We start from the raw sequence: 288,358 nt of genomic DNA, 5'->3' as shown, positions 1-288,358 counted from the left end.
GCACCATCAAGGAGAGAAAAGTGTTAAAGAAAAAAAAAGACAGACGGGAAAGTTCATTTGGCTGTTTTTTAATTATAAAGAATGCAAATGTGAAATATCTGACTATCCAGAGATTAAAGACCTGCAGTGTTTGCAGTGGGGTGCCAGGGAATTATCAGGGATCACAAGCATTGCATTTGATGGGTGCTGTCTTTGACCTTGAAGCGGCGAGGCTGGCACTCCTTCGCATCCCGGGGATCTCCTGCCGTCCTTGCTCCCTGTGGTATCTGCCCCAGGGCCTCCGAAGGCCTCCACTCTGAGTATGAGGCTGTGCACGTTTCTGGTGTGTATTTATATCGAGGTGGCTGTGCTGCCAAGGAGCGCTGAGAGAAAGCAGAGCGGAGATAACTTCTAATCCACCTTTCTGTGATAATGTGGCGCAAAGTGAAGAGACCCAGGGCTCCATCTCCTGGTCTGGCATCGCCTGGGAGGGGCGGGCCCAAGAGGTGTTGTTAGCAAACCCAGCAGGCACCGGGGTGAGCTTTGCATCTGACAGAGCCAGGGACCACAGCGGAGGGCAGCTGACCTCTGCAGAGCAAACAGAGAAGACCAGGAGAAGAAAGCAAAATGTACATGTAGGTTACAAGGAATGTACTTGAGTGACTGTTCGTGAGATGTGGACAGCTGGGGAATTCGAATCTTGGGGCCTTGGAATCGACAAGCAGCCAAGAGGGCATTGGGAATAAAAGAAGTCTTGGGCCCCATCACAGGGGAGCTGGCCATGGCTGTGGAGTCCAGCCCAGGCACCACATGACACATTTTCAGTAGGCTCCCAATCAGGAGTGAGGCACCTTCCCCACCAGCACGAAGCAGGCACACAAGGGAATCCCTGAGGATCCTCCCCAAGGGGCCATGACTTCTACCTTCTGTGGATGGGTAGAAGAGTCCAGAGGTTGGCACAGAAGTGAAGTTGGAGGAGGAGGGGACAGGAGACAGTCCACCCTACACCTACAGGCCACATATTAAGAAGTGGAGTGGAGTGAACACAGCACTGTATCTGGCATCAGACAGGCCTGGCCTTACCTCCTAGGCTCATGCTTGCTTGAACTTGGTTGACTCATTCAAGTTTGGGGTACCACTATTTCCTTATCTTTGGAATAGAGACAAGAATTCTGTTGTTCAGGAGTCACTGTGCACTTACTCCTCGTGTAGGATCTCTGTCCTTAATGTGTTGTACAATATGAATAAATGCTATAACTAGTACTCAAACAGTATTTTACACTTTATGTTTCTGTGTGAGTGCAAACTGTTGAAATCTTTACTTCATATATACTAAACTGATCTTCTGTATATAAAGATAATTGAAAATTAATCTTGATGTGAATTGAATGGGAGAGGGAGTAGGAGATGGGAGGGTTGCGGGTGGGAGGGAAGTTATGAATGGAGAAAGCCATTGTATTCCATAAACTGTACTTTGGAAATTTATACTTATTAAATAAAAGTTAAAAAAAATCATGCTGAAATCAATTGTGATGTCATAATCCAATACTATGTTGGCATAACATACAATTGTGTTGTCATAAAGTTACTATTGTTATGTCATAATTGTGATGTCATAAAGATACTGGGATATGATAAATAATCATTGTGATGTCATAACCCATTTGATGTCATGATCAATATTGCAGTCTTAAAAGCCACTGTGATGTTATCAACCTATCCTGTGACATTTTAGTCAATTCTGATGTCAACAAATCATTGTGATGTTATAATGATACCATTGTGATATCATAGTTAGTTGTGAACTAATAAAAGCCATCATGATGTCACAAATCTACCTTTAGGAATTCATAATCAATTTTGATGTGTTAAACTGCCATTGTTATATGATAATCAATTGCGATATCATGAAACCCATTGTTTTGCCATCAATATTATGATGCAATAAACAAAAACTATCATATCAAAAGAAAAAAAGAATTCTGTTGTGGTCTGACTGTGTGGGTCTTCTCCAGATTTACATATTGAAATCTAATGCCCAATGTGATGACATGAAGAGATGGGGATGTTGCCAGGTGAATAGGCATGAGGGTGGAGCCCTCCTGCTGGGATCAGTGCACTTTACAAAGAGGCCCCAGAGAGGTGCCTTGTCCCCTCTGCCAGGTGAGGACAAAGCAAAAGCAATTCCTCGCCAGAAGCCAGCACTGCCAGAGTCTTGACCTTGGACTTCTCAACTTCCAGAAATGAAGAAAACAGATTTCTGTTGTTCATAAACCACCCCGTCTATGGTATTCTGTTGTAGCACCTTGGACACATGAAGACAGTTACCTCATCTACAGACTCATTGTGAGACTCACATAAGAAAATGGTTATAAAAATCCCTTATGATGGAAAAGGTGCTTTTAAACTGAGAGTTTTGATGCCTGAGAAATTGGTCTTTCATTAATAAGTATTGTGCATTTTATGTCCTCAGCATTCTTATATTTTTCTCCTTCTGCATCATGTTTCCATGTCAGTCACAGCCTGACGGACATGGGCTGAGGCTTATTTTTAAAGTACTGTCAATGAGGCTGGGCGGTTCAGATACGTGTCCATCCCAAGTGCCCCCAATGTCACCACCCAGGGACAGGCCTTCCTCACTGGGACATAAACAGACCGCCCTACAAGGCAGATTGGAGAGCCTGGGAGACCCCAGGCCTTTGGTTTGAATTTCTGACGTCTCTATCACCTTCACAACACAAAATCTTCTGGGACAGAATGGTCTTTCCACAAGGAATTAAAACCGAAATTAATAAATTTTTAATTAAAAGCGAAATTAGGGGAAAAATTACAACATAAAAGTGGCCACACTAGGGAAGCTGCCAGTTGACCACAAAACTCTGGCTTTAGAACCCAGGGTCTGGAGTCGTCTCTCTCAGCAGCTCTGGACTTGAAAGGATGGGATTGATAACCCATTTCAGTCCAGGCCCAAAAATTCAATGTGATCTTTCACGGCCCTGAAGGGGTTCTGTGTCTTGTTCTGGATGGAAGAAATTCTCTGAGCGTTCTGGACACAACAGCCCCCTGAGATGCTCCAGGCTCTGGGATGTGTAGGATTCCCCTGGCTAACTGGCTGATCGCCAAGGTCAGACTCTAGTGCCGCAGGACAGCCTCCTCGGTCTATGATGTCAGCAGGTGCCTGAAGACTGAAGAGTCCATCCCAACGGAGTGACCAAATGCCCTGAAGAACTGACCGTGGACATTGTGGGTTGAAACTTGCCCATCAGGAGTGAATTAAACATGAGAAACCATTTTCCCCTGAACAGAAACAACATGATTCTGTCTGTGAGCTTTTCTCCTTATGGAGAATGCTTTATCACTGGTAGCCACTGGCCAGCTCCCATGCTCATTCTCCAGTCAGATTTCACCTCTATGAACCTATTTCAGTCAATAAGTAGTTAATGTGCACCTACTGTGTGCCCACAAAGATTTTTTTTTTTTTTGACAGGCAGAGTGGACAGTGAGAGAGAGACAGAGAGAAAGGTCTTCCTTTTTGCCGTTGGTTCACCCTCCAATGGCCGCCGCGGTAGGCGCACCGCGCTGATCCAATGGCAGGAGCCAGGTGCTTCTCCTGGTCTCCCATGGGGTGCAGGGCCCAAGCACTTGGGCCATCCTCCTCTGCACTCCCTGGCCACAGCAGAGAGCTGGCCTGGAAGAGGGGCAACCGGGACAGAATCTGGCGCCCCGACCGGGACTAGAACCCGGAGTGCCGGCGCCGCTAGGCGGAGGATTAGCCTAGTGAGCCGCGGTGCCAGCCAAGATTTTAACCTATTCCAAAGCTGAGTGAAGGCCTTGGCTTCCTTATCAAGGGAAAGTACCGGAAGGGCAGCAAAGTCATGGTCCTCTACTTGCCAGTCCACCAGGAAGGGGACACAGCAGTGACTAGGAGGATAAGAGACCACGTGTGTGAGTTCCAGCTCCCATCACATGGAGAACTGGTAAGACCAGGCAACTTAGGTGCTAGAGCCACAGCCAGGGTCTGGTGAGGGATGGTCACATCCATGGAGGATTTGAATGCAGGACAGGATGTGGGGTGGGAGCTCTGCTGTATATCTGCACCGTCTCTGAGTGGCTCTAAGAAGACACAGTGAGCAAATCCGTACTCGGAGAGGAGATGCAGACCTGGGGCAACAGGCGTGGCCCTGGAACATGGGCACAGCTAGGCCTACAATTAGAAGCTTTAAGACCTACCGGAGGCTGGCGCCATGGCTCACTTGGCTAATCCTCCACCTGCGGCACCGGCACCCCGGGTTCTAGTCCCAGTTGGGGCGCCAGATTCTGTCCCGGTTTCTCCTCTTCCAATCCAGCTCTCTGCTGTGGCCCGGGAAGGCAGTGAAAGATGGCCCAAGTGCTTGGGCCCTGCACCTGCATGGGAGACCAGGAGAAGCACCTGGCTCCTGGCTTCGGATTAGTAAGATGCGCCAGCAGTAGCAGCTATTTGGGGGGTGAACCAACAGAAGGAAGACCTTTCTTTCTGTCTCTCTCTCACTAACTCTGCCTGTCAACAATAAAAACAACAACAACAACAACAAAAACTAAAGGAGCCACAGGGGCAATGTTTGAATCTCTTCTCTCTGCCTTGTTAGATACCGTCCTCCTTCAAGGTACACTCAAGGCCATCTTCTACAAGGAAAGTTCCATCCATGTCTCCCAATCGTAGACACTTCTTCCTCCTTTGGTTCCCTAGAGAGCTTTCTCTTCTATCACTCACATCAACTTAGAAGAATCTCCTAGTCCATCTCTTCTCTCTGTGCATCCCAGTTGAAGTTACTCACAGGAGAGACAGGATTTCCACAATGCCAAACACAGGCATGTACAAACTAGAACATTCACAAGACGCATTTTGCACATTACGCCACACCCAGCAGAGTAATGAGCAGCTCCTCCCAAGCGCCCACAGCACACATGGTCCCAGCTGCTCACAGACTCTGGCTCAGGGGGTGCTGTCCATCTGGGAGGCCCGCAGGTCCACTCGGTCAAGAAATATGCTGGGCTGGAAATTGGCTCTTGTGGTTGCAAAGGTACTTCTGAGTTGACTCATTTTAGGAAATATGGTTTGCGTAATGACTTTTAGAAAGTCGATCAAGAGGGGCAGAAAAAAATTCAGGAGCAGAAAGTGAAAGAGAGATATTCTGCTTGGGAATATTGCTTGTGGTGGGCACTTGTCCTTCCTCCAGACTCATTCTTGACTTTGCATCCTGTCCTCAGAGAGATACTCTGCCAGCCAGACATTGTCACCTGCTGGGCCACTCACTCAAGGCTCCTTGGCCCTGTCTGGAAAATCTCTCCCTCTCGCTCCCAGCCTTGTCTCCCCTCCCCCTCTCCTAGCTCAGAGCCTTTGTTGACGTTGACAGCTCATCCCTGGGCCATCATTCATCCTGCCCATGGCAAACTTTGGAGAAAATAAAAAACCCTGCTCCCCTAATCTCATTAGATGGACTGCAAATTGAATTTAGCCCCTCTCAGTGTCCCCTCAGCTGGCTGTCATTAGGAGCAGAGGCTGGGCCTTGGCTGAGACCCAAAGACCCGCTAACTGAATTTGAGATGCTGTGGTCTTGACAGGCCAAGGGAGGTAATTGAAGAGCCGTGGGGCTCCCGGTAACATTTCAGGCGGGGATTACACTGGGGATCCGAAGCCCCCATCTGCATTGGTGTTGGGGGCACTAAAAAGTCACCCGCCGAGCTTCCAGGGTCAGATTATTGATGAAGAGATCATTCCCAATGGAAGGTGGGGGGAGCGATGGGGAGGCTGCATTTGGTTACCATGCAAAGTGGGTGTCAGAGGTGGAGGAAGGGGAGACCGTAGCCAGCAAGAGTCAGCAAATCACCCAAAGTTAGAAAGAATTTGCAGCAAGTGCTGTGTCATGAAAAGAAAAGGCGATCCGGGGAGACTCACCGATGAACCCACAGAATACAAGAAAAAGAAATACTGAGTCATCCATCAGCTGTGGGTGTGAGCTGTGTGTTCAGATAAAACTTACTGCCTTTACTTCCTGAAACGCTCTGGCTTTGTTTTTTTTACTTCACCTTGCAGCCTCAAGCATAGAAGGACTTCTTAAGCTCAGTAAAAAAGCAAATCATGTTTTTTTGAAAAATAAATGTGATCAAGTAGCTCACAGAGATTAAGGTAGACGACAGTGACTCAGGTTGACTTCTGGGGCCCTTTTAGTTTCCAGATCTATTGCAAGTATCTCAAGGACCCTGAAAATTCAGTGAGATTTTCTTTTAAAGAAGAAATGGGTAAGAATGAACTGCCTGCGGCTGGCACTGTGACTCAGCAGGTTAACGCCCTGGCCTGCAGTGCTGGCATCCCGTATGGGCGCTGGTTTGAGTCCCGGCTGCTCCACTTCCGATCCAGCTCTCTGCTATGGCCTGGGAAAGCAGTAGAAGATGGCCCAAGTTCTTGGGCCCCTGCACCCACATGGGAGACCCAGAAGAAGCTCCTGGCTCCTGGCTTCAGATCAGCGCAGCTCCGACCGTTGTGGCCATCTGAGGAGTGAACCATTGGATGGAAGTCTCTCTCTCTCTCTCTCTCTCTCTCTGCCTCTCCTCTCTCTGTGTAACTCTGACTTTCAAATAAGTAAATTAAAAATAATAAAAAAGAATGAACTACCTACTATATGTGAGATGGGGTGCTAAGCCTTTTCTACATACATCATCTAACTTAGCAGTATTATTAGATAGATATAACTGTTATTATTGATGAGGAGACAGACTGACAAAGTCTTTTAATCAAGATCATGGGATAGGAAGGGCTGGGGCCAGGATTTGACCCAGAACAGCCTGGATCCAATACTCCCAAGGTCTCCCTGGCCTAGTGGAGTAGGAATTTTCCCACCCTGTGTTGTTTTCCTAAAAAAGTCACAGTGACAGATGTGTCACTCAGCAGCAGTGTAGTTGGGAACACAGGCTCCGGGACCAGACAGGCTGAATTCTACCACATACTAGCTGTGTGGCCTTGGGTATCTCCAAAGCTCTCTGAGCCATCCTGGAAAGCAGTAGCAATGCAGATGCGCCTCCACGTGTGATGCAGGTGCATCCCAATCAACCTATCGTACGTTGAAAACACATGGAATACACTAACATACTGAGCACCAGAGTTTAGCTTAGCCTCCCTGAAACATGCACAGAACACTTACGTTAGCCTACAGCTGGGCAAAAATACCTCACACATACCCTATTTTGTAGTAGCCTACTTTGGTACTAGTCTTGAACAGGACATGCCTCCTCGGTTTACGTGAGGATCCAAGGAACGTGCGCTGCACCATGCCCGGCATATCCCTGGTGCTCACCACATGGTACTGTATGATAACTACTCTTGGAGTGGGACAGCCAAGAATGGCTTGTGTATCTAATGGCCTAAATCTGAGAGGTCGTCACCCAAATGGGAGGCCACAACGTCATCAGAGTCGTCGGCCTCGTGCAGCTTGTTCAGGTTTAGGGTCAGAGCACCCCCCGTTTCCATTCAGGGAAAGTAGCCACCGGTGCACTTTCTGCTGAGGAGTAGAGGCGGAATCGCAGGGTTTTCCCTGTTCTATTCACCTCCCTCCCACCCCAGCTGTTCTCTATTGCAGGTGTGGTAAGAGTTAGGCAGCCACAGCCCTCCCTGTGCCCTTTGTTACAACTTTCACCTCATTTGCTGTGTACTTTCACACATCTTCTTGTGGGTAGGGATCAGTCCCAGGTTATATTTTTATTTTATTTTATTTTATTTGAGAGTCAGAGATGCAGAGACCGCAACACAGAAGATGGGTATCGGCTAGGTTTCCCATGGGGGTAGCAGGGAGCTGTAAGCTGCTGCCTCCCAGGATGCACATTAGCAGGAAGCTGGAAATGACAGAGGTAGGACTTGAACTAGGCACTTTGATATGAGATGTACGCATCCCAAGTCTTAACTTCACCAAATGCCTGTTCTATTTCCAATTTGTAGATAGGAAAAATGCACTCATTTTCTGTTTTTCCTATTCCATTGTACCTACAGGTTCGCCACAGCCTTGTAGTTTATATGAAAAGATGCAGGTTATTAAAACATGGGCTTTGCTAGCTTTTACAGAAATTCTTCAAGGAACTAAAGGCCTTCTTTCCTGTCTCTGTGTATCCCAATGAGGCTCAGCTGTCAGATTCAGTGGGCATTTAGCACTGGTTCTGGGCTGACATTGTCCATGCCTTCTCATTTCAATCACCCATCGGTTCTAGGGAGAACCACCCTACGAGCCCAGCTTTGCAGGTGAGAAGATGGTTGCATAAAATTTAAGTGGGATTTCACAAAGCTACAACCTGAAGAGCTGGGATTTGAACCCAGGTGCCCCTGGCTAGCTCCATCTCCAGGGAGCTTCCCATCACACTGCATTGACTCAGCATAGTCTGAGGATCTTCTGCACTGGCCCATCTGGGAAGCCCCTTCCAGGCAGTTGAAACCCCTGATGAACCCTGATTCTGTTCTTACACTCGGTCAGAAAAAACTGGGCCCCAAAGAAGTTGCACAGTCTGTCCAGTTTCCCACAGGTGGTTTGTGCTGTGTGGGCCAGACTGTGCTCAAATCCTTGGTTTAGTCCCATCGCATGACCCCCTAGCCTCCCACCCAGTACCAGCCCCCACAACTTCATTCCCCAGGAGACTGATCAGTTTAAGATTTTTGGTAGCTGAAAGCTGTCAAGACAATTTCTCCTCTGCAGAAAGTTTCTTTTTGTGCCGGGTCCTTCTCTTAATCAGATTCTGAACAAGCCCGTACATGGACTCACAGCCACTCACAGCATCTCAAGACTGTGAATCGCAGCCTGGTGGTGGCTGAGGGAGTAACCCCTCTCCAGAGGCTGATCCTTCTGCAGGGAGCACTCGGCTAGGTTACCAGGTGTCCCCGCTGCCTCTGGATTTCTCCCAAAGGCCCAGGTGCCCCTGTCGACTCAGGTCCTTACAAATTGGCTTCCTCTTGATTTGACTTCTCTGAGCAGTCTCTGATGACTTCAAAGGGGCTTTTGAAAGAATATGGCCCAACCCCCTCAGGACTGCAGCCCAAGGAACAGAGTGAGTGACCCTAGGTTACAGAGCAGATCTCAAGCCAGACTGCCTGGGTCCAAATCCTAGCAGCACCACCCACCAGCTGGGTGGCCTTGGGCATGTTGGTTACTCTCTCCCTGGGTCTTGATTTCCTCTTCTGTATTTGGAAATAATCATCGTGTCTATGGTAGATTGGAAACGGCCTCAAATTCTTTGATTCTTCTCCATTCAAAAGGTGTTACCTTCCCCCATTTCCTTAAATCTGAGCTGACTTGTGATTGTTTGGGGCAATAGAGTCCAGGGGAGTGTCTGGGCCTGTGCCAATCTTGTCTTTAAGAGGATTGTCAGCTCCTGCCTTGGTCTCGATGGAGCCCTGACCGACACCAAAGGGGTTCAACCATGCAGAGGTCATTGCGCTGTGGGGGTAGCCCAGGCTCACCATCTGAGAAGGTTGTTGGTGAGAGAGAAGGAGAGGTCCAGGCAGCCAGTAACTGTGTCAGCCCCCAGCCAAGATGTGGCCACAGTGGTAACCCACGGAATCACGAGACATAGTAATAAGTTGTTATTGTCAGACACTAAGGAGTGGTAGTAGTTAGACAGCGATGGGTAACTAGAACAAGGGCTCTCCGAAGGCTGTGAGAATTAAATGACTTGATTTACCTGTGTTGCTTTCAGCAGTGCCTCATATAGCCTGTGTTCAATCAAAGTGAGTTATTATTCATTCAACAAACATCTATTAAACACCAAGTTCTACACCCTGAATTAGCTAGGAGGGTTGTAGCAGTGCACTTGACCCAAACAATGTGGCCCTAGTGGAAATTAGGAATAACTCAAAACCTGACCACATGCTTCGTGTTGAGTGAGGAGTCAGTTTGCCCCATCTCAGCTCTGTGTTGTGTTTCTGTTCCTGGGAGTACCAGCAGTCCACAGCGGGACACCTGCCAGGCCTTTGGGCTGGCCTGGAGGGGTTAAGCCCAGGGATTGCTGTCCCAGTGCTGATGAAAATTCAGCTGCTATCCATTCAGCGAGTTCTGATGCCCTTCCCAGGTCAGAAGGGAAACCCAAACCATTGTGGAGTAAATACAGTATTCTGTTCACTACATCAATTAGGCTGGCCCCAGGGGCTCCGGGAGCCTCTGGGTTCCCCCATTTGCAATGACAGCTGCCATGCTAATGAATCCACATTGACATGATAATTAAACCATTACACAAAGTGGGGCTTTCCTAGTCACACAGGCTTTGAGAAGGGGCGGGGGTGCTGGGGCAGCCATGGGCTGGACAAGGCAATAGGGGCTGTCTAGGGCTGTGGGTGGAAACGCAGTGCCTGGTCATTCCCAGACTCATCCCCCAGAGGCAGCCGAGCCAGAGCATTGCAGCTGCTGCCTTGAATACTGGTGGCAGGGCTGAGGCCGGCCGAGTCAGGCTGCTGTCGCTCCCTCTTTATCCTGGTGAAGCCGGAGAGGAATCCCCATGCTTTATGGAGGGGTGGGGCACCCCATCAAATCTGCCAAGGTCAGCCCTTCTCTCTGGAAGGCTTGGAGACATCAAGGGAGTTCTCAACCAACACCCGGAGATAAGGAAGGCCAGCGGACCTTGCTCTCCTGCCATCAGCGGGAGCAGCCAAGCCATCACCGTCTTCACTATCTTTGGAGAAAATTACTCTTTCTGTAAGCAGATGATCTCCAACTGCAGAAACCCCTGGCATCTCACAGAGTACAGGAGTCACCCAGACTCCAACCAGCCGCAGTCCTGTTACCTCCCCGATCGTCCAGAGCACAGACTGGGGAGGCAAGAGAAGAGGGTGCACATCTCAGCTCTGCAGCTTATTAGCTGGGATCTTGGGAAATCAAATGGCCTTTAAAAAGAGATTTATTTATTTATTTGAAAGGCAGAGTTACAGAGAGAGGGAGAGAGGCCTTCCAGTGGCTGGGTCACTACCCAAATGGCTGCAAGGGCTGGAGCTGTGCTGATCGGAATCCAGGAGCCAGGAGCTTCTTCCAGATCTCGCACGTGGGTTCAGGGTCCCAAGCCCTTGGGCCATCTTCCACTGCTTTTCCAGGCACATTAGCAGTGAGATGAATCAGAAACAGAGTGGCCAGTACTTGAACCAGCTCCCATATGGGATGCTGGCATTGCAGGCAGTGCCTTTTACCTGCTACGCCACAACACAGACTCCTCAAATGGCCTTTTTAAGCCTCCACTTCCTCAACTGTGAAATGGGCCTGAAACAACCCCCTTAACTCACTGTGGTTGGGCTTCAGTGAGACAGTTCATGCTCAGAGCCTAAGGCCATGTTGCATAAACAGCGAGAGACAGACTGGAGAAGTTTCCCTACAAAGTTGAACGCCATTGGCAGAAACAGCCACTGTGACTGATCAGGTGGCAGTCTGGAAGACACAGATTAGGACAGTATATGCCATTATTGGCATGTTTCTGGTTTTTATTCTAAGTCCTTTTCCCCACGTGAGAAGAATTCAAAGCAGAGGCATAATACGCTGCAAAAGTGAGAGCAGGATTTATCTAAAGAGAGAATGAGAATATATTTATCCACGACTGTGGCTAATCCCCACCTTTTAAAAGATTTATTTATTTAGTTGAAAGAGTTACAGAGATGGAGAGGCAAAAAGAGAGAGAGAGCATCCTCTGGTTCCCTTCCCAAATGACCACGATGATCAGGGCTGGGCTAGGCTGAAGCCAGGAGCCCGGAACTTCATCCAGCTACATGTGAGTGCAGGGGCCCAAGCACGTGGGCCATCTTCTGCTGCTTTCCCAGGCGCATCAGCAGGGAGCTGGATCAGATCAGCTGGGACACAGAGAGAAGCCTGCCATGAGAGGGCCAGAGGTGCCTATGAGGAAGGAACATGGGAGGGGGGAGAGGAGGCCCAGCAGCATGGGCAGGAAGCCAAAAGCCCACTCCATTGGGCAGCAGTTCCATGTACACGGCTAGAATATGCAAATGGGGTGGAGTCTGGGTGTTTGGGTTTAGCGTGTGTGAGGTTTCCTGGGAGTTTCGGGGCACTGCCACATGGAGTTTGGCTCATATGTGTTTAGCACGGCATTTCCTCCTTCCCAGCCCCGGGTGAAACACAGGAGAAGTGGATGTACCGGCCGACACGCAAGGGGGTAGAGTTACATACTGCGGCTGGATGTTGTGGGGAAATCTCATTTATTCCTATAACTTCCTGCCTGGTTCCCCAATATCAGTACTACCCTGGGCAACTCCTCACAGGTCAGACTGAAGACAGTAGATGCTCAGTATAAACCAGAGAAAAACGAGGGGCAGACAATGATATATGTGGGCACAGAAAGACGCAGAAGAGGACTTTGACCTGTTCTGCCTCAGGACCAACAGGTGCCACCCCATGAGAGGTGACTAATGGAACGTGCGTCCATCGATCTGTCATTTATCCAACATTAGGGACTTCTGAAAGAGAGGTGAACACAGGCCAAACCAGTGCCTGGTTCTTATAAAGATCTGGTCAACCAGTGGATGAACGGCCAGGATGCAGTCCCGGTCCCTGTCAGTTCCACACAGGGGGCTGTGCAGCTTGTCTCCCACATGTGTGCTCCCTCTCCTTCCTTAAACCTGATGCAGTTCAGGCTGAGCGGGGACTTCCACGATGCAGAGACTCAGGTGTGAAGTTTCACAAGGGAACTACAACACAGATGGTAGCTTGGCAAGTGTATACTCAGGGGGACAAGCTCAGGAGCACAAGGGTTCACCAGCCGGCAGGTAAAGGAACCCTTAGGTTGGCTTCCAAACCCAAGATTCTGAATCACATCCTTAATTTAGTGGGAAAAGTACCGTGATTGATCAGGAATGGCTACCAGGTGTTGTGACCTCAGGAGAGGTGAGGTTCAAGGTCCTTTCCAGTATGAACGTCTCTGCGTGCTTTCTCGGTCAGGATAATCCAACCCTGTTCACCTTACCATGAGCGACTACATTACTATATTACAGTTTGCTTCATGAACCACAGTCTTCGTTCTTTTTTCTCCCTGCCGATTACCTTAAGTACTTTAATCACTCAAGCTCACAAAACCTGTGCTGTGATGCACAAGCAATGTGGCTGCCTTAAGAGAATTGAATTTGATTTGTCAACAGAGGCCCCAAAAAAAAAAAAAAAAAAAAAAAAGTCAAGCTTCTTGTAAGTTAATTCCACAAACATGTACCAAACATCTACTACATCAAAGCCTAGGCCATAAAGGACAGCCCCCTTTCCTAGGGGCCAGTGTCTAGGTTTATGGGAGTCAGGAGGGTGAGTGAAGAGACAGAAACACTTGCTGACCTGCACCATAGCCATGGCATTCACCGTGTGCGGCTTGAGTGTTCTTTGGCAGGAAGTTGGGACACGATGCTTACGCGGCTGCCCCTGTGTCTGCTGTGGGAGATGATATAGCTCCTGGGGTGCAGCTGGGGGTTGGAAATTGAGCTCTTGGGATTTCAAATCCCCTTCAGCTGAGGCTGCCTGCAAAAGGCTGCCCTGTGCCTGGGAGTGTCCAGGCAGAAGTTGTAAGATGAGAGGAGGGGAGGAATGACCTGCTTTGGACCCTGGGGTGTTCAGAGTCCAGTTTTTGCCAGGATGAGCTGTTCACATCCCTGAAAATGAGACAGAACATTACGGGAAGCCTTTTTGGTGCTTTGTGCATTAAGCCCCAGCCAGCAGAAGTGTGACTCCTGGGCCAGCAACAGCAGGATCACCAAGAGCCTGGTAGAAATGCTCGTCTCAGGCCCCTTCCCAGCCCTACTAAGGCAAAACCCAAATTGTATCAGGAGCCCTGGTGCCTCCTGTGCACCTTGTAGTTTGAAAGGCACCTGGTGTATGTGACAAATGCTCACATGTCCTCTGCCTCATTGCATGGTCACAATAATACTTTCTTTCTCTCTCTCTCTTTCTCTCTCTCTCTTTTTCTCTTTCTCTCTCTTTCTTTCTGTCTCTCTCTCTCTTTCTCTCTCTTTCTCTTTCTCTCTCTCCATTTCTCTCTTTCTCTCTCTCTCTTTCTTTCTTTTGCCAGGCAGAGTTAGACAGTGAGAGTGAGAGAGAAAGAGAGAGTTATAGACAGTGAGAGAGAGACAGAGAGAAAGGTCTTCTTTCTGTTGGTTCACTCCCCTAATGGCCACCACGGCCAGCGTGCTGCGCCGATCCGAAGCCAGGAGCCGGGTACTTCCTCCTGGTCTCCCATGGGGGTGCAGGGCCCAAGCACTTGGGCCATCCTCCACTGCCTTCCCAGGCCACAGCAGAGAGCTGGACTGGAAAGAGGAGCAACTGGGACTGGAGCCTGGGGTGCCGGCACCGCAGGCTGAGGATTAACCAAGTGAGCCACAGCGCCGGCTGGTAATACACTTTCTATATCTTTTTTTTTTTTTTTCCATTTTAACTTTCCTAAGTGCTCCTTGTAAGGAGGCTGTACTCTCGATTTCTTAGGGTTGTACCAGGTGCAGGCATGCTTTGTCCTACTCTGCTGCTCTGCTCCTTTGGCATCAGGAGAATCTTCCATCACCACAACCCCATGGACCCTGCATTCCCCCTGCTGTGTTGTTCATGACCAGTGGGCTCCCTTCTCCCCCACAGGTTTCCTAAGAGAAAAGAGACCACACACAGAAAGACATCCATTTCCTCACGGGCAAGTGAGAGAAGGACTATGGGGGAGACGGGAGGGTGTGAAGGCCAAGGGGTACGCAGAGGGAGGTAGGGTAGGGAGCCAGGAAAGCTACAAAGAGAAGCAAAGTTGCTGTGAATTCAGATCTTAAGGAGCAAGCAGCAGTTATGGCTAAACAGTTAGCTTATGGCTTTCCACCCTGTGGGATTTCTTTCTTTCTTCCTTTCTCTTTCTTTCTTTCTTTCTTTCTTTCTTTCTTTCTTTCTTTCTTTCTTTCTTTCTTTCTTCCTTCCTTCCTTCCTTCCTTCCTTCCTTCCTTCCTTCCTTTCAAGATTTATTTATTTATTTGAAAGTCAGAGTTACACAGAGAGAGAAGGAGAAGCAGACCGAGATATCTTCCACCCTCTGGTTCACTCCCCAGATGGCCACAATGGCCAGAGTTGTACCAATCTAAAGCCAGGAGCCAGGAGCCTCTTCCGGGTCTCCCACATAGGTGCAGAGGCCCAAGCACTTGGGCCATCTTCTACTGCTTTCCCAGGCCACAGCAGAGAGCTGGATAGGAAGCGGAGCAGCCAAGACTCAAATCAGCGCCCATATGGGATGCCAGCACTGCAGGCAGTGGCTTTACCTACTAGGCCACAGCACCAGCCCTGGTATTTCTCTTTTCTAGCCTTCGTTTTTGTCACTCATTCTGCAGCTGTTCATTGAAATGCCAACTCTGGGCCAGTTCCTGCTCCTGTGCTGAGGATACCAGAGGAAGCAGCCACCCTCGAAGCACGAGATGAGTGGGAAAGAGACTCACTGATCCATAGGCTTCCAGGTAGGGAAAAGGCCGGGCAGAGGCCCTGGCCATGCGCTGGTGGGGTATGTGTGACTGAGCAGGCCTCCCTCATAGGCTGTGGCAGCAAAGTAACTGGATTCCGGGGCTGTTGAGTGCATGTGAACACTCAATATAAAGCAGATAAAAAGACCCCAGGGTCCTCTACCTTACAGATCTTTCCCTTGGGATTAATTTAATGAGGTGCATGCTGTCCTAGATGTTTTACATGCACCAACTCGTTGATCCCTCACAGTCCTGTGCAATCAGTAGCAAAATGAGGAGCAAGCCATTGTGACCCCGTGAATCAGTTGCTGAGCCAGACTCCGAACCCCTTTGTTGGCAAATCTGTGTTCCTGTCCACTGCAGGCTAGAGAGAGGCTGGTGGCTGGGATACAGAGGGGGCACTTCTGCTCTGAGCTTCATTTTTGGAATGGAATAGAAGTCATTTGGGGTTTCTTGTTTTGTTTTATTTGAGAGGCAGAGTGACAGAGAGAGAGGGCGAGACAGAGAGATCTTCCATCTTTTGGTTCACTCCCCAAATGGGTGCAAAATCTAGGGCTAGGCCATGCCAAAGCCAGGAGCCAGGAACTCCTTCCAGGTCTCCCATGTGGGTGGCAGAGGCCAAGTATTTGGACCATCTTCCACTTTTCCATGTGCTTTAGTAGGGAGCCAGATCAGAAGCAGAACAGCCTGGACTCAAAGAGGGGCTCTGATATGGGATGCCAGCATAGCTAGCAGTGGTTTAACTCACTGTACCACCGTGCAGGCCCCAGTAGAACTCATTTGGAATAGAAATGCTTTGCTGGCCACTAAACAAGAAAGCTGCCTGGATGACTTCTCATCAGACACGGGCTGTGATGGACGGTGAGAGACAGGAGACAGCAGGATGTTGAAGGGCTCATCCACGTCCAGGGGCCCCTGAAAGAGCCAGCTCCACACTTGAGGCTATCAGGAACACTCTGCTGGGCACTTGCCTTTATTCGTTCCTCCCCCTCTGTGAAATCCTGGGGACTGTCAAATAAATGACAAGACTCATTTTACAAGTAGACCAGAAGTCTGCGGTGGCGAGTCAGAGCCGATTGCCTATCTTACCTTGAGTCATCAGTCTCTCATTCAGCCTTCCACAAACAACTCTGCATTGTGAGACTTGAGCAAGGGCCCGATGGAGTGGGCATATCCCAGGGTCCTGGCCTAGTGTGAGCCCGAGAGACACAAATGCACCCCCACCCTCTGCCCCTGCTTGGAGGGCTTGGCTCACTGGCCAGGGCAGCGGGAAAACTCAGGTGTTTTGACTCTGAATGTGGCCCTAGCTCCAAGAACGATGCTGACCGCAGCCCTGGTTCACTCCCCAGATGGCCACAATGGCCAGAGTTGTGCAAATCTGAAGCCAGGAGCCAGGAGCTTCTTCTGGGTCTCCCACGTGGGTGCAGGGGCCCAAGGACTTGGGCCATCTTTTACTTCCTTCCCAGGCCATAACAGAGTGCTGGATCAAAAGTGGAGCAGCCAGGACTCAAATGCCACAATGCCGATGATGAGGACCTTAGGGTATACTTTGTGTTTACCGTGCTCTAAACTATGTGGTGTGTGCTGTTCATGCAGCCACCTTACTAACCTAGATGACCCCTTTTTAGATAAAGAAATCAAGCTCCAGAGAAGACATAATAACTGCCCGATTTCATATAAAGATACTATAAAAATTCATGGAAAATGGGAGTAAAATGTAAGTTTTTTGTGTGCAAAAGCATTTTTAAGTCCATGCATAGGTTTGTTTTGTAATGCACATTTTCCATGGACATTTGAAGTGTCCTCATATCTGCTCAGTGGAAGAGCTGAGACTGAAACCTCAGTGTTGGTTTGTAGTTTCTTACTCCTTGTTTAGGGCAGGAGATCAGTTTTCTAACAAAACTGAATCACAGACTTCAGACTAGTTTCAGAAGCAGATTTTTTTCTGGTTGAGTGTGGGACACTCGCCCTCTCCCCCATCTCATCTTTCCCTGGGGCTCCTCTTACCTTGCTTCTCTCTGCCAGCCCTGTTCTGCTTAGCACCAAAGACTCAGGTTGGAACTTAAGAAATCAAAGTAGATGAAACCCGAAGAGAGCATCATAAGAAACATGGAATCAGCCAAGTCTCTATCTGGCCATGTAGTTTTCTGATTATCAGATGAGTACTTTGTTCCTAGGAAGCAAGATATGTCAAGAGGCGGGGCTCTGTGACATTACCCGACTTAAGCAGTACAGGTTTTGCAGGGCACCAACGATCCTAGGGTCTGGGGTCAGGCATTCCGGGGTTAAAATCCAACTCCACAACCTCTGATGCTGAACAGAGAACCTCAGCTTCCACAGAGTGTTCATGTGTAAGGCAGGAATTGTGATAATCCTGTTTTGCTGGGTTATTGGAGGATTGAATGAGACAATGTACATGAAGCACTTTGCTGGATGTCTGGCAGAAGTTAAGTGTTTGATAAATGGAATCTGGTATCTGTGCACAAATATTGGCGTCTATTTTCTATATTGGCTTCAGCATGAGATTGCATTGTACCCAGTAGGTGCTCTGGCTTTCTTCATGGAGATCTTGTGTTTCTTATAAAGTTTATTATTAGGGCTTTGAACTTGCTGATTGCTATTTTGAGTTGGAATTTTTCTGTTGTGATGTCTTTGAAACATTTTCAATTGTGGAATATTGTAAATATGCTGGAAAAAAATGAGCATTTTAGCTCAAACTAAATTGGTTAATTAATTCCAGCCCTTTCTCAATGCAGAGCACATCTGCCAGGCCAAAGGACCCCTCCCTGGCAAACCAAGGGAATCATTCTCCCTCTGCAATTGACTGAGGGGCAGCCTACCCATTGCGTTGTCTGGGAGACACGGGTACACTTTTCACAGTGATGAGCAAGGTTGTCATGATTAATATCTAATTTCTTATCCTCCAACCCCCTCCTCCCACTGAGAACACAGCCACCATAAATACATAAACTGATGATAGACAGATCATTGTCTTGTACAAGCTCTTGAATGTGAATAAATATCATTGCTGAATAGTTTTCCATTTTAGGATGCACAGATATCTATTTGGATAAAAATGTACTGGCACCTCTACATTATTTCTGATTTATTTATCATTAAAAGCTTCATAGTGATCATGAACATGCTTGATGAGCATCTTTGAATGATTTTCTGAGTATTATTTTATTTTTTTCCTTTTAAAATTTATTTAAGAGGCAGATAAAAAGAGACAGGTCCCATCTGCTGATTCACTCCCAAATCACTGTAATGACAGAGGCTGGGCTGGGCTGAAGTTGAGAGCCAGGAACTCAGTCCAAGTCTCAGGTGGGTGGCATGGACCCAATTACTTAAGCCATCACCAGTGTTAACTAGAGTTAACAATGGCAGGAAGCTAGGGTCAGAAACCAGAACTAGGTATTAAATTCAAGTACTCCAGTGGGGGCTGTGAGCATCTATTTTTTTTTTTAAGATTTATTTATTTATTTGATTTTTATTTATTTATTTATTTATTTATTTTTTGACAGGCAGAGTGGACAGTGAGACAGAGAGAAAGGTCTTCCTTTACCATTTGTTCACTCCCCGATGGCTGCTGTGGTTGGCGCGCTGCAGCCAGCGCACCGCGCAGATCTGAAGCCAGGAGTCAGGTGCTTCTCCTGGTCTCCCATGTGGGTGCAGGGCCCAAGGACTTGGGCCATCCTCCACTGCATTCCTGGGCCACAGCAGAGAGCTGGCCTGGAAGAGGAGCAACGGGGACAGAATCCGGCGCCCCAATCAGGACTAGAACCCGGTGTGCCGGCGCCACAGGCAGAGGATTAGCCTAGTGAGCCGAGGTGCTGGCCAAGCTGTGAGCATCCTAACTGGTATTTTAACTGCTAGGTCAAACCTACCCCCAGATTTCTGATCATGTAGAGTCTTATTGTAGTACCAAAAGATTTGCACATTTAAGGGCTTTTAATACTGAGAAATTTATACTCCAACATCTCCACCACCACTGATTAATAGCTCATCATTGCAAAGTTAAGGTTTTAAAAAATCTTTTTGATTTCTCATAATCTCAGCTTGCATTTATTTTTTAATGATAGAGTAACTTCTCCCATATTTATTGACTATTTGCATTTCTTCTTTAAATATATTGTGTCTTATTCCTTGCTTATTGGCTTATAAGAGCTCTATAGAAAAAACAAAATCCCATTTTTTAAAATTTGACAGGTAGAGTTATAGACAGTAAGAGAGAGAGAGACAGAGAGAAAGTTCTTCCTTCTGTTGGTTCACTCCCCAAATGGCCACAATGGATGGAGCTGTGCCAATATGAAGCCAGGAGCCAGGTGCTTCTTCATGGTCTCCCATGAGCGTGCAGGTGCCCAAGCACTTGGGCCATATTCCACTGCCTTCCCGGGCCACAGCAGAGAGCTGGACTAGAAGAGGAGCAACTGGGACTAGAACCTGGTGCCCATATGGGATGCTGGTGCCACAGGTAGAGGATTAACCAAGTGAGCCACAGCGCCGGCCCCAAAATCCCATTTCTGATGAAAATTGTGTCCTTCACAGTTTGCCACTTGCATCTTCATCTAATTTTATTTTTTATAAATATTTATTGTATTCATTTGAAAGTAGAGTTACAAGGAGAGAGGGAGAGACACAGAGCAAGAGAGATCTTCCTTCCACTGGTTCACTCCCCAGATGGCTGCCACAGCCAGAGCTGAACCAGATCCAGAATCCTGGAACTCCAACTGGACCTCCCATGTGGGTGGCAGGGCTCAAGCAGTTGGGCCATCTTCTGTTGCTTTCCCAGGCACATTAGCAGGGAGCTGGATTGAACGTAGAGCAGCCAGGACTCAAACCAGTGAACATATGGGATGTCAGCATTGCAGGTGATGGCTTAGCCCACTGTACCGTGATGTTGGTCTCTTAATTTTGTTTAAAAATATCTTTGAATGTGAATTTTTTAAAATTTTACTTTTTTCTATTCATACTGATTTGAGATGCTACCAATCCTTACCATTTTTCTGCTATAGAGTTTTCTTTTGAATTTACTTGAGTTTGTTGGTTCTTTTTTTTTTGTTGTTGGTGAATATTGATAATATGTGGTATTTCATTATTAAATGTTTATTTATGTTTTATGTTTCACTGCACATACAGAACTTTTGATGCACTCCTGCAGTTTCTTGGGAACATAATCACACAATGTCCATGAGAGGAAGCACCGAGGCACAGGGTGCATTAGTGGGGTATGGCCACCATGGTAAGCCCAGTGGCTCAAACCTCAGAAATCCATGGCCTCACAGCTCTGGGGCCTTGAAGACTAAAGTCAAAGTGTTGGCAATATTGGCTCCTTCTGTGAGCTGTGATGGAAGAGTTGCTTCCTGGCCGTTTCCCTGGCTTGTGGGTGACCGTCTTCCCCCTTCGATTTGCACATCTTCTTTTTTCTATGCACATCTGTCTCTACTTCCAAATTTCTACCATTGTCGTGGGTCAGGGTCCACTCTAAACACCTCATTTGAAAAAAAAGATTTATTTATTTATTTGAAAGTCAGACTACAGAAAGGCAGAGGCAGAGAGAGTGAGAGAGTGAGAAAGAGAGAGAGAGAGAGAGAGAGAGAGAGTCTTCCATCCACTGGTTCACTCCCCAGATGGCTGCAATGGCCAGAGCTGTGCCGATTCAAAGCCAGGAGCCAGGAGCTTCTTCGGGGCCTCCCACACGAGTGTAGGAGCACAAGCAGTTGGGCCAACTTCCACTGCTTTCCCAGGCCATAGCAGAGAGCTGGATCAGAAGTGGAGCAGCCAGGACTTGAACCGGTGTCCATATGGGATCTCGGCATTGCAGGCGGCAGTTTTACCCGCTAGGGCGCAACGCCAGCCCTAAACACCTCATTTTATCCTGATTACATTGGCCATGACCCCATTTCTGAGTAAAGTTGTATCTGAGGTCCTCAGAGTTTCAAGTTCAGCATGCAAATTTGTGGCCAGGAGTGGAGGTGGGACTTGTAGGTTAATTTGCTCCCATTTTCTGGTTCACTTCTGAATACTGGAAACAGCCAAGGAGCCCAAGCCAGAGGCAGGGAACTCAGTTCAGATCTCGCATGTGAGTTGCAGGAACCCAACTACATAAGCCGTCGCCTGCTGCCTCCCTGTGTCTACACTGGCAGGAAGCTGGAATCAGGAGCAGGATCAATGAAGTGCACCCAGGCACTCTGATGTGAGATACCGACTCCATATAGGATAAATGTGAACATCATGTGATATATATGTATCATCCTGTTACCAGATTTCTCTCCAAAGTTCTACAGCGGGGGTGGGGGGGGGGGAGCCATTGTAATCCATAAGCTGTACTTTGGAAATTTATATTCATTAAATAAAAGTCAAAAAAAAAAAAAGGTTCTACAGCAACCTATAGCCCCATCTGTAGCACCTGTAACCTCAGGTTTCTTTCTTTTTTAAAAAATATTTTACTTATTTCTTTATTTGAGAGGTGGAGTTATAGGGAGAGACAGAGAGAAAGCTCGCTCTGCAAATGGCCGCAATGGCTGGAGATGGGCTGGTATGAAGCCAGGAGCCAGGAGCTTCTTCTGGATCTTCCAGGTAGGTACAGGAGCCTAAGCACTTGAGCCATCTCTGCTGCTTTTCCAGGCACATTAGCAGGGAGTTGGATCAGAAGTGGAGCAACCAGGACTTGAACCACAGCCCATATGGGATGCCAGCACCGCAGGCAGTGGCTTTACCTGCTACACCACAGTGGCAGCCCTTATGAAACATTTTCATATCTTTGGTTAGATTTTTTTCCAGCCAACTTATAGTTTTCTGTGTGGAAAGCCTTTATCTAGGACTATATTTTCTAATTTACTGTTTCAAACAAAAATCAGTACTATTTATTGTTATATGTTGATCTTTTCTCAAGTGATCTTGCTGTAATATTCAAAGTTCTAACAATTTATCTCTTAGATTTTTCTATTTAACTTAAATATGATAGTAATTTGTCTTTCTTGCCTTTCTTATATTTTAAAAATGTTTGCCCTTGTCCTATAGCATTGGCTAGAACACCCAGTATAGTGTGCAACAGGAGAGGAGTAGCTGGCCTCCTGGTTTATGCCTGGTTTTAATGTGAATATCCGAAGATTCACCAATGAGTATATTTGCCCTGGACTTTTGATTAATTCATTGATTCTTGAATTCATTGCTTGCTGAGGGCTTCTTATCATAAGTGACTGTTGAATGTTGTTGTGTGCTGATCCTGTATTTGTAGAGGACATTATATGTTTTCTCCATCGTGGTTTCTTTGTGTTGAACCATGCTTGCATTCCTGAGATATGTTTACCATATTTCTCAATTTAATTTACCAATATTTTATTAGGAGTCTTTTGTATATTTATTTACAATGAATGTGTCCTCTATTGGTATTTTCCTTGTCCAGTTTAGGTAAAATGGTTGTAAATTCAGTTATCCGCTTTTCTTCCAGTTATCAGCTTGTATAAAATTTGTAGAAGCTTCCAGTTACACCTTCTAATGTCCTTTTTGCCAATAGCAGTGCAATCTACTAATGGCAGTGCTGTCTACTGTCTTTAAGCACTCATGATGTATCCAGATGTGCTTTTTTTATTATTTGACAGGTAGAGTTGTAGACAGTGAGAGAGAGAGACAGAGAGAAAGTTCTTCCTTCTGTTGGTTCACTCCCCAAATGGCTGCCAAGGCTGGTGCTGTGCCAATCTGAAGCTAGGAGCCAGGTGCTTCCTCCTGGTCTCCCATGCGGGTGCAGGGCCCAAGCACTTGGGCCATCCTCCACTGCCCTTCCGGGCCACAGCAGAGAGCTGGACTGGAAGAGGAGCAACTGGGACTAGAACCCGGTGTCCATATGGGATGCCAGTGCTGCAGGCAGAGGATTAACCAAGTGAGCCACAGCACCAGCCTTCCAGATGTGATATTTATTTGTCAATTTTGTTTCAAAATGTCCTCAACTTAGAATTTTTTGATTTATGACTTTGTGAAAGTGATATGCATTCGTGAAAGCCATGCTTCGATTGGACCCTTTTCTGTGCCAGCATACACGATATTAAACTCTGTCAGGGTGCTGGCAGTGCAGCAGCAACAGCTGCCAGTCAGTTCCGGGATCCTGGGGGCAACCACCAGCACCACACAGTGTTCTCTGCGGCTAAGCAAGGATGCTCAGTAGATTAGGCGTGTTAAGTGCACTTTCAATTTATGGCATTTTGGGTTTATTGGGACATAGCCCCAGTGTAGGTCAAAGGCTGTGTTTACATGTGGGAACTTCTAAGAGTTCATGGAAATAGAATTAAATAGAAATAGAATTAAAAAGTAATTTTATTTTGGTGTAAAAAGAATAGAAATACATGCATCTGAGGGGTCTTCAAAAAGTCCATGAAAAATGAATTTTGTAGAAGAACCACGCATGGTTTTCAATTTTTTTTTTTTAATTGAAATGAACTGATCTGGGGTGTTGGGGTGGGCGGTGTATCATCCCATGTTAGAGTGCTTGTTTGATTTCCGGCTACTCTGTGTCCAATCCAGCTTCCTGCCAAAGCACCAGGAGCTGATAGGTGGCGGCTCAAGTGCTTGGGTCCCTGCCACCCAGGTGAGAAACCTGGGTTGACTTCCGGGCTCCGAGCTTCAGCCTGGCCCAGCACTGGCTGTTGTAGGCGTTTGAGTAGTGAATAAACAGACGATCTCTCTCTGTGTCTCTGCCTTTCAGATAAAGTGAACATACATACAAAATTTTAAAATGGAAATCAACCTTTTAATCCCACTTTCCATGAATGTTTTGAAGTACTCTGTGTTTTCTAGAAAGTCAAGGACTCCGTTTCAGTTTGTCTTAAGCTTTTTGAAGAACCCACTGTCTGCAGTTCTGGCCCCCTTTCCATTCCTGCATCTGCTACCTTGATCATGTGTGGTTTAAGCCTATTTGAGTTTCCTCAACTTGAAGCTGGAGGCGTTCTGACTGAGAGGCGCAGAGAAACAGAAAAGGGTGTGCCTTCTCGCCGCGGTGACGGGCTCAGGCACCATCTGCCACACCACCAGGATGCTTCCTGCTCCCTTCACCCTTCAGCACTCTACTAGCTGTTGCTTCCTCCAAGAAGCCTTCCCTGGCCATCCCACTCCTGGCAAACCTGGAGGTTCTTCTTACATGTCTCTCTATGACAGCCCTTGCCAGTCTGAATAGGAACCATTTGTCTTTCCTGTTAAATGGAACATACATCCAAGGCAAGGGAACACTCATCATTTATCCCCCAGAGGCCTGCAAGAGCCTAGTACACAACAAGCACTCAATGAACGCTTTCTCAACACAGCTGTAAACAGAGCAGCATGGTGCATGTCTGGGCTGAGCATAAGCCCAGAGAGAGCACTTTGCCCTGAACACATCCTCTTTGAGCTATAAAAACCCATGCACAAGGGGTTGCATGTGTGGATACAGACGGCTCACCCCAGGGCGGAGCAGTTTTCCCTCTGCTTGGCTCCTGCCTCTTCCTCTGTGTCAGCTGGACACTAGGGACATGACAGAATGACTCATAGCAGCTTTTTAAAAAACTTCAAGGAAACATAAGGAGATACAAAAGAATACAGACAATTCACTGAGTTTAGGAAGACAATTAATGATATGAATGAAAAATTCAGCTAGGAGAGATCACAAAAAAAGAACTAATCAGAAATCTTGGAGCTAAAGAATTCAATAAATGAAGTTAAAAATACAGCTATTTCCTAAATACTTGTTTATATGTGTCCTTTAAGTGTTTATTAGAGTACATCAGTAACACCAGTTAGTTCTTTATTTATCTGTGGGGGAATATTTTAAAAATTAATTTAATTTTTAAATACACAGAAAGCTATTAAAAATTCTTTTCTTTCTGTGTGTTTTCTGAATTTGTGTTTTTGAAGAAATATGTGCATTTCATGTAAGTTGCCAAAATTGTTGGCATAACAATTGTTAGCATTCTTTTAAAAAATTAAAAATAGAGCTACCTTATGTTGCAGCAATCTCATTCCTGGGTATATAGCCAAAGGAAATGGAATCTTTCCTTTGGAGGAGACATCTGAACTCCCATGTTTATTCTAACACTATTTATAGTAGCCAAGAAATTGAATCAACTTAAGTGTCCATCAGCAGATGAATGTATAAATATTCTATATACATATATATGTGTATATATGTATATACATATATTTATATGCAGTGGAATATTATTCAGCCATGAGAAGGGTTGAAATCCTGTCATTTGTGACAACATAGGTAATCTCAGAGGACAGATGTTAAGTGAAATAAATAATCCACAGGGCCAGCGCCATGGCGCACTAGGTTTATCCTCCACCTGTGACGCCGGCATCCCATATGGGTGCCAGTTCTAGTCCCAGTTGCTCCTCTTCCAGTCCAGCTCTCTGCTGTGCCCTGGGAAAGCAGTGGAGGATGGCCCAGGTGCTTGGACCCCTGCACCCACATGGGAGACCAGGAGGAAGCACCTGGCTCTTGGCTTCGGATCGGCGCAGCTCCATCCGTTGTGGCCATTTGGGAGTGAACCAACAGAAGGAAGACCTTTCTCTCTCTCTCTCTCTCACTGTCTGTAATTCTACCTGTCAAATAAATAAATAAAAATCTTTAAAAAAAAAAAAAAAAAAAGAAAGAATCCAGGCTCAGAAAGAAAATACCACATTATCTCACTCACACGTGGACTCTAAAAAATTTGATATCTTAGAATTTGGAAATAGAACAGTGGTTACAAAAGAGAGGGAACTAAAGAGGGTAGGGGCAAGTAGAGAAGCTGTTTAATGAGTACCATATTGCAGTTAAATAGGAGGAACAAGTTCTGGTGTTCTACTGCCCTGTAGGGCAACTGTAGTCAACAATAATGTATTATCCATATCAAACAAGGAGAGGATTTTCAATGTTCTCACCAGAAAGAAATGATTAATGTCTGAAGTGATAGATATGCTAATCACTATAGTTTGATCATTACACAATGTGTATGTGAATTGAAACATTACATTGTGGGGCCGGTGCTGTGGCACAGTGGCTTAACGCCCTAGCCTGCAGTGCCGACATCCCATATGGACACCAGTTCAAGACTCAGCTGCTCCACTTCTGATCCAGCTCTCTGCTATGGCCTGGGAAAGCAGTGAAGGATGACCAAGGTCCTTGGGCCCTGGACCCACATGGGAGACCTGGAAGAAGCTCCTGACTCCTGGCTTCGGATCGGTGCAGCTCCAGCCGTTGTGGCCAACTGGGGAGTGAACCAGTGGATAGAAAATCTCTCTCTCTCTCTCTCTGCCTCTCCTCTCTGTGTAGCTCTGACTTTCAAATAAATAAATAAATCTTAAAAAAAAAGAAACTTTACATTGTTCCCCATAAATATGTATGTATAGTTATGTGTCAATCAAAAATCAGTCAACTAATTTTGAAAGAAAGAAAAGGTCATGTTATTCCCAGCATCCCACCTCCCTACATACTCCCTCTTGGAGCGCTCGTTCTTATATCCAGCTGCCATGGTAAAATGTGTGAGAATCCAAACCCATGGAGGATGGTTCCCGTTGTCAGTCCCAGCTACAGACAGCCTTCCAGTCTTCCCAGCCACCTGACATGTAATAGAAGAATCCTTCAAATAATTCCAGCCCCCAGCCATGTGATGTTACATCTGAGGTCCCAGAGGGTTTGGAGTAGGAAAAGGTACCTCCACGTTTGAAGACAATTCTCCACGGGTCTCTCATATGTCTGTGTGTCCTGTAAGAATGCAACTGCAGAAGAAAGAGACTACCTCCTCTGGAGCAAAGAGCAGGATTGCTTACCCCTTGGAGGACAGAAATAGTGAACTGTGTCATAAAGAAACCGTCTTGCTCTGGCTACAGGCAAGCATGCTAACTCCCCATCATAAAAGGTTTGGGTTCCCTAAGCTCAGGGTTCCTCTCCTATGATGCTACTCGCTGCGTGTGCGGGGGGCACCTGGCTCTCTTTTCTTCTACCTGTAAAAGTTGGACATCAAGGAAATGTCCCAAGAAATTACTGATATTCAGACTAGTGAAATCCTTTGTCTCTGACTCAGGGGTCTCCTATCCACCTGCATGCATGAAGCTGTGGCAGGATGGCCTCTTGGGTTACAAACCTCCCACCCTTCATAATTCTTCATACCCTAGCGTGTCCTGTCTGAGTTCATGATCCATAGTCCCCATGAAGGTAATGAGGTGATTTATTATTATTTTTTTTTTGACAGGCAGAGTGGACAGTGAGAGAGAGAGAGACAGAGAGAAAGGTCTTCCTTTGATGTTGGTTCACCCTCCAATGGCTGCCACAGCCAGTGTGCTGCAGCCGGCACATCACGCTGATCCGAAGCCAGGAACCAGGTGCTTCTCCTGGTCTTCCATGGGGTGCAAGGCCCAAGGACTTGGGCCATCCTCCACTGCACTCCCGGGCCATAGCAGAGAGCTGGCCTGGAAGAGGAGCAACCGGGACAGAATTCGGCGCCCCGACTGGGACTAGAACCCTGTGTGCTGGCACTGCAGGCGGAGGATTAGCCTATTGAGCCATGGCGCTGGCCCATGATTTATTGTTACACCATAAGTTTGAAGTGATTTTTGCAGCAGTAGGTAACCAGAGAGGTGACCAATTTCTTTTCTTTGGGAGTCTACAGGCTAGGAGTAAGAATAAGACATGATGTAAATAGAAACTAGAGGCAGAGCCACCACATATAGGGGTCCTAGATGGGCTAGGGGAGACACTTAAACACTCAAGTGTTTCCTCCAAGTGTATATTCACATGCATTGGTTTTTCATAGAGTCCTAGAAAACTGTGGGGGGGGGGAGATCATTGAAGTTGAAGGTCTACACACGTGTCTGCTGAACAGGGAGGGCCCTCATGAAGACTGAGGACATGGAGGTTGGGACGTGGCACGGAAGCTGTGACCCAGCCAGGCTGGTGCTGTGCTTGCATTTAGGGGTACACAAATGGCTCCAAAGAGCTCCTATTCCTAATGCTGGGATCCGTGGGTGCCCAAGCACTTTGCCTACGGGGCACACCTAACTGAGGGGCACACACAGGTAGGGCGTGCCTGTCTCCAATACAAAAACACAGTTGACTGAGGTGGGTGCTCAGGAACCGGTGCCCTGGGACACTGGCCTTGAGAGATGGCTGGGAGACTGATGTGCAGAGTTGCCTGGAACATTGGAGGCACCAGCTCCACTGGTGATGAAGAGGCAGCCAGATGGCAAAGGAGGGGCCTTCTCAGGATGCCAGTCAGCCTGTCAGGGCCTGGCCCCGGGGCCCCCACAGCCAATGGGAGAGCTTTGCCCCTCAGCCATCAGGACAGACCGGAATATGTTGTCATGCCAAAGAATCTCACCATACATGTGTCTTAAAATAACACAAATGCTCTGTGGGGCAGTGGAGAGAGACAGGCAGGGAAGTGCAGCGTCGGAGGACTTTGTGCCAGGCAGTGCTCCCTCGGGGACCCGTGCTGATGGAGACTGCCATCTTCTCTCGCTGCTGTGTCCACATGCCGCCCAGGACTCACTGTCGCAGGCCAAGGGAGACCATGGAGCACTGGGCACCAACTCTTACGTGCTTCCACCAGCAAATGGCACACACCCTTTCCTCTCGTTTTGTTGACCAACGCAAGTCAGATGGCCATGAGTTGTGTCAAGGGCTGAAGGACGAGAGCGGCGCTGGCCTGCACCTGGAAGGAGAGGTGCGTTGGTGAGATGTTGTCACTAGCTGTTGTCACAGCACTGCTGGGTGAGCGTGGGCTGCCTTGCCGGGGGGCCCTCCGTACAGGATAGAGATGGGGCCCTCGCCCTCTCCCTTTGCGAGCCCAGTGCAAAAGGACACCACCCGAGTAGGGGCCTGGCCCCAGAACCCTCTCTGCCCTCGTTGGACTCGAGGTTTCCAAGGTACAGCCTCCACCATGCCGTTTTCATCCTGTGATACGGGAGAAAGACCTGAGAAGTGAGCAGTGCGCCGTTCCCGAAGCGCAGTCATGAGTGAGGCATTTCCTGTTCTGTTCTCCTTCCGTACTGCTGATTATACGCAGGGGGAGAGTCGCAGATCGGGCTAATTTGTCCCCTCGTATTCCTAACCCCTGTGAATGTCTCTTTTTCACAGGGGACACAGATCTGTGCCTCTGACTTAGGTAATATGTTTTCCTCGTGATATTTATCGTTATGATTACCCTGTTTAAAACAAAAGATACTGGTTTCCAATCTACTTTTCCATATGCCCACAGCCCATATTGGAGTACCTGAGTTCAGCTAGCTGCTCCAGCTCCTCATTCTAGCTTCCTGCTAATGCATACCCTGGGAGGCAGAAGTGATGGTTCAAGTAGTTGGGCCCTTGCCACCCACATGGGAGAGCTGGATTGAATTCCCAGCTCCCACTTCGATTCCAGCTCAGCTGTAGCCATGAGGCCATTTAGGAAGTGAACAAGCAGATGGAAGATTCCCTCTCTCTCTCCTTCCCACTCTCCCTCCCTCCCTCCCTCTCTCTTTCTCTTTATCTCTCTCTCCCTCTCTCTTTTTGTATATTCCTCCCTCTATAACTCTCCCTTCCAAATACATAAAATAAATCCTAAAAAAAAAAAAAAATGAATCATAAACTTTCAGAAAGAGCTGTTTCACAAAAAGTTCTAAGAAAAAAGCAGGATTGCTTGTATGAGAATTGACCCTTGCCAGCGCCGTGGCTCAATAGGCTAATCCTCCACCTGCGGCACCGGCACCCCGGGTTCTAGTCCCAGTTGGGGCGCCGGATTCTGTCCCCGTTGCTCCTCTTCCAGTCCAGCTCTCTGCTATGGCCCGGGAGTGCAGTGGAGGATGGCCCAAGTGCTTGGGCCCTGCATCCGCATGGGAGACCAGGAGAAGCACCTGGCTCCTGGCTTCGGATCAGCACGGTGTGCCGGCCGCAGTGCGCTGGCCATGGCGGTCATTGGAGGGTCAACCAATGGCAAAAGGAAGACCTTTCTCTCTCTCTCTCTCTCTCTCTCTCTCTCTCACTATCCACTCTGCCTGTTAAAAAGAGAGAGAGAGAGAGAGAGAGAGAGAGAGAGAGAGAGAGAGAATTGACCACAAACGACAAAGGTGTTAAGAAAGTGACTGAGCTGTGGCCAGAGGATCTTTAACACTTCATTTCCCGGTGGGACAACCATGGCAGGGCAGGATTCGAACTCAGGCAGTCTGGGTCCAGAGTTTGTCCTCTGATGTTCAGTTATCACCTGATGGCTACGTCACTTAAACACAAACCATGGGGAGCTCCCAGACCTCATTCCGTCCTCTGGGAAATGGGGATAATAAGGGTGCTTCTCTCTTGGGTTTATGTGCAGGTGAAATGGGCGACAGTGCATGCATCTCTGAGGAGAACATCGGCAGTGCCGGAGGGGTGATTCCTGGGATCGCTGTGGCCGGGCCAGTGCCTGCCCTGAGTCCACTTCTTCCCAGCTGCCTCCCTTCTGCAGGTCAGGCCTGGGACTGAAGTTCAGCGAAGGAGGGCATTTAAGTCTGTTTTTATTTATTGGAAGCAAATGTTTTCTGTGAAAGTGAAGTAATCGAGTTAGTGATCACCAAACTAGGCCACCCCGGCTCTGGCCTTTGTTGCGATCAGTTTTTCCAGCTCACAAAAGGGAGCTCAGCCGGTGCCCCAGCCCCAGCCCCCAGCTCTCTCTGTTCATTGCTTTGTTCATTAATCTACTTCACTTGGTCACGTTCAGGTGGGAGTGGCGGACTGCCTGGCTGCAGCAGCTCTCTCTATAAATCCAGGGGACCTGGGGCGGGGAGAGGTGGAGAGGGAGGAGGAGGTACAGCAGGCCAATTGCCTGGTCAACCGTGTGATGTCTCAGAGCCCGGAGCAGCCCCCACAGGAGCAGAGACAGACACATGAGGGTGTCGATCACCAGGGCATTGACAGTCACAGTCTACCACACAGCTCCGGGTGGCTCCTGGCCTCTCTCGCCCGGTCCTTGGACTCCAGGCTGAGCGCAGACACCGTCCTCCATTGTGTTTCTGGGCGAAAACTGTGTAAAGACCAAAGAGCCTGGACTGCCGAGTCAGCAAGTGTGACTTCCAGGTCGTTAGCTGTGTGGCCCTCGGCAGGTGACGGAATCCTTCAGAGCCTCTTTTTCTTCTCCAAAATGGAGATAGTACCATGCACTGCACTAACACAGCACTGTTGAGGAGGTTAAGTGAGACGACATACGTCACGCAGCACAGGACAGGCCCCGATCCTGTTCTGTGAGGCTTTGTGATTATGGGTGGAAGGCAAAGGGTGCAGAAATTGACACCCTTTAATTAAACAAATATCCATTTCATCCTGGCTCCTTGTCGCACTTCTCACACTGTGCGCACACGCAGTCAATGGGCATATTGTTAAAAACATGGAAAACATGCTTTCGGAAGTCTGGGGTGGGGCACTCTGCATTAGTGCCTGATGCTGACGTCACTTGTCTGCAGACCACACTTAAAAAAGTCAAGACTCCAACGTGCTGTCAGCTGGCATGGATCTTGGGGAGAGTCTCTTGACAAACGAACTCAGCGCGAGAATCCCATCTCAAAGAAAATCATGATGGGAGCAGTAGAGAGCACACCAGCCCAGAGGCGGGATATCCAGTTCTCAGTGAGACGGGAGAGCTGACTCCTCTGAGTGGACTTGGACATGACATTTCTCTTCTTCACGTCTTACTTCCTGTAAAATGTTGGTAAGGGACGCTGCGGTGAAAATAGTAACCAGCTCCCCGGAACTGCGGTGAGGATGAGATGAAATTCAGAGTACTCTCCAATCTCCAACCCTAGCTAGAATGGTAAGCCACCTTCACATGAGCTAGAACTCCGTGCTGGAGTCACACTTACTGTTGTCACAGTCCTCCTAGCTTTCCACAGAATGCATGGATCAGCCATGTTAGCCTGCACTCCACTGTGCACACCAGGGATAACAGATGCAGTCACGGTCAAACGATGCCCAGGGGCTGCCTGCGGCCTGCAGCAGAGCAGCACGCTCTGGGCTGCATGGGAAACAGCTCCTTTGTCAGTTGGCAGTAGCTGCTCTGGGTGCTCGAGAACAGCACAGGTGATCCACTCTTGCTGCCTGGGTCTAGCTCCCCACTTAGCTTAGAATCCCTCAACCCTTACTAAGTGATGGCAACTTCCCTTCCCATGCCCAGCCCACCCAGTGTTTCCTCTTTCTCCAAGGCACAAAGCCAACAGGTAAGCACCTAAGTAGCCATTGACCCCACCCTGCCTTCTCAGGCCTATCTTCTGGGATCAAAGAGGGTGAGGCTACAGGAGGTCCCCCGGAGCCTCAGGTTTTTTCTAATGTTACATATTCATGATTGCCCCAAACTGACCTGATCTCCGTTCAAACCCGTATTTCATTGGGATTGAAGTATTGTCAAGTTATTTCAAGCATGGGCAAAGCCATCAACGCTGCGCTCAGTGATCTCAGTCCTCAGCTGCTCCTGCCCCAGGCCCCATCGCTCTACATTCACCGTGTTCCCCATCAGTGGTAGGCACCTTACTCTTCCCTTCAGGGAGATGCTGCCACATTTGCTCAGTTACTTGGCCCAGGATCTTCAGTGTCACCACCAAGGGACCTTTCCCTCTCCCTTGCGAACTCACCTTGGCCAATCCACATTATGTTTGAAGAGGCTAATGCGCCTCACAGGGGCTCCTCCCAGATCCATAGAATTAAGCCTGGTGCATGTGAACTGGCCTCCTTCACTCGTCCTGGGGCCATGATCGATTAAGGGTCAGCATCGACCCCAGCTGGGCCAAGCAGATGCCCTTCCATGGGAATTTAAAATAAGAGGGGGTTGGGGAAGAATACAAACTTAGTAGCTGTCTGTGGCCTTGTTATCTTTCTTGGGACATAGGAGCCAATCTATAGATACAAGAGGAGAAAGAAGAAGTTTCAGGAAAAGAAGAGAAACAAATACCTCTGGCACTATGCTGCCCTTCCCTGGATTCTGTCGTCACACCCTGGTAATACAGTCCCCAGCTTATTTAAATCGGCACCTGGATTTTTTTTTTTTTATTTGACAGATAGAGTTAGACAGTGAGAGAGAGAGAGACAGAGAAAAAGGTCTTCCTTTCGTTGGTTCACCTCCCAAATGGCCACTACGGCCGGAGGAGCCAGGTGCTTCCTCTTGGTCTCCCATGCGGGTGCAAGGGCCCAAGCACCTGAGCCATCCTCCACTGCCCTCCCAGGCCACAGCAGAGAGCTGGATTGGAAGAGGAGCAACCAGGACTAGAACTGGCGCCCATATGGGATGCCTGCGCCGCAGGCAGAGGATTAACCAAGTGAGCCATGGCGGCGGCCCCCTGGATGTTTCTAATAAAACAACTCAAAGAATGCTGACCATGTTACCGGAGAAATTGCAGGGTTCTTGTCTTCGCGCAAGAAAGAATTCAGGCGTGAGACAGAGAGTAGTGGGAGGTAAAATAGCAAGGTTTATTAAGAAGGAACATCTGTAAGGACGGATGGGCACCTCTCCAGACAGGACCTGAGAGAGAGTGCCCAGTCCCTCAGACTGGAGGAGGGGGGGGGCTGCATGGGTGAGTGGAGAGTACACCTGGCCAGGCCAGGCCAGGCCAGGCGGGCAACTCAGCAAAGATGCAGAGAGCTGAGCGCGCAGTCCAGTTGAGGCTGGGGGTTTTTAAGGAGATGGGTCTTGCTTCCCCACCTCTGCTCCTCTTGGAACAAAGGGCTTTTTGGATGTAAATAGAAAAACTTCTCTTGAAGGTCTGAAACAAAGGACTTTATGGATGCAAATGTTATCAGACCTGAGGAAGGGAGCAGGGTGTTTGAGATGCAGATACTGGGCTGCACCTGGGAGATTGTGGAAGATTTATCAGGCAGGAAGCAGGAGGGGTGAGGGCCTCCACCTGGCAGGTTATATCAGGTAAAAGGGGGCAGGGCAGGCAGGATGCGAAATCTGGGCTTCCCCTGAAACATTGTTAGGATGACTTTGAGATGCAGATGCATATAGATGTCTTCTGTTTAGGCCTGTCACACACACATAAGCTCATAACTGACTTCCTACCTAACAACCACAGTGTCCCACCCACTCTTCCCAATGACAAGTCTCAAATCTGAGAGTTTATTTCTCTCTCTGTTGAGGACATCCATCCAGGACACCACTTTTTCACACTTAGTTGCCTAGCCAATGACATGTAGTGTGTCACTTTTATAAGGTAGTTCTTTTTGTGTTTCTAAAAAACAAACATGAAACATTCATGTCATTATCCTACTCAGAGAGTCCCAACTCCCTATAATTGAACTCTAAATCCTTTGCCCAATATTCAAGACTCTTCCAGATTTCCAAAAAATGATCGGAATTCATTGCTTTGTGCATACGGGTTGAGTAACAGGAAACTCAGTATAGGTTGGTTTAAAGTGACTAAGGGATGGAGCACATGCTGCAAATTGACTCATTCAACATGCCTTCTAAACTCCTTCTGGGGCCTTCCAGAACTGAAGAGGCTGGAGAGTCAGAGACCACATTCTTTGATGGATCCTTAGAGGCTGTGATGGGTGTGGCCAGAGAGCTCTGCTTGATTCTTCAGGTTTAAGGCTGTGCAAAAAGTGACTCACCTTGCTCCTTGCTGGATCTCTCTCTCTCTCTCTCTCTTTTTTTTTTTTTTGACTCAGTTGGGAAGTAATTCCGAATGGCTGAGTGGAATTGAGGGTAGTTGAAATCTGGCCTCTGTGAGTATTCATTTGAACTACCCCTGGGACCACACACAGAGTTTATGCAGCCCTCAATGTATTCTCAAGTTTCACCTTAGACCCAAGGTTACTGAGTTTGTGTACTCATTGCCGCTTTACATATGTAAAATGGTGCCTGCTCTTTGTTTTGCTCAAGTGGAGGGAGGGGCCTCTGCCTTTCCCCACTAATGTCTCGCGTTTCTGAGGCTTTTGTCTTACGCTGATTCCCGCGCTGGGGAGATTCTGCAGCTCGGGTCCCGCGGTTGGGTTTCCACACGGTGGGCTCCTTGTAGGTCCTCTGTGTCACATCCACTAGATCCGGAAGCGTTTCCTCTGCAGTTTTTTTCTTGAATCTTTTCCTGAGGCTACAGTAATTCCACTTTTATGAAACTTTATTTTCCAGACTATTGGCGCACGTCCTCACTATCCGCCATCTTGGCTCCGCCCCTCAGAGACCACATTCTTGACCCCCTGTATCTGGAGCTCTGAGTGTATGTAGTTTTCATCAGTTGGATACCTGTCTGATTTAGAACTGAGAGAGAGAGAGGCAAGGGGCACATCTCCTCATCTATAACCAGAGAGGAAAAAATTAAAAGTTCTGGAAGCACTCTCACAACAGTAAGAAAACCCTCAGCAAATACCTTCTCCCTTCTCATTGGCCCAAATTCGATCTCATAACCATATATTGACCATTGTAGGCATGGGGCACAGGTCTCTCCACTCTAGAGCCAGGAGTGTGGTCATTTCCCTCGCAACACCTGGGTCATGTAGCAGAGGTGCAGCTACCAAGACAAATCCCAGATCATTACATAAAAAAGATGTTGTGAAGGCAAATGCAGTGACAACTGCTTCTTGGCTATGGTCTGGGATCCTTGAGGGCAGAAATCTATTTCAACAGTCCTTCCAAATGCCCTCAACATTGATTGATCATGTCCCCATCTCCCTGTATCCTCTAGACTTAAGATGATGTTGACTAGGAGCTAGGAGGGAGATACCAGCTGTCATCTCATTTTCTTCCTTACTTCATCCCTGGAGGCCATGAAGAGTGGGTAGAGGGTGACCTACAAAAGTTTCTATTGGAACCCAAGTTTGGAAGTTCCTATTGGTGAGTAAAGTATCATCAATACTCATGAAGTTGGTGATAGTCCACAAGCTGCTAATTTCAGGGGGGCTAAAGTTACCTTTCAGGTATTTCTGGTCATTATGGTACCAGTCCTGTGTCCCTCTCTAGGAAAGAGCATTGAGTAAATTCACCCAGCCCCTGCCTTCCATCAGTTTACCCTGTGGTGATGAAGATAGCCAAGGACTAAATAAACACATGTTGTTGTGAACTTGCAAGAGCCCCAGGTGCCGGGAAGCAGAAGCCTGGCCTCTCTGGAAGCCACGTATCCCTCTACCCTTGCCTCTGTACATCACATTTCCGTTCCTTGGCTCAGCCTCGCCCCTCCTCGTATCTACCTTGGGCATCATTTCTAAGGCCGCATGGCCAAGGCCATAAATCTGTGCCCTTGTTTAGTGTGGCATGTCCTCTACCTCTAATCCAATCTCCCCTCTGTGTGTTCTCGGTGCTCGCTCATTCGGTTTGACAGCTATTTAATAAACCTATTTGCTTTCCTTTGACATGAGGCAGAAGTGGTGGGTGTTGAAGAGCTGTGAGGCCCTCATGGACAATGAAACCCTTTCCCACTCAACACTCTTCCAGCTCAGTACAGATAAATTGTGGAGAACTAGAAATTAACCCAAGCTATCTTCTTTTCTTAAGGAAAAAAAAAATCATTGGAGACCCAAGAAGCAGAGCAAGTGCTGTAAGTGAAAGGGATGGCAGAAGAAATCACATTTTCTGCCTCCAAGGGCAGGGGTGAGCCCAGATCAGGGGCCCGAGAGCCTTCCCTCAATCTAGCTTTTATCACTTCAAAGCAGAAGGTCTTAGAGGAATGCCCTTTATGACTGATTCTGTCTTCAAAACATGAAAGGAAAAGCATATTTTCTTAAGCCTGGTTGCTGGCAGCCAAACGGTTCTCCAAGGTGCTTAAGCTACAAATCTCTAGAGCCAGGATGCAGTGTGCTGGTGCAGCAACAGCACTGGTTCGGCAACCAGCAGACCAGGCCAGAATTCCAACTCTGTCTCTCATAAGCTTTACAACCTTGGGTCATTTCCCTCGGCTTTCTGAGCCTCAGTTTCCTACTTGGTAAAATGGGCATGGCATTCCTCTCACAGGGCTGGCATTAGGATTAAACAAGAGAGCAATGGTGACCATTATGGTGCATCGTGGTTGCTCAACAGATTGTAGCTAATATTGTTGTGTGTTGAGAGTGGTAATAACTAGCATGTCTCTATACAAATAACTGTATTCCTGATTTTTACTAATGTCTTCAATAAAACATGTTTATTTTGTTGTCACCTGCATGGGCAGGGCCCAGTACCTATTTCCTTTATGTTTTTAGCTTTGATCCTAACGTAATATAATTTCTGATTTCCAATATATCTTTAAACAAAGAGGGACGAAGTACAAGCCAGGTATGGGTTGTCTTTGAGTAGGAAGAGTAGACTGTTGGGTTGAAGAGTGTGCAATCTCATTTGGGGGACGGTAATCCTGCTGGATGGACCAGGCTCAGGTCTGGGGTCTCCTGGCCATAGCTAGATAGATCAGTTACTCAAAACATCCAAGCCTGAGAAGAGCCAGTGAGCTTGAGGCCATGCTTTTCTCCCTGGAGCAGCAGTGCTCCAAGCTGGGAAATTGAGTTTGGGCAGCAATATCCAGGAGAAAGGGCTGTGGCTACTGTCAAATGGGACAATTCCAGTTCCACATTCAGGGACAGGAGAAATGCTACCACATAATTCCATAGGAAGGTAGACTAGGTTCAGAGCTCTGACTAAAATCTGGTCCCCAGTTACCTCAACTCTAACAGCTAAGCCTTGGTTGCTTTTGGGTCTTTGGGCATCAAGTTCAGCTCCTTAGGTCAAGACCTTGTAAGTGTGCAGGCTGTAAAAAGCCAGAGGATTTGTTGGGTCTGGCCTTGCCAAGGCAACCCTAAGTGGGACTCAAAATTCAATAAATCTGTAGCAGGCTAACTTTTAAGTCGATAATTTTGTATGGCCTGTGAATAATGTTATAAATACCCAAATGCCACTTGACAGAATTAAAGGTTTCCCACCCCTACTAGGCTGCCCAATAATTCCTACAAAATCTAAGTATCTTCCCATTTCTCCAGTACTTGGCTATCTGAATAATTGGCCATAAGGAACAAGTGGAAATATTACTTTAGGTGACTGGAAAAATTACTGCAGAGTCTGCTTGCTGTGACCTGGGAACACAGCTTGGAGTTCAGTCCATGGGCTCCAGGTCTGAGAACAGCTAGAAATACTGAATTTCTGCTAGGGCTGCTCTCCACAGACTCCTGAGCCTTCATCCCAGTTTTCTTTCAGTAGGACGTAGCAAACAATGCTTTGCTTGGTTGTCCAACTATTTCAGCCCTTACAACCCTGCAGTCTGTCTCCATTTTTATGTAAGTCCATCCTCTTTGGACAGGCTGCCACTCTGCCCTTGCTTTTTATTGCAATAATTATGCCTGCCTGGTTACACTTCCATTGGCCTTCTGTTATTTTGTAATCCTGACTTCCCCATTGCTACCAGGAGGCCAGTTCGATATCAGCATCTCCAGATAATAGATCCTGGGAAGATGGTTACCATGGGCTGTGTCATAATTCTAGTGCACATCCATCAGCACATTCTCTATGCCCTCCTGCAAAACTTGGTCTGCTGGTGGGTTCTCTGGACTTACGATCCACATCTACTCTAGCGTGCCCATTTCTTAGACATTTTTTATTCTTTCCCCCTTCTGCCATGGCAGTTCTGCCCTTGTGACTTCACCTGGTGGGGACCATCACTTTGCTCAAGTATTCAACAGCCAATTGAGCTGCCTAGTAGGCCCTATTCCAGGGTCCTTCTGAAGGCATTAAATCCTGGATCACTGGAGCGTTCTCCTATCAATAGACTCCTTTATCCACCTTTATGTGCCTCTTTTGATCCTGCACACATCTGGCCCAAACCTGTGTATACACTCCGGGACTCTGCCAGTACTTATTCACCAGACCCTGCAGCTCCCTGATGTGGAGATTACTTTGCAAACAGCCCCTGTGAGACCTAAGCAAGCCCAGCACCTCTGCAGTCAGGCAGTGCTGGGCTTTGGCCTTTGTTATCGCTCTTATTGCCAGCAAGAGGGTAAAATCCTGAATGAGGACAAACATTGTCTTGTAAGGTAGTTGTTTCACTTGCAATGTCTACATAATCTTTAATCAAGAGGGAAGGGTGCTGTAATTTAACAAGTGAGAGTGGGCCACTTCCAGCCCACCGGGTTCAGGGTCATTTACGAGGTCAACATTTTCAGCAGCGTCTACCCGGGTAACCCAGGCTCCATTTTCAGGGCTCACTTTTTTCTGAACAAGAGTTCTGGCCTCTGGGAGGAATACCTGCTGCACTGAGTCATCAACTCTTTCCAAAGCTCCTCTCTTCTTATGATTAAGTTCTATTCCCGAACCTTCCCACTGCCCACCCTCCAGCTGCATACTAGAGTTTCCTAAATTCTGCCTCACGGGTCCTCAGGTCTTCATATCCTGCCTTGACTTGGTGGTTAAACATCCTGGGCTGGTTATTGTCTTTCTTCAATGAATCCATACATAGCCACTCAAAGCCGTGGTCCTGTGGCTATGACTTCCCTCACGAAAGAGCACTGCCAAGTGCATCCCCTTCCACTAATGTCCCAACCATGTCCACCATCAGTCCAAGTTGTAACAATTACACTCCACAGCAGGCTAAAGACTGTTCATGCTCTCCCTATCACTACAGTTGGGTTCTCACTGCCAGCCTGTTGGCCATTCATCCAGCTTCCACACCCCATTTTAAAGCCCACATCCTCGGTCCACTCTGGTTCCATTTTCTAGAAACAGATGCTGAAGAGGAAAATTACTTGTAGAACGTTTGCTGCTGTCTGCTCTTAATGGTATACCTGTGATAAAATGAAGAAGGTGGGATTGGGAAGAGGAGACACTGACCCACAACACGGTTGCAACTGAAGCCTTGCCTGGTCCTAAAGGGGGGGCGGGTGGTGATGGAGAAGGAATGGCCCTTCTAAGTGTCTCAGTGAAGCAAGGAGGAGGCCATGTTGCTGAACAACACCCCAAAGTAGGTAGAGGTGTTGCTGCAGAACCCCCAGACAGTGCACTCGCCTGACGCGCAGGAAGCCTATCATTGACATTGGTGTGGTGGAAGAAAGTAGGCATTTATTGCAAAGCAAACAGCAAGGAGCCAGAGCTATTGCTTAATTCCCAGGCTCCCTGAGGAGTTAGGGGTGAAGGTTCTTACAGATTTAAATTGGGGCGTAGAGGTACATGATCAGCTCACGTCCAACTCCCTGGTTGTTCAGTGATATTCATGATCTTCCTTTGATTGGTCAGCAATGGTGTGCTTTTTAGGGAATTTGTGATGGCCATAAATTGGTCTCCAGTTGGTATGAGGATTACATGAAGGTGGCGGCTACATTCTGCCCAAACTTGGAATTCACCTACACACACCACCCCAGAACAATACTGACCATCAGAGTTCTTATTTATTGGAAAAGCAAGTGACTCCTTGAGTCCTGGCGATTAGAACCTTGCAGGGCCAGCTGTCTCACTCCCTCGAGTCAGTGAATTCCTTTTGATAAAGGACAGGCAAGGACAGCTTGGGCTAAGGGAGACAGGTAGAGACTGATTCCTGCTTTTACATTATAGGGGCTCAGTTTCAGCCTTGGAATCCCTGCGCCAACAGTCATTAGTCATGACCCAGTCCTTGCTTGGGAGATAACTGTGAAAAGTGGACCCTGACAGCCCAGGACAATGCCCACTGTGGATTGCAAATGTAGGTTATGCTGGCTGAGATTCCCATTGACTGCACATGGGTGTGCAGGCACTTGAGAGGGCATCTGAGCAGAGCTCCATGGTACCCACTCCATCATGTAACCAACATCTCACTTAAGACATAAAATATTTTCATCACCCCAGAAAGCTCCTCAGGCCGTTTGCCATTAATTTCTTCTCCCCTAAGTCTCACCATCCTCCACCACCAAGAGAAAAACCATTGTTCTGATCCTCTCCCCGTAAATTATTTCTGCAAGTTCTGTAACTTCATATAAATGGAATCACAAAGAAAGTGCTTTCTTTTTTAAGATGGATTTATTTATTTGAAAGACAGAGTTACAGAGAGGCAGAGGCAGAGGCAGAGAGAGAGAGAGAGAGAGAGATAAGTCTTCCATCCACTGGTTCACTCCCCAAATGGCCACAATGGTTGGAACTGCGCCAGGAGCCAGGAGCCAGGAGCCAGGAGCTTTTTCCGGGTGCAGGGGCCCAGGGACTTGGGCCATCTTCTACTGTGTTCTCAGGCCATAGCAGAGAGCTAAATTGGAAGTAGAGCAGCTGGGACTTGAATCTGCGCCCATATGGGATGCCAGCTCTCTAGGCAGCGGCTTTACCCACAGACACAAAGAAAGTAGTCTTGCATGCATGTTTTTAGATTCAATCACAGTTTTGTGTGTATCAGAATTTTTTAAATTGTTAGTAATATTCCATTAGATGAATATACAATGAATTACTGATTTTTAAAAGTCCATTTGTGATTTTAGTTCTTTTAGCTTGTGTTAGAGGCATAGAAATGAGAGAGAGAGAGAGAGAGAGAGAGCGCTCCTACTTACTGGTTCACTCCTCAAATGCCTGCAACACCTAGGCTGGGCCAGAGCTAAAGCTGGGAGCTGGGAATGGAGTATTGGTCTCCCACATAGGTGACAGGAACTCAATTACTTAATCTAGCACCACTGCCTCCTGGGATTTGTAGTATCAGGAGTTGGAGCTAGGATAGAGTGTTTTAGCCAATAAGTTAAATAGCCACTCTCCCACAAATTGTTTAACCTTTCAACATTGATGAACATTTCAGTTTCTTGCAACTGAGAATAAAATTGTTATCAACAGTCTTGAGTCTTTCTGTGGATAAACATCTCATTTCTTTCAGCTAAATACCTAGAAGTGGACATGGTGGGTGGTGGGGCAAGTGTATTCTGGACCCTTAGAGAATAGCTAAGCAGTTACCTGAAAGGTATGTTCCACATTGCCCTCCTACCACCAATATATGGGAATTCCATTTCTTCATGTCCCATTGATATACTCTTGGTACTGTCACCATTTGTAATTATAACCACCCTCATGGCTGTTCAATAACACATTGTGGTTCTAATTTGTGTTTTCCTCATGAGTGACCAGCACCTTACATGAATTTGTAGACCATTTGTGTTCGCAAAGTATCTGCTCAAATATTTGGTTTATTTTCTTATTGCTTGTGTTTTCATTACTGAATTATGGATGTTCTGAGTGCAAATCCTCCATTAGCTATACACCTTGAGAAAATTCCTCTCAGTCTTCAGCTTTCTTTTAATTTTCTGGGTGGTGTCTCTTGATGAAGCAAAAACCTTAAATTTTTTAAAGACTTTTTATTATTATTTATTTATTTGAAAAGCAGAGCTACAGAGAGGCAGAGGCAGAGAGAGAAAGAGAGAGGTCTTCCATCTGCTGGTTCACTCCCCAGATGGCCATAATGGCTGGAGCTGAGCAGATCTGAAGCCAGGAGCTGGGAGGTTCTTCAGGGTCTCCCGTGCAGGTACAGGGGCCCAAGGAGTTGGGCCATCCTCCACTGCTTTCCCAGGCCACAGCAGAGAGCTGGATCAGAAGTGGAGCAGCCTGGACTCAAACTGGTGCCCATGTGGGATGCCAGCATTGCAAGTGGCAGATTTATTGCTATGCCACAGTGCCAGCCCCCAAAATCTTGAATTTTAATCAAGTCCAACTAATTATTTTTTTTCTGGTTGTGCAGAGATCTTTTATTTTTTCCAGGAGCTTTATTGAATTAACTTTGAAGTCAAGTCCCTGTAATGCCATGCACTGATGTCTGAACATAGGGAAGTCTTCACAGAGGACAACTGCATCCCAACCAGAGCGCCTGATTCAAGTCCGAGTTACTCCACTTCCTATCCAACATCCTGCAGGTGCACATCCCGGGAGGCAGTACCTGGGTCCCTGCCACCCATATGGGAGACCTGACCTAGTCCTGGCCGTTGTGGGCGTTTGAGAAGTAAACCAGTGGATAGAGGGTCTCTCTTTGTCTCACTGCCCTTCAATTAAAATGAAACTAAATAAATAAAATTTTAAAAAAAGAAATCTTAGTGAATAGCAGGTAGAGTTGAGAAGATGGGGGGAGTGGACAGGGAGAGGGGAGTCCGAGGGCACCAGGGGCAAAGTGGGGGTCAACCTGTGTCCTCAGAGCCCTCTGAGGGGCCTCTCTGGCTGTAATCTCCAAGCTGCTCTTCCCCAGTAGGGCCCGGAAGGCCAGCCCTACCTTTTAAAAAGGGGACCTGCAAATGGAATTCACACGGCAGCGCCGTGACCCCGGATGTGCGGCGTGGCAGGGTGGCTTCCAAGTGCACAGAGCACATTCACAGCTGCCGGCTGCCCCTGCAGCCCCTTCACTTCGGTTGCTGCCCAGCCAATCTGCAGCCCACACTCCTCGCAGGGTTTTGATGCTGGGCTGGGCCTCTGCAAAGGGCACTGGCTCGCTTGTGGCTCCTGGACACACTTGCGTGGGCTTGATTTCAAGATCAATTCAATTCTCTGCGACTGGCTGCACCCCTTCCCAGCGGTGAAGACTGGAACCAAGAAGCAGCTGGCACTTACCGCCCAGCTCTGCTTCCGTGACTCCTGATGCCCTGAGTCTCCTCACTTGGCTTTGTACCGGAAGTCACTTCAGATGAGCAAGTGTGTGCTGGAACCCAGGGCATTGCCAGCCCATCCGAACCGTCACAGTGAGCCTACCTGCCTGACCCTCAGCCCTTTGCTGCCAGGGCCAGGGTTTGAGCCCTGTGATCCCTGGGCCATAACTGATTGGGTCCATGAACGTCATGTGACCTCGAGTCACGTGATCTGGAAGCACCAATCAGAGACTTGTCATTGATCTTCCAACGGCCCCATGCAATGATCTGATCCTCGTCCGATCCAATTCTTTCCTTGAAAATTTGAACGAAAATTCATGGAAAGAATTTGCCAATAGGTAACTGGAGGTGAAGCGGCAAGATCCAGGTCAGGGGGCTGGGCGAGCCATGCCCAAGTGAGGGGAGCAGACACTGAGCAGGCAGGAGGCTGCTAGGCAGAGAACAGCCAGGCAAGTGGTCAGGCGGAGCCAGAGGCGCGAGGGGAGGACACGGGTCCCACCCGTGGCTCTGTCCCTGGATTCTACAAACATTCCCGCCCCGTGTCAAGCTCACAGCGGCGAGGTATACTATGAGTCTCCATAGTAAAACAGTGAGGGGAGGAGGGAGAGGGAGGGGGAGGCAGAGAGGAATGTGTTTCCCATGACCTCATACCACGACCTGCGGCACCCACGCGGTCCCGTTCCCCAGGAAGGCTGGGAGAGGTATCTCGAGACCTGCAAGGAAGGTGAACGCATTTACAATGAGCTGGGAAGTCTGTGTCCTCGGACAGCGGCTCCTGCCTGATCAGGTTTGGGAGCTTTTTTTTTTTAAAAAAAAAAAGCCAAATGTTTTAAGTGCTTGTTTCTAGAGGTGTTATCGGGCAGTAAGAAATCAGAGGGACTGAAATGTGACTCTTGAAAGTGGTCTCTCTGCTGGGATTATGGGATGCTCACATGGAATTTTTGCAAAGTGGCCCAGTGTCAGTCCTGAGAATAAAGTGCTTTTGGTCAAGACCCCTTGTAAGGGAGGGACCTTCCCACAAAGGCAATGTCCCTTTGATGCCCCTGAGCAGCACCCACAGAGGCTGGGTGTCTTCTGGGTTGTGGTAGGGGGGCGCAGCTCACAGCTGCGTGCTCTGGGTGCAGTCAGCCGGCCACAATGCAGCATTAGTGACCGTCACCCCCCCCCCCCCCCGAGCACCCTCCTCCTGCCAGGGACAGATCAGGAAGGCTCTGTAAGAGCTAGCTCACAGTGACCTGCTACTCAGGAGAAAGCTCACCCCCCACTGGGGCTGGCTTGGCAGATCAGTGACAAAAACCACAGCCTCGATGAGCAAAGGCATAGATAGCTTCACTTTCGAGATTTTCAGTGCCTTTGCTTTATTCAGAGCAAAATGAAAGGCATCAAGCAGAAACTGAAGGGTGGTGGGCAAAGGCACACGTAGACACCTGGGGTCCCCAGAATCTTCATTCACCCCCTTCTTTCCAAATAAACTGGCATTCTCAGATTCTCGGTGGGCTCCGGGGGTTTGGGGCGTGATTAGCTTTTGGGGGCCACCATCGAATGCACCACAGCATTTTGTGAAGGACACGGTCTCCATGACGTGAGGGCCTGTCCCAGAGGGAGGGAAGGGGGGTGCCCCATTGTTGTTGAGGGTTTTCTGCTCTCTGTGGTCCCCTATTTGCTTTCACTCATTGGCAAGGTCTTCATGGACTTTCATTTTGAGAGAGAGAAAGAGAGAAAGAGAGGCCGATTCTTGTCACTTCCCTGGGCCCAGAATTGCAGGAAGAGCACAGGGACACTAAATTAATTCAGCTTATCCCGAAAGCACTGTTCCCTGGCAATGAGATTAGAACATCGCTAGCATTAGAAGTTGGTCTAAAATCCATCTATCTCTTTTCTGTCAGCAAAGCAGTCTCCGCCTGCCCTCTCTCTATCTGGAGCCACCTCTCCCTTGCAGCCCCGACCTCCCTCCTGGCTGGCCGGGTGGGCTCCAGCCCCATCCTCTGGATGTACCGCCCCTCTCCCAGCCTCCCTTCTCACCCTCACATCCAAGGACACAGCCTGTCAGGCTGTCTGGATGCAGCTGTCTGTGCTAATTAGAAGCATTAGCACTTTGCCGAGAATCCAGACCCTGGAAAGTCTCTGTGAAGGGTCCTGGCCATCAGGGATCCTGCCTGCAGGGAGCTGCACTCTGGCATCCTCACACCAGCACATCCTCCCGGTGCTAACAGGACAGGGAAGCTGCAGAGCTGCCCCCGGTGCCAGCAAGAGAGTTGAATGTACACGCAAAATCCATGGTCAGTGACACACAGCTACAAGACAGATTTTTCTTTAAGCTGCAGTAACCTACCATGCCATCAGATGTATCCTATGGACCAGTTTTAAATGCACAGTTCAGTGACCCTGAATGTATTCACAGATTTGTGAAATTCTCACCACTTCGTCTTCCCAAACACTCCAGGGCCAGCGAACACTGACACTTGTTTCCCCTGCTCCCGGCCCCTGGCAGCTGCCATTCAACTGTCTATAAGATGATGACTCGAAGTACCTCCTGGAAGTGGAATCATACAATGTTTGTCGTTGTGTGTCTGCCTTATTTCACTGAGCATAATGCCTTCAGCTTCATCTGTGTGGTAGCGTGGGTCAGGACTCACCTCTTAAAGGCTGAACAATATTCTGTATATGTAGGTCACACTTTCGTTATCCATGCTTCCAAAGGTGGACGCTCGGTTTGCTCAGGATACGGTTTTATATAAAGATAAATATTTCTTTAAATTCTGAAGTCACTTCAGCAGGAGGAAGGAAAGCTCTAGATGGCCTGAAGCTGAGCGGTGAACAAAAGTGAGGTCATCTTTGACATCACTGAGTGCAACTCAGTGAATTTGGAAAAGGAACAGAGAAATCGCTTTCCTTTTTTTTTTTTTCTTTTACAGTGGCAAGAGGCCTCCAGTTTTTCCAGAATGACAAAGACTTGAGAGCAAGGGGTAGGCATTTGGCATAGTGGTTAAGATGTCACTTGAGACGCTGGCATCCCATATCAGTGTGCCTGGGTTTGAGTCCTGCCTCCACTTCCTATTCCAGCTTCCTGCTAATGCATACCCTGGGAGGCAGCAGGTGATGGCTCAAGTTGAGTCCTTGACACTCAGTCAACCAGTGAATGAGAGGTCTCTTGCTCGCTGTCTATGCTTTTCAAAGAATTTTTTTTAAGTATGTTAAAAGGAAAAGAAAAGAAAACATGAGAGTTCTGGGAAACCCAACAGAGTGGTTGGCTGAGCTGTGCCATTTGCACTGATAAGTTAAATAATTCTCTGAATAGGAAGACCATAAACTACATTTGCCATCCTCACGAGACTGAGAGATTTGGAAGGAGTTTTGAGAATTATGGATGGTGCCTCAAGTTCATGGTACCCGTCTATAGATTCAGGAGGGGCATGGCAGGTGTTTGCAGCATTTCTGACTCAGTGAAGTGAGTCCTCCCATATTGGCCCCTGATGCCTGGCTGTCCCAGATACATTCTTTAGGAAACCCTGACTACTAAGGTGTTCCTTGGGCATTACATGGAATTTATCCCGGTCCTGTTATTGTATACAGTCGTCCCTCAGTACCTTCAGAGATTGGCTCTAAGACCTTCGCAGGTACCAACATCCTCGGAAGCTCAAGACCCTTAAATAAAACGACATAGAGTTTGCATGGAACCTACACTCATCCTCCTGTACGCTGCAGATCATCTCTAGATTACCTGTAATCCCTAGGACAACGTAGATGCCATGTGGATGATTGTTTATTGTATTGTCTAGGAAATTATGATAAGAGAAAAAGCTTGCGTATGTTCAGAACAGAAGCAATATTCTTCTCCTCAAGCATTTTCCATTTGTCGTTGGTTGAATCCTTGGGTGCAGAACCTATAGAAAGCTGAGGGCCAACTACACACTGAAAGTTGTTTGAAAACATTTTTCTAGGGGCCAGTACTGTGGTATAGTGGTTTAGTTACCACCTACAATGCTGCATCCCATTTGAGTGTTGACTTGAGTCCTGGAAGATTCACTCCTCCAATCCAGCTTCCTGCTAATGCACCTGAGAAAGCAGTAGAAGTTGATCCAAATACGTGGGTCCCTGCCAATCGTGTGGGAGACCCAGATGGAGTTCCAGGTTCCTGGCTTTGGTCAGCCCAACCCTCGCCATTGCAGATGGAATGATCTCTGTGTGTGTGTGTGTGTAACTCTGCTTTCAAATAAATAATTCTTTTAAAATTTTTTCCTAACAAAGACTGTTTTTTTATTTACCTATCTTCTGTGAAAATAGCCAATATGTGTTGAAAATTTGGAGTTGCTGAATTTCTGGTTGATTAGATGATGAATAAAAGGAAGTTTATGATAGAAAGAGATAAGAAATGCCTTTCACTTGAAAATTATACGTTGTTTTTCCGATGGGTATTTTCTATTTCTTGATTTTACTACTAAAACCATGTGAAAAGTAGACTCATAAGTGCTCGGGTGCTCAGTAACTTAGGTGAGGCGATACCCCAAGGGAACAATCAGCTGCATTCTATCTCACTGAGAGAGACCTGTGGGTGATGTGGGGTATCAGTGGGACATCGCATGGCCAGCATTAGTGGCCAAGAGGGGGTAGTGAGCCACAGACTGATGAGTCCTGGGAGTACTAAAACCGGTGCCTTAGTGACCCTGTAAGATAAACTACCCAGAGTGGATGAAAAAACTGGGAAATACGGCTCCCCACCTCCCAATCTAGCGTGCTGTACTAACTGCACAACCAGACAAACCCAGGCAATTGTGGTGCCTGGGACACAGGACCTCCTTGGATTTAGATTGCCTGGAGCCCCAAATAACCATCTCTCTTCTTCTATTTCCTCATCTAGAAGACAGACCTGGATACACTTGCCACCCACCCTGTCCCAACCTTTTATTTTTTCTAAATGACTCCAGACTTGCCAATGTCCTGGTACTTTTCTGTAAACACCAAAGTTCCCAACCATTCTGCTAGTGCTATGCTGAAAGGGAAACTGATGGATGTTACAAAATGATTCTTGACACATCGTCAGTGACAGAATCTGCCCCTGAAATGGAGAGGGTGCAGGGGTTCTTCAAGCAACATTATGACCATTCCAGCTGGACCAAATTTTTTCCTAGAAGAGAGCCACTTGGGATCCAGCAACATGCAATGGCTGACAGGGATGACACCTGGGGCCGTGGCCATTAACATCTCCCTGCCTCCTTCAGAACGAATCCAAACTTCAGGATCCAGGGTGGAATTTTACTTAGAGGGTAAATGGTTGGTGGTCATGCCGGTGGTTGCCTTGCATGATCAAGTTCCAGAATAAAGGTAGCTGGCAGGATGATAAGTGTTAGTCTTGGGTACCTACCCTGTAGACCACTGGTTCTTTCTTTTTTCCAAGGTGGGGACAGAAAGGCATGTCCGTCTATGTCTGTCTCCCCAGCGTTCAGATTTCTTAGCATAAATAACAGCCAGACAGAAGAAGTGTCCACGCTTGAGCCACAGAGGAACAGGACTGGTGCCTGAGACTGTGTTTATCAAGCGGTCCTACAGGCTACCAGGACTTTTTCTCTGAGACTAGTTGTGAACCTTATACAAAGCCCCATGATCTGTATTTTCCATTGTACTGTGTGTAATCTTTCTTTTTCTGGTAAAGGTCCTGGTCCATTTCTCACACCATTGCCACTTGCTGGAAACAAATATGATGTGAGTGAGGACAACAGCTATGGCTATCCCTTGTCCATCTGCTCTGTGCCCTCCACTGTGCTGTGGGCAGTACCCACATCATTCTGCCAAGTACATGAGCTAGACCCATATTGTCCGTTTCACACCGTGGTATCAGATGCATCAGTGAGATTATGATGGCCGTTACCATGCCAATGTGTTCCAGAGTATTGGTCATGGTCCATGTCATCACTTGGGAAACTGCAGAACAAACAGGAACAGCCTCTGGGTGGCATCTGTAAAGTGGCTCCACAGCCGAGCCCCAACCTCACAACACTGCCACCGCCTTCCCCTACCCACCAACACACACGTGCTCATGTGCACGTGCACACACACACACACTCCCCTCTGTGTTATTAGCAAACCTAGCAAACCTCTTGGTTTGCTCTCAGATTTACCCTGGAAGCTACATTGTGTGTCTGTGTTTGGGGGGAATGACCAAAACAAGACTAACACTTAAAAAACTGAAAGTGGCTTGAGTGGAGGAAAAAAATGAGGACCAATTGGAACCTCAGCTCTGCCCCGGTCGTGTGACACTGGGCGCGTTGTCCTTGGTTTCTGTGTTGGAAAATAGAGATAAGAGCAATTAAGTGAGACAATGTATACAATCTCCCTGGCAATAGATAGCCACTTAATAACTTAAAACCACTTTGAAATGGACTGTACTTCAGCCGTCCTTGTAAAACCAGAAACCGGTACTTTTCCCAAAGCAAAAGAAACTGATAGAATGCATTTTTTAAACACCATGCGAAGCCTCCGTTTAACTTTCCCTGAAGGCTGCAGAACAGCCACACACCCTCCTCACCCTAAACAGTGATGAAAGAGCTTTTGGCTTTGGGGGCTTCCAGGAACTTTCTGCTCCCCAACCACCCAGCTGGCCCACCTTGTGCCTCCCTCTGGTTTTACCCGGCCACAGGAGGCTCCATCCGTGAGCCTGCTTCCTGTGGCCTGGCGGCTCTGAGCCTCTGGGCTTTGCCTCGGGCTCCAGCGTGGCAGGCCCACAGCCCCTATCGCTCCAGCCTTCCTGCCTGGCAGCTGCAGACAGAACATTCCTGGTAGGCAGGGCCCTGCGAGACGCCACTCTCTCACCACGAGGTCCTGGGCCTACCCTGTCTGATTGCTTCGGAGCCAGTCCCAAAGGGTTGGTTTGGCTGGCTGGGGAGGGATTTTTATAATTTGGAAAAAAAAAAAATTCTCAACTAAAACAAAAGTTGTCAAGGATAGAGCCTGTGGGTTCCTAAGGGAGTCCTCAGGGGCGCTAATTGGGAAAACCATTTGCCCCTTCTAATGACCCCCCTCCCCGCCTCCCCCGGCAGCCTTATCCGAGAGCAGCCACCCTATCTGTAAATGGCGACCATGGAAAATGTACCCTGGCGACTTGGTGTGAAAGATAGGCAAGGCTCCTAAAAAATCTTCTCGGGGGCTTATCACCTTCTCCTGGCTCCACAGTGGGCTCAGGCTTGGGGGCTGGAGGAAACTGCCTGTCTGTGAGCCTAGACAGGGTCTCATCAACAACTGATAAGGTCTCTGAACAAGCAGGCTCTGTGGGGCTTACTCGCCTCTCGAATGCCAGAGACATTTGTCGGAAAATACACAGGGTCCAGCGACCTCCGTGAAGGAGGCTGGGTGCCCCGTGGCGTCAGCCCGGGCCCTGCCCCCAACCTGGGAAGGGCCGGCTACCTAGAGGTTGGCCCTGGTGGTGGCAGGGCCACACATGTCTGTGGGCAGCTGGGCCATCCCTGCCCTGACCACGTGGGTTGCCTGATGAATTCATCACCAAACAAAGCTCCAACCTGTTCAGACCCAAAATAACTAAAAAGTGTGTAATGACAATGATTATTAAAATGACGCCCTCTCAAGCTGCGAGATCCTAAGGTTGAACCACTTGGTTCCATGAGAGCCGTGGCATTAAGAAGGAAGAAATCAGATTTTAGGTCTCAGCTCTACCCTCTAGCCATACGTAACATGAATAAATCCATTTCCCTAGGAAAACGCAACAACAAAAACTGTGCAGTCCGGATCTGATACTCGTGTGGAAGAGATTTATAGACACGTGCTAGAACGCTATGGAAATAAAGTACTACTGTTCTGCAAAAATGCACTTTGAGGCTATTCAGTGGCAAGAGCACAGATGTCCTCTATTCTTTGAAAATTGTCCTTTCCTGTTGAGCGTGGGGAATTTAGTTGAACCAGGCTGTGCTAAGGAATTGTGGAAGACAATGAAAAGATGCAGCTCTCACCCGCAAAACTGTCATGTCGGACAGAGGCATGAGCTGTCATAAGGGGCAAACCTGGAGCTGAGGCTGTGGCGTAGCAGGTAAGGCGGCCACCTGCAGTGCCAGCATCCCATATGGGTGCCGGTTCAGGTCCCGGCTGCTCCACTTCCAATCCAGCTCTCTGCTATGGCCTGGGAAAGCAGTAGAAGATGGCCCAAGTGCTTGGGCCCCTACACCAATGTGGGAGACCTGGAAGAAGCTCCTGGCTCCTGGCTTTGGATCGGTGTAGCTCCAGCCAGTATAGTCATCTGGGGAGTGAACCAGTGGATGGAAGACCTCTCTCTCTCTCTCTCTCTCTCTCTCTCTGCCTCTGCTTTTCTCTCTCTGTAACTCTGACTTTCAAATAAACAAATAAATCTTAAAAAAAAGAAAAAAAGAAAAAGAAAAAAGGGGCACACCTATGATGACCATGGGGAAACCCGGCGAGGACACTGATTGAGGAGAAGGTATGATCTGAGCAGATCTGAGTGTGAGATGGCTTGGAGCAGGCCAGGCATGAACACAAACACGGAAGAAGGAGTGTGGTGAGGCAGCATGCAAAGCTGTCAGAAGATAATGGGGGTGTAGGTAGGCAGAAGCCAGACGGACAGGCCTTAGTGCTGGGCTATGGAGCATGAGACAGAGAGGACTGGAGGTGGGAGGAAGCAGCCCAGGGAGCTGGACAGAAAGTGGCAACGAGAGTGGACAGAGAGGATGCCCAGCAGAGGGTTCGGCTGTGTGTTGAATCTCTGATGACCTCAATTCAAGGGACATCAAACAGTCTGGGGAAAATGGAGGTAAGGTAAGTTTATTTTAGTGTGAAGATGTTTTGGAATCTATGCCTGTGTTTTTCATAATACTCGTTTTCCATGAGTTTCTTGAAGACGCCTCGTATTTCAAACATTTTTGCACAAAAATTAACATCTTTTTGAAAGAGGTTTATTTTATTTATTTGAAAGACAGAGTTACAGAGAGAATTAGAGACAGAGAGAGAGGTTTTCCATCCACTGGTTCACTCCCTAGATGGCCCTAATGGCTGGAGCTGTGCCAATCTGAAGCTAGGAGCCAGGAGCTTCCTCTGGGTCTCCCACGTGGGTGCAGGGGCTCAAGGACTTGCACCATCTTCTACTGCTTTCCCAGGCCATAGCAGAGAGCTGGATCGGAAGTGGAGCAGCCAGGACCGGAACCGGCGCCCCTATGGGATGCCGGCACTTCAAGCCAGGGCCTTAACCTGCTGCACCACAGCGCTGGCCCCCAAAATTAACTTCTTTTAATTCCATTTTTTCTGTGAAACTTCTGCAGTGCCCTTGCGTGTGCCATTCTGCTTCCTTTCTCAGTGAACTGAATGCCAGTCCAAGGCGCACTTGTAGCCTGTGCAGTTCTTCCGCCTCAGCGTCACCCTGTACTGTCTCAAGTGAAATTGATTTCCTCTTTGGATCCTCCATCAAAATGTCACACTGGGGAGAGAGGCAAGAAATGACTGAAAGAATATAAAAGCAAAAGAAGGATGAAAACAGGACAATGCTAAGCAACTTCTATCATTTCAATTATTACAAAAGTAAACAGAATCACTGTACAGAGTTCAGAAACCAAAGTGAAGAAGCGTGGAAGAAATGAGAATCACGCGTGTCCGGCGATATCTACCACTGGTACCGTGTTGGCTGTCCTTCCTGTACTTTTTCTGTGTGTATGTACAAGGCTGCTTTGAAAAGTTCATGGGTTGGTGGGTGTTTACCTAGTGGTTAAGACTGTTGCATCTCATATCAGTGTACCTGTGTTTGATTCCCAGCTCCGCTCCCAACTCCAGTTCCTGTTGATGCACACGCTGGGAGGCAGTGATGACGGCTCAAGTACTTGAGTCCCTGCCACCCACTCAGGACACCTGATTCCTGGCTTCAGAACCAGGCCAAACTCTGCTTTTGCAGACATTTGCAAAGTGAACCAGCACATGGGCGTTCTCTCTTTCTCTCTCATTCTGTCTCTCTGCCTCTCAAAAAAAACAAAAAAAAAATGTAGCTTAAAGTATAATTTATTTGGGTAGGAAATTTTTTAAATATATGCATAGTTTCTTCAAAATATGCAGTTTCCATGTGTTATGAAAAAAATTTTATACCCCAATTTTTTTGCAATAAGCCCAAATATTTAATTTCATTTATTCCATAAATTTGCTGAAGTATACTTGTGTGTGTAGTATAATTTATATCTCTCCATGCAGATACTGTTAAAAAAAAAAGAAAAGAAAAAAACAAGGCAAACCCTATCACAGAACTATTGATGCTTTCACTGTCTAGTGTTTGGCACATGTTGAAACTTAATAAATTTTTTTAAAGATTTATTTATTTTCTTTGAAAGTCAGAGTTACAGAGAGAAGGAGAGGCAGAGAGAGGTCTTCCATCTGCTGGTTCACTGCCCAACTGGCCGCAATGGCTGGAGCTGCGCTGATCCGAAGCCAGGAGCCAGGAGCTTCTTCCGGGTCTCCCACATGGGTGGTAGGGCCCAAGGAGTTGGGCCATCTTCTACTGCTTTCCCAGGCCATAGCAGAGAGCTGGATCGGAAGAGGAGCAGCCGGGACTCGAACTGGAGCCCATATGGGATGCCGGCATTGCAGGCAGCGGCTTTTTACCCACTAAGCCACACCACCCGGCCCCATAAGTATTTCTTAAAGTTATAGATGTTCATGAATGACTGAGACATTTTATAACCTGATTTTTCATTTAATCGCATTGTGTATTGCACTTTGCATGTATGAGAAAAATCTTTCAATAGCTTCTTGGTAGTCCATTGTGCACATTTACCATGCTTTACACAACCAAATCTCATTTGGTTGGGCACTTAGGATTGTGATTACAGGAAAGAATTCTTTAAGTTAAAGATCTGTGGCTATGATAATTTCCTCAGAACAAACAGTGGAAGGAGGTTTTCCGGGTCAGAGGCGATGCACAGCTGGCTGTTTGCGGCACACCCTACTGAATCGCCCTTTAAACACAGAGCTCCATCCCCAACTGTACACGGTGTGGACTTGGTCCCCGGTGTGGCAGCCCGACTGTAGGTGTCATCTTTGCCTTCAACTTTCCCATCTAATGGGTAAAAACCACCCCTTTCTAATGTTCCCTTCCTCAGGGAGTGACCTTGAATTTATTTTGTTTTGCTATTTTGTGTGTGTGTAGCTGTACTTTGGTGGTGGGGAGTTTTGTCGGCTTCCCTATTCTGTCCGGGCTGCTTTTCACAAGTGTACAGTTGACCGGGTGGCTTCCTCACTGTTCCAGAGCTGGATGATCCGGGTCCCAGGTGATCCAGGGAGGGGAGGGCCCCCTGTCATGGTCTGCACACAGCAGCCTGCCTGCGGTGTTCTCACAGGCGGAAAGCAGAGAGGGGGCCAAGGTCTCCACGTGCTTCATGGAGGTGCACCAAGGCCTCCATGAGGGCTCCCCACTGGGCACCTTAATTACCTCACCAAGGCCTCCCCTCAATACTGCCACACTGGGAATGAGCCTTCCCTCTATCAGTCCGCAGGACACACACACTCAGTGCCATTGCACCTGCTCCTGTCTTTCAACTGTTTTTCTATGTTTTGTTTATTTTAAAATAACTATAAACACTAAGAATATTAACTCTTTGTCAAAAACATTGCAATTTTTTTCTAGCTTGTCATTTTGTGGTTTCTTTTGGCTTTTCTCTCGATAGTTTTTAATGTTTATGCAATTGATCCACGATCTTTCCTTTATGAATTCTGCCTGTGACTTCAATCTTTAAGAGGACTTCTGAGGGTGGCACTTTGGCGCAGTTGTTAAAATGCCACTCGTAGCAAACCTCGGCACCTCATATCAGGTCAGGTCCTAGCTCCTCGGCTTCCACTCCAGCTTCCTGCTAATGAGCATCCTGGGGGCAGGGATGGAGGCTCGAAACTGTGAGTCCCGCTAACCTGTGTGGGAGAGGCAGATGGAATTCCAGGTTCCCGGCTTCAGCCTGGCCCGGCCCTGACTGCTGGAGGGTGAGCCAGCAGATAGACAGACGTTCTTCCCGTCCATCTCTCTGTTTCTCTCTCACTGACTTTCACATATAAATAAATAATTTTTAAAATAATTTAAAGGCCTTTTCCACTACTATTAAATATATTTGCATTCACCATATTTGTCTATATTTTGCTGGTATGTTATATCCCAAAACTTTCTGGAAATTATTTTGGCTAAATTTTTTAATAGCAGCTTCATCTTCACTAAATGCATTAGTTGTTTGCCAGAATATAATTATTGCGTGATCTGTTCATTACTTAGTAATCTGAAATGGTGTTTTTTAAAAATAGATTTAATTTTTTGAAAGGTAGAGTGACACAGAGAGAGGGAGTCAGAAGGATAAAGAGAGAGAGAGCGAGAGAGAGAGAAATCTTCCATCTGCTGGTTCACTCCACGGATGACCACAACAACCAGGGCTGGGCCAGGCTGAAGCCAGGAGCCTGGAACTCCATCTAGGTCTCCCACATGGGTGGCGGGGGCCCAAGAACCTATGCCCTCTTCTACTGCTTTCCCAGGCGGGTTAGCAGGGAGCCAGTTTGGAAGTGGAGCAGCCAGGACTCGAACTGGCGCTCATATGGGATGCTGTGGTTGCAGATGGCGGATTAACCAACTGCACCACAGTGGCAGCCCCTGAAATGGTACTTTTATAAAATAGTTCTTACAAATCTGCATTTTTGTCTTGGTTTTCTAGCCTAGAGATTGGCTTGTCTCCAGACACCACTGCTGTACTGTTTCACTTACTGTAACTTCAGAATTTGTCTTAACAGCAGGGAAGGTGAGTCCTCCTCCTTCATTCTTCCTTTTAAAATGCTCTTATTCCCCCTTGTATCTTCCTCTGATGAATTTTAAAGTAATTTTGATGAAGTATCAAAAACGAATGCTATTGGAAGTTTTATCATAATTGTACCACATTGCAAGTTAATTAACATCTCTACAATACTGAGCTTCCATGTAAGAACATGGCTTATATTTCTATTTATCAGAACTTATACAAATTTGCTTTCATGTTTCTTTATAAAGCTTTGAGGTTTATTACACATGGGTACTACTCAATTCATATGCACATTATTCCTAATTGTTTTGAATTTGGGCAGCTGAATGGAATGCTGTTTAATTTGCTATTCTGGATACATAGGAAAGCGTTCATCTTGTCTCCCTGTTACCTGCTGAATTGAGTTGTTAATTCTGATAGTGTCTCAGGGGTCCCTCTGGATTCCCTGACTATGGTTGTCTGGACTGTGCAAAGTTGGGTAAGCTGGAGCTGCTTTTCAGAGTACTCTTCTCTGAACTGTTTTGGGTTAGAATCAACCAGAATAGGAGTACGGATAATATTTGGAAGTGACGCATCAGCCTTAAGTCTCTGAAGGCTGTCATGGTGAGGTAGTGTCAGGCGGATGCAAGGCTACCGCCAGCATCTACAGCCCCGACCGACGCTAGTGGCAGCCACAGGAGGACGCAGCTGCCCATCACCTGCCCAGGAGCTGTGCTTTACTGTGGCTGCGAGTGTCCAGCCCCTCAGGTGGCCTGGCTGGGGGCTCTTTCGCCGATCCTTCAGCTTCCCTCCCCAACTTCCATGTCCCCAGTTCTTTCTGTAGCTGTGCAGCATCTAATTACTGCACGAAAGCTCTTTTTCTGTCACTCAGTGGTTCTGTTCCCCTGATTTAGCCCTGACTGCTACATCACAAAAATAATCTTGGAGTTTAGAGCTACAAGGGATTTTACAACAGGATTGCCAGGCAGATTTCAGAAGAGACAGTAAACTTGAATTTCTGAGAAAGAACAACTAATTTTTAGCAAAATACGTTCCGAATATTGAACGACATTAATCCTGACTGGAAGACCACTTTTGGTCTTTGATTTCTCATAAGTGACCCCTATGGCTATGAAGTCTCTACTAACATTTTGGGTGTCACAGTGAGGAAAGATTACATCAGACTATAGTCAGTCCCTATTATTCATGGATTCCACATTTGCAAATTCACCTACTCACAAAAATTGATCTGCAACCCCAAATTCATTACTCATAGCGCTTTCATAGTGATTTGTGAGCAAAAAAAATTCAAGTCACTCAACACGAACATTCCCAGCTGAGGTCAAACCGTGCTTTGCCCTCCCTCCCCTTGCAGCCATCACACCATGCGTAAACAAGTCTCCTTTCCAGAGGTCTAGTTAGTATCCTGTCTTTCACATTTCTGAGCTTCTTGTTGGTGGTTTTGCTGTTGAAAATGGTCCCCAAGCACAATGTAAAGAGCTGTCTAGTGTTCCCAAGCACAAGAAGTCTGTGGCATGCCTTATGAAGAAATTACATGCATTAAATAAACTTGGTGCTGGCAGGAGTCACAGTGCTGTTGGCTTCGAGTTCAATGTTGATAGATCCACAATATATATGAAATAGATACATATGAAAGAGGTGTCTCTAAACAGAGACGCACATCAAGCAAGGTCACAGACTGATCAGTTGATGAAAATGTTGTGAGTACAGGCTGGCAGGAACTAATCCTGTCCTACCCTCACCAGAGTGGGTTTTGCAGCAACTTTATAAAACATGATTAGGGCAAATAGAGAGAAGTCATGATAATATGGCAAAAGGCACTTCAAAGGTTCCTGGGAAAATGAAATGAAAAGATACATTTATTTTGAAATCCATGCATAGTTTTTTTTTTTTTCAGATTTATTTATTTATTTGAAAGTCAGAGTTGCATAGAGAGAAGAGAGGCTAACACAGAGAGAGAGGTCTTCCATCCAGTGATTCACTCCCCAATTGGCCACAATGGCCAGAGCTGCGCTGATCCAAAGCCAGGAGCCAGGAACTTCCTCTGGGTCTCCCACATGGGTGCAGGGGCCCAAGCACTTGGGCCAACTTCTACTTGCTTTCCCAGGCCATATAGCAGAGAGCTGGATCAGAAGTGGAGCAGCCGGGTCTCGAACCGGCGCCCATATGGGATGTCAGTGTTCCAGGCCAGGGCATTAACCCGCTGCGCCACAGCGCTGGCCCCCATGCATAGTTTTTTGTAATATCAATTTCTATAATCTTTTTGAAGACCCCTCGGATATGTGAATTTCAACATTTTTGCACCCAGATCAACTTATCTTTCAATTCCATTTTCTGTGAACTTTTTGAAATTCCTCCATATACCCCCATCATCCCCTGATGGGCAATTTTGGGGGAGTGCTGCCTCCAGCCATTCTCCGGGGCTGTCCATCACCACTCTCTGTCACCCCACTCCTCTTCCCTATTGCTGACCTGCGCTCCTCCGTCTGGGAATTTCCCTAGATACCCAACCCTGACCTTGTTCATCTTTGCCTCGCTGGGTCCTCATTCAGACCACTGTCTACAGGTTTTTCTCCACCAAACTGGTCCATTAATATATTGCACAGGATGAAAATAGGTTTTGCCTTGACAAATTCTTCTGCCAATTTTGAAATTAAATTTTTTCCCACACACACAATTGCAGATGCATATTTTCTGGTATTTATTGCATGAACCAATGATGGTACAATTGCATGTGTGTTTAGCTTGGGAATAAACTTTTACAAAACATATTTGGCTAATTTTGTACTTTGTCCAGAGATGGTGGTAGGGATAGAGATTCCTAATTTTCACATCAACACCCGTTTTTAAAGGGGACAGAGGAAGGCTGGGGAGGTGATTCAGACAAGCCTTAACTTCATCTCTACCCTGGGCAGTCCCAGGGGAGGGTGGACCAGGGCGCTGATGGAATACGTTTTTGTTTTTCTGACCTGTCTTGTCACCTAAGGAAAAGTTGACAGCCCCCTATCAGGGCCCCTTTATGTCATCACCAAATCACTCCTGACTCCATTAGAAAAACCCAAGCAGGGCTCCGATCTGCTGCACAGACATGACCTCACAGGCGCTCAGATCCAGGGCCTCATTTTGCGCTCAGTGATTTTTTTTTTTCCCCTTTCTTGTCTTGCCACATGAGAAATCTGCTTTCAGAATGCATGAGACAGAACTGTCTGCTACTTCTTATTAGTGTAACTTCTTGGAGACCTGAGAAAACATGATTACAGCCATTGTTCAAACAAAGAAAAACACTGGATCCCAAACAGCAAATGCAGTGGTTTGGACCATGCTAACTGCTTTTCAATGAATGCTAAGTGAGGGTGAAGAAAACTGGCCAGATGTATACCCAAAATGTTTGGAATAAGAAATGGACAGCTATGTGTATAGAACCTATGTCATGCTGGGTTTTTTTTACATCTCCCTCCCTTTGATCCTGTAGCCAATGCGGTTGCCCCAGCTGTGCTTCCTCCACGATGAGAGGAAGACGTTTGAAATGGGTTGAGGTCGATGTGAGAAGTAGGGTTATTATAGATGATAAATCTGAGGTCTACGAGTTTCTCCTACATTTTGCAGTAATCTTGCTTTGGAGGAAAACGCACACTTTTCTACAACTTGTTTATCAGTTTCGGTTTGGAAAAAAAGTTCTTTGACATTTAAGGATTGCAAAAATAATTCCTATGGAAAGAGCCACAGACTAGAGCAGATTGTGCTGGATGTGGAACTCAGCAAGGCACTATGACAGATAGTGTGATGGGAAATGTAAGGGTTTGCTAATTGGACTGGGGAATTCATGAGGGAGAGGGGTTGATAACTCTGAAGCAATAGGGAAGGAATATCATATCAGCAGTAGAATAAAATGAAAAAAAGGGTTGGCATAAAATGATTATGAGGATCATACCAGTTGTGAATATACTTAGGTGGGATGCTATTTTTGGCCACATTTGCTATTATTTTACTTTAATAAATATTTAGAAATTATTTTAAAAGTCCTTTATCAACTGTCTGGGGGTGCATGTTATTTAATTTTGGCATATTTTTGCAGAAGAGTATGTAGGAGGAGGTGTATATGATAAGAAAAAACAGCAGTGTGTCTTCATTCAGAATAAATGTCTTGGGTCTGGCTGGATGTTACAAATCCTAATACTTTAAAAATAAACCAGAGATGGAGCTCTGGCTCAAAATGGTGTTGGCTAATAACTCTGTATGTAGTGTCTTTTAACTTCTCAATCAATGAAATGGGTACACAGAATGAGTGAAATGTAGATGGTGCTCTGTGTTACACTGCTGACTCAGACTCCAGTGTAGAACAGCCACACAGCTGGGCTTCAGTGGTTTTTTTTCACTGATTGAACACAGCTGGTTGACTGCTCCTATCTGCCCACAAGCCTCTCTAAAACTGATGACATCATTCTACAAAGAGCAAATGCCAGATAGCAGTTGGGCCGAACGTACAGATAGTTAACTCTCACTGGTGCGTTACACATGGGATCAGTAGCCATCCCTGGAAACTAGTGCATGTATAGGCAGACAGAGGAGGAAAGTTGACAACCACGACACTCATGCTGCTCATGCGTTCCATCAATCCAGAATAGCAGACAGGTAGACATCAGTGCAAGAAGAGACCTTAAGAGGAAAGACACATATTAGCTGAAAGTCTGTGAATTATACTGGATACTGTGCACACCATTTAGTCCACAGCTATAGATCTGACCATTACACAAGTAGGGTAAAATCAGTACCAAGGAGTAATCCACATATCCACTCTCTGTTCATCCATTGAACAAATATCCATTGAATCTCTATTGTATGCCAGACCACATTCTAGAATGACTAGGCTATATTCTAGAATAAAAAAAAGCATAAATTAATTTTTAAGTACTGAAAAACGAGGGGAAAGAGTGATGACATTAGAAAAGCATAAGTGTAGGATATACTATAAGATTAAAAATAAAATTTCAGAAAATATATAGAGTACAAAAGGAAATAGCCTCAGTAAACAGAGACATAAAATCTGAAATCAAGAGATTAAGATGAGATGAAAAAGTAACAAATTAGGAAGACATTACAAACTACAGAAAAATGATGAAAACGGAAGGTCAAGTAGCCTTACAGAGCAGAGAATGACAAGTCACCATTTGGGTAATGGTATTTATAAGACAGAGATTAGAATAAAACATTCAGAAATGTTTTATAAAGCAATAGTGAAATATATCTATTAATACAACTTTTCTGAACTAAAAAAAGACCAGGAGATTAGATGGACTCCCAACATCCAAGGTAAAGATTACTGAAAATTGGCACACTTGTAAACATCTTAGAAAAACTTTGAATTGTGAAAACAAAGAAAAAATTTCAGTTAGCAAGGAAGAAAATATTAGTCTTCTTCCAGACATCTCTCTTGGCCAAATTCTAGATGACACGGAAGCTGTATCTAGAGTTTTTAAGGAAAAGTGTTATAGCCTAAGAATTTTATACCTAAGTAAGTTAGCTTTCATTTATGATCAGCAGAGAGAATTTTCCAGACAGGCAAGGGTTCAAAAAATTGTATGACTTAAATATTGTTTTTGAGAATAATTAGTTGAAGACATACTATAACCATTTAAGAGTTAAAACAAAATAAGAGGATTAAGTTTTAAATCTGAGAGCCTAACAATTAAAATAGAGATGCCTAAACAGTTGAAAGGAAAGAATAAAGACAAGACCACAAATCCATGGAACTTAAAAGAGGAAGACAATAAAGAATATAAAAAGATCCAAAGCTGTGGCACAGCTGGTTAAGCTGCCACTAGGAATACTGGCAATCAACACTTGAGTGCCAGTTTGAGTTCCAGCTGCTCCACTTCCCATCCAGCATCACCCTACCCCCAAAAAAGACCAAAAAATCTTTGAAGCATTAATATATTGGTAAATTTATAGACAAACTGACAAACAGAAGCACAGAAGAGACACTAATTACCAGCATCGGATATGAGAAAGGGAATAACAATACAGATCCCACTAATATTAAAAGAATATGAGAACATCCTTGGACTACTAATTCAGCAACTTAGGTGACATGGCCCAATTCCTTGAAAGCCACAAACTATCAAAACTCAAGCACAAAGAAATAGGAAGCCCGAATAGTCCTTTCAAAGGACTATCTTTTAAAGGTATTGAATACAGTTTAAATCCACATCCAAAAGAAAGTTGGCCATGAGAAGATAGAAGATAATCTCTCTCTCTCTCTCTCTCTCTCTCTCTCTCTCTGTCTCTGTCTCTGTGTGTGTGTGTGTTCTGTGTGTCTGCGTGTGTGTCTCTGTCACTCTGCCTTTCAAATAAAAATAAATAAATCTTAAAAAAAAAAAAAACCCTCAACAAAACATTGTCAGTTGAATTCTATCAATCGTTAAAGAGACTAACATCCCAATAAATGGGTTTTATTTCAGAAAGACAAGGCTGGCTTAACATTTGAAAGTCAACTAATGTAATCTGCCATACAAACCTATTAAAGAATAAAACTCCATGATCATCCATCAACGGCAGTAGAAAAAACATTTGACAAAATTGAACACAAAGAAGCTCCTAGGACTAATAAATGAGTTTAACAAGATCATAGCATACAAGGTCAACATACAAAAATCAATCGAATTTCTAAATATTAGCAATTAATGATTATAAATAGAAAAAATTAAATATCACTTAAATGGCTCTTAAAAAAGAGAGAAATATTCATAATGAAGTACAAAGCCGACAAAATAGATTCATGATCTGTATCATGAAAGCTCCAAAGTCCAATAGAAATACAACACATAAATTAGTGGAGATACCATTCATGCGCAGGATTTGGAATATTTTGCATAGTTAAGTTGTCATTTCTTTCCAAAATGGTCTATAAGTTTAACTCAGTGGCAATCAGAATCTCACTGAGATTCATATGGTAAGCAAATGAGTTGGAATAGCCTAAAGAATTTTGAAAAGAATAAAGTTGAAGGACTCATCCAGAAACAGGCTCACATAAATACGGTGAATTTATTTTTGGTAAATAATCTTAGATCTACTGTTCTGTAGCACAGTAGGGTAGCTATTGTCTATAACAATGTATGGTACATTTCAAAGTAGCTAGAAACAAAGAGCTCAAGTTTTCCTGGAACACAGAAAGGATCAATGTTTGGGGCAATGGAAATTTTAATTACCCTGATTTGATCATTACATGTATTGGATTATCATACTCTACTCCATAAATATGTACAAATATAATGTGTCAGTTAAAAATAAAATTAAAAATTAAAAACTTTTACTCTGCATGAAATGCTGTTAGCAGAAAATCATACTTCGGCCAGAGGATTTTTATCCATAATATATAAAGAGCTCTGAAAACTCATCACTAAGAAAACTCAATTTTAAGAAAGGATTAAAAGATTTGAGCAGCTATTTTACCAAAGAAGAAATACAGATGGCAAAGAAGCACTTTTTAAAAATGCATAATATCATTAGCTGTTAGGAAAATGAAAATTAAAACCATAATGAGGTACTTCAACACATATCAGAATGGCTAAATTTTAAAAAAATGATAATATTAGATTTCATCAGGGATGCAATAGGAATTGTCATTCATTGCTGGTGGGTATGTAAAATGGTAAGGCTCTTTAGCAGATAGCTTAGCAGTTTTTTATACAGTTAAATTTACACTGAATCCTATGAGTCAGCAATTACATTGCAAGTATTTAGAGAAGAAGAATTCTGTCCAAGCAAAAATATAATCATTAATGTTTATCATAGCTTTATCCGTAATAGACCAAAACTGGAAACAATCCAAATGTCCATCAATGGAAGGAAAAATTAGTGGTACATCCATAAATGTGACCATTACTCAGCATTAAAAAGAAATGAAGTACTCACACATGGAACAACTTGGAGAAACCTCAAAGGAATATTGCTCGGTTGAAAAAACTAGTCTCAAAGAGTTACATGCTATATGAATCCATATGTATGTTATTCTGGAAAAGGGAAAACTATAGCGATGGAGAAAAATCGCTGATTACCAAGGGCTTGGGGTAACAGGAGGGGTAGACAACAGAAGTGATGCTCACACAAATCTATAAATATGTTAAAATCCATAGACCTGTACTCCAAAAGAAAGAGCTAGTTTTAAGTGTTATGAATTTTTTAAGTGTTAAAAAATGAAAATATTAGTAGGTGCTACTCAAATATATTAATAAGTAAAATTAACACCTCTAAGTTTAGTCCAGAATGCAAAAATGTTTCAGCATTAGGATATTTCTGAATGTAATTCTTTACACTAACAGAACATAATGAAAAGGGGCCGGCCCTGTGGTGCAGTAGGTTAATTCTCCACCTGCAGAGCTAGCATCCCATATGGACGCCAGTCCAAGTCCCAGCTGCTCCTCTTCCCATCCAGTTTTCTGCTGTGGCCTGGGAAAGCAGTAGAAGATGGCCCAAGTCCCTGGGCCCCTGCACCCATGTGGGAGACCCAGAAAAAGCTCCTGGCTCCTGGCTTCGGATCGGCACAGCTCCATCCGTTGCAGCCATTTGAGGAGTGAACCAGCGAACGGAAGACCTTTCTCTCCGTCTCTACCTCTCAAATAAATAAAATTTAAAAAAAAAAAAAAAAAGAACATAGTGAAAATACACAACGGTATGATAAAATTTAAGACCCATTCCTACTAAAATTCTTGATAATAACAACAGTGATAGACTTCCTAAGAGACAAAGAATGTCCACCTGAAGTCAACAGCAGACACTTTTTCCTCTTTTAACAATGAACAAGAGATGTGTCTCTCAAGAGATCAGTACTCCTTATCACCAGTATTATTAATTCCTACTGCACTAGGAATCATAGCCCACCAAAGGCTGGGCTCTCTGAAGCAGGGGTCACAGCAGGGCTTGGGGTCTACTTTTTTGTGCTCAGTAGCAGTGAAGGGAGGGAGTGGGAAGCAGGACTTTACAAAGACAAGTTCAGCGGTGACTCAGCCTAACAAAGCCTTGGCCAACCTGGAGCACATCTTGCTGAAGCGTTCCTCATGGGACCAGAACATCCTTTCTACCCCACCTGACTTGGGTCCGCATTATGGGATGCCCCACAAGGGCTTTCCCCTGATGAGCTGGTTTCCTGCAGCTGGGGATGACCTTGGAGGTCGCCAGCTGGGGGCTCTTTGCTGACCTCACTCTGTCGCTGCGCAGCAAGGGGGTTTCTAAAGAGAGGGTGGGTTTTGAGTCTCCAGCAGGGCCAGATAGGAAATATTTCAGGCTTTGCTGACCATGCAACAACGTGGAAGCTATAATGTAGGTACTGATATAACAAACATTTTGTCACGTGAATGTACTTCCTCTTTCATTTATTTATTTGAAAGAAAGAGAAGTGGCAGGCGATGGGAGCTCCTATCTGCTGGTTCGCTACCTAAATGCCTGTGATGGACAAGACTGGGCCAGGCTGAAGCTAGAAGCCAGGAGCTCAATCTGGTCTCCCACATGAACGGCAGGACCCAGCTATGTGGGCCGTCCCCACTGCTTTTCAAGGTATGCATTAGCAGGAAGCTGGACTCAGGGGCAGAGCTGGGACTTGAACTTGAGACACTATGATGTGGGATGTAGAGTCCTAAGAAACATCTCAACCTCTGTGCCGGAAGCCTGTCTCTGAGAATGCTCCTTAGTTCACGGGTCAGACCACAGGAGGGGACAGATGGATTGTGACTACAGCTTATAGTTTTCCGACCCTTGTTCTACAATATTACCAGGGCAGTAAGAAAATACGATTAAACAGTAACAGAAGTTGAAAAGAGGAGGAATAATTATAATTATTTCTGATGATAGGATTGTGTTTCAGGGAAACTCAAGAAATCAGATGTTCAGGGATTAGAAACCAAGAATGTGGATAATTATAAAATAGCTGCAAATTATAAAATGCCACTAAACATGAACTTGATTGCACTTAATGTTAGACATTCTCAAATTTTAAAGTACATCCTCTGGGGGATTTTTAGGTGAATATTCTGGGGTTTCCACCCTAGATTTCCTAATTTATGAGTTCTGTGTCAGGAATCTCAGACTCTGTGTTGAAAAACGAGCCTGAGACAATCCTAATGTCAGTAGGCCACAGTCCACAATTTAAGACGCCTGTCCCAGGGGGCCAGCTCTGTGGTGCTGTAGGTTAATCCTCTACCTGCCACACTGGTATCCCAGATGGGCACCGATTCTACTTCCAGCTGCTCCTCTTCCTATGCAGCTCTCTGCTATGGCCTAGGAAAGTAGCAGCAGATGGCCCAAGTCCTTGGGCCCCTGCACTTATGTGGGAGCCCTGGAAGAAGCTCCTGGCTCCTGGCTTCAGATGGGTTCAGCTCCAGCCATTGTAGCATTTTGGGAGAGAACTTGCGGTTGGAAGATCTCTCTCTCTCTCTCTCTTTCTCTCTCCCTCTCTCTCTCTTCCCTTCTCCCTTTCTCTCCATCTATCCTTCTTGCCCCCCCCCCTTTAAAAAATCTGCATCAGATTTTCTCAAATTTTGGAAAACAAGAGACATTTCAAGAGGACAATGAAATGTAATGTACTACATAATGTACAATGAAATGAAATGTACTACTCACAGTAGTAGTATAACACTTTTTAAAAAAAGATTAAATTTAATACCCACAGGTACTTTTTATTGAGAATTTACTATGTTGAAGTCTTTTTTGTGTAGACCAATTTGGGTCTTCAGAAGGCAGCCTTTTCCACCTTCTCTCCTCACCCTGGATACCACCATCACTATTCATAGCCACAGCATCTCTGTCCTATCTTGTACCCTGTAATTGCCTGCCCAAGATTATTTGCACTTTGAAAGAAGTTCCTAGAAAAAAGAGAATGCTCTCATGGTTAAACTTAGAAGGAAGGGATACAGTGGATATCTCATAGGCAAGGAAACCTTCTCAGTGTTGTTTAAAGTTCAGTGTGCCAGGCCAGTGCTGTGGCTCACTTGGTTAATCCTCTGTCTGCAGCGCTGTCATCCCACATGGGCGTCGGGTTCTAGTCCCGGTTGCTCCTCTTCCAGTCCAGCTCTCTGCTGTGGCCTAGGATAGCAGTAGAAGATGGTCCAGGTGCTTGGGCCCCTGCACCCACATGGGAGACCAGGAAGAAGCACCTGGCTTCAAATCGGTGTAGCGCCGGCTGTGGCAGCCATTTGGGGAGTGAACCAATGGAAAGAAGACCTTTCTCTCTGTCTCTCTCTCTCTCTCTCACTGTCTGTAACTCTTCCAGTCAAATAAAAATAAATAAATTAAGTAAGTAAGTTCAGTGTGCCATTGGCTACACATTCTCCCTGTTGTAACTTTCGTCAAGGCCAAACATGATCAAGTTTGTGAATGGTTTCCCCATGGATGGAAGGGAACCTGCCTTTGAATTCCAACAGTCCACCTTATGGGTATTGACTTTACATGAGATCATGCACCTAGAGTAGCAGATGTGTACAAGCAGTCACCAAAGGGCTTTCCCACGATGACGATATAGCTGCTTTACTACTGTAACATAGTGAAGTTTAGTGGTCAAATCAGGGCACAGAGGTAGAGATTAACTTGAAATCATATGGTCAAGGAAAGCTTTATCAAATCACACAAACTGTCCTTCCCAAACCTCGTGATTTTATAAAGCACTAACACTTTAAATAAAATGGAGGAATCTGCATCAATTTGACAACTTTTGATTTCACTAAATAAGGATTAAGAGAGATTAAAAAGGCAACAATAACTTATGTTATTATTACTTAATAAAAAGAAAATGTATTTTAACTCCCCAAATGTAATTTTGGAATAAAAGGAAGTCTAGTAAATTAACTAATGTTAGTTTTATGAAGAGTTCACGGGATTTTTCTCATTTTTTGCTAAGACTGAGGACACCATCCTTGGGAGCTGGCATGGGCTTTCACACCTGGGAGGGCTGGCCTGTGGGACACAAGAAGAGCTAGGGCAGGGGACTGGAGTCCCCGGTTCCAGTCCCGACTCTTTACTTGGCATCTTTGTGCTGTCAGACGTGACCCTGCAGCCTCTCTTGGTCTTGGTGTGTCATGGGAAATGGAATTAAAAGTTTATTTTAGTGCAAGAAAAATTTCAGATCTATGCATAATTTTTTCATGACACACATTTTCTATGGAATTTTTTTTTTTTGACAGGCAGAGTAAGACAGTGAGAGAGAGAGAGACAGAGAAAGGTCTTCCTTCTTTTGGTTCACCCCCCCAAATGGCCACTATGGCCAGAGTGCTGCACGGATCCGAAGCCGGGATCCAGGTGCTTCCTCCTGGTCTCCCATGCGGGTGCAGGGCCCAAGCACTTGGGCCATTCTCTACTGCCTTCCCAGGCCACAGCAGAGAGCTGGACTGGAAGAGGAGCAACCGGGACAGAATCCGGCGCCCCAACCGGGACTGGAACCCAGAGTACCGGCGCCGCAGGCAGAGGATTAGCCTAGTGAGCTGCGGCGCCAGCCTTCTATGGACTTTTTTTTTTATTTTTTTAATTTTTTTTTGTATTATAAACTTTTTTTATTATTTTTAACTTTTATTTAATGAATATAAATTTCCAGTGTGCAGCTTATGGATTACAATGGCTTCCCCCTCCCATAACTTCCCTCCCACCCACAACCCTCCCCTCTCCCGCTCCCTCTCCCCTTCCATTCACATCAAGATTCATTTTCAATTCTCTTTATATACAGAAGATAAATTTAGTATAAAGATTTCAACAGTTTGCACCCACATAGAAACACAAAGTGAAACATACTGTTTGAGTACTAGTTATAGCATTAAATCAAAATGTACAGCACATTAAGGACAGAGATCCCACATGAGGAGCAAGTGCACAGTGGCTCTTGTTGTTGACCCAACAAATTGACACTCTAGTTTATGGCGCCAGTAACCACATACACATGGCTTTTGAAATTTTTTGCACTAAAATAAACATCCTAATTCCATTTTCCACTAAAATTTTGAAATCCTCTCATAGTTTCCATTCCCCACAGCAACGTCTTCAAGCTGAGGGAAGGACCACAGGAGATTGCTGTCAGTGAATTTGCTTTGGCAGCAGCTCTATCAAGGGGGTGGATGAAGGAGCAGAGGTAGGATTTTGCTGAGTCTGAAGAGGTGGCTCAGTGTTGGACAGCGGAAGAAAGGCAAGACCTCAGTGCAGCCTGGACCTCACGTACCTGCAGCGGGGACCAGCTCAGGCTATGAGCAGAAACTAAGGAAGTGACAACACAACCGGGAATCTTAGCTAGGGGCAGAATGTCAAGGGAAAGTCTTTGAACTCTATCCCCAAAATAATGGGAAACATTTGAAGGGCGTAGGACGGGAAGATGGGGGAAAGTCCAATGACAACGGGAGGGTTTTCCTGCCAATGTAATGTCCTTTTAGATGAGTGAAGGGGACACTGGAGTTTTTATGATGCCTGCTTGGGACTCCTTCACATGCTCTCACGGGTGACTGAACACTCCCCTTTGATCTCTGCCTCCTCAGGGACCAACTCAGGTTTAATTGAAGCTTTTGTCTCTATCTCTGCCTTTGACAGCTGGGAGATTAGCAGGGGCTTGGCTAATTAGTATTTAACTGTTTGCTAATGTTCCTGCTGGTTTGTCGATCACAATCTAGTTTAAAACGGATTCAAAGTTTTCAAACTCTTGAAAAAAGGATCCTGTGTCAGAGCTGATTCGATTTCTCGAAAGGATTAAAGCAAGGCTCCTATCTATCATTAGGATCTTTTTAGTCACATTCCCCAACAAGATGGTATTTTGAGGTGGAAGTAGGCCACATCCGTCTTCTGAAGCGGGGGCTGTGGAGTTAAGAGTGAACCAATGAGTCTTCAGGGAAAGCTGAGTTCTTGGGGGGCTCTACTGAGGGCAAATGTTCCCCATGTGCTTCCCAGGCAAGGAGGTAAACCTCCAAGCGCTGCAGCTGCTCCCTGCAGTCTACTGATAGGAGCTGTTCAGCTTGATCGGCTACTCTTTCTCCTTCACGCATCCATCTTCCAATCAATAGCTACTTTTGTGTGTCAAGCGGTTAACTAATGCTGAGAACAAAGAAGGAAATATTTTGCTTCTAAAGGAGCTGGTATTTTAACTTTTCTGTTTATTTGCATTTTGTTTGAAAGGGAGGGAGGGAGGGAGGGAGAGAGAGAGAGAATCATCTGTAAGTTTTTTCCCCAAAGGCCTGCAACAGCTGGGGTTAGGACAGACTGAAGCCAGGAGATGGGATCTAATCCATCTCCCCCATACAGGTGACAGGGTACACATTAGCAGGAAGCTGAAATCAGAAACAGAGCTGGAACTCCAGCAAGGCATGCAGATATGGGATTTGGTGTCCCAAGCAGTATCTTTAGAAAAAAAAAGATTTATTTATTTATTTGACTGAGAGAGAGAGAGAGAGAGAGAAGTCTTCCATCCACTTGTTCACTCCCTGACTGGGCTGATCCAAAGCCAGGAGCCAGGGGCTTCTTCCAGGTTTCCCACAAGGGTGCAGGAGCCCAAGCACTGGGCCGTCTTTTACTGCTTTCTCAGGCCATAGTTGAAAGCTGGATCAAAGAGGAGCAGCTGGGACATGAACTGGCACCCATATGGGATGCCAGTGCTGCAGGCAGAAGCTTAGCGTACTAGGCCACAGCTCCAGCTCCCCTAAGCAGCATCTTAACCACTGCACTGAACACCCACCCCAAGAAGATGATATTTTAGAGGGGAGATGGGTTTGTAAACGATTACCACATTGTATGTAATACGGTCTCTTGATAAGATAGAGCTTGGAACAGGAGGGACTCAGAAGGAGGAAGCTGCGTAGTCAATCACCTATTCAGCAAAGACTTCAAAGAGGAGGTAGCACTTTGGGTCTTAAAAGAGAAGTAGGAGTTTCCAAGAAGAAAAGCAGGGGCAGAGAATTCCAGGCAGAGGGGACAGCATTCTTAAAAGCCTAAAACAAAAATGTAAGCTGTGAGAGGCGGACAATAGTTAGATCATGGATATTTTATATGCCATGTTTAGGAATTGAGATTTTTATTTAATTAGTACACTATCTGCTAAAGTCAAGACTCAGTGTATGATTTTAAATGAATTACATAGACAGCCTGAAACTTTAGGTCATCATCCGAAAGAGAAGCAACTAAATATCAGAGTGTTAGCACAATGTCTCACACAATCCTAATGCACACAAAAGTAGCCTAAACAACATGTGTGCTCGTATGTCTTCCCTGTAAGAGTCTAGAGGCAGTTGATCTGGAACTGCCATGGTAGCACCAAAGCCTTCAGGGATTCAGCCTTCACCATTCTAGAATGTGGGTTTTACCTTTGGGACCTCCTTACATCCGGGTTAGTTATTAGAGCTCTACTCAAGTTCTGAACGAGGACCTTCGAGCTCTAGGAAGCCTTCCTAGAAGTCCCACACATTGCTACTTTCATCACATCAGCTTCCACGTGGTCATACTTTGCATCCGGAAGCCAGAGATGCACAGTTTTTAGGGGGTCACATTTCCAGACCAAAATACATCAGGACTTTGCTCCTTAGAAAGAAGGAGAGAACAGACATTGGGTGGCCACTTACAATAGTCACCATTGGTTTTAGTTTATCCTTTAGCAAGTGTGTACAATTTCAAAAGGGAAACAGGAGTTTTGAAGTCAAATACACTAGAGATCATATTCCATATCTGCTACTGGTTCGCTGTATAAACTTAGTCAAGTGACTTTAAGCTTCTGAGCACAGTTTATCATCTAGAAAATGAAGACAATGTAGAAAACCCAGCACATGGAAGGCACTCAGTAAGTAGGGGTTCTCTCCTGCCCTTGATTCCTGTCTTCCCATCCAACTGAAGCCTATGACACTAGACCCAACTCAAAGCTGTGCTCTGTTGTCCTTGGGAGAGAAATTCCAGAGTTAGCCCAACCAAGGTCAAGTGGAGTCTGAGTTAGGCATCTAAAGAGGGCAGCAGAGAGGGAGGGCCCAGGTGTGAGCCCAGAGGATGCAAACCAGTGACACAAGAGCATGGCAAGAGGGTGTGAGAGACACAATCTAGAGACATCTGCATGGGGGCTCCATTATAGCATAGTGGGTAAAGCTGCTGCCTGCAATGCCGGCATCCTCAATTGGCCGCAGAAACCTGATCAGAAGCCAGGAGCCAGGAGCTTCCTCCAGGTCTCCTTCGCAGGTGCAGGGACCCAAGTACTTGGGTCATCTTCTACTGCTTTCCCAGGCCACAGCAGAGAGCTGGATCAGAAGTGGAGCAGCCAGGACTCAAATCAGCACCCACATGGGATGCCAGCACTGTAGGCGGTGGCCTTACCTGCCACGCCACAACGCCGGCCCCTCACTCTGCTTCTTTCTGCCTCCTTGGGTGCAGTGAGTTTCCTGCCCACGCATAATCGGGGGTCAGACACAGCAGCATTTTGCTGTCATGACTCAGGCTCTGACATCACAGGTCTTTTAGCTTCAAACATTCACACCTCATAACCATGATTTCTCAGTCTCCCAGTTAAATGCTAGAGTTTGAAAACTGTAGCTCACCCCAGCTTAAGGATTGTCCCCCTGGAGTCAGATGGCTGTTTCTCATCCTATCAGCTGGCTAGCAATTACAGCAGAGTGATACAGCTCTGTGGTGCACTAAATCTATTCCTATGCTCCTAGAGTCAATATAGTGTAAAGAAGAGTAACATCAAGACTTGGAGTCACAGCTGCATAGCTACGATGTTGCCATCAATACCACACCCAACCACAATTACTGCCACTCTCCCCACTACAGCTCCTTCCATCATTACAACTACCATACCATAATCACAACTAGAGCAGCCACTCCTATCATCGTCAGCACCACCACCGTCATTGTCACCATTATCATCACCACAACCACTCTCACTGCTACCCTTACACCACAATTCCCACCACAATCACCTGCCACTACTCCATCACTACCACCATTAGTACATTCCTACAACCCCTGCCATTCCCAAATTGCTAAAATCACCACACTTCACACTGTCACCACCAGAACCACTATCGCCACCTCTATCATCGTCATTGCCACTAGCATCTCCACCATCACCACTACCATCTCCATCATCACCACATCACCATCACTGGTTCCCTTCTGATTGCCATCACTGTCATCGTCAATATCAACCAACTCCATCTCAGTACCACTAACACAACCACTACCACCACTGTGATCACCTCTACTATTTTACCCCAACCTCCTAATTATCACAACTCTCACCACTTTTACTACCACATCCACCACCACCACCACCATCCTATTTCTGTCACTGCCACCATCACCACCATTATCTCCATCATCATCACAACCACCATGTACCAGTGCTACCACAACCTATAAAAATCTAGACTGAAAAATAGCCATTCTCTTGTGGGTAATTAAATCTTGGAGAAAAAGGAGAGACAGAAATGGGAGGATGCCTGTGAGCTTTCCAATTTCATCAATGTTAACAATTCTCCAGTTATTCAGTCTTGAAACTTAGAATCTTCTTGACCTCCATATTCAATCAGTCAGTATGTTCTGTACAGACTTATTACTAATTTGCCTACAACTCTTCCTACTTTTCCATTCCTGCTGCCATCATCCCTCATTTTCCAAATGGATGATTATGACTGTTTCCTAACTGGACCTCTGCCTCTAATCTATCTATCCTTCAAAGCATTTTTCATCTCCTGCCAAAAGAATATTCTCTAAATATCGATTTCATAGCTTTTCTACTCTGCTCAAACTCTCTTAGCCAAATTCTCCCATCTAGAATTAAAAGTTGACTTCCAGATTCCTTTCACAGCCTTGTTTCCATATGAGGCTGGAGTACCCATTATTATTTCAAACCTAGCATGGTCATACCCACCTCCCCACTGTAACTCAAGCATGTCTTTTTTTTTTTTTTTTTTTTGACAGGTAGAGTTGTAGACAGTGAGAGAGAGAGAGAGACAGAGAGAAAGGTCTTCCTTCCATTCGTTCACTCCCCAAATGGCCGCCACATCCAGCACTGCGCCGATCTGAAGCCAGGAGCCAGGTGCTTCTTCCTGGTCTTCCATGCGGGTACAGGGAACCCAAGCACTTGGGTCATCCTCCACTGCCCTCCCGGGTCACAGCAGAGAGCTGGACTGGAAGAGGAGCAACCGGGACTAGAACCCAGTGCCCATATGGGATGACGGCACAGCAGGTGGAGGATTAACCAAGTCCATTGACTCTAGCCCTCATATTGTACATTGGATGCCTAGACTTATTTGTCCTGCACAGCAGCTACTTGATATCTTTTGGCCCAAACTTCCCTATTTTTAAGCCAACCTTTGAAAAATAAGTAGAATTTGTACAGAAATGGAGGATTGTAGGAGATAGACCAGGTGGAAGACATGTTTGAGGGGCTGGTGCCATGGCTCATATTGGCTTCCAGAGTCGCCAGCAATAGCCTTACCCACTATACCACAGTGCCAGCCCCTAGGTTCCCATTACTAAGGGATTCCTGTGTGGCATGTTAAATGACTCAGCTTCAAGATGATGAATTAAGCCCTCAGACAAATGATCACCAACCAATGAAAACAAAACCTGACGTGCCAAGGGTGTACAATATTCATCGACAGATAGCAGGTTTAGGTTGTAACGCATTTCCAGAGGCAGAAAGCATGTGCAGAAGCATCAGTGGCTTGGCACAGAGCGGAGGGACCAGCAGCCTGAGGAAGCTGCAGGACTGAAAGCAGCAGAACCTTGGAATCTCTCCACTCAGGGTCAACATGCTTGAGAATGAAATTAGGAGAAGACCTGAGAACCAAGAAACAGTGCGAGGACCAACAAAACGGTGATAAATATCTCTACCTGCGCTCCAGGCTCAGACAGGCAGGAACCATGCCCTGTCTAAACACAGAGCATTTTTGTTTAAAGGGGGGAAAAGTAGCTACCGTACACCTGAAATGAACTAAGGCAGCTCCCATCGTGCCTAAAAGTAAATCAGTCCTGGGACCGGCATTTGGTGTAGCAGTTGAAATACTGCTTGAGACACCCATCCTACACTGGACTGCCTGGGTTCAAGTCCCATCTCTACTCCCGACTCCAGCTTCCTGCTAATGTGCACCATGAGAGGCAGCATGTGATAGTTCGTGTAGCTTGATCCCTGCTACCCATGTGGGAGACTCAAGTTGAGTTATAGGCTCCTGACTGCAGCCTGGCCCAGCTCCAACTGTTGCAGGCATTTAGGGAGTAAACCAGCTGATGGAAGATTATCTATCTATCTATCTATCTATCTATCTATATATCTATCGCATCCTGCCTTTCAAATAAACAAATCTTTTAGAAATTAGTTTTGCAGGGCTGGCACTGTGGTAAAAGCCACTACCTGCAGTGCCAGCATCCTATATGGGCACTGGTTCGGGTACTAATGTGCCTGGAAAAGCAGTAGAGATGGCCCAAATGCTTGGGCCCTTGGGCCCCTGTACTCATGTGGAAGTCCCCGAAGAGGCTCCTGGCTCCTGGTCCAGCCTGGTCATTGTGGCCATTTGGGGAGTGAGCCAGCAGATGGAAGATCTCTCTCTTTCTGTCTCTCTTTCCCTGACTCAGTAACTCTGCCTTTCAAATAAATAAGAGAATAAAAAATTAGTTTTGAATATTAAAAATTTGATTGCTGAATTTTAAAAGTTCAATAGAATACTGGAGGAGATGTCTACCTCTCAGAACATGAGTAAAAAGGCAAAGAAATGAAACATATGAACAACAGAGAGACAGCATCAAACCAGCAGGTGCAATATTCAACCAGTAGAAATGGAAAATGAAGAGGAGACAGTGATCAAAAAACAACCACAGATGGTTTCTGGTTAAAAAGAGAAATTAAATTTCAAAGTGTAACAGTGCCCAAAATACAAAGTAGAATAAGAGAAAACTGGCACCAGACATATCACTGTGAAAAATATAAAGCCTCATTCTTCTATATTACTTTGGGAGTTTATATTTATTTGTATTTATAGTCATATATATTCTCAATTAAAATAATATACAATATTTGTAACATACACCTTTAAAAAAATAAAGCCAAAGTCAATGGGAAAAGAAATGGAGGTTAGGGTCTAGCGCCATGGTGTAGCTGGTAAAGCTGCCGCCTGCAGTCCCTGCTGCTTCACTTCTGATCAGCTCTCTGCTATGGCCTGGGAAAGCAGTAGAAGATGGCCCGAGTGCTTGGGACTCTGCACCCATTGGGGAGACCCAGAAGAAGCTCCTGGCTCCTGGCTTCGCATGAGCCCTTCTCTGGGCATTGTGGCCACTTGGGAAGTGCACCAGCAGATGGAAGACCTCTCTCTCACTCTGCTTCTGCCTCTCTCTAACTCTGCCTTTCAAATAAATGAATAAATCTTTTTAAAAATGGAGGTTTAAACATAGCACAGTTATTTATAAATCTGATAAATAACAAATGCCATAGATACATTATTGGGGCAAATAATAGAAACCACGTGTGCTCCTCTAACTGGACCTGCTTCCCAGTGACTGCCTGCAGAGAGTGGAATCCGGGCCAGCCCAGTGTCTGTGAGTACTGAACAACGAGCATACCCGTGTAGCCATCACCCAGCTCCAGTAAAGAAGTTGCCAGTAGCCCAGCCGTGCTGCTCAAGCCCACTGCCAACTTCAGCTCCTTCTCTTCTCTAACTGGACTTCCAATGCCATACATTAGCTTTGCCCATGTGCGGACTGTGTGTAAGTGGAAACATGACACACGGAAAGTCGTCTCTGCCTTCTTTTGTTCAATATTGTGTTCCTCTCTGGTGCTGCATGTAGCCAGAGCTCCTCCACCGTTACTGTGGTAGAGATTTTCATTGTATAACCAAACTATAATTGCTTGCCCCTTCTACTATCAGTGTGTATCTGACTCATTTCTGATTTTTTAAAAGATTTATTTATTTAAAAGCCAGAGTTACACAGAGAGGAGAAGGAGAGAGAGAGAAAGAGACAGAGAGAGACAGAGAGAGAGATAGGTGGAGGGAAAGAGGAGAGGCAGAGAGAGAGAGAGAGAGAGAGAGAGAGAGGTCTTCCATCCACTGGCTCATTCCCCTATTGGCCCTTCGGCCGCTGATCCGAAGCCAGGAGCCAGGTGCTTCTCCTGGTCTCCCACATGGGTGCAGGGACCTAAGGACTTGGGCCATCTTCCACTGCTTTCCCAGGCCGCAGCAGAGAGCTGGATTGGAAGTGGAGCAGCCGGGACTTGAACTGGCACCCATATGAGATGCAGGCACTGCAGGCGGCAGCTTTATCCTCTATGCCACAGCACCAGCCCCTGATTTTTTTACTAACATGAACAACCAATGCAAACAGCTCCACACTGTCCATTTTGATATTTAGTATAGTGATTCCTCATTTTTTTTCTCTTCCTCTGTCATCTTTAAGTGTTTGCATTAAAATTAGCTCATCAATTTCCACAAAGAAAACTAAATTTCTGAGGGGCAGATGTTCAGAACAGTGTAGGATGCCTGCAGCCCACACTGGAGTACCTGGGCTAGATTGCTGGTCCAGATCCTGACCCAGCTTCCCGCTCATATAGGCCCTGGCAGGCAGCAGTGGCAGTTCAAAGTGGTTGAGTCTCTGCCATCCATGTGAGACACCTGGACTGAGTTCTCAGTGCTGGCCTCAGCTTCATCCCAGCTCCAGCTGTGGGCATTTGGGAAGTGAACCAGGCGATAAGCACCCTCTCTGTTTCTGTCTCTCAAATCTAAGAAGTTCGTGGAAAATGTAATTTAAAAATACGTTTATTTTTATAAAACTTTCGGAATTTTCTTTGGGATTGTATTGACCCTAAAATGGGTTAGAGAACCAACCTCTTAACATTTCGTTAAACTCTATCATGTAGTCTATGAACATAATTCAGCTCCTTCTATGTGGGTCATGTCTTTTTTTAACTTTTATTTAATAAATATAAATTTCCAAAGTACAGCTTTTGGATTACAATGGCTCCCCCCCCCCCCATAACTTCCCTCCCACCCACAACCCTCCCATCTCCCACTCCCTCTCCCATTCCATTCACATCAATTCATTTTCAATTATTTATATACAGAAGATCAATTTATTATATATTAAGTAAAGATTTCAACAGTTTGTACCCACACAGAAACACAAAGTGTAAAGTACTGTTTGAGTACTAGTTATAGCATTAATTCACATTGTACAACACATTAAGATCCTACATGGGGAGTAAGTGCTCAGTGACTCCTGTTGTTGACTTAACAAATTGACACTCTTGTTTATGGTGTCAGTAATCACCCTAAGCTCTTTTTTTTTTTTTTTTCAAACAGGCAGAGTGGACAGTGAGGGAGACAGACAGGGAGAAAGGTCTTCCTTTACCATTGGTTCACCCTCCAATGGCTGCTGTGGTCGGCACCAGCGCACCGCACTGATCCGAAGCCTGGAGCCAGGTGCTTCTCCCGGTCTCCCATGCGGGTGCAGGGCCCAAGCACTTGGGCCATCCTCCACTGCACTCCCAAGCCACAGCAGAGAGCTGGACTGGAAGAGGGGCAACTGGGGCAGAATCCGGCGCTCCGACCGGGTCTAGAACCCGGTGTGCCGGCACCACAGGCAGAGGATTAGCCTGTTGAGCCGCAGCGCTGGCCCACCCTAGGCTCTTGTCATGAGCTGCCAAGGCTATGGAAGTCTTTTGAGTTCACCGACTCTGATCTTATTCCGACAGGGTCATAGTCAAAGTGGAAGTTCTCTCCTCCCTTCAGAGAAAGGTACCTCCTTCTTTGATGGCCTGTTCTTTCCGCTGGGATCTCACTCACAGAGATCTTTTCTAACTTCTTTTTTCAATATTATTTTATACTTCTCTGGGTAATGACCCTGTAGGATGTGGCACAGAAGGTAAAGCTGCTGCCTATAAGGCCATCATCCCATTTGGGTGCAGATTCGTGTCCCACTTCTGATCCAGCTCCCTGCTAATGTATTGTACTGATGAAATCCACAGCAAAATTAGGAATAAGATTTAACAGAGTCAGAATCCCTGTGGACAAAGGTTTAGCATTTTGCCTTTTAGAAACTAACATCCTGAGTGATCTTTGTATATAGTCAGAGTTGAGAAGCCCTCCCTCACACCATCATTATCCTATTGGTAATAGCCAATCTGCCCTTTTTCTTCAGGCAAATGAGTGGGGGTAGAGTTCCAAAAGGGACTCAGGGAGAAAGAGACAGGGAGGGGGTGGAGGCTGGACTCCCTCAGGAAAAATGGAGGTGGGGGGATGAGGCATCGTGGGGAAGGAACATAGTCAGCAGGGAATGCATAGTGCTTGGCAGGTGTGTGGGTGTGAGCACAGAGGGGTGGGAGGGGCTGTGTCTCTGTGGAAATGCTGGGAAAGACCCTACTCATGGAATCAGGTCTTAGTCCTCAGTCCGCTACCTACTATACTAAACGCGAAAGGCTAGGGGTGGGCTTCTGGCATAGTGATGAAGCCTCCACTTGGGATGCCTGGCTCCAGTGCAGGCCCGATGCTTCCGTTCCAGCTTCCTGCCTAGGAATATGCTGGGAGGCAGCAGGTGGTGGTCCAAGGCCCACATGGAGTTTCCATCAGCTTCAGAACTTTCGTTTGTTGACCAAAGAAGATTAGAGTAGAATAAGAATGATTTTTTCTAAGATTTTTCTATTTATTTGAGATGCAGAGTTATAGACAGAGAGAGGGAGAGACACAGAGAGAGGTCTTCCATCCACTGGTTCAGTACCCAAATGGCCGCAAGAGCCAGAGTTAGGCTGGGCTAAAGCTAGGAGCCACGATCTTCTTCTGGGTCTCCCATGTGAATGCAGGGGCCCAAGCACTTGGGCCATCCTCAACTGCTTTTCTAGGCACATTAGCAGGGAGCAGGATCAGAAGTAGAGCTGCCAGTTCTCAAACTGGCACCTGTGGGGGATGTTGACACCACAGGCAGAGGCTTAACCTACTATGCTACAGCATCAGCCCCAGGAACTCAAAAAGAATGTTAGAAATTGGCTTTGTTGGCCAGCACTGCGGCTCACTAGGCTAATCCTCTGCCTACAGTGCCAGCACCCCGGGTTCTAGTCCCCGTTGGGTCGCCGGATTCTGTCCCAGTTGCTCCTCTTCCAGGCCAGCTCTCTGCTGTGGCCCGGGAAGGCAGTGGAGGATGGCCCAAGTGCTTGGGCCCTGCTCCCTCATGGGAGACCAGGAGGAAGCACCTGGCTCCTGGCTTCGGATTGGCACAGTGCACCGGCCATAGTGGCCATTTGAGGGGTGAACCAACAGAAAAGGAAGACCTTTCTCTCTGTCTCTCTCTCTCTCTCTCACTGTCTAACTCTGCTTGTCAAAAAAAAAAATATATATATATATATATACTCTGTCATTTTTGTGTGTGTTACATATTGATTGTTTTTTCTGATAAATATTAATATATTAGCATTTTCTAAGATTATTACAAGCATTTTATATTTTCCAAAGGTCACTGGTATGAGTCATATACTATACCATTAGTTGAATATATGAATTCTACTTTTTCTTTCTCAGGTTATAACTCATTAAAATCTATCCAGTTTTGGCTATTATAAATAATGCTGCCATAAACATCTCTGTGCAGGAATTTCCTCCATGATCTAGACAGTTTTCTTAGGCTGGATTGCTAGAAGTGAATGACTGGGATACATGACATTCTCAGGCTTTCAGTACATGTTGTCAAGTAGTGTGAAAATCATTTGAGAAGTATTTTAGAAACATAGAGTGACACGAGCTAGGGGAAGGGAAGAATGTGTTTTCATTTTGTTAAGAGACCGTTCCTACCAGAGCAAAGAGACAGGCCCCTCGCTTGCATGGGCCCCTTCCTGGGCACTGGCAAATCCCTGCTACTACACACTCCTGCTTGTATGCTTTTTGGTTGAGCTGCTAACGTAAGACATTTCAACCCACTCTGCAGCATTTTGTCTCTTCCTGCTGTATCTTCTGCTTCATCATCCCTCCCGCCTGATTGGTGGTTTTGACATGTTCTTAGGCATTTTGGAGCCATGACTAAGAGGAAGTTAACTATCTAATTCTTTTTGTTTTTGTTTTTGTTTTGTTTTGTTTTGTTTTGACAGGCAGAGTGGACAGTGACAGAGAGAGACAGAGAGAAAGGTCTTCCTTTTTGCCGTTGGTTCACCCTCCAATGGCCACTGCGGCCAGCGCATCGTGCTGATCTGAAGCCAGGAGCCAGGTGCTTCTCCTGGTCTCCCATGGGATGCAGGGCCCAAGGACCTGGGCCATCCTCCACTGCCTTCCCGGGCCATAGCAGAGAGCTGGCCTGGAAGAGGGGCAACCGGGATAGAATCCGGCGCCCCAACCGGGACTAGAACCCGGTGTGCCGGCGCTGCAAGGCGGAGGATTAGCCTGTTAAGCCATGGCGCCGGCCCTACCTAATTCTTATTTAAATTTTTTTTTCTTAAAGAGAGCCCTCTAAAAATTAGATAAGCTTTCAGACCCCCACAAAACTTGCAGAGCCAGAGACCAAAGCCCACAATGTTCATACTCCCAGCTAGCCAATGTTGGCTTGGAGAAAAACCATGAGCTCTGCTCTGGGCCAACTCCTGCAAACAAGAGCAAGATGAAACCACTTGAACCCCTGTGTTGTTGAAAGCTGGCTTTCCTGGCCAGATGGAGAAAAAGCCTGCCGGAGGCTGGACCTTTGAGATAGAGGAAAAGGAGCGTTGCTTTGGATTCCAGGAACAGGACCCAAGTTCCTTTCATCTGGGTGGCTGTGCCCAAAGCTGTGTCTATGGCTGTTGGCATGATTCCAACGGTCAAACTGGAGGCAGGGCTGACCAAGCCGCTATGCCAGGGACAGGGTTCAGTGGCACCCAGGGTGCCAAACAGAGAAGCAAGAGCTGCCCTAGAAGTGGCCAGGATGCTCAAGACCCAGGATCTGGTCTACTGGAACCCACTAAGTCCCTCCAGCTTGACCAGGGAAAGGCAGTAAAGAAGAGACAAAAGTCAGTTATATCATCACACACAACTCTAGTCCCACCCAAAATCTCTTGTTTTCCCTTTGGTCTTAAAGGAAAGTAGACATAGGGATAGAGAGAAGAAAAAGATGACAGCAGGGACATCCAAACCACCTTAGAATTGGAGGGCAGAGGAGAGGTACTCAACGCTGGCCAAAGGGAATGCCTATGTCCTCCTTTATTTTTTTTAGCGGGGGGCATTATCAATTCTTCATGGTTCCTCTCACTGTCTTCCTAAACTTTATTTCATTTGAAAAGCAGAGAGGGGCCGGCGCTGTGCCATGGCGGGTAAAGGCACCACCTGTAGAGTCAACATCCCATATGGGCACTAGTTCGAGTACTGGCTGCTCCACTTCCAATCCAGCTCTCTGCTATGGCCCAGGAAAGCAGTAGAAGATGGCCCAAATCCTTGGGCCCCTATATTTACATGGGGAGCCAGAAGAGGCTCCTGACTCCTGGCTTTGGATTGGCGCAGCTCTGGCCATTGCAGCCAACTGGGGAGTGAACCAGTGGATGGAAGACCTCCCTGTCTCTCCCTCTCTCTCTCTCTCTCTCTCTCTCTCTCTCTCTCTGTAACTCTGACTTTCAAATAAATAAATAAATCTTTAAAAAAAAAATAAAATAAAATAAAAGCAGAGAGACAGACAGATGGAGAGAGAGCTTCTATCCACATCAATCAGGGCTGGCGGAACAAAGCCAAGAGCCTGGAACTCAATGCAGGTCTCCCGTGTGGGTGGCAGGGACCTAAGTACTTGAACCACCAACTGCTTCTTCCCAGGGTGTGCACGGGGAAAGCTGGAATCAGAAGCAGTCAGGACTGGAAGCCAAGCACTCTGACATGAGAAGCAGGCATCCCAAGTGGTATTTTAACAGCTGCGCCAAATGCTCACCCTCTCCACCGCTTCTGTCTTGATTTGGGATTCTGAATGGATGAGTCCGTTCTCTTCAATTTACATTGGAAATAAAGACAATAAAGAGGATCAGATTGGAGTTTGAGTCTGAAAAGCAGAGAGGGGACTAGGAGGAGGCTGGGAGACTGGGGAGAAGGATCACACGCCTCACAGAGTGCAGGGAATGAGAAAGCCAGGACTTCTAGCTCTTGGATTTTGACTACATCCAAGATTTTCATATATTTTGATGCATTAAGGAAAAACTAAACTTGAAAGTCTTTTGGGCCAAAGCTTTGCATAACCAATAATAATTAGAATTAAACATTAAATTAACTAAAGTAAATAAATAAACAAGTAAAAGTTTTCCAGAAACCAATTTCAAAATCCCACTGGAGAGGCGTTCCCTTTGTCTCCTGCAAGCTTTCTCACCATGCCCCCAGCACTGCACTCCAATGCTCTTGTGCCACGTCGAAGGAAGTGTGTCTAACCCCAGACTTGAAGGAGAGCCTAAATCTCTCGCTGTCCTTGGAATGTAATTATCATTAAGGCTGAAAAACGAGGGTGATGAACAGTAGTGGCAGGTTTTTTCAAGTTTATGTAAACACTGGTTGCAGGGAGACAGCTGGAACGTTAGAATCAAAGCATCCTTGTCACATCAGTGCTTTAAATCTCTAAGCAACTCCTTGAAGATCATCTGGTCTCTGTGAACACAAGCAGCTGATAAAAGGCCCCTCTAAACTCCCTGCTTATCTGCTCCCTCAAGCAGGGACTGCCCTAAAGCTGCATCCTAGGGAAACCAGCCGCCCAGTGGTGGTTGGAGCACGCCTATGAGCCACTGGGTAGGACAGGCTGCTGGGACAGTTCCTGCAGGTGCAGGGCTCAGGAAGGACTCAGCTGGGTAGCTTTTCAAGGTGAATTACATTGTCTCCCTTCAGTCGCTTGCCTGGTATTAGTCATTATATTGGGTCAAATGAACTGCTATGGTTACCTAAAGGAAGCAAGAGTGAGGAGAAAGAAGGGAGTGGGTCTGTGTCCTTGTCTTTAAGATCAGCAAACTATGACTAGAGCACATAGCAAATGCAGGGCCCACCAAGGTGTTGCCCACAAGGGAATGCACTGAAGTGCTTCCTTGTTTAAATAGCAGTAGAGAACCAAGTGCAGGGGCTCCTGTGGGCCTTGCTTGGTGGCTTAGCTCTGGCTCTGCTCTTGACTATTCATCCTAAACCATGAAGACAACTTGTCTATTCAAGTCAAGCAAGCTTAGTCTTATGGGTTCGGCCACTGATTTATTCACTTGATATATTCCAGAAACTGCTACAGCTCTTGGATTCAGAGATGAATAATACCCTGTATCTAACCCACTGTCCCCGTCAACAGCACATGCAAACAGACAAACTCACCCATGGAATTCTACAGTCAGAAGAGAGGTTCCTGTAAAGGAAAAATCACGACACCAATCTGATAAATAGCTTGGCAGAGACCTGCCTGTGGGTTCTGAGATTGTAGGGGGAAGGATTGTCAACCTGAGTCAAGGATGGCTTTACAGAAGAGATGGCCTTGGAGATGGCCCTTTAAATAGTCCACCTGATTCGTTTCATGTCTAAACACCCACCATGGATTGCAGCAGCTCTGGCCATTGCAGCCATCTGGGGAGTGAACCAGCAGATCGAAGACCCCTCTCTGCTCCTGTCTCTCTGTAACTCTGCCTTTCACATAAATAAATCTTGGAAGGAGGGAGGGAGGGAGGGAAGGAAGGAAGGGAAAGAGGGAGAGAGAGAGGGAGGGAGGGAGGGAGGGAGGGAGGGAGGGAGGGAGGAGGAAAGAAAAGAAAGAAAAGAAGGAAAAGAAAGGAAAAAAAAGGATCTTTCATCCACTTCACTCCCCAAATGGCTGCAACAGCCACAGCTGGGCCAGGCTGAAGCCAAGATCCAGGAGCTTCTTCCAGGTCTCTGACTGATACAGGGACCCAAGGACTTGGGCCATCTTCCATTGCTCTTCCAGGCCACAGCAGAGAGCTGAATCAGAAGAGGAGCAGCAGGACATGAACTGATGCCAGAGCCACAGGCAAGGCTTAGCCTATTACAACACAGGGCCAGCTCTGATAAAATATTGGAGGCCTGGAGGAAGCTCCTGGATGTTAGCTTCAGCCTGATCCAGCTCTGGCTGTTGCAGCCATCTGGGGAGTGAATCAGTGGATGGAAGACCTTCCTCTCTGTCTATCCTTCTCTGTCAGTAGCTCTAACTCTCAAATAAATAAATAAAATCTTTTCAAAAAGGGGAGGAGGATTATTTTAGTTATTTCTCCTAAAAGTTCTCTAGGGAGTAGGTATGAGAAAACTATAGACTAATGCCTTCCATGAACATAGATGCAAAAATGCTCAAGATATTAGCAAATCAAATCTAGCAACACATAAAAAGGATAATATAGCACAACCAAGTAGCACAATTACCAGGAATGGGAGGGTGATTCAACATTAGAAACCCCACCACTAGGCCGGCGCCGCGGCTCACTAGGCTAATCCTCCGCCTTGCGGCGCCGGCACACTGGGTTCTAGTCCCGGTTGGGGCACCGATCCTGTCCCGGTTGCCCCTCTTCCAGGCCAGCTCTCTGCTGTGGCCAGGGAGTGCAGTGGAGGATGGCTCAAGTGCTTGGGCCCTGCACCCCATGGGAGACCAGGAGAAGCACCTGGCTCCTGCCATCGATCAGCACGGTGCGCCGGCCGCAGCGCACCTACCGCGGCGGCCATTGGAGGGTGAACCAACGGCAAAGGAAGACCTTTCTCTCTGTCTCTCTCTCACTGTCCACTCTGCCTGTCCAAAAAAAAAAAAAAAAAAAAAAAAAGAAACCCCACCATTATACTAGCAGAATAAGTAAGAAAGTTATATGATCATATTAATAAATGCAGGAGGGGGGAAAGCACTGGACAAAATTCAACATCTGTTTATGCTAAGAATCTCTCAGCAAACCAGAAATAGAGAAAAAAAAATTGTTAACTTGACAAAGAGCATCTGCAAAAATCCTACGAATAACATTGAACTTAATGTTGAAAACTGAATGTTTTCTCCCTGTGATCAGAAATAAATAACGCTGGCTGTTTTGAATTCTCATGAGATGATCAATCGGGTGCGGCCAGGAAAGGAGACAGAGGCAGAATTCAGAAGACAGCTGTGCACACAGGGCCTAGAGCCAGGAGGTAGGGCAAGCACCCCAGAGCACAGGGGAAGAACTCCAGGGTGCTCAAGAATTAGAAGACAAAAGAGAGGGAGAGGTTAGTCTACCACATTGTTAGGGTTCTGAGGGAAAGGCAAAGCAGGGCAGAGTGAACAGTTTAGGACTGATTAGCTGGAAAAATTCTGGCAGGCTTTCAGCTGGAGGAGTGGCTCCTAGCTGCCTGCCACTTGGACCTGGGATGATGTTGATATTTTCCTGGGCTCATGGTACATGGCACAGTACTGTCTTTCGGTGCTGGGTAGTGGCAGTAAGCCTCAACTTCCAGCCAGCTGCATGATCACAAGAGTAAACCACCAATACCACATTCTACAGTGCACTGTACTCAATAAATTACAAGAGATATTCAACACTTTATTACAAAATAGGCTCTGTGTTAGATAACTTTGCCCAGCTATAGGCTAATGTAAGTGTCCTGAGCATATTTAAAGCGGGCTAGGTTGAACTATGATGTGTCATAGGTTAGGTATATTAAATGCATTTTTAATTTAGAATATTCTCAACTTATGATGGGTTTGCTGAGATGAGAATATCATCGTAAGTCAAGAATCATCTGTAGAACTATCCCTGTTTGCAGGTAAAATCATTGTCTACATAGAATATACCAAGAATTCTTTGAAAAATGCCTAAAACCAGAAAGTGAATTCAGCAAGATTGTAGAATTCAATATCAGCAAACAAAAATTAACCATGTTTCTATATAAATGGATATATAAAAACATAACACTGTGTATAATGAAATAGTTACTTATAAATTTAACAAAACATGTACAAGATGCTGTAAGATTACAAAAATCTGATGAAAGAAGTCAAAGCTCCAAATAACTAGACATACCATTTTCATGGATCAGAAGACTCAGAGAGGATGCTATTTCTCCTCAAATTGATCCATAGTATAATATGAATCCTATCAAAATCCCAGGAAGATGATAATGCACACTTGTTCTAAGACTTATGTGGAAAGACAAAGGAACTAAAAAAGCTTAAAACAAGTTTGAAAAAGAACAAAAATGTGAGTGAAACTCCACTTTATAAACTTACTACATCGCTATATTAGTTGATAGTGCTTCTGTCTGAAGGTTGTATTGAGGGTTATAAATGACAACATATATAAGTATCTTGCACACTGAAATTACTTAACACAAGTTAGCTACTAACCAAGCATTTTACAGCTCAGGAAGAGATGTTGGAGAGATGTAAAGTAAAATGCCCACAATCATATATTCAGTGTTGGGTACAATTTGAGATAAGTGCTTCATGATTCTGAGTCCCAGACTACTAACCACCATCCTGTAGACATTACCAAAAAGAAATGACCAATCAAGAGAGCACTCCAGCTTTCCCACTCATTGAGTCCCTCTGGCTCATGTATCATAGAATTCTTAGATCTCTTCAGAATATCCCAATTTATAAATATTGGGATTAGTTCTGGTCCCAGTTGGCCTGGCTATTCAAATATTTTAATTTTTATTAGCAATTTTCCTTGCCAGGAATTTAATCCAATGGTTATCTTCAACTCCTTCAATAATGGGACTCTGGTATATATTTAAGGATCCAAAAGTCCATTCTGTAAAACATAAAATGCCTTGTCCCCTTCCTATAAATGATTCATCACAAGTATTATTACCCCAACAAGCCCATGATCGATAGGAACATCTTCATTTGTGTGTAAATGACGCCCGTCTTCTCGGACCAGTGCTTCCTCTCACTCCTACACCTGCAGAAACTAGGAGAGATTAAATGGGTCTCATCCCATGCAATATTGATCAAAGGCCTGGTTGCAATAAGTGTACTAATGTAGACATAAAGCACTCAAGTGAGTAAGAACACCCTCAGGGGAAACGTTTCTACCAGCAAGTGAGACAAAAATTGGATACTTGGAAAATGGTGAGAATGTTCCTGGGTACACAGATCCTTTTTGCAATCTCACACAGCAAAGCAGGACTTTTATCAAATGATCCCAGTGATAAAAGCCTGGCCCTTGGAGGGCCATCTAAGGTGGAAGTGGGGAGAAGCTAAAAATGAAACAAACAAGAGGCAAGCAATGACATTATGAACTATTCCTCATCAAACTCACTTGAAGTCATGAAACTTTCTTACTCACCCTGTTTGTTCGATCTCCTTTCCATCCCAACCAAATACAAATAGAAATGAAGCAGTGTTTTCTGGTGGGGAATAAGAGGGAAGAAAATTTCCATAGGCTCTGGAGGAATCTACAAATCACTGCCTGTGTTTAGTTTCTGTACTAAGACTTAGCTTTTTCCTGTGGTTTTTCTAGGGTATATTTAGTCTTCTTTTTGGAAACCACGGATTCCATTCGTATTTCTTTTACTTTGCTATGATAGAGCCAATGGATGTAAGAACTGAAAGAGATCTTAAAGAACTTCCAATTCTTTTCCAAATGAGGAGACTGAGAGCCTCATTAGCAAAGCCCAGCTAGATCCAGAGCTCCTGATCACCTACCAGTGGCCTTCAAGGAGGACAGTGTCATCCCCGTAGAGAGCATTGGGAAGGGTGTCCAGGCAAATTTGATTATTGCACAATGACTGAGGGGTGCTACTGCCCTGACTACACCTGTTACATGTATCCCAGTGTTCAGGGCACTCCTCCTAAGAGTTGTCCTCCCAAAGATGCCATCATAGTTTTCATGGAGAAAAACTGACATTGGTAGTCAACCCTCTACTATACCAGGTTTATGTCTTTAAAAATTCTTAAATTTATCTTTTTTTTATTTATGAACAAGGCAAAGAAAGAGAGACTAATTTTCCATGCACTGGTTCACTCCTCAAATACCCACAACAACTATGGCTGGTGAAGCCAGGAGCTCCGTCCAGGTCTTCACACGGGTAGAAGAGACCCAACTATTTGAGCCATCACCTGCTACCTCCAGGGGTGCACATTAGTGGGAAGCTGGAACAGGAAGTCGAGCTGGTGATGAAACCCAGGCACTCTGATACCGGATACAGGCACTCCAAGCAATGTCTTAATTATTTCACCTAATACCCTCCCTGGACATTGCTCTTATCAGTATCTGTAGCATCTTGTTGCTTCTTTGTAAAGCTCCCCTAATAGCTCAGTGCCCAAGAATAATTGCCCTTTCTTCTACAATCCTGGAATGAATTCCCTTCTTCTAATGACAGAATACCTCCAAAAGAGTCCCTGGAGATCAAGAGGCCTCGGATCCATACCAGAGAGGGAGGCTTTGAGAGCAAACCTATGGTAGTGTTTTACTTTTCTCAGTGCCTTGCCTTGGAACATATGAGATGTCTTCAAATAGTTCATGGAGAATGTCTTACAAAAAAACTGCTTAGATTTCAAAATTCTTTGCACCGACATAAACTAATCTTTTAAATACATTTTACATACATTTTTGAAGTGCTCTTGTGTAAATCTTTCCAGATTTATTTTTGTTTTTACCATGAGGATGTGACATCCACCTATATATTTTACCAGAACTAAGTCCTCAACATCTACCAACACTCCATTACCTCATAAGTTAGAATGAGTCATTTTAGGGGCTGGCGCCATGGCTCACTTGGTTAATCCTCCGCCTGTGGCACCATCATCCCATATGGGCACCAGGTTCTAGTCCCAATTGCTCCTCTTCCAGCCCAGGTCTCTGCTGTGGCCCGGGAGGCAGTGGAGAATGGCCCAAGTGCTTGGGCCCCTGCACCTGCACGGGGGACCAGGAAGAAGCACCTGGCTCCTGGCTTCGGATCGGCGCAGCGCCGGCCATAGTGGCCACTTGGGGAGTGAACCAACGGAAGGAAGACCTTTCTCTCTGTCTCTCTCTCTCACTGTCTAACTCTATCTGTCAAAAAAAAAAAAAAAAATCAGTCATTTTATACACCTAACACACAGAGAGCATCCCAAATGACCACCAACGACCTCGCGATATCCTCAGGGGCTGCCAGTTAGGAAAAGCTGTTTGTGTCCATACAGAACCAGCAGATTTCCCCCTTTCCTGTCTTCATCAGGGCAGAGTCCTCGAGACGCTGTGATTGTTTTGGTTGAAGGGACACATGCCTTATTTGATAGTTGACATCATTGGAGGGGATGTTGAGGTTCTCTTATGTTCAAAGCAATGCCAGCCAATTGTTGGACTGCTTGTAATGTTACCCAGGATGTTATAATCCATCTTTAAAGCAGTTCACATCTGAAAAGACATTTATCTCCTACCCAGCAGGAAAGACTAGCCCTAAGAGATAAGATCCTTAGTGACACAGCCTTCTGCTGGGACCTGACTGTCAAACAGGCCACGCTGAGTAATTCTCACCCCCACCTCCTCTTAAGAAGGAACCAAATCGCCAAGAACTGCTAGGGAGACTTGAGTGAAAAATAAAGATTTGCATTAGAAGCTAGGGACAAAAAGAAGACATTGCTTTGAATCAGAAGTTACTACGTAATAGTGAACATGCCTTTCTTCTTATTAGTATAAACTCCCAAGAAAAAGATCTAGATATAGATCTGAAAGAACGTTTTCTCTCTTACCACTGTTTCTCTAACTCTTCCTAACTCATCAATAAAATAGCTATTGTACAGATTATTTACTCAGGTTGCATGTCAGTGTCATTTGATGGGAAGCCCATTGCCCACCAGGATACAAGGGAGATTGAAGATCAACAGAAGGCCAGCCTCATCACAGTGCTCCAGAGCCACGTGGCAGAGACAAACAGATGCCCTTGGACATCAACAGTACAACAAGAACAGTACGGGGTGTGCTTCATCAGCTCTGAACACCCACAGGCCACAGAATGAACTGGAATCATGTCGCCAGATTTTCCCTTCTGAAATAGAAGGGAAGGAAAAGATTGTCATCCTTCCAAAGGAAATTCTCCTTAGATAAATGCCAAAAGTAGAAATAGCCTTCCCCTACATCACCGCCCAACTCGGATGCACAGAAGGTTGAGAATCTGCACGTGGCCACTGTGCTGCCTGTCTCTGCAGAGCACGGAAGGGACAGAACATGCTCCAGGGCACTGGGAGAGCAAGCACAAGCCTGCCTGGCGTCGATCATGTGTAAGGAGCCAGCGTGGATGGGGCTGAGCTGGCCGGCCAGGGTGGGGTTCTCCCCTGCGTCCCACCTCACATGCTCTGTCAGACAAAATGGCTCAGAAACCAAAGGAGTGTCTCCGAGCATCCTGTCTGTCTTCTGACTTGTCCAGGTACCATCCAGAGACACGAGAAGGGCCTCCTAGCTGTTAGCTCGAGCAGCCTTATAGACGCCAACCCGAAGCCATGCCGCCAGGCTGGGTCTAAAAACATTTGACAAACGTAGTCATTTGCTATAACACTGCATAAATGAAAGAAATGCTCCAATTAACAGACAGAAATAGTCAGCTGGGTTTAAGGGGGGAAATAGGATATGACTTATAGGATACAGATCCAAACCACAGGAGCAAGAACGGTTAGGGGGCAGGGCATTTAGTCTGTTATTGGGGTGCCGACATTCTATACTGGGGTGCCTGGGTTCAACACCTGGCTCCTGCTCCTGATTCTAACTTCCTTCTAATGCAGACCCTAGAAGATGATGGTGATGGCTTGAGTGGTTGGTTCCTGTCATCCTTGTGGGAGATTGGGATTGAGTTCCCAGCTCCCAGGTTCCGCCCTTTCCTGTTCCAGCCATTGTGGGCATTTGTAGAGTAAACTGGCAGATGGGAGCTCTCAATTTCTTTCTCTCTGTGTCTCTCTGCCTTTCAAATTAAAAAAAAAATAAGAAAAGTAGAAAGTAAAAATTAATAATATACTATATATATGCTATATACAGTAGTCAGTATATTCTATGAAAACAATAACTAAATAAATGTTGGTATGGCTATATTAATATTAAACTAAGTAGGCCTTAGAGAAAATATATTAGATAATGACAAAGCTTCATTTCAGCAATGTGTAGATACCTAAACATATGACCTTAAAATATATAGAGAAATTTTGGCAGAGCAAAGGGAAGAAATAAGCAAATATTCATTAATCCCTCCAGAAACTGATATTTATAATCATGTTGTTGAAATTTTCTGAATCCTTACTAACACACAAACATCAAGAAGAACATAAAAGAGATTAAAAACATGATTATATACTTTAACTCACTGGAATATGCAGAATCCTGCTAAACTGACATCTTCAAAACATAAATGAAATGCTTTTTAAAATAAAGGAACTTATCTAGGTCATGTAGAAAGCCTCATTAAATTTCAAATCCTGTGGAATATTCGAAAATACCAATATGTATGGAAATTAGAAATACATACTCCTCAGTAATCTACAGATCAAAGAAGAAATCATAATGGAAGTAGAAATTACCTGAAGTTAATGGTGACAACAACAAGAAGTCTACTTAAAAACTTGTGGGTTACAGCTTGAAGGCATTTTAGGAGGAATAATTATAGTCTTCAATGAATATATTAGAAAATAAGAGATTTATCTTGTTTTTGATCAGTTTTTCTGATTGGTTTCTTAATTGATTGTATTAGTCTTTCAAAGAATAATCTTTGGGGTCTTCATCCTCTTTATTGTATGTTTTCTATTTATTGGTGCCTATTATCATCATTATTATTTCTTCCCCTCCATTATATTTGCGTTATTTTACCAATAGGTGTTGGTTTATATCAAATGATTCCTAGTCTCACCTGAAAATTAGGCTTCAGTCTCTAGAAGATGCCAATTGCAGCTCATCCATGTGGGAACAAATCAATCTGTTGAACTCAGAAATCTTGATCAAGTGATGGGCATTCGGCACAGCACTGAAGATGCTTCCTGGGCCTCTGTCTCACATCAGAAGGCCTGGGTTCCAGTCCCGGCTCTGCTCCTGATTCCAGTTCCCTGCTAAGGTGCACCTTGGGAGGCAGGAAGTGAGGCTCAGGCAGTGAAGTCCCTGCCACCCATGTGAGATCTGGACTGAGTTCGTGGCTCCCAGCTGGGGCTTGGCAACAGCTGGTTGTTGTGCATATTTAAGGAATGACTCCCAAACAAAGAAAAAGACATTTTTTAAATATTCATCAAACATTTGACTGCTCCTCAAAATTTCTATTTTTCTAAGAAAGTAGTATAAAATGAGTCACGAGAAGACTGAAAGTAAATTATCTTTCGGCTCAGTCTGAAATATTTCTAAATCAGAAAAATGCATCAGAGAGGTAGGCCTTTTGGTACAGCAGGTTAACCCACTGCTTGGGATGTCCTTATCCATATTAGAGTGCCTAGGATCAAGTCCACATCAACTTCCAATCCAGCTTCCTGCTAATGCACCTGGGAGGCTGAAGATGATGGCCCAAGTAGTTGGGCCTCTGCCACCCACTTGGGAGACTTAGATAGAGTTCCTGGACCCTGGCTTTGGCCTGGTCCAGCCCCAGCTGTTGTGGGAATTTGGGAAAATGAAATAACAGATGGAAGATCTCTCTCTCTCTCTCTTTCTCTCATTCTGTGTGCATGTGTGTGTGTATGTATCTCTGTCACTCTGCCTTTCAAATAAATAAATAAATAAATAATTTTAAAAGGATGTATCAGAAAGAAATAACATGGACGAAAAGAAAACTCACAGGAAATCACCAAAAAGCTCAATATTTGCAACTAAGAGAATTCAGTCGTCTGACGTCTGAGTCTACCACAGTTTCTAGAATGAGTAAACCCTCTGTCCTCCTCTCTATGGATACAAAATCAGAAGATTGTTGAGCTCACTCATGCATTTAACCAAACAGACCCTCCAGAGCTTACAATGAATTAACTTCATCCAACAGCCAGAGAGCCAGCAGACTGCTCCTCAGTGGCTTTCCAGGCTCTTGATAAGTATAAATGGAATCAGTAAAAGCAGATGAGACATTTCCCCCAAGCAGCCTGCGTCATTTCCCTTGACTCCTGAGAAGTTTCCAGAGGGGTCTAAACAGTGCTCAGCTCCTCTGTGTCTTCTCAGCAATCAAGAAATCACAGTTCATTTCACATCAGACTGTTGTCCAACTACCAGTCAAATATATCTGAAAGACTAAAAACACATGCTACTGTGAGAACCCAAGAACCCTTGATTAAGAGCATGTCACAGCTGGTCACTTCAGCTTTGCAGAAGTTATACTTCCCCACTCCTGGATGGTTTTCGGTAGGAGAACCTTCCCTTGGAGACTGTGGGGATAAGTAGTTCTGCCTAAATGTGAAGTGTAATTGAGATCAAGGATAAGATACTGGAGATCCTGGTTCTAATTCTGTCACCACCAAAGTATGAGAGCATCAGTGCACTGGTCACTAACTGCTGTTGCCACTCCCAAACGTTAGTGGCTTAGTGGTCTGACACAATAAAGGTTAGACCTCACACACCCCGTCTTCCATGTTGTATTCCAGGGATGCCCATTCTTTCCATCGTATTGTGCTGGCATTACGTAGGACTTCCTGGCTCTTCTTCAGGGTCCTCTGCATTCAGGGGTGAGTGAGGGGACCTGTCTGCACTGGGCTTAGGATGGGCCCATGTCACTCTTGCCCATGTCCCATTAATAGTCACGTAACTCTAATCTAACCATGAGTGTGGGAAATGCAGTCTGCCTGGGAACTCAGGACAGGGAAATATGGCCAAGGAGCACACAGACAGTCCATCATAATGAGGAATTGTGTTCTTCCAGATTTGTTGTATCCAATGCACCAGTGGAGCACGAGCATTCTGACATTCTGTGGTTCCCGAGGAGGACATTCCTGAGGCTCCTGGATGTGGTCTGTGTAGGAAAAGGAGATGCTTTACTCTGATGTTATGAGACTTTTCTTCAATTTCCTAATATGGCATTTGTCTTCAGTGCTTTTACTGGGATGAATGAATGAATGAACGAATGAATATAAATACTGGAGATAAATCCTGCTGAACCATCCACAGCAAATCAGGGTTCCCTCTGCTAGCCTGAGTATTCTGCAGTCCATCAGGTCGTGCTTCTCATTTAGCAGCATTGTCTTAAAACCCCTAGGATAGGAAACACAGGCAGGTGTTTCTCCATGGCCTCGGTAGCGGTGAGTTCACACAGGCTGAGCCCCATGGCTATTGCTATGGTTGGAAATTACGAGGATGATGATGTTACTGGACTCAATGTGTATGTTAGATACCCCCTAATCATCCCCAGGGCTGAGAAACATTGCAGAGATGAGCATAATTGAGTAATCTGCCATATGTATCTGAGTATCCCTATCAAGATTTGAATAAGCATTTAAATCAACAATAAATGTGAAGAAGACTGGTTAACTACCAACCAAATCACTCCAATACAATTTCCTTCAGTGTCTTATTTTGTCTGTTTTTACATTATTAAGATAATAAATGTACAGAGTGGGCATTGTGGTGCAGTGGGTTAAATCACCTCTTGGGACATTTTCATCTCGTCGTGAGAGTGCCATCAGAGCCTGGCTGCTCCGCTTCCCGTCCAGCTTCCTGCTAATGCATCCTGGGAAGCGGTGAATGACGGCCCAGTAATTGAGCTCCTGCTATCCAAGTGAGAGACCTGGACGGAGTTCCTGGCTCCTGGCTTTAGTCTGGCCCAACCCCGGCTGTTGTGGCCTTTGGGGAATGAACCAGCAGATGGACGAGATCTCTATCTTGCTCTGTTTCTCTCTCTCTTTTTCTCATTCTGTCCTTCAAATAAGTAAACAAATAAATTCTTTTTAAAAGATAAGAGATACAGAATATCAGCCCTAATAATTTTTCCACTTCATTTTATCATAATAATTAATCTGGATCTATTTTTTGCATATTCTGAAAGCCAATCTGAGACAAGAGTTAGCTAAGCTACCACAGTTTTTGGCCAGGATTATGTGACAAGAAATCGGTAAGCACATTAAACAGATTTCGGATGTGTTTTCACAGCCAGAGCATAACTGCGATCAGAGAAAGAATTTTCATGTGTCATACTTTATGAGATTGGAGTTAATAAAGGAGAAGTTTTGAGTGACAAATACTTTTGTGCTATTTTATAATTTAAACTTGAAGTAGCAAAATTTTTCCATAATATTTGTTGTTGCTAAAACTAATGTATATAAACAGATTTGTATTAGAGGATTTTCCTTAGAAGTCTCTCTCTGCAGATTGTTCATTTTTTGTTAAATTCTATGCATGCATTACTGAATATTAAAATAGATTAACAGTTGACTGATACCACCTTGAGCCAGAGTTGGGCAGTTTGATTATCTAATGGGAACACTGATAAAATTTGGCAAAAGTATCATTTGCACAAATCTATTTAAGTGTTTTTGTAATATACACATCTAATTACATTCAGCTGAAAATCAGTAATTATATTAGGCTGAGATCTTAAAGCCAATTAATGCATCACACTCTGTTATGACTAAGTTACATTAACCTAAATATGTAAGGATCTTCTGTCAATTAATATAATTTATTAAATTAATAAATCAAAAGATAAAATATATTATTATCTTCCTGGAAGTCAAAAAGGATTTTGGTTTTTCTTTTTTAAAGATTTATTTATTTATTTGAAAGGCAGAGTTATAGAGAGAGGGAGAGACAGAGAGAGATCTTTCCAACCACTGGTTCATTCTCCAAATGGCCACAACAACCAGGACTGGGCCAGGCCAAAGCCAGGAGCCAGGAGCTTCTTCCAGGTCTCCCATCTGGGTGCAGGGGCCTAAGCACTTGAGCAAGGAGCTGGATCAGAAGTAAAGCAGCCAGGACTCAAACTGGCACCCATATGGGATGTGGGAGGCTTAACCTGCTATGCCACAGTGCTGGCCCCGAGGGATTTGCTTTTTTAATTTTTTTTTAATGTCACTAAGTTTCAGAGATGGAAAAAAAAAAAAAAAAAAAGATGAGTCACTTGGTTCTGAGTCTCCCAACGTGGCTTCCGTGGAAGTGGGGTTTCGTGGTAAATAAACTGGGTGAGTGCTACATGAACCAGGGCTTTTCCCTGCAGAGCTTCTCTGAACCTGTAAAGTACAACTCCGTGTTGCAAATATTTGAGAGGAAACCCAGTGTGCAGCAGTCCCAGGTGTAATGAGCCCAGGGATCACCCCCTCCCTATTTTGAGAACCGTCTCTCAGGGACCAGCTCCATGAAACATGCTTCGGGAAACACATTTCTACACGTATGCCTCACTTCACAGATGAGACCCCTGAGCTCCAGGGAGAGGAAAGGACGGGCTGGAGACTCTCCCAGGAGTTGCTAGGCAGGCAGGGACTCACAGCCCCCTTCCCTCTTCTCCAACCTGAATTGGCCCTTGCGCACCCCCTGCCCCTCAAGGTCCACGGCTCCTGTGGCAGCTTTGTCCCCACCTCTGCCCAGGAAGGCCAGGTGCTGCCCGAACAATACAGGCCGCGTGGCTTAGACTAGGAAAGTTTACTTTGTCAGTGCTCTGGAGACCAGAAGTCCAAGATCAAGGTGTGGGCAGGCTTGGTTTCTGCTGAAGCCTTTTCTTTGGGTTGCAGGTGTCTGTGTCTTCCTGCTGGGTCCTCCCACACTCATTCCTCTGGGCCTGCCCATGTCTGCCTTTCTCTCCTCTTCAACAGTACACCAGTCATCTGGGATGAGGGCCTGACCATGGGACCTCATTTCTCTCTTGTAAGCCTCGATCCTCAGATACAGTCACGGCCTGAGATTCGGGGTTAGGGTCTCATCCTATGGATCTGAGGGGACACAATAGCACGGCCCATAATAGGTATCATTTCTCAGTGTCTACAGGGTCCTGTGTGTCTCTCAGACAGAGCACATATCTCTCTGACTCTACACAAATATGTTATCTCTCTCCCCTGACAATCTGTTGGCAATTTGAGAACAGGAACTATATTAATATTGCTATCAAAGAGCACAGCTTCTAGAATTAACAAGATCTTCAGTGAACGCATGTGAAATGCAAGAATTAGGGAGTAAGAGCCCCTGACTCCATCTGATCTGTGTCCCATTGCAGCAGTGCGACCCTCAGACAGAGTTAAGTACCTCCCATGGTTTTGGTGAGAATTCAATAAAATATGTCCCTGGCCAAGTGCCTAGCACATAAACAGAACTCCATAAATGTTAATTAAATCTGAGGTTGTAACTTTTTCCTCAATATCTATAAAAAACTAATTAATAATAGTGATTGCAAGTGCTCGGTAAGTAAATTGCTTTATAAAAACAATAATGAAGCAAGTGAATCCAGGCCATGCTGACACATAAAGGATTTGCCATCAGCAACAATATTCCGTAAATTTCCTCTTGCAACTTGAAGCTTATTTTGAATCTAGGTGCTTGAAAGCTTAGTAGCCAAGGACTTTGTGTCCTCCTGGCATGCCATGGGGACACCATGTGACACCTCCTTAGGCAAAATGATGAACAGTTTACACATTTCTTTACCTTTTCAAAGAGTACAATGTTGGATCTGCAGCATCTTCACTAGGACATTTCAGGTTTAGGTGCTAGGATCAGAAAAGAACACTTAAGAACTTTGATTCTAGGCAAGAAAAAGATCCTGCTATAGTTTTAGATAATGAGCATGTTTAGGACGAAGAGAGTCAAACTTGGGCCACAGGAAGTCCCTGAAGCACACAGACCTACATGCGATCAATCAATTTGTCTCTCCAATGTATTTGACTAGGAATTCATCCCTGAATATTTGTACTGCAACATACTAAAACAGAGTCAAAGGATCATATTCATTAGTAGGCAATTGCTTTGATATAAGCAGTGAAAAGGAATTGAAATCATTACTTCCAAATTGATAGTGTTACGTGAATTCAGCCACCTATGAGTCCAACCTGTCACCTTGGTCTCCTCTCTAATGGGTGTTTGATGAGTGGTATCTATAATACAAAAACTCGTATTTCCATCTCTGAACATGGCCGTGGCCATTCATGATTTTGCAGCTAACACAGGACTCACCAATTTGCCTGTAGTGACACGGACCAGCAAGCTGTACTGGAAACAGTTCAAATTAAAGCTTGCACTCTTTGCAACAGAAATTGTACATATTGACCATATGATGGACAAAAATCCCAAGAATAGCAGCCCCTGCTTTCTCTCTGACTTCCACAGATCATAAAAATAAAAGTTTTGGGACAAGTGCTATGGTATAGTGGGCAAAGCCAGTAAAGCCGCACCTGCAGTGCCGGCATCCCATATGGGTGCCCGTTTGAGACCCAGCTGCTCCACTTCTAATCCAGCTCTCTGCTGTGGCCTTGGAAAGCAGTGGAAGATGGCCCAAGTCCTTGGGCCCCAGCACCAGCGTGGGAGACCCAGAAGAAGCTCCTGGCTCCTGACTTCAGATCAGCTCAACTCCAGCCATTGAGGCCATCTAGGGAGTGACCAGGTGATGGAAGACTCTCTCAATCTCTCTCTCTCTCTCTCTCTCTCTCTCTCTCTCTCTCTGACTCTGCCTCTCTGTAGCTCTGCCTTTCAAATAAATAAATAAATCTTAAAAAAAAAAAAAAGGTAATACCACAGTTTCAAAGAGAGCGTCGTGATAATTGGCAATCACAGCGGACACGTTTCCAAGAACATCCATCTCTGTGTGGGTGTCATATCCATCGTAAGGGTTGGTGACATGAGCAGCAATTCAGGAGCCAGTAGTGACAAATCGTGCTGCTTGAACAATTCAATGGCTGGTAGGTCTGAGGCACTGACAGTGATGGCCTACAGAGTATCTTGAAATAAATGCCTCTACATTGGGGGAGTTAAATTAAAGGTTTCTCAGAAATAAACCACTAAGAATTTATTTGAATCTCACAGCAGAGATAAATTGTTTCAGTTGATTCACCAACAGAAGAATTTGCAGTACTTGATCCATAGAGACAACTTATTCAGTTGGTTCCCTAGCTGTTCCACATGTCAGTTATCTATTGTCCTGGTAATGCTGCATGAACGCTGCTTTTATGCTGTTCCCATCTCCTGCTGTGGGGACCAAGAACTCTAGTGGCTGCCCTTCTGGATTCATAGGGAGACCATACTGCTCCCAGCTTGTTCAAGTTCATAGTGAGACCATACTGCTCCCAGCACAGTGAGGGCACGAATGTAGGCCCACTTCTCTGGTACACGGGGCTCCTTGAAAAGTGACTTTGGCTCAACGGCCACCCGTCAGGCCGGCCAGAACGTCTTTAGAACTCTGCCACAGTCTAAGGCTCCTCTTACCAGATCCTCTCTTCCCTATTTCTTTCACCAAAGTCAGAGCTGCATCTCAGTCTGAAGATTTTCCCCAACTCTGCATCCCTCCCCTCTAGCCCTCAGGGGCATTTCATCCAACAAACCTGTTGCACATCCACTTCCACCTTGGCATTTGCCTCCCCAAGGACCTTAATTAACTCACACCCTCAAATTGGATCACTGAAAGCAATCAGCATTTCCTTTGACTCTTAAGTCTATGGGTTGGCTGGGTGGTGCTTCCAACTCAGCCTTCTGTCCAGCTAGCGAGGTTGCTGTCAGCTGGGCCTGCTCATGCATCACAGTGAGATGGTGGGCCAGCTGGGCACAGAATGGCTTGGCTTGGCCTCCTTTGGGAGGCTTCCGCCTTGCTGTGCGTTACCTCTCGGCCTTGGACTTGTAGCTTTCTCTCAGAGTATAAACGCTGGGCTCTCCAGATCTGGGCATGGAACTGACACAGAGCCACAATCAACAAGTTAAAAGGCCAGCCTGGATTTAAGGGTGAGGAAATAGACCCCCATCTCTTGTTCAGAAGCGCTGCACAGCCACATGGCAAAGGGCATGGCTACGGGAGGGGTAAAGAACTGGAGCCATCCTGCAATCAATCTCTCACACCCGGTTTCCCAGCATTATCCCCCAACACATCGACCATATCTGTCGCTAATCACTGTCCTAGTGGGCTGGGCCAACCATCTTCCCTGGTCCCTTCGACTGGGCTTGGCTGGTGATCTGGCCAGAACTCTCAGCAGGTGCGAGCCACATCCAGACATCAACACAGCCTTTGGAAGCGGCTCCTGGTTCCAGTCTTCCTTGCAGGGGAACTTGAAAAGGTTTCCGCTGAGTGCGAGGAGGTTCTTTCCCTCCCGTCTGTTCCCTGTCACCTCGCATCAGTTTCAGGTCAGGAATGCTAAGAGAAAACAGGCCGCATTAGCATCTGAACTCAACCTTACTTTCCTGAGGAGCACACTAACAATTAGGACCAGGACCCGCATCAAAAAAGAGCAACCCAGCATGAAGTCCGTCTAATTAGTCATATGAACGGAGCGCTTCCCCTCCACTTCCTCAACAACCTACGCTTGTCAGGTCTTATAAGGGAGGCTAAGCTCCAACGTGCTAGTGAAAGGGGATTGGGAACAGGGAGCTGCGGGTTCATAGCGCGAGCGCTCCTCTGGGGACCCCAGAATGTTCCTCCAAAAATCACTTTGAGGTTTCTTTGTGGCTGCTTGAGGTGTGGGTGAATTCCTGAAGCAGGGCTTTTAATTACGCTGCAAAACACACCCATCAAGAAAACCGAGCACACTGTCTGAGGTTCCAAACGGTGACCTTTTCAGTACCTTGTCTCATGTTAATGGGAAACCAAGCAAGATGAAGGATTGAAGATGAAGGCTGGACATGGCGGCTAATCCGGAGGACTGGATTGTTTAGGCTTCTGCCCTTTATAATTTTTACCCCTGAAAACCTTGGCATGTCACTGAAGGTCAGCAGGCCTGTCAGCAGAAAAGATTAGAGAAGACATCCACCCAGCACTTTGAGGAGGCAGCTCCCGGCCCCGCAGAAGCAATGGAGGGGTCACTGAGAGCAGAGCCAGGGGAAGGCCAGCCGGCCCGGGTGTGACACCTCGTCACTGCCTGGACTCTCACAGTGGGGTGATCTGGCTTTCCACAGCGCCTCTGGGTCTCAGCTCAAGGCTGCGTGTTTGGGGCCAGCCCTTACCTCTCTCTGCAGGCAGCTCCTGACTCAAGCACGTTGCATCCACATGACTATTAATGCGATTTCAGTCACCGATGTTCCTGTTTGGAATTCGTGCCCATCATGTATCAACCAACACTCTTTACTGAAGCCACAGGCACACTTTTTATTTTCTCATGAAACTGTTGAGCAAAGATGCATGCAGAGGGCCCCAGAGAATGGGGGTGGGGGGTGAGAGCTGGAACATAAGCTTTGCTCCCTGTTTTGCTCTTTCACTTTCCCAGTTGAATGAAGCCATCCGGTAATGACATTCTTGCTTCATCAATTCTAGCTGGCTTTGTGGGTTAGTTTCCTGCGTTGCAAACCCCTAACATACTTCAAGATCTTCCCTAGGAAACATTTCCACAAACCTCTCCCATACCTCTAGGGCCTTGTTGGAACCACCCCCTTCCTTTTTCTCCCTACTCACCTGTGGGCCCCAGGAGACAGATTCTCTCTTTCACCTGCATACAGTGCAGGCATTTGGAGGCTCTCACTCTATGTCTGAGCTAGGAAGGAGGACAGGGAAACACAGCCACAGGTGCGTGAGACCCATCAGTGCAGCAGAGGACCGGAAACAGTATGCACTGTAGCTTTTCCACAGCACTGCCCGCTATTTAGTAAAAGGTAGGCTGCCCCAGACTTGTCTAAGCAGGTTGAGTAACCCAAGGGCTAAAAGGCTGTCAGTCATGGAGTAGCCCAGTGAAAGAGGCCTCTAAGTAGAGGCCCAGTGTGTCCACATGGCTCCCGAGGTTCCATGACCGAAGCCTCACCTGTCCCCAGAGACCAACCCATGTCAGAGGCAGAGCTTCTCCACCCGGCGGCCACACCTGCTGCTCCGGTTTGCTCACCAGCCCATCAGCCTCGCGCTCACTCCTCCTCTCACACACTGTTCTCTCACAGGTCATCCATGACCTCCCTAACCTCCAAGCCCAATGACCCTTTCCATTGGAGCGCAGGCTGCTGCTGGGCACTCTTTCTGTCTTCAGTGACTCATGTGGTTTAGCTTTTGTCTCTGGTTCTGCCTCTCTGGGCAGTAACTTACTGTACAACACTTTTTCTGTGTTAGATATACGATGTAATTAGCTAGCAGCTGAAGGCCTCCATTAGGAATTCACACCCTGGTGAAGAGGGCGATGGAGTGTTTGCTTGATAAGTACTACTAGTATTGTCATTTAAATCTGCACTCCATGGGCTGGGGCTGGCCCTGTAGGTTAAACCTCCACCTGCGGTGCCAGCATCCCACGTGGGCTCCAGTTCAAGTCCCAGCTGCTCCACTTCTGATCTAGCTGGCCTGGGAAATGGCCTGGGAAAGCAGTGGAAGATGGATCAAATGCATGGCCCTCTGCACCCATGTAGGATACCCGGAAGAAACCTGTGGCTCCTGGCGTTGTAGCCATTTGGGGAGTGAACCAGCAGATAGAAGACCTGTCTCCTCTTTGTCTCTCGTTCTCTCTGTAACTCTGCCTCTCAAAATAAATTAATTAATCTTTAAAAATGAATTTTAAAAAAACCTACACTAGCGGGAGTGCTATTTTGCACAAGGACTATTCACAACCATTTAAGGTCTGTGAAAAGAGTGGCACACAAAACCCATGGCGGGTTGGAGAGAGCGTGGCTTCCACTTTCCTTGCAGGAGGGAGGTGCAGTGAGCACTCTGACCATGGCGTAGTCCCAGGTTCTCAAATCCAGACCCTCCGGTTCTGCAGACATGCCCCTGCTCTGTCTATCCCTCCTTTTACCCCTGCTGGGTCACCATCAGACCGGTGAAGTCTACAGCTCTCCATTCCCGCAAAACGAACCCCCGCTGTGAAGGACCCTCCTCCCTGGGCTGTGCTCAGCCTGATTTCTCAATGCTTAGTGCTATGCCCTCCTTCTTCCCCGGAGACGCTCTCATTTCTCTTGCCCCACGGAAATCCTATTCAGACATCATTTCCAGCCTGAGGCCACCTATGACCTCCCTGGCTTCCTCCTCAGACTCCCACAAGTTAATCGCTTTCTACTTTCATATTTCTTTTTTTTTAAAGGTTTATTTTATTTATTTCAAAGGCAGAGTTACAGAGAGGGAGGGACAGTCATGATCTAGGCAGGCAGATAGGATTAAATCAATTAGACTCATGAGTTGGAAGAGCACGCCTTCGCCCTACCCCTGTTCATGATCTCGCACCCCTACCTGACTTTACTGTACGCCCACCTGCCAATCAGAGTACGTAACCACTCCCCTTTTGGAAGTGGATAAAAGGTGTGGCACTCCTGGGCCTTGCTCTCTGCTTTCCTGCCCACACCACACTACCTGTGGCTGCTGCTAACTGCATGCTTGCTCCCGGCCTGCTCTCTGCCTGGTGTAGACCCAACTTACATTTCTAGACTTCTTTCTCCCATAAATAAAGCCCTCACTTTCCTGCATATATCTCTCACTGAATAAATGCTAAAAACTGCACCATGTTGCCCATTTTCATTTATAAGCAGCTAATATTTAGAATTCTTATCTAAGTATATGGCAAGAACACTTGAAAATATTAATCTTAAAATAATTAATAACATTTTGAGTAAAGGTCTCCAATATCATTCAGAGAGAGAGGTCTCCTATCTACTTGTTCACTCTCTAAATGGTCACATGGCCAGAGGTGGGCTGGTGTGAAGCCAGGAGCCACAAGTTTCTTCTGGGTTTCCTACATGGGAGCATGGGCCCAAGCACGGGGGCCATCACCTACTGCTTTCCCAGGCATATTAGCAGGGAGCTGAATCAGAAGTGGAATAGCCAGGACTTGAACAGGCACCTATATGGGTTGCTGGCACTGCAGGTGGTGGCTTAACTGGCTATACCATAGTGCTGGCCCCATCTACTTTCATATTTTCATATTTATAGGTGTCACTCACATACCCCCCAAGGACAGGAGCCAAATCCTACCTTTCTTTGCATTCTAGGTGCCTAACACATTCACAAGCTATTTATAATTCATTCAGCAAACACTAACTGACTATATACCCAGTACTGGGACATGGGATTCAGCATTCTGAGATGAGGTTTGACCTTATATAATTCATTTGTATTCACCTAGGTCCTCAGTGCTGGCACTGCACAACTCTGAATCATCTCAAAGACATGAGTAACAAGGTTCATGCTCTAAGGATGCTATTATTATCCTCATTTAGTAATAAGCTACTGCAACTCATCTGACAAAAGATGGGCTGGAGTCATTTCATGATGACTGGGGTCTTGTGGCCAATTTCTCACCATGAACTCGAGAGCCAAGTACAACCAGGAGATTTCCTGAGCACCGGTGCTCTCTCAGCAGCATGTGTGGCATTACTGACTGTCCCAAGAAAGCATTATTCCAGGGCATGTTAAATCAAAGGACGGAAAAAAGAGTCATGTCAGAAATCCATTCTGAAGCGCAGGTGGTCTGCCACATTATGAGGTAGTCTCTATAAAACTACAATGAACACTAATAAAAGATTTTAGGTACAAAAAAAACCTATTATGTATAACAAACAAATAGCATATCCATAATTATTTTGTGAGTGATATTACAATGATTATTCTCATTGTTAACGGTTACCATTTATTGACTATTTGTTGAATGTCAAGTATTGTTTATTATTATATAATTTTAATTATGATTACAACTCCATGAGGTAAGTCTGATTATTCTCATGTGTAGATAACTGAAATCAGAGATGCTAAGTAGCTCAGTCACAAAGTTTCCACAGCTAACAAGGAATGAAGCCAGGATTCAAACTCCATTGTATCTGACTTAGTGTTCTTGTGAATGTGTTAGTTATCACTGTTAATTATTGTGTTTTTTACACCATGGTATAAGAGGCAATTTATCTGGAGCATTTATTGCCCTAATGATCAATAAAGTTGACTCATGTAAGTAAGTTACATTAGCACTTAACAGAAGTTTGTTTTACCAAATGCCTTTCCTGACTGCTCAGTTGTCTTACCTAACAACATATTAAATGTTACAGTGTTTATTTACCATTACTATGATACAAAACAGAGCATATCAGTCAGTCTGTCTTATGTCAGTTTACAAGTTATATGTAGAAAAATTGATTCCTTTAATGCATAATTAAATCTCTTCAACTTATTTCATATTTATTATTGCTTATAGAAGGAAGTTCTGGATCCAATTGGTAGACTAATTATATTGTCAAGACTTGTCTTTCATTTTTTTAAAAATTTTGTTGCAATATAACATATATAGTAAAGTACATAAATCATGTGTATAACTCAATTATACACATGATTATACTCAATTACACACCTTTTTAAAGATTTACATTTATTTATTTATTTGAAAGTCAGAGTTACACAGAGAGAGGAGAGACAGAGAGAGATAGAGAGAGGTCTTCTCTCTGCTGGTTCACTCCCTAATTGGCCACAATGGCCGGAGCTGCGCCCATCTGAAGCCAGGAGCTAGGAGCTTCCTCTGGGTCTTTCCATGCGGGTATAGGGGCCCAAGGACTTGGGCCATCTTCCACTTCTTTCCCAGGCCATAGCAGAGAGCTGGATCAGAAGCGGAGCAACTGGGTCTCGAACCAGTGCCCTCATGGGATGCTGGCACTACAGGTGGCAGCTTTACCCCCCATCCCACAGTGCCAGCTCTGATTACACACTTTTGTAATCTCTGTACCTTTTGCTGATCAGTACACCCACCTCTCAATATATTCTAATTGGATGTCTATTATGACACAGACAATAGAAGACTTTAATCTGACTTTTCATCAGAAACTATAGACGCCAGAAAACAATGGGATGACATTGTCATTGACATCCCAATTTCCAATTTCATCTAACATCACAATATTGTTGGAATATTGAAGAAAAACCCTGCCAACCTAGGTTCTATACCTGGTGAGACAACCTTTACAAGTAGCAGTGGGATTGTCAAAGCCAAGTGAAGAGTAACAACGATGAGGAACTGTATGTGGTACCCTGGACAGGATCCTGCCACAGAAAAGACCTGCTAGGTAAAAACTTGGGGAATTTGTGGAGAGTGCAGACTCCAGTTTTGTCATGTGTGCTGCGATTCGTGGAGGGCAGCAGCAAAGTCAAAGCACACCGCTAGATAACATGACTAAATATTGCTGGTTTTGCCTCTCAAATCTTTGCCAAAGCTGAACTTGGGGAAAAAAGAAATTGTGTCTGCAACAGGCTTTCCGGATCAGGTTCTCACCAGCTAAACGAGTCCCTCACTGCGTCTCTGCCATTTTCTCTCCCTGTTAGAACCTGTATAAGTCATGTTTTGTTGCATAACAAGGTACCGCAACATTTACCAGCTTAAAGTAATAAACTTTTATTATTCATACTCTGCCCCAGGGTCAGGAATCTGGGAGGGGTTTGGGGTGGGGCTGGGGGGCAACTTGGGATCTCTCATACAGCTGCAGTCAAGGTGATGGTCAAGATTGAAACCAGGGGCTGGCGCTGTGACATGGTGGATAAAGCCGCTGTCTGCAGTGCCGGCATTTTATGGGCACTGGTTTGAGTCCTGGCTGCTCTACTTCTGATCCAGGTCTCTGCTAATGGCCTGGGAAAGCAGTGGAAGATGGCCTAAGTGCTTGGGTCCCTGTAAATGTGTGGGAGACCCGGAAGAAGCTCCTAGCTTCAGATTGGCCTAGCTCTTGCCGTTGTGACCATTTGAGGAGTGACCCAGCGGATGGAAGATCTTTCTCTCTGTCTCTCCCTCTCTGTGTCTGTAACTCTGCTTCTCAAATAAGTAAATAAAATCTTTTAAAAAAAATCAGTCTGCAAACATTTCTAGCATAATTTTTTTAAAAGATTTATTTAGTTGAAAGTCATAGTACACAGAGAGAGAAGGAGAGGCAGAGAGAGAGAGAAAGAAAGGTCTTCCATCTGCTGGTTCACTCCCTAGTTGGCTGCAACAGCTGGAGCTGTGCTGACCGGAAGCCAGGATCTAGAAGCTTCTTCTGGGTCTCCCATGGTGAGTGCAGGGACCCACGGACTTGGACCACCTTCTACTGCTTTCCCAGGCCATAGCAGAGAGCTGGAACGAAAGTGGAGCAGCAGGGACTTGAACCGACACCCATATGAGATGCCAGGGCTGCAGGCAGCAACTTTACCTGCTATGCTACAGTGCCAGCCCCTACAATCTCTTTATATCAAGAAAACTAAGGGAGCCAGCACTGTGGCGCAGTAGATTAATCCTCTGCTTGCAGCCCAGGCATCCTTTATGAGTTCCGGTTCTAGTCCTGGCTGTTCCACTTTCATTCCAGCTCTCTCCTATGACCTGGGAAAGCAGTAGAAGATGGTCCAAGCCCTTGGGCCACTGTGCCCATGTGAGAGACCCAGAAGAAGCTCCTGGCTTCAGATCAGTCCAGCTCCTGTCATTGTGACCATTTGGGGAGTGAACCAGTGGATGGAAGACCTCTCTGTGTGTCTCTCCCTCTCTGTCTATAACTCTGCCTCTCAAATAAATAAATAAAATCTTAAAAAAAAAAAAAAGCTAAGGCTAGGAAGGCAAGGAAGAAATTAGAACATGATTTGTTAAAAGAATTACGTCAAAAAAAAGGAATCATGTCAATGTTGTTAACTATGGTGTCTTCAAATATCTGAAATATATTTCAAAATTTACTTTTAATTGACACACAATTGTACATATTTGTGGAGGGCAGTGTGACAACTATACATGTATATAATGCATGGTGATAAATCAGGGCGATAAGCATCTCCACCTCCTTAAACACTAATCATTTCTTTGTGTGTGGAGCCTATGAACTCCTCTGTTGTAGTTCCAAAATATCTTCCTTTGGAATTGATAATTTACAGAGTGGGGGTTTGGTGCAGTGGTTAAGACTGCATTTGAGGGGCCAGTGCTGTGGTGCAGCGGGTTAACGCCCTGGCCGGAAGCACCGGCATCCCATGAGGGTGTCGGTTCAAGTCCCGGCTGCTCCACGTCTGATCCAACTCTCTGATGTGGCCTGCAAAGCAGTGGAGGATGGCCCAAGTCCTTGGGCCCCTGTACCTGCATGGAAGACCTGGAGGAAGTACCTGGCTCCTGACTTTGGATTGGCACAGCTCTGGCTGTTGTGGCCATCTGGGGAGTGAACCAGCAGATGGAAGACCTCTCCTTTCTCTCTCTCTCTCTCTCTCTCTCTCTCTCTCTCTCTAACTCTGTCTTTCAAATAAATAAAATAAATCTTAAAAAAAGACTGCACTTGAGACACCCACATCTCTTGTCAGAGTGCCTGGGTCTGAGTCCCAGCTCTGCTCCTGATTCCAGCTTCTTGTTAATGTGCACTCTGGAAGACAGCAGGTGATGGCTCAAGTGCTTGAGTCCCTGCCCCATTGTGGGAGACCTGGATAGATCAGCAGATGGGAGATCTCTGTCTCCTTCTTTTATTTCTCTATCTCTTTGCCTTTATTTTTTATTTTATTTTATTTTATTTTTTTGATAGGCAGAGTGGACAGTGAGAGAGAGACAGAGAGAAAGGTCTTCCTTTTTGCCATTGGTTCACCCTCCAATGGCCGCCGCAGCTAGCGTGCTGCGGCCAGCGCATCGCGCTGATCCGCTGGCAGGAGCCAGGTGCTTCTCCTGCTCTCCCATGGGGGTGCAGGGCCCAAGCACTTGGGCCATCCTCCACTGCACTCCCGGGCCACAGCAGAGAGCTGGCCTGGAAGAGGGGCAACCGGGACAGAATCCGGCGCCCCAACCGGGACTAGAACCCGGTGTGCCGGCGCTGCAAGGCGGAGGATTAGCCTAGTGAGCCGCAGCACCGGCCCTCTTTGCCTTTCAAGTGAAATGAATATAAAGAGAAATACAATTTTTCTTAAAAATAATTATAATTTTTAAGGAGTGGACATTGTGGTGCAAAATGTTAAGTAGCTGCTTGAAACACCTGCACCCCATATCAGACTCCCATGTTTGAGTCCTGGCTGCTCCATGCTTCCAATCTGGCTTCCTGCTAATGAGCCTGGAAGGCAGCAGATGTTGGCACAAATGCTCGGGCCCTTGCAGCCCACACGGAAGGTCTGAATGGAGTTCCAGGCTCCTGGCTTCAGCCTGGCAGCCCTGGCTGCTGTGGGTAAGAAATCAGCAGATGGAAGATCTTTCTCTCCTCTCTCTCTCTCACTCTGCCTTTCAAATTAAATTAATTTTTTTTTAAAGAATTGCTATTTTCAAAGGAGAATTGTGTATCTACCTTAGCATGTGTGCCTCACAAAGCCTCCATGAACTTTGCCACATTTAATTTGAAAGCAGCCCGTGAGGCAGGCGTTTTTCTCCGCCTCTCCCAGATAAAAGGCCAGGAGCTCAGGCACTGAGGCTGCTGCGGAGGAGCCGAGAGAATTCCCATTTCTGACTCCTGGTCTGGCAGTCTCTTTACTACACTTTGCTACCTTATCTCTGCAATGTAAACAGATCCCAAGTCCTTAGGTTTTTGCTTTAAAACAACAGCCCCTGAAGGGCCCTACGGAGCTATTTTTACTGGTGTAAAATCACTAATATAAAATAAGACTCAGAATGGGCCTCATGGACTCTCTTTCCTGAGCAATAGTTAAAGTGGTTATCTCCCTTTTAAGCAGCCCGGTCTGTGTACTTAGTAAATCCACATAATTTATTCTAAGAGGTCTAAAGGGATTTTCATTTTGAGGTTCCTTTTACTCTGCAGCCTTTTAAGCCAGGCGGCTAATCATTCTACATTATGGAAAGCATCAAGTCAAGAACAGAAGGCGCTCTCTCCTCACCACTCCCAGCCCTGACGAGGTGTGTGTGAGTGTGTGTGTGTGTGTGTGTGAGTTTCTTGTTTGGCTTTGTTTTGTGGAAGAAAATGGCTTTTTCTCTATCACCAGGACTTGAGTGAAGACATTCAAGATAATCCTCCTTTTCAGAACAGAAATGATCACAACTAAATTTTTTCTACTTGATTTTTCTCTAAGAAATTCTGCTAACTTGAGTTAAAAATAAAAATGCTTGGCCGGCGCCGCGGCTCAATAGGCTAATCCTCCGCCTTGCGGCGCAGGCACCCCAGGTTCTAGTCCCGGTCGGGGCGCCGGATTCTGTCCCAGTTGCCCCTCTTCCAGGCCAGCTCTCTGCTGTGGCCCGGGAGTGCAGTGGAGGATGGCCCAAGTGCTTGGGCCCTGCACCCCCATGGGAGACCAGGAGAAGCACCTGGCTCCTGGCTTCGGATCAGCGCGGTGCGCCAGCCACGGCGGCCATTGGAGGGTGAATCAACGGCAAAAAGGAAGACCTTTCTCTCTCTCTCTCACTGTCCACTCTGCCTGTCAAAAAAAAAAAAAAAATGCTCATCATGCTCCGATTAGAAACAAGCAGAACCAGGGCTGGCGTGTGGCATAACAGCATAAAGGATAAAGCTGCCTGTGACACCGGCATCACATATGTGGGCTGGTTTATGTCCCGGTTGCTCTACTTCCAATCCAGCTCCCTGCTAATGGCCTGGGAAAGCAGCAGAGGACGCCCCAAGTGCTTGGGCCCTTGCCACCTGTGTGGGAGACCTGGATGAAGCTCTTGGCTTCAGCCTGGCTCTGCCTTGCTGTTGGGGCCACCTGGGGAGTGAACCAGTAGATGGGTGATCCTCTCTGTCTCTCTCCCTACCCCACCCCATAACTCTGACTTTCAAATATATAAATACATAAGTCTTTTTAAAAAGAGAGATGCAACTAGAACCAAGGTTAATACAGAAATCGTTCCTTAGATGTGCTAGATGTCTACACCGCCTTTGAATAGAGGGTTTGCTCCTGCTCACATCTTCACTCTCCCAGTCTCATCCTTGTGCTGTAGGAAGCAGACAGCATTCACAGCCCCGGCTGACATGACCAAGTACATGGATCAAATTAGAAAGCTAGTTTGAGTCATTAGCAAGAATTAAAGAGAGAGAGAGAGAGAGAGAGAGAGAGAAGAAAACAGGGTGCTTTTCCATTCATGTGACCCTGCAGTGTGAATGTGGTTTGAACAGTGTGTCCAACAGATTGCATGTCACAGTCAGAGTCCCACTCAATTAGGGGACACGAGAGTTCTATTTCCACGGTTGTTCATTCTCTGTCCTTCAGGCTCGGGATGTCTGCTTCTTGCTATAGTTTCTTGCAGCCAGAGTGTGAGCTCACAGGCACAATCCCACAACTGATAAAGACTCTCCATTCTCCTTTCTTAGCTGCAATAAGAAGGAACTTTAACAAGTTAGTGGGAAATGGAATTCAGAGCTAATGTGGGGCCTGGTGTTTGGACGATGCTTGAGATGCCCACATCCAGACTGAAACGTGTGGATCAGAGTCCCGCTCTGCTCCTGACTCCGGCTTTCTGCCAGTGCACACCCTGGGAGGCAGCAGGTGATGGTTCAAGTGGTTGGGTTCCTGTTAGCCACGCGGGAGATGCCCATTGAGCTGCCCTGCCTGGCTTCAGCTTGGCCCTGCCCTGGCAGTTGTAGGTGTTTGGGGATATAGGATAGAAGATCTCTCTTTCTCTCTCTCCCTCTCCTTCTGTGTAAACAAGTAAAAATCTTTACAATAGATACTGCAAATTTTCCATGAACTTTTTAAAGGCTTCTTATATGAAAGTTGCTGGTTTTTAGAAGGTTTAACTCTTCAGAAATTTACTAAAATTAGGGGGAAAAAAGATTAAAACAATTCAAGATGGGTAGTCATCGAGGGAAGGAAAGACTAGAGGGAAGAGAGAGAGTAGAGAAAGAGTAAAGACTAAAGAAAGAGTAAAGAAAGGATATGATGGGGTTTAGGAGATTAACCCTTTGTTGACCAAGAAGTCACCAGGATCCCATCAGCACCAAGGCCAACCATCTGGCTAACCCCCAGACCTCAGTGAATTTGACCTTGAATCTGCACAGCCCCCAGAAGTGCTAATTTGACATACACACTCACACCCCTTTTGAGGACGATTCTATTTCAACAAGTGTGCTGGCCTGCAGAGGAGGTCCTCTGAGGCTTTGGATACCGGATCTTTGAAGGAAGACTGAAACATTCTCCAGCCGTGGTCCACTGACCAAACATTGTCTCAGAACCTATTGAAACATAGGATGTCTGGGCCTGTCCAGACATACAGAATCATGGTCTGCATGCTAACCAATCCCAGGTGCTGTGTATGCAAATTAAAGTGTGAGCAGCACTGGTTCAGAGCAAGAGGCACTCAGGCTCTGAAGAGGCCGACTAGTAAATGCTGCAGGCTCTGTGGGGCCTGTGGGGCCCTGGTTGCAGCCCCTCAGCTCTGTCACCACAGCACAAACACAGTCAAAAGCAGGTCTCCAGAGCCTGGCTTGACACCTGTTTCTACGGAACCTGCTACTCAAGAAGGGTTTTTGCATTTTCATGTGGTGGAAAATCTATCAGAAGAATACTTTGAGCTGTTTGTAAACTACATGAAATTTGAATTTCAGGGTACACAAATATCTTGTTTTACACTGGCAGTTGCTTTGACTCCAGTTTCCAGCTATATATTTTCATTTATTTACTAATTGTTTATTTAACAGGAACAGTGTGATGCTGTACTGCACTGATAACATTTTATCAGGACACGGCCCCACTCACTTGTTTATAATTTATGAGTGCTTTTATGCCGCAAAGGCAGAGTTTAATATCATGACAGAGACCAAACGACATGCAAACCTAAATATTTACCAGCTGACCCTGTACAGAAAAAGTTTGCCAACTCCCACAATACTTTATATGTGAACATTGAATTTCAAATAATTTGCACATTCATAATGTAGCATTATATTTTTAAAGAAGTTTTTCTTTGAGATTTTATTTATTTATTTGAAAGACAGAGTTACAGAGAGAGAGGGAGAGACAGACACAGAGAGATCTTTGGTTCACTGATTCACTCCCCAACTGGCCTCAATGGCCACGGCTGGATCAGGCCAATGCTAGGAACCCGGATCTCCATCCAGGTCTCCCACATGGGTGTCAGTGGCCCAAGCACTTGAGCCATCATCCACCGCTTTCCCAGGCACATTAGCCAGGAGCTGGATAGGAAGTGGTACCTGGTACTCAAACCAGTGCTCATGGGATGCCAGCGTTGCAGTTGCAGCTTAACCCACTGAGCCACAGTGCCAGGCCCTGCATTATTCTTTTTATAAAAATTTATTTCCCTGAGCTGGCCCTATGGTGAAGAAGGTAAAGCCCCACCTGCAGTGCTGGCATCCCATATGGGCTCCACTTCTGATCCAGCTCTCTGCTGTGGCCTGGGAAAGCAGTGGAAGATGGTCCATGTCCTTGGGCCCCTGCACCACATGGGAGTCCAGGAAGAAGCACCTGGCTCCAGATCAGCTCAGCTCTGGCTGCTGCCACCATTTGGGGAATGAACCAGAGGATGAAAGACCTCTCCCTCTCTCTGTGCCTCTGTAACTCTGTCTTTCAAATGAAATAAATAAATCTTTTTTAAAAAAAAATTTCTTCGCCCAAACATTTGGAAATATAAAAACCATTTTTAGTGCTCTCTCTCTCTCTCTCCTGTTTTTTTTTTACCTAGAAACATTTTATTTAAGGTATACAAACCTCATGCATTTCATAAATACAAATTTAGGAACATAGTGATTCTCCCTACCCTACCCTCCCTCCTGCCTGCACTCCTACCCTTCTTCCTCCTCCCTCTCCTATTCCCATTCTTATTTTTTACAAAGATCTATTTTCAATTAACTTTATACTCTTAAGATGAATCCTACACTAATGAAAGAGTTCAACAAATAGTATTAAAAACAAAACAAAACAAAACCTGTTCCTCAACCATCAAGACAAGGGCTGTTCAAAATCCTGGCATCTCAAAGTGTCAATTTCACTCAAATAGATTACCTTTTAGTTACCACAGATCAGGGAGAACATATGGTATTTGTCTTTTGGGGACTGGTTTATTTCACTAAGTTTAATGGTTTCCAGTTGCATACATTTTGTTGCAAATGACAGCCTTCCTTCCTTCCTTCCTTCCTTCCTTCCTTCCTTCCTTCCTCCCTTCCTTCCTTCCTTCCTCTTTTTCTTTTTCTCTCTCTCTTTCTTTCTTTCTTTCTTTCTTCCTGATGTACAAACACAGGTAACATTGGAAGCAACCTGAGTTCTACAAAGGTTTATTTAGGCAACGCAGAACAGATGTCTTAAAAAGAAAAAAAAAAAAAACAACAACTCCCTAAACCGAGGTTTCCCAAGCTGGAGCACAGGTATGACTTGCCGAGGCTCAAGGTCTCCTGAGATCATGGTTGGACGTTAGGTGCTGTGTGAGACCCCTTTCCTGCAGGCGGTTTCTGTTCCCACTACCTGCTTCCCCATCTTGTTCTTCACCCTCAGCCTCCTCTGTGCCACTTAAACTCTTCCAGAAGGAAATGAGCTCTGGAGGACACAAACCTTCACCTACTGCCACTGCAGTTCATTGTGGGATTGCCAAAGAATGAGTATCTGTCACTTCAGGCTTTTTTTTTTTTTTTTTTTTTTTTTGCAAGCTGCAAATGAACTACCTTGGTAGGTAAAGACGTTCTTCCTGCCTGCCTGCCCGGTGGACCACCAAGGATGACATCCCCTGGCCACTGTCCCTTCTCTTGTCAACAGTAACCTCATTTCTCCTTAATAAATTCAACCCTTGCCTGGTCTCAGTCACATAGCTTTGTAAGACTTCCTCTGGCCCAGATTTGAGGGATAGCACACTAATTCGAGTTGAGCCCAAATCAGGACCAACGGGTTATAGAAAGATGGTTCCTGGACTCCTTCTCTGCAGGTGCTACTGGAGGAGACAGACTATTTCCTAATGGGTGCAAGCAAGGAAGAATGTGGCCCGAGACTTGTTAAAGATATCTTCTGACTCCCAAGGAAATCCGAGAGCCCCAAGATAAGAGCCAGAGAGGACTTCCTGTGAGCAGTGGGTGTCATGCATATGAATATATGTGAACTGTTTAAATGCAGGAACCAACAAACTCCACCGATTGTTTAAACCATATTGAAAAGAAATTCCTATTCATCACAACATAGAGTCCTGTGATAGGGTGCATTATTTCAAATCACTCTCCTTCAACATTTTATGTCGAATACTTGCATTTTATCTGGTCACATGTCAAGGTTGCCCCATTTCGCACCCCCCCCCCAAAGATTGAATCAATCATGCAGCCTTGTGAACCTTCAAATCCTAAGCGGACTGTTATGCAACCCAGATAAGAAAGCGCTCTTCCCAAAGCTGCATCCTCGAGGGAAACAAGCACTAGCCAAATGAAGTTCTGGTGCAAAAAGTCCACTTCAGTTCTCAGAGCATTTGCCTGATCTTTATGATCATCACTTAAAAGCCCAATATATGGGGGCCACCGCCTAGGAGAGGAGCGGTTGTGCAAAGGATGGAGCCAATGTCGCATAATGAGAGTGCTTCCTCCTGCCAGGGAGAGCCATCCTGGTCACGGGGGTCAGGCATTAATTTGAAGTCAGGGTTCAGCCGCGTAACTTTGGGCATGTCACTTCCTGACCCAGGCTTCAATTTGCAGCCTCCTCATCCAGGAGGAGGAGGCGGGGTGCATTTTCGTGGCCCCTCTGGTCTTGCCCAACGCTCTGAAATGTCTTGGTGTCTACTCTGTGGTAATTCAGGCCGAGAATGGTCACCTCCAGCAGTGCCCTCTGTGTAATGGGGGCCAAGGTGTCCAGGGGAAGCTGATGGCTTTTTCTTTTCTCAAGTTGCACAGTTTGTCATGCTCCTCCAGCATCCACCCTTGAGAGAAATCTCAGACCTCGCAGAGCCAGAAGCTACTCTTTGGGTAAAGGATGTGGTGGGAAATGACAAAAGCTGCAGATTTCAGGGTGGGACTCGTTGACTCAGAAGAGATGGAAGTTCTTGCTTCTCTTCCCGGTCCCCTCACCAACCTCATCCCCAGCGCCCATGAGCCTTGCAGCTCCATGTGGAGACAAACACATATATGCATATACATAATGCTTAGGTCCTTTAGACACAGGCAGACTTTGAACCACACATTGAAATAACACTGTCTAAAGAATTGTATTTTTTCTAGAATTTTAAAAAGAAACAATAATCATTTTAAAGAAAATGTTTAATTCTTCCAAATAATTTGGCTTATGGGGTTATCACACAAGCCCTGCAAGTAGACAGGATTTATCATAAAATGCAATTTGTGAAATTTACTTTGCAAGGAATAATCTATGTAAGAACACCTGCCACAGGCTTGGACATACACTTAGTCTCACCAATGTAATAAGCCAGTGTAAGAAGGACGCAATCATTTTACAGAAGGGAAAGTGGTGGCTCAGGGGTCCGTCCGGGCCAGAGGTCAGGCTGACAAGTAAATGACCTCAGAGCCCTGCTGCATGGCAGGTACAGCCTTCACCCCCATTGTCTCCTTAGACGCAGAGGAAGTTCGGAAGATTGCTGTGTGTTTTCCTCCTGACTCGCTGACTTTGGCAATCCAGAAGAACAGGGGTCAATAGTGCCAGTGGGTGTGGGCACAAGAGCCTTGGGATCAAGGGACAGACAGTTCAAGTCCAAGCTCCACCGCCTGTGTGCTCTATGGTCTTGGAGCATTGGTCTCCTCATGTGTAAGATGAAGACCAGGTGGCATAACATAGGTGAGCTGCACCTGCTATCTGCCGGCATGTACGCACATCTGGCACACAGGAACCATTCCTGTGAGCTGTTTGCTTCATGTGCCAGGGTGACAAAGTCAATCCAAACATGGGGCTGGGCTTTGGGGGAAGCCAGAGAGCTGGAGACATTCCTGCCCCGAGCTGAGAGCAGAAGCAAGGAATCCCCATGCTGTCCATGGGGTTGGGCTGGGTGCCCAGCACATCCCACTTCGGTCCCATTGACAAACATTCGCTACTTAGAAGGTCACTTTAATAATTAGCCCTGTTGTGCTAATTACACTTTACTGATGAGAAGCAATGCTGCCAATATTGGAGCTGCTGTGAGCGCTAATTTTTAGCAGCCTTCTGAGAGTAACGGTGACTGAGTTTGACGGGCTTTTATCTTTAAATGGAACGTCAATAGGGCAAGCCGCTGGAAACGCACAGAGGAAGTCCTGGGGGGCAGGAAGATGTTCTTGGGTGATTCACAGCCGCTTTCCTCTAAGCCTGAACTACAGCAGTGTTACATACCCTTTAGCATAAGGAGAAAGTGCTTGTATGGAGACTTTAAAAAAAAGCCTCAAGTTTGTGGTTTGTAAAAACATTTTACCAGCAACAGCTAACATGTAGCCCCTGCCTAAGGAGAGCCTGCTCTAGGCTTAGCATCCTACATCTATCATCTCATCCAATGTGCACAGCCGTGGGATCCGGTGATGCGGTACCTGTGGCACCCTGTCCCCTGTACAGCGCCCAGAGAGAGAGGGGACTTGCTCAAGGTCACCCAGACAGCAAGTCCACCAGGTGAAACTTGACCGCAGTCACCCCGGGGAAAGCCAGTCTTTAATTAATGAACTGCTTAGAGATGTTCAACCTTCGTCCCTCTCTTACCTTTTTTCTTTGCCCTCTTTTAGCTAACACCGTGTATGCGTGCCAGCCATTCCACAGAACACTGGAGATACCTGATCTTTTCTCAACTTCACAACCTTTTGAGTGAAGTCTATTTAGATCCATTTTTCAGATGAGGAAACTGAGGGTCACAGAATCCAGTGATTTTTTTCCCCCCTAAAGGCACTGAGCTAATAAACGTCGGACGGCGAGCTGAGAAATAAAATTCTAACGAGTGTCAGCCTGAAAACACTGGATTCAGGAGCCCCAGCCTCCGGGCCAACATTTCTCCTGGACACGGCTGGGGGCCGGGAGCGGCTGCGGTCTGGGGACCCAGCCCCCACGCCGCCCTGAGCTAATGGGGTAAAGCTTGGCCGGCGCCATCCTGCAAGCCCGGTCTGATAATGGCCCTGATTAAATGGCGGGGCAGCCAAAGGAAGGCCCCGCCGCCGCCAGCGCCACAGCCACGCGGGGACCGGCAGTGCCGGGGGCTCCGACCGGCGCCTGCGACCCAGCTGCAGGGACTGCGGCAGCCGCGGCCCTGGGGAGCCTCTCCGGCCTCGGCCGAGGTGGAGAGGCCGCGTGGATCCCAGCGAGGTCCGAGAGCAGCGAGCGGAGAGGAGGGTTTGCGTCTGTCTCTCCCGCGTCTCGCTGGGACCCCGACCGCGTCGGCCTGGGAGGGGTCTGGAGGAGTCGGTGTGCACCCCCAGGGCCAGTAGTGCGGTGCCGCGATCCCCTTGGTTCTTGGCCGGCGGGCCTCTCCAAGGCGAAGGTCTGGGTGGGCGGGTTCTGGGGAGAAACAACGGATCCCGGACCCAGGGGTGGGAGCGCGCCCTGCAACTCCCGGGGCTCAGTGTGTCGGTGCCTCTCCACCGCCTTCCGCCGTTGCATCAGCCTAGCTACCGCAGGCGCTCGCCCTGCGCCCGGCCCTCGGCTGGCACGGCGCCAGGCCGTGGTCGCCCTCTGCCCCTTCACAGCCAGGGAAACCAAGGCCCTGAGTAGTCCAGACGACTCAGGATCACGATGCCAGTTAACGACGATCTGACTTCCAACCGTAATAGCCAGCCTCCGGCTCTGGGGCGTTTGCGGAGTCAGCTTGCCGCGGGGGGAGGAGGCGTCCCGACCTGTGCGCCCGCCACATGGAAGTGAGAACGGTGGGCGGTGAGCCAGCGCAGACCTCTGTAGGGCCGCGAGTGCCCTTTCACACCCAGGGAACCTGCGATACCAAGTACCCTCGGAAAAGAAAAAGGAAAAAATAGGAAAAAGTCCCTTGGGCGCGCAATCCACGTGCGGCAGCCAAAGGCCTGAGCTTGGCCCACTTCCTGCTTTGCTGCGCCAGGAAGGTGTGCGCTGGACGTGTAAGGCACAGTGCCCACGGCTTGCCAAACCCAGCCCGAGGTCCCTGTGGGCAGACTGCAAAGCCAAGCAGGGGCTTCCGGGCTCCGGGCTCGCTACTTAGAAACGGATCAGGAAAACCGGGCACCACTTCTTCCTCCAAAGCAGGAAAGCTAACACGTTAAAGACAGACATTGATATGGGTGGACATTAGGATGTGGGACTGAAGGAGTAGACTCTGATCCTTCTCCACCCTGAAACCATCCATGTGCCCTGGGCCAGTGAGCTACTTAGCTTTTCAAGCTTCTTTTTCTGCTACTTTAAAATGCACGTAATAATGCTACCTGACTTCATTATTGCCAACTCTACGTATTTCAAGGCACGCCTGGCTGAGTATGTAGTAGGTCCTCTGCATTATGTACTGAAAAGCAAGCACCCAGGATTAAAACGTACATGGGTGCCCTCAAAGTTCGAGTTCATGGTTGAAAATCCAGCAGTGAGGTCTCCAGCCATTCTAGCAAAGGCTCTCCTGGTGGAGAAGCTGCAGTTTGCACACCGACAGGCAGCGGGCTGCTTCCACTAGGCTGCTCCCAGCTCTGCACCAACACACAGGCCCTAGAGAGCGGGAGTGAGAGAGCGACAGAGGCTGCGACTCTCATCTGCTGGTTTACTCCTCAAATGCCAGCCACAGTCCAGGCTGGGCAGAAGCCGGGAGGCAGGAACTCAATCCGAGTCTCCCACATGAGTGACAAGGACCGAACTGCTTGAGGCAACACTGCTGCTTCCCAGGATGCTGCATTAGCAGGTGGCTGGAATCAGGAGGGGGTGTCGGGACTCGAACCCAGGCACTGGAATGTGGGATGTAGGCATCCCACGAGGCACCTTAACCACTAAACACTGCACCAAACCCCTGCCCCAAGGTACTTTCTCAAACTTCTTGAGGACAGGGTTGCCGTCGTGGCTCTTGAACTCACCTCCATGATCAGATCTGATTTATATCATCACTAAATAGAAGTCTTTTTTTTTTCCCCAGTTTCAGGGGTGGCTTGTAGTTAATGCCGGGGAAGTCCTTTGCCCTTACGTGGATGGTGCCCCCTCACAGACACGGTTTGGTTGTCACCCCACAGCAGGCTCTGTCCCCCGGAGCACAGGTGGGGGTGTAACTGGGGAGAGAGCTCAGAGCAGTGCTAGCAATCAGAGGGACGGTGGGGGAGACCTTGGATGGCGTCTCCCCAACAGGTGCTCTTCTACCAGAGGAAAGACACTGGCCAGCCAGCTGTGGCTGCTTTTCCACCGTCTCCTTTCGTTTGAGTTTGTTTTTAAACATCTAGCCCCCTGCCTGCGGCCGGGGCACGGGGCCACCAGGACTTCATCCCTAACGGAGGGGATGCAGCCTCTATCTGCCTTTCTACCTCCCTCTCCATGGTGGGGTGTGCAGGTTCCTCTTTAATAGTCCAGTGCAATCCATGCTTGCGAAGCTACGTTCGCTACAGATCCGTGTTGGAATCCCTCCTCTCCTGCTCGTGGTCATCCTACCCCGGTGCAGTTCTTAACCTGCCTGATCAACTGGGACCAGGATGACAGTCCAGGATTCCCGAGGGGCGCCCAACGACTCAGCAAGGAAGCAGTTTAAACTGCCAGCTTTGAAAGTTAAAGTGTACGCAAAAAAAAATAAATAAATAAATAAATAAATAAATAAAAATCAATGTACAAAATGTTTAAACTTAAATTCGCTGCGTCCCTCAGCAGCTGGGCGGCTGGGCACTGGCAGGCAGCGACCACCCCCGAGGAGGATTGGAGAAGCGGGGTGGGGAGGAGGAGGAGGAGGAGGAGGAAGAGGAGGACGAGGAAGAGGAGAAGCAACGAGGTTGCAGGGTGGGAGAGACTAGGTCTGGAGTCCATGCCCACAGGGCAGAAGAGATTTGTCTTGCCGTTTAGGAATCACTTCGCACTCAACGCTAGCGCTCAGATTCCCCCAGGCCAGCGGGAGGCCGGGGCGCACGGTCCCGTGGGGGACAGGCGGGAAAGCGAGTGGCTGCGAGGACCAGCGAGAGGACAGCCCTTAGGGCGGTGCCGTGATCGGCTTGTGAGGCCCGGCGCGAGGGGAGCGTCAAGCGTGGGAACGTGGGGCAGGGGGCGCTGGGAGGGCCCGTAGTTCGCCTTGCGGGGGTTCCCACGCGGACTCCCGGGGCCCAACCCGGGAGGCTGAGCGCGCCCACGGCTTATGAGAGTCGGAGGCAGGGATGGGTAATCGGAGAGCCGCGAGCTCGGCCTGTAGACGACGTCGTCCTGTGCCCTGTACCGATCCTGCCCCCAGGCCCAAGGGGCATCCCTTTCCTCCGTAGCGCAGCGGGGAGTGAGTGCGGGGGCCCGGGCAGAGCGCGCGCGAGCTCCTCCGGGGGCCGTCGGTGACCAACTCCGGCCGCGCCCCTCGCAGGGCGAGCTCTGGACTTGATCATCAGAGCCGGAATCGGGTGTGGTGCCTCCAGGGTCGGCTTGCGGCCTGGGCTGGAAAAAGGTGCTTTTGCGGGGCCACTGGAGATCGAGAAAACTTATTTTCACCCAGGTGTGCTTCCTGCCAAAGGCTGGCCTCGGCGGAGGAAAGGCTCAGACCGGCCGCCTCGCCGCGCGCTCCTTCCGGGGCACGGGGTCGTGCGCCGCAGCTCTTGGCACGCCCCAGGGGACGCGCCGTGGCGGCTGCCCCGCAGGCCAGGGGGCTTCTGTCCTGTTTGTAAACCAAGTCGCCTTTAAAGGAGGGCGGGAAGGAGAAAAGGGGACGGGAACTTGGGCTCTGCTGAGAGCGGCTGCCCGCGTCCTGAGAAGCGGGGCTCCCGCTCCCTGCTCCGCGGCCCGCCCCAGCGGCGGGGCGGCGCGCTCTTCTGGGCCCCCGCCGGCCGCCCCGCCGCGGCTCTAGCCCTGGGCTCCTGCGGAGGACCGGCGAGACCTGCGGGAGCCGGGTCCCCGCAGCTCCCAGCGACACGTCCCGCGTTAGCCTTCGTTAAGCCAGGGATCGATCGATGGCCCAAAGCAAGAACCCGATTGCTTCGTGGGCAGTTTTCGGAGTCGGCTAAACTTGTGAGATGAGGATTTGAAAATGCGGCTTGTGTGGGGAAAGATCTCCCAGCCTTCATAGAACCAATCTCCCTGTAACGAGCTCAGACGAATAACAAAGTGTGACATTCCTAAGCTCCGAAATTGAACAACAAGTAAGTAACGGTCCAACACCGCCCGGTGGCCTTACCCTCTGGGCACGTTCCAAAACCACACCGTTCTGTAGAGAGACGTGTCTATGCCGGCGAGAATTTGCAGCTCAGAGATCACATGAGTATTCAAATGCGGATTAAAATGCTGTAGTATCTTTTACTTATGCTGGGGTAACTGGTGTTATTTATGTGCTGGGTATTTTCCGCAGATTATCAGACTAATCCACAGAGCAATAAGCGATTGCCTTTATTTTAACGAAGATGATGAAACCAAAGCTTTGAGTGGTGTGGTAACCGTTAAAACAAAGTCTCTGGGCTAAACCCTGTAAAAGTCAGAATTCATAGCCTTCTCCCAAGTCCAGTGCACTGTCCAGCACCAAAAATCAGACAGGACTTGCCTAGGGGTGTGTGTTAATGTGACTGCTTTGTTCCAACTCCCCCACCCCACCGGGGTTGGTATTTTACCTTTTCTCACCCACTACCAAGGGTCTGGGAGGGACCTGAGAACCTAGCTGCCCAGAGTCCCAGGCTTGGAGTCACCCTGGGACTCCCCTCTCTGCCAAGCCCTGGCCCCTGGGTTTTTATAGCCCCATATTGATTAGCAAAGGCAATAAATCTAAGGGGAGGGACATCGTGCCCGTAATAATGTTGCAGCATGTTTTACTGCGGTGTTTTCAACACCACGGAGATGCATCGTTTATGGACACCCAAACAGCCCGCCTGTGGCGATCCCTGCTCGCCACCTGCCTCCTCTGGTCTGCTCTGCGCTTCCTGCTTCATATTTTACCTTTAATGGGATGAACTTGGGGGGGGGGGCGGTGGTCCTGCCACAAACACTAAGAACTGGGCTAAGGCCACGTGGACACTTGGAGAGACGGTGGAAATGGATTTGTTGCAATTCGGTTTTCCACTTGCTCCCTCGGTTTTTTGGAAAATGTCCCTCGTGATATTTTTTCAAATTACAATTTGATCTGTTAAGAGAATTAAGAAAAGACAAGATTTTCCTCTAGGCAGAGATACAAAAGTATGTTTTCTTTTCATCAAGGTATAACTCCACATCTATGTTTTGAAAACAAAATCCCTGCGAATAAGATTCACCAGGCACAGTTCACAAGAGCCATGATATCCCCATCTTCCTGCCCCTAAAAATCCCACACTTCTGGAGGGAAACCTCCTGTACTGGAGAGGGGAGAGTAATCAGCCTGTACCTTATGTTCAAAAGAAGGAAATATCACCGTTACATGGGGAAGGTGGGAATAGAGTGGGAGGGGCTGGTGTGGGTCTGGGTTGTCCAAAACCAAGGAAGGATTCAAGAATAGGAACTGATCCTCACAGGCTTAGCTGCTCTTCCCTAACCTTGGTTCAATCCGAAAGTCTGCTGCTCACAGCCAGCGCCAGCTCTACCGCCAATGGTCTCTAACCAGTTCAGCTGGGGCTAGGGCCAGCGTGTGACCAGGGCCAGGGCCCCCAGTGCGAGTCCTGCGCTCCTGTCCGCCCCACGAGGCCTGGTGAGGAGGTAGCTGCTGCGCCACTGGGGTCCCTTTTTTTTTTTTTTTTTTTTTCGTCCTCTCAAAAGCTAATGGAGAGATGGGCTAGCCTAAGACCCAAAACGCCTAGGACACAAAGACATGTGCACTTGGTTAGTGGTATCCGAAGACATTTTTGGTCACCTGTATCCGGCGCCTTGGTCATCCACATGATGACCAAAACGGGCTCAAATCACTCTTCTCAAATATCCTCATTTTATTGGCGTATCATTGTTCTGAACTGCTATTTCGACTTTTAGTTTTTTCCTCGTGACTTTATTCCAGGAACTACGGGGTGCCGTGGGAAATGGGAATTTTTTTTAAGAGACCCACCAAGAGGCCCCTAATGCCAGACCTACTGGCTGGAGTGGAGAGCAAATATTTACATGTACAGCTTGAGTGTGTGTGTCAGCCTGAGTTTACCCGGCTCCGAGCGAAGCGGATTACTCCGCGAATTCGGAGAATTTGAGTTATTCAGGCCGAGAAGGCCGCCAGGACGCCCCCCACGAGGCCGTGGGAAGTCCTGGTCGCACAGGCAGAGGCTGCGTGTCCGCCTAGCCCCGGCGCTGCCAGGCTCGCCCTCTCCCGCCGCGCGCCGCGGGGTCCCCGCAGGGCGCCGCACCCTAACCCTCTCGGGTTCCTCTCGGGAGGGTCCTGGGACGCAGCGTCCTTTGCCAAATGCCTGCAGCTCTCCCTCGATTTATCTTTCTAGGGACTGCGTTTTTCCAGGCTCACTGCAAGGAAAAAGACTCTGGGGATGGGCGGGTAGGGGGAGTCCCAGCCCGGGGACCTGCCCCGCGTTTGGACCTGGCCGCTTGGCGCCGGCTTTCCGCGCGACTTTCCCCTCTGCTCGGCGCTTCCCGACTTTTCTTTTGCAACTTCGAGCTCTGGGTTAGAACAAGAGCTGCCTGAAGCGCACAGCTCCCCGAAGCTTCCTCTGGTCTTACGCCCGGGTCCCGGGTCTTAGGCCGGCGGACTAAGTGCCCTCTCCCGACAGCGCGGCCCGCCCTCCTGCCCCGGGACAGCGGGCCCAGGCGACAGTGGCCGTGGAAGCTGCGCAGGTGCCCGCTCTCCCCGCGCAGGTGCCCGCTCTCCGCGGGCCTGGCGACGCGCGAGGCCACACGGGCGCCGCGCCCTGGGCGCGCCCTCCCCTCCCAACCCGCGGCCCCGCCCCCGGCGGCGGAATCAGGAAGCGGTGACGTGTGGCGGCGCTGACTGGCTGCGGGCCGCGGGGAGCGCCGTCGCCAGCAAATTAAGGCGCCGGGCGGCGAGCGCCCGAGTGCAGTGTCCGTCGCGCCCGGACGCGCTCTGCACCCCCGCGCTCAAGCTCCCCGGCGGCGCTCGGCTGGTGGCCACCTCCCTGCAGCTGGAGCCGCTCTGGCTGTGCCCTGCAGGGCAGGGAGGAAGGTCGCGGAGGGGGTGCCTCGGACCCTGGGCTGGAGACGGCTGATGCTCGTTTCCTGCCGAGCGCCCTGGGGCTTGCGCACCCTCTCGAGTCCCCGGCCGGTCCCCTCCCTTCCTCTCCCGCTAGCTGGAGGTGTCCGCCGCTCCGGGTCGTTGCGCAGGGGGAGAAGAGAGGCCAGCGTGCAGCCCAGGGGAGGTTGGAGGCCACCCTCCTGGAGTCCCCGTCTCCGCTGTGACCGCGTCCGCTGAAACTTTGCCCTGTGGTTCGGGTCTTTGTCTCCCCTGGGGAATCTGGACGGCGGTTCGGGAGACCCCGTGCCTGGCCGGGACCGCGGGCTGGGGGCCATGGAGTTCACGGCGTCGCCTAAGCCCCAGCTCTCCTCCCGAGCCAACGCCTTTTCCATCGCTGCGCTCATGTCGAGCGGCGGCTCCAAGGAGAAGGAGGCGGCAGAGAACACCATCAAACCCCTGGGTAAGTCCGGCTTCCTGGCTGTCCTCTGCGGGCAGGACGCGGGCGTGCTCCGCTCTCTTCCGTCCGTTTGTCCTTCGGCTGCGGGCGGCCCTCCGGGCAGGCGGCGACAGCGGCCGCCTATCCCGGCTCGTGGCGCTTCGGACCCTCGGGCCGTGGCCGTGGTCTTCGGCCCAAGGACCCGGCGCGGGCTTGGCAATGTTCTTGGCGGTATCGTATCTCCTGTTCCAGCCGCTCGTGCTGTTTGGGCTCCGCAGACGGAGTCGGGTGTGTGCATGTGTGTGTGTGTGTGTGTAAAAAATTTGAGATTAAAATTAAAAAAAAAAAAACACTCAGGGACAAATAACACTTTTAAGACTCAGCAGGGTTTATGGTCCTTGTAATGACTGCCCGAGCACCTGAGGGCAAGGAGACTGCAGGCGGCTGTGCAAGAAACCAGTTTAGTGTTACTTCTGAGTCGAACAGACTGAGCAGAGTGGGCTCCCTGACACGCTGTCCGGTAAGCGGCTTCCCCCCGCATGGACAGAAGCCCCAGATCTACCGGTAAAACATCGTCTTATAAGTATCGTCATTTTCAGTTGATGGCAAAAACATTAACCAGGAAGCATTTCCCAAATTCCTCAAATTTTAGTTCCACTGTTTACGTAACAACTTTTGCCATTTATAGAAGACAGGCGGCGGCTCAGCGGGACGGGGGCACAGTGGTATCTCCTTAGCACCCGTGCCTGTGTGGGAAAGAACCTGCCTTGGGTCGGTCTAACACTCCCTGGAGAATTGAGGGAAAAAGAAGGGTTCTGGTCATTGACTCTTGGGTCGCCAGGAAATAATGATTACACATTCTGATCATCTCCTCTGCCTAACATAGTGAAAAACACCAGGCAATTTTTCTCGTTGAATCTCCCTAACTTTTGCTTCTCTGTATCTTTCTCAACATATTACCTTATTACATTCAAACAGTAGTAACATAAAAGAGGAAGCGTAAGCGCTTTTTTTTTTTTTTAATAATAGAGAATTTAGGCAGAGGAAAGAGAGAACTAAAATCCCTGTAGCAAATTGGAACTGGGGAAAAGGAAATGGAAAGATCTCCAGAAAACAGAGCGTTCAAGCCTCACCTCCGAGGCTCCCACGCCTCTTTCCTTGTTCCTGTCACCTGCCCCCACCTAAATCCAAACCAGCCAAAGAAGCGGAAACCACCAATCAAACCCCGATTTTTCAGAAGCCAGGGATTACCAGTTTGCAAGGTGTGCTTGTGAGACTTCCCAACACCGGGCAGTCCTACTTAGGGAGCCCTGAGTTCTCTGCCCATACCCCCATCTCAATTTGGTACCAAGCAAGAACAGAGAATTTCAGGTTTAAATTCGTACTGTAAGTGAGAATTTCATACTGGGGAAACACCAGCTCTGACTGTACTGTCATTTTAATGTTACTTGAAATAGCTCAGTTTTTCAGAGGAGAAACCACTTTCTAAATTCTGAATAAAGCCGTTGCTAGCTCGACACCTCCTCCACTTCAGGCATATGCAATCTGTGACGTGCAGTCCATCCTCTGGCTTTTGGGACTCTGAAACAGCTGCCAGGTACCCTGGTTCTTTATGTTGCTGGCCAGTTCAGCAAGGCATGGCCAAGGATGAAGAGCCGAGGGCTCCAGCCGGAGAGACACCTGACGGTTCTCTTAGGAGAGGATGGATATCTTTGATAACTCTATGGGGAGGCCAGGTGTCCAGTGTGTCCTGCCACTGCCCATTTAAACCTACAATATCTGCTTAAAAGAACAACCTCAGATCATTAAAGCCTCCCATCTCGTTTCCTTCCTCTTCTTTTCCTGCTACCCACTCTGGGGATCAGGGAATTTGCCTCTTTTGGTTGCTGGAAAATAAGAAAAATGTTAAGGCTTTGTCCTAATTTCCTGCAGAGATATGTGAATATGTTTCTGAAAATATTGAAGCAAGTTAAGGCTGTGCAGTGGTCTGATTCTGATTCTTTGAATTGGACAAACGACGAGGGTGACACTCTGATTGTTCTTAATGTAAAACATTTCTCTGAGTTGGGTTATCATTTCGTACATGTCACAGATGCCAGTACACATCACAGACATGCACATACATACATTTAGAACTTGTTGTGACTCCTTGAGGGCACTTGGAACCGAGTTGTTTGGAGATCAGCTTCACATTGCTGATTCAAGTAGTTTCTTTTTTAAGGGATGGAAGATAATTGGAACAATTACAAAAGTCCCCTGTATTCTGTCAAAGTGACTCGTGGAGTCTGAGGCCGTTATCAGCAGTGGGGGAGAATGTTTGCTTCGCAGGCCATGATGTCCAACCCAGGGGTGGATGGCAAAGCCCTTTCCTACTTCAATACGCGGCCAGTCGAGGATGGCGGTTGTTTCCCTCACTTCCGGGACCTTTTAGAGAGAAAAAAATGAACATGCACCACCCCTCAAGTAATTGGTCTAAGCCTGTTCCCCAAAATTGCCCCGTGAGCTGTCCCCAGGATTTGGCAAGCTGTGTGGTAGTGTCTTTGCCGAGATCTCGGGCAGGGAGGGACATCATAGAATTGTTCTAATCTGAGTCTTGGTGAACCCAGGGAGCTGAGAGCCACACACCTTCCTTAAACCACATCCCGCATTTGTCCAGCCCAGTGCAGCCCTTTCTGCTTTCCCTTCACTGCCCTGGGCTCCACAGATGAATGGCTCTGGCTTGTCCAAGAGGCAGAACTCGAACTCAGCTCCACCAGCTGTAGTCTAGAATTCAGGAGGGATACAGAGTCACTTTATCTTTCCTGCTCACTGCCTTTCCCATTCTCCAATCCGATGTTTTCAATCCCTAAAGTGAGTTCCAGTGGTAATGGGGCACAGAAACGTAGTTCTAGACATCCACTCATCCGGCTCAGTAGGCAGGCGCAGGGCCTGTCACTCCACGGGAATCCCGCCCCGCTGGAGGTCCTGAATATCGCCTCTTCCAGGCAAAGCAGGTGCCTACTTGGGTTATGCTGTGCTCCTTCCCGCTCTGTGTTTGCCCGACAGTCCTGGCTGTCATTCTCCCTTCTCGTGGCCCCCAGAACAATTTGTGGAGAAGTCATCCTGTGCACAGCCCCTGGGCGAGCTGACCAGCCTCGATGCACACCCGGAGTTCGGCGGCAGCGGCGGCCCGGCCTCCTCCTCGCTCTGCACTGAGCCGCTCATCCCCACCACGCCCATCATCCCCAGCGAGGAAATGGCCAAAATCGCCTGCAGCCTGGAGACCAAAGAACTCTGGGACAAATTCCACGAGCTGGGCACCGAGATGATCATCACCAAGTCGGGCAGGTAGCTGGACCCCCGCGGGCGGCAGGAGGCGGACGCGCCGGGAGCGCTTCCGGACGCTGGGGGAGAGCTGGCTGCTTGCTGGTCTCGGGGCACAGACCCGGCTTCGCTCAGCAGGGGTTTCTTTCCAACACTTCGCCTTTGGAAAGAACTGCGGGGGCAGACACCCAGCCCCGCCGTTTGCCGCCTCGGGATCTGGCGGTGGAGAAGGGCTCGGGTGGGATCGATCGAGCGGCGCGTGAGTGCGCGCCCGGGTCCTGCTCCCTGCGGCGCCAGGGGTAGCAGAGCAGAATCCGGATCCGAGGGGGCCCGGAGGCGCTGGGCGGGAGGTGGGTAGCTTCCTCTTTATCGGCCTTCAATTTGCAGACTGCTCAGCTCCCCTTAAAAAAGCGAAAACCGAAGCTTGGGCAGAAGAATGAAATTCGAGACCATCACTTACTGGGTAGGAAGGAGGGCGGGCTCCCCGTGGGGGCCGGCACCGCTGCTGCAGCCCGGGTATAGACGACCTGATAGGCCGGGAACCCAGTGGCTCTGGCGCTCAGAAATCCCCCGCAGGGTCTCAGATACCCATTCTTGCAACCCCCGCCGTTTTGTTGTTTTGTTTTCTTGCTGGAATGCGTGGTCTGTATGACACATGCTTGATAATTAAAACACTGAATTTTCCCTAATCACAGATCAGATGTTAAAAAAAAAAAGTACTAGAAAGCTCTCACGGAGTCGTGAGGTCCCCTCTAAAGGGGACACTTAAAATTATTTGCGCTTGGGAGGAAGGCCTGTCTCTGTCCTCACATCTCTGGCATGGCAAGAACAAAGCGGGTGTGGGGACCAGCGAGGGAGGGAGGGAGGGGACCGAGCCTCCCCCTGCCGGGCTGTGTGAACCGGGCCGGGTCTTGTCTCTCCCTAGGAGGATGTTTCCCACCATCCGGGTGTCCTTTTCAGGCGTGGATCCCGAGGCCAAGTACATCGTCCTGATGGACATCGTGCCCGTGGACAACAAGAGGTACCGCTACGCCTACCACCGCTCCTCCTGGCTGGTGGCCGGCAAGGCCGACCCCCCGCTGCCCGCCAGGTTCGTGCCTCTGGATCTTTTGCTCAGACGAGATAGGTGCGGGTTAACGGTGCTGCCAGTTGTCTCTGGCTTGTGGGGCTCTCAGGCGGGTCTGTTTTTAAAGCCGCTGGTTCTGCCAAGAGTGTCCCAAGCCTGGACAGTCCAGGATTGGCCACGCAGAATGTGGGCTAGCCTCCCCCAGAGACAGCTGATACTCTGAGAAGGCATTGTCCCTTATCTTACCTTTCATTATAATTTACTTCCAAGAAAAGGATCCCTCTCTCTCTCCCTCTGTGTATATATGCACACACACACACACACGTACATGTGATTTCTGATTAACTTCTTAAAACCAGACTTAATAAACCTATTGATAAAATAATTGCCCTAAAATCCTTTTCAGAAGCAGGTGTTTTGAGTAAGTGCTCACTAGTAGTAAAATGTGTTAACCATTATCTGCAGATAGTAGACATCATTTTGGTAAAATTGCATTGTTTTTGACCAGTAAAGGGCTCAGAGATTTTAAATAAGAAATGCAAACTTTGTTCCCCTCCATTTGGTAGTAGATGAGTGTAATTCAGCAATATAGTGTTCTTTCATGTGCTGTATTACTGTCATACATACTTACTTTGTGGGATCCATTGGTAGTGTTTTTCCAGGAGTGCCCTGTTTGAAAAATCACTTGAAAACCTTTAAACCTTCATCGTTGCTGCTTTGCTGAAATGCGTGTCCTGGGGCAGGTGGGAAGAGCTTGTGTTTGTGAATGATAACAGTCAGAGTTACAGGGATCTACAGGAATGTTTTAATTCAAAACAAAGAATATGCACTACTTTACATTCCAGGTTTTAACCTGAGTTTCGTAGCTTGAAAGTTATTTGTGACTATGTGCTTTTATGACATTGAAAGTTCATGTTAGAGCTAAGGGTTTATTTAAAAGTATAGATTTGGGAGCTTGGAAGTGATGCCTGGTTCACGGCCAGTGTGTGCTCAGGAGTCAGTCCAGGCACAGGATCAGCGCGGCTGATGCACACCCGTCCGCTGGAATAGTCCGCCTGGTTAATAGCTGACCACTTTCTCGAGCATACAGTCTGCTGAGTGCGCTGGGCGAGAAATGAAAAGCAGCTTCTCAGAACTTTCCATTTTCACAAAGATGAGGAAGGGCGCCTTCCTGGCCGTTCTAAATGAGTCTATTAAATAGGACGCAGGAATAAAATGCTTCTAAAGGATTGCTGCTCATTGAAAAAAAAAAAGAAAAAGCCAGATTTCCCAGCTTACAATGGCCACTAAAATGAATGAAAGTGACATTCTGTATGATTTACTGTTAATTAGTGAATTTACTATTTTATTGAACTTCCTTTTAAACTTTTCAATATTGTTTTGAATCAGAGGGGGAGAGATTTTAGCAGATTCTTAACCATTTTTGTAAGCAAATTCTTTCCTTTTCCCAGTCCTTTCCCTAGGAACTTAATCACTCTGATTTAACATACATTTTCTCCTTATCTGAAGGTATGGAGGGGGGTGGTGCAGGCGGGCAGGACTTTGGAAATATGACATGTCTTGTTTATGTTACTAATCTGTCTGGTTGGAGAAGGACAGCGTGGACCAATCCACTCTCCTGACTGAAGCATGTTTAAGCTATTGCTGGAATTTTAAATCCCTGGGGGACTGGAGAGGGGTGGGGCTTCCTGTATGTGTTTTCATTCATCCTAGTTTAGCTTATTTATATTGATACTAGATAAAAATGTTTATTGCATGAGATAGAAATATTCTAGATAATTTAAGTAACTATTCATGATTATTATTAAAATAGTTTGCTGTATTTTCTATGTGCACAAAGGAAAGGGGAAGAACTTGGGAGGTGAGAATTGTTGGACTGATGATGGAAATTCCTCGTGGTTTTAGGTCTCTGGAGTATTTTTACCTCAGACTGAAGCTTGTTGGTCGTTGCTAACCACAAGAAATCATGCTCAAAATATCATTTGATCATAATTACGATCAAGACATCATTTGTGATCTAGAGTAATGTTACATTTTCACATAGGATATTTCCATTTAAAATGATATAAAATAAGTTAACTTTCATTAATGTGATTTCATGTGGTAAATGTGATACTTAAAAAGGGAGCATTTCATCAACTTCTGACTTCAGTTATTTTGACCTTCTTGGAGGGAGTGGTACTGAGCAGTAAAGCAGGTGTATCCATAAAATTACAGCCTTGAAGAAGGAAACATAAAAACTGTTGTGGCTGTGCTGCCAAAGAATAATTCAAAGGCAATTCTGAGCACTCCTCTTAGAGACAAGGAGGCAAACAGGCAGACAGGCACCTGAAGCCTTTGCAGTTGTTTTGTGCTTCTGGTAAGAATCTTCAGTGCTGTCAGTCTTTCCTGCGCTTGCCCCGGTGTGCATGTGTGCAGCACGTGTGCGCGTGTGCGCGTGCTGTGTGTTTCAGCATGGGTGTCTGATTCTCCTGTTCTCGATCCTCTCGGTAACCATGGCACAGACCCCTTGTGTTTTACATGAATATTTCCAGGAAAGATTTTGTAACTGTTTCTTTCACTCCAAAATCTGTTTATTTTTAGTTATAAGGATCTTGTATAAAATTTAGATACAAATAATTTGTTGAGTGGATAAATAAATTGGCCCCATTAAAACAAGCATTTCACTTCTTCCTCGTTGGTATGTAATCTCTCTCAGACTTCAGAGAGATTTATATCAAGAAGATACCAGGCTCTCTCTCTCTCCTGTTCTCTCTCTCTCTCTCGACACCCCCCTCTTCTTTCTTCTTCACCCCTTCCCTCCGGCCTGTTGGATTTCCCTGTCAATAAACCCTTTCCCTTAAAAAATTAAAAGATACCAGGACTGGGATTTACAAAGAATTGTTCTTAGGGTGATAGTGGCAGGTAACCAATGGCATAGCAACAGATAGATAAATGAGGGATACATTTTTCCCATCAAAGCCTTTTTTTTAAAAAAAAAATTATTTAAACAGAGTAATACACACACACACACCCAGACAGACACATAAAGAAAGAGGGAGAGAGAGACAGAGGGATGGAGAGAGCGAGCTTCCTTCCTCTAGTTTACTCTCTGAAAATCAACAATACCCTGGACTATGCCAGGATGAAGCCAGGATCTGGGAGCTTCATCCTGGTCTCCCATGTAGGTTGCAGGGGCCCAAGTACTTGGGTCATGTTCTGCTACTTTCCCAGGTGTATTAGCAGTAAACTGGATCAGAAGTGGAGCAGCCGGGACTTGAACTCACACTCTGATATGGGACACTGGTGTCACAAGCTGCAGCTTATCCTGGCTGTGCCAGCTCTGATACCACTTATTTGTTTATTTAAGCTATTTACTAATAAAAAAGCCAAATAACTGGAAGCTCATCCAGCTGCTTTAGCTCCCATTTAGCGAGCACATGAACAGCTTTCAGGACCAGGAGCAGCAGCAACTCTCTCAGTTCTGATTTGTGGACCACAAGAAATTACCCAAGTCACTGAACTAAAATTTCTCTGCTTTATATTTCCAAATAACATACACTTTAAATCGAGTCACTTTTTAATTTAAATAAAATGAGCTCTCTAAAATTGTTTCCTCTTTTAAATTCTTCATTTTCATTGCTTATTATTGATGGCTATAACAGGAACTCGTTCTGTGGTTCGTATCACCTTGTCTTTGTTTTTGGGAATACTTACAACGATAAGATTTTGTATTTGATTGAAGCAGACTAGTAACTTATCATATAAATGGAATAAAAACCCCACTTTTAAAAAATGGCTCTCTTAGCAGGTGGTGAATAATTTATTAAATATTATTCCTTCCTTTTAGATCATTGGTGCATGAAGAAATCTATTAGGTGTTTGGGGGTTATTTTGATATTGCTGTATTAATACATACGAGGTAAATGGAACCAGTGAAATCTGTCATTTCTGTGTTTTCACGTGTTTCTTTAGAACCCCCTAGAGACATAATTTTCAAAGCTCTCAATAGACTTCTCTCACACTTTCCTTAGGCTCTATGTGCACCCCGATTCCCCCTTCACTGGTGAGCAGCTACTCAAACAGATGGTGTCTTTCGAGAAGGTGAAACTCACCAACAATGAACTGGATCAGCATGGCCATGTAAGTCTGGTTCCCTGGCCCGGGCAGGATTCCTGGCTTGTGACGGAAAAGTCACACAAGGCTTCCTCTCCCTCAGTCCCTTTGTCTTGTCCCCATGCACTTTCCACCCTTCCGTCTCTGAGTCACTCTATGAGAGCATCTGTTTGTTCTACTCTTGTCAAGACGTCATTTAGGTGATCTTGGACTATCTTAAAATTTACTGTATATGAATGAAATGGATCCTTTTCATCTGATTCTTGTTTATAGCCTTTGCTTATACTCCTGTTGACCTCTTTTTGCATTTTATTTGTTGAACTTTTTATTTAGTGGAGCATTAAGCCTTTGACTATAAATTAAAATATGTTATCTCAAAAAAATACATAAAAAATTTAAAAAGAGGTATTTACAGGTTTGCTCTGTGTCATCTTCATGCGGTGGAGGCAGGGATTTTTGCACCATGGATTTCCCAAGACTTCTGCAACTGCCTTTGTACCTGAGCCAACCAAACAGAGGGAGTCTGCATTTTTGGAAGCTGCTGAATTAGATGCTTGAGTTAAATATCTACTTTCTGTCAGTGGTCTACCAGATGCCACAGAATAAAAGAAATGAGCTAAGATCTCCTTTGAGGGTTTCCCAGATGTGTGCTAGAGAACACATTCACATGAAATGCAATAGCACAAAAGGGATTTAATATCCAAATAAGCTTGGTAAAGTGCTGTTTAATAACTAGTATTTCATATTTATCCTATCCTCCTTTGTGGAGAGTAGCACAATATTAAAGTACAGAGAAGTCCTGTAGTTGAAAACAAGGTGAATTTGACCTTGTGTCAATAAGGAGTTCTATTAAATTTGGAAAAAGAGAAATTAAAACTCTGAGTTCTTGCCAGTAGTTCATAGAAGAAATACTCTTTGATCAGAGCTCTTTCATATTATATAAGATTCCTTTTGTTGAAAAATATTTATTTTCATTCTTATTTGAAAGGCAGAAAGACAGAAAGATGGAGAGATTTTCTATATACTGGATCATTACCCAAGTGCTTGCAAAAGCCAGGCGGTCCAAACTCACTCCAGGTCTCCCACGTGAGTGGCAAGTACCCAAATATGTGAGCCATCATCTGTCACCTCCTAGGATATACATTAGCAGGGAGGCGGATCAGAAGCAGAATAGCTGGTACTAGAACCAGACACGTTGCTGTGAGATGCAGGCATCCCAAGCAGCTTCTAAACCACAGTGCTAAGCACTCAGATAAGATTCCTATCTGATGGGGCCATTGCTGTGCGCAGGGGGTTAAAGCCCTGACCTGAGGTGCCGGCATCCCATATGGATGCTGGTTTGAGTCCCAGCTGCTCCTCTTCTGATCCAGCTCTCTGCTATGACCTGGGAAAGCAGTGGAAGATGGCCCAAGTCCTTGGGCCCCTGCACCTACATGGGAGACTTGGAGGAAGCTCCTCCTTCCCAGCTTTGGATCAGCGCAGCTCCAGCCGTTGCGGCCATCTGGGGAGTGGACCAGAGGATGACCTCTCTCTCTGTCTCTACCTCTGTCTGTCTCAACCTCTCTCTGTAACTCTGTCTTTCAAATAAATAAAAATAAAATCTTAAAAAAAAAAAAGATTCCTATCTGAGGCACTGTCTGGGATGTGATTCCACACTCTTCAATAGAAATTCATAGAAAAATACAGTTTAAATTTTAAACTAAAAAAAAAAAAAAAACTTTAGAAAGACTTGAATACTTCTTTTGGATAAGAATAATTTCCTTTTTGCCTCCATTGCCAGAAAGGCCATGGGTATTTTTGTGTTTGTGTTCATGGCTTACATATTCTTCTATGATTATTGTCTCTCTTATCCCCTTTCTTATCAGGCCTGTGCTACCTAGAGGAAGTGTTTCAAAAACCTTCCTGAAAGATGATGTTTTTAAGTGGATAATAATTTGGAGAGTTACATGGTTGGGATATTCAAAGTAACTTAATAGATTTTTGTTCTTTTATGTATTAGAAAAGATAATTGATCATTATCATTAAGGAGGTTGGCACAGTTGTCCTTTTATTTCTTTGTAAGATTTTCTACTCATGGACTTTTTTTGAACTTAAACTTTATAAAGTATCTGAATAATTTTTATAGGTCAAGGATCATTCTTAATGCTGTTCATATTAAAATTTCTTGAGCTCCAACTGAAATCATGGTTCTGGTAATTTTTCATACATTATTTTAGAAGTATTTTTTCAGTCTTTCCAGAAAGACTTGACTTCATTTTGAGATCTGCTGTCCAGAATGGAAATGTTTTTCTTGTAGCATCAGCCTTGTGGGTTGGGACAGCACTAAACTGGATTCCAGGATCGCTGAGTTCTATGCTGATGATGCCAAGATCAGACCTTGACGAGTTTTTTTAGTGTCACAACTTTTATGATTCAATGGAACCCAGAATTAATTTGTTCTGAAAATTGTGAAGAAAAGATTTTTAGAAGTTGAATCAGCTCAGAAGCAGCACCTCTTCACAGATGCATTTTCATTTTATACCAGGAAAATGTCTTGTTCCCAGGAACTCACTTTTTTTTGTTTGTTTTGTTTGTTTGTTTGTTTGTTTTGTTTTTTTGAGCGTTGTCATTTTCTTTCATTTTATTTTTTTTTTAACTTTTATTTAATGAATATAAATTTCCAAAGTACAGCTTATGGGTTACAATGGCTTCCCCCTCCCTTCTCACTTGTTTAGTGAAGCAGAGGCCTCTGCATGTTCTTAGCCCCTCAGGGCTTGAAGAGGGCCGGGCCAAGGGCTGACACTCAGAGGTCTGAGTGCTTCTAGCAGCCTTCCCCAAAGGAAATTCACCTTGCGGTGCTGGGCGTAGGGTGGGGGAGACTGTTCAAAGCCTAGTTTTTATTTTTTTCCTTTTCATTTTGATGTGTGTATGTGGGTGGGTATGGGTGTAATTTGAAAATTCTTCCTATCTTAGGAGAACATAAAATGAATAGTAATTGTTTTTCTAAGTGTTAGGAAGCAAACATTTACTTTTGTTGTTTTGAGTTTATTCCAGTGTTATGACTGAACATTGATTTTTTAAAGATTCATTTATTTATTTATTTGAAAGTCAGAGAGAAGGAGAGGCGGGGGGGTGGAGGGGTGGGAGGGTCTTAAATCTGCTGGTTCATTCCCCAAATGGCTGCAACTACTGGAGCTGCATCAGTCTGAAGCCAGGAGCCAGGAGCTTCTTCTGGGTCTCCCATGTGGGTGCAGGGACCCAAGGACTTGGGCCATCCTCCACTGCTTTCCCAGGCCATAGCAGAGAGCTGTATTGGTAGTGGAGCAGCCGGAACTCAAACTGGCACCTAGATGGGATGCAGGCACTGCAGGTGGCGGCTTTACCTGCTATGCCACAGTGCCGGCCCCTGAACATTGATATTTTGAACCAACTTGGAATGAATTCATGATACAAAGAGATGATGTTATCATTCTTAAAAAGTTCTTTCAACTTATTTGAGTCTCACTTGTTTACATTTTTTCCTGCTGTTGTTTGGGATCAGTAAAAGGTGACATGTTCAAAATTCAGTCCCAGTTAATGCCCTGTACCTTTTAGTTGGCTTCCAGGTCAGAACAGAAAGATTGGTCATACATCAGTTGTCTCATGGAACTAGGACGTCCTCTGCTTCCGTGTTCATAGACGCACTGATCCACCAAGTCTGTGTAAGCTGAGAAAGCTAGGGAGACATCACTTGGGATCCTGGCAGCAGCTGCCAGGACCCAGTGCCTGGGGCCTGTGCACTGGTTGTGGGATGCCAGCTGAGAGCCGGGCCCCCTGCTGGGCCCTTGCCAGAGGAGGGAAGCGCTGAGTCCTCTTGTTTCAGAAAACATCCCTGATTTTGCAGACTTAGGTCTCCTGTCTGGGTGGATCAGGGAAGATGTGGGAAACTTTTTATATCTGAATGTGAATTTTGCCACTCACATTTAACAGTGACAAATTTTTCTGTTTTACTTACAAGATACATGAAAACACTGTCTCTTGGCTTTGTTAACCAGGGCTTGTTTATGATTTCCGAGTACTTTTATTAGTTACAGCTTGGAAAAATCAGCATTTCCAGTCCCACCCACACCCTCCCACTCATACACACATCCAGATGATTCAAGTTCAGTTTTGTAAGTAGATATTAGAAATCAGGGAAGAAGTCATAAATAATAATAAACTTCACATTTCCTGAGGGCTAACTATTTCTGATGTGCTTTACAAGGGTTACTTACTCTAATCCTCTCTCTGGTCCTACGAGGTTAGTACTGTTTCACATTTGAGAAAATTAGAGGGTGGAGAGATGAGATCATGTGGCCCCAGATTAAAGAGGTAGCGAGGGGCAGATATGGACTTCTAACCCAGATCTGTGTAGTACCACACTGCTTTTCTGAATTGTTGAATTTTATCCCCTCCCATAAATAGCAGTTTGGTTTCCTAGAATGTATTTTAGAAAATTTAGACATGCATCCTTTGGTGTGTGTAGACTAACAACAAAAATCTTTTAATGTGTTTATTTATTTAAAGTTTATTTACTTGAAAGGCAGAATAACAGAGAGAGATGAAGAGAGAAAGAGAGGAGAGAGAGAGAGAGAAAAAGAGAGAGAGAGAGAGAGAAAGAGAGAGAGAGAGAGAGAGAGAGAGAGATTAATCCTTTCCGTCTGCTAGTTCACTCCCCAAATGCCTGCAATATCCAGGAATAGGCCAGGCTGAATGCAGGAGCCAGGAGCTCCAACTGGGTCTCATACATCGGTCGTAGGAACCTGGGTACTTGTGCCATCACCTGCTACCTTCCAGGTGTGTTAGCAGGAAGCTGGCTTGGAAATAGAGGCAAAAATTCCACTCCACTGAGATAAGTGATCCCAAGCAGCAGCTTACTCCACTGCTTCGCAACACCTTCCCCAACAAAAATAGTTTAATGACTTCATTTTGAAAAATAAAGCTTTTGCTCCTGATGGCGCCCCTGTCCCTCCCGCCTGCCCATCCCTTTAGAAAGGACACTTGAAACAGCGTGTGGTACTTGCAGTTGTTTTGGTAAAATGTGATTAGCAGTGATGACTCTGCAGTGACTTGCCTTATGAATGGAAAGAATAAATCCCACTCTTAAAGTTGAACTTGAAATAATGAATGTTATGTTTTTTTCTTCACTTCACTGTATTTGGACCAGTGTTGCAGTAAGTACGTAAAATTCAGGACCTCTCCTGTCTTTCCTGTAGATAATTCTGAACTCAATGCATAAATACCAGCCACGGGTGCACATCATTAAGAAGAAAGACCACACAGCCTCATTGCTCAACCTGAAGTCTGAAGAATTTAGAACATTCATCTTTCCAGAGACAGTTTTTACAGCAGTCACCGCCTACCAAAACCAACTAGTGAGTATGCCGTTCACAGTTGCTGCTGTGTAATAAAGGATTTAGGCGGTTCTTGTATTTCCTCGGGAGAGAAGAGATATGCCAGTACTCAAAATGGAAGTTCACTTTTTAAAAAATATTTATTTATTAATTTGAAAGGCATAGTTATAGAAAGAGAAGGAGAGAGAGAGAGAGGGAGGGAGAGAGAAGGAGAGAGAGAGAAAGAAAGAGAGAGAAAGAGAGAGAGAGAGAGATCTTCCATCTGCTGGTTCACTCCCCAAACGGCTGCATGACCAGGGCAGGGCTGGGCCGAGGACAGGAGCCACACTGTCCAGGTCTCCCATCAGGGTGCAGGGGCCCATGTACTTGGGCTGTCTTCTGCTGCTTTCCCAGATGCTTTAGTGGGGAGCTGGATCAGAAGTGGAGCAATGGAGACCTGAACTGGTGTCCATATGGGATGCTGGCATTGAAGCTGGCAGCTTAACCCACTGCGCCACAATGCCAGCCCCTGGAAGTTCACTTTGTAGAGAACCACTGAGTGCCAGCCTGGCACCTGCAAGGGGATGCCGAGAGACCACGCATTTGATCATCGTTCTTGGGATCGACATACTCTAGGTCAGGTGGATTGAGAACCTGTCCCAATCTGCTGTCTCCAATTTTCTCTAGAGAACGTCCTGCCTCCCTTTCCTCCTCCTGCTGGTCTACATGACCCTACTCTCTTTGCTTCATAATATTTAAAGGTTCAAATTTTCCTCTAAATCAAGCACACATATTCTAGCCGACAGCCCAAACTACTGATACCTCACCTTTTGTGAGGTGTATTCAGGTATAATTTGGGATAAGGTAATTCTGATAAAATGGTTTTAAGTATCTCTTTTAGGTTAAAAACTGCAGTATGTAAGCAGATATGCGTTTAGTGAACATCAAGATCTCTAATTTAAGATGCTGAGTGATGTTTCCTATTGGTGCATATCCCATTACGAAATTGGCTCACTTCTTCACCCGTAAGGCTTAGTCCCACTTGGTACATGTTTCTCAAGGTCCTGCTAAGTGCCCGGCACGGATAGGCACTTCTGCAAGTGATTGACAAGCTTGTGGCGACACTGACTGTAAAAGTGAGAAAGCTGGGGCTAGGAGAGGGTTAGTGACCCTCTGTAGCGAGGAAGGACGGCACGAGACTCCTGTAGATTCATGTCGGTAAAGCAAACTCACGTTCTCAGTTCACTTGACACATCTGGCTGCTCAGAGCCTCCCCACATCTTTGTTCCTTGCCTTTGCTTCATTAGTTGTGCACGGTCAGGCCTGTTGCTCTACTCTTGTCTTGATGTTATGTTTTGGGTTTTGGGTGATGAACCGTTAGCTGCTACCTGATACGGGGCTCAGCGTCTGTCATGGGATTGCTAGGCAGAGGAGGTAGCCGGCAGAGTCCAGCAGGGGAAGTAAGATGAAGCTGAAACGCAAACAAGGAAATGGAAATGGAGAGAAGGGATGTGAGCAGACAAGCGGGTGCGTAGGGCTTGAGCACCTGCAGTTTCTGTGCACGTTGGAGTGGATTTCATTTCACCCGTGTGGCTGCTGTTCTCCTTGCCTTTAGACTAGGGCTAAGAACTGGGCCGGTCAGTGTAGGGGTTGCCACGAAGCGTGTGGGAGCGTGTCTCTGGGAGCTGGAAGGCGCTCTGTAAATACTGGCCAGGCGTGAGGTCGCTGTTGGGCTCTCTCAGGAGTGTCAGATGGGGACTTGTCACCCCTTAGGTTTTCACATTCTGGTCTGTTTTTTAATAGGATCAATGAAGGCTCGAGTGTTATCACGCTAATTGTTTTACAATAAAAGCAGAGTATTTCAACTTTTGAGTTGTCTCCAAGATGACAACACAAGAGTGAAAACTTTCAGAGAAGGCCCAAGCTAAAAAATTTGGGTATGGATTGAAAGGCACAAGGCCTGAAACACCAATGCTTTTCTTTTATTTTTTTTTTAAGTTTTTTTAATTTATAGACATGGAAGATATGTATTTGCTCTTATCATTTTTGTTTATTTGCTTTTTTATTTTTAAATTTTTTTAAAAAGATTTATTTATTTGAAAAGCAGGATAATAGAGAGGCAGAGAGAGGGAGGGAGAGAGAGAGAGGTCTTCCATCCTCTGGTTCACTCCCCAGATGGCCGCAATGGCTGGAGCTGTGCCGATCTGAAGCCAGGAGCCAGGAGCTTCTTCTGGGTCTCCCACATGGATGCAGGGGCCAAGGACTTGGGCCGTCTTCTGCTTTCCCAGGCCATAGCAGAGAGCTGAATTGGAAGTGGAGCAGCCGGAACTCGAACCAGCACCCACATAGGTTGCTGGCACTGCTGGCGGAGGCTTTACCCACCTCATCACAGTGCCAGTCCCACCAATGCTTTTCTTTGAAAATCTGCCAACAATGCAATTTGAGGGCACATGAAATGTAGATGTTACAGGTTCAGAAACAATTCTTAAAACATTCTTTTTTTAATTCTTTATTTATCTATTTATTTGAGAAACGGAGTTACAGAGAGAGAGGGAGACAGAAAGAAAGGTTTTCCATCTGCTCATTCACTCCCCAAATGGCTGCAACAGCCGGAGCTGGGCCAACCCGAAGCCAGGAACCCAGAGCTCCATCAGGGTCTCCCACATGGGTGGCAAGGGCCTGAGCACTTGGGCCATCTTCCACTGCCTTCCTGGGTGCATTAGCAGGGAGCTGACGCTCTGGTATAGGGTGCTGGTGTCACAGGAGTCAGCTTAGCTTATTGTGCTACAATGCCAGCCCAAAGATTTTCTTTTTCTTTAGTGAAAATTATAGAGGCAAAACCTTTCCTTTATACCAAAATATTAAACATGATAAAGTGAAGCCCCTGTACTCTTCTCCCAGATTCAGCAATTAACATTTTGCCATATTTGTTTTATCTCTATTTCTTTCTCCCTCTCTGTATTTCTTTCTCCCTTTCTCTGAATTATTTAAAGCTAAATTGCCTGTCTCAAGATACTTTGTTTTGAAGACTTCTTGCTGGTATATCTTGACAATGAGGGCATTATTTTCATTTTTGTAGCCAGTGCATGTTTATCACAGCTAAGAAAGTTAGTAAGAATTATTCCTTAATATCATTTAGTACTGAGTGCAATTAGAATTTTCAGGATGGACCAATAATGGCTTTTATAATCTTTTCTCTGTCTCTGAAAAAAAATCTAACTAAAGTTCATGATTTTGATTTATTATTATTGTTATTTTTTAGAATTGTTATATTTTTCTTAGTTTTTAAAAGACTTATTTTATTTACTTGAAAGGCAGAGTGACAGACAGAGATGGAGAAGAGAGATCTTCCATCTGTTGGTTCACTCCCCAAATGGTCACCATGGTCAAGCGAGGAGCCAGGAACTACATCCTGGCTTCCCATGTGGGTGGTAGGAGACCAAGTACTTGGGTCATCTGCTGCTGCTTTCCCAGGCACATTGGCAGGAAGCTGGATCCAAAGTGGAGCAGCAGGGACTAGAACCAGCACCCCGATACAGGGTGCCAATGTTGCAAGAGGCAGCTTAATCTGCCGTGCCACAGCACTGGCCCCCTGACATTATTTTTAATTTAAAAATCTTTCCACATTTTCCTTACTAATTCTGAACCTAACCCCCTGAAAGAGACATCATGAGCCCCATTTTGTACATGAAGAAACTGAGGTTAAAACATTCACCATAGGCCCGGCGCTGTGGTGTAATGGGTAAAGCCACCGCTTGCAGTGCTGGCATCCCATATGGGCGCTGGTTCGAGACCCAGCTGCTCCACTTCTAGTCCAGCTCTCTGCTATGGCCTGGGAAAGCAGTGGAAGATTGCTCAAGTCTTTGGCCCCTGCATCCATGTGGGAGACCCAGAAGAAGCTCCTGGCTCCTGGCTTCAGATCAGCACAGCTCCGGCCATTGCGGCCATCTGGGGAGTGAACCAGCGGATGGAAGATCTCTCTCTCTCTCTCTCTCTCTCTCTCTCTCTCTCTCTCTCTCCCTCTCTTCTCTCTGTGTAACTGTGACTTTCAAGTAAAATAAATAAATCTTAAAAAAAAAAAAACCATTCACCACAGGTCGTAAATTTGATAGCAAAACCATCATGAGGTTTTGATCTTTTGGATCTTAATTCCCCATTGAGGTGGCATTGGGATGTAGCCACTGGCAGTGTCAAGAGTTTGAAAACTGAGTCAGAAAACACTGCTAAGTTAAAATAGGTTAAGATGCTATAAATGCAGATCACAGCACCAATTGCCCTTCTTCCTAATATTTAATTCTCATTGATGTTCAGATGGACTGCAAATCCAGCCACATATACTCAGCTATCTTTTGTCGCATCCTAAAGTATAAAGGTTAACATGATTAGTTTGTCATTGCTGAACAACCCAAAATGGAAGTGTCCGAATGCAGGATTAATTTCCTTCATAGACTTGCTGTGTCTGAGTATATTCCTGTACAACCGTCTTTAAAACCATAGTCCCCAGCACCAAGCCACACATAAATTTGAAATCCCATTCGTGGTGAAGGTTTGATTTGGTATAATAATATGCCAGTTTGGTACATGGCTTATACTTCAGTGGACCAATCAAAATTCATATAGCAGATGCTCAGTGAGCATGATTGAGATGAATAACTCAATTTGGGGTTAGCATTTTCATTAGTCCTATGTCATTTTCTAAAGTTATCGCTGATGGTTTTTAGGCCTCTCTGCATTCACTGCTTTTTCACCACTATCCCAAGTTTGCATATTGATTTTACCATGGTCAATATATAATGAAATAAACATAAGAAATAAAGTAGATATATACTAAGTCTGTTTTAAATGTTAGAATTTTTCCATGCATTAAGAGCAAAGAGGGAAAATAAAAGAAAGATTTAAAAGTTCACATTTAGGACCACTTTCATATCTCTTAAATTTTGGGTAGGATCATTATTTTTATGTCTATTAGCATACAAATAAAAGTTACTGATAGAATTTATGAAAAATTTCTCTTTGTGGCTGGCAGCTTTTTTTCTAGGTAAGGAAAATGGGATTTTTTTTGGTCATTTTTCTCTCTAGTTTTTTCAAGGGAATGATTACATTTCTTCACATTATTAGATAAAAGCTAAATACATTACACTTTCAACAAACTATTTTATAATTTAAGATTTAAAGGTCATGTGTTGTTTTTGAGCAGGCAAACCCTTGCTGTTAGGGTTGAAGTGTAGGTCAGGTTTCGTTTTTAAATGCCTTTGGTCAGATCTTTTGCTGATAATTGGAGAAATGGTCTCCGAGGGCCAATTTCACCTTGTGGCTGGATTCAGAGTTCAGAGACGTCACGGGGAGTAATGACCATCGCAAAAGGTCCCTCCTCTTTGGCATGTCTGCCTTCCAGTTATGCATATGTTTACTTACAGGTAATGGAAATGTTGAAAGAATGAATTTTCTGGTTAGGAGATGCATTCTGCTCCATATTAGTGAGATAATACATGAAAAAACAGGCTGCAGTCTGGCTGGAATCAGTCGGTGATTTGGCTGTATGTAGACACACGATAAGCTGCAGGATTTCATGAATGTACACTGTTTTTACTTAACACTTTCTCTTCACCGAGTGAGAAAGATTTCTGCTCCTCAAAATTATTTTTGAATTATGAAGAAGACATACCTCTGGATTTTCTGTAGACGATGATATTTGGTAGTTGGTTTTTTTGGATACCTCTTTCAGTTTTACCTTTGACGAAAGTGATCTTGTTCAATAGTGTCGGGCTGCAGGCATCCTGTGGTCAGGAGTGAATGAAGTTGTGTCCCAAGGAAACAAAGCAATGTTGATCAGTCAGCTCCTTTCTCTCAGCTACTCTCGAGTGTGTGGCTTTTTCAGTTATCCAAATTTCCGAGACAGGTATAGGGACACTTCTAGAGATGAATATTTTTCTATACAATTATAGATTTTTATTTAAATATCTGTGGAAGGGATCTATGATTGACTTTAAAAATCGGAGTGTGACTACCTAGAATGTTAAAATATTGCTGTTTAAGATTATTTTATCGTGACATTAGGAAACAATGAAATGCTTTCACATAGTCTGAAATTGTATTTTTGACTACTTGCTCTTGAACTAACCCTCAACAAACTCTTGTGGGTACCCCAACAGATTCAGCATGTAGTGCTATTCCATTGAGTACAGTGGTCTCATTAACACGTTTCACCCATGGTCCCTGTGATGTTAACTCATGCTCCCTGAAACCTGCTCAGGAATGTCATCTTAACCCAGAGCCCCTGTACAGTTTCAGTCATAATAGGTACATTTAGCTTTTCGCCTTCTAACTTCCAAGAACAATTATTTGCCATGAAATTAAATTAAATGGGGCATAGAGAAGATAAATACCTGGCAATTATCTTGAACTATTTTTCTAATTGGTGCACTGAAATGAAACCATTATTATAGTTGAGAAGCCTCAGTGTGTGAGAACACCTTGTACTCTTCTTGCAACTTTTCTGTAATTTGAAATTGCATTAAAATGTAAAGAAAAAATTAAAATTGTTAACTTAGGGATTTGGAAAGGTGGATTTGTAAGATATTAGAAGTCCATAATTCTAAAAATGAAAGGAAATTCAAAACATCTGAAAATATTTGTGAAATTTGATTTGCTTCCTCATTCAAAATCAGCAGGAAATGTTAGATATAGCAACACATTGAACAACTCACATTTTGAGAGTATACATTCACTGTGGTTTTAGGGCAGTGAGAGATTTAAAAATAGTCACAGCCATAACATTTCTTGCAATAACCTTTACTTTTTGGATATGTAAAGAACAACAAATATGATTTTGCAAAATCCTTTTCAGGGACAAGCTATATCCAAAGTCCTTCTTGAACTGTAACAACAGATAGATAATATTTTCTTTCCTTTTACTGTGTAAAGTCCAAACCAAGCTTGGCATGCATGGTCTACTTCCAAACCAAGCTTGGATGGCTTTGAAAAAGACTTCTTCAAATATTAGATTTTCTTTCTTTTTTTTTTTTTAAGATTTATTTAGTTATTTGAAAGTCAGAGTTACACATAAAGAAAAGAAGAGATAGAGAGAGAGGTCTTCATCTGGTGGTTCACTCCTCAACTGGCCACAACGGCTGGAGCTGCACCCATCTGAAGCCAGGAACCAGGAGCTTCTTCTGGGTCCCCCACCCGGGTGCTGGGGCCCAAGGACTCGGGCCATCTTCTACTGCTCTCCTAGGCCATAGCAGAGAGCTGGATCAGAAATGGAGCAGCTGGGACTCAAACCAGCACCCATATGGGATGCCAGCACTGCAGGTGACAGTTTCCCACTATGCCATAGCGCTGGCCCCAGATTTAGGTTTTCTGTGTGTTATGTCATCTGATACTTGCTTTAGAACATTGTAACCATCGGTGAATCACTTCACTTCTCCAGCTCCTGAGTGTGCACCTTGAAGGAGACTCTACCTTTACTGTTCTGTCCCATAGTTTAGGTTGAAATTTTCACCTGGGTTTGATTCATCCTGATTGTCATTAGCCCTTCAGTGGATGTGGTACCAACCTCCTTATGGCTCTTAAACCCACTTCCCATTCTGGCATCCCTCTGCCTGCCCCATGGAATTTTAAGCTCCATTCAAGCAGAGCAGAGATCATGCATTCTCTGTCTTTGCACCAGCATCTAGCACAGTGCATTTGCAAGGTAGTCAATCCTTATTCCATATTTGGGGATGAATGACTGTGGAAGCGTGTTCACGAACTGTCATGCACTTTAGAAACTTAAAATATTTTAAATTAAAAGTTGTTCAGAAGAAATAGGCATAGCTACTGTCTTTGAGGGTTTTAAAACTTTGTTGGAATTTATAATCTTAGCACACAATGATGGTCTCAACTTTGAAAGATGTCCATAGCTTATTTCAAACAAATAAAAATTTTCTTCTTCTCCTTAAAAATTGACTATCAAAAGTAAGTCCTAGTGTGGGTGTGTGGCTGAGACAAACTTCAGAAAGCACTAGATGTGTTTAGGGAGGAGGTTCTCTACAGACTCTTGATGACCACATTTTAGAGGTACCCTCAGGGATTCCTGCATAGTTCTTTATAAAATACCTTTTATCATAATTTTTATTTATTTTATTTATTTGAAAGGGAAAATGAGAGAGATCTCCCCCATTCACAGGTTCATTCTCCAAAAGCCAACAACAGCCAGAGCTGGGCCAGGACAAAGTCAAGAGCCAAAAACTCTATCCAGGTCTCCCATGTGGGTGGCAGGAACCAAAGTACTTGAGACAGCACCTACAGGTTCCCAGAGTGTGCATCAGCAGGAATGTGGAATCCAGAGCGGTCCATCTGATTTCTTTCCCTGATTACCATTTTCTGTAACCAAGCTGAAAAATAAATCACCATTTTTTTTTTTTTTTTTTAGCTGCTCTGCAGTAAATGTTCATGGGCTAAATGTAAACATTCCTAAGGAATGCCCTTAACATTAATGTGATAAAATAGCCAATCTTAAACTTGTCATTGTTATCAATAGAGAAGAGCAGTCTTGGTGTCTAGGGTAGGGTGGGGACAAGGCAGATAGCTTCCCTGCAAATTATGCATTGGTATAGCCCACATTCAGAAAACTTAAAAAAAGAACCTTTCTTTTGTAAAGGAAAACTAAAGTTTTTAGGTATTAACAGTTTAAAATGAATTGTGAATGTACTCTGATCAGAGGAAAAGTTGCTTTTTGGCAAAATAGCATTCAAACTTTGTGTTATTTCATCTACTGCTTGCTTTGAAAGGTGAGGCCATGACTCAACCTAAAACTTCTTTTTCATTCAGAATATTTCATATGTGTGTCCCTGGAGGTTACTGGGGGTTCTCGTTTTGATACTAAAGAACTAGGACTCTCTTCAGGGTTCCTTGGATCTGAAGAAATTGCTGATTAGCTGTGCCTGGATCATACATTCTTGGTGCCTCAGTGTGATCCAGGGAGGGTTTAGACCAGATGGTCGCCAAGGTTCCTTTCAACTCTAACACTCAAAGATTTTCCACATTGAGTATCATCTAATCAGTATTTCTTTTTATTTTTTGCTTCATAACTTGATGAATTTTCCTCTGGTAGTGCTGTGCATATGATTTTTTGGATCTTTCTTCATTAATATTAGTACTATAAGCATTATGACTACCACAGCATAGACACTTATTAATTCATACTGTGATTCTTACTAGAAAGTATTTGTTTCCATATAAGCATAGAGTTCTATAAATAGCATTGTATTGAAGGATAACAAAAGATGAACCAATTTGATTCTAATTTAGTCAAATGGGAAGGGGAATAGGAACAAATGTATTTCATTTCATGTATATCATGGTTGTCAATATGGAATTGGACATAGGCTATTATTGGCTATTGAGTCTTTTAATCTGTTATGGTACGTGTTTGTGCCATAGTAATAAAATGTTGCCAAGTCAAAAGGAGACACACTCTTGATTTTATTTGCCATTCTCTGCCAATGGTAAAATTCTAGCCCATTCTCCCATTACGCTGTTGCCCCCTTCCCCAGCTGAGCCCCAGCCTCATTAATCTCTTAAATACTTCATACCCCAGTTCTTGTCTATCTTCTCTGAAAGGCCCCCATCCTTAATGTGTCTGTCCATTGATCACCTCAAACACCTCCCTCTCTTTGAGGCCCTCCCCACTGCACTTGGCTTTGATCTGTCCCTCCTGAAAATGTGTCTGGCACTTTCCAGCCTTGCCATGATACTGAGAGACATTAAGATATTCTGGTGAGGCCGGCGCCGCAGCTCACTAGGCTAATCCTCCGCCTTGCGGCGCCGGCACACCGGGTTCTAGTCCCGGTCAGGGCACCGATCCTGTCCCAGTTGCCCCTCTTCCAGGCCAGCTCTCTGCTGTGGCCCGGGAGTGCAGTGGAGGATGGCCCAAGTGCTTGGGCCCTGCACCCCATGGGAGACCAGGAGAAGCACCTGGCTCCTGCCATCGGATCAGCGCGGTGCGCCGGCCGCAGCGCGCTACCACGGCGGCCATTGGAGGGTGAACCAACGGCAAAAGGAAGACCTTTCTCTCTGTCTCTCTCTCACTATCCACTCTGCCTGTCAAAAAAAAAAAAAAAAAAAAAAAGATATTCTGGTGAAGCTACAAAAAAAAAAAAAAAAAAAAAAAGAGCAAAGTCTTTATTTCTGATTTTACTTCCTAGACATCAGAATTGATTTTGCTTTGTACCCATTCTTTTTGCAGATAACCAAGCTGAAAATAGACAGCAACCCTTTTGCCAAAGGATTCCGGGACTCCTCCAGGCTCACGGACATTGAGAGGTAATGAGGATTTCCTGTTGACTTTTTTTGTCCAAGTAAGATAAAGAGAAGAGGGAGTTTGTAGGAACACACTCCTTCTGACGCCAAGGAGCCGTCCCGTGTCTGCGCGTTGTCTCCGTTTCTCTGCTCCTTTCCCTCCAGTCTGATCTGGTAGATCTGCAGTGGCTGAAGGCCTGACGACTGCTTCAGGTATACTAGCATAGGCTCAGTTACTGGGGGATGCAGTTTCTTTAGCCAGAACAATTATCCCGCTAAAAATAGAGAGTAGAAAGTAGGACTTTGCTGTCATCAAGGCTGTAGTGTTCCTGAGGTTAAGCTTTGTGTCTCCATGAGTGGCTGTGTCTCTGCAAAGACACAGAAACTTGATGGCCATTGACCTCCCTCAGTGGCCAAGACAAAGAGTTTAAGGGTATCTTGGAGTCTTGAATCAAGAAGATAGAATTAAATTCAAGGCCACAGACTTTTTCCTATAGAGTAGACCATTTGTATCTAATAGGCATAGACATCAGGCCCCAGGACCATCTAAGAACACAAATGATAGCCATGTACCTGTAGCTTAGCCCACTTCTTTCTCAGAGTCACTCATGCAGTTTGAGACCAGCTGGGTGATGGGAAAAGTCTTTGTGGAGGCTCATATTATGAACGTCAAGAAGTGTGTTTTCCTGAGACTTCAACCTGATTGATATTTGTATTTCTTAAACACTTTCTATCCTTTTTGATGTGGCCTGACATCTTGATTGACAGGTGGGCTCTCCTCACCACCAGCCCTCTGGTTTACTTCACTCCCTGTCTTTGTGTGATTTCCCTACCAAGTGCCACACATTCCTGCCATCTACCACCTGCCACATGACGTCATCTCCTGATCTCAGCACTGGCACCCAAACCTGTCTTCACAACTCCAAATAAGGGATTACTACATGTTTTAGCAGCTTCTGCTTGTTTCTCATTCTTCCTACACTTTTGCCGTGGTGGGGTGGTGGTTTGATTGTCGAGAACAGATTCAGAAGCTTGGCGGGGAGACAGGGAAGCCAGCAGGAGTGGCTGAATGTTGGGTAGAAACCATGGGATCGGAGTGGGAAAGAATGATCAATGAGTTAGAGAGCTTGACAAGTAGTTGGGGGCATTGAGATCAAGTACAAAATGCAGAGAGAAGGTAAGCTGATAATTCTCCAATCAGGTGGCATGCGAGTAAGTAACACAGTGGTGTACATGGTATGGGGTGACAGGAGTCCATTTACAAAGTCCGTTTTGTTTAGGCACAAGACTTCCATTTTTTCTTTCTGAGTGATGGAAGCACCGATACAGTTTATGCAGCTGGGAATATTACAAGTGAACTTTCTCTTCTTTTCATGTAGGCGTCAAATAAGAAAGAACATAGGGACTCAATGGGGTAATAGTGATGTGTTTTCACAGTGTACTATATCTTGTGTCTCGGAGCCGAGGGTGGATGCTCCTCCGCTTGTTATGGGGTTACACACCAGAAACCCACCACAGGTTGAAGATACCATGACATTGAGGATGTGTTTCCTACACCTCCCTGTCATGGCTTCCCCACACAGCACACCATTAAGTGTTGGTTGTTCCTCTTGTGATCCTGGGACTGACCAGGAGCTGTGCTTGCTAACGCAGCCTGACGTCATCAGAGGGAGCTGTGCTCCTTGTCGCCAGCCTGGGAAAGGATCGAAATTGCAAACTCAAAGTACAGTTTCTACTGGATACATATCATGTTCAAACCATCATACGGTTAAAAAAGACACAGAAACATAAATGGAACCATTGTATTCGGGGACCATCTGTGTTGGGAGAAGAGGTCATGAGTTAGAGTCTCAGCTTTGCCTCTTGCTGAGTGAGTGATCCTCAGGAGCTCACCGGACCTTCTGCCTCTCCATCTAGGAAACAGAGAGCGTGGCCTTGCTCTCGTCAGAGCTTTGTTCTGAGAATCAAGCCATGTGACAATTATAAAAACACTTCGTAAATCTAAACGTGTAAAATCATTGTAACTTCCTCATTATGTTAGATGAGCACTCTATCAACAGTGTATGTGCATCTTAGTCTACTTTGAATAGTCTTAGCAGACCACTCCCAGAGTAAAAATAGCCCTGTAGCTCATATGTGCTCGTGTGATAGGAGAACCCAGTCCGCCTGCCCTTTAGGATAGTGGATTTGATAATGTGGACATATTTTCCACTTACTGAATAAGCATCCCAATGTGGGAGCGCTCACATGTGTGTGAAGCAAGGTTGCTTTCTATGGTCTAAGGGACAAGAGAGCATTCTTACACGACTAGCTGAAAGTTTGCAAGAGGACCTAAGTAGTGTGAAATTGGCAGAGGTTTTGGATTTCATTTCCAGGTATTTAAGTCTGATTTTTTCCTAAACAGCCTTTGGGGATGGGACAAATCAGATCAATTGATCTTTAGAGACCTGAAGAAATTAAATTAGTCTGGAGTCAGTTACTGCACTAAACCATCCCGTAATTGAATTGCTCCTTGTAACTGATTGAAAACAGCCCTATCTGTAACAATATAGGGAGCTTTTCTTTTTGAGAGATCTGAGAGAAAGACACATCTTTTTATGACATGATGACAGATATTGCACTTTCCTAACCTAATTGAATATGATGTTATAAATATGTGACCTTAATGATTTCAAGTTTCCTGTTGCTGATTTACAACTTACTGTGTGGGACACCCAAACAAAAATGCCATTGGGGTTGGGTCTGTTGGCCTGTCTCTCCAGCCTTACGGTTCTGGTTCTTTGTATACCTGCACAAGCTTTGGAATACTCATAAAGATCTGAAGATTTTTTCTTGCTCTAAGTTTTCTGGGTTCTGTTCAGATTCTTAACATCTCATGTACTTCCTCTCTGGCTTTACTTTTCAGGGACAGCTCATTAGCAAAAGTAGAAAGTCTTTTTCATTAGTTGCTTTGCACATATACCTGCCATGGCCAGCTGAGAGGCCAATCAAAAACCCAAAATGATGTCTTCATGTGACCTAATTTCTGGTTATTTAGACCATAGAAGGAATTATCTGCTCATTCCAGATAGTAACTAGCCCACAGTCAGTCTGTCAGTTGGCATTTTCTTTTGCTTTTGTCTTTTGTAGTACTTGTACAGTGTTGCTTTTGAGAAAGGAAACATAGCCAAGAGGGGTTTTCTTCAAAATTAAGGCCCTCCTATAGCTTTTTTTTTTAATTTTTACAAAAGGATTCATGCTTATTGCAGAAAAATTAAAAGATATAAGCAACAAAATGCATAAAAAGTAATGAAATCCGGGCCGGCGCCGCGGCTCACTAGGCTAATCCTCCGCCTGCGGTGCTGGCACCCCAGGTTCTAGTCCCGGTTGGGGCGCCGGATTCTGTCCTGGTTGCTCCTCTTCCAGGCCAGCTCTCTGCTGTGGCCCGGGAAGGCAGTGGAGGATGGCCCAGGTCCTTGGGCCCTGCACCCCATGGGAGACCAGGAGAAGCACCTGGCTCCTGGCTTCGGATTGGCGCAGCACACCTGCCGCACAACGCGCTGGCTGTAGCGGCCACTTGGGGGGTGAACCAATGGAAAAGGAAGATCTTTCTCTCTGTCTCTCTCACTGTCCACTCTGCCTGTCAAAAAAAAAAAAAAAAGCAATGAAATCCCATTCACCCATTTAAGAATATTCAGCACTGGATGTTCTATTACATTACCACTGCCCATTTTTTCAGTTAAATCTTTGATTCATACAATATATGTTTTAGTAGAAGATATGAAATGGACTTATTATTTTATATTTTTTATAAATGGCCCCAGCCATATATTTAATACTGTACTCATTTCCTACTTACTTATTATTTTCCCTTTATCACATAACAAATCCTTGTCTAACTAGTTCTTATGGTCTCTCTTTTTTAAAGAAACATTTTTGAGAGACAGAGAGAGTGCCCATTTGCTGGTTCATTCCACAAATGCCTGCAACAATCTCAGGCTAGGTGTCCAGACTGCGAGCTGTTAATCAGCCCAGGTCTCCTGTGGGAGCAGCAGGAACTCAGCCGCTTGAGCCATCACTGGCGCTTCCTAGCATCTGTGTTCCTAGGAAGCAGGAATTGGAAGTGGAGCTGGGCTTTGAACCCAGGTGCTCTGATACCGGACACAGGTGTCTCAGCTGCCAAAGCCTGCCCCTAACACCCTTGTACTGAGCTGTCAGAATCACATTGTTGTAATTTTCATAAACCAATAACATGAAATATCTGATATGCTTGAACATCCTTTTTACTTGTCATTTTCTAATTTTCTTGGTACTTATTACTATCTTTAAAATAATGTTGTCAGTTCTTCCAAAAATGTCTTTGGGATTTTGATTGGGCTTGTTTTGAATTTATACCATAACCAGAAGAGAAAATTCATATCTGAATAGAATTTGCTGTAAGGTACTGAGCCTTTCCTTCAGGAATATGACATCTTTGTCATTTTACTGAAATCTCCTCTTATTTAGAAGTTTTGGTATTTTTTTAAGATTTATTTATTTATTTTGAAAGAGCTAGAGAGAGAGGGAGAGACAGAAAGAGAGAGAGATCAGCCGGTGCCATGGCTTACTTGGCTAATCCTCTGCCTGCGGCACTGGCAACCCGGGTTCTAGTCCCGGTTGGGGCACCGATTCTAGTCCTGGTTGCTCCTATTCCAGTCCAGCTCTCTGCTGTGGCCCGGGAGTGCAGTGGATGATGGCCCAAGTGCTTGGGCCCTGCACCTACATGGGAGACCAGGAGGAAGCACCTGGCTCCTGGCTTCAGATCGGCACAGCACCAGCCATGGCGGCCATTAGGGGAGTGAACCAGCGGAGGGAAGACCTTTCTCTCTGTCTCTCTCTCACTGTCAGTGGAGGATGGCCCAAGTACTTGGGCCCTGCACCTACATGGGAGACCAGGAGGAAGCACCTGGTTCCTGGCTTCAGATCGGCACAGCACCAGCCATGGCGGCCATTAGGGGAGTGAACCAGTGGAGGGAAGACCTTTCTCTCTGTCTCTCTCTCACTGTCAGTGGAGGATGGCCCAAGTACTTGGGCCCTGCACCTACATGGGAGACCAGGAGGAAGCACCTGGCTCCTGGCTTCAGATCGGCACAGCACCAGCCATGGCGGCCATTAGGGGAGTGAACCAGTGGAGGGAAGACCTTTCTCTCTGTCTCTCTCTCACTGTCAGTGGAGGATGGCCCAAGTACTTGGGCCCTGCACCTACATGGGAGACCAGGAGGAAGCACCTGGCTCCTGGCTTCAGATCGGCGCAGCACCAGCCATGGCGGCCATTAGGGGAGTGAACCAGCGGAGGGAAGACCTTTCTCTCTGTCTCTCTCTCACTGTCTGTGACTCTGCCTATCAAATAAAAAAAAAAAAATGAGAGAGAGATCTTCCATCTGTTGGTTCACTCCCTAGATGCAACAGCCAATGCTGGGCCAGGCTGAATCTAAAAACCAGAAACTTCCTCTGGGTCTCCCTAAGGCCCAAATACGTGGGCCATCCTCCACTGCTTCTCCCGCCACAGCGCCAGCCCTAGTTTTGGTATTTTCAAGTTTGTAGGTCCTACACATTTTCTTAGACACAAGCCTAGTTAGGGTTATGGGTGCTGCACTGGCTAATGCAATAGCTACTGACCACAGATGGCTTAAATGTGGGTGGAAGGGAGAGAAAGAACTTTGGAGTGGATTTTTAAGACTCATTATAAAAAAAAAAAAAATGAAAAGATCTAAATAGCTTTACAGTGTTGATTAGCTAGTAAAAAATATTTTAGATTACTGGATTAAATTCGTATTTTTGTGTTTTTTTTTAACTTGGCAACTAGACAATTTAAAATTACATTTGTGGCTTACATTACATTTCTATTGGAAAATACTATACTGGAGGCCTTGGGAAGGGCCGGTTTTTATAAATATGGCTTTAAAGAAGAAATTTGCCTAGTTTAGTTTGTAAAAAGCTATTGATTTCTATATGTCACTGGCATTCTGCCATTTTACTGAGCTTACAAAATTGTTTTAATAATTTTCATTTTAGTCCCTTCAGTTTTCTAGTTAGATTGCTATATCATTTGCAAAAATGATGATTTTATTTCTTCTTTTCTAATAGGTATATCTTTAAAAATACTTTTTTCTTGGTTTATTACACTGACTAACATTTCCAGAACACTATTGAAAACTAATTATAGTTGGCATTTTTCTCTTGTTCTTGACTTATTAGGTATTTTTTTTTTTGTTGGCTGTTAGTTTCAGGTGGATGTTCCTTATTATATTATATGTAATACCCTCCTATGCCTAAATTAATATTTTGGTATTCTAAAACTAGTTATTTCATATTAACTTTTTAACATCTATTGAGATGATTTTAATTAGTTTTTCCTTTTCTTTTGAACCTGTTTATAGCTTTTTATTTTTTTAAAGATTATTTATTTGAAAGGCAAAATTACAGAGAGGCAGAAGCAGAGAGAGAGAGGGAGAGAGAGAAAGAGAGGGAGAGAAAGAGAGAAAGGTCCTCAATCCACTGCCTCACTCTCCAAATGGCCACAATGGCTAGAGCTCTGCTGATCCAAAGCCAAGAACCTGGAGCTTCTTCTGGGTCTCCCATGCGGGTGCAAGGCTCCAGGCACTTGGGCCATCTTCCACTGCTTTCCCAGGCCATTAACAGAGAGCTGGATTGGAAGTGGGGCAGTCAGGACTCAAGCCAGCGCCCATATGGGATGCTGACACTGCTAGTGGTTGCTTAACCTGATACGCCACAGTGCTGGCCCCTGCTTATGATTTTTGATGTATCCTGCCAAAGTTTTGAATCCTGTATCAATTTACAATTGTAATTTTCATTATGTTAGCCACATTCAATTGGCACTTCATGAAGATACCACTTATTGTGGAATACCTTACATTAATCAACATTTCTTATACAGATGTCTTCCAGATGGTTTAACCCACCCATTACCTGGATAGCTTGCACTAAGCAGGAAAGACATTTTATTTTCCTTTTTTTTTTTTTTTTTGACAGGCAGAGTAGACAGTGAATGAGAGAGAGAGACAGAGAGAAAGGTCTTCCTTTGCCGTTGGTTCACCCCCCAATGGCCGCTGTGGCCGGCGCATTGCGCTGATCCGAAGCCAGGAGCCAGGTGCTTCTCCTGGTCTCCCATGTGGGTGCAGGGCCCAGGGACTTGGGCCATCCTCCACTGCACTCCCGGGCCATAGCAGAGAGCTGGCCTGGAAGAGGGGCAACCGGGACAGAATCTGTCTCCCCGACCGGGACTAGAACCCGGTATGCCTGCGCCACAGGAGGAGGATTAGCCTGTTAAGCCGCGGCGCCGGCCATTATTTTACTTTTTTAAAAGATTTATTTTTATTTATTTGAAAGGCAGAGTTAGAGAGAGAGATCTTCCATCCTCTGGCTCTCTTCCCAAATGGCTGCATTGGTCTTGGCCAGGCCAGGCTGAAGCCAGGAGCCTCATCTGGGCCCCCCACGTGGGTTTGGGGACTCAAGTACTTGGGTAATCCTCCAATACCTTCCCAGGCACATTACCAGGGAGCTGGATCGGAAGTGGAGCAGCCGGGACCCAAACTGGCAACCGTATGGGATGCCAGTGCTTCTGGCAGTGGCTTCACTCTCCACGATACAGTGCTGGCCCCTTAGTTTTTATTTCTAAATAACAGTATGATTAATTATAGTGACATAGTTTATGTTGAACCATCCTTGTATTCCTTGAATAAATCCTGCCTAGATTTTGTTTTCCTTGTAATATATTGCTGGATTTAATTTACTTACTTTTATTTAACACAAATTAATCTTTTTTTAAAACTGTGATTTTATTCTTTCCTTTTCTGTAAATTTTTAGGGTTCAATTTCTGCTAAATTATTCAAATTAATTAAAATAGTTTCCTTCTTTTTATTGACTGAATTACTTTAAATAGCAGGAAGTGATCATTTGCCAGAAGATTTTATCAGTCTTGCCTGTTAATTCATCTTAGTGTAGTATTCTTTTGAGGCATTCTTTATCAGCTTTCTTAGTTCATCTCATTGCTTATCAGGCCGATAGATATTAACTTTGGTTCCATTTAAGGCCTTTCATTTTTTTTTTTTTAATATTCATTTATTTTCATCTAGTTGCAAGGCAGAGCAACAGAGAGACACAGACAGACACAGAGAAACATTAATCTTCAATCTGCTGACTCATTTCCCAAATGTCTAAAACAACAAGAGCTGGGCCAGGCTGAAGCCAGGAGACAGGAAGTTCATACAGGTGTCCCATGTAGGTAGGTGGCAGGGATCCATCATTTACTGCCCCCCAAGATGCAATAGCAGGAAGCTGGGTCAAAAACAGAATGGGAACTTGAACCAGGCACTCTGCTAAGCAGTGCAGCTATCCCAAGCCATGTCTTAACTGCTGTGCCAAATACCCGCACCCTCCCTTTATTGTTAATGATAGTGGCTGGCCGGCACCTCGGCTCAATAGGCTAATCCTCCGCCTATGGTGCCGGCACACCAGGTTCTAGTCCCGGTCGGGGCGCCGCTCGGGGCGCCGGTCCTGTCCCGGTTGCTCCCTTCCAGTCCAGCTCTCTGCTGTGGCCTGGGAGTGCAGTGGAGGATGGCCCAAGTGCTTGGGCCCTGCACCCGCATGGGAGACCAGGAAAGGCACCTGGCTCCTGGCTTTGGATCAGTGCGGTGCGCCGGCCACAGCGCACTGGCCGCAGCGACCATTGAGGAGTGAACCAACGGCAAAGGAAGACCTTTCTCTCTGTCTCTCTCTCTCACTGTCCACTCTACCTGTCAAAAAAAAAAAAAAGATAGTGGCTGAAACTTCACAGTTTCCATGTGTCAAAGAGTGGGCTATATACTTCACACATTTTGTTTCATCACATAATAAAGAAATTATTATCATCCCATTTTTTATAGATGAGATAATGAAGTTTATAGATTTGATACTTTATCCAGATTCACCAGGTTTGTGACTGCTGAGCCTCAAACCCAATTTAGTTTGTCCGAAATTGGAGTCCTTTCTCGTTAAATAATCATTGCCTTTAAATCCTGCGAGAAGGGCCTACATTGTGGTGCAGCAGTTTCACAGCCACCTGCAGTGCCAGCATCCAGTGGTTTGAGTACTAGATGCTCCACTTCCCATTCAGCTCCCTGTTAATGTGCCTGGGGAAGCAGCAGAAGATGGCTGACGTACTTGGGCCCCCACCACCCATGTGGGAGATCTGGATGGGGTTCTAGGCTCCCAGTTTCAGTCTGACCTAGTCGTTGTGGCCATCTGGGGAGTGAACCAGCAGATGGAAGGTCTTTTTCTGTGTGTGTGCGTGTCGATGTGTGTGTGTGTGTTGCTCCTTCTATCTCTGTTAACTCTGCCCATCGAACAAATAAAAGAAATTTTTAAAAAATAAATTCTTGAAGAAGATAACTATAAAATTTATATTTCTCTGTATTTGCAAAGAGTAAAAAATATTCTTCTTGATCCTGGCTGTCATGAACATGGCCCCACACCATTGCAAATACACCATGAACTGGCAGTGAGGGCTGTGGTGGGATCCCTTCTTTCTAGACGTCTGCAGTGTGAGAATCTGCTCCCCATCAGCTACGCAGAGATCCACCTTCATCTCCTTCATCTCTGACCTCTGTTGTTCCAAGCTGGGATTCAGGTGAAATTCCAGCATAGGCCACTGTTTTTTTTGTTTTGTTTTGTTTTGTTTTGTTTTGTTTGTTTGTTTTTGTTTTTTAATTTATTTGAAAGGCAGAGAGAGAGAGAGAGAGAGAGAGAGAGAGAGAGAGAGAGATCTTCCATTCATTGGTTTACTTCCCAAATGGCAAGTCTGGACCAGTCTGAAATCAGGAGCCAGGAGCTTCTTCCAGGTCTCCCATGTGGGTGCAGGCATTCAAATTCTTGGGTCATTTTCCACTGCTTTCCCAGGCGCAGCAGCAGGGGAGCTAGATTGGAACTGGAGCAGCCGAGGCTTGATGGGATACCAGCACTGCAGACAGTGGCTCGACCCACTGTGCCCAGCCCATGGGCCTTCTGTGATTCCCACCTGGGTAGCTTTCCTCCTTGTACACTAGTGAAGGACACACTGCGTGGTTCTTCTTTCCTTTCGAAGGCTGAAGTTTCTAAGTATGTAGTTGACATCTTCCCTCATTTTCTGAGTTTCTCTCATTTTCTTCATTATATCAGTGAGGCAGGGAATTAAATACATAGGTGTATGTCATCCTATTGGTTCAAAATTCATAGAGTCTTTGTAAAAATTGTTTAAAAACTCCTTGTATTGAGTAAATCTCTAACACATAAAGTTTGGACACAGCCCAATGAGATTCAGGCTTTCTTTCTCAGAACTCAAGACATTCTGTTAGTTTAGATGAGGAAGGAGACTTTGGGAAATCAAGTTGCAAATCTAATATTCTAGGAATTTATAGAAGCTTTATCTACATGAGGCAATAAAGAAAAAAATATTGGCGGATTTGCTAAAGAGGTTCATGGTTTATGGGTCATTTGTGGGTCTTACATAATAATGTGTGGTACTAGAAAGTAGTGTGTGTTTGTAATGTGGCTCTCAACTGGTTGGCAGAGTTTCTGAAATAGTAAAGTTTTCCTAGGAGCCATGTGGGGCCAGTGGGGCTCACACTGAATCAGGTAAACAGCCTGGAGCAAGGATTGGCAAACTACAACCTGCTGCTTGTTTGTAAGCCCACAAGCTAATAATGGCATTCATGTTTTAAAATGGTTGAAAAGAATTAGTGCTTCTTGATGTGTGACAATAATATAAAAGTAAATTTTATTATTTATTAATATGGTTTTATTGGGACACAATCTTAGTTTGTTACGTATGGCTGCTTTCATGCTAAGTGAGAGTTGAGTACATGCAAGAGACCATGTGGCCTATAAAGCTCAACATATTTACTAAGGACCCTTTGCAGAAAAATGTGCTGATCCTTGACTTAGGGCTTTCTGACACTGTGGAAATGTTGGCAGCAAGGAAACTTGAATATTCCTCTTTCTGGCTTAAAATTAAGAAGTAACTTAATTCATTAATTTTGTTTTGAGGCCCTAGTGGTGGTGTGTGTTAACAAAGCTAGTGAGCCTTGATGTCTGTCAACACGTTTTTATTCCTATCTTTATAATATTAATTGAGACATGTTGTTAGGGTCATTTTAGCCCTTGTAGTTGAAGCCAGAAGAAAGATGACAGAGTAGGATGATAATGTAACAACTTGGAGATTCATGCTTTGTAAGATTTCCTATAGATTTCAATTATCTGTGCAATTTTTTTCCATCTTCTAATTGTGTGACTCAGTTGTTATGAATAATTGAAACACAGGTTGTGCTATGGTTTGAATATGGTTTGTCTCCACCAAAGCCCATGCTGAGGTTTGGTTCCTAGTGTAATAGTGTTGGGAGTTGGTGTCTTGAAGAGATAATTTGGTCCTGAAGAGAGATTCACGCTCTCCTTATGGGATTAGACTGCTCACTGTAAGAGCGGCCTTCTTGGCTTATTCTCTTGCTTCCTATCTTGCCATGTGACTTTTCTCTCTTCTACCCTTAACCACTCACCACTTTTACACGCATTTCAACCTTGTGATGCCATCTGCTGGGTTATCGCCCAGTGTAAGGCCCTCACCAGATATGGCTTCTTGAGCTTGGACTTCCAGCCTCTCTACTGTGAACTAAATGAACTTTTCTTTCTAAAGTACCAGTAATGGTATTTTGTTATAGAAATACAAAGAGGCTAAGGCTGTAACACATTTTTTTTTTCTCTTTTAGAGAACTAGAAACGTGCAGGAACTGTGTAAAGGAATCAGGAGAGAAGGTGTTTAAAAGACTCCTAAAATTGTTAAGGAATTTGAAAATGCCTCTACTAATATTTCTCAGACTTTCATTTTAAAATTCTAATATGATATTTGAAATGCACAAAACTGCTCACATGTTAAATAAGTAAAATGTGAGCTTCCACCTCTCACATCACCCTCTCCACATAGTGATAAAATGAAAATACTCCTTCATCATTCATTCACTTTATCCCACAGTGTTCAGACACAGAGGATGTTAGATTATGCATATAAAGGTATTCCAATAATGTAGTAACTAAAAATAGTTAAGCATGTTTTGTGTATCATTTGTGTGTATTCTAGATATTTTACTAGTCGGTTTTTTAAACTTTTTTGTTTTTCTTATTTTACTACTAGAGTGCTTTAAAATCACTTGAAATCATTCCTCTGTGAGGTTATACCACTAATCCAATGATGTTCATTTAGATAATTTTTTTTATTTAAAAATATAATTTTACTATATAATTACATAGTTAGTAGATGATTTACATGGTTTCCAGATAAATCTGGAGAACATTGCTTATGCAAAGGCATCAGGATTGCCTTCCATCCCATTTCTTCCTTCCTCTATAGGTAACCACTAGAAAAGGGTTTCTCTTTCCATTGTTTTGTCATATAACCAGATGCCTATTTCTGTATTATTCCTCCTTTTCTTAAATACACTTCCCCCTTTTCCACATAATAATGTATATTAGTATTATTTATATGTAATCTATAATACATAAGAGTATAATGTATGTAATATCCAAAGCAACTTCAGAAAGTTTGTGAAAAATAATTAAAAGATGAATTTATTTTGGTAAAAAAATTTTGAAATAGATACATAGCTTTTTCAGAATACACACCTTTCTGTGAACTCATTGAAGACCACTCATACATATTAGTGTTTGGGATTAGCTGTATCATACTATTTCATGTTATATTTAAATAGATGTATAAGTCTTTCATAAAAAGTCTTTTACAATGTGATCTATTTTATTATCAACCTCTTAAAACTATTTATTTGGTAACTATCAAGGTTTATAATTTTGCTCTAGAGTTTACCTTTATGCTAATATCTTTAAAAAACTCATATTCCCCTTCTTGCCCATTTTCTGTTGGTTTCCTACATGAGCAATATTGAAATTAACTAGAAACTTCCTTTTTTTCTTTCCCTTATTTTTCTCCCATTAAGTATTGGATCTGGAGTAATATCCCTTTAATTCCAATTAATAGAGACAATCAATAATGTTATTCTGTTCATTGTTTTCTCTGCCCATTCTCCCCCACCTCGTTCTTGAGACTTGTGCACCATCTAGCTTGTTAGAGTGGTATCGTTATTACACAGTATGTTCTTTCTTTTCTTTTTATTTGACAGATAGAGTTAGACAGTGAGAGAGAGATAGAGTTAGAGAGAAAGGTCTTCCTTCCATTGGTTCACTCCCCAAATGGCCGCTATGACCGGAGCCACGCCAATCCGAAGCCAGGAGCCAGGTGCTTCTTCTCGGTCTCCCATGTGGGTGCAGGCGCCCAAGCACTTGGGCCATCCTCCACTGCCTTCCTGGGCCACAGCAGAGAGCTGGACTGGAAGAGGAGCAACTGGGACAGAATCCAGTGCCCTGACCGGGACTAGAACCCAGGGTGCTGGTGCTGCAGGAGGAGGATTAACCTAGTGAGCCACGGCGCCAGCCCAGTATGTTCTTTTTTTTAGCCATGGTTTAGTCTTTATTCTGCAGGTTTATAGTCAATGCCAACTAATATATCTTTTATCAGTGTTTCTCCAGTTTCTTGGTTCCTCTGAAGTTCATTCTTTAGCAGATTTTTCAGGAAAGACACATAGGATCATATCCCTTGACTTTTGAGTGTGTTTGGCCTTTATTCTTTTTTTTTTTTTAAAGAGATTTATTTATTTATTTGAAATTCAGAGTTACAGAGAGGCAGAGGTAGAGAGAGAGACCTTCCATCCACTGGGTCACTCCCCAGATGGCCGCAACAGCCAGAGCTGCACCCCCAGATGGCCGCAATAGCCAGAGCTATGCCGATCCAAAGCCAGGAGCCAGGAGCTTCTTCTGGGTCTCCCATGTGGGTGCAGGGGCCAAGGACTTGAGCAGTCTTCCACTGCTTTCCCAGGCCATAGCAGAGAGCTGGATCAGGAGTGGAACAGACGGGACATCAAGTGGTGCCCATGTGGGATGCCGGCACTGCAGGAAGCCACTTTACCCGGCCCCCTGCCTTTATTCTTTTTTTTAAAATTTATTTTTAATTTATTTTAATTAATTAATTTATTTTTTTATTTTTGACAGGCAGAGTGGACAGTGAGAGAGAGAGACAGAGAGAAAGGTCTTCCTTTGCCGTTGGTTCACCCTCCAATGGCCGCTGTGGCCGGCGCACCACACTGATCCAAAGGCAGGAGCCAGGTGCTTATCCTGGTTTCCATGTGGGTGCAGGGCCCAAGGACCTGGGCCATCCTCCATTGCACTCCTGGACCATAGCAGAGAGCTGGCCTGGAAGAGGGGCAACCGGGACAGAATCCGGCGCCCCGACCGGGACTAGAACCTGGTATGCCGGCGCCGCTAGGTGGAGGATTAGCCTGTTGAGCCACGGCGCCGGCCCCTGCCTTTATTCTTAAAAGTCAGTTTGACTCTGCAATCTTTGACTCTCATTTTCTGTCCTGCTGACTCTTAGCATGTTGTTACTTCACTGTCTCCTGGAATGAAATGTTGCTCTTGATGACAGTCTCATATTCTTTCCCATAGGAGGGCTTGGTCTTTTCTCTGGAATGACCAAAAGGTTTGCATTTTTCCCCTTTGCTCCTATCGTCCCTGAGCAAAAGGCAGAGTGTCCAGAGAGGGACGATTGGCACTTGTTTGCTCCCTGTTTCTTTGACTCATCAGTGATGTCCAGTGAAAGGAAGAAGGTGGCGTCAGTCCTCTAGAGCAGTACTCATTCTCTGCTTTGTACCTCGAGCTTCCTTAAATAGTCCTTTGAAGCCAGTCCAAGACTCCCTGCCCCAACTTCAAGTGAGCTCCCCAGTGGAATCCTTTTTATGCTGTTGGAAGCTCTGCTGATAACCTAGAGGTGTGGAGGAGGCATCCCATGAGTGAAATGAAATGTGAGGATTATGTAGATTTCCCTTCTCCATATTATGGCTCTTATCCAGACCACAGGCTTGAACTATTTCCATGGACTCAGTGGGACAGCTAAAGGGGTGTCCCCACTCAGTACTCTCTCCAGCTGTCCCATAGCAGAGACATTTGTTTTAAATTTGGTCTAGAATGAGATTTTCTGTAGCGTAGATCTGTACACATCGACTGTCTCTCCTCTCTGTCTGCATTTTCCACTGCTTAGGAGGTCTGCTCTTATCTGGGCTTTCTTCAGAGCATTCTGGCTATCTTTGGAAAAAAGAAAACCCTGCTGTTTCGTGCTCTTGAAGGAGTCGTGCATGTTGTGAAGTGATGGGTCCCATCTAATAGTTGCTACCCAAGTAGCCAATAATACAGGTTCTCATCACTCTTATATATTTAGAAGAAAATCATTGCAATAGATTTGGGCAAAGGAGAAGATTGTTAACTTTTTTTTTTTTTTTTTGAGAGCAGAGTAGAAAACTGTACTGGATGAAAAAAATAAATTAATCCTAAACCTAACGAATATTGCATTATGATAGCTTAGTTAGTTAATTAGTTTGCTAATTAATTTTTCATAAATGCAATATATTTGAATATTTTGGAGACTTTTTACAAAGTATGAGCACACTTCGAAAAGTTCATGCATGGAAGATAAGTTTAATTGTCCCCCCAAAATGAAATCCATGCACAGCTTTTTCATGGTACGCATTTTCCATTAACTTTCTGAAGATCCCTTGTGGATGATACACCGGCTGCAACAAAGTAAACGTGAAATGTCATTTCAGTGGCGCCTGCCTAGACGTTCCCCAAATGACCCTGGAAGCTGTTACAAGCAACTATGACACGAGAGCCGAACTACTTGCAAGTAAAATTACTGAAGATAGACAATGGCAGAGGCTAATAACCAGTGTCTCTGTCCCCTGCTCCCACTGCTCACCAATGTTCCCTGGGACCCGTGTCCGTCACAGGAGCACAGAGCAGACCAGGGCTCCCAAGACAGTGGAGGATGGAGTTGAAGGGCCTCGCCTGTGCCCTGCAGGCTAGCCCCAGGAATGCACTGCTGCCTGGATGTCTCAGGCCCTTTGGGATGCCACAATAAAAGGCTTCATACTGCAGGGCTTATAAACAACTATTGTTCCTCTCAGTTCTGGAAGACTCTGTCTGGTGAGGGCCTGCATGCTGGTTCATGGATGGCATCTTCATGGTGGAAAGGCCAACCACTCCTCTTTTATTAGGGCTGTAATCCCTCGTAACGAGGGCTCCACCCTCCTGACAGAGTCACCACCCAGAGGCCCCACCTCCTGATATCATCACACTGGAAATTGGGTTTCAAATGTGAATTTTGCAGGGATGTAAATGTTCAGACCATAGCAGATGTCTGAACACATAGACAGAAATCAGAGAGTTTTAAATTGAATTTTATATCTGGGATTAGTAAGTAACATAGTAGGATATTTCAATTTTATAGAAAATTATTTTTGATTAGTAGTATATAGTTTGTAAGTTCTTTCAAATACAGGTTAAAAAATCAGAAACTATTTTAAGATTGTGGGTACTAGAGTGTGCACTGGCATTTTGCTTGTAAACTTCCAGAAGACATTCACTTAGCTTTCTAGGAAGCGTTTGGTCTGAAGTTAAAATGAAATTGGGAGCTATCCGGTTTATCCATCATTGCACCAACCAGGCAGCAAGGGCTCAGAGAGCTCCAGTGATTCACCCAGGGCCACACTTATAGTAGAAAAGTTCAGGTTAGGGCCAGCGCCGTGGCTCAACAGGCTAATCCTCCACCTAGCGGCGCTGGCACCCCGGGTTCTAGTCCCGGTTGGGGTGCCGGATTCTGTCCCAGTTGCCCCTCTTCCAGGCCAGCTCTCTGCTATGGCCCGGGAGTACAGTGGAGGATGGCCCAGGTCCTTGGGCCCTGCACCCCATGGGAGAGCAGGAGAAGCACCTGGCTCCTGCCTTCGGATCAGCGCAGTGTGCCGGCCGCAGCGCGCCAGCCGCGGCGGCCATTGGAAAGTGAACCAATGGCAAAGGAAGACCTTTCTCTCTCTCTCTTTCTCTCTCTCTCTCTCACTGTCCACTCTGCCTGTCAAAAAAAAAAAAAAAAGTTCAGGTTAGAACCTAGGGCTCTTAGGAACCATGAGTGGGCTTTTTCAAAAGAGCTACTTTGAAGTTTTTATTTTTGTCGGTATACTTACAGATTCATTTATTTTTAGAGCCAGAATGAACCTTTAGTTCATCTAATCTGTCCCACCAGTTCCGCACCACACCCTCATTTTATAGAAGGAATCAAAGCCCAGTTATAGATAAGGAAGCCGATGGCATAGCTTCTTGGAAAAGAAACAATTTTTTTTTTTTTAATTTCCAGCAAACAGAGATAGTATAGATGTCTGCATGCATAAAGTGAAAACAGTTTTTCTTGGTAACCAGATGAAAGTCTACTTTTCATAAAATCTATTCATTTAACCAAATTAAAATACTCTCAATAACAACAACAAAACAGAAGAGGATCACCTTTAATAGAACTGGTTTTTTTTAATTGAAGGAGTCACCAGAAAATTCCTTTAGCAAGATGTGCTTCTTGTAGTTAAGCTATTACGCATTTTAAACAAGGAAAGCACTTATCATGTACAGCTGTGTGAACTGTAAGTGCCGCATACACCAGAGATGGGTCCCAGAGCAGCAGTTTCTCGCAAGTGTCTTGCAGTTGTGAATTGTCCTACTTCTTCCTCACTTGTGTTTTCCTTTCCATGTGTGGGGGTATTTGTCTCTGCCTCACAATTTACTGCAGTTAACTTCTAGGCTAAACAGTCTGTACTTTGCACAAGATCTTTCTTTTAGCTGTCCCAGCCATTAAGACTTAGGAAACTAAGCATAAAGCTTTTGTTTGTTTCAGTGATGTGGTTTGCTTATTTAAGTTGCTAATGATACGCTGAAACCAGAAATGTATATTAGTATTGAAAAGAAAAATCAATTGGATTAAGTCAAATAAATAAAAATAAAGTCTAAAAGCTTTCTGAAAGATTAATATTATTTTTCCAAAACAGATTGCATAACATAGTTCAGTTATCAAATTAAAATTAATGATTTACAATACATCTCAAATTGTATTATCTAAGGTTTTCATTTTTTAAACATTTTGTGGAAGCTAAAATATTAATATAATTTGTAATATATCTGCATAAGTCTTTAGAAAAATATGTGACATGGAGTTCTTTACAGAGACCCAGTGAGACATGATGGAAACATGAACAAACTGATGAGCAAGGACAACTTGAAATATTTTGTTTCTTATAAATTATATTTGATTTTAATGGATTTGACATTTTCTCCTTAAACACAGTTTTGGTCAGGTCTGTATTTTGGAGAGAAAATTAGAATGGAAATGGAAATAACATTTAATTTCTATTTAATTTTCTCTCTGACATGTATATTGTAGGAAGACTTAAATGAAGTATGGTTAGTTGTAGGGACTAGAAGTCTCAATTTCATCTAACATGATTGTAATTCTGTAACCCGCCTATGGTACACATGATCATGATAATAATACCTAAATACATTTCAGTTTATCTATAAATATTCTTTGAGCACTTATGTGCCTGGTACCAATTCAGCTCCCTATGTTTATCAGTTCCCTTAATCTTAATAATAACCTTAAGAGCTCGATCATATTAATTTCTTCGTGTTGCAGATGAGGAAATGGAAGCATGGAAAGGTGAGTGATTTGCCTGCAGGCACACAGCAGGCAAGGGGCAGGGCTGGGACCTGAGCTAAGCAGACCAGCTCTGCCAGCGTACTCCTGCCCGCCACATTGGGGCAGAGGCTCTGTTCCCCATCGTGGCCTCTAGACCAGCAGCAGCAGCCGCATCACCTGGAAACACTGGACATCGCACTCTCAGGCCATATCTCAGACCCACTGAGTTGGAAAAGCTGGGGGGGGAGGCTGTACAACCTGTGTTTTGAGGAGTCCTCCAGCGATTCTGATACACACAGGTGTCTGAGAGCTGCTACTTCTGCCTGATCAGGGGCCAAGGGTCTAGTGGTAGAGACAGACATGCAAATACACATCCTCTAGTAAGTGCAGTAATTGAGACATAGGTGAGGATACTTCAAGAGCGTCATGGAAAATGGAATGAAGAAATAATTTAATTTTACTGCAAGACAACTTTGAAATCCAAGCACAGTTTTCCATAATATGCATTTTTCATGAACTTTTTGAAGACCCCTCATATTAGGAACAGAGGTGCTGCAAAGGAGACTGTAATTGGAGGGCGAAAGTTTTGTTTTTTTGAGCACTGAGAAATTTGTGCTTTGATTTTAAAGACACAGAAAGGGCAACCAATTCCAATACAGGTAGGGTATGCTGGATTTGCTTTTCCGGAGTTTGAGCAGATAGTCTAAATGACTTCGAATGGGGCTGAGTATTTTGGCAGGACCAGCAGAATCATTGTTACTATCCTGTTTTACCCATCTTCTGGCCATAGCTGTGCCTCTGACATGCACGCTATTCCTGGAATTGATGGTTTTAAAGTTTTCAGAAGACATCTTTTGGAGATCACCTAAGATAATGATGCATCTTTTGTGCCTAGAAAAATAACTTAGTGTTCCTTGCTAGAAAGGCTGACCCTCAGTCATGGCACCCACTTTATTTGCCTATAAATACAAAGGTAGGCCTACTAAAACTCTAGTGCCTTGCATTAGGATATAACAGGACTGAGTGTTACAAGCTACTGTCATAGCTCCTAATGCCGACATCACTTAGCCCATTAGGGGAGTCAGCCTTCATTTTTCAGGGTACAGCATTGTAGGCTTGCAGGCTAAACAAATTCTTTGCACTTTTCTTTCTCCTGGAAATAGGGATTAGACATAAAGGAAACAACGCAAGCTGACTACTCTTTGTAATGTCTTCGGAGAGATGGACTGATGTGCACCGCTGTGTTCAATCACTTAAAAGGCAATAATTCAATTATGCCATCCTGTATATAAGAAAAGCCATTGCTTTCAGTTCACTTCCAGGCCTGACACAAGTAAATCACTTCGATAAAATCCCTTTTTTCCCCTCTTAGAGACTGGCATAAGTAATGATACGACAATCTAGCAAGGACAAGATGAATGTAATACACTTCTTATAGAAAAGCGAAAGATTTCACAAAGCAGTGATTCATTGTGTTATTTGGAAAATTATTTTTCATGTGTGTGTGAGAAAGATATTTAAATGATCTCTTTAAGGGTGCTTTCAGAGAGGTAAATCTTTTGGATTTAAGTGTTTGAATTTAGCAGTTTATGTGCAAATTATAGGAAGAATATACCTCATGAATACAACATTCATAATTTGGACTCACTGATGGCCATACTTTTATAACTATGCAAAGTGAAAATAATATCTAAGATATTGAATCAAATTCCTTTCTCATATGGAAATAACCACCTCATTCATTTTTAAATTAATTTTAATTATCAGTAATATGACACATAGCTTAGACTTAAAGGACAACTTGAATCTACGTTATTGCATCATTTTACCATAGATTCCAGCTCCATTGGCTTTTTTTTTAATAACTCAGATAATCCAAAAAGACAGTCACTCTCTAACGTGATAGTGAATCAAATCCTTGAGTAAGTGACATCAGTTGTTAAACTGCTGGGGTTCAATATTAGCAGAGTGTAGTCATATAAAGGTGAAACTGTATGGCAGTTGGCAAATTAATTAGGGTCCATGTCATTTCAACTTATCCTTCCTGTTAAACTTAAACTTTATGTTCAATATATTCAACAGTGTCAGTGAGTGATATGATATTTTTATTTTATTAGACTAATAAGTCTATGTCAAAGGACTCAAATAGTCTCAAAAAATTTTAAAAATAAGTTGTGCTTTTAAACAAGAGCTGTGGACTCATTAAAATGTAACATGTTGTGTAATAACTTTATAATAGAGTTGAAAAGAACATTGTCAATTTCTCATTGACTTCAGTATTCTATCATTGAGAACAGTCCTGTTTTTTGGACCATGTTATTCTGAATTATGACTATTCAGATAGATAGAATACACTGGAGAAACATACAATCTAAAAGATGACATTTTTCATGCTTTATGTATACTTACAAGGAACCACTATTTCCTGAGTATCTCCTATGCGCCAGAAACTATTTTGAGTAATTCAAATGTGTTATCTCATTTAATACTTTTAGTGCCACTTATTGCTATTTTCTACTTTTGTTTTTGCATAGCAACATCTCCATTATCTAATACAATGCATAATTTTCTTTGTCTCTCTCTTTCTGCTTCTTCCTTTCCTCTCTCTACCCTGCTCCCTCCAGAAGGCAGGGATATTTATGTGTTTGGTTTATTGCTATTTCCATAATTCTTAGGATAGTGACTTGTTCACAGTAGTGGCGCAATGATTTTTTTTTAAATGACTGAGTTGCCCTCTGAGGTGGATAGTATGTGCTCCCCAGTTTACAGCTGAAGAGAGGTTAAGACAGTAACACAGCCACAATGTTAAAATGGAAAATGGTTCAACCCCTCATGTCTCCATTCATCCATTAGATGAATAACATTAATGTCCATGACATTTTCAATGTGTCTCACTGCCCCCATGAATTACTACATTGACTAAAAGTCAACATGGTAATTATACTTTTTAAAACAGATTTTTTTAAAGGAAAACAGTAATTTATAGATGATAGCAGTGTCTGTCTTTCCTTCCTTCCTTCTCTCTTTCTTTCTTTTCCTTTTCCTCCCTCCTGCCCTTCTTCCCTTCCTCCCTTCCTCCTTTCCTTCCTCCCTCCCTCCCTCCCTTCCTTCCACACAGAGGCAGAAAGAGAGTCTGTATCTTCCATCCGCTGGTTCATTTCCTAAATGGCTGCAATGGCCAGAGCTGAGTGAATCCAGGAGGCAGGAGCTTCTTCTGGTCTCCCACGTGGGTGCAGGGGCCCAAGGATTTGGGCCATCTTCTACTGCTTTCCCAGGCCATAGCAGATAGCTAGATTGGAAGAGGAGCAACCCGGACTCGAACCAGCACCCATATGGGATGCTGGCACTGCAGGTGGCAGCTTTACCCTCTATGCTACAGCACTGGCCCCTTAAACAGATTTATATATTTGAAAGGTAGAGTGACAGAGAGGGGGAGAGATGAGAGAGAGAGAGAGAGAGAGAGAGAGAGAGAGAGAGAGAGAAAGAGAGAAGGAAGGATCTCTTCCATCTTCTGATTTACTCCCCAAACACTTGTGACAGCTTGGTCTGGACCAGGCTGAAACCAGGAGCCAGGAACTGCATCCAGGTAGCCCATGTGGGTGGCAGGAACCCAAGTATGTGGAACATCATTTGCTGCTTTTCAGACACATTCCAGCAGTAAACTGGAAATGGAGGCAGGACTCCCTCCTGGGCACTCTGATATGGGACACTGGCATCCCAAGCAGCAGTTTAACCCACTGCACCATAACACTGACCCCCCAAAATTGTAATTTTTATTAACTCATTATAATAGGTTCGCAAAGTACCAGTGTGAGACCAGCAGCTCTTTTGGTTCATTGGTAATTATCATAGTCTCATGGTATTTTATAATTTATAATTGATTTAGATTAAAAAATACATATATCCCAAATTCAAAAGGTATAGATGAATATATGGTGAAAAGTACCTACAATACCCCTGTCCCTCGTGCCTAAATTTCTCTGCCCTTTGGAATCATCTGGGAGCTTTAACAAGTATTGAAGCTCGTGTTGCATCTCAGAGGTTGAGAATTAATTGGTTTGTGAGTGTAGCTGGGCTTTGGAAGTGTTAGAAAATTGGGTAAAGGTAAAGCAACAAGGATCAAACATATCCTCTTTCCTAAAACAAAGAAGGAACAAGAAAAAGTTACAAAAACTCTTGTAATTGTACATGAGCATACAAAGGGCAGGAATCTCAGAGGTTGGGAAACACATGGGGTCAGTTCTGTGATGGCCCCAGGGTCTCACCCAAGAGAGTGTCTAGATCATGGCCAGAGAAGGGGTAAATACAGGCAGAACCTGGTTGACTTCTTATGCTGAGAAGTCAGACCTGAGTGTCAGAAAACCCAAACAGTGACAATTCATAGGACACACTACAGGAGAACAGAGAGCTGCCTGGAAAGAGAGCTCCACAGATCTACACAAGGCCCCTCGTGAGTGTTCAGCTGAGACTCGATTAGTACATGTATGTAAAGAAACTACCAGAAGACTGCGGAATGGGTTTGGGGAGGGAAGCAGTTGAAAAGATGAGAGTAAATAATGTGTAGTGCTCACACAAGAATGGAAATGAGCCTGTTCCAGCCAGATGGGCTGGAAAACTTTTATTTTACAGTGCATGTGGTAGAGTACCCACAAGGTTTTTATATCTGTCATAGATGTAAAAATAGCCTTCGACTGGACAGTGTTCCCATCCTGCCTAACATATCTCAAAAGAGAAACTCAAAAGGAAGAAACTGTTCCCAAATAACTAAATGCCAAAATATAGCTCAAGAATATTTTTAGGAATACAACAACTTCCATCACCTGACAAGATAAAATTCATAATGTCGGATGTCTAATTATAGATCACAAGGAATGCAATATGTAGAAAAATATGACCTGTATGAGAAGTTGATCAATTGAAAATAACTTGCAGCTACATAGATATTATAATCAACAAAGACATTCAAACAGTTATAATGAATGTATTCCTTATATTTGTAAATTGAGTAGCAGCATGAAAGAACTAAATCAATGCTCTGTAGGTGAAAACTCTAAGAAACACAATGAAAAATACATAGAATGGAATTATTGGCATATTAGACATTGTAGATGCAAAGCTTAGTAAACTTGAAGATATAGTGATAGAAAGTATTCAACACAAAACAAAGTGAAGATAAATTTTTAAAAATAACAAGAGCATCAGTGAAATGTGGGAAAACTTCAATATGCCTTCTATTATTTGAGCAATTGGAGACCCTGAAAGGTGATTGAGGGGTTGGAGAAGAGATGTTTTTGAAGAAATATGTGCAAAATTGTTCCAGTTTAATGGCAACTGTAAACACATAATTCAAAGAGGCTCAACAAACTCAAACACAAAAAGAATGAAGAAATACTACCAAGTCATATCATAATCAAATTGTTCTAAACCAGGATAAAAAAAAATATTAAAAGTGGCTGGGCCGTACTGTGGCGTTAGCGAGTAAAGCCGCTGCTTGCAGTGCCGGCATCCCATGTGGCGTAAATTCGAATCCCTGCTGCTCCACTTCTGAACCAGCTGTCTGCTATGGCCTGGGAAAGCAGTAGAAGATGGCCCAAATCCTTGGGCCCCTGCACCCGTGTGGGGGACCCAGAAGAAGCTCCTGGCTTCTGACTGTGGATTGGCTCAGCTCCAGCTGTTGCGGCCATATGGGGAGCGAACCAGCAGATGGAGGACCTCTCTCTCTCTCTCTGCCTCTGCCTCTTTGTAACTCTGCCTTTCAAATATATAAATAAAACTTTAAAAAAAATAAAGTACCAAAAGGAAAGATGAAAAATGTTTCAGACTATTTAAATCTTTAAAAAAGTTAATTAGTCAAAGATGAGGAATCTTCAAAAAGCTTATGGAAAAATCTGTATTATGAAAAATTATCCATAAATTTAATTTTTAATGCAAAATAAACATCTTTTTAGTTGTATTTTCTATCAACTTTTTGTAGTACTTTCATATTGTTAGGGTCTTACACTTGAAAGGTATATCATCACTTGAAGGTAGATTGTGACAAGTAAAAGATATTTACTATAAGTGCTAAAGGATCCACAAAAATAGCCAAAGAAAGTGATAGCTAACAAACCAACAAAGAATATGTATTGGACTCATATGAAAATTAATCCTAAATTAGGCAAAAATGAGGAAAAAGATAACAGAGAATAGATGGTACAAATAGCAAGATGGCAGACTTCAACATAACCATATCAGTATTCACATCAGATGTGAATGCAGTATAGTTCTCAATTAAAAGGCAGAAATTTTCAATGTGAGCTAAAAAGTAATGCAGAATATATGATGCCTATAAGGACCATATTTTATCTATAAAGATTCGAGTGATGGGTGTTCAGCATAATAGCCAACATACTGGTTAAGATACCTACATCCGACACTGGAATACCTGGGTATTATACCCATCTCCAGACCGTGGGAGGTAGCCATAATGGCTCAAGTAACTGGGCTCCTGCCACCCATGAGGGAGACCTGCATAGAGTTGCTGGCTCTTGGCATCAGCCCCACCCCAGCCCTGGCCGTTGTGGGCATTGGAGGAGTGGACCAGTAGGTTGGAGTGCTCTCTTTATCTGTTCTCTCTCTTTTCTGTCTTTTGTGGTGCCATAAATATATAAGTACAAAGATAGATATTTAATTTTAAAAGACACAGTTGAAAGTAATGCATTTTTTAAAAAGTATATCATGACAACACTAATGAAAGGAAAAATGAAGTGGCTATATTAATATTAAAGTAGATTTCAGAGCAAAGAATGTTACTAGGGATAGGGTAGATCATTTTATATTGATAAAGAGTTCCAATCATCAGAACATACAATTCTACAGGTGACTCAAATGTACAGATATGTATGGTAACCATCACTCTAATCTCTCAGCTCATTAGTTTCCACCATGCAGAGGCAAATTTTCTAATTCTGATTCTTGTCCTGGAATCAGGAATATTCTGGAAATATGAGAGTACTTCAAAAATTTCATGAAAAATTTGAATTAAAAGACAAGTTTGTTATATAAAAAGCTTTGTAGTCCTTGCATTGTTTTTTTCATATGTGCTTGACAGATGAACTTTTTGAAGGCTTTCCATGCACATACAGGTATATACAGGCATATACAAACCTACATATTCTTTGTCTTAAATTCAGGCAGTAGCATAACTTTATATATTCTTCTGTACCTTTTCTTTCTTACTGTGCTGGTATCTTGGTGATTATTCCATATCGATAAATGTTGAATGAACTCATTCCTTTTAACAGCTCTATGTTAATCCATTGGATCTGAATTTACCTGATCTCTTTCATTTTGACTATGTGAAGTGGTATTGTGTACTTATTTTAAAACCTCTTGGAAATAAAGCTGTAATTTCAATAGTTGCCAGTACTAATTTTTCTTTTAGGAATACTCAAGTCTTCATACTTATGCTATATATTATGCTAAATTGCTTGACTTTAAATGTATACCAAATTAAGTATGAATTGGTATTTTTTCCTACACATGAAGTCTGTGTGTCTACATGAAATATTGACAGGTGTTACATTTTGAAACATTTTTATGACATTTTATTTGTTTTAATTCTTACCTCAATATGAAATTTGGTGTTTAGTTTGTCCTTTCTCATTTAGCACAATTTGTTTTATATCCAATGTATGTCCGTTAGTAGATAATGCAGCATTGATCTTTAGGTCACAACTATTCTGGAAACGTACACTTTGAGAACTGTTACCAATATACACTTTGGCAAAGACATTATTTGGCTAAAAGCTTGCTGCCTTTTCCTTTTTTTATAGCAGAGGTCAGACAGTGTAATACCAAACCAATCTTGGTGTTTATAGTTAACCTTACTCTTTGGTTTATAGTTGATATTATAAAAGGAAGCAATCTACAAAGACATGTACAAGTGTATCTGGGGGCCTAAATCCCTAAATGGCCATTTATATTTTCTTTATGGGTTTTCTGTAATTTTCATTCTTAGAGCAACAAAGATAGTCTGTCCATTATCCAAATTATCAACATTGTCATATACTTTATGCATCTGTTTGGTTTGTTAATGAACATTGATCCTTATGAAACGATAACTTGAAATTTTTGCCAACATTTCATCAGCTGTTGAATCAGTGCAGCTGGCAGAAGTATTTACATTATATTCATTAGCTGATGAAGTCACTAGGAAGATTCACTGCAACTTCACATGGTAAATTCATTCACTCATGGCTTTTTACATCATTCAATTCCATATTCCTCTGGTCAGGTTTCATAGCTCCTTGTTTATCTCTTTGGCCTTCACGTTGTGATATTTAAGGGTATTGTCCTTACCTTATACACTTAGGCTTGCTTGTGTCATGTCTCTCCCCAGCACTGTGTCATAGAGGAGTCCCCCTCCCCAGTGTCTGCAGATTCAACCAACTATGGATTGGAAATATTTGAATAAAACATTTTTTTACTGAACAAATACAAATTTTTTTCACATCATTTTGCCCTAAATAATACAGTCTAGCAACTATTTACACAGCATTTACATTGTATATTAGCCATTATGTTATCTCAGTATGATTAAAAATATCTGGGAGAGAATGTGTACAGATTGTATGCAAACATCACACAATTTTATATAAAGTGCTTGAGCATCTGATGACTTTGTCATCTGTGGGGCCCTGAAATCATTCCCGTTGGATACCAAGGACAGCTCTGCAGGTTTTGAATGTCATCTTTCTCTGGAATGGTTTCCTTTTGGCTGAGAACATGATCTACTGACTAATGAGTGATCCTTGAGATTACTGTGGTGAACTCATGATGGGTCACTTTGCTCCCCAGGGAGAGTGTGGAGAGCCTGATTCAGAAGCATTCCTATGCCCGCTCACCCATCCGCACCTATGGAGGAGAAGAGGATGTCCTGGGAGATGAGAACCAGGCAACCCAGAATAGAGGTGAGACCGCTTCCAGGGCTGCAGAACCTACAGGGGGAGGCGACGGGGGAGCTAATGGGATGTCTAGTCCTCAGGGTCCATACTGTCCAGAAAGGATCTCAGGAGTGGACAGCCTACTGCTGGTCTTTAGACGTCTCTGTTTAGCCTGTGAGTGGTGAGAGATTCCACTGACTGGAGGTTTCCTATGGTTTGTTTTCCAGTGCAAAGACCATGAATCTGAGTCAGAAGTCAGGAGGTGCTTGTCTGTGATCTGTAACCAAAGAGCCATTAAACCCGGGTGCAGCCCCTTAGTCTTCTTGTTCCTCGATTCTAGAATCTAAATAGCAGAGAATCTGTTCCACCCACCGGCATCAGGAATAGCCTACTAGGATCAAAGACCAGAGTGGAAACTGCCTTTAAAGAAAGATTGTCCTAGTGAAGGGCATCTTGTAGAGTCAGAGGCCCCAGAGCAGAGTGAAAGGTGAACAAAGTTTCTTTGTTGCAAAGGCTCAGGGAGTAGGCCAGTGCAGAGAAACAAGGCCAGAGGTGCCCCCTCCTGGGAACAGGGATGTTCCTATGGGGAGAGAACCCTCTGCTCTATTTCCTGTCCCTAACATAGAACGCCATAATCAGTGAAAGCAGAAGACACCTCTTACAAATCAGTCCAAGTGAGACGCTGGTGATTATGCACTGGAGAAATCAGTGCCAATCCTCCTCTACACTTCTAGATGCTGTGATGCAGGGAGATATACTTTTGTGGGTTCTTGGCTTTGGAAACTGGGTAGCTCTGTTGAGACCTACCCATCCAGCCTTCCTTATGGAGAGTCCACAGAAGTTAGGACAAATGCACACTATTTGCAGCTTTTTTTTTTTTTTTAATGGGAATTGTTACCTGCTGGCATGGTCCTGGTGTTTGGGAATATATCAGCCATCTAATCAGTTAGGTGTCTTTATATTTAGTACATTTTCTCTTCCATGCAGGGAATAAGTAAAATCTTATCTAGAAAGGTAGATTTGCCTCATGGCAATTCTCATCTGTGTTTAGTCTTAAAACTGCAGTATTAAGTATTTTTAAAAATAAATTGATCTTACAGATAATTCTTGATCTGTATATTGAAATAGTGCTGTCAGTCTAACCAGTGTTTTGCCTTTCAGGGTCAGCATTCACAACATCTGATAATTTGTCTCTCAGTTCCTGGGTATCATCTTCTTCCAGTTTTCCTGGATTTCAGCACCCACAGTCCCTGACTGCTCTTGGTACCAGTACAGCATCCATAGCAACACCCATTCCTCACCCCATCCAAGGTTCTCTGCCACCATATAGCCGCCTAGGGATGCCTCTGACCCCCTCGGCCATTGCCACTTCCATGCAAGGGAGTGGCCCCACTTTCCCTTCATTCCACATGCCGCGATACCATCACTACTTTCAGCAAGGGCCCTACGCTGCCATCCAAGGACTGCGCCATTCCTCTGCTGTGATGACGCCCTTTGTATGACTCTTCTAAAAATGGGAGACTCCAGATCCAGAATGTACAAATGGGTATGGAATTCTAGGGCAGGGTTGGGTGGGCAGGAGGCAGGGCATTGGAGCAGGGGCTCTCCAGGAGACCTGGGACCTATTAAAGAGGAGAGCTGGACTCAACCCTTACTGCTAAGGGCATGTACCATGGACCGGGGTTCATCTATAGTTGCGCAGTTGCTGGGTTCAGGAGAGAATCATGTAAAATTTCTTACCAGCCTGAGTCCTGCAACTAACAGGATATCAGTCTATCCAGGAATTTTCATCACATAAGGCAGATGACTCTTAAGGTGCATAATTCTTAGTGGTGGACAATGCTGTGTCAATGCAGTAATGTATAAAATCAATGTGTATACGTGTTCTGCTTTCCACAGGCTAAAAGAATCTTCAAAGAGGCAATACTACATAGCATTCTTACCGTAATGCCTAACTTAAGTCAATTTCTCTCTGTAGAAACTGGGAGGCAATAGAGAAATATCTATAGTGCTGTAGGTTAAGCATGTTTAGTTTTCCTCTGTGTTAGTTTGCTGGAGGAAGGAGCTGAGATACTGCTAATGCATCCTGTTGTGTGGATGAATATATGGTGATGCCTTCACCCAGTTCTTTTTGCAATATTGAAGGGCCAGTACCTGACAAGATCAGTTTTCAGTCTTGTCTTCTTCCTTCTGATTCTCATTTGTGCAGTGACTTGCCATTTATGTAAGAAAATGGTCCATATTTGATTTTGGAGCCATTGTTACATTGTAAAACTAAGATTTGCTTTTTCTAGGCTGCATTCTAAGTAGAGACTTTTTTTTTAACTGACAGATACTCCAAAGCTGTGTGAGATGATCCTTGAGGCTTTCTTTCACCTACAGCTGCAATAAGATGGTTGTCCTGTTCACGAAGCAATTTTTCTGCTGTGGGTGTCAAAGGCCCCTTTGTTTTCATGTCAGCTTTGGGAGACCTCATGGGTGTTAAAATGCCTTGGGTGAAATTCTCCTTTTCAGTAAATCTGCTTTGTTGCTGCTGCCACTGACTGACAGGGATTTGAGAATGACCATTCAAAATGCCCACATAGCCAAGATGGGCTCAGGACAAGTTGATGTGCCCATGTATCTGACTGGTCACTGGTCCTTTTTCTTACCATGTTATATTTACTGCTCCTGTCACTTTTCTAAGTCTATAATATGATAAAATTGCATTTTATCTCGATGACTCCCAAACCAAAACATTGGCAGTTCTTGTAAGTCCATCTCAAGCCTCCATCTACTTTATTTTCAACTCTGTCTTCTAAAGCCTTTCTTTAATGTACATAATAGTAATTAATTATATTTGTTTTGTATAACCTGCATGTTATTTTGAGCAATATATGTCTATGCATTTATAGTCAGGCTAACACATTTGGCATTTTGCAACAGTTCATTTTCCCAGTAACAGAAATGTAATGGAGTGAGTAGTCTTTCAACTTTAGATATAGTGCATTCTAGCTACAGGGATGTGACCTGTCTTCCTAGCAAATTTCCCCAAAACTCTATTTTAATTTAATCCAATTTTGGTATGTAATTTTCATTCTACTCTGTTCTTAGTGCAAAAATATTGAATCTGTTAAAAGAGATGGGAAGTATTGCTACTGACAGTAGAAGTGTATTTGAGAGTAAATGCAATATACTTATCACATCAGACTCCTCTGGGATTCTATTTGGTTGTTTTAATGTTAGCCTTTCCCATCTCAAATGGCTTTCTTGGGCATTTCCAGCCTAGAAGCAGGGCCTCCATGGCACTGTCTATATGATGCCACTAGGTTTTGTACTCACCATTCTTTGTTGATTCCCAAGGTTTACTTACAAAAAAGCACGTGCTATTATAAGGCATCTCAAAGTCCTGTGACTGACATTGTAGCTTTATTTATAACTTCTTGCATGTTATTCTGTACTATCCACAGGTTCTTTGCTTTCAAACAAAGTAAGGATTGGCATTTCTTTAAAAAAAACCAGTTATGATTAATATTTAAGATAAATATCCATAGATATTTATAGATATTAAGTCCATAGATAGGGACTTAATATGGAATAGTTGGCCAGTGCTCCTTTGAATGCTGAATACTGCTGCTTAAAGCAGGAATAACAAAAGATGCTATTTTACACAATGCTACTCAATACTTTGATAAATTACTGGTCTACTAAAGTGAATCTCTAAATTTTCTTCTCAGAGAATGAAAGAATTATTTTAATACTATTTTGACATTTCATCCAATCTTTGTATCTCAAAGTAGGTTTTTATATTGGGGCTAAATATGGTCTTACACTGGTATTTCCTGACTGCATTCAACTAAAAGTAAGTAGAGTGCTTACAGAAAAGCAACAAATAAGAGATAAAAGCATGCCCTTGGAAGGTCACACCTGAAATTCTAAATTGGATATATTTTCGAAGTGTTAGTATTATTTATGGCACAGAATAGTAACCACTATACAATCATGGCATGTTGGTATTATTTAAACCAGAGCAAAGAAGCATAAATGAAATGGAACTTAACCTAATCGGAGTCACAAGCCATAGGAGCTAAGGGGTAGGAAGTTAACCAGCTCAGGCCTCTCTGAGCTATTCTGGCTGATGATTCTTATTAACCCACTAGGAATTTAATATTTAAAATTCTAAAGTATATTCTACCAAAAGTAACTACAATAAAAGTATTTAATGAGAAAACCAATTGAGTAGTAGAGACCATAAGTTATATCTGGAATAAATTCAGAGTTTTCTACTCAAGTATACTCATTATAGTAGCAAAAAACATGGCTAACGTGCAGTGCTGCTAAAAAGTTCTGCCAGACTTGCTGTATTTAATCTTAAGGAAGTAATTTGTAACTTGGTAGGTTCTGTGTTTGTAATTTGTTTTTAAAACGTTTATCAGTAATTCTGAGTAAATTCAATAATCTTTTTTTACTTATTAAGCAAGTCTTCCCTCTTCTGTCTACTGTTAGCAGGACATAGATAAACACATCCAGCTTGTGTCTAACATACCACAAATTATCAAGTAACAAGGTCTAGATTAATGAGCTTAAATTGCATTCCTCTTCCTTTTGAGTTTGTAAAAATAATATCTTGTCTGGAAGGCCTGCTGCCATTTCTAGCAGGTGTGCACAGAGTAGAGATGTTAAGAAGCTTCCAGACAATTGTTCCTGACCTGCCTCTGTGTAGGGTTATTCTGTAGTAGTAGACACATTGACTTCTGAAGCGTTCCAGGGTCTACTCTCATCCACCCTTATTCATATTTCTGTTGTTTTGCTTCTCTGGTTATGAAAACACCACCACCACTCCCGCTGCCTCTCGCCCAAAAATAGAACAGAAAAAGAAAGAGGAAGCCCCTGAAAAGCCCAAGAGATACCCAGAAGGAAAGCATACTTGTCCCCTACTACCATGGATTTCAGGATGTGTAACCCATTTCTGTACTTCACATGACCCTTTCAGACTCTCCTCCTGTAAGAATGTGTAAGAGAAAAATCACCTTCAAATAAAGTAGATGGAATGACTTGACATCCCATTAACTATGCAGTCAAGTTTAGTTATGACTCAGAAACTAACAATTTTTAAAAATTCAATTATGTAATGTGCAAAGTAACATATTGTAGGTAAAAGCAACATTTTATCAAAACCTTCCATTAACTGTGCAAAGAAAACTGTTTTCCTTATTAAACTTTAGGGAATTTATAATTATTACAAACAAAACAATACTGTCACCTAATTTTTTTAAAGATTTATTTGAAAGGTAGAATGATAGGGAGAGAGGGTAAGACAGAGAAAGATATTCCATCTGTTGGTTCATCCCTCAAATGGCACCATAGCCAGGGTTGGGCCAGGCTAAAGTCAGGAGCCAGGAACTTCATCCTGATTTCCCTCATGGGTAGCAGAAGCCCAAGTACTTGGACCATCTTCCACTGCCTTCCCAGAGAGCTAGATCAGAAGCAGAGCAGCCAGGACTTGAACCAACACTCTGATATGGGATGACTGTGTCACAAGCTGTGGCATAACCTGCTGTGCCACAAATGCCAGCTCCCGTCACCTAAATTTAGACAAAGCACTGCGGACAAGAAGATAAGATTTTCAGCTTGCTCCTTTAAATAGTCTGGGAGGAAGATAGGTTTTATAACAAGTTTTTATATTATTTTAGAATGTAATTTTTTAAAGTAAGCAACAGGAAGGCTGTAAACTCTTAAAACATTACAAAACCATAAAACTCTTTCTGTATTACTTACTATTCCATGCCAATTATAAAATATTCCAAAATGATTATCTTTCTTCAGCATGCTTGAATATACAAAGATTCACTGATAAAAATTGCCCAGGCAAATAATCCTTGAGTACCTTCTAGCTTTCTTTCTCTGTTTTCTCTCAAGTAATTTTAACTCATCCTGTTTTTAAACCAAGTATCTTTATAATAAGAAATAAAAACATTTTTGTGAAATACTCCTACATACAGACAAAAAATACAATTTGTTGTATTTTACTTTTGGTACATTAAAATAACGTATTTAGGGTTTTGCTTTTTAAATTTTCAGAGATTTAAAAGGATTTATTTCCTAAAGGCTAAAATTGGATGTAGCCTGCGTAGTAGACTCTCTCACAGTTCTGTTGTTTGCTGTGTTCCTTTGCTTAATGGATTGCGTGAGAACAGTCACTGTAAGGAAGTGCGTGTGCTAGGGTGGGGGAAGGGCATGGGAAATGTTTTATGAAGAAAGAAGTTATAAGCCTAATACTATGAAGTAACATCTAATGAAGTTCTTTTTAAGTGCAATATATTTATTTCTGCTAGAAATGTATTATCAACCTTATGTAATATTTGAAGCATTACATGTTATTTGTAAACAGCTTAAAATTATATATTACCCCAAATTGTACAGAAGTACAAATGTGTGGATATTATTTCTCTCATTAAAAATGGTGTGGTTTTTGATATATATGCACACATTACACCTTTAATGTTGTTATGTGCTGTGTTTTGTGACTTTCTGTACCTCTACTGTCTGTAACATGAACAGAAGAGGAGGGTCAGATAATGGGGAGTGGTCTGGGGGTCACAGCTAGCTACTCCCAGTCTTGACAAGGCCAGTGGGTGGCAACGCAATTTTGTAGTTTTGTCTTTAGTTGCATTTGAAAGCCTTTGGAGAAGGCACTGCTCTCAAGTTTCCACCATTTCTCATGTTCCTACACCCAACTGCTTTCACTCACTATGCTGCCTGACAAGCCTTCAGAATCGAGTGATTTTGTGCCTCTCTGTGCCGGATGGTCCTAATGACTCTTTAATGTTTAAAAACTCTTGCCTCCTATTCTAGCCGTGAACACTTGTATGTGCTGTAATATTATTACAGAAAGCAGGCTGACACAAAATAAGGTTAGCCATATCCGAAGTCTCAATCCTCCTTCCACACCAGCCTTTTAAAATATTTGACATCATCATACCTTCTGCTTTCAAAATACCTGCTCTATTGTCCTTAATTTTTTTGTGCATGCTAAACACTGTTTTAAAAATTTTTTATTTGGAAAATTCCGAGCTCACAGAGAGGTTGTAGTCTACCCTTTCCCCAGGCTCACCAATGGTCCTATTTGCTTTATCATTTGCATTCACACTGAGATGTGTAATATATACAAATTGTTACATCATTGAGAGTAAGTTACACACAACATGCGTCAGTAGCTCTAAATCATTCAAAGTGTATTTTCTAAAATATGCAGATTCCATTAAATAACTACCCTAGAATTAGCAACTTCAAGAAGTTTAACAATGATACCTTATGAGTTAGATTATCCACCATCTGTATTCCAATTTTGGTAAATGATTCAGTAATCTCTTCTGGAGCATAATTTTTCCTTCAGTACAGATCCATTTTGAAGTCATATATTTATTTCTCATGTTTCTTTGGTCTTCTTTAGTCTGGTATAGTTCCTCAACCTGTCTTGATATTTCATGACAAAAAGATTGCTATTCTTTCATTGGCTTATAATTTATTACCATTCATTATTGTGGTGTTCATATTGTTCCAGATTTGGTCATTGAGAGCCTCTTCAAGCTGGCTCCTTTGTCCTTTTGTCATGCTATAATACTTCATCTGGATGTCCCATGTGGGTGGCAGGTAGCACACACACATACACACACACACACATATATATACAGACACACACATATACACACACACATACCATATATATAAGTACCATATATATCAAAGTACCATATATATCTATATACATATACACCATATATAAGTACCATATATAACCAAGTATATATATATGTACCTATATATATATATTATATATATATATATATATATATGGTACTTCTTCAATTTCTGGCATAACGAGATATTCTAAGCTCATCTTGTATCTTCCTTGCCACAGCCCTGGAATCAACCATTTCTCCAAAGAGCCTTGGCTATTTTTTTTATTGGAAGGGCATTAGAGACCAAAATTTGGCTGCAAGTTGTACTAATGGGGGTATATTTCTTTCCTTGGCCTTTCAGGAATCAGAGTTAGAATACATGTATGTATCCATATGACTCCCTGTATATGGGCAAGTATGTGTGAGGATAAAATGCATTAGAAATCATGAGTTCCTGCTGGGATTTTTGATCCCCTCACATTCCTGTAGGGTTCTTTTTGCCTTGTATTGCCCTACTCCATAGCTGTGTCTACTTTTTTCCTCTACTGTGTGCACATTGGCTGACAACAACGGCTTATTTATTTGCTAAATTCTAATGTACCCTTAGACTAATTTCCTATTGCTTCATTCATACAGTGTCAATAAACCTAAAAAGAGGTCAGGATTTATTTTTTGTTTTCCCCTGCTGCTCAATTGATAATATATTCAAATGACATGTTCAGCAGTTACTTAGATTAGTTCTCTTTTTATTTTTTTTTTTTACCCTCCTGGTAGAATGTTATTCATTTGCCATAAAACTGAGCTTATTTGTTTAGATTTCTTGCAATTTTAATGGAGTTTTCCCCACTCTTAATGATTACTTTAAAAACATACAGAAAATTAGTGTGTTTTCTACAGAAAACTCATAGAACTAATAAGAGACGCCTAGCAAGTTATCTATAGCTGTGAACAAACTGATCCTTTAGTTCATATGGAAAAGCAGAAGACCCAGAATAGCCAATACAGTATTGAATAAGAACAAATACAGAGGATTGATGGTACCCAACTTCAAAGCTCACTAACAGGGGAGAGGATTTGCCAGAGCAGTTAAGCCACTGCTTGGGAAGCCCCCATCCCATATGAGAGTGCTTGGATTCAAATCCTGAGACTGCTCCTGATTCCAGTGTCCTGCTAATATGCATCTACACGGGTAGCAGGTGATGGCCCTAATATGCTGCCACCCACATTGGAGACCTGGATGGAATTTTTGGCTCTTGGCCTCATCTTGGGCCACCCCTGGCTGTTGTGGGCACTGGAGAGTAAACCAGCAAATAGATCTCTCTTTATTTCTATGTCTTATAAAATAAAATTAATAGAAACCAAATTTACTACAAAGCTACAGTAAGGAAGATAGTATGATATTGGCAAGAAAACAGATGGGTCAGTGGAACAGAATAGAGCCAAGAAGCACGTGAATATAACCAACAGATCCTTGATAAGCAGCTGTCTTTTCAGCAGACGGTACTGGAAGAACTGAACGCCAAGGCAAAACTGTGAGTGTAGATACAGACCTGACGTCTTTTGCAGAAATTAACTCAAAATGTTTCATAGATCTAAATGTAAAATGCAAAACCATAAAACTTCTAGAAGGTAACAGAAGAGGGAATCTAGGCACTTTTGTTAAGTCTGTCTTTGTTTCGATACAACACCAAAAGCACAATCCATTAACAGAAAAAAGTTAATATTATGGGCTACATTAAAATTAAAAACATCTGTTCTGTGAAAGACACTGTTAGGAGAATGCAAAGACTAACAGACTTGTAGAAAATATTTTCAAAACACTTGTATGATAAAGGACTTTTGTTCAAAATTTATAAAGATCTCTTAAAACTCAACAATAGGGGGGCCAGCATCATGGCCTTGAGGGTAAAGCTGCTGCCTGCAGTGTTGCCATCTTATATGGGTGCTGGTTCAAGTCATGGAAGCTCCACTTCTGATCCAGATGCCTGCTAATGAGTCTGGGAAAGCAGTAGAGGATGGACCAAGTGCGTGGACCCCTACATCCATGTGGGAGACCCAGAACAAGATCTTTGCCCCTGGCTTCAGACCAGCCCAACTCTGGCCATTGAGGCCATTTGGGGAGTGAACCAGCAGATGGAAGACTTCTTCCTCCCTCCCTCCCTCCCTCCCTCCCTCCCTCCCTCTCTCCCTCTCTCTCTCTCTCTACCTCTCTACCTCTCCACCTCTCCACCTCTCTACCTCTCTCTCTCTGTAACTCTGCCTTTCAAATAAAGTAAATCTTAAAAAAAAAGAAAGCAAAAACTCAACAATAGAACAAAGCAGTTATAACATGCACAAAAGACTGTCCTGAACAGATACCTCACTGAGAAGTATATATGGATGACAAATAAGTATATGGAACGATGCTCAACAGCACATGTGATTAGGGAATTGCCAGTTAAAACAACATGACACACCACCTCACACCTGTTAAAATGGCCAAAATCTAAAGCCCTGGCAACGCCAGAGCTGTGAGGATGAAGAGCCACGGGAACTCTCATCCACTGCCGGTGGGAATGCAATATAGTACGCCATTTTAAAAGATGGTTTACAGTAGCATAGTTCTACATAATCCAGCAATTGTGCTCTTAGGTCTTCTGTGTCCACACAAAAACCTGCATATGAGTGTTTATAACAACTCTATTCATAATTGTCAAAACTTGAAAGGAACCCAGATGTGTTCACTAGGTGAATGGCTGAACAGACCATGACACATCCATCAGCTACTCACATGCTGCAATTTTATTCAGTGATGAAAAGAATGTGATATCAAGCCATGAAAAGTCATGGAATAACTGTGAATACACATGGATAATTGAGAAACCAGTCCAAAAATCCTGCCTACTGTGTGATTCTAACTATATGACATTCTGGAAAGTGCAAAATTAGAGAGACATAAAAAATATGAGTACTTTCCAGGGTTTGAGAGGGAGAGGATGTTGCCGTTGATTTCTCAACAATGTTGCAGTGGATTCGTTTCTGAGAGGAGCAGCATGGTGGGGGCAAGAGGCGCTCAGTCACCACACAGACCCCGGGAGTTGGGTGAAAGCAGGCTTGAGGTGAGCAGCCCGTAGACTCGTTTATTTCAGTTGGTACAACATCTTATATAGCCAAGACCAGCCAATCTGGTCAAGGGGCGGTCTATGCCCCAACCAATCACAGGCAGTTTCCAAAGCCATCCAATCACAGCCTGTTGCCAGGCAGGCTCCGTTGCCAGGTGGGTTTCAAAGCCATTCCTGAGTAACTGACGCTCGCTTGCCAGTGGCCACCTTGGCATGGCCTTCTCATTCCACCACAGAGGGAAGAATGGCTAGATGGCACACAAGGAATTTTTGGAGCAGCAAAACAATTCCGTAATGGTGCTGTAATGTTGCGTACATGAAATTATGCATCTATCACAACCCATAGAACTGGACACTCAAAGAGTAAACAGTATGTAAACTATGGATTAATAATAATGCCTCAATATTGGTTCAGGTATTGTAACACAAGTGTTCCAATAATTCTAGATGTTCACATTAGGGCAAACTGTGTACAAGGTGAGGGAGAGGAGTTTTGTGAGAACCCTGCACTGTATGCTTCGTTTTTCTGCAAACCTAAAAGTACTTTGAAAATAAAGTCTATAAGTATAAACAAGGAGATATCATTTCACATCCACCAGGATGACTATAATAATGATGGACAAGGACAGTAAGTGTTGCCAAGGAGGTAGAGACACTGGAACTCTTGTACACTGGTGGTGAGAATATAAAATATTAGAACCACTTTGGAAAACAGACTGGCAGTTCATCAAAAGGATAAACGCAGAGTTGCCTTATGAACTGGCAGTTCCACTCCTAGGTGCATACCTAGGAGAAATGAAAATATATGTTGACAGAAAAACTTGTTCATAAATGTTCATAATAACATTGTTCAAAATACACAAGTGGGAAAAATCCAAATATTCATTAACTGGTGGAGGGATAAATATATGACATAGCCATACAATGGAATATTAATAAGCTATAAAAGTATGAAATGTTGATAATGTTGAAATCTGGGTGAATTTGGAAAACATGCCAGGAGAAAGAAGCCATCACAAAGGACTACACATGTATGATGCCATTTATGTGAAACAGCCAGCACAGGCATATCCACAGAGACCAGGGCATGCCAGGGGCTGGAAGGAGGGAGGAACAGAAAGGATTGCCAATAGATATGGTGTTTCTCTACAGTACAAATGTAGAATAATGTTGATAATTGCAAAACATTGTGAATAAACCAAAATCACAGTTATTACACATGATTTTACATTGTTTTTATTAATTTTTAAAAGATTTTTTTGAAAGGCAGAGTTAGAGAGACAGAGACAGAGAGATGTCTTCCACCTGCTGGTTCACTCCCCAAATGGCTGCAATGGCCAGAGCTGGGCTGATCAGAAGCCAGCAGCCAGGAGCCAGGACCCAGGAGCTTCCTCTGGGTTTCCCCATATGTGTATAGGGGCCCAAGCACTTGGGCTATCTTCCAATGTTTTCCTGGGCACATTAGCTGAGAGCTGGATTGGAAGCAGCTGGGACTCAAATTGGAACCTTTATGGGATGCTGGTGCTGCAGGTGGGAGTTTTACCAACTACACTCCATAGTACCTCTTATTTTTATCTATTGGAGAAGCAGAGAGCACTCCCATCAGCTTCAGCTGGGGTGCCAACGCTGGAGCCAAGAACTCAATCCAGGTTTTCCACGTGATTATCAGGGGCCCAATCATTTGAACCATTATTGCTGTCTCCCAGGGGTTAAAAGGAAGCTAGAGTCAGGAGTCAGGATTCATACCCAGGTACTCTAATGTGGGTCATGGGTGTCCCAACTGGCTTCTAAACACTAGGCCAAACACCCAACCCCTCAAACTTCAAACACTTTAAAACAGCACATTTTAGGGCCTGTGTGTGGTGTCACATATCCAAGCACTGGTTTGAGTGTCAGCTGCTCCGCTTCTGACCCAGCTCCCTGCTAATGTGTCTAGGAAGGCAATGTAGAAGACAGCCCGGAGTACTTGGGCCTCTGCTACCCACAAGGGAGACCCAGATGGAGTTCCTGGCGTTCCTGGCTCCTGGCTCCTGCCCAGCCCAGCTTTGACTGTTGTGGCCATTTGGCAAGTGAGCCAGAATATGGAAGCTGTGTCTCTCCCTCTCTCTGTCAATCTGCATTTCTCCTCCCTCCCTCCCTCCCTTCCTTCCTTCCTTCCTTCCTTGCTTGCCTGCCTGCCTGCCTGCTTTGTTACACAGAGAGAGAGGAGAGGCAGAGAGAGCGAGAGAGAGGTCTTCCATCCATTGGTTTACTCCCCAGTCGTCCACAGTGGCCAGAGCTACGCCAATCCGAAGCCAGGAGCCAGGAGCTTCTTCCGGGTCTGCCACATGGGCACAGGGGCCCAAGGACCTGGGCCATCCTCTACCGCTTTCCCAGGCCACAGCAGAGAGCTGGACTGGAAGTGGAGCAGCCGGGACTCAAACCGGCGCCCATATGGGATGCCGGGACCACAAGCAGTGACTTTAACTGCTACACCACAGCACCGGAACCCTGCATTTCAAATAAATAAGATAAAGCTCAAGAAAATATAAGTACATTTTATGGTATGTGACTTACATTTCACTAAAGCTGTTATTTGAAACATGACAAACAAAAGATTCCAAATTTTATCCAGCAAAATTTTATTTCCATCATTTAGGGCCCAACTTATCAACTTTGAAGATTTCCAGCAGGGCAGCTCTCATGTGCTTTTAAGGAGTAAATAGTGACTGTCTAGAGTCCTTTCCGTGCTTTATTTATTTCATCTGTAAAAAGTAGATAATGCTGCTTATTTCATAATATTGAATGGGTTTTAGGGCCTCACTGTACTTGAAATTTAGGCTGTTACTGGATACAAGTGATTAGGAAATAGGAAAAGTCCACTAAGAGAGAATAGCAAGTGGAGATAGGAACCAGGGCCAGTGGAGACCAGGCTGGAGCTGGACTGAATAAAGAGAGAGAGAGAGAGAGAGAGAGAGAGAGAGAGAGGAGCTAATCTTGTCTGGGCTGGCAGTGGGAAATGAGGAGGACAGGATGGAGGGCAGACTATGGGGAAGATGGCAGAGGAAGATCTCAGGGTTCAGTTAGCACAGAGCTTGAGGCCAGAGAGGAGGGCAGGAAAGCACTGGTCATAAGGACTTAAACATTGTTCAAAAGAGGAAATCCAAACAGCCAACAGACACGTGAAAAAATGTTCAGGATCACTAGCCATCAGGGAAATGCAAATCAAAACCACAATGAGGTTTCACCTCCCCCCAGTTAGAATGGCTTTCAAACACAAATCAACTAACAACAAATGCTGGTGAGGATGTGGGGGAAAAGGAGCCCTAATCCATTGCTGGTGGGAATGTAAACTGGTAAAATCACTCTGGAAGACAGTTTGGAGATGCCTCAGAAATCTGAATTATAGATCTCCCATATGACCCAGCCATCTTACTCCTGGGAATTTACCCAAGGGAAATGAAATCAGCAAGTGAATTATTTGCATCCCCATGTTTATTGCAGCTCAATTCACAATTGATAAGACATGGAATCAACTTAAATGCCCATCAACTAAAGACTGGATAAAAAAAAAATTATGGGGTATTTGCTCTATGGAATACTATACAGCAGCAGCAAAAAAAAAAAAAAAAAAAAAAAAAAATCCCTTAATTTGTAACAAAATGGATGCATCTAGAAAATATACTTACTGAAATAAGGCAGTCCCAAAGGGACAAATATCAGATGTTCTCCCTGATCTGTGATAACTAATAGAACACCTAAAAGGAAATCTGTAGAAGTAAAATTGACATTTTGAGAAGCAATGACTTTAACAACTTTCGTCTTGACTGTTAAAGAACAGGGTTTTTTTCTTCATACTATTTGTTGAACTCTTTACTTAACATAGAGTTAGTTATATGTGTATAAAGTAAATTGAAAATACATCTCAAAAAAATAAGAGAGGAAATAAGAGAGGGAGAAGGAAGTTTGTAACTGTAAAGCTGTATAGTTCTGCATACATTCCTACAGACATACTTCTAAGGGTACAATTTAAAAACTTGCCATGGGGCCCCAAATCCCATTAAGCTGAGTGGTAAAAAAAATGCCATCTTAAGTGTTAAAGTGACCATATTAAGTGTTAAAGTGACCATATAGATATGATTAAGTGTTAAAGGAATCAGATAAATAAGATCAAGTGTTTGGTAATAATAATAGATAGAATTAAAAAGGAGAGAATATTCCAACATGGGAAGCAGTCCACACAGCAGACTCATAGAATGACAATTGGTTTAAATAGCACTCTGACCTCAGAATCAGCACTTAAGACATTCTGGTCTGGCTTAAAAGCACATGAGAGCATTTCAGGCGTGGAAAGCCATAACACTGAAAAAAAAAAAATGACCTACATGAAGGATCTCTGTGAGACCCCAGTGGAAAGAAGTGGCCATCAAAGAAGGATGTACTTTTCTCTGTAGGGAGGAGGGAACTTCCACTTTGCTTATGGCTCTGTCTAAATACTGATGGAGATTGTGGTTTCAAAATACTTCCGTGGCTCACTAGGCTAATCCTCCGCCTTGCAGCGCCGGCACACCGGGTTCTAGGTCGGGGTGCCGGATTCTGTCCCAGTTGCCCCTCTTCCAGGCCAGCTCTCTGCTGTGGCCAGGGAGTGCAGTGGAGGATGGCCCAAGTGCTTGGGCCCTGCACCCATGGGAGACCAGGAGAAGCACCTGGCTCCTAGCTTCGGATCAGCGCAGTGTGCCAGCCGCAGCGGCCATTGGAGGGTGGACCAACGGCAAAGGAAGACCTTTCTCTCTGTCTCTCTCTCTCACTGTTCACTCTGCCTGTTTAAAAAAAAATAAATTAATTAATTAATTAAAAAAAAATACTTCGATAGCCTTGGCAGCTCATGTCTAGAGCTTCAGGTGATCACTGACATCATGCATAGGAGTGTTAATTGTTAAATTAACAACAGGTGTCACAGTGCATGCACTTCCCACGTAGGACGTCTCTCCTCAATGAGTTATGAGAATTAACTGTAAAACTTGTCCTCAAACAGTGTGTGTGTGTGTGTGTGCACATTGTTGAAATCTTTACTTACTACAGTTGGTCATTTATATATAAAGTTAATAGAAAATAGCTGGCACTGTGGCTCAACAGGCTAATCCTCCACCTTGCGGCGCCGGCACACCAGGTTCTAGTCCCGGTTGGGGCGCCGGATTCTGTCCTGGTTGCCACTCTTCCAGGCCAGCTCTCTGCTATGGCCAGGGAGTGCAGTGGAGGATGGCCCAAGTGCTTGGGCCCTGCACCCGCATGGGAAACCAGGAGAAGCACCTGGCTCCTGCCTTTGGATCAGCGCGGTGCGCCGGCCGTGGCAGCCATTGGAGGGTGAACCAACGGCAAAGGAAGACCTTTCTCTCTGTCTCTCTCTGCCTGTCCACTCTGCCTGTCCAAAAAAAAAAATTGTTAATAGAAAATGAATGTTAATGGAGAATGGGACTGGGAATGGAAGAGGGAGGCAGAGGTGGGGTGGGAGTGCAGGTAGGAGGGCAGGTATGGTGGGAAGAATAACTATATTCCTAAAGTTGTACTTATAAAATTTGTACTCATTAAGTATAAGGTTTCTTTGGGAAAAAAATAAATAAAATTGATAACAGGATTTGTACTTTTAAAGGAAGGAAACATTAAAAATCATATCATATGCCTGAAAAATATGGTTTCAACTTAAAACAAGTATTTATGACAATTTGCCAATTGTGGAGGTACAAAGCACAGATTTCTTTTACGATGTGTGCACTTTTAAATTTCCCTTTTGTCTTTCTTGTATCAATAATATCCATTAATGCAAGCCTTGCCCCAGATCACATAAGCATGAAAGCAAAGGAGCTGAGATTTGAACCCAGGCTAGGTGGGCACAGAATCTGTATTCTTAAGCACTGGGCTGTCCTGTCCTGAATCATCCTATGTAGGTCTGATGAGCAACCAGTCTGCCAAGAGTCTCCACTGTACAGAAAGCAGCGGTCAACATATCTGACAGAGGCACAAGAGGGCATTGGTTGTGGGGAAGTACCTCTCTCTCTGTACCCCCCACTCTGCTTGTAACTATGTCTCTCAAGTAAGTAAACAAATATTTTTTAAAAAAGATGGGACTTAGCCGCTTGCCAAAATTTATATCTGTGTATTTATACAAAGTTAAATCACTTACATTTTATAGACAAATTATCTGAATTAATTAAAGTCAAATCCTTATTCGGGAAATTAGATATTGGTAATGATAAATACCTCAAATATTTTATATATGAAATATGCATATACTTATTTTCTGTGGGGATACTTTTAGAATTTTCCTGTTTCATATTTATAGACTGGTTTATTACAAGAACAATTATTTTATTTAAAAACAAATTTAAAAACTAAAAAAATTTCTATTTTACAGATCATTATTGCCATCTGCTGGTTATGTAGTTCAACTGCATTTTTGTTTAAAAATTATGAATTGTTTTACTTAAAAGGGGGAATGAGCAAATTTTAAATATATATGACTAGATTAGAAACTCTAACAATTTGTTAAATAATCATGCATCTTCATATCAAAGAGATTAAGATAATACAAGAATAGATTGCATTATATCTAATTGTAAATGGCTATGTCAATTGTTCATAAGTATCAGGCAACACTAGCTTACGTGATTGTTCTTAATCTGCATGCAGCTAAAATGTAGCTCAAATAATAACCTGCGTGTTCAATATAATATGGTCAAAGATACGTGACCATGGCTGGAGAAGTTATAAAAAGATAAAAATATTCATGATTTTACTCAACTGTAAGTAAAACCAAGTGTTATGATATCCCTGTCATATACACATCTCCCCTCCTTAGTGAAACAATGCAAAATTATTTAGGCAATAGTGTCTCTGTTAACTAATGAACCAAGAACATGAATTACTGTTCAATAATAGAGGTAATGCATAACATGATGACAACATACAAATACATCTAACCGTGCACCTCACTTGGAGCGATGGACACGGAAGGTTTCTGTGCAAGGCAGTGGGAATCGACGTGGCAAAGGTAGCTTGGGGGCAACTTACTGCGGACATTCCTGAGCAAGCCAGGGAGTCTGCACTGCATCTGCTGGGGGCTGAGGGGGCTACGGACATTTTTGAGGGGTGATGCACCGGGAAAATTCATCAGGCCGCCGCGAGCCACGGTTCTGCTGGGGCGGACAATCCACCCTTTCCCAAAAGGGCTGGGCCGCGAAGTGGTGTGGACCCCAAAGGCATGGCTGCCACCGCGGCCGCCAGGGCGCTGGGTGGGGGCTGCGGGACCAAGCGCCCCCTCTTAGCTGGCCTTCGGTGGCCTCCGGCTCAGGAAGGCGTTGAGAGCACCGGGCCGAGAAATTCTGAGCAAACAACTCGCTTGAGAATGGACGGCTTTCTGAGCCCTGTTCTCGCAGGGCACACGGGCGTCATCCAGCGCCCCGGCCTCGGCCGCTGGGCCACGTGCATAACCTCGTTTGACGACCTTTTTGATAACGTCGCCGGGGTTCGACCTGAACTTGAGGAAAGGCATGATGGGACAGAGGCGTCTCCTCGCGCGGCCCCCAAACTGCGCGGCGGCGGCGGCGCTTGGGGGGGTGGGGGCGGGCGCCCGCGGCGCTGTGCGCGGAGGCTGCGCCGTGGGGGCGTCGCGCGGGCAGCTCGCGCCGGCCGCGCGGGCAGCTGGGATCGCACGCCCCGCTCCGCGGTTCGCCGTCGCCTTGACAACCGGGCCGCCGGCAACGGCGGCGCCGACGAGTCGTTGAGGCTCCGGACCGCGCCGGACAGTGCCCCAGCTCCACCCGCACAGGGACTATGAGAAAATGGTGGGGCAAACGAGGAATAAGCTCAGAGAAGCGGCTGCAGAGCCGTCTCAAGCCCGCCCGGTGCAGTCGAGGCGTCGGCGCCGGGCCACGGGAGCCGGGGAGCCGGAGATGGAGGAGGGGAAGAAGAAGGCGGTGGAAAAGCCCGAGCCGCCCCCGCCGCCCCCGCCGCCCCCGCAGCCTCCGCCCGTAGGCGGTGGGAACCTGCCGGGGGGCTCCCGCAACCTGCCGGGGGGCTCCCGCGAGTACTCGCCGCGGAGGACCCGAAACCTGAACGCGCAGCATTGCCTGCAGCTGGAGGTGGTGGCCAGGACGCTTCTCCTGGGCCGCTTCCAGTTCCTCAACTGCTTCCTGGAGCTGCTCCGCGACAAGGTGCTCGTCTTGCAGCTGCGTCGGTTCTCGAACAGGACCACCCTCAGCATAGGTGAGCGGAGCCGGGCTCGGCGGCGCGGGGGCCCGCAGACCCGCGGTGTCGGCAGCGCTTTCCGCGAGTCCTGAAGGAGACCCTGCAACCCGGCCAGCGCCCGTGGGTGCGCGGCTGCAGGCTCGCCGGGAGCCCCCAGCGCCCTTGGTTCCCCTTGGCAGGGGTTGGGGACACGGTGGTCATCGCCGTGTCGTTCGGCAGAGTTTCCTGAATCCGGGCAGCCAGTGATGACTTCGTAAGAAGGCTTGGCTAAATCGTGTGGGCCAGACGTGGCGATTCTCCGCATCCTAAATAAATAAAAACAAAGTTTAAAAAAAATTTTTTTTTGAATAGCTGTTAATGGAATCAGGGTCAAAATAGTGCACGAGAGACACTCAAAAAGTCCATAGACAGTGGAATTAAAAGATGGATCTGTTTTTGATACAAAATATTGAAACCCATGCATAGGGGATATGAGACAATTCTGGCTGTCAAAAAGTATTTTGCGCCGGTGCCGCTGCTCAACAGGCTAATCCTCCGCCTTGCGGCGCCAGCACACCGGGTTCTAGTCCCGGTTGGGGCACCAGATTCTGTCCCGGTTGCCCCTCTTCCAGGCCAGCTCTCTGCTGTGGCCCGGGAGTGCAGTGGAGGATGGCCCAAGTCCTTGGGCCCTGCACCCCATGGGAGACCAGGAGAAGCACCTGGCTCCTGCCATTGGATCAGTGCGGTGCTCAGGCCGCAGCGCGCCAGCCGCGGCGGCCATTGGAGGGTGAACCAACGGCAAAAGGAAGACCTTTCTCTCTGTCTCGCTCTCACTGTCCACTCTGCCTGTCAAAAAAAAAAGTATTTTGCACCAAAAACATATCTTTTAATTACGCTTTGCGTGAACTTTTTGAAGTACCCTTGTACTATTGCCCTGTCGGTATCCACTTCCATGTTACCGTGGAGTTCCAGTGCCTAAAATTTTGGAATTTTCTTGTTTAAGGACTTGAAGGGTTTTTCTTCTCCATTTACTTCCCTTGTCTTCTGTAGTTTAAGAAGTGACTCAAAAGTTGTTGCTGTCTCAAAAAAATTGATTTTGAGCCCAGTCCGTGGTCAGCCTGGCTACAGATGTAAATTGAGACATGGGTAAATGTAAATAGATTATTGTGATTTCTTTTCCACTGTAAGATGTCAGTACTTGAAGAGTAAGGAAAGTTCCTATGTAGGTTTTATCAAACCGCTGTGCCAGTAGATCCGCCCTACGTCCAGAATCAACGTAGTCTGGGCGCTAGGCTCCCCTGTGTGGAGGCTGGCTCCTGGAGGGCCTGTGCTGAGTGACATAATGACTGACTACCACGTGTCATGGCAGTTCAGAAGAAGAGAACTTACCGTTTGGGGTGGAAAGTGGGAAAGGACGGCTGGGAAGACTTTCAGGAACAGGCAGGATTCCAGTTGTGACCGAAGGCTGATATTTAGATGTGTGACACTGAGAACAGCAGGCGTTAGAGGCTGCTGGAACCGCATGGACGAAAGAACATGAACGCAAATTTAGGCTGAAAGGAAGGGAACAAGAAGGAAAGGAAGTAGAAAGTGAGTTGAAAAGATTAGCCCAGACCAGCCGCGGACAGGCTAATTGACGCCCAGGTATAAGGCATTTGAACTTCATTCCACAGAAAGGCACTGATTGCTTCCTGAAAAAAATTTTTAAATGTGATGAAATCTCATAACTAGGAGACAGGCAGTGATGGCTCAAGTAATTGGGTTTCTTCCACCCACATGGAGACCTGAATTGAGTTGCTGGCCCCCAGCTTTGGCTCAGCCCTGCTGTTGCAGGCATTTGGGAGAGAATCAGTCAGCAGGAGCTCTGTGTTTGTGTCTTCGTGTCTGTCATTCTATCTTTTTGCCTTTCCAAAATAATACATATGTATTTATATTGACTGTTTTAAAGTGAACAACTCAGTGGCGTTTAGTATGTTTGCACTGTTGGCTCTAGAGTGACCTAATCAGAAGTGTGCTTCAAAATGATTACTTCTACAGTAGTATATAAAAGGGGCTGGAAATGGACTGAGAAAGAGAGCGGGAAGAACAGGTGGAAAACAGTCACTAAAATCCAGCCAATAATGGCCTTGGTAAGGGTAGCAACAATAGGAATGGAGAGGTTGAAAGTGAGAGTTGGCTGAGATTGATAGGACTGGGTAGGTGGAGACACAGTTGGGGGCGGGTGAGGGGGAAAGCTCGGAAATGAAGATACTGGACTTAGGAATTATTTATGTAGAAGTGATGGTTGGTCCTTTAAGACTGAGTGAGATTGCCGGAGATACCAGTGTGGAGAGAGAAAAGTGGGCAAAATAAAGATACCCGGGGAAAACTTTTAAATGTAGTTGATGAGAAGAAAAGGAAAAAGCAAGCTAAGCATATAAAATGAGTGGTGAGAAAATTGAAGAGCAGGGAGAGTTGGTGTGATGGAAAACGAGGGAGGAGAAAAAATGTAAGAATCTGGTCTAATGCACGTAGAACAATCGGAAAGTGTAACAATGAAGGAGGTCATTTAATTGTAACCGAAAGGTCATTGGTCACTTAAAGTCTTAGAGGAAGTTAGAGGTTGTCAGAAATCTTGTCACTGGGTGGGAAGGAATGATGCTCACAGTTTGAAGGGTTGTTAGACCACAGGAAGTATCTCGAGGTCGAAAATGAAAAGCTAAAGGGAGGAATCTTGAAGTGTGAAAGGCTGTAAGAGAAGGGAGAATTGGTGGAGCACAGGAGCACAGCCTTACTATTTGAGAAGGGTGGAATTAAAGGCACAAATCTGAGATGCTGTCTGTGGGGAGAGATGGTTTCTCTTGTGAGATGATAGAGAATAGAAAAGCAAAGACTTAAAATATTGGGAAGTATTTAGAGCAGCATTGATGTGCAGGAACAGGAAACTGGGAGAGCTGGCATCCAGCGTCTTTGTTCCAGTAAAGTGCGAGCTGGTTCACATTCAAGGGGAGGTGGGAGAGCACACAGTTGTCCAGGGAAGCTGCTTTGTGTCACAACGTAAAGGGCTGCGGGTACACACTGGTGCATCTGGAGTATTGGCACTGCGCTGCTGTGTCGTTTTCCAGAGACCCAAAAATGTCGGGGTGGGGGGGAATTGTTGGAAAGGTTGATATATTTGACAGCATATTTGATCCTTCCCTTAAGTATAATTTCTAAGTGTTTGTGCCAGTATATATAACTTGTCAGGAGAATAGGGGGGTACAAGTTTAGTTAAATAGGACAGTCTCTGTCTCCTAACATTACTGATGATTTGTTAGACGGCAGCTGTTTCATGTTGAAAGTGAAGGCATAAAGTTTTTTTTAATAAGACTTATTTATTTATTTGAAAGGCAGAGTTACAGAAGGCAGTTGGAGCTGGGCCAATCCAAAGCCAGGAGCCAGGAGCTTCTTCTGGATCTCCCATGTGGTTGCAGGGACTCAAGGTCTTGGGCCATCTTCCACTGCTTTCCCAGGCCAGAACAGAGAGCTGGATCGGAAATGAAGCAGCCAGGAATTGAACTGGCGCCCATATGGGATGCTGGCACTGCAGGCAGCAGCTTTACCTGCTGTGTCACAGCACTGGCCCCTGAAGTTTCATTTGAGTGGTTCAGAGTGTAATCAATAGAAATAATTTATATATGTAGTGAATATGTATATTTTTCTGTAAAGAGCCTGGGAGTAAATATTTTCAGATTGTCAGGCTGCATACAGTGTCTGTTGCATTTTCATCTTTATCTTTTTGTCTTTTATAACTTTTAAAAAATGTGGACCATTTTTACCTTGCAGATAATATAGAAACAAGCCATAGGCAATAACTTGCCCATCCTGGTTTAAAGAAAAGTGGTTAATAATTTAGGAAAAAGAGCAAGAGAAGCATGATTGCAATTTTTAAACTTCTTTATTGAATTAGTTTGTATTTATTTTGTTAGCCAATTAGGCTAACTAAAACTTTTTAGGGGGTTAATATTGGTAGTTTTGTAAGATAACTTGCCAAGTATTTGGGAAAACCATATGAATACCATTATCAAATCTTGGAGGGGCAGAAGGACTTCTGGAATAACCCAGTGAATTCACTCCTCCAAACGATAGTGTAAATACTTGGAAAATTATGAAAATTGACTTTTCATAACTTTGAAAATTATTTTGTTTTTTAAAGGATATATTTATGGGGCAGGTGCAGTAGTATAGTAGATTAAGCCTCTGCCTGCAGTGCAAACGTCCCATATGGGCACCAGTTCAAGTTCCAGCTGTTCCACTTCTGATCCAGATCCCTAATATGACCTGGGAAAAAAGTAGAAGATGGCCCAGGTGCTTGGGCCCCTGCAACCATGTGGGAGACCTAGAAGAAGCTCCTGGCTCCCAGCTTCAGATTGGCGCAGCTCTGGCCATTGTGGCCATTTGGGGAGTGAACCAGTGGATGGAAGTCCTCTCTCTCTGCCTCTCCCTCCCTCTATCTGTAACTATGACTGTCAGGTAGAGAAATAAAACTTTAAAAAGCATATATATATTGATTTGAAAGTAAGAGTCACAGAGAAAGAGAGACAGACACACAGAAATATCTTCCATCCACTGGTTCACTCCCCAAATGGCTACAACTGGGGGGGCTGGGCCAGGCTGAAGGCAGAATCCAGGAGCTTCCGGAGCTTCTTCTGAGTCTCTTATGTGGGTGCAGGGGCCCAAGCCCTTGGGTCATTTTCCACTGCTATCCCAGGCACATTATCCTGGAGCTGAATTAGAAGTGGAGCAGCTAGGACTCAAACTGGCTCCCATATGGGACGCTGGAACTGCAGACTGTGGCTTAACCCGCTGTGCCATGGTGCTAGCCTTATAACTCTGGAAATTAAACATAGGTTCACAACAATCTAAAGAGTATTAATTCAAGGGGCTGGCGCTGTGATGTAGCGGGTTGGACTGCTGCCTGCAGTGTCGGCATCCCATATGGGCGCCGGTTCAAGTCCTGGCTGCTCCGCTTCCGATCTAGCTCTCTGCTGTGGCCTGGGAAAGCAGTGGAAGATGGCCCAAGTCCTTGGGCCCCTGCACCCACGTGGGAGACCTGGAGGAGGCTCCTGGCTCCTGGCTTCGGATTGGCACAGCTCTGGCCTTTGCGGCCAATTGGGGAGTGAACCATCAGATGGAAGATTCATTCTCTCTCTCTCCCTCTCTCTCTCGCTGTGGCTCTGACTCTGGCGCACTCTCTCTCTCTCTCTGTGTAACTCTGACTTTCAAATAAATAAATAAATCTTTATTAAAAAAAAAAAAAGAGTATCTCTGCTGTGGCCCGGGAGTGCAGTAGAGAGGATGGCCCAAGTGCTTGGGCCCTGCTCCCACATGGGAGACCAGGAGGAAGCACCTGGCTCCTGGCTTCAGATCAGCGCAGTGTGCTGGCCACAGCGGCCATTGAGGAGTGAACCAACAGAAAAGGAAGACCTTTCTCTCTCTCTCTCTCTCTCACTGTCCACTCTGCCTGTCAAAAAAAAAAAAGAGTATTAATTCAGGAACAACTGCTGAACCTCTGTAAGAACCGTGGGATGTGTGGCACTTTAACTTGTTCCTCCCTATCCCCATCTCCATGCTACCCTTGAAATCAAGCAGCTTACCAGCTGCCAGAGGGGACAGGCTGGGTGTGCAGCTTCTTGGAAAGCCCTATTCCTTGTCTCCCTAGTACAGCCTCATGGTGGGAGTGTTCTGGGCCATCTAGGGCAAAGAGCTGCCAGTTCATCAAGGTTTGAGCTGCACAATGGGGCTCTCACACATGCTGCCCAGGAAGTGATCTCCTGCATTTAATGGGTTTTTCATAAGCAGAGGGAAAGTGGTCTAGGGTGGGTGATGTTGGCTATAGTCTTTTTCTGAAAGAAACTAGCTGAGAATAGCATATTCACTTCTTTAAAAAATCTTGTGTAAAGGAATAGAGAAGGAGACAAGAGAAGAAAACATTGAAGAATCATGAAGGGCAAAGTCATCCATAATTTCATCCTTTGACACATTACCTAATGGCATGTATAAACCTTTCAAGCCTTTTCGTAAGTGTCAAGTGGCCCCAGCAGAGGTCAGCACAGTTCATAACTTGCCCGGCTGCTGTTTTCCAGGCCTCCTGCTTTGTGTGCGCTCTCTCTAAGCAACTGCATTTGAAGTACTTGTTTTAAAGGTATTTTATAGTAAAGCAGGTTTTAATGACTTTTTTTAAAAATTTTTTTTCCAGCTGCCTTTGTGGGACTTCTACACTGGTAAGATTTACTTTCCGTTTGAAATAAAGACAGTTGTAGTAAAAATTGCCATCACTGTTTGCATATAGTAAAACTTGTAGCTATGTGCACAGAACCTCCCAATGTGCCTGAGCTTGTATATGTCTGTTATTCTTTTATAAACCTCATAGTGAAGCAGCATTTACTAAATAGATGAGTTAGGGGAGTATTGAGTTACACACTAAAATATTTTTGCTTTACCAAAGAATTCACCACCGTATTTCTTTATATATCTGTATTTTCTGGTGGTTTTTGTCTGTTGGTTTCATCTAAAACACTTCCCATTTTATAGTAACTATGTGTTGTTGCTGAAGTAAGTTTAGAGGTAAAGTTTTAGTAACAGCCACCCATAGGATTTAATGATTTTGAGCCTTCCAATGTGCAGACGTACATACCTTATTTTTAACAATATCTGTAAAAATTGTAGGTAAAATTTTAATATTTTTCCTCTGGAGTATTTTCATCTCTGGAGTATTTTCATCTCTACCTGGCTCAGGGATTCCTGAATCTTGGGAGGTATAGGATCTGCTCCATGTTCTGCTGGGACAGTGCTGCTGTGACCATAAAGTCTACAGGGAGGTTTTGATGTTAGAAGTAGGGCTGCCATGGAACTCAGCCCTTTAAAATATAGTGTAGTTATCGAAAAACTGCTTTAATCTGAAGTAACTTTGTTTAAAATTATATTCTGAGTGCTAATACTTACAGAGGTGTTTCCCAAATATAATTAGAATCTTTTGTTCTGTTGTGATGTGGAGCCCAAGGGTGGGAGGAAGAGTTGAGAGATCCAGGGATTTTAGATGTACAGTTAAGTTTAAGAACCAGTGATTGAGGAATTTCAAATGTGTGCTGTGCTTGGTTGTGAATGCTTAAAAATATAAAAATGACTAAGCAGATTTTAAAATTACCTTAATATGTATTAAAAATTGATTTTCCTTTTGGTGGTCTCCTTGCTTTGTTTATCTATAACTTAGTTATTTTAGTACTAGTTTTGAAAGCTATACTTTTTATAATATGATCTTTCATTTTTTCCCTAGGATACATTTAGTAACACTTTTTGAAAATGACCGTCATTTTTCTCACCTCTCATCTTTGGAGCGAGAGATGACTTTTCGCACTGAAATGGTTAAGTTCTTTCTTCTAATGAATTAATTTGTGGTCTAGTAATACTAAGACTATAAGGTAGAGATTTATTCAGAACTGAAATAAATTTCTGGTGAATGGCACTGTTTCTACTTTTCCATTTATGAGTTTACTTGTTCTAGGGCACTTGAACTACTCCTTTTTGATTTTCCTCTCTATTGCCCTGTAAAACTTTGAAGAATGGCGTTTGAATATTTTAAAGGTATCATTTCCCCCAAAATGATATAAACTGTTACTAAATACAGAGTGTGGCAATGGCCAAGTGTAGGTTTGGTGATGGATTGATCACTGGATTCAGACAGTAGCCCTGTGCTTTGTCATATGAAGACTAGTCAGTCATCTCGCCAACTCAGGGCATTAGTGACAGTGAAATGAGACAGATGGTACTTGGGACAAAAACAATAGCTGTTATTAATAAAAACTTACATATTTCCCTAGACTAAGGCTTTTTGCATGTTAGATAATCCTTTCATTGTTGAATTCTTATTGTTCTCCCAAGCAGAAAGGAAAGTCCTTATATGAATTCATATTTTGCTTATCAAAACTGTGAGAAAATGGCCTTTCAGACATCAGCTAAACTCTTCAGTTTAGTACCTACTAGTGTTGCCTGATCTATCCAAAAACGAAGTAGTAGCGTGAGGCAGGAATGAGTATAGAACTGAAAATTATTTTTAATGTTTTTTTTTTATTTTGGAAGAGTGTAATATAAACTGTGATTCTTTATTTGCTTTTAGATTTTTAAGGGAAAGCAGAAAATGGTTGAGGAAAGCAGCATGATTCTTAAGTTTCCTTGATTTTCACTAAAGAACACTTTACAGGACTAATGGCGCTGTTCTTCTGTGTGCTGTAATGACACAGTAAGATAACGCCCTTTCCGGTACCCTGCAGTGGTGAGCCACAGAAGTCAGGCGCCGTCTGGCTTCGATGTTGGGTAGAGCCCTGTGGAAAGCTGGAAGCAGGGAGCTGTACTCATGAGGCTTAGGCCATTGTATGCTAGTTCTGAGGAGTATGGGGAAAGAAAGCGATTTTCTGCATGCAGGAAGCCCTCCCTGTTGACACTAGAACTCATCAAATGCCAGCCTCCAAGCGTCTCATAATATTGATGTAAAACTTAAAATGTATTGGATATATTTTAAAGCTATTAGAAAAACTCCTTAAAACATTTAACCTTCCCTTTGACTCTTGTTAGAAAATGTTTAAACTTACAGAAAAGTTGAATGAAGAGAACAGTGATATTTGAAAATACATGTGGGGTTTTTTTTGGCCAAAGAATGTAATACCAAGGATTAATTAGAAAATCTTTATTACTTATCTTTTCCTTTCTGTTAAGAAAAAAAATAGTGTTCTAAAAGGAGTTATAAAAATACTTTCAGGTTTTACTTACATTGACTATAGTCTGTGCCTTTTTTAAAAGGGACTTTATTATTCCTACTTCAAGACCATCATTGAAGCCCCTTCCTTTTTGGAAGGACTGTGGATGATTATGAATGATAGACTTACTGAATATCCCCTTGTGATCAATACAGTGAAGCGCTTCCACCTTTATCCAGAGGTGAGTACTATTTTGAGACAAATTCTATTTGCAGAGTGATCCTTCTTATATAAAAGTAGTAGGCATGATGATGGTGCACAGAAAGAAGGGAGTCAGGTTTACTGATTGGTCCTTCAAAGAGTGTCAGAAGTTCTCATAGAACTCAAAGACCTCAGGAGTTGTACACACAGGAACGCAGCAAATAAATCTTGGTGTGGAAGTAATGACAGGGTGAGTGGAAGAGAGCAGTGGGAGCCAACAAGTGTTCTGAATGGGGATGGTCTATGAGCTTGAGACATGCCGGAAGTCATGGTGAAAGTGATGAGCGGACCAGTGGCCTTGGAGTTCCATTTAGAAAGCGAGATTTATTTAGTCACATAGCCAGAGATCCATGAATATCTTCCAGTGCTTAGGCTAAAAAATGTGGTTGTTATGGTAGTCTACAGAATCTAGAAATGAAAACAACAGCCAAAGAATTTAATAAACTCAATCTGTGAACTTGAGATAAATGCTAAATTTGACATCATGGTAAACACTACTTTTGAGTTTCAAAACCCAGAGGATTAGTTTAAAGTTACTTCATAGTTTTAGTCTTTAAAAATTATTATTCTTTCAAGATTGAATTTTTTTAAATTGTAGAAACTTAGAGAATAATATTCAGATGTGTGTGATCAACCTTGTAGAAGAAAGAAATGCTAAGATTTCATAATTTTTGCTATAGATGTTTCTAAATAATTTCAACAATGTAAGTATAGTTAGAGTCACCTTTGTTCTGCTTTTCAGTAGAGTTTGCTCCTTTCCCCTTCACACAACTATTGTTAATGTAAATATGATGTGTATATTCATCCAGTCTCATCCAAGTCAAGGATAGTTTGTGTATTTTGTTTTTGAACTCCACATAAATATTCTCATACTAAATGTGTCATTATAAATTGTCCTCAACATTTTTGAACTCTGTGTATGTGTATATATATATATACACATAAACATCTTTAATTTTAACCATTGTATGAATCCCAAGATGTACCCTTTCCTTATTTATGGCTTATTAGTTCCAATTTTCCATTACAAACAGTTCTAGAATGTACATTCTTTTATGTACGTTCTGTGTGCAAGATTTTTTCTAGGCTGCATACCTGGAAGTGAGACTGCTGTGTTACAGAGCACGTGCTTTGTCAGCTTTACCAGATGTTGACAACGGCTTCTGAAGTAAATGTTGCAGTCCACACAGTTGTTTTGGTGAATCTACTTTCTCTTGTGTCCTTATTCTGTTTTGAGTTATTCAGCCTTAAGATTCCTGCTCTTTTGAGGGCTATGATATGCTTCTTGTTTTAATTTGTGCTTTCCTCTTTATTTGTGGGTTGAACATATTTTCGTGTATAATAGAGACTTGGATTTGTTCTATCAATATCCTGAATAAATCCTTGTCACCTATTTGGTGGTAGTTTTTTTCATTGGTTTGTTGGCATAATTAATATATTTTGTATAGTAATCCTTAATGACACATGCTGAACATACTTTCATTCTGGCTTCTTTCTGTCTTTAATCAGTGTTGTTGAGGTATAACTTACATGTAATAAAAGTGCGTTCATTTTTCATGCACGGTTCTTTGAGTTTTGACAAATGTATGAAATTATATAGCCGTTCCTGCAACTTAGTTATAAAACATTTTTATAATGCCAGAGCATTTCTGTGTGCTCTTTTGTGGTAACTATCTTTTCCCTACTGAATTGCCTTGGCGTGTTTGTTGAAAATTAGGTAAGGATGAGTTTCTGGATTCTAGTCATCTGTATGTCTCTATGTATGCCAGTAATGCACTGTCTTATTGGTAAATCTTGAAAGAAGGTACTTCTCCAACTTTGGTTTTCCCTTTCAGGATCACATTTCTATGTAAAGAGCCAGCTTGTGAATTTCTTCACAAAATCTTGCTGGGATGAGGGTTCATACAGTATAGTATTTGTGAATGAATGAAGCTGTGCTGATTTCTTTGTGGCACATACAAGGTAGTCAATAGATAGAAACTGAAAACAACCAAAATTAGGTTTTTCCGCATCCTCACCTGCAGTTGGTGATGCCGTTATTTCTGTGGGGTGCAGTGACGTCTCACTGAGGTTTCAGTTTGCAGCTCCCTGATGATTGCTGGTATTGAGCATCTCTCGTACTTATTTGCCATCTGTATACACTCTGCATGGACTGTATCTTCATGTCTTTTCTTCATTGTCTATGTGGATTGTTATTTTAATGTTGCATCTTATGGTGTTCTTTATATATCCTGGATACTAGCTCTTTGTCAGATTTGTGCTCTGCAGATATGTCCTCCCAGTCTGTAGTTTGCCTCTTCATCTCTTAAGCAGGGTCTTTTGTGTGCAACATTTTATGAAGTCAAATTTGTAAAATTCCCCCCCACCCCGGGTAGATCATGCTTTTGTTTAAGTTCTAGCCATAGATGCTAAATACTTTTTTCCTGTATTTTTTCTAAGTGTTTGAGTTTGATGTTCTACGTGCAATTCTGTAATCCATTTCGGGTTAATCTTAGGTCAAGGTTCTTTTTGTTTCTCTGTCTGTAGATGTCCAGTTGGTCCAGCACTATTTGTTGAAAATGCTGTCTTCATTTCACTGAATTGCTTTTGTGCTTTTGTCACACATGTCAGCTGGACCCCATGGACTGAGCACCTCTTTAAGCCCCTACCTGTTAATAACATCAACATTTGCCATAGGTTTCAACCTGCATCAGAGGGGATGCATTCAGACCACAGCAGTGCCGTTGAAGTTTCTGTTTCGCCTTCCTCTTTACCATTACATCTGAGAAAATGGAGCAAAAAGAAAGAGAAAGCCCAGGAAACCTGGAACTGTGTTGTTCTTTGGGTCCTGTCTACCATATCTCCACCCTCCAGAATAATCTTCTGCTTGAATTATACATAATTCAAAGGGTTTTTAGTTATTCTTAGGGAAAAGTACATGTACTCCGTCTTCCCAAAAGCAGATGTTTGTGTTACTTAAATGTTGTTCTTTCATTCTCATTCCGTTCAAAGTATTTTCCATTTTCTTTTTTTTTAAGATTTATTTATTTATTTGAAAGAGTTACACAGAGAGAGAAGGAGAGGCAGAGAGAGAGACAGAGAGAGAGAGAGAGAGATCTTCCACCTGCTGGTTCACTCCCCAATTGGCTGCAACAGCCGGAGCTGCGTAGATCCGAAGCTAGGAGCTAGGAGCTTCTTCTGGGTCTCCCACTTGGGTGCAGGGGCTCAAGGACTTGGGCCATCTTCTACTGTTTTCCCAGGCCACAGCAGAGAGCTGGATCGGTAGTGGAGCAGCCAGGACTCAAACCAGCACCCATATGGGATGCCGCAGGCACCACAGGCGGTGGCTTTATCGGCTATGCCACAGCACCAGCCCCTCCATTTTCTTATAAGAGTTCTTGTTTGACCCATTGGCTCGAGTATTTGTAGGTTCCCAGTATCTATTTCTGCTTTGATGTCTGTAGGGTTTGTATGTGATTTATGATAGTAACAGCTGCCCAGTGCAGACCTGCCTAGGATGAATAATTAGAATAATGTGGCTCAATGAAAGTACAGGCAACAAGGAGTTCTCTTCAATGTTACTTTCACAAGGAATAGATACAAAAATAGATACAAAATTGAGAAGCTCTAGATTTTTCCTCAACCCTGTATAGTATTACAGTGCTGAATTTTATACTGTTTGTGTTCACAAGGAGGTTAACTTATCATCTAAAGCTAAAAATGCAAGTTTAAAACAATATTTTGAAAAAGGTAACGCATGTAATGCTTATTGTATGGGAGCGCTTTATGTGCAAGTGCTAACTTCCCCTCTCTTCAGGGGGACTCTTACTGAACTCTGGGGAGATGAGGTAACTGAGCTTCAGAGGCTCACGGATTGCTGGTGGCCACAGAGACCATCACTTGCAGAGTCGGGATTTGGCTCAGTTCTGGCTTCAGAACCATGCTTTTCTTGCTGTGTCCTGCTGCATCCCAGACACAGGGATGATTCTAGATTTAGCAAGTGTATTTGATGTGGTAGCTCTTGGTATATACAAATGTTAGCAGAATATCAATTTTTTCAAATGGAGTGACAAAGCGGTTAATCTGTATTTTCTTAATGTGAAAAGATGCTTATGATGTTATTTAGTGATACATACCACATTAGCATCCATAATAGAATCTCATTACATAATATTGAATAATTCTAGCTCCATATTTTAAGTTCCTAGGGAGATAAGTGGAAGGATGATTAACAAAATGTTAAAAGTGGTTATGTTTAGGTTTTTCTTTTCAATTCTTTATGATTTTTTCCCAATGATTTCACATTATTTTTAAAAGATTTGTTTATTTATTTGAAAGACAGAGATACAGAGAGAGAGAAGAAGAGATAGAGATAGAGAGAGAATTGATCTTCTATCCACTGGTTCACTCCCCAAATGACTGCAACAGCCAGGGCTGGGCCAGGTGGAAGCCAGGAGCCAGGAGCTTCTTCCAGGTGCCCCACATGGGTTTAGGGGTCCAAGGACTTGGGCCATTCTTTGCTTCTTTCCCATTTGCATAGGCAGGGATTTGGATCTGAAGTGGAACAGCCAGGACTTGAACACAATGCCCATGTGGGATGCTGGTGCTGCAGGCCATGGCTGTAACCTGCTGTGCCACAGTACCAGCCCAAATTCCACATTATTTTTATAAATAGTTGTTTTGAAGAAACTTTCCCACTTGTGAACATCTTGAGTTATTTTGGTAGTCTTAGAATTTTAAGAAGTGGATTATACATTGGGAAGAATTTGTTAATCAAATCTGCTCATTCAAGGCTTTATTGGCACAGGAGCTATTATACATTCCATTCTAGCTTTTTAAAATGATTTATTTTATGAAGAAATAAATTCAGGGAGTGGCATTGTGGCATAATGGGAAAAGCTGCAGCCTGCACTGCTGGCATCCCATATGGGTACTGGTTCATGTCCCAGCTACTCCACTTCTGATCCAGCTCCCTGCTAATAGCCTAGGAAAAGCAGCAGCAGATGGCCCAAGTTTTTGGGTCCCTGCCACCAATGTTGGAAGTGAAGCTCTTCGGTCCTGGCTTCGACCTGGCCCAGTGCTGGCCATTGCAGCAATCAAGGGAGTGATCCAGCAAATGGAAGATCTATCCCTCCCTCTTCCCCTCAGTCCTTCTCACTGTAACTGCCTTTCAAATAAATAATTTTTTTTAAAAAAGCTGTATTTGCCATCATTTTTTTTAAAAAAAGAAAGAAATTCAATGATCTAAATGAAATGTTATGAAATATTTCTATAAATCCATATTTTTCTGTTAATCACTTTTTTATGTTTATATTTGATTTTATAGTTACTATTATTTATATTAGAGCTTATTATATATAATATGTATGTAACTTGTACACTATATATAAATACATATGCTTTTTAAATATATTATACAGTATACTTATTCTTAATATTCTTAAATATAATAATAATTAATATTCTTAAATATAAGAATATCAAAAAGTTTGTGGGAAAATGGAATTAAATGATAAGTGTAGGGAGTGATGTTGTGGCATAGCAGACAAAGCTTCTAATTGGAATGCCCACATCCCACATCAGAGTACCTGTTTAAGTCCCAGCTACTCTCTGGCTCTGATTCAGCATCCTGCTAATGCAACTGGGAAGCAGCAGATAGTGGCTCAGGTGTTTGGGTTCCTGCCACCCATGTGGGAGACCGAAGTGGTGTTCTTGTTTCCTGGATTCAGCCTGGCCTACTTCTGGCTATTGTGAGCATTTGGGGAGTGAACCAACCAGTGGTAGAAGATATCTTTCTCTCTCTCTCTCTGCTATTCAAATAAATAAATGAATGTTTTAAAAAAGTTTACTTTGGGCCGGCACCGTGGCTCACTAGGCTAATCCTCCGCCTTGCGGCGCCGGCACCCCGGGTTCTAGTCCCGGTCGGGGCGCCGGATTCTGTCCGGGTTGCCCCTCTTCCAGGCCAGCTCTCTGCTGTGGCCCGGGAATGCAGTGGAGGATGGCCAAGTCTTTGAGCCCTGCACCCGCATGGGAGACCAGGAGAAGCACCTGGCTCCTGGCTTTGGATCAGCGCAATGCACCTGCCACAGTGTGCCGGCCACGGCGGCCATTGGAGGGTGAACCAACGGCAAAAAGGAAGACCTTTCTCTCTGTCTCTCTCTCTCACTGTCCACTCTGCCTGTCCAAAAAAAAAAAAAAAAAGTTTATGATGTCAAAGGTGATAAGGTAATCATGATAAAATGACATTTTGGTAAAATTGTTACTGTGAAGAGAATATATTTTCTTCCCTTATCTCTTTTTGTTTTTATCTTTTCATAGGTAATCTTAGCCTTCTGGTATCGCACATTCATGGGAATAATGAATTTGTTTGGGCTAGAAGCTAAGACCTGTTGGAATGTCACCAGGATAGAACCTCTTAATGAAGTTCAAAGCTGTGAAGGCATGTGTCCTCCTAAAATCCTGCTGTGTTAATCATTAGGGGTTTCATAAACATTGGGTGGCAAAATGGTTAATTTTTTTTCTTTGAAACACCCTAGAACTGAATATATTTGTTTTAAGGTAGTTTACTTGGAAGACTATGGATTTACTAACTTGAGTGTAAATTTAGAGTTAGTTTAAGTATTAATATAACTCGGTGTAAGGTAATCAAGTAGAAGTGAGTCTTCCATTTCAGAATGAGGAGATGCAATAAAACATTTTTGAGGTAACCTTTATTAAACTCATATTCAGCAGTCCAATATCTATATGGAATAGTCAGTTTATTTTTTTTTAACTTTTATTTAATGAATATAAATTTCCAGTATACAGCTTACGGATTACAATGGCTTCCCCTTCCCATAATTTCCCTCCCACCCGCAACCCTCCCCTCCCGCTCCCTCTCCCCTTCCATTCACATTAAGATTCATTTTCAATTCTCTTTATATACAGAAGATCAATATAGTATAAAGGTTTCAACAGTTTGCACCCACATAGAAACACAAAGTGAAACATACTGTTTGAGTACTAGTTATAGCATTAAATCAAAATGTACAGTATATAAAGGACAGAAATCCCACATCAGGAGCAAGCGCACAGTGGCTCCTGTTGTTGACCCAACAAATTGACACTCTAGTTTATGGCACCAGTAACCATCCTAGGCTGTCGTCATGAGTTGCCAAGGCTATGGAAGCCTTCCAAGTTTGCTGACTCTGCTCATATTTAGACAAGGTCATAAAAGACAAGGTGAGGATAGTAACCAATGATCCTAAGAGTGGCCTTAACCAGGTCTGAACAATTATACAGCATTAAGTGGGGAAGAGGACCATCAGTACACACAGGTTGGGAGTACAGCCATTGGTGGTAGAGTAGAGGTTATGATTACAAAGAAATGAGGCCCAAGTGCACTAGACAGGGTCTAGAACAAAGGACAGAGTCATTATTAGAGGAGCTAAGAAAGGTGCTGTCTAAGCTATAATTAAGTTTTCTGATTGAGAGGCAAATAGAACCTGATGGAAGGGGCTTGATAATAATCTGGTGGGCTTTAGGCCTTGTAAGTTAAGAGGCCCAGACCTATCTATCTCTTCACATGGGGTATATCCTAAGGGAGGTGTGAACCTCCTAGGGGAAGGCACTCTGTTGACTTTCATTACTTGGCTGGCCTGGGAGGAGAGCTGGCCAGGTAAAGGCAGGGGGCATCTCTAACAAGAAATTTACAGTTCTGCCTGCAATGTTGCTGACCCTACTTGACCATAGCCTCAGCTGCAGTGGTCACTTTGGAAGTTGGGCTGAGTGAAGGGCTTTTCAGTTTATTGATTTAGTTCTGCATCCATATTTGCAAATCAGATATATGACATAGACTGATTTGGAAATAATGCTTTTTTATATGCTCCCCATCCATACTTAGTTTTACTCAGTCACTTTCTATAAATCTTCATTGGTGTCTTTGTCACAGAACCATGCTGGGATCATCTGACAGATTCCAGGACGTGTAGTGTTTATTACTATTTGTGTTTGCAGCTGAGCCCTTTTCTACTCCTAATACGATGCTGTTACTTGAGACCCTGGTGGAAAGCCACACACATCTCTTTGGATAACATTTTCATGACTATTTTTTCTATTTCTTCAAAACCTCTATGACATGATTATTTACTATATTTTATACATATATTTTTATGGGCTTGTTTATAGTAAAATTCAGCTAAACTGAGCTATAATATTAACTATAAACACTGAAGCTGTTTCCCTTACATTCCCACTGATGCCCTCAGTTGATCTTCATAACATCTAAAATAGCACTGGGAAGAGGGTGTTTGAGGGGGCAGTGACACTTTTTTGGTGAAAATTAAAGGAGTGAAGAAAATGTAATGAGAAAATGGAGACTTTGTAATGACTCAGTCTGAAAGGAGGATAGAATACCCAACCTGCACATAGGCAGATAGGGTATTTGTGAAGTTCCCAGTGAGTCGGGGGCCTCGGCTGCATGGGGCAGGCACTAAGAGGGCTGTTGACGGTTTACAGCAGTGAGACAGAAGTGTGGTCAGTGAGGCCAAGTAGGAGGCTGTTGTGCTCTCTGCAAACAGTTGCAGCAAAGATAATTGGGGAGTGCCTGCATTGGAGACGGGGGATTTTGGAAGTGAATGGATAAGACTTGGTAACTGGTTAATGGAAGGAAAAGGAGGGTGAAGAATCCTGTAACAGTGCTTGGTCTCTGTCTTCACTGAGTCCTTTTGAAAGGTAAGCACATTTGGAAAGCAGCAGGTTTGAAATGCCACATCTCACCTGTATGTATTCATTTGGCATTCCTGAGAGACCTCAATGTGAAAATGTCAAGTAGCTACCTGGGTACATAAGGAAAGAGAAGAAAGTTCTGGGCTGAGTATAGACTTGGAGTCATCTTTATGTAGATCATTGGAGCTATGGAAGTGGAAGAATTTCCTTCTGGAGAATATGCACCCTGAGAAAGAAGGTCCAGCATTGAAGAGGGGTAGATAAAACACAAGAAGTTATTGGGACAGATTGAATGGGTTTTTCAGAGATATAGAAGAAATCAGGCCACATTTCAGATCTTGACTTAAACCAATTAGAGCCAAATAACTTTTGCAAGTTACTTAAGTTTTCTCAACCATGAAAAAGTATTTTCATACCAACTAATTCATAATTTGTTTTGAAAGTTATGTGAGATGATGATTATAAAGCACATAGTAAGTGCTACACACAAGCAAAGAATCTTAAACACTGGAATGCATGTATTAACATTTTACCATGCATACTAATGAACAGAAATAGCTGTCTCGTTTCATGTAAACTAAAGCTGCTCCTTGAGGTCAGGGACTCGATGTTACTCATTCTGGAGCCTCGCAGAAAAGAAACATGTGGTGACTTTTCTCTGGGAATTCAGTAAATATCTCTGCAGATAGCAGTATCACCTAAATTAACATGAAGCCCCAACAATCATTACAGTACTATAATACTTCATGAGGGGAAAGTGTTGAGTAACCCTTATAAAGTGTAAGGTATAAAAGTGACTAAATAATACCTCATATAGGGGTAGCAATGTTGTATTAAAGAAAGCAGTCTGGAAGGTAAATACTTTCAACAAGTTCATAAACTCTTGATTACAAAACACAAAGATAATTATTATGCCCAATTGCTGTATAGTCATGTATATTAAATACTGAATAATCTGTGTCTTTTCAAAGGATTGGGAGATCCTGCTTGCTTTTATGTTGCTGTAATTTTTATTTTAAATGGACTAATGATGGGATTGTTCTTCTTGTATGGTGCATACTTGAGGTAAGACTAATGAATTAAAAAATCTTTTAATGAGCTTATAAAGACTGGCTAATATGTGTTGGTTAAATGATGTTAATTAATAGGGAAATTTGTAACTTTAGTTGATTTTTCAGAAGGTTAACTGACGTCATGCAACCAGAAACTGGAGATGTCACTGAGATAATGTGGTAAAGCCCTTCTTTTTATCCTTGTAATTTTTTTTTTTTAATGAAGACTTCTAAACAGAGGATTTTATTGAAAATACCTCTGGTTCATGTGTAAGATTGTTAAAATAACAGAAGGGATCTTTGGTTGGCATTAGTAGGCTATTCTGCTTTTATTCTCTATAAATATGAAATTGAGAAAAGAGTAAAAGAAGCTGTATTTCATTTAAGACAGTTTGTTAGCCTAATTTTCTTGATACCAGTATCACAACTTTGGAGTAGCAGTATGCCCATCTGAGATAATAAATTTAAGTGATTTATGGCAATCGTGTATTTGGTTCTTGCTCTTCATTTCTTCTTGGGATAGCTGTAAGAGCTAACTTTGCCAGTGGGAAATAAAACAAAGTCAGCTTTGGTTTCACCTAGGCAAACATTTGCCATTCTCACATAAAAGATTCAGCTGCCGCTCCTCTGTTTCTTCTTTATTTTTGCTAGGGTGTGATACCCAGATCGGTAGTATTTGTCTAAGGACAATCAAAGTAGTGGAGTTATCTGGCCTAAACATCCTTGTGTTGCTGAACCTATGCCAACAGACACTTATCTTTCATTTTTTTTTCTTTTTTTAAATTTTAATCAATTTGTCTATATGACAGAGTTAGACAGTGAGAGAGACAGAGTGAATGGTCTTCCTTCCGTTGGTTTACCCCCAAAACGGCTGCCACGGCCGGTGCTGCGCTGATCCGAAGCCAGGAGCCAGGTGCTTCTTCCTGGTCTCCCATGCGGGTGCAGGAGCCGGAGCACTTTGGCCATCCTCCACTGCCTTCCCGGGCCACAGCAGAGAGCTGAACTGAAGAGGAGCAACCAGGACTAGAACCTAGCGCCCATATGGGATGCCGGCGCTGCAGGTGGAGGATTAACTAAGTGAGCCATGGCACTGGCCCCCATTTTTTTTCTTGAATGTTAAACATCCATATCATTTAAGCTGCTTTTGTCAGTTTTTTTTCCTTTCTGAATCATCAACTTTGTTTATTTCAGCATAGTTCTTTTCTAAAAAAAGACTTATTTATTTATTTATTTGAAAGTCATAGTTACATAGAGAAGAGGCAGAGAGAGAGGTCTTCCATCTGCTGGTTCACTCCCTAGTTGGCTGCAATGGCTAGCGCTACACCAGTCCAAACCCAGGAGCCAGGAACTTCTTCCAGGTCTTTCCATGCGGGTGCAGGGGTCCAAGGACTTGGGCCATCTTTTGTTGCTTTCCAAGACCATAGAGAGCTGGATCGGAAGTGGAGCAGCCAGGTCTTGAACCAGCACCCATATGGGATGCCAGCGCTGCAGGCGGTGACTTTACCCACTATGCCACAGCTCTGGCCCCTTTCAGCATAATTCTTTAACTGCATAGTATTTAAAGTTTAAAACATAGATTTAATTTTTCAACAAGTATTTATTGAGTTTTCATTTTGTGTGTGTGTGTGTATATATATATATATATTTTTTTTTTTTAGGGAGTTTTCAGTATTGAAAGATTAACACAGAATCAGTGAAAACTAAAGAAATATTTAGCACTGGAGTAGGGGTGCTGTCAAGCACAGTAAATTAAGAAAAACTAGAAATAAATAGGATAGAAAAATTTGGGGAAAAGTGAGTGTTTTAAAAATATTGCATTATTGTGTATGTAAAAATGATCTATCAATAAAATTTTTAAAATAATACAAAATTTATGTTATTACTGGTTGTAAAAATTAATACATGAAAATTATAAATTCTATACCCTAGTATCAAACAGAAAATGAAATTTTAAAAGGATGCTATGGGGGCTGGCGCTGTGGTGCAGTGGGTTAACGCCCTGGCCTGAAGCGTCGGCATCCCATGTGGGCGCCGGTTATAGTCTCGGCTGCTCCTCTTCCAATCCAACTCTCTGCTGGGGGCTGGGATAGCAGTGGGGGTGACCCAAGTCCTTGGGCCCCTGTGCCTGCATGGGAGACCCAGGGGAAGCTCCTGGCTCCTGGCTTCCGATCGGCGCAGCTCCGGCCGTTGCGGCCATCTGGGGAGTGAGCCACCGGATGGAGGACCTCTCTCTCTTTCTCTCTCTCTCTCTCTCTGCCTCTCCTCTCTCTGTGTAACTCTGACTTTCGAATAAATAAATCTTTTTTTTAAAAAAAGGATGTTATGTAGACTAGCATTAAAAGCATGAAGTTTCTAAGAATCTAACAAAAAGAATATATGACTTCTGTTATTGTTAAACCTTATTGAAATGCATTTAAGAAAATCTAAAAAAATTAAAAATCATGTTCTTGAATTGAAACACCTGATTTTTAAAAAGATGATAGTTTATCACTAATTCTGTTTATAGATTCTGTGCTGTACTAATTGAAACCCAATATATTTTTGTTGGAGTTTATAAACTGATATTATAGTTATTCAGAAATACGAAGTACCAGATGTAGTTGAGACATTCTTGAAACAGATTAAGAGGACTTGCTGTAGTAATTGTTGCTCTGTTGTAAAGCTGATGTCAGCAAGGCAGTTTACTGTTGCTACTGGGACCAACAAATAGATCACTAGAAAGAGTAGAGCCCAGAAGTAGAAATGTGCATTTAAAGATTAATGTATGACAGAGTAGATTTTGTAGATCAATGGATGGGTTCCTTAATTCATAGCACAAATAATTGAGAGGTTATGTGGAACAAAGAGAAATTGGAACTAGTAGATTAAAGCTAAAATACTAAAAATTATAAAATGATTAGCTTATGATATATGAGAATATCATCAGTAACTTGGAATAAGAAAGACTTTCTAAAGATATAATAAGTTCAACCATGAAGAAAAAAGTGATGAAAAGACCCAAGTCTCTCAAGATACTATCGAATAAAAAAATTAGCCAGAAATTGGGAGATTATATTTGAAAAACATAACCATGTAAGATCTGAAAATTCCGTTTATACTTTGTCATAATACTGAAAAATATTTTTTCAAATGCCTCTTGTGAACAGAAGCACTGTTGTAGGTGCCAGGAATAAGAAAACAGACAATGTTTATGCTAGTGGAGTTTATAATCAGGTGGAAAGACAAAGGGAACAGATAACCTAATAGATTCATGTTGATAAATATTAACACACATTTCTCAGAACTCCATGGCAGATAAACGTGTGTAAAGTTAGCCATCACTATTACCAGGAAAACACAAATTCAAACTACATTGATAGACTATTTCACATGTAATAGATTGGTAAAGAGGTTTTCATCCAACCGCAGGTGGACGTATTTGATTAGTACAACTATTTTGGAGATCAGTGTGCATTATCTAGTGAATTTGAACATGTAGATAGCTTATAATGCAATAACTCCAATTTAAGGTATATATTCCCATTTAAGTTTTGTACATGTATACTAGGAAATATGTGTATGAATTTAGCAGCATTATTTATAATGGCTCCAAACTGGAACTAACTCAAATGTTCATTAACAGATATGAATATGTCTTGGTTTATGAACATGGTAGAATACCAAGCAGATGTTCTTTGCAGTCATCATCTAACAAAAAGCATATTTTATACAGTGTTGAATATTTCATGTACAAAAATGAGCATTTTCATAGACATGGGATACATAAATAATATTCAGATATCATTGGCAATGTGTACATGGTATAATATGGGTTGTCTCATGATCACGTCTGACTCGGCATCATGAAAGAGTACTGTACTGCATGTTTCTAGTCAAAGGAAAGATCACAATTGAAAATTCAAAGTATAGCTTCTATGGAATGTATGTCACTTTACAACATAATACAATCAAAAATTATAGTTGAACCATCTGTACAGATCGTAAGTCAGTAACCATCTGTTTAATAATGAGGGCAAATGGCACAGATACACACATCAGTGTGAAGGAATTTTTTAAAAAATTTATTTGAAAGGTATAGATAAAGAGAAAGAAGGAAGGAGAGAGAGAGTGGTCTTCCATCTGCTGGTTCACTCCCCAAATGGCTGCAATAGCCAGGGCTGGACCCATCTGAAACCAAGATCCAGGAACTGCTTCTGGGTCTCCCACGTGGTTGCAGGGGTCCATGTACTTGGGCCTCTTCTGCTGCTTTCCCACATTAGCAGGGAGCTGGATCAGAAATGAACTTAAACGAGTGCCTATTTGGGAGGCTGGCACTACAAGCAGAGGCTTAATCTTCTGTGCCATAGCTCTGCCCTGTGAATGAATCTTTCAAATAGAATTTGAATGGATGAAGTCAAGTACAAAATAAAAAGCTGAATAATTCCATTTTTCTGTAAAGTTTAAAAGCAGTTGAAAGTAAATGATGGTTTGTATATGTGAGATTTTCAGACTCAGAAATCAAGATAGTGGCTTTCTGGGGGGAGGGGACCAGTGGCAAGTGGGGACTGAAGATGCGATCATTTTGTGTTCACTTTTGTGATTGTTCTACAAACTAGAACATTTATGTACTTTTCTGTATACTATATAGAAAAAATTAAATATAAAATTTATTATAGTGTTTTAAGGAAAAAGGATTACGTGAAATTGTCTTGGGAAGCTTAAAATGTTCTAATTTAAAAAATAGTTTGTTATTTTTAGCTTTTTAATATGGAATGTTACGTTAAAATGAGTATTTTTTCTTTGGAATGGCTACCCAAGAGGTGTTGTTCTATCTGAATTAGTTACATGGTTCTGGAATTTCAAATACACTGTTAGGTTCCAATCAACATATATTTAGACAAGGATATGTATTTAGACAAGGCCATAAGCAAACTGGAAGTTCTCTCCTCCCTTCAGACAAAAGTACATCCTTCTTTGATAATGGGAAAGGGAGGAGGAAGTGGGGTGAGAATAGGAATGGGAGGGCAGGTATGGCGGGAAGAATCTCTATATTCCTAAAGTTGCACTTAGGAAACTTGTACTCAATACATAAAAGGTTTCTCTGGAAAAAAATGGATATGTAGATGTAACCAAGCTTCTCACACCATCCTTCTTTCAACTTCGCTTCCTCTTTTTTGAAGTGCATCTTGAATTTCTTTAGTGAAAATCTGCTAATGGTAAATCATTTCTCATTAGCTTTCTTCTGCTTGGTGGTTTATTTTTTTTAAACTCATTTCTGTGGTACTGAGCATCTTCCCACTGTGCATATGGGGGTACAGCGATGAATGAGGCAGATGAAGAATCTGTCCACAGGGTGCTGTGAACGTGGTGACGATGGAGGTGGGACACGAAAAGAGTGTGCAGGGAGATGTGGGCAATTGAGAATATTCAAAGGACGTGATACAAACACTGAAATGCTAGCCCATTTGGTAAGTTAGCTCATGTCCGCATCTCTGTACTTTATTTAGGAAATATTTTAAATATGATAAATCATAAAATGTAGGGTATTTTATATACACACATATATATATTGGTTCATTTAAGATTACAGAATTAGATAGGTACTATTGACATTTTTACTAATATACAGTTTAGTACTAATATGTTTTAAATATGGAAAACTGATTTTAAAATCTGAGATAATTTTGTGGAAAACTCATATTTTGCATGAATTATGATTGTATACTTTTTTTTTTAACAGTGGGACTCAGCTAGGAGGTCTAATTACAGTAATGTGCTACTTTTTCAACCATGGAGAGGTTTGTTATATAGAAGATAATTTTTAGAAAATAGAAGAGGCTGTAAAGGAACAAGGAAATACATTAATCAGAACAAGATGTAGATGCATATTTTTATGACTGCAACATTTTAAAAACTCATATATTGATATTTTACTTTAAAATCTTAAAGCACTATAATTTAAAGCATATGAAATATCTTGCATGGTTTTTAGTGAACATTTACATATATGGATTCTGTAAAATAAAAGGAAGTATTGTGCTTGCTGAGTTCAGACCTTTATGTACATGATTTCGTGTAGTCCTACAAACTTTTTTTGGAGATGGTCGCTAAGCTAGCCATGTACGTTATGACACTGGAATTTAGAGAGTTGAGATTACTTATCCAGGTTTCATCACTCACTCCTGTGAAGAAGCCGTGTTTCTCATTTTGTACCCATATGGCTCTAAAACTTTGTTTTTGAATATATATCGAAGTTTTGAAACTTTGTACTAAGAGCACTAAATGTGAAATCTGCTTTCTTATCAGATTTTTAGGTATATAATACAGTATGATTAACACAGTGTTACACAGCAGATTTCTGGAACACATTCATCCTGCAAAACAAAAACCTCCCCTTCGCTAGGATGGAAGAGGTGCTGGGGCCTGGCAGCGTGCCTGCAGTTAAGGCATGGCCGCTGTGCTGGTGCTGCCTTTTCAGTAGTACAGCATGCTCAATTCAGAATAGAAATTAACTTACTTAACTTTCGTTCAGGGGGACATGCTCTATGTAAAAAGAGTTCATAGACTTTACTTAGAACACGTTAGATTCATTCAATACAATATTGAGTATGTACCGTGTGCTAGATTTCTGTTAGAATCTAAGGACATGGCAGTGAAAATGAGAGGATAATAGAATGCGACTGCCAGCTTTTGGAAGCAAGAACATAATACTGTGGCACAAATTCTATAGGATGGAAGACACTGCTATTAGGGTAATTTTACACTTGATCTTAGCCGAAAGGCCGAGAAGCAGTATTAGGTTAATTTTTAAAACTATACATAAAATACCTTAAACGTGTTATTTTAACTTAAGAAAAACAAATGAGTTTTCATTCACAAATGTATGTTAATACATTAATATATTAATACATATTAATATACAAATATATATTAATACTCTATATTAATAAAGAGAGGGTCTTTGAATATGCCAATTAGTGGTGTGAGTTGTCTGTCTTATGCATTTCATAATTTATCTTCCAACATTTACAATTTTGATTTGGAAGAGCAACAACTTTTAGGACTCATAAAATCCTAACAGTTTGTATTCTTTCTAGAATTTCAGAAATGAAACTTTCACATTTGGACCCATGTGTTAGATACAGTTTTAAAGTCTATATGAAAATTAGTGAATACTTTCATTACATTATCACGTTAGTGATTCTTGAATACTTTGTTAGTAAAATTTATTTTCTCTTTTTTTTAACTTTTATTTAATTAATATAAATTTCCAAAGTACAGCTTATGGATTACAATGGCTTTCCCCCCCCCATAACTTCCCTCCCACCCTCAACCCTCCCCTTTCCCGCTCCCTCTCCCCTTCCATTCACATCAAGATTCATTTTCAATTCTCTGTAAAATTTATTTTCAAAGATGTAGTTCACAAATCCAGTGGCAATCTTTATTTGTGATGTGTATCTTTATCCACTTACGATAAACTCTCTCAATGTTTGTTAATGTTCTAGGTGATGTTTATTTAGGAATTTTTGTTGTGAGCTTAAATCCTGTCACTCTGGGATGCTAGGGCCAAACTTGCTGGCCTGAATATGGATCTGGTCAATTTTCAAAGTCCCTAGATCATCTTATTTGCCCCTAGGATTTTCTTGTGCTTGATCTGATTTCTGAAGAGCTTCAAAAAGTTCGTGGAAAATGCATATTATGAAAAAATGTATGAATAGGCCTCATTTTTTTGCATCAAAACAAGCCTTTTAATTCATTTTGTTCTATGAAATTTCTGAAGTTTCTCATATCTTTCATTTCTCTCTAGCCTTGGTAGTTAATTGTGCTCAATCTAATGACCATTTGCATTAAGAAAACTTTGAAAATGGATAAGCTATGCCAAGTATCCCTAAATAGGGCCCAATAAGTCTAGAATTAAAAATATTCAAATTCCCCCTAGTTTTGACCTTAATACTTGGTATAAAGGAACAGGATGTGAAATGAGCATTTTACTGATTTCAGGCTACTCGTGTGATGTGGACGCCGCCTCTCCGTGAGAGTTTTTCATATCCATTCCTTGTACTTCAGATGTGGATTTTAACCATGATTCTCAGGTAATTTAGATTTATAAAATAACATTAAATATGTATTTTTGAAGATTTTATTTATTTATTTGAGAGGCAGAGTTACAGACAGTGAAAAAGAGACAGAAAAAGGTCTTCCATCCACTGGTTCACTCCCCAAATAGCTGCAGTGTCCAGAGCTGCACCGATCTGAAGTGAGGAGCCAGGAGCTTCTTCTGGGTCTCCCATGTGAGTGCAGGGACCCAAGGGCTTGGGCCATCTCCCACTGCTTTCCCAGGCCACAGCAGAGAGCTGGATTGGAAGTGGAGCAGTCGGGACTAGAATCGGCTCCCATTTGGGATGCCAGCAGTGCAGGCAGAGGATGAACCTACTGTGCCACAGTGCCAGCCCCCAAATTGAATATTTTTACAGTGTATTTGTTTCTTAAAATATGCTTCAACATACTAAGGTATAATTACCAAATGCTTTCTTTTAAAAGTTATTTTAAGATTTATTTGTTAGTTGTTTGAAAAGCAGAGTTACAGACAGAGGAAGAGAAGGAGGAAGAAAGAGAGAGAAAGAGAGAGAGATCGATCTTCCATCTGCTGGTTCAGTCTCCAAATGGCCTCAATGGTTGGGGCTGGGCCGGGCTGAAGCTAGGAGCTTAGATCTTCTTCCAGGTCTCCCATGTGGTTGCAGGGGCCCAAGCACTTGGGTCGTTTTCCTCTGTTTTCCCAGGCGCATTAGCAGGGAGCTGGATCAGAAGTGGAGCAGCTGGGTTTTGAACTGGCACCCCTGTGGGATGCCAGGTTAACCTGCTACACCACAACACTGGCCCCTAAAAATTATTTTAAAAATGGAGTTAAGAGTTAAGACAATAATCTAAAATTACTGTGTAAAAGTTGCTTAACATTTAAAACTCTGGACTACAAGCTTTATATAGCTACATCATGTTTTAACAAATCAAAATATATATGTTCATATATGGTTTAGAAAGATTGGAAGATTTTCTAGGTAGTTTCTTTTTTTGTTCAAAGGTTATGTACTCTCATTGTTTTCTAGTCTGTAGTTTTGATAGAACTTTAACATCTGCTCTGTGAGAAACATACCCTGTGTGCAGATGAATTTGGGAAATACTGGGTTAATAGTTAAGGATTAACTGTATCTATATATTTATGAGACTTTTCTAAAAATCTATGTTTCTAGCAGCTCACCTGTTTAATCTGAGCTGTATTTCTTAGACACATTTTTTGTTGGAATTAAGTTTATAAGCATTTCGGAAATTTGAGAGACTCAGGAAACAACAAAAAACAATTCAGTAGAATTGTATAAACTTTCTCATAGAAACAAATTTCATAGACACTGAGTGAGATGTCTCTCTGAGATAATGAGGTAAGCCTTAATTCACTTACCAATTTGTGACACATTAAACTTTATATAAAATCATTTGTGTATATTTCTTCTTTCTTGAAGCTAAATTTGTGAGCCATACACACACTCACACAGATGTCTATGTACATGCTTCTGTGTATTTAAAAGCACTCGTGGAAATAGGGACCATGCCACGTTTATCTCTTTAACCAAAGTGTTCATGTGCTGGATGATTGAATGGAGTTAAACAGTGGTATACGAGGGGTGGCTACAACCTCGAGAAGGGTCTTGTCTGTCCAACAAGTATATTTGGAGGTAGAATTTGGATTTGCAAATCTGCTCCCTCCCCAGACTTCTTGCCTTCACACGTTGCCACCTCTCGAAGGTCATGGTGAAGGAGGCTGCTCTTCCTTTGCCCTCACGCCTCAGTTAAATTTGCAGGGAAGTAATTTATTTTTCATTTTTTAAAATGTTTTGAATTGATAATAATCTGACCAATCAGGGATTTCATGGAATGAAATGTCTTGATTAGAAAATTCTCTGGTATTGCAGAATGGACATTAAAACTTCAACATAAAATAGTTCAGCTTTGTTCCAGGGTTATATTTCAATTTGTTGTTTCACATTTTTTCCCTCAATTTTTTTCCATAGTTGTATGCTTATAGAAAGCTGTAGCCGGTGCTGGTGTTGTGGCACAGTAGGTTAGTCCTCCGCCTGCGGCGCTGGCATCCCATATGGGCTCCAGTTCTAGTCCCACCTGCGCCTCTTCCAATTCAGCTCTCTGCTATGGCCTGGGAAAGCAGTGGAAGATGGCCCAGGTCCTTGGGCCCCTGCACCCACGTGGGAGACCTGGAAGAAGCTCCTGGTTCCTGGCTTTGGATCAGCATAGCTCCAGCCATTGCAGCCAATTGGAGAGTGAACCAGTGGTTGGAAGACCTTTCTCTCTGTCTCTACCTCTCTCTGTAACTCTGTCTTTCAAATAAATAAAATAAATCTAAAAAAGAAAGAAAGAAAGCTGTAGCCATACATACACTCAAGATGAGTTAGCATCACTTCCTATTTTCTGACCTTCTTGGTACAGTATTAAATTTCTATTTTCATGCATATTTTGAGGAAAATTAACTTCTATATTAATATTTTATTTAATGATAAACTACAATGTTGTTTTTAAAACTCTAGATTTTTTTTTTTTGCTGGAGATTCTTTCTTTAGACTTATTTATTTGAAAGGCAGAATGACAGAGAGATCTTCCATCTGCTAGTTCACTCCTCAAATGTCTGCAACAGCCAGGGCTGTGCCAAGCCAAAGCCGGGCACATGGACTCCATCCAGGTTTACCAGTGTGTGGTAGGGGCCCAAATGCCTTGGCCATCTTCCACTGCTTTCCCAGGTGCATTAGCAGGGAGCCGGATGGGAAGTGAAGCAGCCAGGACTCAAACTAGCACTCATATGGGATGCAGGTGTCACAGGCGGTGGCTTGACTCACTATACCACAATGCTGGCTCCTGCTATGGATTCCTGTGGTCCAAGCATCTTGAGTTTTTCTATTCAACTATATTTTGTTGTGTTATATGAAAGGGGAGAGGGTTGTTTTAGGTGTTTACCATTTTTGCAGTTAGTCTTTTCAGTGGTAGGCTTTTTTTGTGGTAAAACTTATTGGTTCAATTCTCTCTGGAAAGGACCTCGACCTCAAGCAACCATAGAAGCCATTACATTGCTCTCTGTCTTTCCAACATCGCTTTCATGCTTCCCTGGCAGTTTGCTCAGTTTATACTTTTTACACAGGTAAGATGAATTAAACTATTTAAGCTGAATAAACGTTTGTTTCTAGAGAAGTTTTGAAGAATGATTACTTTTATACCTTAAGAGGTTTTCAAAATGTGGAATAAATTTTGTGTAAATGAGTGATTTAAAAACATATTCTCTGGCTGCATCTATTTTGTTGCAAAGGTCAGGATTTCATGTTTTATGGCAGAATAATAATCCATCATGAATATATGCTACATTTTCTTTTTCTAGTCATCAGTTAATGGACATCTAGAATGATTCCACATTTTTGCTATTGTGTATTAGAGCTGCTATCAATACAGGAGTGCAAGTATCTTTTTCATATACTGATTTCATTTCCTTTGGATATATTCCCAGGAGTGGGATAGCTAGAGATCATTATGCTAAGTGAAGTAAGCCAGACCCAGAAAGATAAATATCACATTTTCTCTTATTTGTGGAAGTTAATATATAGAGAGTATAAAAATTGTGTGGATGTCATATCATTTGGTATTTAGTCATAAATATTGCTGTACTGAATCATACCATTTAAGTGACAATGTACTCTTCTTTTCCCATGTTAAAAAAAGAGAGAGAGGTGGAGAGGAGGGAATACTGAGGACTCTTGGGATACTAGTAATATATTGCTCTTAATTTGGGTGTTGGTTATAAGTGAATTCAGAGGTCAAAAACATTTATCTATACATCATGTGCATTTCTTGGTATGTATACTGTATTTCAATAAAATGTTTAAATAATCTGGAAAGTAGTATAATTACACATCCTTGTAGTGTACTGGTTAGTTTGACAGATATTAATGATCATGTAAAAGATCTTTGGCATTATTTTTATTCACAAATTTTCTGATGTTTGAGATCACCTCTGTCTCCCCACCTGTAGATTTTCTTTCTGCCTAATGAATCTCTGTGCCAAGCTGTACAGCATGCCAAGGTTAAGACCTGCTCTTAACAGAAGGTGTTTGTGCTTCTTATCCAGCCAACTTTTGGCTGTTTTGTCTGGAAAGCAGACTTCTGCTGAGAAATATTTTTCAGAGCTTTAACCATAATATTGCTTAAATAAATTGAGACCATATCCTTTTGTCCAAAACAACTAAATAAATAATGTCTAGAAACTGAACTGGGGAAAGGAGAATTTAAATGAAATTTCATGATACTCAGATTTTCTGTTACTGCTCTTTTCCACTGACAGTAATACTGTTCTGTTTTGGAAGTGAGAAATTAGCCAAACAGCCTCATGCTGCCACTTCTCCGTAACCTCAGTGTTGTTGATTGATGCTCCATGTTTAAAGTATTCTCTCTGTTTTACTTTCTTATTGTTGGCCCCTTCAGCTTTTCCCATGATTTTCATTATTTGCCAGCATAAGCGTCACTACACGCAAAGCAATTTTGTTAATTCAGTGGTGCTAATGAGATTAAGGAACTCTTTGGGTAAATTTGATACTATTTTAATGATTGTCTAGCTATTCAAAGCATGTGCAGGACTTTCTTTTTCTTAAGTGATACAGAGTTTTGTTTGTGTGTGTTTTCCTGCTAACAGGGATAATTCAAAGTTACTTTTTTGGGGGAGAGTATTATAAGAATTCATTATGAATTGTATTTTTCATAGATTAGGATTAAAATGAATCCACATGCCCTAAAGTTGTCTGAGAAATGGAGGTTAAGGAGCCAAGGATTGGCTGCATTTCAGAAGACAGTCATAGTAAACCAGGGTATTTGGGGTGGTAATTTCTCAGGCATTATCATTCTAGGCATTGGGAAGTTGACTTGATTTTCATAACTGAGTTTACATTTTTAGTGTTCTTTTTTTAAAGATTTTATTTATTTGAGAGGTAGAGTTATAGACAGAGAGAGAGAGAGAGAGAGAGAAAGGTCTTCCATCCACTAGTTCACTCCCCCAGTGGCCACAAATGGCTGGAGATGGGTGGATCTGAAGCCAGGAGCCAAGAGCTTTTTCCAGGTGTCCCATGTGGGTGCAGGGGCTGAAGGACTTGGGCCATCTTCCACTGCCGGGACTAGAACTGGCAGCCATATGGAATGCTGGCATTGCAGGCAGTGGCTTTACCCGCTACACCACAGTGCTGGCCCCTAGATTCAAGCAGCCTTAATTCAAGTTGCAGTGGTGAGGCAAGGACATCTAGAACTAATCCTTGCCCACACTGCTGCTGCTAAAAGAGAAACTTCAGGGACCACAGATACTCTTGTTATAAGCTGGAGTAGGACATGGAAATACACTCCTAAACAAAGAATCAGTCATGTAAAGAAATTAAGTTAAAATGATAACCAGTCTCTGTCACTTCAGATTCTGCAATCTCCTTTCTGCAACTAGCTTCCTCACTTTCCTTACTGCTAACAATCTTTCCTACACACCTGTGTATTCCTTAATAGAAGACAGAAATATAAAAACAGAGAGAGGGCTGGAGCTGTGGTGTAGAAGGCTAAGCCGCCACCTGCAGTGCTGGCATCACATACAGGTGCCACTTAGTGTCCTGGCCACTCTTCTTCCCACCCAGCTCTCTGCTATGGCCTGGGAAAGTACTTGGGCCCCAGATCCCATGGGAGAGACCCAGAAGAAGCTCCTGCCTCCTGGCTTTGGATCAGCCCAGCTCCAGCCGTTGGGGTCACTTAGAGAGTAAACCAGCAGATGGAAGATCTCTTTCTCTGCCTCTGCCTCTCTGTGACTCTGCCTTTCAAATAAATAAATAAATAATTTTTAAAGATTTTTATTTATTTATTTTGACAGAGTTACAGACAGAGAGAGAGAGACAGAGAGAAAGGTCTTCCTTCCGTTGGTTCACTCCCCAAATGGCCGCTTCGGCCGGCACTGCACTGATCTGAAGCCAGGAGCCAGATGCTTCCTCCTGGTCTCCCGTGCGGGTGCAGGGCCCAAGCACTTGGGCCATCCTCCACTGCCTTCCCGGGCCACAGCAGAGAGCTGGACTGGAAGAGGAGCAACCGGGACTAGAACCCGGCGCCCATATGGGATGCCGGTGCCGCAGGCGGAGGATTAACCAAGTGAGCCACGGCGCCGGCCCCAATAAATAAATCTTTTTTAAAAAGAATCTGGGGGATTCTGTGGCCATCAGGAATTCTGTGTGCTCTGGGGAATGTCACTACACTGTTGTTAACAGAACACTGCAGAACCTGATCTTCTGCTGACTTCCCTGGGCAACCTGTTAATGTGGAGTGTCTGTGAGATTAGTAAGCACATTGCCTAATCACATCTGGAGTGGAAGAACTGTAAGTAAACTGGGATGTACCTGTGGGGGATGCCATAACTCTGGTGTTCCTCCAGTAAGGCAACTCTGTGAATTGGTGTTTCCTTTAAGGAGACTCCTGGGGGTTGTGGTGCTATTGCGCCAGGGTGGCCTCTGTGTCTGCCTGGTGTGCATCACATTTCTTTATTCCTGAGCTGTCACCTGGGGGTGAGGCTGCCATTTGGGCTTGTGTGTAGATGCCTGCTGGCGAGTCCTGTCTCTTGTCCCCAAGCTTTTGGAGTCAACTGAAGGCCGAGGGTGTACTTCAGGAGACCCTCGGTGGGCACTGACATAAAGAACTCTGATTCAACTTCTGGAAGACATGGAACTTGGCAACAGCTATGGATGCGGGTGCTCTAGGCAGCTGGCCTCCATGTTCTTGCTTATTAGTGGCGTGGCTCTCTTTTATAGGAATACAGTCATTTTCTCTCATGGCCTGCTTGTCCAGAGGTTGTTGAGTCAAGTCAAAGGAGTTTCAGCATCAACTTCCTTTGTCAGTAGAACTAGCCTTCAGCCACGACAAGCTTCTGGTCAGCTCTGGTGTTGCACAGTTCGCAGGTTCAAAGTCTTCTTGCCTGCATGATGTGCCTGTTTTCCATGCTATTTCCATGCTATCCTGTCTTTCTTCAGATTAATATTACACTGGTTTTTTGGAGATGGCCAAGTATCAGTAAACCTCAGAAGGGTTTCTAGCCAGAAAACGCCTGGCTTTCTGACGAGTTTTTTCCCACTCTGACTCTTCACCAAACTTTGCTTTTCACACACTGAGAGTCTGAGAAAGGACAGTCTTTGCCAAGCCAAATAAACTTTTCCTTTAAGAACAGTGGATAGTTGCTTGCCTTTGATTTTCATTTCTTGGGTAACTGGATGGTCCCCTTACTAGAAATAGTTGCAACTTCTGCTACTATGTTAGCTTCTCTCATAGTTTTGTCTCAGCTGGCCCCTTGCTGCTTATGTAAACTCAGCCTACTAGTTGATTTCTCCTTCTTTGCTTGATCATGTTTTCTTCTTGTCAAAATGGTTAAAATATAGTATATTCTCATATATAAACCAAATTGCCGGGAATCAAAAATTAGCTTACCGCAAGTTTTATGTTTCCAAATCCCTATAAACAATTTGTTTTAAGATGTCTTTTTCCACCTCTGATTTCAGAAGCAAAACTTGTCCAAGGGCTTGAACAGGTTCAAAACTTTTTTTGTTTCTTGGAAACGACTTTTGGCCTACCTTCCTGCCTTCTTACCTTGAGGCCAGTCGCTCGAGAGCTTTGATGAAATCTGCATCTGGAGACAGAAATAGAAGCCAGTTTTCCGCAGGATCCCAGAAGAGTGTTAACTCTGTGGTTGTATCTGAATTAGAGGACTCTCATGAGCAATTCAAATGGTGACATTTCAGGGACTCAGCAGAAGTTTTACCTGTGAAATAATATACTTTTTAGCCAAAGCTTAGTTGTGATTTTAAGAAGAGTAGTTTAGATTGCACGCCCTAATGATAATGCTCTAGGGGAGGAAGGACAGGAGGATTAACACCGTATTGGAGCTTATTTCATCTGCTCCTTGTGGCAGGCCTGGCAGATAGGTATTGCATATTGACTTCCTCTTACAAATAAAGACTCCGAGGCTCAGCAGATGAGCGTAAAAACTAGACTGCCTGACTCTGAAGCACCTGCCTTTGCCAGTTTGTTTCTGCCGCATATTTAAGTATTTGAACTGTCCTCTGTTAAAGGTTACACACACTTGACTACATTGTATTATTTCCTTGCAAAACGGACTTCGGCTTTCATGTAACATTTATTAAAAAAATAGACATTTGAAGAACAGTTGTGTATCTTATGTTAAATTATAATTCATTAAATCTATCCTATTATCTAATTGCTGTCCTACATAAGAATCCATATGGTATATTTCTCATAATTAGTGGCAATTTTAATTTTCCTCACAAGGTGAACGTATGAACTTATTTTTAGTATTTTTTGCTATTTGATGAAATGACCTGACTCAACATAAACAAGTAAGAAACAACTGTATTTTTTCTCCCAAAGCTCCTTAAAACCTATATTTTTAACCTATTTATCCCAAAATTTAGATGCAGCATCAAGGATTACCATATATTTTCCTTTCCTTTTCAATATGATGAGTATCATTTCATTAAATACAAAACCTGGAATCTTTAAAATATTGTGTCTTCCAGCCAAAGAGCATGATATGTGCTAATTTTAGATCTTGATTAATTTGTCTAAATAATGTTTCATAGCTTTTTATTTTTTATTTTTATTTATTTTTTATGAACTAAAATAGTTTTTTTTTAAATACTAATACCTTTATTACAGCATAAAGCAGTATTTTAAACGTTAGTTCATTTTACAGTAAAAACATTTTATGTACAACTGTAGAGAAATCGCTGCACATAGCGCCAACCTAAAAATGGGTTATAATTTAAAAGTGAACTGAATTGTTTGATACATAAATTTAAAATATTTTTACTATAGAAAACAGTAAAAAATGGTAACATTGTCCAGGCTAGCTCAACAAGCCCATTTAAACTAAACAGTAGCTGAATTATACATTTATAAATATGGTTTGAATTCTGGGATCAAGAAAAAATGTTGGCTTAATTTATCAAAATAGTCGTTCTTAAAATTAAGTTGCATGAAGCGAAAAATCCTCATGTTCATCTCTCATAGTCTTGATTTACGCTTATTTTTCTTCTGGCTACCCACAATCCACAGCAAAGTTTCAGGTTTTTCTTTCTAGGACAGTTTTTGATCTGTTTGCTGTATAAGTACCTATTCCTACCCAAATCATGAAATCACCTTGCAGTCGGGCTCTGGTAGCCAACTCAACTCCATTGTCCTTGAGACAACAACCTTTTCTCTTTGAGCTTCAGTTCTTTCCTTGAATCCCGACGAGACGTTCCTGCCCTCTGTTCTTGGTGTTTATTTCCTGGCCCTCTTGTCAGTCTCATCACCTTACTCTTATTCGTGGCATCCCATGAAGCCATGGGGAATTAGGGCAAGGTGTCGATGGCCCACATGTGCCTTGTGGGTTAAAATTTATTAGATTCTGGTTTTGCCCAAATATGGGCATGATTTAATAATAACCAAAACATTTCATGATTTGGGTAAAATAGTTTTTTAAATATGTATTTTTTTAATTTCCTTTTTTTAAAAATTTATTTACTTGAAAGAGTTACAAAGAGAGAGAAGGAGAGGCAGAGAGAGAGAGAGGTCTTCTGTCTGTTGGTTTACTTCCAATATGGCCACAATAGCTGGAGCTGCGCTGATCCAGAGCCAGGAGCTTCTTCTAGGTCTCCCATGCAGGTGCAGAGGCCCAAGGACTTGGCCCATCTTGCACTGCTTTCCCAGGCCATAGCAGAGAGCTCACCTTCCAGCGCTGTTGTGGAGGCTCTCAGCAGCTAGAGTCCCGAGCCGTGGGCACCTGTGCCCTCCACATAGGTCCACTGTGTCCCTCTAATTATGGAAGAGTTTCCTCTGCCGTGTTTTCCCTAACTCTTCCCTGAGACTACACTTTCTCCACTTTTATTAATCTGTCTTCTCACGGACTGTCAGTAAGCTCCCTCCCTATTCTGTCATCTTGGAACCTCTTTAAGATTTTATTTATTTTGGAGATAGAGTTACAGACAGTGAGAGGGACAGACAGAGAGGTCTTCCTTCCACTGGTTCACTCCCCAAATGGCATCAACAGCTGGAGTTGCACTGATCCGAAGCCAGGAGCCAGGAGCTTCTTCTGGGTCTCCCATGTGGGTGCAGGGGCCCAGGGACTTGGGCCATCCTGTACTGCTTTCCCAGGCCATAGCAGAGAGCTGGATCAGAAGTGCAGCATCTGGAACTTGAACTGGAGCTCATATGGGATGCCAGCACTGCAGGCGGCGGCTTTACCCACTATGCCACAGCACTGGCCCTTCTCCTTTACTATCTTTTTGAAGTTTTATAATTCTAGCTTTTCCTTTTAGGTCTCAGATCCATTTTTGGTTGGTTTTGGCATACGGCTGTGTCTAGATTCATCATCATGCATGTGGATATCCACTACCAGCATTGTTTGCTGAAAAGATAATCCTTTCTGCCTTGACTTGCCTTTGCTCCCTGTCAGAGCTCAGCTGCCTTTGTTTGTATGGATTTGTTTCTGGGTCCTATATTTTGTTCCATGGATCAGTTTCACTATTTTCTCTGATACCATGCTGTTTTGATTATTTTAACTTTATATTAAGTCTTACAGTCAGTTGGTTGTCTCCATCTGCTTTTTAGAGTTTTCTCTTTGCCATTGATTTTGTGCAGTTTCTACCTGATATGCCTGTGTGGTTTTTAAAAACTTATTTCTCTTTAGAAGGATATGATGTGATATGATACTTCATGATACTTCATGACTTCATGTCTACAAAGTTTGGGAAGTTCTGGGCTGCAGTACCTTTATTTTATTTATTTATTTACTTATTTTAAAGATTTATTCATTTATTTGAAAATCAGAGTTACACAGAGAGAAGGAGAGGCAGAGAGAGAGGTCTTCCATCTGCTGGTTGGTTCCCCAATTGGCCACAATGGCTGGAGCTGCGCCGATCCGAAGGCAGGAGCCAGGAGCTTCCTCCGGGTCTCCCACATGGGTGCAGGGGCCCAAGGACTTGGGCCATCTTCTACTTTCCCAGGACACAGCAGAGAGCTGGATCAGAACTAGAGCAGCAGGGACTTGAACTGGCGCCCATATGGGATGCCGGCACTGCAGGTGGCAGCTTTACCCACTACGCCACAGCGCCATAGTACCTTTAAATATAGCTTCCAGCTCATTCCTGCTTCTCTTCCTGATATGTAAAGTATAAGATGTTAGGTCTCTACACTGTGTGCTCTAATACTTCTTTGTCCTTTCATACATTTTCATCTTTTTTCCAATTTGTACTTTCTTTTGGATACTTTCTTCTGACATGTCTTCTAGTTCATCACTTCTTTGTCTATGTTAACCTACTTTTAAACTCATATATTTGTTCTTAATATTGTTATTGTAATATTTTTAAAATTTCAATTTTTTATACTGCTCTGCTGGAATTTTTAATTGTATTATGTCGAATCTGTCAAGTATAGTTTAACTTATGATGATACCAGCCATGTTTTTGAGTGTTCTGCCAATTAAGAATGGATTTTACATTTCTAAGAGTTAAAAAAAAAAAAAAGAACATACAACAGAGGCATGACCTGACCCATAAAGCAGTTACCCTTGGCTTTTTACATACCAAGTTTGCAGATCTGTGATCCAGATTCTTTGTGACTCGGTTCTACTGTCTCAGTGATGAAGTATTATCTCCTCCTCCACTGTGTGGTTATTTTTGACGAGGTGCAGATATAATCTGAAACTAACTTGGTATTAATGTTCTCCAGAGAAGATTAAATTTGTTTTTAGCAAGTAAGTAAAGTCAAAACAATCTTGAAATCACCTTCCTGCAATTAGATTGGGATATTCCAAAAGTGGGTTTTGGTCTTTCTGTAGGTTGCTTGATTTCTGGGTCACTTTCATCCCCTCACTGGGGTGCCCTGACTGCTGAGTCTGTTGAAGGCTGCTTAGCTCACTGGCTTCTCCCCTGTCTCATCCAGCAGACATCTATCTGCCTCTTCACTGGCACAGAGAACAGTGACTCAGGTTGTCATGCTCATCAGTGCGGATTTCTCTCCCTCTCCCTCTCCCTCTCCTGGTTTTATCTTCATAATTCCTTATTTGCCTTGTTAATACCCTGTGTCTTTCATACATGTATTTCACTTATTTGTATTTATATTTTTCTAGCTATTCTAATTCTCAGTGGGAAGGTTGGTATTAACTACTTTGCTCACCGTTATTATGAATACAAGTGTAACTCTTCTCTTAAATTCATTTTGCCTGTGATTGGTCAAGTATTTGTTTTCTACAACTGTTTTCACTTTTGCTTTTTTCTATTTTCATTTCAGATAGCTTCATTATTTCCCATGTATGTTGTGGGGTACATTGAACCAAACAAATTTCAGAAGATCATTTATATGAACATGGTAATGTTGCTAATATCTTTAAGTGAACTATTAAAATAAGCTTCCAGGGTTTATAAAACACAACTGATTTATGGGGTACTTGCTCTTTGGCAGTACTTAATACATGTGGCATTGATGATATACAGACAGAAATATGGAAATGTATAGTAGAGACCATATTCAAGCAAATTACGCTTTCAACTGGAGTGTAGATGTATTGTGTGCTCAAAAGCTTTTCATTATTCTGTGTTTTATACTTGAATGACTCTTGAAACTGCCATTTTCCTTCCAGACCTGATATTTTATTAACACTTTGCATGAATATGATGCTGTCACTGGAATTGTATGTTGTTGCATTTTTGTTTCTGTCTTAGTTCCCCCACTCTTATTCCTTAAAAACATAAGATAATAAAGTGAAACTTCCTAAGTGATAGAAATCTGCAGTAATACAATAAAAATATGATAATAGAAACTAATGTTTAAAACTCTTTCTTACTATATTATTCTATTATTGAAACAATAGAAACAATAATTATTTTTTATTATTTTTTTCTATCCAAATAGTAGATGGAGAAAAACATCCATTGTTTTATGGAATCTATGGTCTTAAATTTTAATACTTAGCACCTGGCAGTGACTTGTAATTCTATTATTATTTTACTGAGATCCATTAGTTTCCTGTAGGCAAATGAAATTGTACTGGAATTGGCTGTATGCCTCCAGAGTAAACATTATACTATATATGTAATTACTATAAAATATTTATATACATTTTTCATTTTTCAGATCTCAGTTCTCCTTTGTTTCATTCTGATGTTTGGAAATCCCATGTATTTATCTTCTTATTATTCTTCATCTTTGTTAATGACGTGGGTAAGTGTTGAGTTTACAAAGATTTTTTTTTAACCTGTCAAATAGTGGGTTTGCCTGGCTACTACAAGTGTAGGAGAGGAAATGGGACCCTCTCCTGATTGTCATTCATATGAAAGAGGTTTACCCAAATAAAGCCTTTTTCTTTTTTTTTTTTTTTTCCACAGGCAGAGTGGACAGTGAGAGAGAGACAGAGAGAAGGGTCTTCCTTTTCCCTTGGTTCACCCCCCAATGGCCACTGCGGCCAGCGCACCATGCTGATCGAAGCCAGGAGCCAGGTGCTTCTCCTGGTCTCCCATGCGGGTGCAGGGGCCCAAGCACCTAGGCCATCCTCCACTGCCTTCCTGGGCCACAGCAGAGAGCTGGCCTGGAAGAGGAGCAACCGGGACAGAATCCGGCACCCCAACCGGGACTAGAATCCAGGGTACTTGTGCCTCAGGCAGAGGATTAGCCTAGTGAGCCATGGTACCGGCCCCAAATAAAGCCTTTTTGTATCTCATCTTTGAAAAATAATACAGTACAGAATCCTCTTTTTTAAAAAAAGATTTATTTATTTTATTTGAAAGTCAGAGTTACACTGAGAGAGAAGGAGAGGCAAAGAGAGAGAGAGAGGTGTTCTTTCTACTGGTTCACCCCCAGTTGGCAGCAACAGCCAGAGTGGTGCTGATCCGAAGCCAGGAGCCAGGAGCTTCCTTTGGGTCTCCCACACAGGTGCAGGGGCCCAAGGACTTGGGCCATCTTCCACTGCTTCCCCAGGCCATAGCAGAGAGCTCAGTTGGAAGTGGAACAGCTGGGACTCGAACTTGCGCCCGTATGGAATGTCAGCACTGCCAGCGGCAGCCTTAACCTGCTATGCCACAGCCACAGCCCCGAAAGTCCTCATTTTTAAGGAAGTGACCAATTAAATATTTTTTAAATGATCACAAGGTAATAGAACTGGTTTAAAATATATCCCAAAGCATATTTGGGAATCCAGTGAATTGCCTTCACAGATTGTGTTTCATTCTTTTGAATATCCTCAATGGTGGCAAGCCTTCATCTTTCTTTTGTTAAGATTTATTTGTTTATTTATTTGAAAGGCAGAATTACAGAGAGAAAGAGAGAGAGAGAAACGGAGAGAGAAGGAGAGAGGGACATTTCTTCCATCTGTGGCTTTACTCCCCAAATGGCTGCAACAGCTTGAACTGGACCAGGTTGAAGCCAAGAGCCTGGAATTCCATCTGGGTCACCCACATGGGTGCCAGGGACCCAAGCACTTGCGCCATTTTCTGCCACATTCCCAGGTGCAGCTGGGGGGAGCTGGATCTGAAGTGGAGCAGCTGAGACTTGAACTGGTGCCTATATGGGGTGCTGGCATCACACGTGACGGCTTAACCTGCTGAGCCATAGTACTGGTCCCTAAGTCCTCATTTTTCAAAAGTAGGTTAGATTTTTGGAAATAAGAAAACTCCTGTGAATAGCAGAGGCAGTTGGGCTGGGTGATACAAATATGGATTAAAATATGATGTGGGAATAAACATTTAAACTAGCAGTTAAGATACCTACATCCCACATCAGAGCTGCCTGAATTCAGTTTCTAACTCTAACTCCTGACTGCACCTTCCTGCCAGTATAGACTTTGGGAGGCAGTGGTAATAACTGAATGAAATTGGTTTTCTGTCTCATACGTGAGAAATCTGGATTATGTTTCTGACTCTCTGCTCCAACTTCAACCCTTGTGGGCATTTGACGAGTGAGCCAGTGGATTGGAGTTTTGTCTATTGTCTGTCTACCTCTCAATTTTTAAAGAGTATGATCTCAGCCGGCGCCAAGGCTCACTAGGCTGATCCTCTCCACCTGCAGTGCTGTCGCCCCGGGTTCTAGTCCTGGTTGGGGAGCTGGATTCTGTCCTGGTTGTTCCTCTTCCAGTCCAGCTCTCTGCTGTGGCCCGGCAGGGCATCTCCCTTTCTCTCTCTCTTTCTCTCTGTGTGTGTGTCTCCTTTCTCTGTAACTGAATTTCAAATAAATAAATCTTAAAAGATTAAATAAAATAGCATGATAATTAATAATAATGATTTTCTTTAGAGATAACTAAATTATCTCTGAAGGCAGCTTAAAAAGTAGAATTCTAAAGTGTTTTGAGCAGTGGCAAAATAATTGGAATGAGTATATAGTCTATTCACTTGACTTTCATGGGATGACACTCATTTGGATATGTGTTAAGAATGGTAGTTTAGTAAGTCAATTTTATTATTTTGTAATCACACTCCTGATACCCACAAGTCAGAACCTGGAATGTTCTCCACTACCCCCTACTTCCACACTGATCAGAAATTATATCAACCCCAGTAATGCCGAAACACAGCACTTTTCCATGTGTGATGCAGATTAGATCTTTCAGTATTGTCTATATTTTAACATTTTTGCTTCCTACATCCTGTTGCATCATAGTAATTAATCCCTCATCTTTTTCTCTTCCCCCAAACATATTACTTGTTCCTTTCAACATATAGTCAATTTTTCCTGCATTACTAAGTTACTAAGTGGAGAGTTTTGAATAGTGTGCTCGTCCACCATTTTATGAAAAATTTTACTTTGAAATATAGCACGGACACAGAATAGGCTAATCCTCCACCTTGTGGCGCTGGCACCCCGGATTCTAGTCCCGGTTGGGGCACCGGATTCTGTCCCGGTTGCCCCTCTTCCAGGCCAGCTCTCTGCTGTGGCCAGGGAGTGCAGTGGAGGATGGCCCAAGTGCTTGGGCCCTGCACCCCATGGGAGACCAGGAGAAGCACCTGGCTCCTGCCTTCGGATCAGCGTGGTGCACCGGCCGCAGCGCGCCAGCCGCGACGGCCATTGGAGGGTGAACCAACGGCAAAGGAAGACCTTTCTCTCCGTCTCTGTCTCTCTCTCTCTCACTGTCCACTCTGCCTGTCAAAAAAGAGAAAAGAAAAAAAAAGAAGAAATATTTTAAGTGCTGATTTAGTTTTGACTAGTACTGATTAAGTACTGATTAAAAAGTAGTTATTTGGCTAACATCTTTAAACTAGCATGAAGTCAAAATTAGCCTTTCCCAGCCACTCTTAAAGCCCTCCACATGGCCCGTCCTGCTCATAATTCTGTCTTAAGGCAATATTAACTGTCTTGAATAGGGTAAGTGCTTCCTAGCATTCCTTTATAGTGTCATCACTTAAATTGTTTTTTTATATTTTCCCTACAAAATACATCTGTTGAAGAACTAGATCACTGAACATGAGGAGAATTCCTTGCTGTAGAATCATCCCTTGGATCCTCCAGATGTGTCTTAACATGTTCCTTGTCTACTGTATTTGCAATATATTAGCATTTGGGGATGCCATGACAAACATACTATGGAGTGGTGCCATAAGCATCAGAGATTTTTTTCCTCACAGTTTTGGAGGCAGAAGTCCAAGGTCAAGGTGCCAGCCAATTTGGTTCCTTAGGGCTCTCTTCCCGGTTTGTAGACAAGTCATTTTCACTGTATTTTCTCATGGCAAGATAGAGTGTCTCTCTTATTACTCTTCTTATACAGGCAGTACTATTCCATTCGTGAGGGTTCATCCTCCCAGATTTGGGATTGGAGCCTCAACAGATGCATTTTGGAAAGACCCAGGTGCCCAGTTCATGTCACTAAAGGTGTAGATTTTGAGGAATCTGAATTAATTCCTGAGTCTCATTTCTAGCTTCTGACCTTACAAAGACCCAAGGCCTCTTCTGCTGCTCTCCTCTTATAATATTAGCCCATAATTGAAACCTTGTCCTACAAGTCATTTTAAAGGCTCTCATGGGTTTTCTCCTAATTAATATTTTAATGTTTTCTTAAATTACCTTTTTTCTCTTTCTCATAAGTTTAATAATACATTTTTAAAATATTTGTAGATATTTGATAATTTGGAAAGGATTTTGACTTCAATTTAACACACTAATTTTGCAGGAAATATACTTCAGAAAGTTCATGGAAAATAAAATAAATTATTTAAGTCTTTTGGTGCAAAAGAAATTTGAAACAATATATTATTTCTTTCATAACATGCATTTTCTATAAACTTTTTGATTACCCTTGTACACTTGTACAGATGCCTTCCACACTAGCATCTACAGTTTTAGAGGAGTTCACTCTGCAGAAAACATCCAAAGTAACTCAGTGAGGAATTACCTTCATTGAAGAAGCAAATTTTGGTATAGAAAGCCTTGAACTCTCAACCTGAGGGAAGTTGCCATGTCCAAAATTTAAAGTCAACAATGTAGGTGGAAATTGGCTGATGATAGCAGAGATGAAAGAATGGTGGCTGAGTAATTTTTAAATGCACCTTTAATATACTTGTAAGGCATAAATGTTAATTTTGTTTCATTTTCTGCCATGTGCATTTTAGGCAATAATTCAACATAGATGTAAAATTCAAAGATTGGGAGTGTCTGAACTCAACTATTGGGTAAGATACAACTATTTTTAATATATTTTCTCTAAACTCTACTTCTTATTTTTATAAACTGAGTACAGATAATATATTTAAAACTGTAATATTTTAAAATTTAGAATCTCACTTTTTGTTTTTCATCCTTTTAAATTTTTTGAGATAACATTTTTAATTTACATTAGTCAAAGGCTTAATGCTCCACTAAATAAAAGAGTTCAAGTAAAAAGTAGAAAGACCATAGCTCAGCAGCAATAGAGGCAAGGGCTATAAATAAAAATCAAATGAAAATATGCCAATCTCACTCATATATAATAAATTTTAAAATAATCACAGATAATTAAAGCTAAAGACTGAAAATAAAATGCCTGAAATAAAAAGCCTGCTGAGTTGGTTTGATGGCCGAATGAGTATAACAGAGGAAGCAACAGTGTGCTTGAAGATGTGATGGCAGCAGTGATCATCATTAGATTAGTTTGATTCTCATTTGTTCTCTGGATTCCTTGTTTCCTGTTTCTCTTATCATGTATTTTCCAAAAGCTTTTTTTTAACAACAAAAAAAGATTTATTTATTTGAAAGGCAGAGTTACAGCGAGGCAGAGGCAGAGAGAGAGCGAGAGTGAGCAAGGTCTTCTGTCCTAGTTTACTCCCAGATAGCTGCAATGGCCAGAGGCTTTACCTGCCAAGGCACAGCACCGCCCCCCCTCCTTTTTTTTTTTTTACCCAGCTTTCCTCTCCCTTTTTTACCCAGCTTTCATTCCAGAAGTAAAGCCTTTCTGAGACTGATACCTTTTATCCTGAACACTTTTAATGCCTGGCTCTGTGGGCCGTTCTCCAGTCTACAGGATGAACGTTTAAGGTGAATTTTCTCCTTCTCAGGTGACTTTAGTTGACTATTGGTCCTACGTTCCCTTCTTCTCTATTCTGTATAGCTGTGCGCCTCTCCTCTCAGTCTCTGCAAAGGCTTATGTCAGGAACAAATGCTTCTGCTGTATTTGTTGTTTCCTTTCCTATTTCCAGATAATTCGAAGTTAGTGTCATTGTATGTTTGCTATATATGTGGTTGAATTGTTCTACTTGCTAGAGGATGATCCAGAGAAAAGATGTGGATGTAGACTGCTGTGATTTTCCTCAGGCTGCCAAGAAGTCCATATCCTCTCCCCTCCATTTTAAAATCCAGGCTATGCAAACAAACAAACAAAAACAAAACCCAAAACGAACAGAAGCCTCCTTATGAATTTTAGTTCATATCCCTGTTTTTAAAAAGAAAACTAAGTTTTCAACTTTCAAATTTTTCCTGATTGAATAGAAGAATAGAACTTTTATTTATTTTTTGAAAGGCAGAGTTACAGAGAGGCAGAGAGAGAGAGAGAGAGGTCTTCAATCTGCTGGTTCACTGCCCAAATGGCCGCCACTGCTAGAGCTGTGCCAATCTGAAGCTAGGAGCCAGGAGTTTCTTCCAGGTCTCCCATGTGGGTGCAGGGGCCAAAGGACTTGGGCCATCTTCTACTGCTTTCCCAGGCCACAGCAGAGAGCTGGATCAGAAGTGGAGCAGCTCAAACTCAAACCGGAACCCATATGGGTTGCCAGAACTGCAGGAGATGGCTTTACCTGCTATGCCACAGTGTTGGCTCCAATAGTAGAACTTTTAATGCTGTGTTTTGCAAAATTAATTTTCAGTTGAGGCTATAAAGTTTGAAAATATACATATAACCCATCTCTTTCTTAACAAAAATGGAGAAGAAATAAATTTTTATAATTTCCTTTATATTTAGGATATATATAACTCTAATGTTTTTACGTGTTGTATAGCAGTGCCATCAATTTCAGTTTCTTTGCCATTAAACAAAATTCTCTAAAGGAACAACCCTTTTTTATTTCTCACCATGTACGTGTACCTCACTAATATACTTCATGTTATTAAAGTTTTTCTACATTGTTTAGAGTGACAGTTGGATATTTTCACTGGGTAATTTGTAATTTTTATTACTGGATTTCTGTTTTATTTTCTAGCTTATTCAAGGTTGTGCTTGGTGGTGTGGAACAATCATTTTAAAATTTCTGACATCTAAAATTTTAGGCGTTTCAGACCACGTAAGTTCTTTCTATTTATAACATAAAATTTCATAAAAGGGGCTAGTGCTGTGATATAGCAGGTGCCCAAGGTACCAGCATCCCATGTGGGCACTGGTTTAAGTCCTGGCTGCTCCACTTCGGATCCAGCTCCCTGCTTATGTGTGCTGGGAAAATGGCAGGGGATGGTCCAGATACTTGGGTCCCTGTACCCATGTGGGAGACCCAAATGAAGCTCCTGGCTCCTGGCTTCAGATTTGCCCTGCTCTGGCCATTGTTGCCATTTGGGGTATTAACCAGCAGATGGAAGATTCTCTCTCTCTGTCTCTGTAACTCTGCCTTTCAAATAAATAAATGTTTAAGAAATTATATACATATGTAGCTGGATGAAAACTTCGAAGCCATCTGTTTTTATCTCTTCATTTCACAGAGGTTAAGTATTTTCTTCAAGTTCCCCGGGCTAGTTATTAGCAGGGTCAGTATTCAATCCTGCCACTCAGTGATCTTTGCAATATGCTAACATAAAAGTGTGGCATTGAATGCTGACTTAGTCTTCTAGAAAAATCCTAATAATTTGTTCATATAGTTAATTCATTTACATTTCAAATATAAATAATCATTTGTTTAAATAATAAGCTTTTATTTATCATAGATTTTATAATGTGTGCAGTCTATACTCTGAAATACAGAACTCTCAGTATATTTTGCTTGTAACTGTGGACTAAAATTAGGATATTATTTGATGTTTTAAGGATTTTCTTGTTATCTGAAAAGAAAATATTAAAAGTTCTCTGTCTTTTCATCTAGAAAATATATAGAGAGCACTTATTCATACAGCCTTTCTTTTTGTTTTAAGGGTATCACCTTAAATAATGGCCCTTTTCAAGACATAAGCCCTTTCTTAATTTAGAGGGAAGAAAGTAATACATGGATTTATTTTTGATTTCTAGCACTTCACTTAGAAATAAACAAACATGAGTGTATCACACAATAATCTATGACATGTACCTTGTCTAGTGCTATCCAATCAGAGCCCTGTCTAGTATGAAAATTGTTAAGTATAGCAAGGGACTATAGTTCTCTCTCTTTCTGAAAGAGGTGCTGTCATCATCTCATAAAATGTACATCCATGTCCATGTTAGATAACATTTCTAAATGTGAGGATTTTTTTGCCATCAATTGCTAGCTTTGCATAGTAGTTTATTAGGCTTGTTTGTTGCTACTGTTCTCTAGTATGTCTCACACATTTCTGTTTTTCCTTTTTGTAGTTTTTAATTCTTATTTTATGGGAGCATATATTTTTCTGATAAACTCTATTCTGACCTTGTAAATTATTTATTAAGTTAGTCTGTGATTTTTGTTTCTTGTTTTACATTATCACCTAATTCTTTATAAATGTGGAAAGTAACACACACACACCTTTGGTAGTCATAAGTGACTTTTGACAGTTGTCCACAAAACTTGACATTATTAAGTTAAATTCTTCTTAGTTACTAGACTTACTCCAAATTAGAACATAAAATGTTACGTGGCAACAGTGAATAAATGAAAATTTATGGTAATCATCAAACTTATCATTAAATATTTCAATCCTTATAAAGTAATTTGAATTATGATTTTACAAGCCAAATATTTTCCTTTCCCTGACCTTCTGAGAATGTAGTGGAAAAATAATTATCTTATCTACAGTAGGTAGTAAGCAGTCATAGAAGTTCTACATTGGATGTGATTGGTGTTGCTTATTTTTCTAAATAAGTGTTTAGAAATATTGAAAACAAATAATCAGAGATCAAGTAATAATCATGATAGTGTTATAATTCTTATGAGGAATAGCTGTCATAAATGACATGGATATATATGGGCACTTTAGAAAGTTTGTGGGAAATTACAGTTAAAAGACAGATGATATTGGTGCCAAAAGTGAAAATCCATGCATATTTTTTATAATATGCATTTTCCATGAATATTTTAAATATTTATTGTATGTACAGGTTTCAGGTTTTTTGCACCAAAAAACTTACCTTACAATTTCAGTCTCCATGAAATTCTTGAAGTACTCTCATAACAAATATTATAACAATGTATGAGGCTTCATGAAAATGATAATAGATGAAATGTTTATGGTTTACAATATATGGTAAAACTATGAAAAGAAACTTTTTTTCAAAATAAATTATCTGATTATATAATCTCTTGATTAACTTCCCTGTGGTTTCTTCTCAGCAAGTATTTTTATCTCTTTATCATTTTTTCTTTGCTTATTTTTTTCTGGCTTCTTCCTACTTGTCATTTCTCTTTATTTCCGGTTATCTTGATGAGTAGGTACATAGAACATCTAGTTTTTAGAGGCATCTATGTAGCTTGGGTATATCAGCTTTATAGATCAAACGTATTAGTCAACATCAAATCAGTTTTACTGACTACAATAATTTATGGAATTTTTAACTCTATTTTCTTTCAGATTCGCCTAAGCGACCTTATAGCAGCCAGAATCTTAAGGTATACAGATTTTGATACTTTAATATACACCTGTGCACCTGAATTTGACTTCATGGAACAAGCGGTATGAATGTTTCTATATTTTTTTCCTTTTCTACAGGTATAATGACTTTTGTTCCTGTATTTTCCTTTTAATCTGAAATTTAAATTTTTTAGTCAAATATATAGCTTACAGTGTCATTTTATATTATTATTTTTCTAATCATATGTCCTTCCTAACCTATTACTCTTTTCTGTAAATCAATAAGTGTCTTTCTTAAAGTGATAAATTCAGGAAGTGAATTTATATATCATGATATATGATCCATATTCGTTATTATTACAAATAACTTTTAATAATCTAGGCCACTTGGAGATATAGGATCATTCAAGAAAATAAAATCCAAATTCTTGTTAAGAAATTCAGTTTTAAGGGCTGGCATTGTGGCATAGCGGGTAAAGCCACTGCTGGCATCCCATAGGGGCCCTGGTTGAAGTTCTGCCTATTCCACTTCTGATCCAGCTTCCTGCTAATGACCTCGGGAAAGCAGTGGAAGATGGACCAAGTGTTTGGGCCTCTGTACCCAGATAGGAGACCTGGAAGAATCTCTCAGCTCCTGGCTTCAGCCTGGCCCAGCCTTGGCCATTGCAGCCATTTGGGAAGTGAACCAGCAGATGGAAGATCTATCTCTCTCCCCAGTCTCTGTAACTTTGTCTTTCAAATAAATAAATTAATCTTAAAAAATTCAATTTTATTACATTTAATACCCCAAATATTAAAATATATGTTTTAAGGCCTGTGCCGTGGCTCAATAGGCTAATCCTCCGCCTATGGCGCCAGCACCCCGGGTTCTAGTCCTGGTCGGGGCACCGGATTCTGTCCCGGTTGCCCCTCTTCCAGGCCAGCTCTCTGCTGTGGCCCGGGAGTGCAGTGGAGGATGGCCCAAGTGCTTGGGCCCTGCACCCACATGGGAGACCAGGAGAAGCACCTGGCTCCTGCCTTCAGATCAGCGCCGTGCACTGGCCGCAGCGCACCGGCCGCAGTGGCCATTGCGGGGTAAACCAACAGAAAAGGAAGACCTTTCTCTCTGTCTCTCACTGTCCACTCTGCCTGTCAAAAAAAAAAAAAAAAAATATATATATATATATATATATATATATATATATATGTTTAACAAAGTGTTGCCAATAAATGTGGTACACTAGTGTTAATAACCGTGAAATTTATTGTGTTACATAAATGCATGGTTATTATCTTCTTAAAAATACTTACTTATTTGAAGGACAGCATTATAGAGAGATCAGTCAATCAATTGATGTCTCTTCCATCAATCCATTGTTTCACTCCCCAAAGGGCTGGGCCTGGCACTCTACCTGGGTCTCCCACATGGGTGACAGGGGCCCACACACTTGGGCCATCATCCACTACTTTCCCAGGTACATAGCGGGGAACTGGAAGGGAAATGGAGCAGCCAGGACTGGAACCAGTGCTCATATGGGGTGCTGGTTTTGCAGGAGGTAGCTTAACTCACTGTGCCAAAGCGCCAACCCTGCATAGTATTACCATTTATAAAAAAGTTCATGTTGCTAAGATTCAAATCATTTGCTTCTTTGTAGAATCATGGACCACAAGAGCAGTATTAGATCTTAGAGACTGCGTAGTACGCGTCTTTCACTTGCTAGAAAGACTTGCTTTAAGTACCGTGTGAGCCACGTAGGACATGGGTTCCGATGGACTCAGAGCTCCTGGCTCAGTGTTCTTTCTTCTGTTTGTGGTCTACTTTCTTCTTCACAGAACATGGAAGAGTTGTCACTGGATGAGGCTGCGTATTAATTACAAATTCTAAATTAGTGGCAAATCTAATACTGAATTTTTACGTTATTCTCTTATCCATCCAGCTATTCATTAATTTAAAAATTTTTGTTGACCATCGATAATGTATTAGGCAGTTTGTTGTGGGACTACACCGAAGAAATAACGCAGTTCCTGCTTTCAAGAAATAGTTTAGTTACATGGTACATCACTCTATCACAGTAACGGGTTCTGAGCATTGTACTTCGAGTAGTGACTTTGGCTAACTGTCGTCTTTTTCAGCTCTGGTTTCAGTGGTGAAATAATGGAACAGCAACACAGGAAATGATAGTGTAGTTCTCAGGGACCAGTAAACACACATTTTTAAACCTAGCATTATATAAATAAAGAAAAAATAAAACTGAAAAAAGGAACAATTATAGATACGCCTAGTTCTCAGTTTAATAATTTTTAAAAGTTTTTTGAATGCTGCATGTCAGTTTTGTAATTTTGTTTCTTACGTTAAAATTCAGAGGTTAGTAAATAATATACTGTGCTAATGATAAAGGCATTTTACCTCTAAAAAATTTCATGATGGCACTCAGTTTGACACAAATTTTTACTATATATTAAGGCAAATTTCAATAAATAACTCAAAAAATTTTCTGTATTTCAGACGCCACTGAGATACACAAAGACATTATTGCTTCCAGTTGTCATGATGGTTACTTGTTTTATCTTTAAGAAGGTATTTAAAATTTTTTATTGTTGGCTTTTGGGTTCTTGATAAGGATTGTAGTATGTTCCTGACTTGTTTGGGAGACTGAGATAAAATTTCTCTGGAGGAAGCTGCCACCTTTTCTGTAGGAAAGGATCCTGCCCCCAGCTGATCCCCTGCCCAGTGAAGTAATAAACTTACAACACTGGTAAGCAGTTATCTACATGTTAAAGCTTAGGATTTTAGAACCTAAGTAGACCTTAAACATCTGCCTACTTAAACATCATTTTTTTTTAAGATTTATTTTATTTATTTGAAAGATTTAGAGAGAGAGGTAGAGACAGAGAGAGAGGTCTTCCATCTACTGGTTCACTCCCCAGATGGCCGCAACGGCAGGAGCTGCGCCAATCCGATGCCAGGAGTTTCTTCCTGGTCTCCCAAGTGGGAGCAGGGGCCCAAGGACTTGGGCCATCTTCTACTGCTTTCCCAGGCCATAGCAGAGAGCTGAATTGGAAGTGGAGCAGCTGGAACTAGAACTGGCGGCCATATGGGATGCCGGCACATCAGACCAGGGCGTTAACCCGCTGCGCCACAGCACCGGCCCCTCATCTTTTTTTTTTTTTTTTTTTTTTGACAGGCAGAGTTAGACAGTGAGAGAGAGACAGAGAGAAAGGTCTTCCTTTTCTGTTGGTTCATCCCACAAATGGCCGCCACGGCCAGCGCGTTGCGGCAGGCGCCCTGCGCTGATCCGAAGCCAGGAGCCAGGTGCTTCCTCCTGGTCTTCCATGCAGGTACAGGGCCCAAGGACCTGGGCCATCCTCCACTGCCTTCCTGGGCCACAGCAGAGAGCTGGACTGGAAGAGGAGAAACTGGGACAGAATCCGGCGCCCCAACAGGGACTAGAACCTGGGGTGTCGGCCCACAAGTGGAGGATTAGCCTAGTGAGCCACAGCGCGGGCCCCATCATTTGTTTTTTAATAGAAGTTATAACTTGAAGTTCTTTGCCTAGGGTAGAGCTAGGACTAAACTGTTCTTGAAGATTCCATTTATCATTAAAAAAAGAAACTTATTTCTAGTGTGGGTATTTATATGAATTAATCAGAGCATGTTAAATGTAACATTCCATAAAGAACTTTATTGATTTCGTTCTGTTCACAGACTACTCGTGATATTTCATGTGTCTTATCTACAAACACTTATCTAAGGTAATTATAATTGTTTTTAAGACAAATTTTATTCAGTTAATTAACTTACTATCATACTAATTTTTCAAATGCATATACATTAAGCTTTAGGTTAATTAAGAAAGGAAATATGAGCCAAAGTTAGATGTTTCTTCAAAAAGATTACTATTCTGTGAACTAACTTGAAGTTTTATTTGATTTAGCTTAATATATCACTAGAATTAGCAACAGTAAGAGCAGTAAGCTCAAAATTTATTTTGCTCATACTTTATTTTTTAAGCTTTCATAGAAGATAACTTTTTTCTGAATAATTATGAAAGATTTTTTTTATGTTTATTGTTAAAATTATTTGTTGTATCACATTTTTTGGCAGCTCTAGTGAACTCAGTAGAGTTACAGCAGCAAAACATTGCATGACTCATGTAAATCAGATATAAAGTGTTCCAGCACACTGGAAGTAAATTGCGAAGAAAGCTTTCTGATGGAAAGTGTATCTAGTAGCGAACTATAGAAATGATCCCTGAGTTGTATCTATGTAAAATTGCTTTCATTAAGTAAAGGAAAAGAAAAGAAAGCATATCTAAGGTTAACTTTTGTGGTTTTAATTGTGCCATTTGATTCTAGTCAATTACCTTTATTGTTAAGAATAGTTTTAGATTTACAGAAAGATTATGAAGCTAGTATAGTTTCCTGAACTGCATGTCCCATGCTGAATTTCCTTTTTTTATTCTTTTTATTTTTATTTATTTATTTATTTTTTGCCAGGCAGAGTTAGAAAGAGAGAGAGTTATAGACAGTGAGAAAGAGACAGAGAGAAAGGTCTTCCTTTCATTGGTTCACCCCCACCAAATGGCCGCAACGGCCAGTGCTGCACTGATCTGAAGCCAGGAGCCAGGTGCTTCCTCCTGGTCTCCCATGTGGGTGCAGGGCCCAAGCACTTGGGCCATCCTCCACTGCCTTCCCGGGCCACAGCAGAGAGCTGGCCTGGAAGAGGGGCAACAGGGACAGAATCCGGCTCCCCGACCGGGACTAGAACCTGGTGTGCCGGTGCTGCAGGCAGAGGATTAGCCTATTGAGCCGCATTGCCGGCCCCATGCTTGAATTTCTAACCAGTTTTTTATGGTTGTCAGAGGAGCTAATGAAGATGGTAGGTGCGTTTGTTGAAATCATTTCCAAAATAAGTGAGACCATCTGTGATTTGTTCTGGTCAGGAGGAGCCCAGGTAATATGTCTTGATATTCTAAAACGAGTGTATTGAGAACCCTGAAAACTGTTCACATAAAGAGTACACAAAGGGACTAGGATTATTTAATTAGATACTCGGAGATTGAGGGGTACATGGCGACTGTCTTCAGAGAGGGTGTTAAGTGGAAGAAGACAGATTTGAGGGGCCAACAGGTAGAAGATAATTAGCTCAGAAGAAGGAAATCTTTCTTACTAATTACATTCCTGAAAGTGACAGGCCAAGGTGGGGGCACGGGAGTTGTTTAAATCATAGGAACAATACATGCTTATGGTATTACATTCAGGAAAAACAGCCTATCAAGAAAAGGGGCAATGCTGCCCTCCCTTTACCTGTTCCTCAGAGGTGCTGACTGCAAGCGGATTTGGATACGTCATTCTAGGAAACACACATAGAAACAGTTATTGAAAATGGAGTCTAGAACTCTTAGTATGCGGCCTGTTCTTTTGTGTAACAGTGTGTCTTGGGCACACGTCTAGATCTCCCTTATTCTTTTTGATGATCAAGCATCTTATTGTTTGCCATCGTGGGTGAGTACCAGGGATTTAGCCATAACTATGTAAGTAGATGTTTGGAATACATTTAACTTTGTGGTAACAACTGATGTTATAGTAGTGAACATCTTTGTATACAACTTTTCACCCTTATCCAGAATTTCTGTAGCTTGGAATATTTGAAATGGGTCTACAGGAAGCATATTTTTTAATTTGACAAACTCTGAGAAATTGCAATGATGAAAGTGTCCATTTCCCTGCTTCTCTGTAAACATCAATTTTATTGAACTTTAAAATTTTTGTGATAGAAAAAAAGGAATAACTTATAAGTCTTGTCAGTGAAGTTTTGCATCTTTTTGTATGTCTGTTGACTATATTTCTTCTTGACCTTTTAAAAATTGATTTGTGGTGGTTTGTGTTTTTTTTTAATAGACAGTAGCCTTTTGTCTATTTTATGTATCACATAATTTTTTCCAGGATGTCAATTTATAGTTTATTTATGGTTTTCACTTTATAGAACTTTAAAATCTCTGAACAACCACAACTATCCATTTTCTGTTTTCTGTGTTGCATAGAAAGTTTCCTTACATTAAAAAACATTAAAATATTTTTCCAGCCGGCACCATGGCTCAACAGGCTAATCCTCCGCCTTGCGGCACCGGCACACCAGGTTCTAGTCCCGGTCGGGGCACCGATCCTGTCCTGGTTGCCCCTCTTCCAGGCCAGCTCTCTGCTGTGGCCAGGGAGTGCAGTGGAGGATGGCCCAAGTGTTTGGGCTCTGCACCCCATGGGAGACCAGGAGAAGCACCTGGCTCCTGCCATCGGAACAGCGCGGTGCCCTGGCCGCAGCACGCTACCGCGGTGGCCATTGGAGGGTGAACCAATGGCAAAAGGAAGACCTTTCTCTGTCTTTCTCTCACTGTCCACTCTGCCTGTCAAAAAATAAAAATAATAATATAAATAAATAAAAATATTTTTCCATACTTTAATAATTCCTGTTGTAGATAGAGATCATTAATGTCTCTTGCATTGATTTTGTACTGAGGTGACATCCAGGTTTCTTTCTTTCTCGTCCCAGCACAATATCACCTAATCTTTTTGCTGCCATTTGAAATGCCTGCTCTTATCACTTACTAGTTGATTCTGATAGGCACTTGAGACTGTCTTAGATTCTCTCTTGAATTGATCTATTTGTTTCTGAGCCAGAACAACACGGTTTTGGTCCTCTTCCTTTGTTTTACGGTTTGTCATATTTTCTTAAACTGGGATAACTGTGCTCAGGAGGCCCCTCTTCCCCAGGCACTTATCATAGCCCTTTGGATTTGCTTCTGATTTATTAAACAAGGATTTGTTCTCTACAGGATTGCTTCTGCAATCCAGGATTCTTGGGTAGCTCTACTTAAGGGTGTGGGCGAGTCTCTTAACCCCTCTGTGCCACAGCCTCAGCACCCATCAGTGGAGGTGGGCACACCGGCCGCCGAGGGTTACAGATACGAGTCACTGCATGCAGACTACTTAGAATTGCCGGCGAACTAGCAGCTGTGTTCGTGATGGCTGCTGCTGTTCTAGTGCTTCCATTTCAGTCAAGTTCTCTAGTTTTTCTTCCCTATGGGTCTTCTTGAGGTTCTTTCATAAGGATTTTACAGTGTCTTCTTTTTCTCTTGCAGTAGAAAAGCGTTGATAGTGTTTGCTGACCTGTCACTGCTGGTTTCCAGAGAGCTGTTTGACTCCTGATTCGCAGCACACGTGTGTCCAGCCACCGCCCCCTCTTTCTTTTTTCTCTGTGTTCTTGGGGAATTCTGTGACTGAGTTTTCAACATGACCAACTTCAGCTGTGTACATTTTTCTTAGCCTTTTTTGAAGTTTTAAAGTAGGAAAACGTCATGGTGTTTCCCCCAGGGTTTCTGAATGCTCCGAGTCATTGCAGCTTGCTCTAATTATGTGAATGCAGAGTTCTCTGGAGACAGTAGTGGGCATTTTCACTTGATATGCTCTTTCATCTCTTGTATTAGCTCTGTTTCCGAAGAGGATTTTTTGTCTCATTCATCTTGCTGTTTCTGTTTCATTCTATTTGTGCCTTAAATATTCATATTTTAAATTAGTTACTAGATTATTTGCATCAACACTTGTGGTCAGGGTTCTTGGTGATTGTTATAGTTAGACCTCTTCCTGGCTTAGCATCCCAGCACAGGCTTTTGTTGTGACTGGGAGATTTGGAAATAAGTGGGGAATCCTTTCCCTTGACCCGGCTGGAGGGAGGGAGCTGCAGTGAAGGCAGTGAGAAACCTTCCCCCAACCACCCGTTTTATGATCTGTGGATCTGAGTTCCTTTGAACGCTGTCTTGTTTCTCTTTGCAATCCCCCAGTCCTTGTTGGAAGGCCCCAGCATCTTGTAGAGCCCTTTATAAAAGTCGGACATCCAGCTTTTTCAGTGGAACTTGGGCCATCTTCTACTGCTTTCCCAGGCCACAGCAGAGAGCTGGATTGGAAGTGGAGCAGCTGGGACTCAAACCAGCACCCATATGGGATGCCAGTGTTGCAGACTGGTTCTTTAACCCACTGCGCCACAGTGCTAATCCCAAAATAGGTATTTTCTTACCTCTTGTGTTAACCTAATGTAAACTCTGTGAGGATAAGAATGGTAAGAATGTCATCTATACTATTGCCATTGTATTCTCTGCACAATGCCTAGAACACAGTATGTGTGCCATAAATATTTAGTGGATTGGAAAAATTTTTCTAGAACTAAAAGTATTTGTTTTATCCAGTAGTTTTTCTTCTAGAAATTTATTCTAAGGAAATAGTCAGAGATGCTCGCAAAATTTTATATACAAGGATGTTCACATTGTTTATAATTGTGAAAAATGGAAACAATTCAAAAGTCCAATAATGGTTGTCTAAAGTATATGTCATATGTAAGTTGAATATGTAATAAAAAGATGTTTCTATTCATTTATACTTCCAGAGGCTCACTCTCCAGGGATCAGTAAAACCATTTTATCTTAACCTTAAATAGGATGACTGTAAATTATGCCTTTTAAATTTACTGTAATTTTTAGGAGTATTATTTAATCCTTTTTATTTTTATATTTATACTCTTAAGTAGTTTAAGGGAATCAAATTTTATAAAATCAAAGAATAAACTAAACTTACTGTTAGGTAATTATAGTGTAATGGACATTCAGTAAATAGGTAATTTTCTGTTTTTTTGTTTAATTCCAGAAAACAGCTCCTTGAGCATGGTGAGGTAAAGCTTTCATTTTAATCTTGAGTCGACATGTGTATTAAATTCTAGTTAAGGATAATTCACAGAGGGATGGCCTTGCTGCCGAGGCAGGTGGTGCTTGAATGGCTCAGCACTGGTGATAAATTTCTGCTGGTCTTTCCCATTCCTTAATTTGTTCTCACTTTGGAATAGTAATAGGATCTGAAGGCCAGTAGGTTGATTGATGACCATGGACCATAATGACTTGCATTCATTCATTCTTTCACTCATTCCACAATGAGGAGCGTTTTGTTTCCAGCCTGCCTGCTGAGCTAGTCAGCTAGAACCCATCACGGAAGCCCCCATCGCCTGTGACTGGAGGCCTTCTGCCACCATGTAGGCTCCATGGCCAGCTGGCTACAAACTCAGCCGCATTACAGGATGTATAAGGTCGTATAGTAATACTCCTGCCCTGAAGTGTTTCTCATTTTACAAAGGAGATGTTAACAAAACCACATTCAAGTAGTGCTAAGTTATGTTGTGGCATAGAAAGGGAAAGTGGGCAGTATAGGCTGAGAAGGTGATTTCCTAAATTATACAACTTTAAGTTGTCTTTTTTAAACATTTTATTCCACAATAGTTTTAAATTTTCCAAGTGAAAATTGTGAAGTAGTAGTATGAAGAGGCCCTATATACCCTACAGCACTCTGTTACGAACATCGTATTAGTCTAATTGTCACAGTTAATGAACCACACCCAGCTTCCCTTAAGTTTTTTTTTTAATCTTTCCCACTCCTCCCAGGCTCTAGTAATTAAATTCTGTGTTCATATTGAGGCTTTTTTTTTTCAAGCTCCCACATAAGAGGGAGAGCATACAGCATTTGTCTTTCTGTATCTGGTTTATTAAGGGAAATACATTTATGTACAAGAGAAGGCAACTGAATTTAAATCTAATAGGAATATCTTATAATACTTTTTTGTGAGTAGTTGCTACGTGCCTTGCACTGTGCCGTTTAATTCTCATAATAATATTCCCATTTTAAGCTGGCGCCATGGCTCAGCAGGCTAATCCTCCGCCTTGCGGCACCGGCACACCGGGTTCTAGTCCTGATTGGAGCGCTGGACCAGCTCTTTGCTATGGCCCAGGAAGTCCTTGGGCCCTGCACCCGCATGGGAGACCAGAAGAAGCACCTGGCTCCTGGCTTCAGATCAGCGCGATACGCTGGCCGCAGCGGCCATTGGAGGGTGAACCAATGGCAAAAAGGAAGACCTTTCTCTCTGTCTCTCTCTTACTATCCACCCTGCCTGTCAAAAAAAAAAAAAAAAAAAAATCCCATTTTGTAAAGAGGGAAATTACGTTAATTATATTAAATACCAGCATTGCAATGACTTAACTCAGTAGGAGTTCAGTCCTTTGCATACATAAAGTTAGAGCCAGGAGTTCCTGATTAGCAGGTGGCTGTGTGACCATCCTGATTGGGGGACCCAGATGCCTTCTCTCCCTGGCTCTGCCATCGTCAACACATGGTTCCCAGGACTGCGCTGCTTGCCTGTGTCAAGCCTGCAGAGAAGAGGGAAGGTGACCTTGTCCACAGGGAGGTCTGAAAGGCGAGGCCTGGGAGAGGGGCAATCCCTGCCCGCCCTCAGCCTGCACTCTGGGCCCGGGCATGCAGCAAGGCTGGAAGCTGGTCCAGCTCTGTGTCTAGGAAGAAAAGAAAAGGCGGCTCTGCCCAGAACTGAGGGACTCAGGGAAACTGAGCAGCGTTTGGAGATTCCACAGCTAACTTACTACAGAGAGAGAGCCTCCATTCATTGGGTGACTCCCCAGCTAACCACAACGACCCACACTAGGCCAAGGCGGAAGCCAGGAGCCAGTCCCAACACAGATTTGCCTCGTGGCTGTCAGAAACATAGTTTCTTGAGCCATCCCACTGCCTCCAAGTCTGATCCACAGGAAGCTGGAGTCAGGATGTGGATACCCTGTCATTTTAACCACTAGGTGAAGCCACTGCCCCTCTATCAATTTTACATGCATACCAATTTAGTCTTTTTTTTTTTTTTTTTTTTTGACAGGCAGAGTGGATAGTAAGAGAGAGACAGAGAGAAAGGTCTTCCTTTTGCTGTTGGTTCACCCTCCAGTGGCCACCGCGGTAGCGCGCTGCGGCCGGCGCACCGCGCTGATCCGATGGCAGGAGCCAGGTGCTTCTCCTGGTCTCCCATGGGGTGCAGGGCCCAAGCACTTGGGCCATCCTCCACTGCACTCCCTGGCCACAGCAGAGAGCTGGCCTGGAAGAGGGGCAACCGGGACAGGATCGGTGCCCCGACCGGGACTAGAACCCGGTGTGCCGGCGCCGCAAGGCAGAGGATTAGCCTAGTGAGCCGCGGCACCGGCCCCAATTTAGTCTTTATTATGTGCTTCATGTATACCAAGTCCCCACTTTAAGCAATTTACAGTGTCGGGGAAGGTAATTATATATGCAGTGATAAAGTCAACACAAAGGTGGTACAGAAGAAGAAATGATTATATGGAAGGGGTGGTGTGGATAGGAAAGATTTTTTGAAGTAACTTTCCAAGAAAAATAAGCATAGCATTTACGAAAGTCAGAAGCTGTACATTTGCCAAGAAAGCATAAGGTTGCATGTTATGTTCAGGGTATAGTCAAATCAGTATTGCTGATGGTAAAAAGTAGCAGAAAAATGGCCTGGAAAAGTAGGCAGGGCTCAGACTATGGAGGCCTTGTACACAAGGAATCTGGACTCCATTCTGGACTTTGTGGTTACCGGGAGGTGACACAGGCAGCCTGAGTTGTAAACATGTGCTCTGGGTCTGTGGAGGGCAGCCCAGCTGACTTTTTACAATGACACAATGGCAGGGAAGCCCACTGGCAGGAAGTCAGTGCTGACAACCCATTAGTCTTTGAATGCCTGGTGTGTAGGCAGGTGAGAGGTTTACCTTTTCAAAAAGAGCAGATTTTTCTGGAAGGGGATGGCACATTTTGAGGGTCCATGAGGAGTTTTCTGTCCGTGGGATGTGAGGCCGACTTTTCACCCCTCTGTGACCCAGGACTCCCTTGGGGAATGTCTCCCTACTGTTTGAGCACAGGGACTGTTGTCACTTTAGAGATGAGAGGCTGCAGAGGCCTAAGACCTGGGTGGAGGCCGGGGCACTGCCCACTGAGTGTATGATGAAAACTAAAGAACACATCTTCCCCAGTGTTTGAGCGAGGTGAGGGTGTGTTAGGGTAATTCTCCACCAGTGCTCTGAATCACTAATAGGCGTGTCCCTGCGCTCACTGAACAGACCCTGCACTACCTCCCTGTTGTTATGATATGGTGCTTCCTCAGCTTAAAGGATCTTGTTACTATTTTTTTCTCCTGTAGAATGTGTTTGCCTGTATTTTATCAAATTAGTACCTTTAATTTTTTTTAAATTTTCATTTAATTTGAGAGATAAACGGAGACAGAGCAGATTGATCTTCCAGCTGCTGTTTTACTCTCTAAATGCCCCCAGCAAGGCTGAAGCCAGGAGCTGGGAACTTAGTCTGAGTCGCCTATGTAGGTGGTAGGGGCCCAAGTACTTGAGCCATCACAGCTGCTGGAATGGAAAGTGGAGGGGAGACTCAAACTCAGGCATGGAATGCCTGATATGGAGTGTCCATGGATCTATAGAAGAGATGCCTGTTGTGGAAAGGTGATTAAAATCGACGGCTTCTGCAGTCTACCAATCTGTGCTTTAGTGGTTTGAAACAAAAGGACTTATTTAGAGATGAAATGAGGTTGGTGTTTCTCATTCTCTCCACAACGTGTCCACAATTCATCATGCCCAAAGATGAGTTTGGTTAAAGAAAAATAAAGAATTGATTTTGAAATAAAGTTTCCCCCTTTCCAACATTGTGTCCAATAAATATGAAAAATAATTTAATTTAAGCATTTTGGGTCCAGCTTTTGCCATTCTATTTTAAATATAAACTATGTATTTCTGAGTAAAATATAACATTTGAAAATTGCAAAAAGACAGAAAAATTACTACTCTAAAGTAACTGCTGTTAACTTTTCATTGTTTTCTTACAGTACCCTCCTCCCCATCAGCCCTGGACATGTACACATATGTGCATAGACTTTTCTTCTAATTTATATTTATTTGAAAAGCAGAGTGACAGGGAGAGACAGAGAAAGGGAGAGATCTTCCATCCACTGGTTCAGTTACCAAATGGCCACAATGGCCATGCTGAGGCCAGTAGCCTAAAACTCCATCCAGGTCTCTCCCTCGTTGGGGGCAGGGGCCCAAGTACTTGGACCACGTACTGTTGCTTTCCCAGGTGCTTTAGCAGGGAGATGAAACAGAAGCACAACAGCTGGGACTCTAACCAAACTGACCCTCCAGTATGGGAGGCCAGTGTTGAAAGAGGCGGCTTAGTCGGTCAGCCTCACGTAGACGTTTTTCTTTTAGTAATCTTTTTTTTTTTTTTTTTTTTTGACAGGCAGAGTGGATAGTGAGAGAGAGACAGACAGAGAGAAAGGTCTTCCTTTTTGCCGTCGGTTCACCCTCCAATGGCCGCTGCAGCCGGCGCATCTCGCTGATCTGAAGCCAGGAGCCAGGTGCTTCTCCTGGTCTCCCATGCGGGTGCAGGGCCTCCACTGCTTTCCTGGGCCATAGCAGAGAGCTGGCCTGGAAGAGGGGCAACCGGGATAGAATCTGGCACCCCAACCGGGACTAGAACCCGGTGTGCCGGCGCCGCAAGGCGGAGGATTAGCCTGTTAAGCCACGGCGCCGGCCTATGTAGACATTTTTCATAGAATTATTAAGATTCTGTATGTACAGTCTTATACCCTGAAAGCTCTTCCATGCCATTACATAACATACCATGTTTAATGACTGTACTTGGGGAACAGCAGGGATTTAGTTGCTAATTCCACTTTATTGACCACTTAGGTTGTTTCCTACATTCAGTCATCATCTTTGCATTTTCATTATTCCCTTAATTCCTGGAATGGAAATTAAGTCAATGGTATTGGCACTTTTTTAGGCCCTCAATAAACATTTAAAAAATATTTATTTATTTATTTGAAAGGGTTACACAGAGAAGGAGAGGCAGAGAGAGAGAGAGAGCTTCTATCTGCTGGTTTACTCCCCAATTGGCTGCAATGGCTAGAACTGTGGTGATCCAAAGCCAGGAGCCTGGAGCTTTCTCCTGGATTCCCACGTGGGTGCAGGGGCCTAAGCACTTGGGCCATCTTCTACTGCTTTTCCAGGCCACAGCAGAGAGCTGGATCGGATGTGGAGCAGCAAAGACTCCAACTGGTGCTCATATGGGATGCCAGCACTGCAGACGGCGGCTTTACCCACTATGCCACAGCGCCGGCCCAATAAACATTTTTTTAAATTACAAAAATGTATTGATTTTTTTTATTAAAGATTTATTTTATTAATTTGAAAGAGTTACTGAGAGAGGTAGAGATAGAGAGATCTTCCATCCACTGGTTCACTCTCCAGATGGCCACAATGGCCAGAGCTGCACCAATTCAAAGCCAGGAGCCAGGAGCTTCTTCTGGTCTCCCATGTGGGTGCAAGGGCCCAAGCACTTGGACCATCTTCCACTGCTTTCCCAGGTCATAGCAGAGAGCTGAATCAGAAGAGGAGCAGCCGGGACTAGAATCAGCACCCATATGGGATGCTGGCACCTGCAGGCCAAGGCTTTAACCCGCTGCGCCACAACACCAGCCCCCTGTATTGATCTATTCTTTCAGTGTTTGTTTCATTGCATTCTAACAGTCTATTAATTTAATATCAATTTGGTAGATGAAATCTCATTATCTTTGACATTTCTTTGAATGTAAGTGATGTAATGCTTTTTGTTGCATTATTTGCCCATTTTCATGTCCATGTTCTAGTGAGAAGTTGACAATTTTATATATTTCTGTTATAAGAGTTTTGCTTGAAACTTGCTCATTGGAGAACCACCTTGATCAAAGTAGGGTATCCTATTAGTTAGTACAAAGAATTAATACTACTACTACTTTAAAAATGACCTAGTTTATGTTGTGCTGTGGTTTCTCTTGTTGACTGAATGGCACACACACTTGGGAAAAGCATCCCATGTGTCTCTGTCTCCATTGTTCTCCTCTCACTTTGCACAAATCCTTGTACGTAACACCTGCTCTTTCCAGCTGTGGTGGCATCCCATATCCTGCACCCTCTGGCTTCTTTTCCTGCCCCATTTTCCTGCCCATTATCCTGGTGATTTTCTAATGGACTTTCATGGATTGATTTATTTGTGATGTATGTTTACCATCTGACTCTCTTTACCAAATGAACTTAAGTGTCAGCCTCACAAGGGAAGATAGCAGTGACTGTTGTATCCTAAACACGCAGAGCCTGGCATCTATGAGTTTCATGCATTTGTGAAACCTTTGCTGAATGAATGAATAAGAAGTAATAGATTTGTCATGAAGTTAGAAGATCTGTATCTGAATGAATAATAGTTTAAAGGTGCTTTGTTTATTAATTTTAAAACATATAAAGCAAAAATGTCATTTTGTTTTATTTGTGTTTTTATAGCTGATTTTTCACGCGCTGCAGTTGTTGGCATTTACTGGCCTTGCCATTTTAATTATGAGGCTGAAGCTGTTTTTGACACCACACATGTGTATTATGGCTTCCTTGCTCTGCTCACGACGGGTAAGGGATTAATTCTTGGATAAGTGCACTGTAATAACTGGAGCAGCTACAGACGCCATGGCTTTGCTGAATGATCGGAAACATAAAAACACTAAGTGTTGGATCTAACTTAAAGGATGTAGAATATTAGTTCATGACTCACTGTAGAGTAAGATAAACTTCAAGTATCAGAAAATTACTCCTAGAGTTTAACTGATAATTCCATGACAAGTGGGATGAGGCTCTCTCCCCTTGGTTGGTATCTTATTCACAAACAATCTTTCAGAGTTTGGGTTTGTAAAAGTTTTCTGGCCCATTGCAGCTACCCCAAAGTACTTATCAAAAACTGAGTGCATGAAAACTAATTGCTCTAATACATTCCTGTTTGGCTTAGAGAATCCCCAAGAAAATCTGTCCATTCTGGAGTTTCCTTATTGTATCTGACATTACAGTAGCAAGATAAAATACCTAGCATGTTGGCATAAAGGCCCCTGTAGAAACACCTTATTTAGTTTTGAGTGTGAGTGTACTGCTTTACAATATCATCATGTCTGTTTATCTAAGAAGAGTGTTATGTGTCAATACTAATGGGCTTTCCTAGTGATTCGAGATTTTCATGAAAGACAGCCAGATATTAAGGGACTTCATTCTAAGATGTTTCAAAATTCTGTCACTAACCTTAATTCCTGGCAGTAAATCAATACTACAGGGATCAAATATCCTCTCCCGAATTCTTTCAAGTAGAAAGTTCGATTTTGAACCAGGCCCTGAAATTCCAACATATTTGTTGTTTTTAAACAACAGATAGGAGTTCTGTGTATTTGTGTACTGATATCAAAGGGCAGTCATTTTGGTTAAAACTGTAAAATGAGAATTTTTTGACTCTATAGGTGCAAATTTATTATTGACTCAATTTTATGATTTTATATAAGAATTATAAATAAGTGGTTTCTTTCATTTCAGCTCTTTGGCTGGCTTTTTTGCAGAATTCGTTTTGAGAATGTTATCTTTGGCATTTTAACAGTGATGTCATTACAAGGTTGTGCAAACCTCCATAATCAATGGAGCATAATAGGAGAATTTAATAATTTGCCTCAGGAAGAACTTATTCACTGGATCAGATACAATACCAGACCAGGTATGTGGCTATTTGATTATATGTATGTTTAGTTTTATATACACATACATACACATTATGTAGCTACATAATTATTTCATATATTTTATGTACATTTATGAGAAGACTTTGAAAAGTTCATGGAAATAGAATTAAAAGGTAAATGTAAAAATGCAAACTATTTCTCAACATAAGTTACATCAAGTTCAAGATGTTTTTGTAAGTGCTGATATGTGTCTTTTATTTTTTGAGCACCTTAATGATAAACAATTTTTATTTTTTATTTAAATATTTTCCCCCAGCAACATTTTATTTAAGGCATTAAAAACCTCATGCATTTCATAAATAAAACTTTAGGAACAGTGATTCTTCCCACCCTACCCATCTTCCCATTTGTATTCCCACCCTTCTTGCTCCTCCCTCTCCTATTCACATTTTTATTTTTTACTAAGATCTGTTTTCAATTAACTTTATACACATAAGATTATACTAAGTAAAGAGTTCAACAAGTAGTATGGGGGAAAAAAAAAACAAAACCTGTTCCTCAACAGTTGAGACAAGAGCTGTTCAAAGTCATCATATCTCAAAGTGTCAATTTTACTTCTGTAGACTACCTTTTAGGTGCTCTGTTAGTTACCACAGATCGGGGAGAACATATGGTATTTGTCCTTTAGGGACTGGCTTATTTCACTAAGTATGATGATTTCCAGTTGCCTCCATGTTGTTGCAAATGACAGGATGTCCTTCCTTCCTTCCTTCCTTCCTTCCTTCCCTCCTTCCTTCCTTCCTCCCCTCCTTCCTTCCTTCCTTCCTTCCTTCCCTCCTTCCTTCCTTTCTCCTTCCTTCCTTCCCTCCCTCCCTCCCTCCTTCTTTCTTTCCTTCCTTCCTTCCCTCCTTTCCTCCCTCCCTCCCTCCTTCTTTCTTTCCTTCCTTCCCTGCCTCCCTCTTTCCCTCCCTCTTTCCCTCCCTCCCTTACTAAAAGATAAACTAAGGATCCTGGGAATTGAACCGTATCAAAGCAGTCTACTTTGCATAATTAATTTAAGGAAACAACAGAAATCAGAAGGAGCCAAATCAGGATTCACACCTTCACAGAGCTGCCCCTGTTTCATGAGAGGAGTGGGCACTGGCGTCCTGGTGGTGAAGAACTCCCCAGGGAGGCTCTTCCTGGGGCTTTCTTGACAGTGTGTTTTCACTCTGGCTGGGCCACGCCCCCTCTGATAGTGCCTGGTCTTCAGGACCACCGTGGCTCCACCACGCTTCATCTCCTGTCCTAATTCATTTAAGAAATGCCTCCGCATCTTGTTTCCAGCTGCTTGAACTTAATGTGTACACTTGAGAGCTCTGCTCGTGTCAGCAGCTCATTTGGGTGCAGCAGCCTTGTCACCCATCAAGCAGAATGCTAATTCCACTTTAATTTTTCAGTCAGAATTGTGTGAGTGGAACCATCTGAGGTGTCTGTGGCATTAAATTTTGTTTCTTCTGTTAATTGTCAGTCTTTTTCAATCAGAGCACAAAGAAGATCAATTTCTGTCTCACCAGTTAATGTGTATGGTCTGTTGTCGCAGGCTTCGTTTTCAGAAAACTGCTAATTTCTTTGGGGCATTTGATCCCATAAATGATCTTGTCAAGTCTTTCACCTAAACTTCACCAAGGGTTTTGATGTATCTTCTAACTTTAAGCAGAATTCATGTTGCTCTGATAGAAGGTCTTTTCAAACTGATATCTTGTACTTTTTTTAAAAGATTCTATTTATTTATTTGAGAGGCAGAGGTACAGAGAGGGGGAGACAGAAAGGTCTTCCTTCTGCTGGTTCACTACCCAAATGGCTGCAACAGCCGGAGCTGGGCTGATCTGAAGCCAGCAGCCCGGAGCTTCTTCCAGGTCTCCCATGTGGGTGCAGAGGCCCAAGCACTTGGGCCATCCTCCACAGCTTTCCCAGGCCATAGCAGAGAGCTGGATCAGAAGTGGAGTAGTTGGGACACAAACCGGCACCCATGTGGGATGCCAGCAGCTTAGGCGGAGGCTTAGCCTACTATGCCACAGCCCCGACCCCTATCTTGTCCTTTTTTTTTTTCTTTTTGACAGGAAGAGTTAGAGAGAGAGAGAGAGAGAGAGAGAAAGGTCTTCTTTCCGTTGGTTTGCCTCCCAAATGGCCGCTATGGCCAGCACACTGCGCCGATCTGAAGCCAGGAACCAGGTGCTGGTCTCCCATGCGGGTGCAGGACCCAAGCACTTGGGCCATCCTCCACTGCCTTCCTGGGCCACAGCAGAGAGCTGGACTGGAAGAGGAGCAACCGGGACAGAATCCAGCGCCCCGACTGGGACTAGAACCCCGTGTGCTGGCGCCGCAAGGCAGAGGATTAGCCTGTTAAGCCACGGCGCCGGCCTATCTTGTCCTTCTTAAGTGGCACAAACCAGATCATTCCTGTTCAGATGTTATGACAAATTAGTACAAGTTTATGTGGTGAAAATCATGCATTTCAAAATGCTCATTTTCTGTGAATGTTTTAAATACCTCTCTCTGAGCATTGTCTTCCGTGAGGTAGTTATTAATGAGTATAAAGCCTAATTTTAAATACTCCAAAAATTCTTTTAGCTCAATTTTTAAAAATTACATATTTATTTTAAAGGTGGAGATACAGAGAGGTGGGGGGGGGGGCGGGCTTCCATCCACTGGTTCACTCTCCAGATGGCCACAATGGCAGGAGCTGCACAGATCCAAAGCCAGGAGCCAGGAGCTTCCTCCGGGTATCCCACACAGGTGCAGAGTCCCAAGGACTTGGGCCATCTTCTACTGCTCTCCCAAGCTATAGCAGAGAGCTGGATTGGAAGTGGAGCAGCCAGGACTTGAAACAGCACCCACATGGGATGTTGGCACTGCAGGTGATGGCCCCACCTGCTACGCCTCGGTGCCAGCCCCTCAACTTTTTCATATCTTTATCCAAAACTCCCTCAAGCAGGGGTGGGCATTCGGCCTCGTGGTTCGGATGCTAGTTAGGATTTCCATGTTTTACGTTGGGGTGCCTGGGTTTAACTCCTGGCTCTGGCTCCTGACACCAGCTCCCTGATAATGCAGACTCTGGGAGGCAGCGGTGGAACTGAACTGGTTGGGTCCCTGCCACCTGCATAGGAAACTGAGATTCAGGTCCCAGCTTCCCGCCGCTGCAGACATTCAGGAAGTGAACCAGCGGATGGGGAGCACTCTCGCCCTCTCTTTGCCTCTCAAAAGAATAAAGATATATATTTTAAAACCCTTTAAAATCTCTTTCCAGAGAATAAGCATATTCTGGAATATTAACTGAATCTAAATTTATAATTTAGATATAATTTAGATATAATATAGACTACTTAGGAAATTTACTTTTCTTTGGCATCAATTCTTCACTGTGATTTTATTTTTTTTATGTAACGCTTTGAGTTGGATTCCTCTTCCATATCTTTTGCTAGCCACTGTTTCCATAGCTCACCATCTTTAAGGTAAATGTTAAATGCTTCTGCTCAGGCCTATGATGTGGGGTGTGACTCCCCACTGGGAGCTGCCAAGCAGGTCTCCAGTCCCCGCTGAGGTTTCCTGCAGGCACACAAGGCATGCAGGTTGTTTGCTCCTCCCCAGTTACAGCTGTTTCCTGAGCATTTCAAGACACCTACTCTTTGATCCTTTTCTGTGTCTTGTCTTTATTTCAGGGTTTGTCTCAGGTTTCTGGGAGAGCCTATGTTTGGCAGCTCACCCAAGATAACTCCCACAGAGCCTATCTCAGTTTTAGCTGTCTCTTTGATTTTCTTAACTAATTTTTTTATTATTATTAGTTCTCTCATGCTTTTCTCATGTTTATTTTATTTTATTTTTTTGACAGGCAGAGTTAGACAGAGAGAGACAGAGACAGAGAGGGAAAGGACTTCCTTCCGTTGGCTCACCCCACAAATGGTTGCTATGCCAAGTGCGCTGCACCGATCCAAAGCCAGGAGCCAGGTGCTTCCTCCTGGTCTCCCATGCGGGTGCAGGGCCCAAGCACTTGGGCCATCCTCCACTGCCTTCTTGGGCCACAGCAGACTGGATTGGAAGAGGAGCAACTGGGACAGAATCCAGTGCCCCAACTGGGACTAGAACCCCGGGTGCCAGCGCCGCAGGCGGAGGATTAGCCTAGTGAGCCGCGGCGCCGGCCCTCATGTTTATTAAAAGCTGCTTAAAGTTCCATAATATGAGTGGAACTATTGCTATGTTCAGGCCTATCCTGTAAGGTTGTATAGTTTGTGCACTGTATAAAAGTGACTAGCTAAGAGGACACATGGGAGCTGAAATCCAACCCACAGTCCACTAATTAAGCCATGCACTAGTGGGGCTCTGCCCAGTCAGAGAAGATAACTTTCTCTAATCCGTGCAGTAAGCCACGTGAGGGCTTCAGTATATTAGTAGGAAAATGTCTTGTTCTTCCCTGTTGTGATCATATTTATCTCAGATCCAAAGGGAAAGAAGGTCTGTGGGTGGCAGGAGTGTATCCCTCCTCCCCCAGCTCTGTGTCTGTTCTTCTGTAGATGGATCTCTGGGGTTCTAGCTCTGGCTCAGCTGGTATAATTCATTTTCTTTTGGATGACACTGGCCCTGAGCTTTGGGTTCCTCTAGCTCAGGATTTCTCCTCTTCTCTCCTCTGCAGTCCCAGGCAAGTTACTTAACTTTTATGTTTCTGCTTCCTCATCCATAAAACAAGAACAGAGAACTCACCTCATAGAGTTGGACAAATGAAATCATTTAATCACTGTAAAAATACTGAGGATAGTTCCTAGCACCTGGTAACAGTTACCAAAATTTAGCTTTACTGAGGAAGACAATGGGTAAATATTGAGTGAGTGAAAAGAATGATGCCAACAGTAATTATTTAAATATGTTTCATCTTTCTTGATTTGGGTTCACATATTACAGATTGTGGAATCTTGTTTTCCAGATGCTGTTTTTGCAGGTGCCATGCCTACAATGGCAAGTGTCAAGCTGTCTACACTTCATCCCATTGTGAACCACCCACACTACGAGGATGCAGATTTGAGGTTGGCAGCCAACTGAGTATTTCAGCCACATTCACTAGCTGCTTATTCCCGATACTTAGGAATAGTGAAAAGTCACTGCAGGTGCACACACACACTCACACACAGGAAGTACCTACATTTTACTGTGTGTGCTTTTGAAAATTTAGAGCATTTTGCTGGCTGATTATGAGAACTCTAATTTCTACCAAAGTCTAAAAGTTTTGTTTTCCTTAAGTGGCTGATTTTAAAAAATCAAGTTGTTCATTCCATTAATGGTCAGTGTAATCTTCCCTTTCACTGGATTTTTGGTCTATTGTTAGAGGTAAATTTTTGAATTATTTAAAGGTTCACCTCTGGTTGTGGCAAAAGCGAATATCCTATATACTTCAAGTATTTACGCAGAGATAGCAGTTTGTTCAGGATTTCAGTTTGTTCAGGAATACTCCTACATAAGTTCAGAAAACCTGTTCTACCATATTTTAGTGAATGTCCATTTCTCAGTTCTGTTAAGGTGATTTTTCAGTCTGCTTTGATATGCTAGATGCCCACTTTTCAAATGTCCTAATTGCTGTATTTAGCTTCAATTGATGTGTTTTTTGGAATGTCTTTTGATGATATTTATATTAATATTTATATCCTGAAATCTGTGTTTGTACTACATTTAGTCTCTATAGAAACATATGACATAATTATTTTAGGAATTATGTGAAGCAAATTTTATACCCTAAGTCATTGTTTTACTATCCAGTATAGCCATAGACTAGTTTATACATTAATAAGCAGTATCTACAAAAATAAAATGGTTCTAAGTTTTAGCACTTTCAAAATATAAATAGGAATATGGAAACTGCTATCCCCAAAACAACATATATCATTTTGGGATACACACACACACACACACATACACATACATATACTCAATTCAGTAAGAGGGGTAAGGTCTTGATTTCTTAGCAGTATTTTCTTAGTCTTTCTATTAGTATTTACTTTAAAATGTCTTAACCTCTTGTTAAAATTTAAAGGGCTCGGACAAAAATAGTTTATTCTGCATACAGTCGAAAGTCTGCAAAAGAAGTGAGAGATAAATTGTTGGAGTTACACGTAAATTATTACATTTTAGAAGAGGCCTGGTGTGTTGTAAGAACTAAGTGAGTATTGACTCCATGATTTATGATATGGTATATTTTTAAACAAAAAATGTTTCACTTTGTTACAGTAGTTCTGGTTCCTTAAGAACTTAAAAAAAATAAATTCCGTTAAAATATTAGCTTGGTATTTTAGTTGAAATTATTTCACCTAGGGAAGTAAAATTATACTATACTTCAAATAAAATCTAATTTCAAAAAATTATAGTATATTTTAGCATCCCAATTTTTCATTTTAATTTAACATCTTAAACTTAGCTTGTTAATGTGAAATTTTTATGAAAAATTTTATTAGATGTTTGAATTACAGATTTGAATTTATAACAAGATCAGATACTAGCATTTTGCTACTACAGCTGAATTATATTTGGATTTGTAAGAACTAAAGAAATAAGTATCACATACCTCAAAATGACATGAGAAACATTTCTAATTAAAAGGTTTAAGTTTCTGAACTCCACATCTCTAAAAATAATAAAATTCCAAGATATTCAGTGAAATCTCTTAAAGCCTTTGTTTAGATGTCTGAGCAGACATCAGGTACAACACATGATGGATTCCAGAGACGTTAACTGCCCATTAAAAGAGAACAACAACAAATTGATAATTGCAAGAACCAGATTCCAGATTTTCTATAATGTATTGTCTACCATGTCCAATTTTCAACAAAAAATGATTAGACATGCAAACAAATGGAGAGGTGTGGCCAATACTTGAAAAGAAGAACTTAGTTGAGACTGATTGAAGTTGGCTAAAATGCTAGATTTTGCAGCCAAAGACTGCAGTGTCACTATTAAGAGTATATTCAAAGCCTTGTCTGAGATAAAAATAAATACATGACATGGTAAAAGTATATATGTATATATATATGTGTGTGTATGTATATATATACACACATATATGTATATATACATACACATATATATGTATATATATACACACATACACATGCACATTAAGATAAATATGTTAAGAAATACAGGAAATCATGGTATCACTGAATGAACAGATGTGGAATCTCCATAGAGAAATAGAACCTCCCCCCATTAGAAATTCTAGAGCTGAAAGTGTAATAGTGAAATGAAAATCCTTCAAATGTACACAACAACAGAAACAGAACAAAAATTAGTTACTTTGAGGGTATACCAAGAAAGAATAGACAACTCAAAGAACAAAGATAACAGAAAAATAGTCAAAGCTGCAGATACCAATGTAACACCATTAAATAGTTTTAACACAAAGGTAAGTTTAATACCAGAAAAAATGAGAGAAAAATACTGAAATGTGGGCCAAAAATTTCTCAAATTTCGAAAAAGCCATTAACTTAGATATCCAATAATCTCAAGAAATCTAATTAGGATAAACCAAAGAAAACCACAGGACACATAATAATCAAATTGGCGAAAGCAAAGATAAACTCTTCAAAGTATCAAGAGAAAAAAATTGTAAACATCTGACTTTTCATCAGAAATAGTGGAACTCAACCAACATGTGGATGATAACTCAAAGTGTTGAAGGAAATAATCAACAATTCTGTGTTAGGACAGTAGATGTTCAGTAAATATTAACTGTGGGGCCGGCGCTATGGCACAACAGGTTAAAGCCCTGGCCTGAAGCGCCGGCATCCCATATGGGCACCGGTTCTAGTCCTGGCTGCTCCTCTTCCCATCCAGCTCTCTGCTATGGCCTGGGATAACAGTAGAGGATGGCCTAAGTCCTTAGTCCCCTGCACACACGTGGAAAATGGGAGGAAGCTCCTGGCTTCGGATCGGCACAGCTACAGCTGTTGTGGCCGTTTGGGGAGTGAACCAGCAGACGGAAGACCTCTCTGTCTCTGCCTCTCTCTGTAACTCTTTCAAATAAATAAAATAAATCTTTAAAAAAATATTAACTGTTTTTAGGAAAAAAAACTAATGAAGAAATAATATTAACCCTGTAAAAATATTAGAAAAAAAATAGAGCAAGAAGTATCATTTCCCTGCTTATTTGCTGAGAGCTATATTTCTCTGATGAAAGAGAAAATTTCACAAGGAAACTGTAGTTTCCCCTAGGAAATATAGATGAAAAAGTCCTTAACAAATATTAGTAAGCTGCTCTGAGCAATACTTTAAAAAAAATCTATCAAGGTCAATTAGGTTTAAAGAATTCAAAAAGGGCTTAAATTCACCATATTTATTTTATTTTTACTAGTTTTTAAAGATTTATTTATTTATTTGGAAGTCAGAGTTACACAGAGAGAGAAGGAGAGGCAGAGCAAGAGCGAGAGCGAGAGAGAGAGAGAGAGAGAGAGAAGTCTTCCATCTGCTGGTTCACTCCCCAATTGGCCACAACGGCCAGAGTTGCACCAATTGGAAGCCAGGAGCCAGGAGCCAGGAGCTTCTTCTGGGTCTCCCATGTGGGTGCATGGGCTCAAGCACTTGGGCCATCTTCTGCTTTCCTAGGCCATAGCAGAGAGCAGGATTGGAAGAGGAGCAGCTGGGACTCAAACCGGTGCCCATATGGGATGCCAGCACTTCAGGCCAGGGCTTTAACCCGCTGCGCCACAGCGCTGGCCCCCACCATATTAATTTTAAAAAGAAAATCTGTGTAATCGTCTGAATAGGTGCAAGAAAAAGCACTTGATAAAATTAAGCACTCCCTCCTGATAAACTCCCTGCTAACGAGAACTCTATTCAGCATGATTATTTAACATGATCAAGGATGTCTACAAAGCAACCAGTAAGTAACACCTGCCTAGTGGTGAATGGCTGGATGTTTTCTGAATGATGGGGATCAAAGCAAGGATATCTTTTCACTCTGTAAAACATTCTAAGGAAGCCATTCAAATGCAGTTAAGTCCAGAAAAAGAAAGTAAAGATACACAGCTTGAAAGGGAAGAAGAAAAACTATTTATTTGTAGTTAATATGTTTCTATAAGTTAAAAACCTAACAGGTTTATTAAAAAGCTATTAAAACCAATATCACTGAGAAAGGATCAGCATTCAGAAATTAATTATATTAAAATGGAAAATGAAATTTAAAATCCTATTTTTTTTGACAGGCAGAGTGGATAGTGAGAGAGACAGAGAGAAAGGTCTTCCTTTTTGCCGTTGGTTCATCCTCCAATGGCTGCTGCGGCCAGCTCATCTCGCTGATCCGAAGCCAGGAGCCAGGTGCTTCTCCTGGTCTCCCATGCGGGTGCAGGGCCCAAGCACTTGGGCTATCCTCCACTGCCTTCCCGGGCCATAGCAGAGAGCTGGCCTGGAAGAGGAGCAACCGGGACAGAATCCGGCACCCCAACCGGGACTAGAACCTGGTGTGCCGGCGCCGCAAGGCAGAGGATTAGCCTGTTAAGCCACGGCGCCGGCCTTAAAATCCTATTTATATTAAAATATTAGGAATATTTAGGGGAACATCATCATAACGTTTTTCAAACTAGTTATCAAGAGAAAAATCTTTAGAAGGATCCAGAAAAAATATACCTAGAATGTAATAAATACAGAATTTCTGCCACATTTCTGCGCAGAAACAATGGAAGCAAAAATATAGTGGAGTAACATCTTAAAGTACTAAAAAAAATATATTATCAACCTGTAATCCTATCCTCACTGCAAACATATCCCAAAATGGAGTTGAAAGAGACTTCTGCACACAAATTCTGAAAGAATTAATCTTCAACAGACCTGTACTGCAAGAATTATAAACTAAAGTCCTTTAGACAGAAGAAAATGATGCAAGATGGAAATGTGGGTGTACACGAAGGAGTCAGAAGCATGCAGAGGATAACTACTTATGTGAATTTTGCATAAAAGATAATTAAGTCAGGGAAAACCAGCAATGTACTATGTTCAAGGTGTCCGGTGCATAACAAATCTTCCCAGGCAGATGAATCAATTAATTCAGAAGCTTTTATTGGGATTCTGCTCCTGGGCGAGGTTCCCCGGTCCCAACAGGGCAGGGGCCAGGGAAGTCGCATGTCAGAGGTTGGGAGGGCTCCTTTTATAGATACAGGGCATGGGGGTTAAAGGTTGAGGCAGGTCTGATCCTCATTGGTTGACCTTTAGGCACCCGTGGGGACCTTGACAAGGACTTTTCTTCCCCGGAAATGCAGGTAGGGACTCTCCATTCTTGGAAGTGTAGGCCTTCTCTCCTTGCTGATCCCAAAGCTACCATCCTGACCTTTTGATGATAGGAAAGGGGACGATGATGAGTCTCTCTGGCTACTTCCTGCTGATTGGGGGCCATGAGGTACTCTTCGCGGGCATGGGGCGATGTCTCAAGCCGCTGTCTCCTGGGTGGGGAGCCAAATATATCCCTGTAACAGCATTTGGTTGACCGTCTGGTTGCTAAAGGCCTTGGTTCATTCCATTATCACCTGCTGTAAACACTTAAACAGACACTGTAGTATACAAGTCAGGGTGAGAATAGCAACCAATGATCCTAAGAGTGGCATTAACCAGGTAATGAAAGGATTTCATAGAGGAGAGTAAATGAGGGGGGTCTCTGGACCCTTGCGAGGATTGTTTGATGGACATGGTTTAAATCTGATCCCAGCCAAGACCAAGAGAAAGGCCACTCAACTTTTGCAGGTAGAGGGGTTTGTCTGTAGAGAAATTCTGAATAATCATACAACATTAAGTGGAGGAGAGGACCATTAGTACACACAGGTTGGGAGTAGAGCCATTGATGTTAGAGTAGAGGCTATGATTACAAAGGAATGAGACCCAAGTGGGCTAGTCAGGGTCTAGAACAAAGGACAGAGTCATTATTAGAGGACCCAAGAAAGGTGCTGTCTAAGCCAGGAATAAGTTCTCCAATTGAGAGACAAATAGAAACTGACAGAAGGGGCTTGATGATAATCTGTTGGGCTTTAGGCCTTGTAAGTTAAGAGGCCCAGACCTACCTATCTTTTCACATAGGATACATCCTAAGGGAGGTGTGAACCTCCTTGGGGAAGGCACCCTGTTGACTTTCATTACTTAGCTGGCCTGGGAGGAGAATTGGCTAGGTAAAAGCAGGTGGCATATCTAACAGGAAATTTACAGTTCTGCCTGCAATGTTGCTGACCCTACTTGGCCGTCCCCTCAGCTGCGGTGGTCACTTTGGGAGCTGTGCTGAGTGAAGGGCTTTTCAGCTTAGAGCCAATAAGATCTGTGGCTCTGACCTGAAGTCCTTCAACTCCAGGGCAGTTCACTTCCAGAGATCTAACTCTTGGCTGGCAGAGCTGCCAGGGCTCTTCACAAGTTGACTTCTGCTGAAGCCCAGGCTTACCACATTGAAATCCACTGCAGTGGACTGGCCTGTTGGGTCTCCATGAGGGCAGATCACTGTACAGAACAGCCATTAATAGGCCTGCCACCTGTCTTTACATTGCTTCTGATGCCGAGCTTTCTTTTCCTCCTGGTTTTTGTTAAAGTAGACCAGAGGATGCAAGTCAAGGGGGTGCTGAAGTCCCATCTCTAATCTTTGTGGCCTAAACTAGAAGTCTGTAGTCACAGGCATGTTCTGATAGTGGTTTTTCTGAGGTAGATAATACCCATGAGGAAAGCTATGTCCTCGCTTTAAAACTCTCTTTCCTTTTGTTTGGTCTGAAAATGAGGTCTTGCCTGTTTACTGTGCCCATGGCATAGTGAAATTATAATTTAAGCTCTTATTTTGGCTATGCTATTACAGAAAAATGTTAGCCATCCCTTTTATAAGATCTAGAAATCAAATTTTGCATTTTGGTGAATCCTTCAAAATAGAATTAGTTACCTATCTCAAAGAGAATAGAGAAATGAGAAAACAAGTTGGACTTAGAATAGAGAAATGAGGGAGCAAGCCCTACTGACAATAGCAATATCAAATGAAAACTTAGCAAGCGATTTAACAACTTAAGAAAACATTTACTAGAAGGTCCAATGCCTTCTATAAACTTTAAGAATACATGTATTTGGTAACATCTCTTAAGTATCTAACATGGTGTAGCTTGTTTAACCAGTAAACTTAAACACAAACATATAAAATGTTTTTAGTTTCTTTCCACCAACAGATTTAAAACATCTGATACAGAGATTCAGGTCACATGAATCAAATATAACTTTGATTAATTTTAGCTGTTTAAATTTATGGGCAATCTTTTATCTATAAGCCAATTAAAAGAGTTCTTAATAAATTTTCCCATGTAGACATAAAGTATGTATACACATATAATAGAATAGTAGGTTCAATAATAGCTTTTTAAACTCTTTAACTGATTTTTAATTTACCAATTGATTCAAATTACTTTCTGCTCTTAGAACCTCAGCTAACCATATTTTCTCTCAGTTGTTACCTGTAATACATTGTTGAGTTCATCTGTTGACAGAGCCATCTCAAAATACTGAATACAATAGATATGGCTGGAAAAAGTCCATCAGAACCTATAGGAGAACAGCTAAGTGCAGAACCAACGATGCTTTAGTTTTATGAGCAGCAAATCTGATATATAAAACTGGATGACAAAAGACTTTAAGTTGCCATGTTTAAAATTATAAACTTATTGTAAACCTAACAAGAGGCACTTGCTTACTTCACATAGCATTTTTGAAAGCATCTGTAGGATTTTACAGAACATTTAATTCTTTAGGCCTCTGTAGTTAAAATAGATTACAAAAAATTTGGCTGTTGCCAGGCATTTGGCGAGTAACCAGTGGATGGAAGATTCTCCCTCCCTCCATCTCTCTCCCTCCCTCTCTCCCTCATCCCCTCCTCTCTCCTCTATCTTTCCCTCCCCCTTCCCCTCTCCCTCTCTCCCTCTCCCTCTCCCCTCTCCCCTCTCTCCTCTTTCTCCCTTTCCCTCCCCCTCTCCCTCTCCCCTCCTCCCTCCTTTTCCCTCTCCTTTAAAAAAAAATAAATAAGTGAGACTTTACAATAGTGTAGGTCTGGGAGGGAGAAAATAGAGTATACTGTGTGAGTTTTTTATTCTATAAGTCTATCCTATACATTTTAAGATTCACTGAAATAAGAAGCTATAACTAATAAGGCAGCAAACAAAATTAAAATGGAAGCATATGAATCAGTCCATGCAAAAGAATGAAGAACTGGAGAAGAGGAGCAAACATAAAATGGGACACATTAAGAAAGCAGGTGGCAAGATGGCAGGTTTAGACACAATCAGCGGTCATAGTACATGTAATTGGACTGGGGAAGGCTGATTAATGACATCCTCCTTGCTACAGGATATCCATGTCTTAATCCCCAGAACCTAAATACATTATCCAGGTGGAAAAAGGAAGTTTTCAAATGTCGTTAATTAAATTAATGCTTTTGAGATCTGAAGAATATCCTGATTAGCCAGGTAGGGCCAGTGTTATTGCAAGGAAAACTTAAAAGGAGACAAGAGTCAGTTAAAGGCGGTGGTGACAGAAACAGAGTGATATGAGGCCACAAGACAAGCAATGAGACCAGCATCCAGGAGCTGCAAAAGGCCATGAAATGATTCTCCCAGAGCCTGCACAAAAATCAGAGCCCTGCCAGTACCCTCATTTAGAACAGAACATGTATATTGCTTTATCCATTGTGTTTGTTATAACTTGTAACAGCAGCAATGGGAAACTATTATGGGATTATATGTCACAACTAAAAATCAAGAATTGTCAGGCTGCATAATAGAGCAAGACCATCATGTGTGTCCCCTCAAGAAATTTATTTAATCGAAGTAAATAAATAGGTTAAAATTAACAGAGAGCAAAAAGATATATCATGCTACTGGTAGTTCATAGAAAGTTGATGCAGCTGTAATATAACAAAAGTAAATCTGAATACAAATATTATTATGAAGATTAATGAGGTCATTTTGTAATGAAGAAGGATCTGTTTTTCAGGAGGACATAACAACCCTAAGTATTTATGCACTAAAACAGAACTTCCAAATACATGAAACAAAAATTCATAGAACTATAAGGGAAAATAGACAAATCGATGATATGGTCAGAAGTGAGAATATTCCTCAGAATAATTTACAGAACAAATAAAAAATTCAGCAAATCAGTAGAAGACTTGAATGACACTGTCAATCTCTGTGACCTAACTGACACTTGCAGAACACACCACCTACAAACAGCAAGTAGGCATTCCTTTCAACACAGACTATTTACCAGGAAAGACCATATTCTGGCCTATGAAACAAGTCTCAATGCATTCATTAAGATCCTATAAAATGTGTTCTGTGCCTATAGTGAAATTAAGTTAGAAATCAATATCACAAATGTATATGGAAATCCCCCCCAAATACTTAAAAAATAAGTATAATGCAATCAAAGAATCCATTGGCCAGAAATAACAGGAGGCTCCAAAGTATTTTAACCTAAGAGAAAACAGAAATACAACTTTCAAATATTTGTGGGATGTAGATAAAGCAGCACTTGAAGAGTTGGGTTTTTGTTATTGCTTGTTTGAATACTGAATTTCTGTAACAACAAAGACCTAACCTTCACCATAAGAAACTAGAAAAAGGGGCAGTGTTGTGGCACAGCAGGTTAAGCTGTGGTTGGGGCACCGGCATCCCTTATCTGAGTGGTGGATCAAAACCCAGTTGCTACGTTTCTGATCTAGCTCCCTAATAATGTACCTGATGGGGCAGTGGATGATGGCCCAGGTTCTTGGGTCCCTGTCACCCCCGTGGAAGAGCAGGATGGAGTTTCCAGCCCCTGGCTTCAGCCTGACCCAACCCTGGATCTTCTGGCCGTTTGGGAGTGGACCAGTGGATAGAAAATCAGTTCGTTCTCTCTCTTTCTCTTTCTCTCTCTCTCTCTCTCTCTCTCTCTCATTGCCTTTCAAATAAGTAATAAACATTTTTAAAAAAAGAAAATAGAAAAAGAAGAAATGAAAGTAAGGAGAAGAAAAGAATAACAGATCAGACTCAGTGTATGAAAGAGATACCTAAACCCCTTTGTTCATTGCAACACTATTCATGATAGCCAGGATATGAAATCAACCAAAGTTGATATTAAAGATAAAAGCAAGCATATATGCATGCCAATAATTGTACACACCTTTTCAGAATAGCTTATTTTGTAACCTAAAACTGGAAACAACCAAATATTTATCAGTAAGTGAATGGGTAGATTATCCAGATATTGTAACACTTCTCAACAACAAAAATGAGTGTTGATACACATAACAATATGGATGAATGTCAAAAATATGCTGAGAAAAAAAATCCAATCAGCATGCAGTAATTCCAGAAAATACAGATCTGTAATGACAGCAGATACAGAGTTGCCTAGGAAGAGGAGTTGGCTGAAACAAGAAACAAAAATGGAAGATTATAAAAAGGCAAGAGTAAACTTTGGGAGAGATGGATGTATTCATTATTTTTTCTTGGGGGCTATGGTTTCATAAGTGTAGCTGTATTAAAATGTATCAAACTGTACACTTTAAATACATGTAGTTTACTTAGTGTTTATTGAGTAATTATGCCTTAGTAAGTCTGCTAAAACTAACAAAGACTGTTACCTAGAACATATGAAGAACTATCATACCTGGAAAGTAAGAGACAATACAAAATAAAGCCAAATACTTGAACATTGTACCAAGAAAGTATTTTAAATGATCCATAACCACATTAGGATGACTTAAATTAAAAAGACTGATAATACCAAGTCTCTGTGAGGATGCAGAGGGAGTTAAGCTCTCATTCTCTGCCGATAGAGATGGCAAATGGGCATGCATTTTGGCAGTCTTAAAGTTGCTTGTAAAGTGAAATACTTAGCATACAGCCCAGCTTCTGCTATGTGTTTCCTTAAGAGAAATGAAACGTTTGTCCACACAGAGCTTTATTCATACCATTCATGGCAGCATTGCTCACCGAAGGATGGTAATCAAAAATTCAGAATATCCCAAATGTCTATCCCCTTACAAATGGGTAAGCAAATTGTGGTATCCCCATACAGTGAAATACTATTTAGCAATAAAAACGAGGGAAACCAGGAAACTACAATAGCAGTTGCAGGAACTGAAACATCTAAGGTATGAATATGAAAAACATATTAAGGTAGAGAGTCAGAAATGGAAAGCCTACATAATGTGTTTATGTGAAATTCTTGAAAAGGCAAAACTATAGTGCAGAAAGATTGGTGCTTGCCCAGGACTGTTTGAGGAGGGAACTGACTGCTGAAAGGCACAAGAGGGCAGGCATGTTGGCTGATGGAAATTCTCTATTATGATTGGGGTGGCGCTTGCACATCTATACACAGTTGCCCTACTTCTAAAACTTGACATATATAATGGGGATTTTATTGCATATTAATTATACCTTAATACAGGCATTAAAATTAGAAACGAGTTTTGCTTGACTTCTTCCCCTTAAAAACTTTCATGCAAGTTTACTCTGCAGTGAGACAGTGTCTTAGCCCACTCAGAGCTGCCCACTTGGGCTGCCTTGGACTCTGTTTTCATGCTAACCCAAGGCAGTTTAATGCTCAAAACTGTAAAATGCATCAGTTTGTCGCATTCCATGGCAGATAGGTTCTATGTATGGATAGTGATGGCACTTGGAAAGTATATTTTTATTTCATTTTGAAAGGTTTTAGATATATATTTCTGAATGCATATTGAATCTTTGTTATTAGGACATAACACATTAGTTGGGTAAATGAGGCATAGAAGCATGACATCCTTCATATTTATTATTTCTGAATGTTGAATTTACATTTTTGAAATGTTGCTTTAACATCTTTAACTTAACCGCTTTCTGAGAACCTAGGAAATACTTTATAATGTGTGCACTTCCTCTGGAGATGAGTGTTTTGAGTGTGGATATACGGATCTGTTTTTTTCAGGCCTGGTTGCAGCATGCTTGAAATCTGGGATGTGGAAGACCCTTCCAACGCGGCGAACCCACCCTTGTGTAGCATCTTGCTCAAGGACCCGCGGCCCTACTTCACCACAGTGTTTCAGAACAGCATGTACAGAGTCCTGAAGGTTAACTGAGGTCTGCTACACCGCAGTGCGGAGCAGCGCGTGGGGAAAGCAGCACTCTATGGCGGATTTACACGAATAAAAATCACAAGCTTCAATAAGAGATGCTTAGAAAGAAGATAAAAATGATAGAAGGGTTTTCAGATTACCAGAGGGAAATTACTTGTTTTTCATTGAATGTCAGCCCTTATTAAGCTTCTCCTAGAAATCATTAAATCATTTCATATTACATTAACGCATTTCACCTTAGCATTTTAAAGAAAACTATATATAAAAGAACAATCAAGGATATGTAGGTCCATTGTTATCCAACTAAGTAAACTGCTTCAGATTCTCTCGAACGCACCAGGGCGTATCTGTTCCAAGTTCTTACCCTGCTTGGAACAAAAAGCCCAGGCTCCGAAGTGACAGACACTGCCTGGGTCACAGCCCCTCTGCCTGCTGAGGGAACTTGACCTTGTGCCGCCTCAGGGCTTTTGTGCTTTTCTCTCCCCAGCTCTCAGGGAAGATCTTTAATAGTTTTAAATAACTTTTTTATCATTTCATGTCCAAGTGTTTTTGAAGCAGCTTGCTCTGTAATGTTTTGAATCTCTTGAGATGTATTTCCCCAGCCAGATGAGTATCTTCACAGTGATCAGCATCACCTAGTCTCATAGGTTATCAATCTGTCTTTAGCATCCAGGGGTTTTCCTCCTGATGTCCCGGTGAACTAAAAATTGCTGTGGTACACTGCCAAGTTTGGGGATTCAGCAGACTCAGAAAAGAAAACCCAGTAAAGTGCATTCAGTGAGATTCTCAGAGCCTAAACCTTCAAGGAAGCAAAGGCCTCCACCTCGGTGGCCCTGCAGCGCATCGCACATCGTCCTCCCCGACACCAGCTTTTTAATAGCAGTTTTTACATCCTCGTTTCTTTGTGGTTTTGGATGAGGAAGGCCATGTTGTATAAACCCTCTGCCCCAAGGAAACCTCCCCAACAATAATGCTTTGAAAAGTGGCAGTGATTTTGCAGATGCTACCAAGTGCAAAGATACAAGTTATTACTCTTCTGTTTGATAAATATTAAATATGCCAGGTCTGTAGCATTTTAATGTGTACCTACTTTAATCATCTTGGAATTCTTATAATTCCCTTATATTCTTGGCCCACTATACTTAAGAAAATTACTTAATTCCATAGAATAATTCACTTACAGTACGTAGGTGATTATATACAGGAAAGCAATAAAATTAAAGTTTTAGAATTATAAAATATTTTAATACAGGATACAAAACAACTAAGAAAGCATGCCAGCATGCCACATTTTATTTATTTAACACTTGAAAATAATTTATTTTGGTGTAAATGTGGAACAAAAAAGGAAAAGACATAAAACCTAACATCAAAATTAAAATAACATTTTGAATGATGTTTTCATGGCAAACACTTTAAAGATACTGACATAATTCAACAAAATGGGGATGAGCTGTATTAACTAATAATAAAATGTTACATATACATAAAATGTTTTCACATGGGTTCATGTTATAGCCATGTACTGTATATGTTAAGTGATAAAACTTGAAGATCCTCTATGTGTTTTTTTCTTCTCTCATTCTTTACCAAGCATGGTTTTTGACACTGAAATAGTTCTAATGTGACAGTAGAAATCTTAGGTCTCTGGATTTGTTAGCTATGTTTATATTGACAGTGGTCTTTCTTAACCATTTTGAAACTAATTCTGCATGTACAGTCTCACTCAGAAAGCAATGCACTGTGGTGGAGATAGTGTGGGCTTTGTGGCCTGCTGTATCTAAGTTTGAATTCTGGCTCTTCTGTTTGCCAGGCATATTTCCTATTTCAAAGACATTTGTTGAGCCTTTACTGCATGCCAACCACTGTGCTGAGCCTGCTCATGTCTCTGTGAGCCTCAGTTTCTTCACTTGTACACTCATACTAATGTGGCAGAGTCAGAATGAGGATTAATGAAAAAAGTTGTTTAAGTGCTTGGCACAAATAGACACTCAACAAATACCATTTATGGCTGCTCTCCCTCCCCCGACCCAGTAATATCAAATTACAAGATGAAATTATCTCATCTTGGAAATTTCCAGATGGTCCTACCGTTATTTTATGTCAGCAAATGGGAATACTGGACAACAACTTGCTTTTATGCAAGTTATGTTTTTGGTTTTTTACCTGTGTATGTTTCATTTTTTGTTCTTTTGAAATGTGAAGACTATCCGTGGATGCTATGGGTTGAGTGATGGGCACTTTATTGCCAATACAGTGAAGCGTTTCCCCTGGTTTCCTAGGATCGTATTTTCTGCACACGGCTCTGAAGCCATGACTGGAAGTGAGCAGCACACAGGCTGCCGCAGTCTGTTCCGCTTGCACCTGTGAGGAGCTGAAGCGTGCTTCAGCCTGCAGTGTTCGTGTCTACCCTGTCCCTGCTGAGTGAGACGTCCTACATCTGACGAGCCAGAGTGCTTCCACTGTTAATACATGATACATCTGCATTTTAGCTATTTGTAGTGCACAGGCAATACAAACTCCAAGTTTTGGGAAAAGCATTAAATCTGAAAGAAGGAGAAAATACTCAGTAGGCATTATAAACATCTCATGGTTTTCTTCCAACCTTTATTTTAGGCATACTTGCATACACTTGTCCTTTAACATAGTTGTCAACAGTTTCACATTTTGCTGTTCATGTGATATATACAGAAATGTTACCTTGTGATAGAAAACTTCAGTTGTCATATCCAATTTTGTGTATACATGCGTGCATACATGTATATAGATATTTATAAAAATATTCATATATTAAAAAAGCAGAATTAGGGGGAGAGAGAGCTCTTCCATATGCTGGTCCAGTTCCCCAAAGGCTGCAATGCCCAGGGCTGGGCCAGGAGCTTCCTCCAGTTCTTCCACATGGGTGCAGGGGCCCAAGCACCAGGGCCATCCCCTACTGTTTTTCCCAAGCACATCAGCAGGGAGCTGGATCAGACGTAGAGCAGCTGGGACTGGAGCCGGCATTGCAGGCATTAGTTTAACCTGCTATGCCACAACATTAGCCCCCTGTATATAGATCTTAATGGGTTGTCTGTTTCCATTTTTGTTAGATGTATGTATATTTAGAATACATGTGCTTCCAATGCATTAAGGTTTTTTTTAAATTTTCAAATTATTTCCCTAAAACAGATTCCATACAGTTAAATGCCAACAAAAGAATATGTGGAGGCAGGCATTGTTGCCCAACAGGTGAAATCTGCCTGCTATGGCGGCATCCCATATCCAAGTGCCTGTTCAAGTCCTGCCTGCTCTGCTTACAATCCAGCATCCTGCTAATGCACCTAGGAAAGCAGAGGAAGATGGGCCAAGTTCTTGGGCCCCTGCCTTCTATGTGGGATACCCAGATGGAGTTCTTAGCTCCCACTTTGGTCTGGCTCAGTCTTGGCCATTACAGCCATTCTGTGGGGTGAACCAGCAGATCAAAGATCTCTCCCTTTCTCCCTCTCCCTCTCCCATACACACACATAAAATAAATCTTTTTTTAATACTTTCCTGTTTTTTTAAAGATTTTATTTATTTGAAAGAGTTACACTTTGAGACAAGAGGCAGAGAGAGAGAGAGAGAGAGAGGTCTTCCATCCGCTGGTTCACTCTCCAATTGGCCGTAACAGCTGGAGCTGCGCCGATCAGAAGCCAGCAGCTTCTTCCGGGTCTCCCATGCAGGTGCAGGGGTCCAAGGACTTGGTCCGTCTTCTACTGCTATCCCAGGCCATACCAGAGAGCTGGATTGGAAGAGGAGCAGCCGGGACTAGAATCAACGCCCATATGGGATGCCGGCGCTTCAGGCCAAGGCTATAACCCACTGCGCTACAGCACTGGCTCCCATAAAATAAATCTTAAAAATAACATGGACACCCTAAAGCCTTCAGTGCAGTTTGTCTCATATTACCTTTGCAAAAGGATTGTGTGCACCACCCAAAGCCAGTATATTGCAATACTCATTCAGCAACCCTCATGAACATTGCTTAATCTTTTACAAAATATTTTAATCTTAATATTTTAATCTTAATATTTTATTAATCTTAATATTTTAATCTTAATCTTTTACAAAATATTTTCTACTATATCGAAGCCCAGCCCATACCCCTTAGTGCCTTAATGTAGAGTTACTGTGCCCCCGTATCTCTCCCTGAGCTTACAGTTCCTCTGCAAAGATCAGCTCATTAAGGGAGTGACACAATTGTACGTTTGGATGACATCTCAATGCCAGCCTCCATTCTGAGAATTCTGCAGTACTCGCAGACCCCAGTATCTGCTCTGGACTTTCAGTCCCTGTGTCTTCACTGTGTTTACAAGTCAACTCCTTTCTAAAGATAAACTCACTGAATAAGGGAACTGGTACACAGGTCCTGCACACCCTGAAATTTGCTTATCGTCCCTCTAGCTAACTTCCTGGTGCTAGACTTTGACATTTTTTTCATAAACTTCAAGCCCTGTTCAAAATAATAACCAATCTGCCCATGTGGGCCCCAGACAGCTGGAGCCCAAAATAGCATCACAAAATGTCCAAAAGAACATGCTGTCTCCCCATTGTGGATCAATTGGAGGAAGGCTGTGAGTGCAGGGACGCAACGGAAGACACACAGGAGCTGATCATGCTCCGTTCAAACTCCCCTCCTTGGGGAGCCTGAAGATGAAGCCAATAGTTGCCAGGCTCCTTGCTCTGTGCTTTGCATGAAGTGATTTTTCTCCTGCAACCCAGCATCAGTAATTGGCTTACTGTGTGCCAGGTGAGTGGACCCTGTTTGGGTGGGTTCTATGCCAATTCCTTCAAACAGTTTTGGAGGAGTTTGATAGCCGTGAGAGGCCCCAAATGGTGGTGGTATTATGATTTGCATTCATTCCATCATTTGTGAAATTGGTCCTCATTCACACTTGTTGAATGGTTGTATTTCCTCTTGTGTATTACCTCTTTACATATGTATACCTCCACATTTATGGCTGCTCATTTCGGCACTGAGATTGTTAGTGAGTCTGGTCATTCAGTGTTCAGTAAAATTAATAAGTATGCCACTCAAGCATACATAGGCTTGAGTTATACTTCAGGCTGTCTAAAATAGTTAATGAGATGGGCGTTTAGCCAAACACTTGAATTCACCTCAGTTCAATCCCCAGCTCTGGCCTCTGACTCCAACTTACTACTAATGCAGACCCTAGGAGACAGGAGTGATGGCTCAAGTAATTGAGCTCCTGTACCCATGTGGGAGACCTGGTTGAGTTCCCAGCTACCAAGTACGGCCCTGGCCCAGCCCCAGCTATTGTGGACATTTTGCAGAGTGAGTCAATTCATGGGAACTCTGTCTCTTCATCTCTCAATAAGTAAATAAAAGTAATGCATAATTTACCTTGTACCATATTTAGTGTGTCATATTTAATATTAAATATCACATTTAATAATCTTGATGTCTCAACTATTTAAGAAGTATCTAGTGATGATAATTTCATGGTTCAGACATGATCAAGTTTGTAAATTATGTGTGAAATTTCTTAAACCATTATTACTGACCTAATTTAGACTGATTTTAGGATGTAGAAAGCCAAATTTAAAAGTCTTCAACAGTTTTTTGCCACATGTGAACTGGTGGAGCTTTGCACACATTGCCCATTGTCCAGGAAAACCTCAGCACGCTCTCACCCTGTACAAGGCGTGTTTCTCTGGAGTTTTGTCGATGTGTTCACGTTCTTTGATAAGCCCAATGAGTCTCCTCAAAATGGGTGGGGGTGGAGAAAAAGGGGAGGAAAAATCTCTTTGAAAATTCTTTCTAACCAGGAGAAATGTAAAGAAATTTTCAAAATAACAGGCTGGTATAAAAACTTCCTGAACAAAAATCAAACTAAGAAGAATCCAGAAGTGAAGTGAGAAAGGCAGACCTTTGGCTTATGGGGTGGCACACTGGGCTAAGCTACCACCTGTGATGCCAGCATCCTATATGAGTGCTGGTTCGAGTCCCTGCTGTTCCACTCCCCATGGGGCTCCTTGCTAATATACCTGGGAAAGTGGCAGAAAATGGCCCAAGGATTTGGGCCTCTGCAACGATATGGAGCCTGGGATGGAATTCCAGGCTCTTGGCTTCTGCTTGGCCCAGCTCTGGCCATTGTGGCCATTTTGGGAGTGAACCAGTGGATGGAAGATCTCTTTCTCCTTATCCCTCTCTAACTCTGCCTTTCAAATAAATAAACTAAAACTTATATTTTATTTATTTGAAAGGCAGTGTTACAGAGAGAGGTAGAGACAGAGAGAGAGGTCTTCCATCCACTGCTTCACCCTCTAGATGGCCACACGGCCAAAGCTGTTCGGATCCGAAGCCAGGAGCCAGGAGCTTCTTCCCGGTCTCCCACGTGGGTGCAGGGGCCCAAATAGTTGGGCCATCTTCTACTGCTTCCCCAGGCCATAGCAGAGAGCTGGATCAGAAGAGGAACAGCCAGGACTCAAACTGGCGCCCATGTGGGATGCCAGCACTTCAGGCCAGGGCTTTAACCTGCTGTGCCACAGCGCCGGCCCCTAAAGTAAATCTTAATAAAGAAAGCTTTTAGAGAAAAACAGGGAGAGTCACATTAAAATCAAATGGAAAAATGTACAAGTCTGGTAATAACTGGCACTTCTGTCTTGGAAACCACTTTATTATTCAACAAATGGTAAGGTACATATGTAGCCCCTGCAACCAACAGTTCCACCCTAAAGAAATACACCATGGAAGACAGTGACCAGAATGTTCATGGAAGCTGTATTTGAACATTAAAAAAAATAAAAATAAAAAAGGCTGATGACATCCCAAAGGACCTCCAATAGATTAAAGGAAGTGTTTCCATACCGGGGGTATTGTACAAGGATGAAACTCACATATACTCAAATGTGTCAGCAGGAATGAATCTCTAATGTAATGCTGGGGTCAAAAATAAAAGGATGTGGGGTGTGTGTGTGTGTCTGGGTTGTGTAAATGTCTTTGCCGTTTGTACACAGCCAAAAAGCAAACAAAAGATTATTATCAGGAGGTAATAGTGTGGCAAAACAAGAGCATAGGCAAAATTAATTCAGGATATAAGCTGTTAATCACTTCCTGTCGAGAATACAACTGAGGAGAGGCAATGAGTGCTTCCAGGTTCCAGTCATGTCACTCGCCTGCATGTTAAGTATGTATGTGTTCATGTTACAATTTCCCAACATGCACATGTACTTTGTGTAACGATCTATTTTTCTTCTTCTTCTTCTTTTTTTTTTTTTTTTGTTGGCATTTGAGGAACAAACCCGCAGAAGGAAGAGATCTTTTTCTTTCTTTTTTTTTATTTAATGAATGCATTTTTACATAGATACAACCTTAGGAATACAGTTGTTCTTTCCCCCATCCCCCTACCCCCGCTCCCATCCCACCTCCCATTCCCTCTCCCATCTCCTTCTTCATTATGGATCATTTTTAGTATGACTTTATATACAGAGGATCAACTCTGTGCTAATCATAGATTTTAACAATTTGCCCCCATGCCCCCACACAACATATAGAGTACAGTTGGGGGAGAGGATTTGCAGTCGATTCTCATATTGCAATTCAATAGGGACAGAGGTCCTACCTGGGGAGCAAGCGCACAGTGACTACTGTTGTTCCTTTAACAATTAACACTCTTTTTTTATGACGTCAGTGATCATCCGAGGCTCTTGCAATTGGCTGCCAGGACTGTCAAGGCCTTTTGTGACCATAGACTCCGTTGGTATTTGGACATGGCCATAAGCAAAGAGGATGTTCTCCTCTCCCTTCAGAGAAGAGTGTCTCCTTTGATGACCTTTCCTTTCCACTGAGGTCTCGCAGAGATCCTCCATGTAGGATTTTTTTTCCCAGAGTCTTGTCTTTCCATGCCTGAGATGCTCTTGCAGGCCTTTCAGCCCGACCAGGAAGACTTAAGGGTTGATTCTGAGGTCAGAGTGTTATTTACTGCGAAAGTCATTCTAGGAGTCTGCTGTGCAGACTGCTTCCCATGTTGGTCCTTCCTTCCTTTTTTAATTCCATTATTTTTACCGGGTACTTGATGTTATTTATGTTGTCCCTTTTAAACTTAGACTGGTCTATCTGTTGCCTTTAACATTTAATATGATCATTGTAACAGTGAAGATGGTATTTATACCACTGATTCTTATGGGTTTGGAGCCCCATTAGTTCTTAGGCTGTACCCTGAGAGGTAAGTCTATATGCCTGTATGCAGAACTATACTGTTGTACAATTTTAGACTGCCTCCTCCATCTCTTATTCCCTCCCTTGTTTTTAACTGGGATCTTTTTCCAATTGCTTTAAAATACATATAATTAACTCTGTGTTGCATAAAGAGTTCAGCAACAATCTATATTTCAAAATTTTATTTATATTTATTTTAAAGGCAGAGAGGCAGAGAGAGAGAGAGAGAGAAT

At 43.5% G+C, this 288,358-nt stretch overlaps 2 protein-coding genes across 2 annotated transcripts; both read left to right on the top strand.

Moving 5' to 3' along the window:
• Positions 1–126,414: 126,414 nt before the first annotated feature.
• Positions 126,415–184,938, top strand: TBX20 (T-box transcription factor 20). Its single transcript, XM_062178913.1, has 8 exons — positions 126,415–126,884; positions 129,941–130,187; positions 131,089–131,253; positions 135,243–135,351; positions 140,538–140,696; positions 150,883–150,959; positions 178,394–178,506; positions 179,641–184,938. Exons 1-8 carry the CDS (start codon positions 126,758–126,760, stop codon positions 179,979–179,981), a joined length of 1,338 nt encoding a protein of 445 aa, XP_062034897.1. The 5' UTR covers positions 126,415–126,757; the 3' UTR covers positions 179,982–184,938.
• Positions 184,939–197,050: 12,112 nt separating this feature from the next.
• DPY19L2 (dpy-19 like 2) lies at positions 197,051–279,928 on the top strand. Its single transcript, XM_062178547.1, is given in 23 exon segments — positions 197,051–197,122; positions 197,125–197,482; positions 203,661–203,685; positions 204,738–204,825; positions 206,258–206,395; positions 212,713–212,833; positions 216,072–216,165; positions 221,872–221,929; positions 224,133–224,224; positions 227,223–227,328; positions 236,526–236,603; positions 237,369–237,455; positions 241,826–241,885; positions 243,881–243,961; positions 246,402–246,503; positions 248,887–248,958; positions 250,087–250,133; positions 255,072–255,096; positions 261,614–261,733; positions 262,676–262,850; positions 267,773–267,872; positions 268,874–268,999; positions 279,778–279,928. Coding segments are annotated over 23 exon segments (2,376 nt in total).
• The last annotated feature ends 8,430 nt before the right edge of the window (positions 279,929–288,358 follow it).

Source organism: Lepus europaeus, chromosome 20 (assembly GCF_033115175.1).
Source record: "Lepus europaeus isolate LE1 chromosome 20, mLepTim1.pri, whole genome shotgun sequence".
In the NCBI taxonomy this organism is placed as follows: domain Eukaryota; kingdom Metazoa; phylum Chordata; class Mammalia; order Lagomorpha; family Leporidae; genus Lepus; species Lepus europaeus.
This window is presented reverse-complemented; position numbering and strand designations above follow the sequence as displayed.

Excerpts from the sequence above, each read along its gene's own strand:
- TBX20 (XM_062178913.1), top strand. The coding sequence starts at position 126,758 with ATGGAGTTCACGGCGTCGCCTAAGCCCCAGCTCTCCTCCCGAGCCAAC. Across the intron at positions 130,188-131,088 it reads ATCATCACCAAGTCGGGCAG|GAGGATGTTTCCCACCATCC; the intron begins GTAGCTGGACCC and ends GTCTCTCCCTAG. Across the intron at positions 131,254-135,242 it reads GACCCCCCGCTGCCCGCCAG|GCTCTATGTGCACCCCGATT; the intron begins GTTCGTGCCTCT and ends CACTTTCCTTAG.